The following is a 288,358-nucleotide window of genomic DNA, read 5'->3' as shown; positions in this document are numbered from 1 at the left end:
TGGACTACAGAAGTCCTGTGGAGAAAAAGGGATGACTAGGCCACTCTCTGAGAGAGAGAGCACCCTGATCCTTGCCTGGACAGGCTTTTATTGCTTTCTAATAACATACATCAAAGAAGATTCTCATTCATTATGCTCAGGTTTGCTTTAGGTGATTACTTTTTAAAGATAACAAAGGAAAGGATGTTACTGATTACTTCTTACAGATTAACAAGGAAAAAATGTTGCAAATGCAAAGGAACGATAAGAGTGATTGGTCTGGTTACACTCCATCCTTGGGAGAATTAGCACAGACTTCAGGAAGTTACTTTAAAGATATGCAGTAAGCATTTGCTGCTTCAACTCAGGGTGAGGGAGTTTTAGCAAAAGTAAGCTTCAAGGCAGCCTAGGTGTAATGCAAGCCTCATTTCCCACAGGAAAGCCGATCTGTGGGTTTGGCTTCCTGTGTGCTGATTCATGCCTGTCAGTTTTCCAACAAGGCTGGGCTACATTTGCCATTGCCAGGCAGATCGGTTCGATATAGAAACTGCTTGGTGTTTTAACTCCCTATATCTGTGTTCCTGCCCACAAGACCTCAATGATAGATTTCTTTTAAAATTCACAAAGGAATTGTGAGATCTTGTCTCTAAGTACAGCATAAAACATGTTTATGGCACCATTAAAATTGGAGATTTTTTAGGTCATTGTTTGGAAACTGATTTTTCCTAAAACAAATAATATACTACATTGGATGTAGACTCTGACCAGTGGGGTCTGTGGTGTTGTGGACGCGATGAACAAATTCACATGGACTGCAGAAGTCCTGTGGAGAAAAGGGATGGCATGGCCACTTTCTGAGTGAGAGAGCACCCTGACCCTTGCCTGGACAGGCTTTTATTGCTTTTCTGGGAGCATTACATCAAGGAAGGTTCTCATTCATTATGCACAGGAAAGAATGTTGCTGTTTACTTCTTCCAGGTAACAAAGAAAAGAATGTTGCAAATGCAAGGGAAAAAGTGGCTGAACTGGTTACACTCTGTCCTTGGGAGGATTAGCACAGATTTTATAGGAAGTTACTTTAAAGATATGCAGTAAACATTTGTGGCCTTAATTCAGGGTAAGGGAGTTTTAGCAAAAGCAAGCCTCAAAGCAGCCTATATACAATGCAGGCCTGGTTCTCCAAGGGAAAGCTGATCTGTGGGCCTGGCTTCTGTGTGCCTCCTCACACCTGCCAGTTTTCTGAACCAGGGCTGAGCCACATTCGCCACTGTCATGCAGATCAGTTCCCTATATATATTTCTTTTCAATAAATGATTTAACTTTGAGACTCCTGGATGATGATTTTGTTTTCTAAATATTTTGGATATAATTGATTTATTTTCCATTACAGGATAAAAAAGCACATTAAACACCTCAGCTTTTAACCAGTCAAGCTAATCAAATGAAGGAAAACTTGAAGCTGTATATCAAGCCTGAAATGATTTACCTCCTGTTTACTAATCTGCCTCCCCTTTTACTGGTAGCCTGGATGCCTGAAGCTTTGGCTGCAAGTGTTCCTGACACACCCACGGAAGCTGCAATAGCCAAGCTCATCATTTTTGTATGTTGGTATTAAATGTTAAACACAAATACTCTGAGTGCTGGACTCCGAGACTATTTTGAAGCTCACATCCCACTGCAGAGGACTGTAGTAACATTTGTTTCTGCTCCCAGCCTATGGGATCTGGTGCTGCCACATCTTAGAGAACCTTTATTTTTAGGTGTCTGAGTGGCAATGCCCACCATTCTGTTCATTTGTTCATGAAATGTTGTGAGATTTTGTACTCAGATGTCCCAGAGTGGAGTAATGTGCACCAGGGCACATCATTCAGTCACATGGCGGACTTTTATGGTTTTCAGAGTCTGTTATTAAGGATTGCAGGTGCAGTGTGATGTAAAGCTTTTAAATCAAAATAATACCTTTCCATGTTGTAGTCCATGTTGTCTTCTAAGAGATGTTGCAGGATTTTTTTCTCTGCCACATCAGAGAAGTTTCTCTATTTCTTCTTTATAGCCCACGCCCCACCCCCCCTTTTGTTTTTCTTGTCTCCTTGCTCTCCTTCACTGCCTTCAAGATTCTTCTGAGTACTTTATCCTATTCTATACAATAGAAATGGGAGAGGTGGGGGAGAGTTGGAGGGAGGGTTGGAAAGAATAATAGGTCCTGTTTGGTGGGTATTTTTAGGTGGATGGCACTTTAGTTTGTCACTAAAATTTGATGAGCATAAGCAGCTGCCATCTTTGCATTCAATGGGGACTCTGGAAGCCCTCCTGGGTAACACATTAGGGAGTGAATTGGTTCAAGGATGGCCAAAAACTACCTTATTTCATTGGTAGGGAGCAGCCCAACCAGATCACACCACAGCACCACCTAGCCAACACAAGAATATGTTGAACATTAGGAAAGAAAGAACGAGCACATTTGAGAATCTACTGGGTGGGCCACAAAAGAATGTTTAGTTTTTTGTGCAAAATAAAAGTCAAATTTTTCATTTTCATTAAAAACTTTATTGATTTGAATATTTTGAATATGTTGGCTATCTCCTGCTATTGGATTCTAGTGGGTAGAGGCCAGGGTGCTGCTAAACATCTTCCAATGCATAAGACAGCCCACAACAAAGAATTATTTGCCCAAAATGTCATTAGTACCAAGAAACTTTGCAAACCACTTTTTCTAAAAATATATTTTATTGATTATGCTATTACGGTTGTCCCATTTCCACCCCTTTATTCCCCTCTGCCGTTCAAATCCCCTTCCACCTGTATCACTCCCACCCTTAGTTCATGTCCATGGGTCATACATATAAGTTTTTTGACTTCTACATTTCCCATACTATTCTTAACCTGCCCCTCTCTACTTTGTACCTACCATTTATGTTACTTATTCCCTGTAGTTTATCCCCCTTCCCCCCTCCCCTTCCCTGATGATAACCCTCCAAGTAATCACCATTGCTGTGACTCTGTTTTTATTCTAATTATTTGCTGTTTGTTTTTGTTTTTGTTTTTTTAGGTTCAGTTGTTGATAGTTGTGAGTTTGTTGTCATTTGACGATTCATAGTTTTGATCTTCTTTTTCTTTAGATAGTCCCTTTAACATTTCATATAATAAGGGCTTGGTGATGAGGAACTCCTTTAACTTGACCTTATCTGGGAAGCACTTTATCTGCCCTTCCCTTCTAAATGATAGACTTGCTGGATAGAGCAATCTTGGATGTAGGTCCTTGCCTTCCTTGACTTTGAATACTTCTTTCCAGTACCTTCTTGCCTGTAAGATTTCTTTTGAGAAATCAGCTGACTGTCTATGGGAACTCCTTTGTAGGTAACTGTATCCTTTTCTCTTGCTGCTTTTAAGATTCTCTCCTTATCTTTAATCTTGGGTAATGTAATTATGATGTGCCTTGGTGTGTTCCTCATTGGGTCCAACTTCTTTGGGACTCTCTGGGCTTCTTGGACTTCCTGGAAATCTATTTCCTTTGCCAGATTGGGGAAGTTCTCCTTCATTATTTTTTCAAATAAGTTTTCAATTTCTTGCTCTTCCTCTTCTCCTTCTGACACCCCTATGATTTGGATGTTGGAATGTTTAAAGTTGTCCTGGAGGTTCCTAAGCCTCTCCTCATTTTTCTGAATTCTTGTTTCTTCATTCTGTTCTGGTTGAATGTTTATTTATGCCTTCTGGTCCAAACTGTTGATTTGAGTCCTGGTTTCCTTCCCTTTGTTTTTGCTTCCCTGTATATTTTCCTCTATTTCACTTTGCATAGCTTTCACTTCTTCCTATATTTTGTGACCATACTTAACCATTTCTGTGAGCATCCTGGTTACCAGTGTTTTGAACTTTGCATCTGATAGGTTGGCTGTCTCTTTATAACTTAGCTCTTATTTTGGAGCTTTGATCTGTTCTTTCATTTGGGCCATACCTTTTTTTTTTTTTTTTTGGTCTCAGCATGCCTGTTATGTAGTAAGGGGCAGAGCCTTAGGTATTTGCCAGGATAAGGCAACCCATGTTGCTGCCTTGTGGTGCTGTATGAGGGCGAGGAGTCCGTGAGGGAACAGTGCCACTTGCTAGGCTCTTGGCTGGCTTTCAGTCACTTCCCCGACTACCAACAACCAAATTGTGCCCTTCAGGTGTTGATTCCCATGTGGGTCAGTTTGTGTATATTCTAGAACCCTGTGGGTCTCTCCAGTGAACTCTCCTGTGATGCTTGGAATTTCTCCCACTGCCACAACCCCCACATATTTTTACAGCCAGAGGGTTTGAGGCTTTATTTCCCCACGCTGGGACTCTGGGTTGCTCAGTGTGTCTTGCTCCCCCGTTGTTCCTCCCAGTTTATCTGCATGCAAATGTGGTACTGTCTGCTCTGCCAGCCACCATCTTACCTGTCCTGGTCGTCCAGCTGCTGCTTTGCCACACAACCTCTCTACCCTGGCTGCCTGTCTCCACCCTTCCTATCAGACTGGATGAATGGTTCTTTAACTCCTTGGTTGTCAGAATTCCATACAGTTTGATTTTCTGGCCATTGTGGTTATTTTTGTTTTTAAATTTGTTGTTGTCTTTCTTTTGGTTGTGTGAGGAGGCAAAGTATATCTACCTATGCCTCCATCTTCTATTGTTAGAATCTTTTCCTCTGTTTCTTTTCTTCTTCTTTTTCCTCTTCTCTTTCTCCTCTTCCTCCCCCCCCCCTTCTCCTCCTTCTTCTCCTCCTCCTCCAGTCAAGCCCTTTAACATTTGTTGTAGTACTGGTTTGGTGTTAACAAACTCCTTTCGATTTTTTTTTGTCTTGGAAACTCCTTAATTTGCTTTCAATTTTAAATGATAACTTCACTGAATAAAGTAGTCTTGGTTTTATATCCTTGCTTTTCATCACTTTGAATATTTCACGCCACTCCCTTCTGGCCTGAAATGTTTCTGTTGAATAATCAGATGCCAGCCTAATTGCCACTCCCTTGTAGGTAAACACCTGCCATGCTCTTGCAGCTTTTAGGATTCTCTCCTTGTCTCTTAGCCTTGACATTTTACTAATAATGTGTCTTGGTGTTGGCCTCTTTGGGTACAACTTGTTTGGGATTCTGTGATCTTCCTGGACTTGTGTGACTTTTTTCCTTCACCAGATTAGGTAAGATTCAGTCATTATTTCCTCAAATAGGTTCTTGATCCCTTGCTCACTCTCTTCTCTTTCAGGTATTCCTATCGTGCAGATGTTATTACGCTTCATATTGTCCAAAATGTTTCCTAAGCTATCATCATTTTTTTAAAATTCTTTTTTCTTTTTGTTGTCCTACTTGGGTGTTTTTTTCTACCTTGACTCCCTAATCACTGATTTGATCCTTTGCTTTGTCTAACTCACTGTTTATTTCTTCCAGTGTATTATTTATTTCAGATATTGCATTCTTCATTTTGACTGGTCCTTTTTTTTGGTTTCTATGTATTTTTCATGCTATTGAATATGCTTATAAATATTACTCTAAACTCTCTATCATAAACTGCTTGCCTCCATTTCATCTAGTTCTTCTGGAGAATTCTCCTGTTCTTTCATTTGGGGTCTGTTTCTTTGTTTTCCCATTTTGTCTGCTTTTTTTTGTATTTTCCTCCTTAGATGCTAAACTAATCAGCTGTTAAACTGATCAGTTGTGAGTATAATCAAGCTGTAATCAGCAGCCTGGCTTAAGCACCACAGAGTGGGGCAGGGTAATTCCTGTGGGCAGGGCTTTTGCTTCCCTTCAGGCTGATGCCACTAGGAGGGGATTGCTTTGCCTGAGAAAGATGGCTCTTGCAGGATGGGGAATAAGTCAGCACAGGGATACTTGTGGCTGCTCCTTCAATTGCTTCCCCAGGGCCACCAACCTCAGAGTGTCCTCAAGTGTCTCTAGTCCACTTGCCCTCCTTCTGCCTGAGCCCAGGGTAAGTAGCTGCAAACAAAATTTTGTGCACTGGACCTTTAAGAGTCTCTGCATCTCCAGACACCTGTCCTTAGCAGACAGAAACCATGCTGCTTTACACAGCTGGATATTATCTGGGTTTCTTTCTGGCTCTGGTGCTATAGGCTGGGGAGCCCAGCTTGAGGTTTAGACCCCACACTTCTCAGGGGAAACCCCCAGGTGCTGAAATACCCCTCTGGAACTGCTGCCCATGGAAGCCCAGCCAGGCCTCTTGCACCTCCTTCTTACTCCCTAGTAGTCACACTGTGGTGAAGTGATTTCTTCTGTCTGTCTGTGGTCATAAGGCTTCTCTCCAGCTAATGTTCAGTTGGTAATTCTGGATGCTTTCTCTACAATTTAGTGTAATTCCAAATTTGTCCTGGGAGGAGGTTAGTGTAGTTTCCACTTACTCCTCTGCCATCTTGGATTGGAGGAGTCTTCTTTAAAAGGGAGTTAAGAAACTGTAACCAATTCTAATAGCACTTCACCTAAATATATATTACCTATAGGCATACACACATGTGTGTGTCTAGGTATCATATGTATATCTTATAACACACATGCACAGCTATACTTATCCTCACAATGTTCTAGCTTTTCTAAAACAGTTTGATACCTATTATGTCATTCAAATCAGCATATAGACTTATTGATAACTGCTTAAGTAAAATTTTGGTTTAGTTTTAGCTTATATGTGAAAATAATTTTACAGATTAATGATGTCATCTTGTTGATATGATAATACATTTTGAAGATGTTAAGTTAGTCTCTGATTCCTGTAGATTTCTCAGTGGCATGGTACAAAAGGACAGAGAAGGCATATGTCTCCCAGGTTGCAGGCTGGAGAGATGTAATAAATTTGCCAGTTTTGCAAGTGCCAGCATGGCAGCCACAGTGATGGGAAGGAGCCAACCTCCCTTCTTCTGCCCTCCGTGAATTGAAGGTAAGAATCAGGAATAAAAACACACAGAAGAAGTTAGAACTGTCAAACTCAACCACATTTTAAGGACATGAAGTAGTAATCTCTCTGAGATTTATTTATTTTTTGGTTTTATTTATGTTTTGTTTTAGTGTTTGTATTTTAAAGAAAAAAACAACACTGCAACTAAATAAGATTTGACACAATAAGACCAAGCTTCAAGAACTGGCTTGGAAAAAGTTTTCCCACCATATGACAAGGGTTTGGAATAAATGGCCTTGAAGCCCTTCCCAGCCCAATTTGATGCTTTCTATGATTGTGAGATACACAACCACCATGTTAACAGGGATCATTGCACTTGATGTTAACCAAGTCCTAGAACCCCCTGTCCCTGTGCAAGAAAGCCTCAGTATCACATCTTAGCTGAGCTGTATCTGGTCTATAGGGCCGGTTTATGCAGTTTCTTAGTCAGCCAGGAAGAACTTCAGGAAATTTGGACATAGAGGAAGTCTAGAATTTACCTTGCGCCACCTGCATTAGGATGCAACCTCCTTCTCAATGCTTGTTAAGATGAGGGGTAACAGCAGCAGCCAAAGTTGGGAGAAATGCAGTTTTTGGTGTAGGAATGTGTGTACAATATATTTTATAGGGGGTGGTATAAAGGGAGGGAGAAAAATGCCCATTTGGCACACAGGGACAGGTTTTCAACGGCACTAGTCTTGTCCTTTTTTTCTTTTTTAATCCTCACTTAAGGACATTTGTTCATTGCTTTTGGAGAGAGGGGAAGGGAAGTATGGAAGGAGGGAGAGGGAGCAAGAGAGGAAGAGAGAAACATCAATGTGAGAGAAACATTGGTCAGTTGCCTTCTCATACATACCCCAACCAGGGATCAAACCTGCAATCTAGGTATGTGCCCTGAGTGGGAATCAAACCCATGACCTTTTGGTCTATGGGATGATGCTCCAACCAACTGAGGCACACCAGCCAGGGCAAGGGTACTAGGCTTATCCTTTGGCCTCACACATCTTTATCAGCATTGTATGTGGGAAAGCCTGAGAGAGGGCAGAAAGGAGGTTTTAATGAACCCACATAGCTTATTGCATGCAAGTCCTAGAACCCTGGTGTTGCTGTCTGCTTTGATATTGCTCTTTTCAGGGAGTCAGTACCAAGAGGGGAGGCTTTTATTCCAATGCAAGGAGCAACAGTGTACAAGTTAAGTGCATGGAGTCTGGAGCCAGGCTCTTACTAGCTGCACAACCCTGGACATGTCACTTACCCTGTTTCTGTTTCTTCATTTATTAAAATGAGAATAGTGACAGGATCTGTGTGATGATTAAATGATATCTTCATATAAAATAGAGTATTACAGATATAGGATAATATAAATATATAATAATCACTTCATACATTTATTGTTTCTCACCAAGCATTTATTTGAGCTCCGGGCATCTAGAGTCAGACCAGGGTTACTCCTACCCTCAAAGAGCTCATGATCAGAGGGAGAGTTTCTGGGAGAGCATACACTAAAGGTATGAGATTGGCTGGATCAGAATAAGCCTGATCATCTGGGACAATGGGATGGCAGTCCCTGAGGAAAGGCCAGGGATGGAAGCAACCAAGAGCAGAATCTTGTTAGCCTAATGCTGCATGTGAGTGGCCTTTGATCACTGCACTTGTTCTCTGTGTTAGTGAGACTCATACTTTCTACGTGAAGTGCTTCTTTTCCATGACAAGTTATCCCTCCATTACCCAGCCATAGAGCTCTGGGTAAGTACTTCATTAGTACCCTGACAGGACTCTTCTTCAGCTCTAACTGTGTCACAGAGATTGGGGACCGGGCTCCTGATTTGGATGGCATACACACAATTGCTCAGCTTCTATTAGCACAGAGCAGAGAAAGTGACAAGTCTGTAGTTCATGTTCTTTCATGGATGATGAGCTGCCTAAGACCAGCAATTTGGCCAAAAAGAGTCTGCAAGACTCCAAGTAAATTTGTCATTTTATGTTTCCCTCCTCTTTCTTCAGTGTTAATGCAAGTTCGCAGTTGAATTTCATAAATTCTGAAGTCGAATTTCCTGGCAGTCATGGATGCTACATTGAAAGCAGAATGCTAAGTACAGCATGCTTTTCTTTTGCACTCAAATGAATCTTGGAGCTATATATATTCAATTATTCTTTTTGCTTTGGCTTTATAGGTTTCTGACCCAGATACCATATCATTTCATTTAGTTCTTGACATTTTTGTTTATCCGTTGTTACTACACCAACTTACTACATGAGTTGTACCCTGATATTTATAATAGCAGGCAAATGTACTTTCTCTGGAGTCAAGTGAATGTCATCTGATTTTAGAATTTTTCCTGGCATTCTTTAGGGTCAAACAAAATTTGGAAGAGTCATAAGATGTGATAATTTAAAAATACTGTCAGAAAATTCCACTGGGTACAAAGAATAAACTTTCATATTGGGGGAGGAGTCAGAGTTGTTCAAAGAGGAATTTGCCTGTGGAATTCTGACCAAGCTGAAAATGATGTAGGGTGCCAGCAGTAGGATAAGAGAAAGGAGTACATTCATAGTCAGGAGGTAGGGTGACAAATTATGGACTTGAGCCCAGAGTTTCCTTGACATAGATATTACAGGCTTCCAGTACAGGAGTCTTAAAAAGGTCATAAAGAGCCTTGACAGTTTGATGAATGTGGATATCATACACACAGACTTTTTTCAAGGTAAAGAATGGGATCCCATAAAATCATTTTCTAATGAGGAAAAGGATTATCTCTGTGTAGGCTAAGTGAATGGGTACTGGGCACCATGCCCCTGCTTCCTGCTGTCCACACAATATGCCTCTTTACACTGATGTACTGTGGGCTGTTTCAAGCCTTCCTTTAATGACAGTAGTGATGGTGTGTTGTTTTTCAGCCTTCTTGGAGACTTCCTGCATTTTGAGAACTCTTTTTTATATTGGTTATCGGAACCAGTGTGCACCCTAGCCAAGGGAAGCTCCTTCTGCATGCGAGCTGGTCTGCAGCTCTGATCAAAGGTGGAGTGGGTGACACAGCTGCAACTTTTCCTTGAGACACCTATAGCGGTTCCTCTCTGCTTTCAATAATAGAATTAAAGTTATGGTACATTTACACAATGAAATACTACACAGTAGAAAGAAAGAAGGAGCTCCTGCCTTTCGCAACAACATGGATGGAACTGGGGAGCATTATGCTAAGTGAAGTAAGCCAGGTGTTGAAAGACAAATAACATGTGATATCACCTATAAGTGAAACCTAATTAACAAAACAAACTGGCAAGCAAAATATAGCCAGAGACAATGAAATCGACAACAAACTGACAGTAACCAGAGGGGAGGGGAGGTGAGAGGGAAATAATGTGGAAAAGAAGGAAAAGGGACATAAATGAACATGTATGAGGGAGCCAAGTAGAAGGGTGGATTGAGGGTAGAGGTGGGCATGGGTAGGCCGGGGGAAAGTAGTGGTGGGAAAATGGAACAACTGTATTTGAACATCAATAAAAAAAGTAAAAAAAAAAATAAAGTTATAGAGCACTGTGCCCTGAGGAGTTCAAAGCACTTTATAGATGCTGTGGCAGTGATCCTTATAATATAAGTGTAACAGGGAGAAGGAGCAAGCATTGTCATCATTTTGTAGATGGGAAACTTCACCCAGGGAGGCCGAGATGTCTTTCCTTTCACGTGGAGCAGGTTATGGTGTAGAGGTCTCACGAATTCTGTCATGCTGTGCTAATCATTCCGCTAAAATGCACCACCCCTAGATCAGCCTTTCTCAACAATGATGTTAACGCAGGATATCTCGAAGACTTCACTCCACTGTGGAAAGCCATTTAAAGATAATTTATTTCTTTTTTTAAAAAATTATTTTATTGTTCAATGACATTTGTCTGCATTTACTTCCTACCACTAGCCCCACCACAGCCATCCCCACCTCCCTCCTCTGCTTCCACCCCTCCTTGGTCTTGTCCATGTGTACTTTATAGTTGTTCCTGAACACCCTCCCTCTCTTCCCCCCCTTATCCCCTCCCACCTTCCCTCTGGTTACTGTCAAGTTATTCTTAATTTCAATGTCTCTGCTTATATTTTGCTTGCATGTTGGTTTTGTTGATTAGGTTCCAGTTAAAGATGAGATCATATGGTATTTGTCCCTCACTGCCTGGCTTATTTCACTGAGCATATGCTCTCCAGTTCCATCCATTTTGTCGCAAAGAGTAAGAGCTCCTTCTTTCTCTCTGCTGCGTGGTATTCCATTGTGTAAATATACCATAGTTTTTTGATCCATTCATTTACCGATGGGCACTTGGGTTGCTTCCAGCACTTGGCTATTATAAATTGTGCTGCAATGAACATTGGGGTGCATAGATTCTTTTGGATTGGTGTTTCAGGATTCTTAGGGTATAATCCCAGCAGTGGAATGGCTGGGTCAAAGGGCAGTTCCATTTTTAGTTTTCTGAGGAAATTCCATCCTGTTTTCCATAGTGGCCTCACCAGTCTTCATTCCCACCAACAGTGCACTAGGGTTCCCTTTTCTCCGCATCCTCTCCAACATTTGTTTGTGGATTTGTTTAAGATGGCCATTCTGACTGGTGTGAAGTGGTACCTCGTTGTGGTTTTACTTTGCATCTCTCTGATGGCTAGTGATGCTGAGCATATTTTCATATGTCTCTGGACCCTCTGTATGTCCTCCTTGGAGAAGTGTCTGTTCAAGTCCTTTGCCCATTTTTTAATTGGGTTGTTTGTCTTCCTGGAGTGGAGTTGTGTGAGTTCTTTATATTTTGGGAGATCAAACCCTTGTCTGAGGTACCATTGGCAAATGTGTTTTCCCATATACTTGGTTCTTTTTTCATTTTGAAGCTGTATTCCTTTAGCTGTGCAGAAACTTTGTAATTTGATGAGGTCCCATTTGAGGTTTATTTTTTCATGCCCCTTTGTCTAGAGAATATATCGGTGAAAATATTGCTGTGTGGAATGTCTGAGATTTTCCTGCCTATGTTTCCCTCATGATACCAGGACCTTTATGGTGTCACGACTTATATTTAGTCTTTTATCCACCTTGAATTTATTTTTGTGTATGGTGTAAGTTCATGACTGAGTTTCATTTTTTTTGCACGTAGCTTTCCAGATCTCCCAACATCATTTGTTGAAGGCTATTTTTAGTCCATTTTATCATTCTGCCCCCTTTGTGAAATATTAATTGACCATAAAGACTTGGATTTATTTCTGGGCTCTATTCTGTTCCATTGGTGTATGTGTCTATTCTTATGCTAGTACCAGGCTGTTTTGATTACAGTGACCTTGTAATAGAGTTTGATGTCAGGTATTGTGACCCTCCCTCTACTTTGTTCTTTTTTCTCAAAATTGCTGCAGCTAATCATGGTCATTTATGGTCCCATGTAAGTTTTCAAATGTTTGTTCTATATCTATGATGTCTGACATTGGTACATTAATAGAGATTGCATTGAATCTATAAGTTGCTTTGGATAGTATGGACATTTTAATGATGTTAATTCTTCCAATCCATCAACACAGTAAATGCTTCCATTTGTTTGTGTCTTCTTAACTTTCTTTCCTCAGAGTTGTGTAGTTTTCTGAGTACAGGTCTTTTAACTCCTTGGTTAGGTTTATTCCCAGGTACTTTATTTTTCTTGTTCCCATATCAAGTAGGATTTTTTCCTGATTTCTGTTTCTGATATTACATTTTTCATGTACAAAAATTCCTTTGATTTCTGAATATTGACTTTGTATTCTGCTGTTTTGCCAAATTCGTTTATTAGGTCAAGTATTTTTTTGATGGAGTATATAGGATTTTCCATGTACACTATCATGTCATCTGCAAACAGTGACAGTTTCATTTCCTCCTTTCCAATTTGGATGCCTTTTATTTCTTTTTCTTGTCTGATTGTTGTGGCTAGGAGTTCCAGTACTCTGTTGAATAGAAGTGGTGAAAGCAGACATCCTTGTCTTGTTCCTGATCTTGGTGGGAAAGCTTTTAGTTTATACCCATTGATTATGATGTTGCCTGTACGTCTCTCATATATGGCTGTTATTATCTTCAGGAATGCTCCCTCTATTCCAACTTTGCTAAGTATTCTTATCATAGATTGCTGCTCACCTTATCAAATGCTTTTTCTGTATCTATTGCTACGATCATGTGATTTTTGTCTTTTGTTTTGTTTATGTGTTGTATTAGATTTATTGATTTGTGAATATTGTACCATCCTTGCATCCTGGGATGAATCCTACTTGATCCTGGTGTATGATCTTTTTAATGTATTGATGGATGAGGTTTGCCAATATTTTGTTGAGGATTTTAGCATCTATGTTCATCAGTGATATTGGCCTGAAGTTTTCTTTCTTTGTTCTGTCTTTATCTGGTTTTGGGATTAGGATGATGTTGGCTTCATAAAAAGTTTGGAGTCTTCTGTCTTCTTGGATTTTTTGGAATAGTCTGTGAAGTATAGAGGTTATCTCCTCCTTAAATGCTTTGTAAAATTCTCCTTTGAAACCATCCATCCAGGGAATTTGTGTGACAGGAGTTTTTTGATTACTGCTTCAATTTCGTTTGCTGTTATTGGTCTATTCAAGTTTTCTGCTTCTTCTTCATTCACTTTTGGAAGGTTATATTTTTCTAGAAAGTTGTTCTTTTCACGTAGGTTTTCAAATTCCTTGGCATATAATTCTTCGAGGTAATTTCTTACAATCCTTTGTATTGTGATATCAGTTGTAATATTTCCTTTTTCATTTCTGATTGTGATTTTTTGGTCTTCTCTCTTTTTTTCTTGATAAGTCTGCTTAAAGGCTTGTCAGATTTTTTAATATTTTCAAAGAACCAGATCTTGGACTTACTGATCAACAGAAATGTGCTTTTAGCAGGAGTAGCAATACTCATATCAGACAAAATAGACTTCAAAGAAAAGAGCCATAAAAAGAGACCCAGATGGTCACTTCATAATACTCAAAGGAAGAATGAAACAAGAAGACATAAACATTGTAAATATATATGCTCCCAACATAGGAGCACCCAAATACATAAAGAAAATCTTGGAGAACTTCAAGAAAGAAATTGACAGCAACACAATTATAGTAGGAGATTTTAATACCCCACTGTCAAAGATGGACAGATCTTCTAAACAAAATATCAACAAAGATATTGTGGCATTGAACAAGGCCTTGGATGAAATGCACTTAACTGATATATATGGAGCCATTTATCCCAAAGAAGCAAAATACACATTCCTTTCAAATGCACATGGAACATTTTCAAAGATAGACCACATGATAGGACACAAAACAAGCCTCAACAAATTCAAGAAAATTGAAATCATATCAACCATTTTCTCTGACGATAGGGACTGAAACTAGAAACAAATCTCAACGAAAAAAACCCCAAACACTCAAAAACATGGAGATTGAATAGCATGCTATTAAACAATGAGTGGGTGAAAAATGAGATCAGAGAAGAAAGCAAAAAGTTTCTGGAAACAAATGAAAATGAACTCACAACAACCCAAAACCTATGTGACACAGCAAAGGCAGTCCTGAGAGGGAAGTTTACAGTGATACAGGCCTATGTAAAAAGAATAGAAACAACTCAAATAAACAACCTAACCCTACGCCTACAAGAACTCGAGGAACAACAACAAAGACAACCCAGAGCAAGTAGAAGGAAGGAAATAACCAAGATCAGAGGAGAATTAAATGACACAGAGACTAAAAGCACAATTGTAAGGATCAACGAATCCAGGAGCTGGTTCTTTGAAAAGATAAACAAAATCGACAAGTCCTTTAACAGGCTCATCAAGAAAAAAAGAGAGAGGATCCAAATAAACACAATCAGAAATGAAAGAGGAGAGACTATAACGGATACCACCGAGATACAAAGGATTGTAAGAAATTGCTATGAAGAACTGTATGCCAGAAAATTTGAAATCCTAGATGAAATGGAAAAATTTCCAAAAAAATATAACCTTTCAAAACTGAACGAGGAAGAAGCACAAAGCCTGAACAGACTAGTAACGCCTGATGGAATTGAAACAGTAATCAAAAAGCTTCTGACACACCAAAGCCCTGGACCAGACGGTTGCACAGGAGAATTCTACAGAGCATTTAAGGGGGAGCTAACCTCCATCCTCCACAAATTATTTCAAAAAATTCAAGAAGATGGAAGACTCCCAAACTCGTTTTACGAAGCCAACATCATCCTAATCCCAAAACCAGATAAAGACATAACAAAGACAGAAAACTTCAGGCCAATATCACTGGTGAACATAGATGATAAAATCCTCAACAAAATATTGGCAAACTTTATCCAGCAATACATTAAAAAGGTCATACACCATGATCAAGTGGGATTCATCCCAGGGATGCAAGGATGGTACAATATTGGTAAATCAATAAACATAATACACCACATAAACAAAAGCAAAGACAAAAACCCCTTGATCATATCAATAGATGCAGAAAAAGCATTTGATAAGGTACAGCACCCATTTATGATAAAAACCCTCAACAAAATGGGAATAGAAGGAGCATTCCTCAACATAATAAAGGCCATATATGAGAGACCTACAGCCAACATCATAATGGAGAAAAACTTAGAGCTTTCCCACTAAGATGAGGAACAAGACAAAGATGCCCTGTCTCACCACTCTTATTGAACATAGTATTGGAAGTCCTAGCCACAACAATCAGACAAGAATAAGAAATAAAAGGCATCCAAATTGCAACAGAGGAAATGAAAGTGTCACTGTTTGCAGATGACATGATAGTGTATATGGAAAATCCTATAGGTAATAGAAGATGGCGGAGAGATAGGTGGGAGCAGAGTCCACTTCCCCTCAGTACCACTGAAACACCTAGCTGATCTGAGGAACACAGTGAACAGCCAACGGTATTCCAGCATATATGAAGATCAGAGACCAAAAATAGAGGACATTGAAAGATCTGAAAGTAAGAAGAGTGCTTAAGGACAATAAGGTCCCTCCCTGGGACCTGTGTGGGGACCAGGGCAGCTGAAGCCCTGGCCTGGGTGCAGGATCTGCTGCAGGGTTTTTGGGAGAGAGCCAGGCTGGGCTGTGTGAGCAGCCAGGTGCTTGTTTGGACCAGGGGGGCTTGAATAGGAAGAATTTTTCAAAAAGAAAAAGAGAAAATAGAGGCACTCAGCAGCTAGTTAGAGAACTCTCCGCAGCAGCAGCAGCAGCCTCTGGTGCCCATCCCCCCTCAGCCCCTGGACAGTGAATACAGGATAAGCAGCCCCAGCTCTCACCTGAAGCCCTGTTGCCTGCACCTAGATTAGTGGACTGGGGGCCCACAACTGAAACCCCAGCTGGCTGCCCACACCTGAAACCCTGGCAGGGCGCCCACACCTGAAACCTCCAGTGGGTGCGCACCAGGAGCAGACGCTAGCTGCCCCACACACAGGCCCCAAGCAGTGGACCCGCCAGCCGCGCGACTGAGGCCCAAAGTGGCGGATCACCAGATCAACGACCTGGCTGCCTGTGAGCAACCACACCTAAAAGCACTGGTTCTGAACAACTCCTACCTAGCCCCTGCACACAGAGCCCTGCAGGGACTACTGGCTCTCTAGGACTAAGGCAGAACACCCAGTAGAGGAGAGCTGCAGGGTTAGGGGGGACTGCATTTCCTGGAAAGACTCGACCCAGTAGGGGGCTGAACTACCCCATAGCAGCACCCAGAGCCCCTAGCATCTAAGACAGCAAAGAGCAAGAAGGGGGAGTGTGAGTTGCCCCTAATTGGTGCAACTCAAGGACAGCACAACTGGTGAACTAAAGGCCTAGTGGGGAGCAGAAGGACCCCAAGGAACTGGACTAGAGGCTGAACAACAGCCAAGAGTGTGGCTCAGGAAGGGAGAAAAGTTAAACCAATCCTTGCAACCACCCCTTCCCGTTTCACAGACAGGAAGACCAGCAGAACTAACCTGACCGGTTTAAAGCCAGCAGAAGACTTTTTTTTTTCTTTCCTCCTTTCCTCCTGAATTTGTCTTCCTTTCTGTCCTTATTTCTTTTTTCATTCCTTCTTCCTTCCATCCTTTACCCTTTTTAGTCCTTCTTCCTGCCTTCTTCTATTTATTCTTTTGTTTTAATTTTTGTTAAGATTCCTTCTTATCTTGCCTCCAAACTTTCTTTATTCCTTCTTCCGTCCTTCCTTTCCTTTCCTATTCCCTTTTCCCCTCCTTCCCTTCTTTTTATTCTCTCCCCCTTTCTCTTTTTCCCACAGGTGAGACAATAAAACCTGGAGTGCTGAAAAGACCAGAGTTAGACCGTGGTAGACCCATAAACATCAGCTCAAGACCAGTGAGCACAGGAGATTAAGGAGACAGCACCACTGAATCCCATTGGCATTCTATCATAGAAGTTCATACCATAAACCCAGGGAGTCAGAATAGATCAATTTAAGAAGCAGAGGCTAACAAGAAGAGTCTCACAAACAATGGGAAGACAAAGAAACAATCCCCAAATGAAAGGAAAGGAGGAAGCCTCAGAAAGAATGTTAACTGAAAAAGAGGCAAGTCAACTATCAGATACTGAGTTCAACCAATGGTTATCAGGAAGCTCACGAAGCTCACCGAGCTCACAGAGAGCTACCAGAAACTACCGGGAAACTACAATGAACTAAATTGCAAACTATATTAACATGAAAGGAAATAGAAACTATCAACAAGGGCCAAGAGGAAATGAAGAATACAATTTCTGAATTGAAGAACACAGTAGAGGGAATGAAAAGCACTTGATGAAGCAGAGGATCAGATCAGTGAGCTGGAGGACAAAGTAGAAAAAAACACCCACAAAGAGCAAGAAAAGGAAAAGAGGCTTAAAAAGAATGAAGAGGGAGTAAGGGAAATGCAGGACAACATGAAATGTAACATCCGTATAATAGGAATACCAGAAGGAGAAGAAGAAGAGCAAGGGATAGAAAACCTGTTTGAAAAAGTAATGATGGAAAATTTCCCTAATCTGATGAGAGAAAAAGTCAACCAAATCCAGGAAACACAGAGAGTCCCAAACAAGAGAAATCCAAAGAGGCCCACTGCAAGACACATCATAATTAAAATGGCAAAATTCCAAGGCAAAGAGAAGATCTTAAAGATAGCAAGGGAAAAAGAGGAAGTAACATACAAGGGAGGCCCAATAAGGTTAGCAACTGACTTCTCAATGGAAACGCTCCAAGCCAGAAGAGAGTCGCAAAAAATATTCCAAGTAATGAGAACCAGAGGCCTGCAACCAAGACTACTTTACCCAGCAAGGCTCTCAATCAAGATAGAAGGCCAAATAAAGAGTTTCCCAGACAAAAGAAGTCTAAAAGAATACACTTCCACCAAACCAGCTCTGCAAGAGATGCTAAAGGGACTGCTTTAAGGAAAGGAAGGAAAAGAGAAAGAGAGAAGAACACAGGTATGAAAAACAGCAATGAATAACTGCCTATCGATAATAACCTTAAAAATAAATGGATTAAATGCTCCAATCAAAAGACATAGACTAGCTGAATGGATAAGAAAACATGACCCACACATATGCTGCCTACAAGAGACCTACGTCAGGACAAAAGACTTACACAGACTGAAAGTGAAGGGCTGGAAACAAATTTTCCAAGCAAACTGACAGGAAAAAACAAAAAACAGGGGTAGTAAAACTCATATCAGACAGAATAGACTTCAAAAGAAGGGTCATAAAGAGAGATCCAGAAGGTCACTTCATAGTACTGAAAGGAAAAATCCACCAAGAAGATATAAACATTCTAAGTATATATGCACCCAACATAGGAACACCCAAATACATAAAGAAAATCTTGGAGGACTTCAAGAAAGATATTGACAGGAACACAATCATAGTAGGGGACTTTAACACCCCACTGTCAAAAATGGACAGGTGTTCCAAACAAATTATCAAGAAGGATATTGTGTCACTTAACAATACCCTAGATGAAATGGACTTAACTAATATATATAGAGCTTTTCATCCCAAAGAAGCAAAATACACATTCTTTTCAAGTGTCCATGGAACTTTTTCAAAGATAGACCACATGATGGGACACAAAGCAAGCCTCAACAAATTCAAGAAAATGAAAATCATATCAAGCATTTTCTCTGACCACAAGGGACTGAACTAGAAACCAACCCCAAAGGAAAAAACCCAAAACACTCAAAATCGTGGAGACTGAATAGCATGCTATTAAACAGTGAATGGGTCAAGATTGAGATTAGGGAAGAAATCAAAAACTTTCTGGAAACAAATGAAAATGAACTCAAAACAACCCAAAACCTATGGGACACGGCAAAGGCAGTCCTGAGAGGGAAGTTCATAGCAATACAGGCCTACCTTAAAAAGATAGAAACATTTCAAACAGACAACCTAAATCTACTCCTACAAGAACTCGAGGAACAACAACAAAGACAGTGCAGAGCAAGCAGAAGGAAGGAAATAACCAAGATCACAGCAAAACTAAATGACATAGAGACTAAAAGCACAATTGTAAGGATCAATGAATCCAGGAGCTGGTTCTTTGAAAAGATAAACAAAATCGACAAGCCATTAAGTAGGCTCATCGAGAAGAAAAGAGAGAGGATTCAAATAAACACAATTAGAAATGAAAGAGGAGCGATTACAACTGACACCACAGAAATACAAAGGATTATAAGAACTTACTATGAAGAACTGTTTGCCAAGAAATTTGAAAACCTACATGAAATGGACACATTTCCAGAAAAGTACAATCTTCCAAAACGGAGTGAAGAAGAAGCTGAAAACCTGAACAGACCAATAACATCAGACGAAATTGAAGGAGTAATCAAAAAACTCCCAACACAAAAAAGTCCTGGACGAGATGGTTTCCCAGGAGAATTCTACAAATCATTTAAGGAAGAGCTAACCCCTATCCTTCACAGACTATTCAAAAAAATCCAAACTGATGGAAGACTCCCAAACTCTTTTTATGAAGCAGCAGCATCTTAATCCGCAAACCAGATAAACACAGAACAAAGAAAAAAAACTTCAGGCCAATATCGCTGATGAACCTAGATGCTGAAATTCTCAACAAAATATTGACAAACCACATCCAGCAATGCATTAAAAAGATCATACACCATGACCAGGTGGGATTCATTCCAGGGATGCAAGGATGGTACAATATTCACAAATCAATAAGCATAATACATCACATCAACAACAGCAAAGACAAAAATCACATGATCATATCAATAGATGCAGAAAAAGCATTTGATAAGGTACAGCACCCATTTATGATAAAAACACTCAGCAAAATGGGAATAGAGGGAGCATTTCTCAACCTAATAAAGGCCATATATGAGAGACCTACAGCCAACATCATACTCAATGGACAAAAACTTAGAGCTTTCCCACTAAGATCAGGAACAAGACAAGGATGCCCTCTCTTACCACTCCTATTCAACATAGTATTGGAAGTCCTAGCCACAGCAATCAGACTAGAAAAAGAAATAAAACGCATCCAAATTGGAAAGGAGAAAATGAAAGTGTCACTGTTTGCAGATGACATGATACATGGAAAATCCTATAGACTCCACCAAAAAACTACTTGACCTAATAAATGAATTTGGCAAAACAGCTGGATACAAAGTCAATACTCAAAAATCAAAGGCATTCCTGTATACCAACAACGAAACTGCAGAAACAGAAATCAGGAAAAAAATCCCATTTCATATAGCAACAAAAAAGATGACGTATCTAGGAATAAACCCAACCAAGGAGGTAGGAGACCTGTACTCAGAAAACTACACAACACTGAAGAAAGAAATTAAGGAAGACACAAACAAATGGAAGCATGTACCATGTTCATGGATTGGAAGAATTAACATCATCAAAATGGCCATACTACCCAAAGCAATTCATAGATTCAATGCAATCCTTATTGGAGTACCCATGACATATTTCACAGATATAGAACAAACATTTCAGAAATTTATATGGAACCATAAACAACCCCGAATAGCTGCAGCAATTTTGAGAAAGAAGACCAAAGCAGGAGGGATCCCGATACCTGATATCAAACTGTATTACAAGGCCACTGTAATCAAAACAGCCTGGTACTGGCAGAAAAACAGGCACATAGACCAATGGAACAGAACAGAGAGCCCAGAAATAAACTCAAGTCTTTACAGTCAATTAATATTTGACCAAGGAGGCAGGAGCATAAAGTGGAGCAAAAACAGCCTCTTCAACAGGTGGTGTTGGGAGATGTGGACAGCTACGTGCAAAAAAAAGAAACTCGATCACCAACTTACACCATACACAAAAATAAACTCAAGATGGATAAAAGACTTAAATGTAAGTTGTAATACCATAAAAGTCCTAGAGAAAAACATTGGCAGGAAAATGTCAGACATTCCACGCAGCAACATCCTCACAGACATGTCCCCTAAAACAAGGGACATAAAGGAAAGAATAAACAAACGGGACCTCATCAAAATAAAAAGTTTCTGCATGGCCAAAGAAAACAGCACCAAATTACAAAGAGAACCAACAGTATGGGAAAACATATTTGCTAATGATACCTCAGACAAGGGCCTGATGTCCAAAATATATAAAGAACTCACACAACTCCACTCCAGGAAGACAAACAACCCAATTTAAAAATGGGCAAAGGGCTTGAACAGACACTTCACCAAGGAAGACATACAGAGGGCCCAGAGACATAGGAAAAGATGCTCGGCATCACTAGCCATCAGGGAGATGCAAATTAAAACCACAATGAGGTACCATCTCTCACCAGTCAGAGTGGCCAACATAAACAAATCAACAAACAAATGTTGGAGAAGATGCGGAGAAAAGGGAACCCTAGTGCACTGTTGATTGGAATGCAGACTGGTGAGGCCACTGTGGAAAACATTATGGAATTTCCTCAGAAAACTAAAAATGGAACTGCCCTTTGACCCAGCAATTCTGCTGCTGGGATTATACCCTAAGAACCCTGAAACACCAATCCAAAAGAACCTGTGCACCCCAATGTTCAGAGCAGCACAATTTACAGTAGCCAATTACTGGAAGCAACCTAAGTGCCCATCAGCAAATGAGTGTATCAAAACCTATGGTATATTTACACAATGGAATTCTATGCAGGAGAGGGAAAGAAGGAGCTTATACCCTTTTGGACAGCATGGATGGACTGGAGAGCATTATGCTAAGTGAAGTAAGCCAATTGTTGAGGGACAAATACCATATGATCTAACCTTTAAGTGGAACATAGTCAATAGAAGAAAAAAGGAAACAAAATATAACCAGAGACATTGAAGTTAAGAACAATCTAACAATGGTCAGGGGGAAATGGGGAGGGGACAGTGAGGAGAGGGGATTACAGGAACTAATATAAAGGACACATGGACAAAATCAAGAGGGAGGGTGGAGGTGTGGGAGGGAGGGTCTTCGGCTGTGGTGGGGAGGAGGGATGGGGAGAAAAGGCACACAACTGTAGTTTAATAACAATTCACATTAAAATTAAAAAAAAAGAATAAAGTAAACAAACAAAACAGAAACAAACTCATACATACAGAGAACAGCTGATGGTTGCTAGATGGAGTGGGTTTATGGGACTGGGTAAAAAAGGTGAAAGAATGAAGGAGTACGAATTGTTACAAAATTGTCAAGGGGATGTTAAGTACAGCATAGATATTATAGGCAATAACATTGTAACAACTATGTATGGTGCTATGTGGGTACTAGTTTATTGAGAGGATCACTTTGTAAATTATATAAATTTCTAACCACTGTGCTGCACACCTAAAACTAATATAAAATGAAATTGACTGTCAACTGTAAATGAAATATAAGAATAAATAATAAATTAAAATAAAATAAATACTGAAAACATAAAGTTTTCCAAACCACTCCCCCACCAAAAAAAATAAACAAACAACTGTCCCCCTCCAAACCCACAGAATGTATATTGGGGATGGAACCTAAGTAAGGTTTTCTTTTAAAAATTAAAAAAAAATGATTACAATGTACAGCCAAGTTTGGAATTCCTGACTTTATAAGACACACAAATGACCTTGAAGATTTCAAAGCAGGTCACACATCCCTTTTCACCCAAGCCTGCCAGCACCGAGTTACTTTAAGAATCTCTATAAAGGGACTGCATTTTATATTATTACAGTGTCCTATCTAGGGTAGCACTTACCAGTCAAAAAATATTATGCCAATTTCTATTCTCACTAGTAATCCTTAGTATAGCAGAGCTTAAGGGTAAGTTTTGTACACTTGAACATTATTGTCCTTTTACCCCCTGAGTAGAAAATGTAAGTAATAGTTCCAAAAGAAAGGCCTGATTCCTTGGAAACTCTTCTATGAGTCCAGACTCTCAACTTTAAGTGGTAGCAGGCTTGAGTGTCTAAAGGGACTGTATTTTTACAAGGATGATCTATTGGCAAGACACATTATTCAGAAGTTTCACTTAAAGATCATTTGTTTCCATTAAAATAATTGAAGTGAAGCTAAAGGGGGAACAAATTGACAGTCTGAACTCTAGAATCTTGGTTTCAGAAATACCTATTGACTCAATACAATGAAACAAACTCCCTGTAATCCTCAAAGTGCTCTTAAAACTGAAATTGATTTTGTGAAACTGCTTTCACCTACATCATTCAGGAAAACGCCACTTTAACTCAACTCTCAATAGGGAGGACATGAAGAAAAGTATTATGCCCAGGAATACAGAATGTTAGGAACAGCAGGAGTGGAAGAGAAACAGGAGGTATACCCCCAATTGAGACCTGGCATTTGCCTGCTACTGTAGGTTCTGGGTCTAGCAACCACTTATTTTCCTAGGGATTTTAGTGGAGGAAATAGATACCTCATAATATCCAATCACACAACACAGTTAAATGGCAAGTTGTTTTCCACAAAAGTAGTTTTACAGTAAATGAAACATTAAAAGAAACTTGGGCCTGGGGGAAGGGGAAGACATTTATTTTTTTACATGGCCAGAATAACAAAAAGACCTCATTTGATTGATGACATTGGAGATGGAAAGTGTAGTTGGGCTCATCCATGTAGTAAAATGGGTTCCTAGGGCCATGGTTGGGATTGCTAGACTCCTAGATCCTGTTCCCTGACAGTTTGCCATGCAACCTTGAACCAAGTCTCTTAAATGTCTTCTATCAATTTCCCAACATAATAAATGGAAATAAAAATAAGCCTATCTTATAAAGCCTATCAGGGTCAAAATTCATTTTTCTACAGGTATGTCTTACTATACACAATAGATATGTTACAAACTGCAATGAAATCCTTATAATGAATGAGAAATAAATGGTTGTCAAGGGGTTTTTAACTACTCTCAGAGAACTGACTTTAAAAGAACTTATTTATGAGAGTGGCTAAAAAGCCATGCAAGGGACAGAGATCTGTTCTACTACTATATAGAAATGTTGTTAGATTAACCAACATTTCTTCTTTCCCTCTAATTCCTGCTATCCCACAACCCTTCTCCACATGTCAGGACTTTCAGCACTAACTACTGTGTCAATGATAGCTAATTGATCACCTGTCAAAGCACCAAAAAAAAGAAAAGAAGAAAAAAAAAGTGCTTCCAGCCCCCCATGGAGTGAAGATGTCACTGGGAAGTGACTGCTCAGCCATGGACTGTATTTCCAAGCCCCCTTGAGCTTGTTTAAGGCCATGTGACTGAGTTCTGCTTAAAGGAATGTAGGTAGAAATGGCACATGCTACTTCAGGAACATCTCTGCCAGGTCTCTAGAAAGATGAGGAACAGAATAGGTTGCCCATTCAGCGGGGAGATTCCTTAAGTTCATTCAAGAAAACAGATGTACACTGCTTCTCTGTGAGTGCTTCAGTGTCACATATTTCCCTGGGAATCAATGCAGCTGACTCTTTAGCCCAGACCTGCCACATGCTTCTTTAAAAATCAGACCAAACACCTATTGAATGTCTATGATACACCAAGATTTTTCACATACAAACACAAAATCTCATTTTCAGTGTAGATGCTTGATATAATTTCAAACTTCTTAAGGTTATTGAGACTTGTTTTCTGTCCTCACACGTGGTCTGTTTTAGAAAACATTCCATGTGCACTTAAAAAGTACATATATTCTGCTGCTTTGGGGTGAAATGCTCTGAAGATATCAATTAAATCCATTTGATTTAGTGTGTTGTTTAAGGCTACTGTCTCTTTTTTCTGCCTGGGAGATCTATCCATTGAAGTCAGTGGAGTGTTAAAATCCCCGACTATGAATTCATTAACAGTTTTAATAGTTTTCATGTGGCATCTTTAGGGTTCTTCAAATAATGAGTTTTATTTCTTCCTTTTTAATTTGGATGCCTTTTATTTCTTTTTCTTGTCTGATTGCTGTGACTAGCACTTTCAATACTATATTGAATAAATGTGGTGAAAGTGGACATTCTTGTCATGTTGCTCATCTAGGATATTAGGTTTTCCTCATTGAGTATGATGCTAACTGTGGGTTTCTTGTATATTACCTTAATTATACTGAAGTGTGTTCCCTTTATTCCCACTTTGCTGAGACTTTTTATAATAAATGGATGCTGGATTTTGTCAGATGCCTTTTCTGCATTTACTGATATGATTATACAATCTTTAATTCTTCATTTTGTTTATGTGGTATGTCATGTTAACTGATTTGAGAATATTGAACCAACCTTGTATCCCAGGAATAAATCTCACTTGAACGTGGTGTGTGGTCTTTTTAATGTATTGCTGAAAATGATTTGCTAAAACTGTTGAGAATTTTTGCATCTATGAAAAGGGACCCCAAAAAACCAGAATTATCTTCTGAGGGTGGATCCCTTGTAGTACAAGCTTCCCCACTAGGTGAGTGTTCTAGGAACCCGTCTGTATTTGTGTACCATCTGGTGTTGTTGTGAGAGGTTGTGTTCAGCTTCAGTGAATTTTTTTCTGAAGGCTCAACACATTTGCTCATTTTTTGATGGGTGATTTAGAAGCACACCTGCCCATGCTGTGCAGAGTATTCAGCAGTTTTTGAACAAAAATGGCTGAACAGCATGCCCCATACTCGCTATTTACCCGATCTTGCCCTGAGTGACTTTTTCTTTGTTTCCCTTGGGTGAAAAAAGTCCTCAAATGGAAACATTTTGCTGATGGAAACATTTTGTGGAAGACGTGAAACAAAAAACAGCAGAAGCACTAAAGACATCAAGATCAGCGAGTTCAAAACTGTTTTGAGCAGTGGGAAAAAAAAAGCCTCCATAGGTGTATTGCATCAAAAGGAGAGTACTTTGAAGGTGACTGAAGTTTAAACAGGTAAGAATAAATACACAAATTTTTATAAATAAATTCCATCTTTTGGAATTCCCCCTCATATGTTCATCAAAGATATTGGCTTCAAATATTCTTTTTTTCTAATGTCTTTGTCTGGTTTTGGAATCAGGGTAGTGGTGGACTTATAAAATAATCTTAGGAACCTTTCTCCTCTTCAATTTTGTGGAATAGTTTGAGAAGAATAGGTATTAATTCTTTGAATGTTTGGTAAAATTCACCTATGAAGTCATTTGGTCCAGGAATTTTGTATGTTGGGAGTTGACTGCTGATTTGATTTTATTGGTAATGATCTGTCTGGTCAGATTTTCTGTTTCTTCTTGATTTGGTCTTGGAAGATTGTTTGTTTCTAGGAATTTCTTTCTTTCTTTCAGGTTGCCTAATTATTTGGCATGTAATTGTTCATTGTATTTTCTTATAATCCTTTATATTTCTGTGGTGTCAGTTACCACTTCTCCCCTTTCATTTCTGATTTTATTTATTTTGGTTCTCTCTCTTTTTTTCTTGATGAGTCTGGTTAAAAGTTTCTTTTTTCCTCCAATTTTGTTTATCTTTTTTTAAAAACTAGCTCTTGGTTTTATTGACCTTTTGTAATTTTTTAGACTCTATTTTGTATATTTCCACTCTGATCTTTATTATTTTCTTCATTCTGTCCACTTTGGGCTTTGTTGTTCTTTTCTAGTTTCTTTAGGTGTAAGGTTAGGTTGTTTGAGATTTTTCTTGTTTCTTGAGGTGGCCCTGTCTTGCTATGAATTTCCCTCTTTTGGCTGCTTTTGCTGTGTCCTTTAGATTTTGGGCCATTGTATTTTTATTTTGATTTCTCTCAATATTTTTTATTTCTTTTTTTCTCTTTTTAAGTATATATTTTTTATTGATTATGCTATTACAGTTTTCCTAATTTCCCCCCCTTATCCCCCCTCCCCCCAACCCTTCTGCATTCCCCCCCTTTAGTTCATGTCCATGGGTTGTACATATAAGTTCTTTGAGTCCTCTGTTTCCTATACCATTTTTATCTCTCCCCATCTATTTTATGCCTACTAATTATGCTTCTTCTTCCCTATAACTTACCCCCCTATTCCTCCATTCCCCCTCCCCACTGAAATCCCTCCATGTGATGTCCTTTTTTCTGATCTGTTCCTATTCTAGCTGTTTGCTTAGTTTTTGTTTTAGTTGTTTTTCTTTTCTTTTAGGTTCATTTGTTGATAGTTGTGAGTTTGTTGTCATTTTACTGTTCATATTTTTTATCTTCTTTTTCTTAGGTAAGTCCCTTTTGTTTATATAATAATGGCTTGGTGATGATGAACTCCTTTAACTTGACCTTATCTGGGAAGCACTTTACCTGCCTTTCCATTCTAAATGAAAGCTTTGCTGGAGAGATTAATCTTGGATGTAGGTCCTTGCCTTTCATGACTTCAAACACTTCTTTGTAGCCCCTTCTTGCCTGCAAGGTTTGTTTTGAGAAATCTGCTGATAGCCTTATGGGAACTCCTTTGTAGGTAACTGTCTCCTTTTCTCTTGCTGCATTTAGGGTTCTCTCTTTATCTTTAATCTTGGATAACTTAATGATGATGTGCCTTGGTGTGTTCCTCTTTGGGTCTACCTTCATCTTTGGGACTCTCTGTGCTTCCTGGACTTCCTGGAAGTCTATTTCCTTCGCCAGATTGGGGAAGTTTTCCTTCATTATTTGTTCAAATAAGTTTTCAATTTCTTGCTGTTGTTCTTCTCCTTCTGGCACCCCTATAATTCAGACATTGGAACATTTCACATTGTCCCAGAGGTTTGTAAGATTTTCACTTTTTCAAATTCTTGTTTCTTCATTTTGTTTCGGATGGATGTTTATTTTTTCCTTTTGTTCCAAATTGTTGCTTAGACTCCTGATTTCCTTTCTGTCACTGTTGGTTCCCTGAATATTTTGCTTTATTTCACTTTGGATATCCTTCATTTGTTTTTTCATTTTTCAACCAAGCTAAATAAAATCTGTGAGCATTTTGATTACCAGGGCTTTAAATTCTCCATCAGATAAGTTCGCTATCTCCTCATTGTTTAATTCTCTTTCTGAGGTTTTGCTCTATTCTTTCATTTGGGTCATATTTCTTTGTCTTGGTGCACCTGATAAGTTGTAAGGGGATGGGGCCTTAGGTATTCACCCTGGTAAAGCAACTCTCTTTGCTGTGCTGCAGCACTGACTGTGGGGGAGGGTCCAGAGACGGAACAGTGCAGCCTACCTGCTGGTCCTGTAGAACACTTTCCAACGGACTCTTGTGTGAGACTGGAAGTTTTTCCCACCATACCAATTACCGTAGCCCACAGTTAGCTCTGAGTCTCAGTTTTGCCTTCAGTCAGCCCCACCTACAGCCTGCCATCTCCTAGCAGCAGGCCCCGCCTGTCTCGTCTGCCTTGGTTTTTCTGAGTCGGCCTGTGTGCTTTGCTCTCTTACAGATCTGGTTGTTCTGGTTGATTTTTTTCTTTAATTCCTTGGTTGTTTATTGATTTTAGATTGGTTGTTATTCTCCTTTTGGTTGTGCGAGGAAGTGAAGGGTTTCTACTTATGCTTCCATCTTGGCCAGAACTCTGAAAGGGCACAATGTGCTTGTGGGTAGCCGGGGAAGTCTTGATTTCTTTTTTGATCTCATTGTTAACCCATTAATTGTTTAGTAGCATATTATTTAGCTTCCATTTGTTTGTGTGTTTTTCAGTTTTTTTCTTGTAATTTATTTCCAGTTTCATACCATCATGTTCAGAGAAGTTGGTTGCTACAACTCCAATTTTCTTAAATTTATTGAGACTTGTTTTGTGGCCTGACATGTAGTCTGTCTTGGAAAATGTTCAATGTGGACATGAAAAGAAAGTATATTCTATTGCTTTGAGATGAAATGCTCCAAAAATATCACTTAAATTCATCTGGTCTCACGTGTTATTTAAGGCTGCTGTTTTCTGTTGGAAGATCTATTCATTGATGACAATGGGGTGTTAAAGTACTCCACTATGACTGTAATAATGTCACTCTCTTTATGTCTGTCAATACTTGCTTTATATATTTAGGTGCTCATATATTGGGTGCCTAGAGGTTTATGAGAGTTATATCCTCTTGTTACATTGATCCATTTATCATTATGTAATGTCCTTCTTTACTCATTGTAAAGCCTTTGTTTTAAAGTCTATTTTATCTAATGTAAGTATTGCTATCTCAGCTTTTTTTTGTTTTAATTTCCATGAAATATCTTTTTCCAAACCTTTACTTTCAGTCTGTGTGTGTCTTTTGATCTGAAGCAGGTTCTCTTGCACATCATATGTATAGGTCTTGTTTTCTTATCTATTCAGTTACCTAATGTGTTTGGATCGGAACATTTAATCCATTTACATGTAAATAGTTACTAATGGGTATGTAGTTATTGCCATTTTATTATTCATATTTATGTTTTTATTTCCTTCTTCTTTTTAAAGAATCCCCCTTAACATTTCTTGTAATACTGGTTTGGTGGTAATATACTTCTTTAGCTATTCCTTGTCTGGGAAGCTCTTTATCTCTCATTGGACTTTAAACGATAGCCTTGCTGACTAGAGTAGTCTTAGTTGTAAGTCCTTGCTTTCTTTTTTAATTTTTATTTAAATATGTTTATATAATGTATATGTTTATTATATATTTACAGTCTTTCACAGATAAATGGTAATACACATTTAAAAAAAATTTTTTTTTAAATTTATTTATTGTTACTTAATTACAGTTGTATGCCTTTTCCCCCATCCCTTCACCCCACCCCAGGTGAACCCACTTCCCTCCCCCCTCTCCACCCTCCCCCTTGGATTTGTTCATGTGTCCTTTATAGTAGTTCCTGTAATCCCATCTACCCACTGTCCCCGCCCCCACCCCCCACCCCCGCCCTTGCTATTGTTACATTGTTCTTAACTTCAATGTCTCTGGTTATATTTTGTTTGCTTTTTCCTTCTATTGCTTATGTTCCAGTTAAAGGTGAGATCATATGGTATTTGTCCCTCACTTCCTGGCTTATTTCACTTAGCATAATGCTCTCCAGTTTCATCCATGCTGTTGCAAAGGGTATAAGCTCCTTCTTTCGCTCTGCTGCGTAGAATTCCATTGTGTAAATATACCATAGTTTTTGGATCCACTCGTTTGCTGATGGGCACTTCGGTTGCTTCCAGTATTTGGCTATTGTAAATTGTGCTGCTATGAACATTGGGGTGCACAGATTCTTTTGGATTGGTGTTTCAGTGTTCTTAGGGTATAATCCCAGCAGCGGAATTACTGGGTCAAAGGGCAGTTCCATTTTTAGTTTTCTGAGGAAATTCCATATTGTTTTCCACAGTGGCCTCACCAGTCTGCATTCCCACCAACAGTGCACGAGGGTTCCCTTTTCTCCGCATCCTCTCCAACATTTGTTTGTGGATTTGTTTATGTTGGCCATTCTGACTGGTGTGAGATGATACCTCATTGTGGTTTTAATTTGCATCTCTCTGATGGCTAGTGATGCTGAGCATCTTTTCATATGTCTCTGGGCCTTCTGTATGTCTTCCTTGGAGAAGTGTCTGTTCAAGTCCTTTGCCCATTTTTTAATTGGGTTGTTTGTCTTCCTGGAGTGGAGTCGTGTGAGTTCTTTATATATTTTGGACATCAGGCCCTTGTCTGAGGTATCATTGGCAAATATGCTTTCCCATATTGTTGGTTCTCTTTGAAATTTGGTGCTGTTTTCTTTAGCCATGCAGAAGCTTTTTATTTTGATGAGGTCCCATTTGTTTATTCTTTCCTTTATGTCCCTTGCTTTAGGGGATGTGTCTGTGAGGATGTTGCTGCGTGGAATGTCTGAGATTTTCCTGCCAATGTTTTCCTCAAGGACTTTTATGGTGTTACGGCTTATATTTAAGTCTTTTATCCATCTTGAGTTTATTTTCGTGTATGGCGTAAGTTGGTGATCGAGTTTCATTTTTTTGCATGTAGCTGTCCACATCTCCCAACACCATCTGTTGAAGAGACTGTTTTTGCTCCATTTTATGCTCCTGCCTCCTTTGTCAAATATTAATTGATCGTATAGACTTGAGTTTATTTCTGGGCTCTCTATTCTGTTCCATTGGTCTATGAGCCTGTTTTTATGCCAGTACCAGGCTGTTTTGATTACCGTGGCCTTGTAATACAGTTTGATATCAGGTATTGTGATACCTCCTGCTTTGTCCTTCTTTCTCAAAATTGCTGCTGCTATTCGAGGTCGTTTATGGTTCCATATGAATTTCTGCAATGTTTGTTCTATATCTGTGAAATATGTCATGGGTACTCTAATAGGGATTGCATTGAATCTATAAATTGCTTTGGGTAGTATGGCCATTTTGATGATGTTAATTCTTCCAATCCATGAACATGGTACATGCTTCCATTTGTTTGTATCTTCCTTAATTTCTTTCTTCAGTGTTGTGTAGTTTTCTGAGTACAGGTCTTTTACCTCCTTGGTTAGGTTTATTCCTAGGTACTTTATTTTTCTTGTTGCTATATCGAATGGGATTTTTTTCCTGATTTGTGTTTCTGCAGTTTCGTTGTTGGTGTACAGGAATGCCTTTGATTTCTGGGTATTGACTCTGTATCCAGCTATTTTGCCAAATTCATTTATTAGGTCGAGTAGTTTTTGAGTGGAGTCTATAGGGTTTTCCATGTACACTATCATGTCGTCTGCAAACAGTGACAGTTTCATTTCCTCCTTTCCAATTTGGATGCCTTTTATTGCTTTTTCTTGTCTGATTGCTGTGGCTAGGACTTCCAATACTATGTTGAATAGGAGTGGTGAGAGAGGGCATCCTTGTCTTGTTCCTGATCTTAGTGGGAAAGCTCTAAGTTTTTGTCCATTGAATGTGATGTTGGCTGTAGGTCTCTCATATATGGCCTTAATTATGTTGAGGACTGCTCCCTTTATTCCCACTTTGCTGAGTGTTTTTTTCAGAAATGGGTGCTGTATCTTATCGAATGCTTTTTCCGCATCTATTGATATGATCATGTGATTTTTGTCTTTGCTGTTGTTGATGTGATGTATTATGTTTATTGATTTGCGAATATTGTACCATCCTTGCATCCCTGGGATGAATCCCACTTGGTCATGGTGGATGATCTTTTTAATATATTGCTGGATGCGGTTTGCTAATATTTTGTTGAGAATTTTAGCGTCTATGTTCATCAGCGATATTGGCCTGAAGTTTTCTTTCTTCGTTGTGTCTTTATCTGGTTTTGGGATTAGGATGATGTTGGCTTCATAAAAAGAGTTTGGGAGTCTTCCATCAGTTTGGATTTTTTCGAATAGTCTGTGAAGGACAGGGGTTAGTTCTTCCTTAAATGCTTTGTAGAAATCTCCTGTGAAACCATCTGGTCCAGGGCTTTTGTGTGATGGGAGTTTCTTGATGACTGCTTCAATTTCCTTTGCTGATATTGGTCTGTTCAGGTTTTCTGCTTCTTCTTCAGTCAGTTTTGGAAGATTATATTTTTCTAGAAATGTGTCCATTTCATCTAGGTTTTCAAATTTCTTAGCATATAGGTCTTCATAGTAATTTCTTATGATCCTTTGTATTTCTGTGGTATCAGTTGTAATCTCTCCACTTTCATTTCTAATTCTGTTTATTTGGATCCTCTCTCTTTTCTTCTTGATAAGCCTACTTAAAGGCTTGTCGATTTTGTTTATCTTTTCAAAGAACCAGCTTCTGGATTCATTGATCCTTACAATTGTGCTTTTAGTCTCTATGTCATTTAGTTCTGCTCTGATCTTGGTTATTTCCTTCCTTCTGCTTGCGCTGGGCTGTCTTTGTTGTTGTTCCTCCAGTTCTTGTAGGCGTAGGGTTAGGTTGTTTGTGTGAACTGTTTCTAACTTCTTAAGGTAGGCCTGTATTGCTATGAACTTCCCTCTCAGGACTGCCTTTGCTGTGTCCCATAGCTTTTGGGTTGTTGTGAGTCCATTTTCATTTGTTTCCAGGAAGTTTTTGATTTCTTCCCTAATCTCGTTCTTGACCCATTCATTGTTTAATAGCATGCTATTCAGTCTCCATGATTTTGAGTGTTTTGGGTTTTTACCCTTGGGGTTGGTTTCTAGTTTCAGACCCTTGTGGTCAGAGAAGATGCTTGATATGATTTCAATTTTCTTGAATTTGTTGAGGGTTGCTTTGTGTCCTATAATGTGGTCTATCTTTGAGAAAGTTCCATGGACACTTGAAAAGAATGTGTATGTTGCTTCTTTGGGATGAAAAGCTCTGTATATATCAGTTAAGTCCATTTCCTCTAGGGTATTGTTAAGTGACACAATATCTTTGTTGATCTTTTGTTTGGAAGACCTGTCCATTTTTGATAGTGGGGTGTTAAAATCCCCTACTATAATTGTGTTGCTGTCAATATCTTTCTTGAAATCCTCCAAGATTTTCTTTATGTATTTGGGTGCTCCTATGTTGGGTGCATATATATTTATAATGTTTATGTCTTCTTGGTGGATTCTTCCTTTGAGTATTATGAAGTGACCTTCTGGGTCTCTCTTTATGGCCCTTCTTTGGAAGTCTATTTTGTCTGATATGAGTATTGCTACCCCTGCTTTTTTTTCCTGTCCGTTTGCTTGGAAAATTTGTTTCCAGCCCTTCACTTTCAGTCTGTGTAAGTCTTTTGTCCTGAGATGGGTCTCTTGTAGGCAGCATATGTGTGGGTCATGTTTTCTTATCCATTCAGCTATTCTATGTCTTCTGATTGGATTATTAAATCCATTTACGTTTAAGGTTATTATCGATAGGTAGTTATTCATTGCCATTTTTTCCTACCTGTGTTCTTCTCTCTTTCTCTTTTCCTTCCTTTCCTTAAAGCAGTCCCTTTAGCATCTCTTGCAGAGCTGGTTTGGTGGAAGTGTATTCTTTTAGACTTCTTTTGTCTGGGAAACTCTTTATTTGGCCTTCTATCTTGATTGAGAGCCTTGCTGGGTAAAGTAGTCTTGGTTGCAGGCCTCTGGTTCTCATTACTTGGAATATTTTTTGCCTATCTCTTCTCGCTTGGAGCGTTTCCATTGAGAAGTCAGTTGCTAACGTTATTGGGGCTCCCTTGTACGTTACTTCCTTTTTCTCCCTTGCTGCCTTTAAGATCCTCTCTTTGTCTTGGAAATTTGCCATTTTAATTATGATGTGTCTTGCAGTGGGTCTCTTTGGGTTCCTCTTGTTTGGGACTCTCTGTGATTCCTGGATTTGGGTGACTTTTTCTCTCCTCAGATTAGGGAAATTTTCCATCATTACTTTTTCAAACAGGTTTTCTATCCCTTGCTCTTCTTCTTCTCCTTCTGGTATTCCTATTATACGGATATTGTTACGTTTCATGTTGTCCTGCATTTCCCTTATTGCCTCTTCATTCTTTCTGAGCCTCTTTTCCTTTTCTTGCTCCTTCTGGGTGTTTTTTTCTACTTTATCCTCCAGCTCGCTGATCCGATCCTCTGCTTCATCAAGTCTGCTTTTCATTCCTTCTACTGTGTTCTTCAATTCAGAAATTGTATTCTTCATTTCCTCTTGGCCCTTGTGGATATTTTCTATTTCCTTTTTCATGTTGATATAGTTTTCAGTGAGTTCATTGTAGTTTCCTTGTAGTTTCTGGTAGTTCTCTTTGAGCTCAGAGAGCTCAGTGAGCTTCCTGATGACCATTGCTTTGAACTCAGTATCTGATAGTTGACTTGCCTCTTTTTCGGTTAGTATTCTTTCTGAGACTTCCTCCTTTCCTTTCATTTGGGAATTGTTTCTTTGTCTTCCCATTGTTTATGAGGCTCTTCTTGTTGGCATCTGCTTCTTAAATTGCTTTGTTCTGAATCCCTGGGTTTATGATATGAACTTCTATGGTAGAATGCCAATGGGATTCGGTGGTGCTGTCTCCTTACTCTCCTGTGCTCACTGGTCTTTAGCTGACGTTTATGTGTTTAACACGGTCTAACTCTAGTCTTTTCAGCACTCCAGGTTTTGTTGTCGCACCGTCAGATCTTTCAATGTCCTCTATCTTTGGTCTCTAATCTTCGTATATGCTGGAGTACTGTTGGCTGTTCGCTCTGCTCCTCAGATCAGCTAGGTATTTCCCTGGCGCTGAGGGGAAGTGGATTCCGCTCCCACCTATGTTGCCGCCATCTTCCGGGCCAACCAAAAATTTTTTATTGTTATTCAATTACAGTTGTGTGCCTTTTCTCCCCACCCCTCCACCCCACCCCAGCCGAAACCCCTCCCTCCCCCACCTCCACCCTCCCCCTTAATTTGGTCCATGTGTCCTTTAAAGTAGTTCCTGTAATCCCCTCTCCTCACTGTCCCCTCCCAACTCCCCCCTGACCATTGTTAGATTGTTCTTAACTTCAATATCTCTGGTTATATTTTGTTTCCTTTTTTCTTCTATTGATAATGTTCCAATTAAAGGTGAGATCATATGGTATTTGTCCCTCAACAATTGGCTTACTTCACTTAGCATAATGCTCTCCAGTTCCATCCATGCTGTCCAAAAGGGTATAAGCTCCTTCTTTCCCTCTCCTGCATAGAATTCCATTGTGTAAATATACCATAGTTTTTGGATCCACTCGTTTGCTGATGGGCACTTAGGTTGCTTCCAGTACTTGGCTATTGTAAATTGTGCTGCTCTGAACATTGGGGTGCACAGGTTCTTTTGGATTGGTGTTTCAGGGTTCTTAGGGTATAATCCCAGCAGCAGAATTGCTGGGTCAAAGGGCAGTTCCATTTTTAGTTTTCTGAGGAAATTCCTTAATGTTTTCCACAGTGGCCTCACCACTCTGCATTCCCACCAACAGTGCACTAGGGTTCCCTTTTCTCTGTATCCTCTACAACATTTGTTTGTTGATTTGTTTATGTTGGCCACTCTGACTGGTGAGAGATGGTACCTCATTGTGGTTTTAATTTGCATCTCCCTGATGGCTAGTGATGCCGAGCATCTTTTCCTATGTCTCTGGGCCCTCTGTATGTCTTCCTTGGTGAAGTGTCTGTTCAAGCCCTTTGCCCATTTTTAAATTGGGTTGTTTGTCTTCCTGGAGTGGAGTTGTGTGAGTTCTTTATATATTTTGGACATCAGGCCCTTGTCTGAGGTATCATTAGCAAATATGTTTTCCCATACTGTTGGTTCTCTTTGTAATTTGGTGCTGTTTTCTTTGGCCATGCAGAAACTTTTTATTTTGATGAGGTCCCGTTTGTTTATTCTTTCCTTTATGTCCCTTGTTTTAGGGGACATGTCTGTGAGGATGTTGCTGCGTGGAATGTCTGACATTTTCCTGCTAATGTTTTTCTCTAGGACTTTTATGGTGTTACAACTTATATTTAAGTCTTTTATCCATCTTGAGTTTATTTTTGTGTATGGTGTAAGTTGTTGATCGAGTTTCTTTTTTTTGCATGTAGCTGTCCACATCTCCCAACACCACCTGTTGAAGAGGCTGTTTTTGCTCCACTTTATGCTCCTGCCTCCTTGGTCAAATATTAATTGACTGTAAAGACTTGAGTTTATTTCTGGGCTCTCTGTTCTGTTCCATTGGTCTATGTGCCTGTTTTTCTGCCAGTACCAGGCTGTTTTGATTACAGTGGCCTTGTAATACAGTTTGATATCAGGTATCGGGATCCCTCCCGCTTTGGTCTTCTTTCTCAAAATTGCTGCAGCTATTCAGGGTCGTTTATGGTTCCATATAAATTTCTGAAATGTTTGTTCTATATCTGTGAAATATGTCATGGGTACTCAAATAGGGATTGCATTGAATCTATGAATTGCTTTGGGTAGTATGGCCATTTTGATGATGTTAATTCTTCCAATCCATGAACATGGTACATGCTTCCATTTGTTTGTGTCTTCCTTAATTTCTTTCTTCAGTGTTGTGTAGTTTTCTGAGTACAGGTCTTTTACCTCCTTGGTTAGGTTCATTCCTAGGTACTTTATTTTTCTTGTTGCTATATTAAATGGGATATTTTTCCTGATTTCTGTTTCTGCAGTTTCGTTGTTGGTGTACAGGAATGCCTTTGATTTCTGAGTATTGACTTTGTATCCGGCTCTTTTGCCAAATTCATTTATTAGGTCAAGTAGTTTTTTGGTGGAGTCTATAGGATTTTCCATGTACACTATCATGTCATCTGCAAACAGTGACACTTTCATTTTCTCCTTTCCAATTTGGATGCGTTTTATTTCTTTTTCTAGTCTGATTGCTGTGGCTAGGACTTCCAATACTATATTGAATAGGAGTGGTAAGAGAGGGCATCCTTGTCTTGTTCCTGATCTTAGTGGGAAAGCTCTAAGTTTTTGTCCATTGAGTATGATGTTGGCTGTAGGTCTCTCATATATGGCCTTTATTAGGTTGAGGAACGCTCCCTCTATTCCCACTTTGCTGAGTGTTTTTATCATAAATGGGTGCTGTACCTTATCAAATGCTTTTTCTGCATCTATTGATATGATCATGTGATTTTTGTCTTTGCTATTGTTGATGTGACGTATTATGTTTATTGATTTGCGAATATTGTACCATCCTTGCATCCCTGGGATGAATCCCACTTGGTCATGGTGTATGATCTTTTTAACGTATTGCTGGATGCGGTTTGCCAATATTTTGTTGAGAATTTTAGCATCTATGTTCCTCAGCGATATTGGCCTGAAATTTTCTTTCTTTGTTTTGTGTTTATCTGGTTTTGGGATTAGGATGATGCTGGCTTCATAAAAAGAGTTTGGGAGTCTTCCATCAGTTTGGAATTTTTTGAGTAGTCTGTGAAGGATAGGGGTTAGCTTTTCCTTAAATGCTTTGTAAAATTCTCCTGGTAACCATATGGTCCAGAGCTTTTGTGTTTTGGGAGTTTTTTGATTACTCCTTCAATTTCGTCTGATGTTATTGGTCTGTTCAGATTTTCTGCTTCTTCTTCATTCAGTTTTGGAAGATTTTATTTTTCTAGGAATGTGTCCATTTCACGTAGGTTTTCAAATTTCTTGGCATACAGTTCTTCGTAGTAATTTCTTACAATCCTTTGTATTTCTATGGTATCAGTTGTAGTCTCTCCTCTTTAATTTCTAATTGTGTTTATTTGGATCCTCTGTCTTTTTTTCTTGATGAGCCTACTTAATGGCTTGTCGATTTTGTTTATTTTTTCAAAGAATCGGCCCCTGGATTCATCGCACCTTAGAATTGTGCTTTTAGTCTCTATGTCATTGAACTCTGCTCTGATCTTGGTTATTTCCTTCCTTCTGCTTGCTCTGCACTGTCTTTGTTGTTGTTCCTAGAGTTTTTGTAGGCGTAGGGTTAGGTTGTTTGTTTGAAATGTTTCTATCTTTTTAAGGTAGGCCTGTATTGCTATGAACTTCCCTCTCAGGACTGCCTTTGCTGTGTCCCATAGGTTTTGGTTTCTTGTGAGTTCATTTTGATTTGTTTCCAGAAAGGTTTTGATTTGTTCCCTAATCTCGTTCTTGACCCATTCATTGTTTAAGAGCATGCCATTCAGTCTCCACGATTTTGAGTGTTTTGGGTTTTTTCCTTTGGGGTTGGTTTCTAGTTCAGTCCCTTGTGGTCAGAGAAAATGCTTGATATGATTTCAATTTTCTTGAATTTGTTGATTTTTGCTTTGTTTCCTATCATGTGATCTATCTTTGAAAAAGTTCCATGTACACTTGAAATGAATGTGTATTTTGCTTCTTTGGGATTTAAAGCTCTCTATATATCAGTTAAGTCCATTTCCTCTAGGGTATTGTTCAGTGGCACAATATCCTTGTTGATATTTTGTTGGAAGATCTGTCCGTTTTTGACAGTGGGGTGTTGAAATCCCCTACTATAATTGTGGTACTCTCCGTATCTTTCCTGAAGTCCTCCAAGATTTTCTTTATGTATTTGTGTGCTCCTATGTTGGTGGATTCTTCCTTTGAGTATTATGAAGTGAGCTTCTCGGTCTCTCTTGATGGCCCTTCTTTGGAAGTCTATTTTGTCTGATATGAGTATTGCCTCCCCAGTCCTTGCTTTTTATCATGTTAGATATTTCATGGCAATTCCTTCTGGCCTGCAACTTTTCTATTCAAAAGTCAGCTGACATCATTATGGGAGCTCCGTTGTTGATAAGTAACTGCTTTTTTCTTGCTACTTTTACATTTTTTGCTTTGTCTTTAACTTTCTGAATTTTAATTATAATGTGTATTGGTGTGGGCCTCTTTGGGTTCATCTTGTTATTCTCTTTGCCTCTTGGACTTTATATCTAATTCGTTCACCAAGTTAGGGAAATGTTCAGTTATTATTTTTTCATATAGGTTCTCAATGTCTTCCCCTTCTGGTACCCCTACATGCAAATGTTGTTATACTTGATGTTGTCCCAGAAATCCTTTAAATTATCCTCCTTTATTTTTTAGAAGGGTTTGATCTCCAAAATGTATAAAGAACTCACACAACTCCACTCCAGGAAGACAAATGATCCAATTAAAACATAGGAAAGAGACCTCAACAGACAGTTTTCCAAGGAGGACATACAGAGGGCCAAGAGACATATGAAAAGATACTGAGCATCACTAGCCATCAGAGAGATGCATATTATAATCTCAATGAGATACCACCTCATACTGGTCAGAATAAATCAAACAACAAGTGCTAGTGAGGTTTTGTAGAAAAGGGAACCCTAGTACATTGTTGATGGTAATGCAGACTGGTGCAGCCATTGTGGAAAAAAGTATGGAGTTTTCTCTAAAAACTAAAAATGGAACTGCCTTTTGATCCAGTGATTTCGCTGTTGGGATTATACCCTAAGAATCTTGAAACACCATTCAAAAGAACCTATGAACCCCAATGTTCATAGCAGCACTATTTATAATAGCCAAGTGCTGGAAAGAGTCTAAGTGTCCATCAGTAAACAAGTGGATCAAAATGTGGTACAATTTCCACAATGGAATACTACACAGCAGAAAGAAAGGAGCTCCTCCCCTTTGCAACAGCATGGATGGAACTGGAGAGCATTATGCTAAGGTACATAAGCCAGGCAGTGAAAGACAAATATCATATGATCTCACCTTTAAGTGGAACATAATCAACAAAACTAACAAGTGAGCAAAATATAACCAGAGACACTAAAATAGAGAACAAACTGACAGTAACTAGAAGGGAGAGGGAAGGGGGATAATAGGGTAAAGAAGAGGAAGGGTTGGAAGGGTTAAGTCAAGGAATGTGTATAAAAGACCCAAGGACAAAGACAACAGTCTGGTGGAGGACTGAATGTGGGAGTTGGGGGTGGGTAGGGCAGGGAGAGTAATGGGGGAAAAATGGGGACAACTATAACTGAACAACAATAAAAAAATTATCTTCCTTTTTTCCTTTTGTTTTCTGTGAGTGTTTGCTGTTACCTAGTTTTCCAAATCCTTGAGTCAGTCCTCTGCTTCATCTAATGTGTTGGTGATTCCTTCTAGTTTATTCTTCATTTCAGTTACTATATTTTTGTTTTGTCTGCTTCTCTTTTATGATTTGTATGTCTTTTTTATGCTTCCCATCTCTTTGTTGAAGTTCTCACTAAGTTCCTTGAGCACCCTTATAACAAGTGTTTTGAACTCTGTGTGTGGTAGGTGCTTTCCTCCATTTCATTTAGTTCTTTTTCTGGAATTTTCTTCTATTTTTTTTAAATTTTAATTTTTTATTGTTATTCAATTATAGTTGTGTGCCTGTTCTCCCCGTCCCTCCACCCCACCCCAGCCAAACCCCCCTCCCTCCCCCACCTTCACCCTCCCCCTTGATTTGGTCCATGTGTCCTTTAAAGTAGTTCCTGTAATCCCCTCTCCTCACTGTCCCCTCCCCACTCCCCCCTGTCCATTGTTAGATTGTTCTTAACTTCAATGTCTCTGGTTATATTTTGTTTCCTTTTTCTTTTCTATCTCCTATTCTTTTTGGGGGGACATGTTTTTTTCTCTCCTCATTTTGGTTGTCTCTTTGTGTTTCTTTCTATGTATTAAGTAGATCTGCTATATCATTCAGTCTTGGCAAAGTGGCTTTATGTAATAGGTGTCCTGTAGGGCCCAGGGGTGCTCTCTCCCAGATCACCTGATCCAGGCGCTCCAGTGGTATACCTTATGTGGGTTTTGTGTGCAATGTAGTTGTAGTTGAACATTGATTGCTGTTGGCACATCTGTGGTTAGGATTGACCCTCAGGTTGAGTGGCTATGAGACTTGGCCATGTCCATAGCATATGAGTTGAGCCCACAAAGATAGATTTGTCCCAGCAGGCTCTGGTGCCTACTGACACTACCCATTGGGTGTGTCACTTGTGGAGCTAATTGAGTGGTACTCTGGTGTGGTCTGAAGTTGGCCACTGGGTGCTTTGTTTCTAGGGCCTTATGAGAGTGGTTCTGGTTCAGGCCAAGATATTTGATGCCTGTTAGCAGCCCATGGTCACATGGTAGGAGCTATAAAACAATCTGAGGTTGGTAGCTGCCCGTGCTGGACCTGGAGGTGCATGGGACAGGTCATGCTGAAAACAGAGATCATCTGCCACCCGTACTAGGCCTTGGGGAGCTGGCTGCCCTGCTATATGCCAACTGCCCATAAGGCTCAGCTGCTGAAAGAGACTCAGGTGGTATGTGACTTGGATGGGATGGGGTCTCAGGGAGCCATCAGGGTTAGTTAGCAGATTTCACCAGGCTAATGCAAATTCATATTTTGTTGTGTGGAGGAGGGCTCAACACAGACAATTGTGGCTGTTCCTCTAGCCTTCACCCTGAAGCCATACAACTCAGTTTTTCCCTATATGTTTATACCACCTCCTTGGCTATTGTCCCTCCAACACACACCAGGATGAATGCTTGAGAGTAAGTCTGTGAATGGGCCCTTTATGGGGACACCTGGATTTCCAGTACCCTTCCATCTTACCCAGATGGCCAAAATCCCAGGTGATTTTCACAGTCATATGTTGGGTTGTTCCTCTTCCCAGCACTGATACTCTGGGCTGGAGAGCCCAGTGTGGGGCTGGAACTCTTCACTCTCAGGGGTGTCCTATGCAGCTGAGATACCTTGGTGTGAGTGCTGCATCATGCATTTCAAATTATTGCACACTCACTGCTGCTTTGTCTGACAACAGTGCAAGAGAATGCCAGCAGGTCACTTGGCTTATTCTCCTATTTGGGTTTCTATGAAGTGAAACATGACCCTAGATTTAGGGACCCATTCATGTTCACCAGAAGCCAGGTAATTTGGAACCTGATAATTGAGGGGCATTAGTCATATTCTTGCCACCATCTCATATCTCAGTCTTACTGGAGAAATAGAGGTGTTTTATCTCACATTGACGTCATCATTTCCTTTGAGGGAACATTGCTTGTTTTGTTGCTGAGTAAAACTCAGAGTTCTTAGTTTCAGAGAGAGAGTGTAAAATGAATTTCACTAAACTTCTGAATATACATTAGATATAAAACTTCCTTAGGAAAGAAGTTCAAGTTCTTAATTCTCTTTTAATAACCAGTTTTACTCAGGAGACCACGAAGACATGCAAAACTAAATATTTTTGGACAAGCCTGCAGAAATAATAATATTAATTACTTCAGGCAAGAAAATTAGCGCAGTTTTAATATCTTAATAGTCCAGAGGCAAGCCTTCAACATTTAACAACAGCTATTTTTTTAAATATATTTATTGATTATGCTATTACAGTTGTCCCATTCCCCCCCCAACTCCACTCCATCCTGCCCACCCCCTCCCTCCCACATTCCCCCCCTATAGTTCATGTCCATGGTCATGTATATAAGTTCTTTGGCTTCTACAGTTCCTACACTATTCTTAACCTCCCCCTGTCTATTTTCTACCTATCATCTATGCTACTTATTCTCTGTACCTTTCCCCCCCTCTCCCCCTCCCACTCCCCTATTGACAACCCTCCACGTGATCTCCATTTCTGTGGTTCTGTTTCTGTTCTAGTTGTTTGCTTAGTTTTCTTTTGTTTTTGTTTTAGGTGTGGTTGTTAATAACTGTGAGTTTGCTGTCATTTTTACTGTTCCTATTTTTTATCTTCTTTTTCTTAGGTAAGTCCCTTTAACATTTCATATAATAAGGGCTTGGTGATGATGAACTTCTTTAACTTGACCTTATCTGAGAAGCACTTTATCTTCCCTTCCATTCTAAGTGATAGCTTTGCTGGATACAGTAATCTTGGATGTAGGTCCTTGCGTTTAATCTTGGGTAATGTAATTATGATGTGCCTTGGCGTGTTCCTCCTTGGGTCCAGCTTCTTTGGGACTCTCTGAGCTTCCTGGACTTCCTGGAAGTCTATTTCCTTTGCCAGATTAGGGAAGTTCTCCTTCATTATTTGTTCAAATAAGTTTTCAATTTTTCGTTCTTCCTCTTCTCCTTCTGGCACCCCTATAATTCGGATGTTGGAACGTTTCAAGATGACCTGGAGGTTCCTAAGCCTCTCCTCATTTTTCCAAATTCTTGTTTCTTTATTCTGTTCTGGTTGGATGTTTGTTTCTTCCTTCTGGTCCACACCGTTGATTTGAGTCCCAGTTTCCTTCACATCACTATTGGTTCCCTGTACATTTTCCTTTGTTTCTCTTAGCATAGGCTTCATTTTTTCATCTGGTTTTTAAACAGATTCAACCAATTCTGTGAGCATATTGATAACCAGTGTTTTGAACTGTGCATCCGATAGGTTGGCTATCTCTTCCTCGCTTAGTTGTATTTTTTCTGGAGCTTTGAAGTGTTCTGTCATTTGGGCCACTTTTTTTTGGTTTGTCTTGGTGAGTCTGTTACTTTATGGGGCGGAGCCTTAGGTGTTCACCAGGGCGGGGTAACGCTGGTTGCTGCGCTGTGACGCTGTACGTGGGGGAGGGGCTGAGAGGGAGCAATGGCGCCCCCTTCACTCTCCTCCGGATTTCAATCTTTCACTCTGGTACCCACAATCAAACTGGGCCCCTCTAGTGCTGGTTTCCGAGTGGGTGGGCTTGTGCACACTCTAGGCCCCTGTGGGTCTCTCCAACGACCTCTCCCGTGAGGCTGGGAGTCTCTCCTGCTGCCGCCCCAACCCCCAGGGGCGCTTTTAATCAGAGGTTTGAGGCTTTATTTCCCCGAGCTGTAGCCCTGGGTTGCGCGGTCTGCTTCGCTCCCTGCGTTTGACCGGTTTATCTATGTTCGAATGTGGGGCTGCGGTGTGCTACCTGCACTCTGCCTGCCCTGTTCTCCGCCACTCTGAGTCCGGCCCTCTAGGTTTATCTGTGCTGATGTGTGGCTGCAGGGTCTGCTAGTGCTCGGACTGCCTGCCCCGTTCGTCCCACACTCCGCCCGCCAGTCTTGGTCCTGCCACAGGCACGCGAGTCCTCTCCACCCCAGTGCCCGTCTCCGCCCCTCCTACCGGTCTAGATGAATGTTTATTTTTTATTTCCTTGGTGTCAGACCCCCTTGCCGTTCGATTCTCTGTCAGTTCTGGTTGTGCGAGGAGGCGCAGTGTGTCTACCTACGCCGCCATCTTGGTTCTCCCCGCTCTTTTGTTTTTAATGACCTTTTTTAAAGCTTGGGAACTAAATATAATCTTTCATTGCCCTGTGTCACTGAGGAACATGATAATTGAGTTATTAAAGGGAATTCTGTTTATTCGGAAGCTGGGGCCAGTCTTCATTCTAATTCTGAAACAAGCTAAGTCAGGGCAGAATGTGTGTACTGTGAAGGATGCACAAGAGGCACTGGGATGTGGGCAGAAAACATTCAATACCTATGTTTATTTTTCCAAGAGCTAGAAAGAAACTAAGACACATGCATGGACTGGCACTATCACCTTCTTGAGGCCTGACCAGTGTCACATTTCTTGTTCAATAAAGGACCTGAGAGAAAGCAGGAATTCCTCAAGGGTCATGGTGATCTTTCCTTTTATGCCTAGGACAACAATGGATTGCAGTGAACACATGTCAGGTAAAGTGGATTTATGGATGATGCTCTGTAGTCCTAATTAAACTACATATCACAAAATGGGCATGTAGATTAAGAAGATATTTGTAAAGAGATTAGGGTGAAAATGTAAATAATAAGGCAAGAATAAGGGGACATGGGGGACATCTGTAATAGTGTCAACAATAAAAAAAGTGGCCATGAAAAAAAGGAGCAGTGACAACTCCACTTCCAAAATAACTATCTCTTATTTTAATTTTTCTTTTAATTAAGACTATTTTTTGAGCAGTTTAAGATACACAGAAAAATTGAGGTAAAGATACAGGTTTTCCTCTATGCCCCTTACCCTCAAACATGCATAGTCCTCCCACCAGCAACATCCACCACCAGAGTGGTGCATTTGTCACAACTGATAAACATATAGACATGTTACAATCATTCAAAGTTGTAGTTTACATTAGGGTTCACTCTTGGTGTACATTCTATGGGTTTGGATGAATGTATGACATGTGTTCACCATTATGGTTGCATACAGAATAGATCCACTGCCCTAAAAAATCCACTGTGTTCCTCCTATGCATTCACCCCCAACTTGCTGCACCCCTTGACAACCATTGACCTTTTTACTGTCTCTATAGTTTTGCCTTTTCCACACTGTCATATAGTTGTAATCATACAGTATGTAGGTTTTTTATGATTGGTTTCTTTCACTTAGTAATGTGCATTTAAAGTTTCTCCATGCCTTTTCATGGTTTGATAGCTCATTTCCTTTTACTGTTGAATAATACACATTTAGCAGTAAATAATATATAATGTATAATAATATATTATAATAATAGGACTGCTGGCCAAGATGGAGGTGTAGGTAGACACACTGTGCCTCCTCACAAAACCAAAAGAAGGACAACAATAATTTAAAAGCAAAAAAACAGAAATGACAGAAAATCAAACTGTATGGAAGTCTGACAGCGAAATAAAGAAGAAACATTCATCCAGACCAGTAGGAGGGGTGGAGATGGGCAGCTGGGAAGAGAGGACTAGTGCAAGGCAGTGGCTGGAGGAACAGGCAAGACAGTGGCTGGCAGACCCAGCGAGACAGCAGATTGTGGAGCAGGGTGAGCAGGGCTGAAGCTGGGGGACAAGGCAGCAGCAGGCAGACCCAGAGGACAGACTGCACAACCTAGGGCTCCAGTGTGGGGAAATAGAGCCTCAAACCTCTGATTGAAAACACCTGTGGTTGTTGGGGTGGCAGCAGGAGAAACCCCCAGCCTCACAGGAGAGTTTGGTGGAGAGACCCACAGGGGCCTAGTACACAAACCCACACACTGGGAAGCAGCACCAGAAGGGTGCAATTTGATTGTGGGTAGTGGGGAAAGTGACTGAAATCTGACAGAGAGTGGAGGAAGCGCCATTGTTCCCTCTCAGACCCCTTCCTCACAGACAGTGTCAAAGCACAGTGTAGTGGGTTGCCCCACCCGGGTGAACACCTAAGGCTCCACCCCTTTACCTAACAGGTGTGCCAAGACAAAAAAAAATGGCCCAAATGAAAGACAGATCAAAGCTCCAGAAAACATACAACTAAGTGACAGAGATAGCCAACCTATCAGATGCACAGTTGAAAACACTGGTAATCAGGATGCTCACAGAATTTTGGTTGAATTTAGTCACAAATTAGATGAAAAAATGAAGGCTATACCAAGAGAGACAAAGGAAAATATACAGGGAACCAATAGCGATGGGAAGGAAACTGGAACACAAGTCAATGGTGTGGACCAGAAGGAAGAAAGAAACATCCAACCAGAACAGAATGAAGAAACAAGAATTCAAAAAAATGAGGAGAGGCTTAGGAGCCTCCAGGACATCTTTAAACTTTCCAACATCCTAATTCTAAGGGTACCAGAAGGAGAAGAGGAAGAGCAAAAAATTGAACACTTACTTGACAAATAATGGAGAACTTCCCCAATGTGGCAAAGGAAACAGACTTCCAGGAAGTCCCGGAAGCTCAGAGAGTACCAAAGAAGCTGGACCCAAGGAGGAACACACCAAGGCACATCATCATTACATTACCCGAGATTAAAGATAAAGAGAGAATCTTAGAAGCAGCAAGAGAAAAGGACACAGTTACCTACAAAGGACTTCCCATAAGACTGTCAGCTGATTTCTCAAAAGAGACCTTACAGGCAAGAAGGGATTGGCAAGAAGTATTCCAAGTCATGAAAGCCAAGGACCTACATCCAAGATTTGCTCTATCCGTCAAAGCTATCATTTAGAATGAAAGGGAAGATAAAGTGCTTCTCAGATAAGGTCAAGTTAAAGGAGTTCATCATCACCAAGCCCTTATTATATGAAATGTTAAAGGGACTTATCTAAGAAAAAGAGATAAAAAATATGAACAGTAAAAATGACAACAAACTCACAGTTATTAACAACCACACCTAAAACAAAAACAAAAGCAAACTAAGCAAACAACTAGAACAGGAACAGAACCACAGAAATGGAGATCACATGGAGGATTATCAACAGGGGAGTGGGAGGGGGAAAGAAGGGGGAAAAAGCACAGAGAATAAGTAGCATAAATGGTAGGTAGGAAATAGACAGGGGGAGGGTAAGAATAGTATAGGAAATGTAGAAGCCAAAGAACTTATATGTATGACCCCCCCATGGACATGAACTAAAGGGGGGGAATATGGGTGGGAGGGGGTGTGTGGCAGAACGGAGTGAAGGAAATAAAATGGGACAACTGTAATAGCATAATCAATGAGATATATTTAAATAAATAATACAATAATATATAATGTGTGTGGATGTACCATAATTTATTTACCCATTGTCTTTACCTACTAAGGACATCTTGGTTACTTTAACTATATCTTTTACAGTGAAGTCATTAATTAATTATGCAAATACAAATTTATACAGTTTATCACTAATGATGACCCTTACCTAACAGTGTAAAGTCTTGGGATATTACCTAATAGGTGTACAAAGACATGATGATTAGTAACCAGAGGGGGGGGGGGAGGGGGATAAAGGGGAAAGAAGGAGAAGGGTCTTTCAGGAACATGTACAGAGTGGGGTAGGACTGAAAGTGGGAGGTGGGGCAGGGGAAAGTGGTGGTCGGAAAATGGAGACAACTGTACTTGAAAAACAATTAAAAAAAAAGAATTAAAAAAAGAAATGAAAAAGGAAAAAGAAAACACGATAAAATAACTACAATCTTTCTCATTGATTTAAAATAGTGTACTATTCATAGTGTTCTTTCCAATGCAATAAATACAGCTGAAATAATGTATAAAAAATATACTGACAAGGCTTTTAATACCATTTATACATTGACAAGTTCCACATTTATATTTCTACTTTATTTATTTATTTTTAAAATATATTTATTGATTATGCTATTACACTTGTCCCATTTCCCGCCCCTCTCACTCCATTCCATCCTGCCCCCCACCCACATCCCCCCCTTATAGTTCATGTGCATGGGTCATACACATAAGTTCTTTGGCTTCTACATTTCCTACACTATTCTTACTCTCCCCCTGTCTATTTTCCACCTATCATCTATGCTACTTATTCTCTGTACCTTTCCCCCCCTCTCCCCCTCCCACTCCCCTATTGACAACCCTCCACGTGATCTCCATTTCTGTGGTTCTGTTTCTGTTCTAGTTATTTGCTTAGTTTTCTTTTGTTTTTGTTTTAGGTGTGGTCGTTAATAACTGTGAGTTTGCTGTCATTTTTACTGTTCATATTTTTTATCTTCTTTTTCTTAGGTAAGTCCCTTTAACATTTCATATAATAAGGGCTTGGTGATGATGAACTTCTTTAACTTGACCTTATCTGAGAAGCACTTTATCTTCCCTTCCATTCTAAATGATAGCTTTGCTGGATACAGTAATCTTGGATGTAGGTCCTTGCCTTTCATGACTTGGAATACTTCTTTCCAGCCCCTTCTTGCCTGTAAGGTCTCTTTGGAGAAATCAACTGACAGTCTTATGGGAAGTCCTTTGTAGTTAACTGTGTCCATTTCTCCTGCTGCTTCTAAGATTCTCTCCTGTTTAATCTTGGGTAATGTAATGATGATGTGCCTTGGTGTGTTCCTCCTTGGGTCCAGCTTCTTTGGGACTCTCTGAGCTTCCTGGACTTCCTGGAAGTCTATTTCCTTTGCCAGGTGAGGGAAGTTCTCCTTCATTATTTGTTCAAATAAGGTTTCAATTTTTTGTTCTTCCTCTTCTCCTTCTGGCACCCCTATAATTCGGATGTTGGAACGTTTCAAGATGTCCTGGAGGGTCCTAAGCCTCTCCTCATTTTTCCAAATTCTTGTTTCTTTATTCTGTTCTGGTTGGATGTTTGTTTCTTCCTTCTGTTCCACACCGTTGATTTGAGTCCCAGTTTCCTTCGCATCACTATTGGTTCCCTGTACTTTTTTCTTTGTTTCTCTTAGCATAGGCTTCATTTTTTCATCTGGTTTTCAAACAAATTCAACCAATTCTGTAAGCGTCTTGATAACCAGTGTTTTGAACTGTGCATCCGATAGGTTGGCTATCTCTTCCTCGCTTAGTTGTATTTTTTCTGGAGCTGTGAAGTGTTCTGTCATTTGGGCCATTTTTTTTCTTTTTTTGTCTTGGCGCGTCTGTTACCTAAAGGGGCAGAGCCTCAGGTGTTCACTGGGGCAGGGTAATGCTGGTCGCTGCGCTGTGACGCTGTATGTGGGGAGGGACTAGGAGGGAGCAATGGCGCCCCCTTCACTCTCCTCCGGATTTCAATCTTTCACACCGGTACCCACAATCAAACTGGGCCCCTCTGGTGTTGGTTCCCAAGTGGGTGGGCTTGTGCACACCCTAGACCCCTGTGGGTCTCTCCAATGACCTCTCCCATGAGGCTGGGAGTCTCTCCTGCTGCTGCCCCCACCCCCACGGGTGTTTTCAATCAGAGGTTTGAGGCTTTATTTCCCTGCACTGGAGCCCTGGGTTGCGCGGTCTGCTTTGCTCCCCACCGTTTGTCCAGTTTATCTGTGCGGGAATGTGGGGCCACAGGGTGCTACCCGCCACTCTGAGTCCGGCCCTCTTGGTTTATCTGTGCAAATGTGGGGCCGCAGGGTCTGCTAGTGGTCAGACTGCCTGCCCTGTTAGTCCCACACTCCGCCAGTCTCGTTCCCGCCATGGCAACGTGAGTCCTCTCCACCCTGGCTGCCTGTCTCCGCCCCTCCTACCGGTCTGGATGAAAGTTTATTTTTTATTTTCTTCGTGTCGGACTTCTTGCCGTTCGGTTTTCTGTCATTTCTGGTTGTGTGAGGAGGTGCAGTGTGTCTACCTATGCTGCCATCTTGGTTCTCTATATTTCTACTTTAAATGCCTGCCTTGTAATTCCATACTCTCATAAATGGCTGATTAGTTTACCCCTTCACTTGAATAGCTGTAATCTTCTCCAACTAAATGTGTCCAGGCTAGATTCCTTTTTTAAAAAAATTATTTTATTGTCATTCAAGAGCAGTCGTCTGCCCAGACTAGATTCTTGATCTTCATCCCTTGCTCTGTCCTGTCTTCTCCACCCCTGTAAATGACTACTACATTTTCCAAGGACTTAGGTTAATAAAACTTATAGTATCATATTTTCTTTCTCTCTAACTCTATATCTAAATCTATCAGCAATCTCATTGGTTCTACCTCAAAATATGTCTAGAATCTTATGACTTCTCACCTTCTTACCACTACCATTATAATTTATCTCTTGTCTGGACAAATGAAATTGGTTCTGCATTCTTGCCACATTGCCGTCTATTCTCCATGGTGTGGCAAGAGAAATCTTTTTAATTCAGATCATGCCACACTCTGCTGCACACCTCTAATGGCTGCCATTTTTGGTCAGAAAAAATTCTCTGACTCTGGTCCTACTATATCCTCTGCTTCAGAGCCTTTGCTTCTGCTGTTCCTCTGCTGACATACTATTTCCCCAGCTACTCATGGTTTATACCCTCAACACATTCAGGGCTTTGCTCAAAGATTGCCTCCTCAGATTGGTCTTCCTTAGGACATTAAATGGCTCATTCTACCACTCTCTATTCCAATATCCTGTTGAACTTTTCTTTAGTATGCTTACCCCAACATATACTTAATTTAAAAAATTTGTTTATCATGTATCTTCCCTCACAAGAACACAGCTCTACGAGACTTAATTTTGTTCATTATTTTCTTATTCAATGAAGAAAACATTTTGAAAATGGATGCAAATTTAGTAAAAATCCTGGCATTATTTGGGGATAAGTCTGAATATTGAGTATTGTTATTTAGAAATTGTAGTCAACAATGTATTTATTCATTTGGATTTACAGGTCTTTGTGTGACACCCAGTTCATCAAGGACAGTCATGAAATTCCAAAATCTAAGTAAACTGAACTTTAGAATTTGACTTTTGGCTCCCCATGTTAAACTAAGATTTTAAGAAAGGAGGAACCAGGGAGGAACCAAGATGGCGGCTTAGGTAGACACACTGCGCCTCCTCGCACAACCAGAACTGACAGAGAATCGAACAGCAAGGGGGACTAACACCAAGAAAATAGAAAATAAACATTCATCCAGACTGGTAGGAGGGGCGGAGACGGGCACCAGGGTGGAGAGGACTCGCGTGGCTGTGGCGGGACTGAGACTGGCCCAGTGTGGGACAAATGGCGCAGGCAGTCCGAGCACTAGCAGACCCTGCGGCCCCACATTTGCACAGATAAACCCAGAGGGCCGGACTCAGAGTGGCGGAGAGTGGGGCAGGCAGAGTGGCGGGTAGCATCCTGCAGCACCACATTCGCCCACAGATAAACTGGATGAACGGGGGGCAGCGAAGCAGACCGCGCAGCCGACCGCACAGCCCAGGGCTCCAGCTCGGGGGAAATAAAGCCTCAAACCTCTGATTAAAAGTGCCCCTGGGGGTTGGGGCGGCAGCAGGAGAGACTCCCAGCCTCACAGGAGAGGTTGTTGGAGAGACCCACAGGGGCGTAGAGTGTGCACAGGCCCACTTACTCGGGAACCAGCACCAGAGTGGCCCAGTTTGATTGTGGGTACCAGAGAGAAGGATTGAAATCCGGAGGAGAGTGAGGCGGGCGCCATTGCTCCCTCTCAGCCCCTCCCCCACATACAGCGTCACAGCGCAGCGACCAGCGTTACGCCGCACAGGTGAACACCTAAGGCTCCACCCCTTAAAGTAACAGATGCACCAAGACAAACAAACCAAAAAAAAATGGCCCAAATGACAGAACACTTCAAAGCTCCAGAAAAAATACAACTAAGCGAGGAAGAGATAGCCAACCTATCGGATGCACAGTTCAAAACACTGGTTATCAAGACACTCACAGAATTGGTTGAATCTGTTCGAAACCAGATGAAAAAATGAAGCCTATGCTAAGAGAAACAAAGGAAAATGTACAGGGAACCAATAGTGATGTGAAGGAAACTGGGACTCAAATCAATGGTGTGGACCAGAAGGAAGAAAGAAACATCCAACCAGAAAAGAATGAAGAAACAAGAATTCGGAAAAATGAGGAGAGGCTTAGGACCCTCCAGGTCATCTTGAAACGTTCCAACATCCGAATTATAGGGGTGCCAGAAGGAGAAGAGGAAGAACAAAAAATTGAAAACTTATTTGAACAAATAATGAAGGAGAACTTCCCCAGTCTGGCAAAGGAAATAGACTTCCAAGAAGTCCAGGAAGCTCAGAGAGTCCCAAAGAAGCTGGACCCAAGGAGGAACACACCAAGGCACATCATAATTACATTACCCAAGATTAAACGCAAGGACCTACATCCAAGATTACTGTATCCAGCAAAGCTATCACTTAGAATGGAAGGGAAGATAAAGTGCTTCTCAGATAAGGTCAAGTTAAAGAAGTTCATCATCACCAAGCCCTTATTATATGAAATGTTAAAGGGAGTTACCTAAGAAAAAGAAGATCAAAAATAGGAACAGTAAAAATGACAGCAAACTCACAGTTATTAACGACCACACCTAAAACAAAAACGAGAGCAAACTAGGCAAACAACTAGAACATGAGGGTTGTCAATTAGGGAGTGGGAGGGGGAGAGGGGGGGAAAGGTACAGAGAATAAGTAGCATAGATGATAGGTGGAAAATAGACAGGGGGAGGGTAAAAATAGTGTAGGAAATGTAGAAGCCAAAGAACTTATAAGTATGACCAATGGACATGAACTATAGGGGGGGAATGTGGGAGGTGGGCAGGATGGAGTGGACTGAGGGGGGGGGAAATAGGACAACTGTAATAGCATAATCAATAAATATATTTAAAAAAAAAGAAAGGAGGAACCACATTTAATTGCTCTGTGCTCACTGAAAATATTACTATTGATGATTTTTTGTGTGGAAGCAAAAATTTTATTTTATTTTTTATTAAACACTTTTGAATTTTACTGTTGTTCAAGTACAGTTTTCTGCCTTTTCTTCCCACCCCAGACATCCCCACCTCCTTCCCCTGCTTCCACCTCACCTTGCTTTTGTCCATGTGTCCTTTATAGTTGTTCTGGTAAATCCTTCATCTTCCCCTCCCCCCATTATCCCCTCCCATCTCCCCCCTGGTTACTGTCAGTTTGTTCTTAATTTCAATGGCTCTGCTTATATTTTGCTTGCTTGTTTTATTGCTTAAGTTCCACTTAAAGGTGAGATCATATGATATTTGTCTTTCACCTCCTGGCTTATTTCACTTAGCATAATGCTCTCCAGATACACCCATGCTGTCGTAAAGGTTGGGAGTTCCTTCTTTCTTTCTGCTGCATAGAATTCCATCATGTACATGTACCATAGTTTTTTGATCCACTCATTTACCGATGGGCACTTAGGTTGCTTCCAGCACTTGGCTATTGTAAGCCGTGCTGCTATGAACATGGGGTGCACAGGTTCTTTTGGATTAGTGTTTCAGGGCTCTTAGGGTATAATCCCAGCAGTGGAATTGCCAGGTCAAAAGGCATTTCCATTTTTAGTTTTATTAGAAAATTCCATACTGTTTTCCACAGTGGCTGCACCAGTTTGCATTCCCACCAACAGTGCACTAGGGTTCCCTTTTCTCCACACCCTCTCCAACACTTGTTGTTTGTTGTTTATGTGACCATTCTCACTGGAGTGAAGTGGTATCTCATTGTGGTTTTAATTTGCATCTCTCTGATGGCTAGCAATAGTGAACATCCTTTCATAAGTCCCTGGACCCTAAGTATGTCCTCCTTGGAGAAGTGACTGTTCAAGTCTTTTTCCCATTTTTAAATTGGGTTGCTTGTCTTCTTAGAGTGGAGTCATGTGAGTTATTTATATATTTTGAAGATGAAACCCTTGTCTGAATTACATTGGCAAATACATTTTCCCATATGGTTGGTTCTCTTTTCATCTTTTTTAAAAATATATTTATTGATTATGCTATTACAGTTGTCCAATTTCCTCCCTTCACTCCGCTCTGCCACACACTCCCTCCCACCCACATTCCCCCCCTTTAGTTCATGTCCATGGGGGGGTCATACATATAAGTTCTTTGGCTTCTACATTTCCTATACTATTCTTACCCTCCCCCTGTCTATTTCCTACCTACCATTTATGCTACTTATTCTCTGTGCTTTTTCCTCCCTCTTTTCCCCTCCCACTCCCCTGTTGATAATCCTCCATGTGATCTCCATTTCTGTGGTTCTGTTCCTGTTCTAGTTGTTTGCTTAGTTTGCTTTTGTTTTTGTTTTAGGTGTGGTTGTTAATAACTGTGAGTTTGTTGTCATTTTTACTGTTCATATTTTTTATCTCTTTTTCTTAGATAAGTCCCTTTAACATTTCATATAATAAGGGCTTGGTGATGATGAACTCCTTTAACTTGACCTTAATTGAGAAGCACTTTATCTGCCCTTTCATTCTAAATGATAGCTTTGACGGATAGAGCAATCTTGGATGTAGGTCCTTGCCTTTCATGACTTGGAATACTTCTTGCCAATCCCTTCTTGCCTGTAAGGTTTCTTTTGAGAAATCAGCTGACAGTCTTATGGGAGTCCCTTTGTAGGTAACTGTGTCCTTTTCTCTTGCTGCTTCTAAGATTCCCTCCTTCTCTTTAATCTTGGGGAATGTAATGATGATGTGCCTTGGTGTGTTCCTCCTTAGGTCCAGCTTCTTTGGGACTCTCTGAGCTTCCTGGACTTCCTGGAAGTCTATTTCCTTTGCCAGATGAGGGAAGTTCTCCTTCATTATTTGTTCAAATAAGTTTTCAATTTTTCGTTCTTCCTCTTCTCCTTCTGGCACCCCTATAAGTCGGATGTTGGAACTTTTAAAGATGTCCTGGAGGTTCCTAAGCGTCTCCTCATTTTTCCAAATTCTGGTTTTTTCATTCTTTTCTGGTTGGATGTTTCTTTCTTCCTTCTGGTCCACACCATTGATTTGAGTCCTAGTTTCCTTCGCATCACTATTGGTTCCCTGTACATTTTCCTTTGTTTCTCTTAGCATAGGCTTCATTTTTTCATCTAGTTTTCAAATTCAACCAATTCTGTGTCTTAATAACCAGTGTTTTGAACTCTGCATCCAATAGGTTGGCTATCTCTTCCTTGCTTCGTTGTATTTTTTTCTGGAGCTTTGAAGTGTTCTGTCATTTGGGCTTTTTTTTTTTTTTTTGTCTTGGCAGGTCTGTTACTTAAAGTGGCAGAGCCTTAGGTGTTTACTGGGGTGGGGTAACGCTGATTGGTGCACTGTGACGCTGTATGTGGGGGAGGGGCCGAGAGGGAGCAATGGCGCCCGCTCCATTCTCCACCGGATTTCAGCCACTCCCTCCACTACCCACAATCAAATTGGGCTCCTCTGGTGCTGGCTTCCGAGTGGTTGGGCTTTTGCACACCCTAGACCCCTGTGGGTCTCTCCAATGACCTCTCCTGTGAGGCTGGGAGTCTCTCCTGTTGCCGCCCCAACCCCCATGGGCGCTTTATTTCAGAGGTCTGAGGCTTTATTTCCCTGCACTGGAGCCCCGCATTACGCAGTTTGCTTCACTCCCTGCCGTTCGTCCCTGTTTATCTGTGCGCGAGTGTGGGGCCGTGGGGTACTATCCCCCGCTCTGCCTGCCCCATTCTCTGCCACTCTGAGTCCGGCCCTCTCAGTTTATCTTTGTGGGAATGTGGGTCTGCAGGGTCTGCTAGTGGTCTGACTGCCAGCCACGTTCGTCCCACACTCGGGCCAGTCTGGGTCCCGCCACAGCAACTCGAGTCCTCTCTGCCCTGGCTGCCCATCTCCGCCCCTCCTACCGGTCTGGATGAATGTTTATTTTTTATTTCCTTCGTGTTGGACTTCCTTGCCATTCGATGTTCCGTCAGTTCTGGTTGTGCGAGGAGGCGCAGTGTGTCTACCTCACCACCATCTTGGTTCTCCAACCACAGGTGTTTTCGATCATAGGTTTGAGTCTCTATTTCCCCACACTGGAGTCCTCGGTTGGGCAGTCTGGTTCACTCCCCTTGTTCCTCCCAGTTTATCTATGAGCGAATGTGGCGCCACAGGGTCTGCCAGGCACCACCTTGTGGGGTCTGCTAGCTGCAGCCTGGCCTGCCCCATTTCACAATCCATCACCTCGCTGGGTCCGTCAGACTCCGCCAAGCAGAGAGTCCTCTCTGCCCGGCTGCCTGTCTCTGCCCCTCCTCCTGTTCTGGATGAATGTTTTTTCTTTATCTCCTTAGTTGGACTTCCATGCAGTTCGATTTTCTGTCAGCTCTGGTTGTTTTTTGTTTTTAAATTGTTGTTGTCATTCTTTTGGTTGTGCGAGGAGGCACAGTGTGTCTACCTACGCCTCCATCTTTTCCGGAAGCTCATTCTCTTTTCATCTTAATTTAATGCTATTGCTTTAGTCATGCAGAAGCTTTTTATTTTGATGAGATTCCATTTATTTATTGTTTCCTTTATGTCCCTTGGGGGCATATTGGTAAAAATATTGTGTGGAATATCTGAGATTTTCCTACCTATGTTCTCCTGAAGGACTTTTATTGTGTCATGACTTATATTTTAGTCTTTTGTCCACCTTGAATTTATTTTTGTGTATGGTGTACTTGGTGATCAGGCTTCATTTTTTTGCATGTAGCTGTCCAGATCTCCCAACACCATCTGTTGAAGAGGCTATTTTTGTTCCATTTTATGCTGCTGCCACCTTTTGTCAAATACTAATTGACCATAGAGACTTGGGTTTATTTCTGGGCTCTCTATTCTGTTCCGTTGTTACATGTGTCTGTTCTTATGCCAGTATCAGGCTGTTTTGATTACAGCGACCTTGTAATACATTCTGATACAAGGTATTGTGATCCTTCCTACTTTATTCTTCTTTCTCAAAATTGCTGTAGCTTTCAGGGTCATTTATGGTCCATATAAGTTTTTGAAGTATTTCTCCAATATCTGTGAAATATCCCATTGGTACTTTAATAGGTATTGCATTGAATCTATAAATCGCTTTAGGTAGTATGGCCATTTTGATGATGATAATTCTTCCAATCCATGAACACGGCACATGTGTCCATTTGTTGGTGTCTTCCTTAATTTCTTTTTTCAGTGTTGTGTAGTTTTCTGAGTACAGGTCTTTTACCTCCTTGGTTAGGTTTATTCCTAGGTATATTATCTTTCTTGTTGCTATATCAGATGGGATTTTTTCGTGATTTCTGTTTCTGATATTTATTGTTAGTGTCCAAAACTGCCTTTGATTTCTGAATATTGACTTTTTATCCCACTGTTTTGCCAAATTCGTTTATTAGGTTGAGCAGTTTTTTGGTGGCATCTACAGGATTTTCTATGTACACTATCATGTCATCTCCAAACAATTACAGTTATGTTTCATCTTATCCAATTTGGATGCACTTTAATTCGTTTTTCTTGTCTGATTGCTGTGTCTAGGACTTCCAATTCTATGTTGAATAGAAGTGGTGAAAGCAGACATCCTGGTCTTGTTCCTGATCTTAGTGGGAAAGTTTTTAGTTTCTGTCCATGGAGTATGATATTGGCTCTAGGTCTCTCATATTTGGCCTTTATTATGTTCAGGAATGCTCCCTCTATTCCTACTTTGCTGAGTGTTTTTATCGCTAATAGGTGGTGTAACTTATCAAATGCTTTTTCCACATGTATTGATATGATCATGGGATTTTTGTCTTTGCTTTTGTTTATGTGATATACTATGTTTATTGATTTGAGAATATTGTACCATCCTTGTATCCCTGGGATGAATTCCACTTGGTCATTGTGTATGACCATATTAATCTATTGCTGGATGCGGTTTGCCAATATTTTTTGAGGATTTCAGCATCTATGTTCATCAGTGATAGTGGCCTGAAGTTTTCTTTCTTTGTTGTTTCTTTATCTGGTGTTGGGATTAGGATAATGGAAGCAAAGGATTTTAAATTTAAATAATGAATGAAATAACAGCTTTATAAACAGTTATTTGATCTTCGTTTATAACTAAAAAATTCAATTTTGCATAAGTTTTACAATACACATACCATAATAATACACTGGAAAAAACATGAAATTTATAAATTAAAAACATATCTATAGAAGTTTGCATTCAAAATATTTTGTTAGTGGGATTTACTATGAAAAGATTTTGCAGCCCATTATGTGTAGAATTCACATGTAATTCTCCAATATAATGTTTGAAATAGTGTAGGTCAACATTATGAGAGGGGCTGAAGCATATTTTGTGTCCGGGTTTTATCTGGAGGACTCAGGGAATTTTTAGTTTATAGAAACTCTGGTTTATAAACAGTGATTACAATGTAGAATCAGATGTATTAGAACTTTATTAGATGCATAATGCATAGTAGGCACAACACAGAACATTCATACTCCCCTTATTTCACAATCACAACAGACCATAGAGAAGGGACTGTTAACTCATTTACAGAGGAAGCTTTAACCCTGAGAGGTGAAGTACTTTGTAAAGAGTGATACAACTGATATAGGTGTTGAAACTGGAACTTCCATCTCCAAGTCCACTATCCCCACTCTAGCCCCTACTACACGGGCAAGATTAAGGGTGCAGAGTTGGAGCTCATATCCTACCGTTGACATGTACTGAGTAACCTTAGGCAATTTACTTGACTTCTTGATGAATAGTTTTCTCATCTGTAAAGTGAGGCTAAACATCATAGTGCCTATGTTATAAAATTGTTGAGATTATTAAATGATACTTAAAGTGCTTGTTATAGTGCTTGACACATAACAAACACTCAATATACTCAATAAATATTGGCTATTATCATTTTCATATCTTGTCCTCCAATTCTTCTATATAAGTAGATTATAATCCTTTTGAAAGCAAGAGATGGTATGTGATCTCTTTTCTCTTTTTTTCCTCCCATTTTTTCTTTCTTATCTGTACTACCTTTTGATCTGTACATACACAGTGCCTTACTTAGAGACAATGTTCAAGTGTTTATAATGATTTCAGTTCACCTGAATCTTTTAATTAATATATATTTATTGATTATCATTATGGGCAAAGCCCACCCACAACTGTTTCTGAAGTTTCTCCTTTCCTGTGTTGTCTAATTTAATCCTTCCAATACCCTAAATTGTAAGAACTATCACACCCATTCTGTCACCTAAGAAACTGAGTAAAAGTAAGTGGCAGAGTTCACACAATTACCTGGGAGTGGAAACAGGGTTACAGTGTAGGCCCTGTGACTTAGACTTTGTGCCTTTTCAATACTCAGAACAACATGAATGTTTCCTCTGGCATGATCACTTGATGAGGCTGTTCTTCCTTAGAGTGAAGCAAGTTCAATCTCAGACCCATTTTTTGGAGATCTGAAAACATTAAAACTCACTGAGGAAGTTGAGAAGATGCAACCCTTGTTAGTTCTTAAAGAAATATTTTAATCAATTTATTTGGCACTATTCAGAGTTCACATGCTATTTAGTAAGCATTCCTTTATCATTAAGGAGCAACTAGTGGACAATTAATTGAAGGGATTACATATGTAACTAATTTTATGACTAAAATTTTGCTTAAGTTGAAATGTACATAATCACATAAATTACGATTAGAGTTGTGCTAATAAACAAAGCCTTCAGTTTTGCCCCTCTTGGTCAAGACTGTTGGAGTGGAGACTTCCTGCCTCTTCATTTAGAAGGATCCCCCTCCCATGGCTTCTGCCTGTCTGTGACCACAAGGCCAATTGTCATCTCAGAGGTGGGCCAGAGGCCACTCATTTGCCTCTTTTGACTTTTTCCAAAATAAAAAATTTCTTAGAGATTCAAAGTCTTTTCCATTAGATGCCTTTTTAAAAACTTTATTGAGGTATCATTGGTTAATAACATAAATTTTAGGTGTGCAACATTGTAATTTGATATTTATGTACTCTATACCATGCTCACCACTTGAAGTCTAGTTTCCATCACCATATATTTGACCTCCTTTACCCAATTTGCCTTCTCCTGCTCCCTTCCCCTCTGGTAATCATCATTCTGTTGTCTGTATCTATGAGTTTGTTTTACTAGTTCCTTTGTTACTTTTTGTTTTATATTCCATGTATTCTTTTGATAGTGCCTCACTCTTGGATTGAGTAAACAAATTAACTAATGTTCAGAAAACATCAGAACTTTGTGGGGATTCCTAGTGGCTCTTGGATTGAGGAGAGAAGTTTATAAGGATGGTACACAACTCTAAAAACCGTCAAATGTCACTGCTGTTTATGGGGACCCACCCTTCATATGGTCTTCTTTCTGATTTCTTTCTGATAATAAGGATTTACCATTCTGGTTAGCTCTGGACCTTGAAAGTGTCAATTGCCTTGCTTTCCAGCACCATCCACCTCTGTTGGTTCTTTCAATATTCCCACAAATGTGAGTGATTCTTCTATCAATAACAACCATTCCCCAATAGCTGCCATTCTATATTTTGACTTTCTTCCCATCCAGACTTTTCCAACTATTGGTCTTTATTTGTTGCTTGATAGACCCATCTCTTGGCAGCCTCTCTTGCTCTTTCTAGCAACTGCCTTCTGCTTCCTCAGAAGGTGAGACCTCCCAACCTGTTTCAAGAGTAGCGTGGCCCAAAGCTTTGCTGTATTTGGGCTGTTCCTCTGGCTCCAGAGTAGTGTTAACCTCTGCCCTAAGTACCAAAAATAACAAATGCTTCCAAATATGTTACATGCAATTTGGTGATGACAGGCAACATGATTATTTACTACATTTACACAACTTCACATCCCTTGACAAATGAGGAGAGAAAAGTAAGAACAACCCCCCAATTCCCTCCTCTGACTCCTGGACCAAGAGCTACAGTTTCTAAGACTCTCTGGGGTAGGGCAGGAGGCCCTGTGCTCTCTAATAAGCCATATTTTTCATTGAATTTTTTTCCCTGTGGTTCATCATCAAACAGTTGCAGGCAAGGAAGCCTGTAGAGTCTCAGATGCATGCTTTCCCTTTCCTTTGTCTCTACTTTACCTGTCTGTTTAGATTAGAAACCCATGAGTCATGTCTACCTCTGAGCTCTATGTATTTTCCACTAATTGTGGATGATCACTGAGCATGGATGACTGATGATGGTGTTAATCTGAGTAATAACAGGCATTTTGGATGCAGTCTCAAGGAAGCATAATGTATCCTGCAAAAAAGAAAGGAATGTCGCTAATAGGCAACTACAGATGTAATTACCAGAATGGCCCAGCTGAAAATTCTCCTCCCTTAAAATCAAAAAGCAAATCATCAAGAAAGCATACAAAGAAGCCCTCAACAGGCTTCAGCATCAAGCTTTTTAATTGAGCACCAGTTGAGTGTGTCCACTGCTTGAGATTTTGAGTCAAAGGGAGCAAGACAAGTTTGTACGAGGGTACCAAAACAATGCTTATTTATTGAGAGCTTTGCTTCTTTATGTAGGTTATCTAAAATTAGATATATTTTTTTCATTTTTGACACGAGGAAACTGAGTTTCTGAGAGGTGCGGCGACTTGCCCAAGTCACATAGTGTTATGAATTGAATGTCTGTGTCCCTCTAAAATTCACATTTTGGAGCCCCAGTCCCCAGTGTGATGGTATTTGGAGGTTTGGCCTTTCATTTAGGTTTAAATGAAGTTTTGTGGATGGGAGTAATGTCCTTTATGTAGGTTATCTAAGATATAAAAGAGCTCCATCATGTCAGGATGCAGTAAGAAGGTGGTTATTGCAAGCCAGGAAGTGGGTCTCATCAGGAACTAAGTCTTCTGACACCTTGATCTTGGACTTCCAGCCTATAGAACTATGAGAAATAAACATCTGTTGTTTAAGCCACCTAGTCTATGGTATTTTGATATAGCACATAGAGCTAAGACACAGAGTAAATAATTATTTCTTGGCCTCGAGATTTGCACACAGGTCTGATAACTGACACCAGTGTCCATGACCTTGCTATCTGTACCTTATTTATTCTTAAAAATGCCCTTCCTTTGGGTTTATGAAAAAAAAAAGATCTTTTCATGCTAATGTGGCAGTAGAGTCCATGTGCTCACTGCTTTCTTTCCTTCCCCAGCACTTCTCCTCACAGGATGGGGTAGGGAGGGTCTTTGATCAGATTATGGTGAGTAAAGTGTTACCATTATGATGTGAGAACCATCACTGTCAGCCACAGATATGGTGGCTGCCCCTTTACCTGGGGCCAGGGTTCTGAAAAGAAAAGGGCAAAAACTAATGCAGACACAAGGAAGGAGGGAGCCCACAAAGAGATGGACCGCACATGCCCATTAGAGGAGGACTCTGTTGGACTAGTTGATGCTGCAAAGGGAAAAGAAATGATTTGCACCATTGCCTGGACCCTGGGAGTTTTTGTGATCATCTAATAGTAAGAATTCCTTTCTAGAAATTAACTGCACCATAATCTCTCCATGATATTATGGGTATAACTTTGGGGACACCCTAGAGAACTACAAGGAACTTAAGTGGGGTGGGATGTTTTCTTTCTCTAGCTATGACTTCAAGACAGGACTAAGGTAAGGATTTTACCACGCTGGAGGTAACTAGGTGCCAGATGGCCGAAAGTGCAGAGAAGGCAGTGGGACTAAGAGTAGGCAATATAATATAATGTAAATAATAACATCATGAATAATATATGTAATAATAATAAAATACATCAGGCTTACATCAGATTCCTTTGTCCATGGGAGCCTTGTAAGCAGAGCTTGCATTTCTTGGCACTAGATGTACCTTCTGTGGGAGGAAAAGGTTCCACTGAACCTGCTAGAGATAGGCCAGATTGATGAGCTTAGGGACCTCCAAGGGCTGGCTATATCCCAAGGATGGTAGGACTTGCATACAGGTCTGTGACTCTTAAGTGAAATAACATGTGTGTTGAGCACAGTGCTGGTGCTCATTAGGTATTCAGTTAATATTAGCTTCTGTTTTGAGTTGAATTTTGTCCCCCCAAAAGATATGTTGAAGTCAAACCCTCAATACCTTAGAATTGGATCTTATTTGGAAACAGTGTCATTGGGAATATAATTAGTTAAGATGAGGGTATACAGGAGTAGGGTGGACCTTAACCCAATATGACTGGTAATATTATAAGAAAAGAACAGATACTGACACAGGAGGGGAAAACCTATGTGATGACAGAGGCAGAAGCTGAAATGCTACACTGCAAGTTAAGGAAGGCCAGGGATTACCAGCAATCACAGAAGCTAGGAGAGGGGCAAGGAAGGGTTCTCCTGGTTCAGAGGGAACATGGTCCTGCTTATATCTTGATTTTGGACTTCTGGCCTCCAGAACTGTGTGGCAATCAATTTCTGTTGTTTTAGGCCATTCAGTTCATGTCCCTTTATTTGGGCTGCCTTAATAAATGAAGATGGCTACTTAATTATTGGTTTCATCATCCTAGCTCAGCCTGAAAGGTAGATGTGCATATACCTACCATGAGATGTGTATATAAGAAAAACCTAAATTGTGTTTTCAGACAGTATGAGAGTTAACCACCTAAGGAAACACTGGAGAAACAGAAAACAATAAATGTTAAAGAGAATGCAGAAAAATTGGAACCCAAGTGTTGTTGGTGTGAATGTCAAATGATGGTGCAGCTGCTCTGGAAAAGGGTATGGAGGTTCCTCAAAAAATTAAAAATAAAACTACATATTATTCAACAATTTCACTTTGGGTATATATTTAAAAGAATTGAAAGCAGGATCTTGAAGAGATATTTGCATACCTGTGTTAATTGCAGCATTATTCACAATAGCCAACAGGTGGAAACAACCCAAATGTTCATCAATGGATGAATAAAAATGTGGCATATAAATACAAAGGAATATTACATAGCTTAAAAAAAAGACATCCTGTCACATGCCCCAATGAGTTTCAATTTTACAATATGAAAAAGCTCTAGAGATTGATTGCATAGCAATGTGAGTATACTTAACACTACTGAACTGTATATTTAAAAATATTTAAGATAGTAAATTTAATGCTATGTGTTTATAACAACAATTAAAAAATAAAATTAAAAATAAAAAAGAAACCCCTAGAGAAGTTCCCATTTAAAAGGAATTCTTGCCCTGGATAGTGTGGCTCAGTGGATTGAGCACCGGCCTGCAAACCAAAGGGTTGCAGGTTTGATTCCCAGTCAGGGCACATGCCTGGGTTGCAGGCCAGATCAGGTCTCGAGTAGGGGGTGTGAGAGAGCCAACCACACATTGATGTTTCTCTCCCTCTTTCTCCCTCCCTTCCCCTCTATCTAAAAATAAATAAATAAAGTCTTTAAAAAAATAAAATGAGGAATTCTTTGATCACATGAATAATTACCTTCTTGGTTTATCTTTGAATTGTTGTATATTAGTTTTTTTTTAATTTTTAGGTATATTTTACTGATTATGCTATTACAGTTGTCCCATTTTTTTCTCCCCTTTATCCTCCCTCCACCCTGCACCTCCCCTCCCACCAGCATTTCCCCCCACCTTAGTTCATGTCCATGGGTTGTACATATAAGTTCTTTGGCTTCTCTATTTCCTATAGTATTCTTAACATCTCCCTATTTTATGCCTACCAATTATGCTTTGAATTCTTTGAACCTTCCCCCCATTCTCCCCCTCTCCCTCCCAACTGATATCCCTCCATGTGATCTCCATTTCTGAGATTCTGTTTCTGTTCTAGTTGTTTGCTTAGTTTGTTTTTTTTTTTGTTTTTGCTTTTTAGTTTCAGTTGTTTATTTGGGTCCTTTCTCTTTTTTTCTTCATAGTCTGCTTAAAGACTTGGCGATTTTGTTTATCATTTCAAAAAACCAGCTGCTGGATTTATTTATCCTTAGAATTGTGTTTTTAGTCTCTATGTCATTTAATTCTGCTCTAATCTTGGTTATTTCCTTCCTTCTACTTGCTCTGGGCTGTCTTTGTTGTGGTTCAGTTATTGATAGTTTTGAGTTTGTTGTCATTTTACTGTTTATATTTTTGATCATCTCCTTTTTCTTAGATAAGTACATTTAACATTTCACATACTAAGGGCTTGGTAATGATGAATGTCTTTAACTTGACCTTATCTGGGAAGCATTTATCTGCCCTTCCATTCTAAATAATAGTTTTTCTGGATAGAGTAATTTTGGATGTACGTTCTTGCCTTTCATGACTTCAAATACTTCTTTCCAGCTCCTTCTTGCCTGTAAGCTTTCTTTTGAGAAATCAGCTGATAGCCTATGAGCACTCTTTTGTAGGAAACTGTTTCTTTTCCTCTTGCTGCTTTTAAGATTCTCTCATTGTCTTTAATCTTGGGTAACTTAATTGTGATGTGCCTTGGTGTGTTCCCCCTTGGATCTAACTTCTTTGGGACTCTCTGAGCTTCCTGGACTTCCTTCATCAGATTGGGAAAGTTTTCCTTCATTATTGTTTCAAATAAATATTCAATTTCTTGCTCTTCTCCTTCCAGGATCCCCATGATTTGAATGTTGGACTGTTTAAAGTTGTCCCAGAGGTTCCTAAACTTCTCCTCATTTTTTTTTGAATTCTCGTTTCTTCATTCTGTTCTGGTTGAATGTTTATTTCTTCCTTCTGGTCCAAATAGTTAATTTGAGTGCTGGTTTCCTTCCCTTCACTGTTGGTTCCCTGTATATTTTCCTTTATTTCACTTTTCATAACCTTCATTTCTCCCTTAACTTTGTGACTGAGCTCAGTCAATTCTGCGAACATCCTGATTATGAGTGTTTTGAACTCCACATCAGATCCGTTGTCTATCTCCTCATCATTTAGCTCTTTTTCTGGAGTTTTGATCTGTTTCTTCATTTGGGCCATATTTCTTTGTCTCAGTGCACCTGCTACATTTGTAAGGGGCAGAGCCTTAGGTATTCACCAGGTCAGGGCAACCCTCTTTGCTGCATTGTGGCGCTGTCTGTGAAGGAGGGGTCAGAGATGAAACAATGCTGTCATCTCTCTCAGCTCTCACCCCACTTTCCAACGAACTGTCCTGTGACACTGGCAGTTGCTCCCACCTTTGCAATCCCCACAGGATTCCACATCCAGAGGTTTTGAGTCTTTCGTTTTCTGGTCAGCCAGACCCTGCCTCACCTGTGCGGTCCGCCGCCTTGCTATGGGTTCTCTCTGTCCAGCTGCCCATCTCCATCCCTCTTATAGTTCTCAATGAATGTTTCTTTAACTCCATGGTTGTCAGAGTTCCACACAGTTTGATTTTCTGGCAGTTTTGTTTGTTTGTTGTTTTTAAATTGGTTGTTATCCTTCTTTTGGTTGTGTGAGGAAGTGAAGCATTTCTACCTATGCCTTCATATTGGCCAGAATTCTTGTATATTAGATTTTTGTAAGGTGATACTTGCTTGAAACTTGGGTGTAGGAGACTCCATTGGGCAGTGAGGTGTCCCTGAATCTGCCATCGCTGGCCTACCACTCCATTCCTCTGCATATAGAAATAATGTAGAATTGGAGGTCTCTGCCTTATAAGAGGCTAAAGGTACACAAGAGGGCTCCCACTAACAACCTTTAGAGGTAAACAATTGGACAGTATTGAGGCCACAGGGCAGCCCTTTCATGAAGCCCAGATATTGGCCTTGTGGTCTTGATGCAGTTTTTACATATGGTATTGTTACCAAACCTAGCCAGTGTGGGGAGGGTGGGTTCCTACCACTAGCCACCTACCAGGCAAATCTCCAAAGATGAAGTATGGTGGAAAAGAAAGAATCTCTTATTTAATGGCAAGTTTCTGCCTAAAATATCTGGGTCGCAAAGGGAAGGGGAAAGGAAAAGTCAGTATGACACCAAAAATAGTTATTTAAATATTTGTCATTAAAATTACCACATAGGTTCAAGAACTGAAAATAGCATAAGAATGAAAATCTGTTTACAGTGTTATTATCACCAAGGTCTTTAGAAATAATGGCAAGTTTCTGCTTCAAAGCTTGTTCCCTCTAAGATACCCAAGGAAAAATCATCCTGTCACCCTCTGCCAGCTCAGTTCAAGGTTGGACCAGGAACCTCTTCTCCCACCGAAAAGTATCATGAATGTAGGTGGCTTATCTGGTTTCTAGTTGCAGTCCAGCTTCAGGCATCTTTTGGAGTCTGTGACCCCAGGCCTCTGCTCACAGGCCCACACTGGCTACTGTTGGCAGATCTGCTGGCGACTATTGGCACATCCCCACTGGGGGAGGGGAAAGAACTGACTTTCTTTTTCTTTTCTGGTGCCCTCTGTTTCATGTGCACTGAAAGCCAGTGGGAGTGTCAACTCTTCCAAACAATGAGGGCCAGCGTTGGCCATGTTTGCCATTGCCCCTGTTCCTACCTCCATGTTTAGCAAGGGGGCAAAGTCTCCAGCTGCACATTCGCAGCTCAAACCCCTCCCCCATTTCCAGGGAGGTGTCCCCCATTATAGTATAATAAATATTATATTTGGTCTTTGTTCTCAGTTCTTATCACAGAGCTCCTAAAACCCTGAAATTTTCAGGGTGATAGATGTGTCTTTTATTATTCATAAGAAGCCGGTTTGGAGTACATGAGTTTATGCTAATGAGGTGACTCTTGGTGAGGCCCCTAGATAGCTTTGGGATGGGAGCTGGTTGCCAGATGAATCAATCATTTGGTTAGAGGGTTGGAACTTTCAGCCCCCTCCCTTCCCCTCCCCTCCACCTCTGGAAAAGAAGATGGTAGCAGGCTGGAAATTTTCAATTACCAAAGACCAACAATTTAATCAATTGTGCCCATGTATTAAAACCTTAACAAAAACCCCTAAACAACAGGGTTTGGAGAACTTTTGGTTTGGCGACCACATGGAGATGCTGGTAGGGTGATGTGCCAGTAAGGAATGGGAGCTCTGCATCTCTCTCTCCACATATGTTGCTCTAAGTAACTCTTCCATTTGTTGTTCCTGAGCTGCATCTTTTATAATAAAACTGAAGTTGTAAGTAAGTTTTTTTAGTCCTGTGAGCAATTTTATCAAATTATCAAATTTGAGGAGGGGTTTGTAGAATTCCTGATATAGCCAATTAGTCAGAAAGATTTGTGGCCCAGACTTATGACTGGTGTCTGAATCAGGGGCAGTCTTGTGGGAATGAGCCCTTTAACTTTGGGTCCAATTCCAACTCTAAGTAGATTGTTTTAGAATTGAACTGAATTTAAGGATGCCCAGCTGGTGTCAGAGAGTTGGGAGAACTGGTTGGTGTCAGAAAACATCTCATACTGCATTTCTTCTCTTGGTCTGAAAAGAGTTCAGTTTGGGTTTCTTTCTTCTTGAGTGATCCAATCAGAAGATGCCACCTTTGGAGAAAGGATAGGGATCTCAGCCTAGCCTAGCAGGAGGGATGTGAATGGTAGCCAGAATGACCAAACAGGGGGCTAGTGTTTGGACTATTGTGTGTCACATTGACCATGACCAGCCATGTGGACACACCAAGGTGAGCTTTTCCTGACTGCCAGGTGCCTCATTCCTGCCTGAGACTTTCAGAGAGAGAGAGAGACCATGAGCCCTGAAAAGCACTATGTTGTTTGAGAGATCATGAACCCTGAAAAACACTATATTGTTTTGTGATGTCACCTCTGGAATGTTCTGAGTGTTTTGGTGACCAAATTCTGCATAGGACATATACCTGGCACCTAACATTGGTATGACTTTCTACTTGAGATAAAAAATACAATCTTAGAAAAGGCTTTTGGAGGGCTTTGACACCAACTATGATACCTATCTTAATTTTTGTTCAGATGTTGATAAAGCCCCTTATCAGGTATCATCTTCACATTCTTCCAAACTCAGTTTTTTGTAATGGACATAACTTACAAGAGGAGATAAGTGAATAGAAAGTCCTCCATTTTACAGGTGGGTAATTGAGATCCAGTGATGGGCTGGGAAGCAGACATGTTATTTTCTCTTTTCCACAGCATTCAAGGCCACACTTTACAAGGAAAGGAGATGCCAGATCTGAAAGCCTAGAGATTCCAATCAATGTGGTTCTACCTCAGGTACGGATAATCACAGAAGGATGTAAACTATCAATTTTAGCCAGAAAAACCCTCCTCTTTCAAAACTGTAGCAAGATGTTATAGAATGAACAGCATATTTAGGACCTTGATTTTAATTGTGGGTCAGCTTCCAACCAGCTGTGTGCATGGGTGAGGCCACTTAGTGACTGTGGATCTCGGGTCCCTCATCCCTCAAATGAAGGGAGTGGGTTAAGTGATCTGTAAGACCTTCCAGCCCTAACTCATGACACTTTGAAATAAGCCAATCTTCTCAAAATTATGTCTTTTGGTACTTCTTACTGTTCAACCACTCTGGATTTCTGGAGGAAAATTAGAACTGGGGCTTGGAATTAAATGCATGCAACTGAATCCATAAGAAGAAAACCTAATACATTACATCAAGGGGTACAGGGTCATCTGGAGATGTCAAGAGAATTAAGACCTGCTATATACCAATGACAGAGTGTAAGGGGGTGGGCACAGGGATCAGAACAGAGGCCAATGAAAGGGGGAAGTCTTGACAGGCTAGAGATTCTCAGGTCTCTTTCTGCTAAGCAGCCACTTCCTTGATGGGGTTCTTCTGATTGGATTGTTTCTACTGTTGCTATGTCACAAAGGGGGTGACCTTACTTCTCCAGAGTCATCTAAGGCCCTGTTGGAAGACCATGGCGGTGCCACCAGAGGGGCTGAAATGTAGGGTGGAGGAGTCCAATGCAGAGGTAATTATCTGAAAGCTCTGTCCAGGGATGTGTTAGGGACAGTATTGATCACCAGTAATTATATATATTCAGCTTTCCTAAAGAGAAGACTTAGGAAAGCTCTCTCTACCTTATGGATTTTCAGAAGAACAGCATTAGAAAGAAAACCTTCAGCATTCCTTTTATAGGTGGAGGTAATTATAACAATCTAGGTAAGTATGTTCAGCAGGAGGAAAAATTATAGGACAAAAATATATTCTGGCTGTTTTCACATTTTCCTATAACTTTGTGATGAACAGCTACTTCTCTGTTTCAGCAGATGAAGCTTAGAATACCAGCTAACTTTCTCTGGATCATTAGATAAGATGGCTTCCCACAGGGTTCCTACAGCTGTAGGAACATAGATTTAGGTTTGATTCTTTCTACCTGAAATACATGTGTTGCTCTGTTGGCTACTACCCTCTTGATGGTGAGTGTTGCTCCTTTGATTTGTTCACAGCTCAGATAAATCAATGTTTGTTTTGCTAAGGGACAAGCAGAGGGTGCCAACCTAAGGGTGGGGTTGGGGAAGGGGTCCCAGGACAGGATTTGAAATAGTGATTATGTGATAGAGTGATAGGAAAGTCTTCATCCTAGCATAACTCTCCCTGCCTACCTCCCAGAAACAACTCAGCATTAAGAAGTGAAGGGGAATAATTAAGAAGTGTACTCCTCGTGGGCAGATGTGGCCTCTTTGGTACATCTGCCATGCACAAGTCTTGCAACAGGTTTCAGACACCTGCCAGGATGCTCTAGGCTGGTTCACTGGGGGAAGGGTGTGGGCATTTATAAGTTAAGATGATCTGAACTGTGCCACCACCAGGGCTGTGTGAGGGACCAAAGAACTCACTGGACCTACTCCAATGAGATAGTGGATTGGGGGTGGGAGGGAATTGATGTGGTTCACAAGGGGAGAGAACTATCAACCAAGCATTGATTTAATCAGATGTTGGTCATTGGGCCATGCAAGTGTGAGGCAGAGGTTGTATAGGTATGGGAACTGGGAACCCCATGAACCGTACTAGTAATAAATAGCAGAGTTGGAGTTAGGGGCTTGAACCCAAGTCAAAATCCACTCTCTCTGCTGGGCATATGCCATTTGGCCGGACCAGGTCATGTCTTAGCCCTCTACTTCTTCTCTTGCTGTTAGGAGATCCTACCTCTTCTCCCCACATCTTACTGTTTGCCCAGAGCTCCCTATATTTATTTTTCCCATACTGCTTCATTCTGGAGCTGAGTCCATTCATTTTAAAAGGGAATTACATCAGCAGCTCTGTGTCCCCAGAAAATGCCTCTAGCCTCCTAGATCCCAATCATGCTGGGTGTTTGGGCTTCTCAATTACATTCCAAATGCTTATGATTCACTATCTGTTATCACCCTGAGGTCTTTTCAGGTCTTATTGATTTCCAGTTTTTCTTTCTCACATTAAATATTTGTGTTTTTTGATCTATTTCCTTCTAGCACATTAACTTGCAAGCCATCAATGTCATTTCCTGCCCAAGCTAGCTGACCTTCTTGTCCCTTTTGTACATAACATGCGTAGTGATTCAGTTCTCACAGGCATTCACATTTCCCCAACTGAGCACTATCTGTGAGTTACATGAAGGTGTTGTTTACTGCTAGATCATTAATGAAGGATCTATACCAGATCAGAAAGCATCCACTAGGCCCCCTTCATTCTACCCCCCAGCCAGTTGCTTTTTCTCAACTCCATTTGTTTGAGCTCGTTCTTCAGAAGTTATGGAGTCTGCTGACAATGCCCATATCTCTGAATTGACTGTTAGAAGGAAGATTTCATGAGATTCTGTGTTAAACAATTGGCTGAAACTACCATACATGATGACATATTTATCCTCTTTCCTGGTAATGTTGTAATTCTATCAAAATCAGTCACATTCACCTCTGAATTATCCTCTTACCGGTTCACATTTAAAAAAAACCAACAGTGACTTTATCAGGGTATAGGGAGCTGAGTTAATATAAAAATATGATAATGAACCTTAGCCTTGTCACCTCATCTGAAAATTAATAGCACATCTGGCTCTTCCTTCCAGTATTCTGGGTACTTCAGATTCCCATGCCTGAAAAGAACCTCAGATAGCTGAGTGTTCCTTGACTGTAACCCTCAGTACTGTTGGCAAAGTACGTGTATAAAACCTTGGTCAACTCTCTTGGAATCTACCAGGCTTTCAAAATCCCTTCTGGTCTGTGGTAGCCACACTTTTCTAGAAGTGGAGAGAACTTTAGAGTGTCAGCTAAGCCTGGCTAGTCACTGTCCAGTCCTGTCCCCAAACCTATTAGATGGGAGGCCATCAACCCCAGGAACTCCATTCCAGAAAGTCCCAATCAGAGAGTCTTGTTCCTTAGAAAATCTGTAGCATCAGTAAGAGACTTTGGTCTTATCACCTCCCCTTTGCCCTTTGCCACCCCCCACCACCCCCCACCCCATATATGGCCAATTTTCCTCCATGTTTTCTACTTGCTATGAAGCTGGTGATCTGACAAAGTCACCCAGTTGCTGGTCATTTCAAACATTTTTCTTTCAGGACCACTTGTATTTAAGGAGATGACAGGGAGAAGGCCAGGCTGGTACTAAGGAAGAACAAATATCCATAAATGACATTCAGGCATCTGTGATGGATATGTTTGTGCCCAGGGGGCTCTTCCTGAATCCCTGGCATTAATACATCTTAGATCACAACTGTGAGCATATTCACCAGAGGGCAGAGTCTCTTGGCCACTTCCTAATAAGTCCTGATGGGAAGGTATCATGAGCCTCATAGACAGTTGTATTTCTCTCTTGTATCCACCCCCATATCCCATTCTTCCATGAAGAAGCCAACATTTTTCTCTCCTTCCTACTAGACACGTCCACATGTGAGAGCATTTCCCATAGACCAGGGAGGAGATAATCTTTTCGTCATGGGAAACTTGGGCCGTGTTTCTCTGGAGGCTTGGACTGTGCTGCTATAGGCTTTCGCTCTGCTTCCCAGGCTTAGCAGAACTTTCAGGGGTATTCCAGGGACTTTTTGTTGGCCCACCTCTCTCTTAAAAAAATAGTTTATTTATTTATTTTTAGAGAGAGGAAAATGGAAGGAGAAAAAGAGGGAGAGAAACATCAATGTGAGAGGGAAACATCAATCAGTTGCCTCTTGTACACTCCCTGACCAGGGACCAAACCTGCAACCCAGGCATGTGCCCTGACGGGGATTGAACCGGCAACCTTTTGGTTTGTGGGACAACACCCAATCAACTATGCCACATTTGTCAGGGCAGCCCATATCTCTTGTTAGGGCTTGAGGACACCAAGGACCAATTAGTTTCACTCATGAAACCAACCCAGTAAAAACACTGGTCAAGGTGACCTACTGAGCAGGCTCTGCTTCAAACATAGGCTAAGGAGGCCTGGGATTTTGTACCTCATGTACTTGCTTAGCTCAGATGCTCACTTTTTGGAAAGCCTTTTTGTAAAGAAATATATTCATTATTTGCTATAGGTCAGGAATATTTGTTTAAGCCTTACCAGTAGAACTGGTCATCTTATCTTTATGACAGCTTGCCTACCACTTCCTTGGCACCTCACTACCATCTCAGGAAGTAGTCAGGGCAGCTACATTTAAGTTCATTTTAGAGGTGACATTCACAGAAGTGAAGTGACTTTTTGAAGAGCACTCAAAGGTATGGGACTTTTAAACCAAGTTACTGGAAATTTGAGGCCTCTACACTCATTAGATTATAGGTTCAAGATAGTGATATAGACAACAAGCACACATGAGGCAGGCAGGGGAAGCTGCCTTTAAGGACTACACAGATGAACCTACAGTTTTGTGAAATTCACATGAGTAGACCCCCACTGTTGTAGCATTTATATCATGCAGCAACAGCTCTGCAGTTTAAAAATATAAACTGAAATGAGGACATAGCTTTATCAAGTACACTAAGTATATAAAACAAACAAAATAACCACTTTGGTAGTCCAAAAATGGTACAATGTTAACAGTTTCACACATTTCAACCTAATAGCTTCTCCTTACCTTTTAGTGTTGGTTGCCTTTTAGTTATTTTGGTTGATTAGTTCATTAACAAGGACTCATTACACCTTTGCTGTATATAAAATGTGCTGTTCTAATTTCTAGAACTAGGGATGTCAAAAAATAAGGGAGAGGTTACTGTCTTAGAGAATTGCAATTTTAGTCATCTGGGGAGAAGGTGAGGCAGAACACAAGAGAAGCACTGCAAAGTAATATTAACAGATGCAAAATAAAGCATCTGGGCATTGTGAAGAGCTAGGATGAGCATGCAGTTTGGAGTCAGATATCCTGGGTTTAAATTCTGACTTTGCCCCTTGCTGGCTAGGTGACCTGAGGTAGAACCATTGTGACTATTTTTGGTAAGACAATATATATGAATAAATCAATGAGAATATTGTTACATAATAGTCATTCAGTAATGTTATTTCCTTTTTCTTGTTCTATAAGTTTTTCTCTAAGGAAATGCTAAGCAACTTCTCTTCCAAACCAAAGTACATCCTAATATATCTGTAACTCTTTATAAACAAAGAAAATATCACATTTTATTTTATTTTTATTTTTTAACTCTATAACAAACTGTGAAGTAGGACAGATGTTAGTAAAGTTGCTATGGATGGTTGTACAGATTGTGCATTGCAACAACAGTTGTAAATATCACTCTTTAAAGTTTGTCATTGTACAACCTGCACATACATATGGGGTGACTCTGAATCATGCTAGTATTCACGTATTCTATATATGGAAATGTAAGCACAGAAATTAAGTGATCTTAAAAGGTTATACACTCATACAGTGCAGACCCAGGACTCTCCAGGTTTTATGATGTACAGTCCCCAGATCCTCATATCTTACTGCCTACATAATGCTTGTGGTACTTTGACCTCTCTCATTGGCACCAAGAAGTAATCACTACTAATAACTGAATATTCTTTCTCTTTTTTAATTGTTCACATGTTTATTTAATAAAACATGTGAACACATACACATACACAGGTATCACTGGGACATTTCAGGAGTCTTGGAGCTGGGAACACACCTCTCTCTCCTGACTCAGCATGGGCTCTCTAGAAAAGGGCTTCTGTCACTGCCTTGCTGAGAGTATACTGCTTGGGCTCTCACAGCTGATCTCATGTCCACATCAGTTGTCCCAGTGGGCCAAGGACAAGGGGCTGTGAGCCTCTGCTCAGTCACTCATGTCCAGGCCAAATTCTGGATACAACTCTGGTGGTAACACCTCAGATCATGGCCAGTTTGCCCGGCAGCATCTGGCTTACATCCTTGGTATCATCGTACTCATGGAGCTGGTAGATGTGGTCCTCCAGTTCATCCACTCTGTAGTCTTCAGATATTAATTGGGAAATCTCCCTGTCTAGTATGTTTCTCTTCTCCTTCAGCTTCTGAATGTCAATATGCAGAGAATTCTTGCTGGCCCCATCAGAAATGGAAGTTAGCTATCTGAATCCTGGGGTCCAGGACCCCCTGTTTTAGGGGAGGGGTCTGCAATGCAGGAGGGTCCAGAGCAGGGACAGGAGAGCTGCCTCTCAGGTCTGCTAGAGACCAGGAACAGCCACATAGCGAGCTGCACATGCACACAAATAAGGTCAGGCCCCACCCTTAATAAATGACTTTTCAAATTGACTTGAAGTTCCCTGAGGGCAGGGTCTGAGACCAGATGCTAAATTAATGTTAGTTGATTCATTAACATAAGTGTGGAGGAAGAACTGGTACAAGAACATTTGGAGTGGAACTAGATTAGGGTAAGGAGTTTTCACAAGGCTAGGAAAAAGCTTTCATTTGAGCACTAAGTCCAGCTGGTCTGATTACAATTGGGGAAATACCACGGGAAAGAAAGAATTTGTCTTGGTAAAATGTTTTCCTAAAGTTCAATCAGGACTCTTGACATATTTTCCCTTAAATCTTCTCACTTTCAGAAACAGAAAAGGTAGACTTTACTTTAGCTTTACATTGGATAGATGAGGCTAAAGTGGTTTTTGCGTTCTAAGAAACTAGGCCATGAGTCAATACTGAATCTGACCTCTTTCTTCATCCTGTCTGGGGATAGCAGGAAAGATATTAGGACTCAGTTGTAAGGGGAGGATTTAATTTCCTGGGTAAGGAAGTACAGGAACAGATTAGCCCATTGATATTTTCTGGATCAGGAGTGGTGGGCATGAAACAGAAAATGCAAAAGGATCTGCTTGGCAAGTGTTGACCATTTAAGGAAGGAGACAAGATGTCAACTAGGTTGGTAAAAGAGGTCTGCTAGGGGCATAGTTGTACCCATTTACAAATATGGATCTTTGGAACCAGAGAAAGTTAAATTAAAAGGGCAATTAAAGATAATGCTGCTAAACATTCATCATACACAAGTGGAAAACAAGTTCAGAAGATGAGAGGATGTGACCAAGATTACCTGGTGGCATGCATAAGGACAAGGACCAAATAGCCAGATTGTCCATAACTAGGGATCCACCACTACATGTTAAGAATTTATTTAGTGCATTTCTTCTTTTTTAAGTAACAGTAATTTCTTTTTTAAAATATTTTATTTATTTATTTTTAGAGAGAGGGTAAGGGAGAGAGAGAGAGAAGGAGAAAAACATCAATGTGTGGTTGCTTATCGCACATCCCCCATGGGGGACCTGGTTGCAACTGAGGTATGTACCCTGACTGGGAGTTGAAGCAGTGACCCTGGGGTTCACAGGCCAGTGCTCAATCCACTGAGCCACACCAGCTAGGGCTATTTAGTGTATCTGTTGAGGGGAGAGTAAAAAATTCATTGAGTACCCAGTTCAGATTGTGAATATAGTGTAATGGCAGCTGAATAGGATGATTTAAAGGTCTCTAAAGATTCTCTGAACAGGTGTAAAGCATTATAGATTCCTCTCTGGATGTTTAGTTGGATCAAGAAGAGTATCTCTCTGATTGAAACAAAACAATCCTAAAAATGAAATGAGACAATCAGGGAAATTTGAAAACTGACTTGGTATTTGTTGTTAAGAGATCATTGTTATAAAACCAGGAGTGCTGAAAAGACCAGAGTTAGACCGTGTTAGACCCATAAATGTCAGCTCAAGACCAGTGAGCACAGGAGATTAAGGAGACAGCACCACTGAATCCCATTGGCATTCTATCATAGAAGTTCATACCATAAACCCAGGGAGTCAGAACAGATCAATTTAAGAGGCAGAGGCTAACAAGGAGAGTCTCACAAACAATGGGAAGACAAAGAAACAATTCCCAAATGAAAGGAAAGGAGGAAGCCTCAGAAAGCATGCTAACTGAAATACAGGCAAGTCAACTATCAGATACGGAGTTCAAAGCAATGGTTATCAGGAAGCTCACTGAGCTTACAGAGAACTACCAGAAACTACAGGGAAACTACAATAAACTAACTGCAAAATATATTAACATGAAAAGGGAAATAGAAACTATCAACAAGGGCCGAGAGGAAATGAAGAATACAATTTCTGAATTGAAGAACACAGTAGAAGGAATGAAAAGCAGACTTGATGAAGCAGAGGATCGGATCAGCAAGCTGGGGGACAAAGTAGAAAAAAACACCCACAAAGAGCAAGAAAAGGAAAAGAGGCTCAGAAAGAATGAAGAGGGATTAAGGGAAATGCAGGACAACATGAAACATAACAATATCCATATAATAGGAATACCAGAAGGAGAAGAAGAAGAGCAAGGGATAGAAAACCTGTTTGAAAAAGTAATGATGGAAAATTTCCCTAATCTGATGACAGAAAAAGTCACCCAAATCCAGGAAACACAGAGAGCCCCAAGCAAGAGGAACCCAAAGAGGCCCACTGCAAGACACATCATAATTAAAATGGCAAAATTCCAAGACAAAGAGAGGATATTAAAGGCAGCAAGGGAGAAACAGGAAGTAACATACAAGGGAGGCCCAAAAAGGTTAGCAACTGACTTCTCAATGAAAACGCTCCAAGAGAGAAGAGAGTGGCAAAAAATATTCCAAGTAATGAGAACCGGAGGCCTGCAACCAAGGCTACTTTACCCAGAAAAGTTCTCAATCAAGATAGAAGGCCAAATAAAGAGTTTCCCAGATAAAAGAAGTCTAAAAGAATACACTTCCACCAAACCAGCTCTGCAAGAGATGCTACAGGGACTGCTTTAAGGAAAGGAAGGAAAAGAGAAAGAGAGAGGAACACAGGTAGGAAAAAATGGCAATGAATAACTTCCTATCGATAATAACCTTAAACATAAATGGATTAAATGCTCCAATCAAAAGACATAGAATAGCTGAATGGATAAGAAAACATGACCCACACATATGCTGCCTACAAGAGACCCATCTCAGGACAAAAGACTTACACAGACTGAAAGTGAAGGGCTGGAAACAAATTTTCCAAGCAAACCTACAGGAAAAAAAAGCAGGCATAGCAATACTCATATCAGACAGAATAGACTTCCAAAGAAGGGCCATAAAGAGAGATCCAGAAGGTCACTTCATAGTACTCAAAGGAAGAATCCACCAAGAAGACATAAAAATTGTCAATATATATGCACCCAACATAGGAGCACCCAAATACATTAAGAAAGTCTTGGAGTACTTCGAGAAAGATATTGACAGGAACACAATTATAGTAGGGGACTTTAACACCCCACTGTCAAAAATGGACAGGTCTTCCAAACAAAATATCAGGAAGGATATTGTGTCACTTAACAAAGCCTAGAGGAAATGGACTTAACTGATATATATAGAGCTTTTCATCCTAAAGAAGCAAAATACACATTCTTTTCAAGTGTACATGGAATATTTTCAAAGATAGACCACATGATAGGACACAAAGCAAGCATCAACAAATTCAAGAAAATTAAAATCATATCAAGCATTTTCTCTGACCACAAGGGACTGAAACTAGAAACCAACCCCAAAGGAAAAAAACCCAAACACTCAAAATCATGGAGACTGAATAGCATGCTATTAAACAATGATTGGGTCAAGAATGAGATTAGGTAAGAAATCAAAAACTTTCTGGAAGCAAATGAAAATGAACTCACAACAACCCAAAACCTATGGGACACAGCAAAGGTAGTCCTGAGAGGGAAGTTCATAGCAATACAGGCCTACCTATGAAAGATAGGAACATTTCAAACAAACAACCTAACCCTATGCCTAAAAAACTGGAGGAACAACAACAAGGACAGGCCAGAGCAAGCAGAAGGAAGGAAATAACCAAGATCAGAGCAGAGTTAAATGACATAGAGACTAAAAGCACAATTCAAAGGATCAATGAATCCAGGAGCTGGTTCTTTCAAAAGATAAACAAAATCGACAAGCCTTTAAGTAGGCTCATCAAGAAAAAAAGAGAGAGGATCCAAATAAACACAATCAGAAATGAAAGAGAGGAGATTACAACTGATACCACAGAAATACAAAGGATTGTAAGAAATTACTACGAAGAACTGTATGCCAAGAAATTTGAAAACCTACGTGAAATGGACACTTTCCTAGAAAAATATAATCTTCCAAAACTGAATGAAGAAGAAGCAAAAAACCTGAACAGACCAATAACATCAGACGAAATTGAAGCAGTCATCAAAAAACTCCCAACACACAAAGGCCCTGGACCAGATGGTTTCACACAGAATTCTACAAAGCATTTAAGGAAGAGATAACCCCTATCCTTCACAGACTATTCAAAAAATTCCAAACTGATGGAAGACTCCCAAACTCTTTTTATGAAGCCAGCATCATCTTAATCCCCAAACCAGACAAAGACACAACGAAGAAAGAAAACTTCAGGCCAATATCGCTGATGAACATAGATGCTAAAATTCTCAACAAAATATTGGCAACCCGCATCCAGCCATACATTATGAAGATCATAGACAATGACCAAGTGGGATTCATCCCAGGGATACAAGGATGGTAGACTATTCGAGAATTAATAAACAGAATACATCACATAAACAATAGCAAAGACAAAAATCACATGATCATATCAATAGATGTAGAAAAAGCATTTGATAAGGTACAGCACCCATTTGTGATAAAAAACACTCAGCAAAGTAGGAACAGAGAGAGCATTTCTCAATATAATAAAGGCCATATATGAGAGACCTACAGCCAACATCATACTCAATGGTTGAAAATTTAGAGCTTTCCCACTAAGATCAGGAACAAGACAAGGATGCCTTCTCTCACCACTCCTATTCAACATAGTAGTGGAAGTCCTAGCCACAGCAATCAGACAACAGAAAGCAATAAAAGGCATCCAAATTGGAAAGGAGGAAATGGAACTGTCACTGTTGGCAGATGACATGATAGTGTACGTGGAAAATCCTATAGACTCCACCAAAAAACTACTCGACCTAATAATAGCAACAAGAAAAATCAAGTACCTAGGAGTACACCTAACCAAGGAGGTAAAAGACCTGTACTCAGAAAACTACACAACACTAAAGAAAGAAATTAAGGAAGACACAAACAAATGGAAGTATGTACCATGCTCATGAATTGGAAGAATTAACATCATCAAAATGGCCATACTACCCAAAGAGATTCACAGATTCAATGCAATCCTTATTAAAGTACCCATGACATATTTCACAGATATAGAACGAACATTTCAGAAATTCATATGGAACCATAAACGACCCCGAAGAGCCGCAGCAATTTTGAGAAAAAAGAACAAAGAAGGAGCGATCACAATACCTGATATCAAACTGTATTACAAGGCCATTGTAATCAAAACAGCCTGGTACTGGCATAAAAACAGGCACAGAGACCAATGGAACAGAAAAGAGAGCCCGGAAATAAACCCAAGTCTTTACTGTCAATTAATATTTGACAAAGGAGGCAGGAGCATAAAATGGAGCAAAAATAACATCTACAACAAATGTGTTGGGAGGTGTTGGGAGATCTGGACAGCTACGTGCAAAAAAATGAAACTCGATTACCAACTTACACCATTCACAAAAGTAAATTCAAGGTGGATAAAAGAGTTAAATATAAATTGTAATACCATAAAAGTCCTAGAGGAAAACACTGGCAGGAAAATCTGAGACTTTCCATGCAGCAATGTCCTCACAGACATGTCCCCTAAAGCAAGGGACATAAAGGAAAGAATAAACAAATGGGACCTCATCAAAATAAAAAGCTTCTGCATGGCTAAAGAAAATAGTATTAAAATAAAAAGAGAACCAACAGTATGGGAAAACATATTTGCCAATAATAACTCAGACAAGGACCTGATCTCCAAAACATACAAGGAACTCACACGACTGCACTACAGGAAGACAAACAACCCAATTAAAAAGTGGGCAAAGGACTTGAACAGACACTTCTCCAAGGAAGACATACAGAGGGCCCAGAGACATAGGATAAGATGCTCAGCATCACTAGCCATTAGAGAGATGCAAAGTAAAACCACAATGAGGTACCATCTCACACCAGTCAGAGTGGCCAACATAAACAAATCCACAAACAAATCTTGGAGGGGATGCAGAGACAAGGGAACCCTAGTGCACTGTTGGTGGGAATGCAGACTGGTGAGGCCACTGTGGAAAACAGTATGGAATTTCCTCAGAAAACTAAAAATGGAACTGCCCTTTGACCCAGCAATTCTGCTGCTGGGATTATACCCTAAGAACCCTGAGACACCAATCCAAAAGAATCTATGCACCCCAATGTTCATAGCAGCACAATTTACAATAGCCAAGTACTGGAAGCAACCTAAGTGCCCATCAGCAAATGAGTGGATCCAAAAACTATGGTATATTTACACAATGGAATTCTATGCAACAGAGAGAAAGAAGGAGCTTATACCCTTTGCAAGAGCATGGATGGAACTGGAGAGCATTATGCTAAGTGAAATAAGCCAGGTGGTGAGGGACAAATACCATATGATCTCACCTTTAACTGGAACATAATCAACAAAAGAAAAAAGCAAACCAAATATAACCAGAGACATTGAAGTTAAGAACAATCTAACAATTGTCAGGCGGGAGTGGGGAGAGGACAGTGAGGAGTGGGGATTACAGGAACTACTATAAAGGACACATGGAGAAAATCACCGGGGAGGGTGGAGGTGGGGAAGGGAGGGGGGTTCACCTGGGGTCGGGTGGAGGGATGGGGAAAAAAGGCACACAACTGCAATTGAATAACAATAAAAAATTAAAATTATAAAAAAATTTTTTCTCATGTGGCATGGAAAAAAAAAAGAGATCATTGTTAAATTTTAAAAGGATAAGTTAAGCCAGTCAGAGAAAGACAAATACCATAAGATTTCACTCATATGTGGAGTATAATGAACAAACTGAACTAACAAGCAAAATAGAGACAGACTCACAGATAGAGACCAGGATGACAGTTAAGTGGGGAAGTGGGTGGGATTAGGGGATGGAGAGATTGAGAAAAAAAGGCAAAACGACTTATGGACATGGACAACAGTGTGGTGATTACAGGAGGGTGAGGCGTATAAGAGGACTAAATGGTGATGGAAAAAATACAGTAAAAAAATAAGCCACAAAAAAGTAACAGGATGATAATGGTATTGTGGTTTTGTTTAAAAGATACACATTGATGTATTTATGCATAAAATAAGAATATTACTGACTGTATTCCCTATTCTGTACTTTACATCCATGACTATTCTGTAACAACCAATGTGTACTTCTTAATTCCTTCACCTTTTTCACTCAACTACCCAACCCCCTTTCATCTGGCAACCATCAAAATGTTCTCTGTATCTATGAGTCTGTTTCTGTTCTGCTTCATTTATTTTTGTTTTTTAAGATTCAATTGTTGATAAATGTGTTTTTTTTGTTCATTTTTAATCTTTTTTTCTTCTTCTTCTCAAAGAAAACTCTTTACTTAACAGTTCATATAATACTGGCTTGATGGTGATGAATGCCTTTAGCATTTTCTCGTCTAAGAAACTCTCTTTTTTTTTGTTTTCTTTTTCTCTCATTTTTTAAAAATTTTTATTGTTATTCAGTTACAGTTGTATGCCTTTTCTCCCCGTCCCTCCACCCCACCCCAGCCAAACCCACCTCCCTCCCCCATCTCCACCCTCCCCCTTGGTTTTGTCCATGTGTCCTTTATAGTAGTTTATATGTCCTTTGATTCTAACTGTTAGCTTTCCTGGGTACAGTAATCTTGGTTGTAGCTTCTTACTTTTCATCACTTTGAATGGTTCTTGCCTAACCCTTCTGGCCTGCAAAGTTTCTTTCAAGAAATCAGCTGACAGTTTTATGAGAGCTACCTTGTAGGTAACTAACTGCTTTTTTTCATGCTGATTTTAGGATTCTCTCTATCTTTAACCTTTGGCATTTTAATTATGGTGTCTCTTGGTTTGGGCCTACTTAGGTTTATCTTGTTTGAGATTCTCTGTGCTTCCTGAACTTGTATGTATATTTCCTTCAACCAGTTAGGGATGTTCTGTCATTACTTTTTCAAATAGTTTTCCAATTGCTTGCTCTCTCTCATTTCCTTCTTGTACCTCCGCAATTTAAATGTTGGTATGCTTGGAGTTGTCCCCAAAACTCCTTAAACCATCCTCATATTTTTGGATTCTTTTTTCTCTTTGCTTTTCTAATTGGGTGGTTTTGCTTCCTTACATTCCAAAGTGCTGATTTGATTCTTGGCTTTATCTACTCTACTGTTGATCCCCTGTAATATAGTTCTCATTCCATTGTATCCTTCATTTCTGACTGGATCTTTTTTACGCTGTCGAGGTTCTCACTAAGTTCATTGAGAGTTCTCATAACCAGTGTTTTCAACTTTGCATCTAGCAGATTGCTTGTCTCCAATTTTTTAGTTCTGTTTCTGGAGTTATGTTCTATTCCTTCATTTGGGACATATTTCTTTGTCTCCTTATTTTGGTAGCCTCCTTGTGTTTGTATCTATGTATTAGGTAGAGCTACTGTGTCTCCCAGGCTTGGCTGAGTGGCCCAATGTAGCAGGTGAAGGGTCCAGTGACACCACTTCCCTGATTACCCAAGATAGGCTCTTGAGATGTGCCCCCTGTGTGGGATGTGTATACTCTGTCCTGTGGTTGAAACTTGATTGTTGTTGGCTCCTCAGTGGGAGGGATTTACCCTCAGGCTGATTGGCAACAAGAACTAGCTACTGCCACTGACCTCTGACCATCTTGGAGGATAAGTTGTGCACGAACCCACCCCAAAGAGCAGGACTTACTTCAGCGGGGCTCTAGTGCCTGCTGAATCCAGCCCTTGAGAGTGTCACTTATGGAGGTCATTGGTTATGCTTTGATATGGTCTGAAGCTGTCCACTGGATGCACTGGCTCTGGGGCCTCCCAAGAGGTGCAAGCCAAAGTCAACTGCCACCTGTGCTCTGCCTGGGGCCACCCAGCATGAACTACCAAGTGAACTGCAAATGGCTGCTACTTGTGATGAGCTTGAAGGTGCCCAGGTGCAGACAAGATGTGAACTGAGACTGGCTGCTGCTTATGCCAAGCCTGGGGCCACTTGGTAAGAGGTATGGGGCATGCTGAGGCCAGGTGTTGCTTATTTGAGTGATTTTAGGAAAACCTGAAGCATGAGCCAAGACAGGTCATTTGTACAGAAAAGCCACAGGAAACAGCTTGGGTGGACCTGAAATTTGTGTGGGCCAGGGCCTCAGAGAATCACCAGGGTTGGGCCAACTGTATGAGCCAGATTTATGGTGACTCAGATATGGTGCCTGTCTGCCAGCTATGTGGGGGAAGGGCTCATCAAAGGAATGATGGCCTTTGCTAGCACTTCTGTCTGGGAAAAAGCTGCTTCCCCTCAAATCTCACCCTGATGCTGGATAATTAAGTTCGTCCACATATGTCTCTGGTACCTTTCTTTTTTCAAAGCATATTTTGTTGATTATGCTGTTAAAGTTGTCCCATTTTTGCTTGCCTTTATCCCCCTCTGCCCTGCAACTCCCCTCCCACCAGCATTCCCCATCTCCTTAGTTCATGCCCATGGGTTGTACATATAAGTTCTTTGGTTTCTACATATCCTATACTGTTTTAACCTCCCCCTGTCTATATTGTACCTACCAATTATGCTTCTTATTCCCTGTAGCTTCCCCCAACCCATTCTCCCACTCTCCCTCCCTGCTGATAACTCTCAATGTGACCTCCATTTCTGCGATTCTGTTCCTGTTCTAGTTGTTTGCTTAGTTTGCTTTTGTTTTTTGGTTGTTGTTGATAGTTGTGAGTTTGTTGTCATTTTACTATTCATAGGTCTGATCTTTTTCTCAGATCAGTCCCTTTAACATTTCATATAATACGGGCTTGGTGATGATGAACTCCCTTAACTTGACCTTATCTGAGAAGCACTTTATCTGCCCTTCCCTCCTAAATGATAGCTTTGCCAGATAGAGTAATCTTGGACATAGGCCTTTGCCTTTCATGACTTGGAATACTTCTTTCCAGCCTCTTCTTGACTGCAAGGTTTATTTTGAGAAATCATCGAGAGTCTTATGGGCATTCCTTTGTAGGCAACTGTCTGTTTTTCTCTTGCTGCTTTTAAGATTCTCTCCTTATCTTTAATCTTGGGTAATGTAATTATGATGTGCCTTGGTGTATGCTTCCTTGGGCCCAACTTCTTTGGGACTCTTTGAGCTTCCGGGACTTCCTGGAAGTCTATTTCCTTCACCAGATTGGGAAAGTTATCCTTCATTATTTTTTCAAATAAATTTTCAACTTCTCGCTCTTCCTCTTCTCCTTTTGTCACCTCTATGATTCAGATATTGGAATACTTAAAGTTGTCCCAGAGGTTCCTAAGCTTTATCTAATATTTTTGCGTTCTTGTTTCTTCATTCTGTTCTGGTTGAATGTTTATTTTTTCCTTCTATTCCAAATTATTGATCTGAATCCCAGTTACCTTCCCTTTCCTGTTGGTTCCCTGTATATTTTTATTTATTTCACTTTTTATAGCCTTCACCTCTTCCTCTATTTTGCATCTGTACTCAATCATTTCTGTGAGTAACTTGATTAGCCAGTGTTTTGAACTCTGCATCTGATAGGTTGGCTATGTCCTCATTGCTTAGTTCTTTTTCTGGAGTTTTGATCTGATTTTTCATTTGGGCCATATTTCCTTGTCTAGGCATTCCTGTTGCATTGTAAGGGGCAGAGTTTTAGGTATTCACCAGGTTGGGGCAACCCACTTTGATGCATTGTGGTGCTATATGTGGTGGAGGGGTCAGAGAGGGAACAATGCCACTTGCTCAGCTCTTGCCCCACAGTCAGTCACTTCTGCTACCCGCAAGCAAATTGGGCCCTTTTGGTGCTGATTCCCTAGTGGGTGGGCTTGTGTACATTATGGGACCATATGGGTCTCTTCAACAAACTCTTCTGTGAGGCTGGGAGTTTCTCCTGTCACTGCAACCCCCACAGGTTTTTCCAGCCAGAGATTTTGAGGCTTTCTTTTCCCATGTTGGAATCTTGGGTTGTGTTGTCTGTCTCAGTCCCCAGTTGTTCTGGCTTATTGACACACAAATGTTGGACCCCCTAGCCCACGAGCTGCTGCATTGCCTCGCCCTATCTGTCACCTGGCCATACCCCCTCTTCACCCTGGCTGCCCAACTCTGCCCCTCCCTCTAGTCTGGATGAATGTTTCTTCTTTAACTTCTCAGTTATCAATCTTCCATACAGTTCAATTTTCTGGCAGTTTTGGTTGTTTTTGGTTTTTAAATTGGTGGTTGTCCTTCTTTTGGTTGTGCAAGGAAGCAAAGCATCTCTACCTATACGTCCATCTGGACCTGAAGTACTCTGGTACTTTTCAAGCTGCTGCCCCAGCACTGGAGCTTAGAGGATGAGTCTGAGTAAATACGTGTGTAGGTGCTTTAAGAGGAATTGTCTGGTACTCCAGGAGCCTTCTATCTCCCTCAGCTTCAATCCCTGCTGGTTTTCACAACCAGAAGTTATGGGCACTTCTCTTCCTGGTTGTGGAAGCCTGGGCTTAGGGGCCTGGTGTGAGGCAGGTACCTGTCACTCCTCAGGGGGAACCTCCACTGCTGAGATATCTCTCCTGATTTTTACCCACCACATGTGGGCATGTGACTAGCTGGTTCCATGTCTGTACTCCTACAAGTATCAGTGTGGTTTCTTCTTTCATTCCTTAGTTGTAGGACTTTCAGTCAGATTTCAGGTGGTTCTGAATGATGGTTGTTCTGTAGTTTAGTTGTAATTTTGATGTGGTTGCAGGGGGAGGTGAGTACTGCATTTACCTATGCTGCCATCTTGACTGGAAGTCTACACTTTGTTTTAAAATAACCCAGTGACAAGGGAGTGCTGTGGAATTGGGTGATGGTATATGTGAAACAACTGTGTCTTTAATTTCATAATTGCTGAAGTTAGGTGATGGTTACATGAAATAATGTACCCATCTAATAACTATTATTCTTTCTTTTATAGATGTTTGAAAATTTCCATAATGAAAAGTTCAGGAAAAAGTATCTTGAGCCCCAAAAGTACTACCAATCCTTTGATAAATTCATGGTGATGTCTCATGTGTGCACGTTATACACTTAAGTTCAGAGAACCAGAACTGGGATTGTGACTTAGTAATTAAACTGATACTGGTTATTTAACTTCCTTGAGTTTCAGTTTCTCCATCTATAAAATGGGAATAATAATAACACCTATTAATTCAGTGTTGTGAGGTAATTTGGTAAGTAGAATGCTCAGCTCCAGGCCTAGCACAATATTTGTTACCGTCTCCCCATTCCTTCTCAAGATTGGGATACACACCATTGACTAAAACCACATTTTCCACAATAATATTATCTAAGGTAAGATGCTGCCGAGATGGAGGCCTTCATTAGTTCTAATTTGAGGATGGAGAGAACCTCCGGTTTTATTCCCTATTGACCTTGGCTAGTCTTGCCAGAAATCCAGATCAAGAAGCCTTCAATTTACAATGATATGGTGTGGACTACCCACAATGAAGTTCATTCTGATCATAGGTTCAGCCACAAGAGTCGATGTGCTTTCCTAATTGAGAAATATAAAAACTGTAGAGGCTCGATTTATTTAAAGCAAATAATGTTCTCATTACAGAATGCTCTTACACCCTTGCTATCTGGAATATTAAGCACATCCTTACAAAAAGGTAATGGCATGTGCTTATTGCAAAGTTAATGGCATAGAACTGTGTCTTCTATTTATCTAGCTCTTTGGGTCTTACAAAATTCTCACCAACTTTATTCACTGTGCAAATTATGTATCTCTACATACACATACTTATATAGTATGTGTGTAGAGATATATAATTATATACATACATACATTATATATATAGTATATAATCTGACTCGTTTTCTATCTTCTCTATCTGTAAAATTGTGAAAATAACCTCAGAAATAAGGAATTTATATTTGGAGAACATTGCTTGGATAAAATGCTTTTGGTATATTCAGAAGTAGCTATCATGATCTTACTTTATTTAAATTTATTTCTGTAGTTGTTGCCTCTTCTCTGGGATGCATTCCACCTGCTCACCACTTTCTGAATACATCTTAGAATTCTTCCATTAGTGAAGCCTACTTTTCTTGATAACAATACCTTACATTTCTATGGCACTTGGCAGTTTTAAAATCACTTTTACATTCATTATGTCATTCAATCCTCACACAGTGTTGTGAACTAAGTAGGGCACATGTTATTATTTCCATTTTACAGGCACATTTCACTGACTTTCAGTGTTAGAAAGTGCCTAATTTAAGATCATGCAGTTCGACTCCCTCTTTATTACTAGCAACAAATCTGAGTCCGAGAGGGCGAGAGAGAGGTTTCAGCTTCACATGCACATCAGTGACAGATCATAATTCTCATTGATGAATTCCATATTTGTGAATTTCCCTAAGTTTTTCCACAAAAATGTGTTTGTAACCCCCAAATCAATACTCATGGCTCTTCCATGGTCATTCACTGATATGCACAGAGTGATGAAACACTTGAGTGACCTGATGCAAACGATCTCAGCCGAGGAGCCTTCTTGTTTCAGCTCTCATACCGTAAAACAATGTTTACTTCACAGTTTATTTAGTATCAGGCTTTTCACATTTTTGTGCTTTTTTGTTGGTGATTTCACTGTCTAAAATCACCCTCATGCATAGTGCTGAAATGCAGCCTAATCTTTCTAAGCACAAGAAGGCAGTGATGTGCTTTACAGAGAAAACAGTTGTGTTAGAGAAATTTTGTTCAGGCATGAGTTTCAGTGCTGCTGGCACTTATGTATTGGATGGTTGATGAGAATTTGACCAGAAGCTGGCAGGAACCTAATTTTGTATTTCTCCTAGCAGCCATAGTTCAGTATTCACTAATTCGGTGTTCTCCACAATTTTATAGAACGTAACTGCAGGGAATAATGAGGATCAACTGCATTTCCTTGTGAGGACCCCAGCAGGCCAAGTGCAAAAGTGCCTACTGAGGCCAGGCCAGAGCAGACTATCAGATTGGGTTTATTGAGGGGCGTCTTTGCCTCTTACTTTGTCAGCCAGCCTCCGATGTATCAGCTCCTTCACTAACTCTGGGCTTCCCCCATTCTCTCCCGCAGCGGGGCACAGCCGAGCCCTTCCTGAGGCTCCACAACCTGTACCCGAGCCCGCGCTGCGCCAGGCAGGCCGCCCTGCCCAGGCTGAGCCGTAGGGTGGCCAGCCAACACTCGTACCCGCTGAATCGCTTCTCCTCGGTGCCCTTAGACCCGATGGAGCGCCCCACCTCCCAGGCGGACCTAGAGCTAGACTACAACCCTCCACGCGTGCAGCTCAGCGACGAGATGTTTGTGTTTCAGGACGGGCGGTGGGTCAATGAGAACTGCCGCCTGCAGTCGCCCTACTTCTCCCCGTCGTCCTCTTTCCACCACAAGCTGCACCACAAGAGGCTGGCTAAGGAGTACCTGCTGCTGGACGAGAACCGGTCCCTGCGGGAGGAGAACCGCGCCCTGCGTGAGGAGAACAAGACCCTCCGCAAAGAGAACAAGATCCTGCAGGTCTTCTGGGAGGAGCAAAAGCTCCCGCCAGGCCGCGAGGACAGCAGGGCCTCGTCGCCGCTGCTGCGCAAGGACAGCACGGCTTTGGAGGTGGCGAAGAAGGACCCGGCCCCACATGGGCACCGCAGCAAGGAGAGCAGCACGCTCCAACTCCTCCGAGAGGAGAACCGGGCCCTGCAGCAGCTGCTGGAGCAGAGGAAGGCCTACTGGGCTCCGGCTGACGAGAAGACAGGTCCCGCGGAAGAAAGCAACCCGGCCACCTCGCCCCTTGAGGAGTCGCGGGGCTCCGGGCTTCTGACAGATCCGGGCCCGGGCCTCCCCTCTGCGTTCGAGGAGCCCAAGGGACCCTCAAGCCCGCAGGAGGACTCCAAGACGCTCCGTGCCCTGCTCGAGATGGTCAGTAGCCTGGCTGGGTCCTCCCGGGAGGAGAGCCAGGTGGGCCCGGGCCCGGGCCCTGGCATAGCTGACGGCAGTCAGCCCTTGGAGCTGCTGAGGGAGATGAGCCGAGCGCTGCAGGCCCTGCGGGAGGAGAACCAGAGCCTGCAAGCCCTCCGTGAAGAGAACCGGCTCCTGCAGGAGGAGAATAGGGCCCTGCACGCGCTGCGCGAAGAGCACAGGCTCTTCCAGGAAGAGAACAAGGCCCTGTGGGAGAACAACAAGCTGAAGCTGCAGCAGAAGCTGGTCATTGACACCGTGACCGAAGTCACCGCCCGCATGGAGATGCTCATCGAGGAGCTCTACGCCTTCATGCCGGCCAAGAACAAGGACCCTAAGAAGCCTCCCAGGGTCTGAGACCACCCAAGTGCACAGAGGCACCAAGCTTGGGGCATAGAACATTTCCTGCCTTTCTTTTGTCTTCCTCGCTTTCACCCACCAGCTTGTGCCTGTGGAAGAGCAGAAAGATCTGCCTTCCTAAATTCAGAGAAGTAATAAAGGCGTGAGGAGGCTGAGGCCAGTTAACACAGTGCTGCTTTTTTTTCTTTTCTTTTTTCCTTTTCCTTTTCCTTCTCTTCCCTTTCTTTTCTCCTTTCCTTTCCCCCTCCTCTCCTCTTCCCTCCCCTCCCCTTCCCTTTCCTTATGGAGCAGTTTTAGGTTCACTCAAAATTGAGCAGAAGATACAAAGATTTCACATATACTTCCTGCCCCACACATGCACAGCCTCCCTCATTATCAACATCCCCCTCTAGAGGGTACATTTGTTAAAATTTCTGAACCTACATTGGCACATCAGAATCACCCAAAGTCCATAGTTTACATTAGGGTTCACTTCTGGTGCTGTATATTCTATGGGTTTGGACAAATGTCTAATGACAGGTATTCACTTTTGTATCATACAGAGTATTTTTACTGCTCTAAAAATCCTCTGTGCTCCAAGAAGGACATAAAATTGGAATCATACAGAAGCCTTTTCAGAATTGACTTCTTTCACTTAGTGTTATGCATTTAAGATTTTTCCATGTCTTTTCATGACCTTATAGCTCATTTCTCTTGGGCCCTGAATAATATTTCCTTGTCAGTATGTACCAGAGTTTATTTTTTAAAAAGCTTTAATAAAAATTTCATTTTTATTCTATTAAAATATGACTGACAAGGACAGAATTTTCAAATTTGACAAAGATACTTACTGTCTGTTTATCTTTACTTTTTGGATGTACCATAGTTTATTCACTCACCTACTGACATCTAAGTTGCTTCTAAGTCTTGGCAATTATGAATCTGGCTTACTTTTCTTCTCTTTTTTCCCAGTGTGTTCTTTCATTATATTCTGTTTTTCATTTCTGAGGGAAACTTTGGCCCTCGAGGCTCCCCGGGCTGCCACAGATAAAAATCAAGAGTTGTCCTGGACCCAGCCTTGTTGCTTCAGTGGGAAAAGGGGTGGCGATTCCCTCTATTGGAGAATGCCCCAAGCCCTTCTCTGACACCACTTTTATTAGGGTTGGGAAGTGCAGGGGAACACAGCACGTGTGCATAGCTTATCGATCAATGTCCAACAAGGCTACAGTCATAAAAAACTAACACTATCTATAGATAACAATTGAAGAAACACAGAAATCTTTTCAGGTTGGGGTCTGCGAGACATGCAGGTGCCAGATGGCTATAAAGATGTATATCATGAAGTAGGGAGTTTCACTCCTTATGTGAACTCAAACATCTGGGTTATAGCGACAGGGCTTCTTGCTGAGCAGAGCCGGCTTCAAAGGACAAAAACATACAGTTCAGGCCTGATTACCATGGGATCCTCAGTGTTAGAATCAAGTCATGCCTTCCACCTGTGTTATGACCTGGTTTTCCAGGGAGACTTACCAGCCCCTTTCAGAGCTTGCTCTTGCGGGGCTACAATCTCTGAAACCACACAGAGCGATCCCCAACACATTCCTCCCTCCTTTTTTTTCTATTTTCCCTCTCTTCTCCGCTTTCTTGCTTTTCCATTGCCTTCAATTTTTAAAAAATATATTTTATTGATTATGCTATTACAGTTGTTCCATTTCCCACCCTTCACTCCATCCTGCACACCCCCTCCCTCCCACATCCCCCCCTATAGTTCAAGTCCATGGGCCATACAGATAAGTTCTTTGGCTTCTACATTTCCTATACTATTCTTACCCTCTCCCTGTCTATTTTCTACCTACCATTTATGCTACTTATTCTCTGTACCATTTCCCCCTCTCCCCCTCCCACTCCCTTGTTGATAACCCTCCATGTGATCTCCATTTCTGTGGTTCTGTTCCTGTTCTAGTTGTTTGCTTAGTTTGCTTTTGTTTTTGTTTTAGGTGTGGTTGTTAATAAGTGTGGGTTTGCTGTCATTTTTACTGTTCATATTTTTTATCTTCTTTTTCTTAGATAAATCCCTTTAACATTTCATGTAATAAGGGCTTGGTGATGATGAACTCCTTTAACTTGACCTTAATTGAGAAGCACTTTGTCTGCCCTTCCATTCTAAATGAAAGCTTTTCTGGATAGAGCAATCTTGGATGTAGGTCCTTGCCTTTTGTGACTTTGAATACTTCTTTCCAGCCCCTTCTTGCCTGTAAGGTCTTTTTTGAGAAATCAGCTGACAGTCTTATGGGGACTCCATTGTAGGTAATTGTGTCCTTTTCTCTTGCTGCTTCTAAGATTCTCTCCTTCTGTGTAATCTTGGGGAATGTAATGATGATGTGCCTTGGTGTGTTCCTCTTCGGGTCCAGCTTCTTTGGGACTCTCTGAGATTCCTGGATTTCCTGGAAGTGTATTTCCTTGGCCAGATTAGGGAAATTCTCCATTATTTGTTCAAATAAGTTTTCAATTTTTTGCTATTCCTATTCTTCTTCTGGTATCCCTATAATTTGGATGTTAGAACATTGAAAGTTGTCCTGGAGGCTCCTAAGCCTCTCCTCATTTTTTTGAATTCTTGTTTCTTCATTCTGTTCTGGCTGGATGTTTCTTTCTTCCTTCTGGTCCACACTGTTGATTTGAGTTCCAGTTTCCTTCCCATTACTATTGGTTCCCTGTACATTTGCCTTTGTTTCTCTTAGCATAGCCTTCATTTTTTCATCTAATTTGTGACCAAATTCAACCAATTCTGTGAACTTCCTGATTACCAGTGTTTTGAACTGTGCATCTGATAGGTTGCTATCTCTGTCACTTAGTTGTATTTTTTCTGGAGCTTTGATCTGTTGTTTCATTTGGGCCATTTTTTTTTTTGTCTTGGCTCACCTGTTATGTAAAGGGGCGAGCCTTAGGTGTTCACTGGGGCTGGGTAACGCAGATCACTGTGCTGTGACTCTGTACGTGGGGGAGGGGCCAAGAGGGAGCAATGGCGCCTGCTCCACTCTCCACCGGACCTCAATCTTTCACTCTGCCACCCACAATCCAACTGGGCCCCTCTGGTGCTGGTTCCCGAGTGGGTGGGCCTGTGCACACCCCAGACCCCTGTCGGTCTCTCCAATGACCTCTCCTGTGAGGCTGGGAGTCTCTCCTGCTGCCACCCCAACCCCCATGGGTGTTTTCAATCAGAGGTTTGAGGCTTTATTTCCCCACACTGGAGCCCTGGGTTGCGCGGTCTGCTTTGCTCCCCGCCGTTTGTCCGGTTTATCTGTGCGTGAATGTGGGGCCGCAGGGTGCTACCTGCCGCTCTGCCTACCCCGTTCTCTGCCACTCTGAGTCCGGCCCTCTTGGTTTATCTGTGTGGGAATGTGGGGCCACAGGGTCTGCTAGTGCTCAGACTGCCGGCCCCTTTCGTCCCACACTCTGCCAATCTCGGTCCCGCCACAGCCACGCGAGTCCTGTCCACCCTGGTGCCCGTCTCCGCCCCTCCTACTGGTCTGGATGAATGCCTATTTTTTATTTCCTTGGTGTTGGACTTCCTTGCCTTTCAATTTTCTGTCAGTTCTGGTTGTGCGAGTAGGCGCAGTGTGTCCACCTACGCCGCCATCTTGGTTCTACCCATGAATAAAATATTTAAATAACCTTTCCTTTAATGATTTTATTTGTTTACCCAATGCAAGGACCAAGGCTAGCAAATATAGTCCAGAGGAATGGAAGTCTCATTTTAAGTCACTTTTTATTTCTCTTGGTAAATGGGAACCTCAGGTCTACTAATAGAACTGTTTATGCAGTTTGCATTAGGAAACTGTATAGAGCATCAGATGATCACTTTGTGTTCTGGAGTCAGGCAGAATGTGTTCAAATTCTGGTTACTCCATTTATTCACTGCGGCATTTGGGGCTAATTACTTAACTACTCTAGGACTCAATTTGCTTATCTATAAAAGGTGGTATGTTGCAATAATAGTTGCTCTCTCTTAAAGCTATATGTAGGATTAAACAGAGCAAATTTAAAGAGCTTGAGTCTTTCAGGAAGTGTTCATTGTTATGACTTTTCTCAGGAGTGATGGGTTGGAAATATAGGAAGTATCTGGTCAATACATGTTCTCTGGGATGGAGTTGGGATAAGGAGATAACGATTCTTTATTAAGGATCCAGTTTTGCTAACCTGGCTCTCCCTTGAGCATTCTCCCTGTCTTCCTCCAGGCTCTGAACCTGTCTATGAACTGTCTCCCTGGAGACCAGCTTTACGTGCAAAGGTATTACAATTAAATCTATCATTAGAATGATTCCCTCCAGGTGCTCTAAGTACATGGGGTGGCACATTGGTAATTATGTGTCTTGTATGGAGTGTGAGGCATTATACAAATAAAAATCCATGAACTTACAGAAGAGAGGGTAAGCATGGAAATTATCCATAACTGTAATACTTTTCAAATACAAATTGAACAGCTTTCTTTTGATCCCAAACTATGGCAACAAGCTAACATGGATCTTTGATCCTTTGCTAGTGTCTAGAGAAATTGTGGGGTCTCCAGGGATAATAGCTGGGATAATAGATACTCATCAAGACTTCTAGCTTTAGGAAATTGTTTAATCTCCATTCTCAGTGGCAGCAGCATTGAGGCAGCTGTGACTGAAAGGTCCTAAGTGCTATTGAAAACAGCTCATCAGTTCAGAACAAAGATGCTTATGTAAATTATGTATTAAGATGCAGCTCCAATTTAATTTTACTTTGTAAATAAATATCCCATTAACATCTATCTGTTGAAAGTCAGGTAGGACATTCTCTAAAACTATATGGCTAGGGCCCCAATGAATGCTCTATAAATGCTGGCTGGAGAGGGATTAGGGCATCCAGATTCACTGTGTAGAGCTTTATTCCTTCTTTAAATGGCAAGCCAGCTATAAAATCAATTTAGACCAAGAAGAAGCTCTTATTGGCTAAGAAAGACTCTACATCTATTTCTGGTCTTGCTCTTTTGAGGGCACACAAAAGCTTTCTCTGATTGCTGTCACAGAGATCAATAATAATTATAGCTTGCCAATTCATTCCAAATCCTCCCCACCCCCCAAAAAAACCAAACCACATTTCAGCTGGTGAGAAGTGAACACTAAATTAGCACCAGCTCTTTCTGCTGTAGGGCAATTTGCCCAACTAATTGTAAGAGTTGTCTTTGCTGCATGGGCACAGCTTCCCTCTGCCTCTGGAAACAGAACCAGAACTGACAGCATGATTGCAGGGAGCTGCCCACTTCTCTCATTTTCAGCCTCATAACTACCCATAGCCCTCATGCTCTAGATAAAGTATCATGTTCTGATACTTCCATGATAGTCTATTAATATCAGATGATCCTAAGGGCATAATGTTTGGTCATTATCTGCTAATGTTTTGGTGGAAATGAATTGCCAATCAGCTGCCCTAAGGACAGGTATGAACCTGTTGTGTTTCTGGATGGCTCTGCTAGTTGTGGTGATGGTATGGGAAAGAGGTGAGGATTGGGATTCGCACAGGACTGGGGAGAGTCCAGGTTAAGACCCATGGTGGGCTACACACTCTAATGTCTAAGGCTCTGTTTTTCGAACTGTTGGTCGTTTTTCCTGTAAAAGTGACTATTACCCCTGGCTAGGAGCATCGCTGGAGGGTGTGAAGAAAAAGCTCTTCAACCAAGACTGCTGGGCCCAAGATCACTAGTTGTGCATACTGCAAAAAGAAAACCCCTCTAAACAGAAAAAAAAAAAGGTGCCTCTTCTTCCCAGCTGATGAAGCCTTGAGTCAAGGCAATAGATTTAGGAGAAGCAGGTACATCTCCTCCATACCCTTCTGTTTAAATTATGCATCTTCCCAATTTGTGAGGCCTGGTCATCTGCCCCACCTTTTGTACCAAAGGGATGGGACTGAAGCTACTTCTTCCCCTGTTTTTCTTCCTGTCTTGAAGGTGAACATGATGCTGGAGCTAAAGCAACCATGAAGCAAGGTGCCAACTTGCTTAGGAAGGCAGAAGCAAAGATGGGTGGAGTCTGGGTCTTTAGTGACATTGTTGAATTGCTACACTAGCTTTGGACTGACTAACCCTGAAATTGTTATATAAAAACATAAATCCCTATTTTAAACCACTGTTAATTAAATATTCCATTATAGCCAAAACACCCATAATGGAAGTAGAGAATGAGGGAGGTAGCAGGTAAGTGAATGGTAGAGGAGTCTGGATTTCTGATTCTCAGCAAGTTCATCTCCAGAAACACCTCCCATACCTCCTTTACAACAGGACTTTATAATTCTCCTCCACTAATGTTCACTGAAAACCAAATGGTTAAGTCCATCTTTGTATTGTACCCATTTTCAGAATTCTCTTCAGCTGTTCATCCCAGGATTTTTTTTTTTTGCACAATCAGGATAAGTCCTGGACAAATTAAGGATGCAGGCTGAAGGGGGCATTATGGTGATTGTTAGCCCTAGAAGTAAAACATCAGAAGTGGTTCCATGGGCAGAAGTGAGGTAAAAACATGTGCAGTATAGATAAACTAAAACTCTAGCAACAATTTTCCCTGCAAGCCAAGTTCTTTATAAGACCTGTTCAGCCTCATTGGAACCTGGTAGTCTGACGTTTAGTTGGGCAAAAAGAGCATTTCGTGTCTTGGCTTCTCTTCCATAAGAAAGAAACAGATGTTGCTTTGCTAGTATGGCTCAGTTGGTTGGAGCACTGCTCTGTACACTGAAAGGTTGCTGGTTCAATCCCCAGTCAGTCACATACCTAGGTTGTGGGTTCAATGCCTAGTCAGGGTAGGTATCGGAGGCAACCAATTGATGTGTCTCTCTCACATTGATGTTTCTCCCTCTCTCTGTGCACCCCCAGAAGCAGTGAAAAAATGTCCTTGAGTGACGATAAAAACAAACAAACAAACAAACAGGAGTGTGTGTGTGTGTGATGCAGGAATGATCACAGGCAAGATTGTGAGGTAAGGAACATCTACTCCTCTGTGTATCTTTCTTACTCTATGCCTTGGCCCACTTCCACCCAAACTGGCTCCTCCTGGTATGTTCATTCTTTTTGTATCATTTTGAATGGACTGGTTCAGGCCATGGTAATAGACAAACCTAATCTCAGTTGCTAAGAGTAATAACAGGTTTATTACTTGCTTATACTGGTGTTTTTTGAGGATAGATAAAGGGCTCCCTCCACAGTATTGTCAGTCCCACCCCAGAACCGTGGCCATCAAAAGTAACCTTATCTGGCACCTTCCCAGTCTTTGTAGCAGAGGGAAAATAGCTCTAGGGCAGCACTGTCCAATAGAAATACATTATATGAGCTATACATGTAAGTTCAAATTTTCTAGTAGCCCCATTAAAAAGGCAAAATGAAGGTGAGTAAGGTACAATTAATTTTAACAATATATTTTTAACCCAATATTATAGTTTCCACATATAATCAATATAAAATACACTAATGCATTTTTATATATACTTTTTTTAATACTAACTCTTTGTAATCCAGCATAAGAATTTTATACTTACAATGCATCTCATTTGGACTAGCTACATTTCAAGTGCTCAATAACCATATGTAGCTAGTGGCTGCCATATAGGTCAGAGCAGCTTTAGAATTTCCCTTCAACAATTACATACTTGGTCTAAAAGTGACTAACACATATCTCTTCTGCTTGCAGCCCATTAGATAAACTTGTAATGTGGCTCCATCAATTACAGGCAGCCACCAAGGGCAATCTTTCCTTGTGTCTTAATATGGAGAAGTGGATATTTACTGTATTTTGCCATGTTTAATGTGCACCCACATTTTTGGTCTAAACCTTCAGGAAAAAAGTCTTTGTTTTAATTTTTTAATTCCATTACTTATTTATTTATATTTAAATACTTGTTTCCTATGTTATAAAGGAATTTTAGCACTTATTTTTGAATATATTATGGTATAAGAAATTTTATTAACAATTACAAACACAAGAACAGATACAAGGTATTTCAGGTACTACTCATACATAATGTGCATCCTTATTTTTGCCTCAAATATTTGGGCAAAAAACTGTACATTATACATGGTAAAATATGACAAATAGTTGTTATGGCCGGCAAGCCCTACTCGGCCAACACTGCCCTTCACTGGGATATCTTACTAGGTGGTGCCTCATCTGGTATAAAAGTCCCTGGGCCAGCAATCTGTTTTGGCTCAACTCCATTCCTTGTTTGGACAAGGATGGGAAGCAGCTATGCCAAATCTTGGAGGCTATGACCTATAAAACACCAGTGCCACATTCTTTTATTTAAAAAATAATTTTTTTCCTGGAAGTGTAAGGTAAATGCAAACTGAGGTAACTGACCAAGCCAAAGGCTGGAGATTCAGCAAGCAAGAGAAGGTATCCATGGTGCAGAAAGATTTTATTTATACTTTTCTGTTTACCAGTATCTTTATTTTCCTTTCTGGCTGCCTTGTTGCTGACATTCCCAAGCTCCCCTCCACTCATAACACCATAACTAGGAGGCCAGGAGCACAATGACTGTCCACTACACTCTACAGAATATAAGGTGATATATGGAAGTGTAGACTACAACATATTCTTTCTTGAATCTTTGCTACTACCTGGTACATAAGGATGTTCAATAAGCATCTAATGAATGAATTTTATGTTAACTTTCACAAACAGTTTCTTAAGCTGTTTATATTTTTAATGGCACTGTGACCAAGAGTCAGAATTGGCCCATGTGTTGGCCATGCAGCTGTTATTGAAGAGCATCAAGGCAGTCATTGACATGCTTCTTGGTGAGAGCTCTTCAAGTATTCAGCTGGACATGTATTGTGTTTGGCCAAAAAGTTCATTTAGATTTTTCTGTAAAATAAAAGACACAGTTTTCATTTTCATCAATAACTTTATTGATTTAGATATTTTGAGTATGTCAGCTATCTCCCAGTCAGCCATCTCCCATGTGGTATCACATTCATTGTTCTCAGTTAATGTTTCAATTTGATTGCTATCAACTTCAACTGGTCTACCCTACCATGTAGCATTGTCTTGTGAGAAATCTCCAGCACAAAACTTTGTAAACCACTTTTAACATGTTTGATCAGTCATAGCACCTTCTCCACACACTGCATAAATCTTTCTTTTTGTATTTCAGTTGCATTTTTACCTTTCTTGAAATAATAAAGCATAATATGCTGAAAATGCATGTTTTCTTCCATCTTCAATATTAAAATGGCCACTACATACACAAAAATTCACCAAGTTTGATAAGTTTTTAAAATGCATGCTGATATGGCAGCTGTCACAATAATAAATTGTTTCAAATGAAGTTAGACAACTAAGCACTACTAGAGCCAGCTTACAGAAAAAAATTGAATGAACTTTGTGGCCAGCTTAATATTTTGTGATGTATGTGGATGTATATTGTTATAAAATATAGATTTTATTATTATTCTGGTATGAGGAAGCCAATAGATCAAGAGGTGATTACCACTGAAAAGACAACTTGTCACTAACAGTTCCCAAGGGAAAGAGGACATGCCATGCCTCAAAGGACTATACAGGAAACCACCAGGGTTGGTCAGGAGCAGAAGGAGTGATAGGAAAATGTGAGCAAGAACTTTTACTGTGGTTTCTGCAGGAAATGCAAGACATGGCAGGGTAAGCAGGTTTAGAATTGGCTAGTTTGAATAATTTCAGGGGGCTCTGGGGTGCAGGAGCTGTCCCTAGTTGTCTGATACCTGACCTTGGAGGATTAGGCTCAGTATGTGAGAACCCAATAAGGGAAGCCGTGAGGTGTGGTCTTTGGATTGGTTAGTTTTGTGAAAATTAATGAACAGAGATCTCATTTACAATGGAGTTGGGAGGCTAAAAGAGAGAACTCTCATACACATGTCACTCAAGTACATTACTGACCCCAAGAGTAATAAACATACCTTGGACTCAGACAGGAAGTGATACTATATTGCTACCTCAGCAGGCAGAAGAAAAAGTTCCTCCTTGTCCAGTAACAGCTCAGCCAATGGGCAACTGCCATAACGCAGCCAATGAAAAGTCACTATACTTGGAACATTCAGTTTCCTCCAATGGATTCTTCCTTTATAACAGCTTTTTTCTAAGTCCATAAAAAGACATTCCCTTCCTTTGTTTTTCAGACTTGTGAGTGGTTCACCATTAAACTGCATATTCTGAATTACAATTCTCTGTTGTTCTTGAATAAACCCATTTTGCTGGGGGCAGTTTGCATATAAAAGGCATAGTTGCTGGCAAGTCATTTGCTCTCTCTAGGAACTGGCTAACCATCAGAGGGGCTATCCCTCCAAAGTCAGGAAAGCCCCAGATGTCAAAAAATCAGAAGTACAGAAAATAATGTCATTATTAATTCATATATAAATGATTTTACTGAGGTGAAAGGTGCCATTTTAGTTTCTCAGGGCCTAATAGAAAACTGGAGCTTATATGCCCTTTACTTTTCTGTTAAAAAGTGATGCTTATCACTTGTTTGGGGGATTGATGGGTGAGAATGCAAGTCCAGAAGTCAGAGACCTGAGCTGTATCTGAGCTATTGAAATGACATTCCCAGGAGGACCCCTGAAGAGGAAGTTTCTGAAACTTTGGATTAAAAACAACAAAGCTGTGTACACCTAAAAAGGGTAAATGTTACTGAGTATAAATTTTACCTCAAGCAATTTGACTTTAAAGAAATAAATGAGTAAACAGAGCTGTCCTAAACTTTCCATGGGTGAAATGAGGATTAATTAATATTCTTCCTGTCCCACTGTGACTCACAGAGCAGACTCACATGTGGGTGAGAGACTGAAACTGGAGGAGTTGAGCATGCAGAAATGACTACTGGCCAAACTTCCTGGCATGGATCAGGCTGCCAGTGCTCTCCATCCTGAGAGCCATATGATGGGTTCTTAGAACCTTGGAGAGCAGCTGAAGGGATAGCAAGGGACACTTAATGTTCTTGAAGCATGTGCTGTTTGTGAGCACGCTGAGGTCCTGGAGTTTCTCCAAAGGGTATTAGATGTTTTTGGTGACAGATACTCAGAAAGTCAAGTGCAACTGAGTGTTACCTGAAAAATATGAATGCACCATTTGGTTGTTCCTTGAGCTTCCCTACTACTCAAACTTATCATCATGTAACAAAATGGAACACTAAGTTTAATCAGAAGCTAAAAATTAGGTAGTCTCCATCTCAAAATGTCTGAATGTTTCAATATGTCCTACTGAATTGGGGATCTGTGAAGAATATGTTGCAAGGAGAACTTTAAAAATGATGGTATCTAGAGACAAGAATAATAACCACTCATCACCAATAGCCAATAGTGAACATTGGCTTTATGAATCATACAGCACCTGGGCTGATGCACACATACTGTTGGTGACAGCATGGTGCTTTGTAGTGATGTCTGCCAAGGCATTCCAATGAATGATCATAGCTATCAGATTCTTTGGGACTAAAAATATATAGCTATTAAAATCTGTATTTTCACTTATAATATTTTTTGTAGCCTGAGAAAACCCATTAGATGTTTATTCAGATTTACCTATCTGATTTAAAAAAGATATTCACTGATAGCTCAAAAAATGAACTAATGATAGTGTTAACAGTACATTGATAATATTAGTAATTGGTACTTATGTAGTGCTTACTCTGTGCCCGGCATTATTCCAAGCACTTTACTTGTACTAATTTGTTAATTTCTTAGAATAACTGTGTGAGGTAGGTAGTATATTTTCTCTTTACAGATGCAAACAACTGGCCCACTAGTCATGCAGCTGGTAAATGATGAAGATGGGATTTGAACCCAAGCCTTACAGCCCCAGTGCATGCTTGTAATATTGACACTGTATTAAGGGGGGAAGACAGGTGGAAGGGTGGCACTATCTTTGTTCCAGCTAGTTACTTTCTTTTCAGTCTGTATTGCTGTCTATTGAATATCCTACAGGGAATCATGACATATATCAAGTACTGATAGCCATTCCTCTAGAATCATGAGAGGGTCCCTAAACTCAAATAAGCTTCAATAAGGCTTTGGGATCTTCATATTGCACCTCTCCAGAAATAGAAGTCCTCTTAGAACACCAAAAATCTTAGAGATCCGTAACTCCTCATAATTCTGTCAAAGACTTCCTGTGACCTCAAAGCTCCCTTTTCTTACTTGTTCCCAATTCAAAATCTTGGTTGCCCAGTTCAAAGTCCTGGTTGAATCAATCAGGATAGGCTAGAGTATGTTATAGTAACCAAAATTTCCAAGTCTCAGTGGCTTAAAATGATAAAGGTTTATTTTTCATGCATCATACATGGCCATAGGTCATGGGCATGTAGACAGATATCTATCAAGTGCAACTGAATGTTACCTGAATTGTTACCTTGCATGTTACATGCCCATTCCAGGTTGTCAAGGGGTCTCTGTTCATAGCAATCATTCAAAATCCCAGGAGAAAGAAGAGTTACCATCTTGAAGTTGACAGATTCCATCCAGAGGAAAAGAATGCCTTAGAAATTCTTGCACCTACAATTATAGGTTCTGCTTAGAAGTAACACATAATACATAGGACAAAACTGGCCCATGGCCCCACCCAGCCACAGGAGATCAAGAAGTACAATCCCATGTGCCCAAAGTGGGGATAAACAAACAATAGTTGGCAAACGCATCAGTGACCTCCACAGGGCTCAGTATGAAAAACTATGAGAAAGAGAACTTTAGAAAGTGCCCAGTATATCAATACTAATTAGAATCTGCTGAGATCTTGGTAGCACAGAACAGGGATCAGTGCCATGCTTTACTGGGTCTGACTTAAATGCATTAGATTAGAAATCACTCAATTTAGCTGGTGGTTTTCCTGATTTCAGTGACTGTGCCATCCATTTTTCTCTGCTTCCCACCTTCTCTCATCCCCCATTTACCTGCCAGGTCCTAAGATTATAATAGTGATGCTGTTAAGTTGACACAAGGCAAGGCTTCAGGGCAGCTTTTATTCATAGTGGTTTAAAGGGTTGAATGAAACCATGATTACAGAGGGTGAAGGATAAGAATATATTTGTAAACTTTTATGTACCATCCATTGATTGTGCTCACAAGAGGGTGCTCTGTGGGACTCCTTCCCTACTCCTCATTCAATAGAATCATTTAATTTTGCCTGTACTATTTTTGGTGGGCATATATCAAGTACTGATAGTCACTCTTCAAGTAAGAGTAAGTTAGTACTCTTACTTGAGTACTTACTTACTCAAGTAAGAGTAAGTAAGATGCCACTCTTCACCAACACATTGACCTAGACCTAGTAGAGAGTTAAGAAACCTGTCACTACTTCTCAGTTTGACTGATTGTGGGGAAAAGGCTGAACTGCAAATGTGACTGACCTTGGTGTGTTCTCCATAAGAAAAAAAGAGGAAAGGGAATTGAATTTGGAGACTTGGGTTCAAATTTTAGTGGCACACTTATTGGCCTGTTTTTTAGGCAGATCTGTTTCTTCATCCTTTGTAAACTATAACACTCAGTGTCAACAATGGCTCAAAAAGTTTGTCTCTGCAAGCAGACGTGAAATAAGAAAAGCACTAGGCTGCCATGACCTTGTCTTTGCTTCTGACCTGTTAGAAACTGTAGTAGGGTTATTAAAGCAATAAATCCATAAAAACTCTGCTTATGTTCAATACATGGAGCCCAGGAGACACATGTGTATGAACTTGTCATCCTCTCCCCTTCAAAGAGCCATAGTTAAAATATTTTGATGTGTGGTTCTTATTTAGGGGGTCAATATGTAAATAGAGATCACTAGTAAAAAGACCTTTCAAGGAGAGATATATCAAAATAGCCCGGGGTGGGGTGGGGGCTGATATTGTCATGTTATTGAGTATAAGAGCCTGATTTAAAATATTAAGGCACCCAAATGCATCAAAAGCAGGAAGGGAAGAGAGTCCAATCAAAGTGATCACTTTTATTCCTTCGTTATTGAAGAGAAACTAATGCAGCACTGCTGGATGAACACATTCCGCTGCATTTTCCAGAAAATTAAATTTTATTTAAGTAAAATTAAACCATATTTTTTCTGTTTTTTAAATTATTTTATTGTTGTTCAAGTACAGTTGTCTGCATTTACCCCTCACCACTCCCCAACCCACCCCAGCCATCCCCACCCACCTCCCTCCCCTGATTCCACCCCCACCCTTGGTTTTGTTCATGTGTCCTTTATAGTTGTTCCTGAAAACCCTTCCCCTCTTCCCCCACTTATCCCCTCCCACCTCCCCTCTGGTTACTGTCAAATTGTTCTTAATTTCAATGTCTCTGCTTATATTTTGTTTGCTTGTTTGTTTTCTTGATGAGGTTCCACTTAAAGGTGAGATCATATGGTATTTGTTCCTCACCATCTGGCTTATTTCACTTAGCATAATGCTCTCCAGTTCCATCCATGCTGTTGCAAAGGGTAGGAGCTCCTTCTTTCTTTCTGCTGTGTAATATTCCATTGTGTAAACGTACCATAGTTTTTTGATCCATTCATTTACTGATGGGCACTTAGGTTGCTTCCAGCTCTTGTTTTATTAGAGTAAAAAGTATGACAATGATGTGGTCAAAACAGACTCATGAGTTCTGAGTAAATAATTAAATCACCAAGAATCACAGACTTACACCAAAGCAAAGGACCTTAAATTCTGTTGACTGCCCCTTCTCCAAATGTAATCCTGGGGGACTTGGCAACTAACCTGTGCATTCCCACTGTGACTCCAGTGCTGGCTTATTAGAGCCTAGGACCTGACTGAAACTAAATTAATAAATCACAATCCCTGGAGATGTGGTACAGAGCTGAATTTGTACACATTCCCCAAAACACTGATGTTTTAAAACCATTGACTTAGTGTCCACACATGAGATTATTCCTAAACTCCATTATTAGCAAAGAGAAGCCTCACATCTTTGAAGACTTATGAAAACCAGAGGTGGAGTGTTCTAGAGCCTGACCATGGGCAGAGAGCTTCCTGAACTGAAGCAGTTACCTACTTTGACTATTTTAATACTGAAATTCTCAATAAGCATCCTGAATAGGAGATCATTTGCTGGGGGTTCTCCTACTTTCATTTTACAATAGTTCATTGGTTTTCCACAGATTTCTTCTCAAATTTTTACAGGTTTATGTCTTTCCCCTCTAACTATGGTGATCTCTATGGGCTGTGTCTTGGCACTTCTGTCTCTCTTCCAGTGCCCAGCACATCTTTGTGTTCTATGGATATCTATGAATGCATTAATTTGAATGCAGCTCAAGTGTCAGTTCAGCTGGGGGTTTAAAGACACTTTGAAAGAAACAACCATGTCTGAGTCTCATTCTTCATCCCTCGTGTGCCTGGCATAGTGCTGCCACAAGGTAAGTGCCCAGAAAATGTATGCTGATTAACTGATTGACCTCAGACTTACTATCTTATTTTGACCAATGCCTTCCTACCTCTAGGGAAATGGCTCCTGCTGGCAGTCACCTATGAACATCCGTTACTCCAGAAATGACTGCTTCTCAAGTGGTTTCTCCAAAAGTTAATGCTAACACCATCTAACATCTGCTCACTTGACATCTCTTCTAGTAAACTTCTGTAATTCGACACACCTAAAACAGAACTCCTTATTTTCTCCTCTCCATTCTACTCCATTCAGTTTTCCTAACTTGGGTAATGACAATGCTCAGGTCCAAAACTCTGGAGTCACCTCTTATTTCACTCTTCTTCTTGCAACCCTAACCCTATCCCATCTGCATTACATTTTTTACATTATCTGAATACATCTAGAATCTGACCACATTTCAGCACTTACACTGATAACACCCTGGGCTTGGCCACCATCATCTCTGTCCTGTATTTCTGTGGTGGCCTCATTAGTGGTCTCCTTGGTTTCACATTCACCCTCCTCTAGTCCATTCTCATTATAGCAGCCAGGAACATCCTCTGAACACTTAAGTTGGATTATGTGACTCTTACTAAAACACTTATAGTTCCTTCTCCTCCCATTTGTTCCAGAATAAAAGCCAAAATCCACAGTTGGACCCTTCTATACTTCTGTGGCCTCATTTGCAGCTACTTCTTGCTCAGTCTACCCCTGTGACATTGGCTTCCTTGCTGTTCCACATTCATGCCAGGCACCCCCATCTCTTCCTATGAGGTGGCTGTTCTCTCTGCCTTAAATGCTTTTTTCTTCATGTACCCCATGAATAACACCTTGCTTCACATCTTTGCTCAAATACCATCTTCACAGATTCTCTCCCTCAACGCAACACTCAATTAATTTAAATTTCACCATCCCATGAGCACACATAACCTGTTACCCAGTCCTAGTTTTCACATAGCATTTACCTCATTTTCACATAATGCATAAATTATTAGTTTATTTTATTTTATTGATTATGCTATTACAGTTGTCCCATTTTTGCTTGCCTTTATTCCCCTCAGCTCTGTACCCCCCCTCCTACCAGCATTCCCCCCTACCTTAGTTCATGTCCATGGGTTATACATATAAATTCTTTGGCTTCTCCATTTCCTATGCTATTTTTAACCTCCCCCTGTCTATTTTGTACCTACCATTTATGCTTCTTATTCCCAGTACCTTTTTCCCCATTCTCCCCCTTCTCCCTCCCCGCTGATAATCCTCCATTGATCTCTATTTCTGTGAATCTGTTCCTGTTCTAGTTGTTTGCTTAGTTCATTTTTGTTTTTGTTTTCTTAGATTTGGTGATTGATAGTTGTGAGTTTGTTGTCATTTTACTGTTTGTATTTTTGATCTCTTTGTTAGATAAGTCCCTTTAACATTTCATATAATAAGGGCTTAGTGATGATGACATCCTTGAACTTTACCTTCTTTGGGAAGAACTTTATCTGCCCTTCCATTCTAAATGATAGCTTTGCTGGATAGAGTAATCTTGGATGTAGGCCCTTGCCTTTCATGACTTTGAATACTTCTTTCCAGCCCCTTCTTGCCTAACCCTAACCCTTTCTCTTGCCACTTTTAAGATTCTCTCCTTATCATTAATCTTGGCTAATGTAATTATGATGTGCCTTCGTGTGTGCTTCTTAGGTCTAACTTCTTTGGGACTCTTTGACCTTCCTGGACTCTCTGGAAGTGTATTTCCTTTGCCAGATTAGGGGAAGTTCTCTTTCATTATGTGATCACTTTCTTGCTCTTTCTCTTCTCATTCTGTCACCCCTATGATTCAGATGTTGGAACATTTAAAGTTGTTCTGGAGGTTCCTAAGCCTCTCCTCATTTTTCTGAATTCTTGTTTCTTCATTCTGTTCTGGTTGAATGTTTATGTATGCCTTCTAGTCCAAACTGTTGATTTGAGTCCTGGATTCCTTTCTTACACTGTTGGTTCCCTGTACATTTTCCTTTATTTCATTTTTCATAGCATTCACTTTTTCCTCTATTTTGCAACCACACTCAACCATTTCTGTGAGCATCCTGATTACCAGTGTTTTGAAGTCTGCATCTGATAAGTTTGCTATCTCTTCATTGCTTAGTTGTACTTTTTCTGGAGCTTTGATTTGTTCTTTCATTTGGGCCATATATTTTTGTCTCGGCACACCTGTTACATACTAAGGGGTAGAGCCTTAGGTATTTGCCAGGGCAGGACAACCCACATTGCTGTGTTGTGGAGCTATACATGGGGGAGTGGTCAGAGAGGGAACAATGCCACTTGCTCAGCTTTCAGCCAACTTTCAGTCACTTCCCCCCACTACCCACAAACAAATTGGGCCCTTCTGGTTCCGGGGTGGGTGGGTTTGTGTACGTTCTAAGACCCTGTGGGTCACTCCTACAAACTCTCCTGTGAGGCTGGGAGTTTCTCCTGCTACTTCAACCCCCACAGGTTTTTTTCGGAGGTTTTGAGGCTTTATTTCCCTGCACTGAAACCCTGGTTTGTGCTGTCTGTCTGACTCCCCAGTTGTTCCTCCCAGTTTATCTGCACACAATTGTGGGACTGCCTGCTATGCCAGCTGTCACCTTGCCTCCCCTGGTCCTCCAGCTGCTGCCTAGTCATGAGTCCTCTCCACCCTGGCTGCTTGTCTCTGCCCCTCTGATTGGTCTGCATGAATGTTTCTTCTTTAACTCCTTGGTTGTCAGACTTCCATACAGTTAAATTTTCTGGCAGTTCTGGTTGTTTTTTTGTTTTTAAATTTGTTGTTGTCATTCATTTGGTTGTGTGAGGAGGCAAAGTGTATCTACCTACACCTCCATCTTGGCCAAAAGTCCTAGGCTTATTGGTCTTATCTTTTCCCAATGAGAATGAAAACTGGGCCTGGATTTTTATTTGTTTTGTTCACTGATGTTTTCCTGGTGCCTAGACTATCTAGTAATTGTTAAGAAAGAAGGAAGAAAAGGAAGGAAGGGAGAAAGGGAGGGACAGAGGAAAAGAAACAAAGATACTTTCATTTGTTGGAAGCTATAAATACTAAAACAGAAAGTGTTAAGCCAAAATCAAAGTAAATCCACATTGACTGAAGGGAAGAATACCAAATTTTTGAGAACTACTAAAAGAGGGTTTTTCACACATTGATAGTTTCTGATTGAAATCTCTGTGAGTGGTCTATAATCCCTGCTCATATTGATTAAATGGCTTTCTGTCTAATCAGCTCTCCATCAGTTATTATATATGCCTTCACCTATTAACCACAGTGAATGGTGATGGCTTCCTTTGGCTCCTTCTCAGGCTTTCAGAGTTGACATAAAGTTCTGGGGAGGGTATAAGAAAGCCATAACCTAAACAGAGGTTGAGAAAAATCTTATGGTTGTTAAGGGTCCCTATTGGAAATAACCCCTAGAAGCCATGCCCTTTTTGGGGGTACTGACTTATGTGAGCCCACTGTGAAAGCTTTTATCCCATCACACCTGATCTAGGAGCCACTGTTGCCTGTGGTGAGGAGGCACATACAAGAAAGATGTGGATGGGTTGGAAGCTACTTCTGCTCAACATCAATATCCTCTGCATTAGCACTGATAGCAACTCTGAGTATTAAAGGGGGGAAACCTGGGGTCAGTGCCAGTTCTTTGACTGCCTATGAAGATGGTCCTTTGAGCACACCCAAAGGGTGGGATGGAGGTGAGCTTACCCTATTGACATTTTCCAGCCACTCAGTATCTCACCTCCTTGAGTGGGGTCCAAGTATACCCATGTTGCACTGATTGAGGTCCTTATGAGTTGAATTATTGAAAGGCTTCTATGTGGTTCCAAAAAGCAAAGACTACATGTGATAGTGGTTTCTCTGGGTGAAAGTGATTGTGATGGTTTTAAAACATGGCCACTAGTTTTTGGACACATCCCCCATTGAATTGTGTGGTCTATATCCCCTCTTTTGTATCTGTGCAGGTTCTGTGACCACGGTGTACCAATAGAGAAAGGTGAAGTAATGCTATGTGATTTCTAAGGTTAGGTCATTAAATGTCATGCAGCTTCTGCCTTGTTTGTGGAAACACTTGTTCTTGGAGCCCTGAGCCACCATGTAAAGAGTCTGATTATCCTGAGGCTGTCATGGTGAAGAGGTCATGTGGGGTCCTTCAAATAACAGTCCTAGCTGAACAAACTCACCCTTAAGGCTTTCTAACTGGGCACCAGACCTGTGAGTGAAGAAGCTCACTTGGGAGTGTGTCTACCAGGCATTGGGGGGTAGCTGTGCCCTTTCTAAATTCTGGACATACAGAATCCTGGAACATAATCAAATGAATGTTACTTTATGCTACTAGTTTTTCAGTAGATTGGCAGCAAGACATAACTGGAATAGTGGCATATGGGAAATGTACCAGCTTTGGAGTTAGTCACAGGTCAGTTCAAATGTCAACTCCTACTTGGCTAGCTCTGTGACCTTGGATAGGTTCTGACACAAGGTTGGGAAAGTATCACCTATATTTTAGGTTGATGTGAGGGTTAAATGTGGTAATAGCATGTATTACCTCATGTATAACAAGGCCTGTCTTGTATTAGGCATTTGCAAAAAGAAAATATTTGTTTCCCTTTTCTCTCCTTCCCTTCTACTTTAGGAAGAAAAAAAAATAAAAATGTGGTTATGTCGGAGTTGGAAATGTGAGTATATTTGCAAATTGTGATCCTAGAATAGGTCATACTGCATCAGAGCTCTCTGATCACTTGTCCCAGTGCCCTGCCTGCCTGAACTGGCTCCTTTAAGCGGGGCCTGCTATATGCAAACTTAGAGCTTAGCTCAGGGTCTGGCTTAAAATAAAGTTGTCAATAAAGTTGTCATCGATAAAGTTATCAAACAAGTGTGTTGAAGAAATGTCTACAAGCAGAAACCTGAACATGTTGTATGGCTTCATGGTGGGTTAAGTGTATACAGAAATTATATCTCTAAGATTTAAGCTTGATTTTTAAATGTCAACTCTCAACAAGACCCAGACTTTGGCATTCAATTGCTGGAGGTCAAATACTGGCTCTATTCTTTTTTGGCTATGTGACCTTAGGCAAGTTATGTAACTTCTCTGGCCTACATTTCTGCATCTATCAAAGGGTAGAAAAATAATATACTTAGCTAAGAGGTTTGTTGTGATGAGTAAACACTATGCATAAAGCACCTGTAACAGTGCCTGGCTCATGGTAACCCTGTGTCATTGCTCCTCAAAGTGTGGTCCTTGGGATCAGGAACACCCACATCACTTATGAAGTGATCAGAAATGCAGGAGTCTTAGATTGATCAAATCAGAATCTCCATTTTAACAATATTCACGTATGATTCATATGCTTATTAAACTTGAGAAATGCTGCTGTAATAAGCATTAGCTATTTATTATCATGGTGTGTAATTACACACATTTGGAAAACAATCTTCCTAAAATTTTTCTATGGCTCCAACCTGCAGGGTTTCACAAAATACCATGGCTTTGAAGATTAGGCCAAATGAAGGACAATGCCAAGAGCTGCCATATACTTGTCCACAGCATCCTCTTCATCCCCTCCCATTATACTCCATCCTGCAGTATTTCCTATTTTCTCACTTGCAGGCTAATGCACACCTTGCCAGGTGGCTCCTGGTTTATTCCTGGGCCTGATCACTCTCTAAGCTCCTGATTTATTGTCCAGTGCTCATTCCAGGTAAAGGGCAATGGTATCATCTGTAGTATCCTATCCATGGGAACTTGCTTTACCATTGTCAAAGACATCCTCCTTTGTTATATCTGTACTTTATCTCAAAGTACATACCCCCTAAAAATATATTCCTTTATATAAAGCCTCAGACAGCTTCACAATTAATATCTCTGCTACACTATGCAGAAATAACCATTGTGACCTATCTGTGAATTAGTTCTTTCAGTTATATACAGCTCTCTAACTACATGAATATCACTGGGGAGATAGTTATTCAAATGGTTTTTGGAATGAAAATAATCTTTACTTGTAAAATTACTGCAAGCTGACTTGTTAAGATTTCATTAATGTCTTTATGAGTGTGTTAAATTGGATACTTTTTTAAAAGAGATTTTATTTATTTTTAGAGAGAAGGGAAGGGAGAGAGAAAGAGAGGAAGAGAAATGTTGATGTGCAAGAGAAGGATCAATCAGTTGCCTGTCACACATGCCTGGACTGGGGACCTGGCCCGCAACCCAGCATGTGCCCTGACCAGGAAATGAACCTGAAAATTTTCAGTTTTCAAGACGATGCCCAACCCATTGAGTCACACCAATCAAAGCTAAATCAGATACTTTTAAAAGCATATTACTCTATTACAATTCCATTAATATTGTCATCCACTATTTTAATAATCCTGAACTGTTTAATACCTTTGTATTTAACACTTTTGCATTTTTAAATTTGAATACATTGTGCAAGAAAAAGCAATGTCCTTATATCTACAAGAACTAGAAGAACAACAACAAAGCCCAGAGTGAGTAGAAGCAAGGAAATAATCAAGATCAGAGCAGAATTAAATGACATAGAGACTAAAAGAACAATTCAAGGGATCGATAAATCCAGGAGCTCGTTCTTTGAAAAGATAAACAAAAATCCATAAGCTTGTAAGCAGACTCATCAAGAAAAAAAGAGAGAGGGCCAAAATAAACACAGTCAGAAACGAAAGAGAACTCATAACTGATACCACAGAAATGCAAAAGATTGTAAGAAATTACTATGAACAAATATATGCCAAGAAATTTGACAACCTGAGTGAAATGGACAAACTTCTAGAAATACAATCTCACAAAACAAAATTAAGAAGAAGCAGAAAGCCTAAATAGACCAATAACAGCTGATGAAATTGAAGCCATAATCAAAAACTCCCAGCACACAAAAGACCTGGATGGGATGGTTTTACAGGAGAATTTTACAAAACACTTCAGGAAGAGCTAACCCCTATCATTCTCAAACTATTTCAAAAAATTCAAGAACAGGGAACACTCCCAAACTCTTTCTATGAGGCTAGCATTGTCCTAATTCCAAAACCAGATAAAGACACAACAAAGAAAGAAAACTACAGGCCAATATTGCTGATGAACATAGACATTAAAATCTTCAACTAAATATTGGCAAACTGGATCCATAAATACATTAAAGAGATTGTACACAAATGATCAAGTGGGATTCACCCCAGGGATGCAGGATGGTACAATATTGACAAATCAATAAATGTAATATGTCATGTAAACAAAAGAAAGACAAAAATCACATAACATCAATAGATGGTGAAAAGCATTTGATAAAGTACAGCACCCATTTATGAGGAAAACACTCAGCAAAGTGCGAGCATACCTAAACATAATCAAGGCCATATATAAGAAACCTACAGGAGAGAACCAAGATGGCGGGGTAGGTGGACACACTGCGCCTCCTGGCACAACCAGAACTGACAGAAAATCGAACGGCAAGGAAGTCTGACACCAAGTAGATAAAAAAGAAACATTCATCCAGACCGGTAGGAGGGGCGGAGACGGGCAGCCAGGGCAGAGAGGACTCCTGTTGCTGCGGCTGAACCAAAACTGGCGGAGTGTGGGATGAATGGGGCAGGCAGTCTGACCACTAGCAGACCCTGCGGCCCCACATTCCTGCATAGATAAACCAGGACGAACTGCGGGGAGTGAAGCAGACCACACAACTCAGGGCTCCAGTGTGGGGAAATAAAGCCTTAAACCTCTGATTGAAAACACCCGTGGGGGTTGGGGTGGCAGCAGGAGAAACTCCCAGCCTCACAGGCGAGGTCGTTGGAGAGACCCACAGGGGCCTAGAGCGTGCACAAGCCTACCCACTCGGGAACCAGCACCAGAGGGGCCCAATTTGATTGTAAGTAGTGGAGGGAGTGACTGAAATCCGGTGGAGAGTGGAGCAGGCACCATTGCTCCCTTTCAGCCCCTCTCCCCTTACAGCCTCACAGCGCAGCAACCAGCGTTACCCCGCCCCGGTGAACACCTAAGGCTCCACCCCTTTAAGTAACAGACTCGCCAAGAAAAAAAAAAATGGCCCAAATGACAGAACACTTCAAAGCTCCAGAAATAATTCAACTAAGCAGTGAACAGATAGCCAACCTATGAGATGCATAGTTCAAAATGCTGGTAATAAGGACGCTCACAGAATTGGTTGAATTTGGTCGAAAACTAGATGAAAAAATGAAGGCTATGCTAAGAGGAAAATGTACAGGGAACCAATAGTGATGCGATGGAAAATGGGACTCAAAACAATGGTGTGGACCAGAAGGAAGAAAGAAACATCCAACCAGAAAAGAATGAAAAAACCAGAATTTGGAAAAATGAGGAGAGGCTTAGGAACCTCCAGGACATCTTGAAACGTTCCAACATCCGAATTATAGGGGTGCCAGAAGGAGAAGAGGAAGAACAAAACATTGAAAACTTATTTGAACAAATAATGAAGAGAACATCCTCAGTCTGGCAAAGGAAATAGACCTCCAGGAAATCCAGGAAGCTCAGAGAGTCCCAAAGAAGCTGGACCCAAGGAGGAACACACCAAGGCACATCATCATTACATTAGCCAAGATTAAAGAGAAGGAGAGAATCTTAGAAGCAGCAAGAGAAAAGAACACAGTTACCTACAAAGGGGTTCCCATAAGACTGTCAGCTGATTTCTCCAAAGAGACCTTACAGGCAAGAAGGGGCTGGCAAGAAGTATTCCAAGTCATGAAAGGCAAGGACCTACATCCAAGATTGCTCTATCCAGAAAAGCTTTCATTTAGAATGGAAGGGAAGATAAAGTGCTTCTCAGATAAGGTCAAGTTAAAGAAGTTCATCATCACCAAGCCCTTATTATATGAAATGTTGAAGGGATTTATCTAAGAAAAAGAAGATCAAAAATATGAACAGTAAAAATGACAGCAAACTCACAGTTATTAACAACCACACCTAAAACAAAAACAAAAGCAAACTAAGCAAACAACTAGAACAGGAACAGAACCACAGAAATGGAGATCACATGGAGGGTTATCAATAGGGGAGCGGGGGGGGGGGGTAGTGGGGGGAAAGGTACATAGAATAAGTAGCATAAATGATAGGTGGAAAATAGACAGGGGGAGGGTAAGAGTAGTGTAAGAAATGTAGAAGTCAAAGAACTTATAAGTATGACCCATGGACATGAACTAAAGGGGGGGAATGTGGGAGGGAGTGGGTGGGCAGGATGAAGTGGAGTGAGGGGGAGGAAATGGGACAACTGTAATAGCATAATCAATAAATATATTTTTTAAAAAAGAAACCTACAGCCAATATCATACTCAATGGGCAGAAACTAAAATCCTTCCCACTCTACATCAGCAACAAGGCAAAGATGTCCACTTTCACCACTTAATTCAACATTTTATTGGATGTTCTAGCCACAGTGATTAGAGAAGAAAAAAATTAAAGGCATCCAAATTGAAAATGAGGAAGTAAAACTATCATTATTTGTAGATGACATGATAGTGTACATAGAAACCCAAAATACTATTTGACCTAATAAATGAATTTGGCTAAATAGCAGGATACAAAGTCAATATTCAGAAATTGAAGGCATTTTTGTATACCAACAATGAAATATCAGATACAGAAGCTAGGGAAAAATCCCATTTAATATAGCAATGAGAAAAAGAAAGTATGTAGGGGTAAACTTAACCAAGGAAGTAAAAGACCTGTACTTGGAAAACTACAGAACAGTGAAGAAAAAAATTAAGGGAGACACAAACAAATGGAAACATTTACTGTGTTGATGGATTGGAAGAATCAACATCATTAAAATGTCCATACTACCCAAAACAATTTATAGATTCAATGCAATCCCTATTAAAATACCAATGACATATTTCACAGATTTAGAACAAATATTTCAAAAATTTATGTGGAACTAAAAATGACTCCAAGTAGACTCAGCAATCTTGAGAAAGAAGAATAAAGTAGGAAGGATCACAATACCTGACATCAAACTATTCTACAAGGCCACTGTAGCCAGAACAGCCTGGTACTGTCATAAGAACAGACACATGTATCAATGGAACAGAATAGAGAGCCCAGGAATAAAACTATGTCTCTATGATCAATTAATATTTGACAAAGGGGGCAGAAGCATAAAATGGAGTACAAATAGCCTCTTCAACAAATGGTGCTGGGAGATCTGGAATGGTAAATATAAAAAAATGAAACTAGACCGCCAAGTTAGACGAATAAATTCAAAATGTATAAGACATATAAACATAAGCTGCAACCCCATGCAAGTCCCAGAGGAGAATATATGCAGGAAAATTCCAGATACCCCACACAGCAATACTTTTGCTGATATATCCTCTAGTGCAAGGGAAATAAAGGAAAGAATAAACAAATGGGCCTATATCAAATTAAAAAGCTTCTGCATGGCTAAAGGAAACATTATCAAAATAAAAAGGGAACCAACCATATGGGAAAAAATATTTGCCCATAATACCTTAGAAAAGGGTTTGATCTCCAAAATATATAATGAACTCAAATGCCAGAAAGACAAAAAATCGAATCAAAAAATAGGCAAGAGACCTGAACAGACACTTGTCCAAGGAGGACATACAGAGGGCCCAGAGACATATGAAAGGATACTCAATATCACTAGCCATCAGAGAAATGCATATTAAAACCACAATGAGATACCACTTCACACTGGTCAGAATTAACAAATGAACAAACAACAAGTGATGGCAAAGATGCATAGAAAAGGTAATCCTAGTGCACTGTTGGTGGGAATGCAGACTGGTGCAGCCACTGTGGAAAGCAGTATGGAATTTCTCAAAAAGCTAATAATGGAACTTTCTTTTGACCTGGCAATTCCACTGCTGGGATTATGCCCTAAGAATCCTGAAACACCAATTCAAAAGAATCTATGTATTCCTACATTCATAGCAGTGTTATTTACAATAGCTAAGTGGTTGAAACAGCCTAAGTGCCCATCAGTAAATAAATGGATCCAAAAAATGTGGTACATTTACACAGCAGAAAGAAAGAAGGAACTCCTACCTTTTGCGACAGCATGGGTGGAACTGGAGAGTGTAATGATAAGTGAAATACGCCACGGGACAAAAGACAAATACTATATGATCTCACTTGTAATAGGAACCTAGTGAACAAAACAAAGAAATGAGCAAAATAGAACCAGAGGTATGGAAACAAAAAATAAACTGACAGGGACCAGAGGGGAAGAGGAGGGAGATAAAGGAGGAAAGAAAGGGAAGGGTCTAATTAAAGAACAAATATAAATGACCCATGGACGTGGACAACAGGACGGGTATTGATTGTGGGAGTGGGGCATGGTTGGGGCAGGGGAGAGCAACAAAGGGAAAATTGGGACTATTGTAATAGAACAACAATAAAAAATAAAAAGAAAAAGCAATATAGTGACTGTACTAGAGTAAACATTCTGAAGCAATCTTTTGCACACTCTTTTGTCCTGTTCCCATACCTTACTAACCCTATAGAACTCAGCAATCAAAGCAGGAGAGCCTTGGAAACAATTCTGGGGAAACATCAGTTAAGAAATCATCAGAGTCTGTATCAGGAGTTGTGGGGCCACTGCGTTGTCATTTAACTGAGAAAGGCTCCCCACCCCCACCCCAAACTGGAAATGCAGTTTCTTCCATGGCATGGTGATGGTGTAGTCATGCTCTGGCCACTACATAGCTCTTTGGACCTTGTGACCAGGTTGAAAGCCAGGGAGGCATTGTCTAGTCTTATGTGGAGGCATTCTAACCTCTCTCTGCCCCACAGACTTCACCATGACTCCTCTGTCTCACACAACCATGGGTTCCTAAGGCACTACAGATGCCAGATGTAAAATGGTTTGGAATAAAAAGGTAGGAAGGAGTGACTGCCTCACCAAGGCACCTGTGTTCATGCTACCTCCTTCTCCTGTTGTGGTTTAATGATTTAGATATGGCAAAGAAAGCTGAATGTATTTATGTCCCCAAAGGAGTCATTCAAATTTGCAAAGCCTCCGCTCCAGCCTGCAGGAGTCCAAAGGTGTTCTGGACCAAATGATCTCCCTCCCTCAGTACATATATTATTTTAATATAATGAAAAAATACAGACACATAAAAGGCTTACAAGAGCCTCCATCATTCATCCTTTCAAGCATTGCAAGTATATTTAGTAAACAAATAGAGTAATCAGGGAGCACAGGGCAGGCTGCTCCATTATTCAGGTTATTAGGGAATCAGAATGGGCAATGTTTACTTTATTATTATAGTTTTCCAATTAGTGGGAGGGCAATAGCAATAGCCCAGCTTGGGGTATCCAGGGAGGTGTCTGAAATTTTACATGCAGCTTAAAGAGATACAAGGAGTTATCAGGGCTGTGACTTGTGTTAATCTTCCATTTTCATTAAGGGGTTAGGTAGAGAGCTGTGGATTTGCAGCTTTAATCAGAGGAGCTGCTGGAACTTTCATCACAGCCTCTGAATGTAGCTGGTGCACCTCCCATTTCTGATGGAGCAAGTCACTAGATCCTTTATGCACAGGATCTAGGCTTATCTGGGCTTTCTGGAATTAGCAGCTGAGTGCTCTCCTGCTGTTTCCTGCTCTGAGTCTGGTGAACCTTTCCTCTATTCCTGGCTCTGTGACACCCTGTCCCTTGGTCATGAGTGTAATTGACGATGCCATACTTAGCTGGACACCTCCTGTGCTCTAGCCAGCCTGGCTGCTCTTGCCCCCCACTTGTGCCCCTCACCATCCAAGAAATGTTCTTCTTACCCCTTTTTTAGGCCACCACACTCAGCAGTCACTTCCACCTCTGATTACAGCATTCTACACATGTCTCCTTCCTCTCGGGGCTCTCATAGTTATAAATAGTCCCTTTCTTCTCAAAAAATATGCTAAATTATGATTATAAGAACAATTTATTTTAGAAAATTTTGATATAGAATATGGTATAAACTAACATATAGCCTCAGTATCCCAAAAGGCATTCATTTTCAGCTCTTTAGCAATGGTTTTCATATATGCATACTCAGTTACTTTCATCACCTGATACTGCCATGAGATTTTTCTCACATCATTAAAAATTTTTCTACATCATCATTTTATATGGCAGAGTAATATATTATATGGGTTTCTTGCTATTGTTTAAAAACCAATTCCTATACTCAAAGGAAGAATCCACCAAGAAGATATAAACATTGTAAATATATATGCACCCAACATAGGAGCACCCAAATACATAAAGAAAATCTTGGAGGACTTCCAGAAAGATATTGACAGCAACACAATTATATAGAGGATTTTAACACCCTACTGTCAAAAATGGACAGATCTTCCAAACAAAATATCAACAAAAATATTGTGTCACTGAACAATACCCTAGAGGAAAGGGACTTAACTGAAAGATGGCGGCGAGATAGGTGGGAGCAGAGTCCACTTCCCCTCGGCACCAGTGAAACGCCTAGCTGATCTAGGAACAGAGTGAACAGCCAACGGTATTCCAGCATATATGAAGATCGGAGACCAAAGATAGAGGACATTGAAAGATCAGATGGTAAAAAGAGTGCTTAAGGACAATAAGGTCCCTGGGATCAGCGTGGGGACCAGGGTGGCTGAAGCCTGAGCCACGGTGCAGGGTCTGCTGCAGGATTCTTGGGAGAGAGCCAGGCTGGGTTGTGTGAGCAGCCAGCTGCTTGTTTGGACCAGGGGGGCTTGAATAAGAAGAATTTCTGGAAAAGAAAAAGAGAAAATAGAGGCACTCAGCGGCCAGTTAGAAAACTCTCCTCAGCGGCCATGGCTTCTTGTGTCCTTACCCCCTCAGCCCCTGGACTGTGAACTTGGGATAAGCAGCCCCAGCACACACCTGAAGCTGGGTTGGTATGCACCCAGATCAGTGGCCTGGGCGCCCACAACTGAAACCCTGGGTGGGTGCACACCCTGATAAACAGCCCCGCTGCCTGGGCGCACAGACCCAAAGTGCCCCAGTGGGCACGTACTCCACTCAGTGGCCTGGACCCCCACAACTGAAACCCCGGGTGGGCCCACAACCTGATCAGCGGCCACGCTGCCATGGGCAAACAGGCCCAAAGCTGGGGATCAGTGGGCATCCAGATCAGCGGCTCAGCTGCGTGGGTGCACAGACCCAAAGCACCTGGGTGGGCGTGCACCTTGATCAGTGGCATGGGCACACACACCTGAAACCCCGAGTGGGCGCCCACACCTGAAAACTGTGGTGGGTGCGCACCCCAATCAACGGTTCCCCTGCCCTGGTGCACAGGCCCAAAGCCAGGATCCACCTCGCAACCTAATCAATGGCCTGGTTGCCTGGGGTCGACCACACCTGAAGCACTGGACACTGAACAATTCCCATCTAGCTGCTTTCACAGAGCCGTGCAGGACCTTCTCCTCTCCACTCTCCAGGAGGAAGGCAGAATGCCCAGCAGAGGGGAGCTCCAGGGCTAGGGGAGACTGCAGTCCCCAGAAAGACTTGATGCAGGAGGGGGCTGAACTACCACGAAGGATCACCAAGAGTCCCTAGCATCTAGGACAGCAAAGAAGGTGGAGTGTGAGTTGCCCCTAATTGGTGCACCTGAAGGACAGCACAACTGGTGAACTAAAGGTCTAGGAGGGGATGGGAAGGACCCTGAGGAACTGGACTGGAGGCTGGACAACAGTGAAGAGTGTGGCTCAGGAAGGGAGAAAAGTGAAACAAATCCCTCTACCCACCCAGTCCCGTTTCACAGACAGGAAGACCAGCAGAACTAACCCGACCAGTTTAGAGCCAGCAGAACAATTTTTTTTTCTTTTCTCTAATTTTCTTCCTCTTTTCCCCCTAAATTCTTTCTTCCTTTCTGTCCTTCTTTCTTTTGTTATTCCTTCTTCCTTCCATTCTTTACTTTTTTATTCCTTCTTCCTGCCTTCTTGTAGTTATATTTTTATTTTAATTTTTGTTAAAATTGCTTCTTCTTATCTTTCCCCTGATCTTTTTTATTTCCCCTTCCTCCCTTCCTTCCTTCCTTCCTTCCTTCCTTCCTTCCTTCCTTCCTTCCTTCCATTCTTTTTCTATTCCCTTTTTCCTTCCTTCCCTTCTCCTTTTTTTTCTTCTTTCTCCTTTTCCCACACGTGAGAAAATAAAACCTGGAACTCAGACGGCCAGAGTTAGACCCTGTTAAACCCATAACCATCAGCTCAAGACCAGTGAGCACAGGAGATTAAGGAGACAGAACCACTGAATCCACTGGCATTCTAACATAGAAGTTCATACCATAAACACAGGGAGTCAGAACAGACCAATTTAAAAAGCAGAGCTTAACAAGAAGAGTCTCTCAAACAATGGGAAGACAAAGAAACAATCCCCAAATGAAAGGAAAGGAGGAGTCCTCAGAAAGAATACTAACTGAAATACAGGCAAGTCAACTATCAGATACGGAGTTCAAAGCAATGGTAATCAGGAAGCTCACTGAGCTCACAGAGAACTACAAGAAACTACAGGGAAACTACAATGAACTCACTGCAAACTATATCAACATGAAAAAGGAAATGGAAACTATCAACAAGGGCCAAGAGGAAATGAAGAATACAATTTCTGAACTGAAGAACACAGTGGAAGGAATCAAAAGCAGTCTTGATGAAGCAGAGGATCAGATCAGTGAGCTGGAGGACAAAGTAGAAAAAACACCCAGAAAGAGCAAGAAAAGCAAAAGAGGCTCAGAAAGAATGAAGCGGGATTAAGGGAAATGCAGGACAACATGAAACATAACAATATCCCTATAATAGGAATACCAGAAGGAGTAGAAGAAGAGCAAGGGATAGAAGACCTGTTTGAAAAAGTAATGATGGAAAATTTCCCTAATCTGAGGAGAGAAAAAGTCACCCAAATCCAGGAAACACAGAGAGTCCAAAGCAAGAGGAACCCAAATAGACCCACTGTAAGACACATCATCATTAAAAGGCAAAATTCCAAGACAAAGAGAGGATCTTAAAGGCAGCCAGGGAGAAACAGGAAGTAACATACAAGGGAGGCCCAATAAGGTTAGCAACTGACTTCTCAATGGAAATGCTCCAAGCCAGAAGAGAATGGCAAAAAATACTCCAAGTAATGAGAACAAGAGGCCTGCAACCACGGCCACTTTACACAGAAAGGTTCTCAATCAAGATAGAAGGCCAAATAAAGAGCTTCCAAGAAAAAAGAAGTCTAAAAGAATATACCTCCACCAAACCAGCCCTTCAAGAGATGCTAAAGGGACTGCTTTAAGGAGAGGAAGGAAAAGAGAAAGGGAGAGGAACACAGGTAGGAAAAAATGGCAATGAATAACTACCTATCGATAATAACCTTAAACATAAATGGATTAAATGCTCCAATCAAAAGATATAGAATAGCTGAATGGATAAGAAAGCATGACCCACACATATGCTGCCTACAAGAGACCCATCTCAAGACAAAAGACTTACACAGACTGAAAGTGAAGGGCTGGAAACAAATTTTCCAAGCAAACGGACAGGAAAAAAAAAAGCAGGGGTAGCAATACTCATATCAGACAAAATAGACTTCAAAGAAGGGCCATAAAGAGAGATCCAGAAGGTCACTTCATAATACTCAAAGGAAGAATCAACCTAGAAGACATAAACATTGTAAATATATATGCACCCAACATAGGAGCACCCAAATACATTAAGAAAGTCTTGGAGTACTTCGAGAAAGATATTGAGAGCAACACAATTATAGTAGGGGACTTTAACACCCCACTGTCAAAAATGGACAGATCTTCCAAACAAAATAACAACAAGGATATTGTGTCACTGAACAATACCTTAGATGAAAAGGACTGAACTGATATATAGAGACCTTTCCATCCCAAAGAAGCAAAATACACATTCTTTTCAAGTGTACATGGAACATTTTCAAAGATAGACCACATGATAGGACACAAAGCAAACCTCAACAAATTCAAAAAATGGAAATCATATCAAGCATTTTCTCTGACCACAGGGGACTGAAACTAGGAATGAACTCCAAAGGAAAAAACCCAAGACACTGAAAATCATGGAGAATGAATTGCATGCTATAAAACAATGAATGGGTCAAGAACTAGATTAGGGAAGAAATCAAAAACTTTCTGGAAACAAAAAAAAACGAACTCACAACAACCTAAAACCAATGGGACACAGCAAAGGCATTCCTGAGAGGGAAGTTCATAGCAATACAGGCCTACCATAAAAAGATAGAAACATTTCAAACAAACAACCTAACCCTACGCCTACAAAAACTCGAGGAACAACAATAAAGACAGCCCAGAGCAAGCAGAAGGAAGGAAATAACCAAGATCAAAGCAGAACTAAATGACATAGAGACTAAAAGCACAACTCAAAGGATCAATGAATCCAGGAGCTGGTTCTTTGAAAAGATAAACACAGTCATAAACACAATCGACAAGCCTTTATGCAGGCTCATCAAGAAAAAAAGAGAGAGGATCCAAATAAACAAAATTAGAAATGAAAGGAGAGATTACAACTGATACCACAGAAATACAAAGGATTGTAGGAAATTACGATGAAGAACTGTATGCCAAGTAATTTGAAAACCTAGGTGAAATGGACACATTTCTAGAAAAATATAATCTTCCAAAACTGAATGAAGAAGAAGCAGAAACCTGAACAGACCAATAACAATTGATGAAACTGAAACAGTAATTACAAGACTCCCAACACACAAAACCCCTGGACCAGATGGTTTTACAGGAGAATTCTACAAAGCATTTAAGGAAGAGCTAACCCCTATCCTTCACAGACTATTCAAAAAAAATCAAAACTGATGGAAGACTCCCAAACTCTTTTTATGAAGCCAGCATCATCCTAATCCCAAAACCAGAAAAACATAAGAAAGAAAGAAAACTTCAGGCCAATATCGCTGATGAACATAGATGCTAAAATTCTCAACAAAATATTGGCAAACCGCATCCAGCAATACATTCAAAAGATCATACACCATGACCAAGTGGGATTCATCCCAGGGATGCAAGGTTGGTACAATGTTCACAAACCAATAAACATAATACATCACATAAACAACAGCAAAGATAAAAATCACATGATCATATCAGTAGATGCAGAAAAAGCATTTGATAAGATATAGCACCCATTTCTGATAAAAACACTCAGCAAAGTGGGAATAGAGGGAGCATTCCTCAACATAATAAAGGCCATATATGAGAGACCTACAGCCAACATCACACTCAATGGACAAAACCTTAGAGCTTTCCCACTAAGTCAGGAACAAGACAAGGATGCCCTCTATCAACACTCCTGTTCAACATAGTATTGGAAGTCCTAGCCACAGCAATCAGATAAGAAAAAGCAATAAAAGGCACCAGAATTGCAAAGGAGGAAATGAAACTGTCACTGTTTGCAGATGACATGAGAGTGTACATGGAAAATCCTATAGATTCCACCAAAAAACTACTTGACCTAATAAATGAATTTGGCAAAACAGCTGGATACAAAGTCAATACTCAGAAATCAAAGACATTCCTGTATACCAACAACGAAACTGCAGAAATAGATATCAGGAAAAAAATCCCATTTGATATAGCAACAAGAAAAATAAAGTACCTAGGAATAACCCTAACCAAGGAGGTAAAAGACCTGTACTCAGAAAACAACACAACACTGAAGAAAGAAATTAAGGAAGACACAAACAAATGGAAGCATGTACCATGTTCATGGATTGGAAGAATTAACATAATCAAAATGGCCATACTACCAAAAGCGATTTATAGATTCAATGCAGTCCCTATTAGAGTACCCATGACATATTTCACAGATATAGAACGAACATTTCAGAAATTTATATGGAGCAATAAACCACCACAAATAGCTGCAGCAATTTTGAGAAAGAAGAAGAAAGCAGGAGGGATCCAATACCTGATATCAAACTGTATTACAAGGCCACTGTAATCAAAACAGCCTGGTACTGGCATAAAAACAGGCACATAGACCAATGGAACAGAACAGAGAGCCCAGAAATAAACTCAAGTCTTTACAGTCAATTAATATTTGACAAAGGAGGCAGGAGCATAAAATGGAGCAAAAACAGCCTCTTCAACAGATGGTGTTGGGAGGTCTGGACAGCTACGTGCAAAAAAATGAAACTCGATCACCAACTTATGCCATACACAAAAATATATTCAAGGTGAACAAAAGACTGAAATATAAGTCGTAACACCATAAAAGTCCTAGAGGAAAACATTGGCAGGAAAATCTCAGGCATTCCACGCAGCAACATCCTCACAGACATGTCCCCTAAAGCAAGGGGCATAAAGGAAAGAATAAACAAGTGGGACCTCATCAAAATAAAAAACTTCTGCATGGCTAAAGAAAACAGCATTAAAATAAAAAGAGAACCAACAGTATGGGAAAACTTATGTGCCAATCATACCTCAGACAAGGTTTTGATCTCGAAAATATATAATGAACTCACACAACTGCACTCCAGGAAGACAAACAACCCAATTAAAAAATGGGCAAAGGACTTGAACAGACACTTCTCAAGGAAGACATACAGAGGGCCCAGAGACATAGGGAAAGATGCTCAGCATCACTAGCCATCAGAGACATGCAAAGTAAAGCCACAATGAGGTACCAATTCACACCGGTCAGAGTTGTTTATGTTGGCCAACATAAAGAAATCCAGAAGCAAATGTTGGAGAGGATGCAGAGAAAAGGGAACCCTAGTACACTGTTGGTGGAAATGCAGACTTGTGAGGCCACTGTGGAAAACAGTATGGAATTTCCTCAGAAAACTAAAATGGAACTGCCCTTTGACCCAGAAATTCCGCTGCCGGGATTATACCCTAAGATCACTGAAACACCAATCCAAAAGAACCTGTGCACCCCAATGTTCATAGCAGCACAAGTTACAATAGCCAAGTACTGGAAGCAACCTAAGTGCTAATCAGCAAATGAGTGGATCTATAAACTATGGTATATTTACACAATGGAATTCTACGCAGCAGAGAGAAAGAAGGAGCTTATACCCTTTGCAACAGCATGGATGGAACTGGAGAGCATTATGCTAAGTGAAATAAGCCAGACAGTGAGGGACAAATACCATATGATCTCACCTTTAACTAGAACATAATCAACAGAAGAAAAAAGGAAACCAAATATAACCAGAGACATTGAAGATAAGAACCATCTAACAATAGCCAGGGGGGAGTGGGGAGGGGACAGTGAGGAGACGGGATTACAGGAACTACTACAAAGGCCACATGGACAAAATCAAGGGGGAGGGTGCATGTGGGGCAGGGAGGTGGGTTTGGCTGTAGTGGGGTGGAGGGGTGGGGAGAAAAGTCATACAACTGTAATTGAATAAGAATAAAAATTAAAAAGTAAGAAAAACCAATATATTTTTTTGGCCATTTAAGTAGTTTTTAAGTTTTCTCTCATGTAAACTGCCCAGAGATCAATGTGTTTGTATACATCTATTGTTATTGCCTTAAGACAAATTCCTAAAAGATGTTTTGGTGAGTTAAAGTGTATGCCTGGTTTGAAGTATTTGACCAATGTTGAGTGACATTTTACCCTCTGTAAATATAGTTCCAACTGTCTTTGGCCCAGCAAGGAATTATATTTTTATGACTGTTTTCTAGTTTCATTAGGTAAACCTTCAAATTCTTGCAGGGTGGAAACCACATCTCCTCTTCCTGTTTCCACACCAAATAATGGGGAATAGGTCTTTTGTCCATACCCAGCCAATCAAGTCTGGACCAGGGTAGGAACTCCCTCTCAAGGTTGTTCAAAGTGCTGAGTCAGTTCTGGTCTTTATTTACCATTCTAACATTTCATGGATTTTTTGGCACTAGTTTTGATTTTTTTAAATATTGCATTGAAATATTATTTATCTTGATTATTGATTTTTTGGCATCCCTTAAATTTTTCACCTGAAGTGAATGCCTCACTCTCCTTACTTTCTTACTTGCCCTGTGCCAGCTTGTGAAGTCTTCTCTAATCCAATGTCACCTGCATTGCAGGGCCTGCCTGTGCCGTTAAGGGGCATGTATGAGATCGCGGCCATTTAATTTGGAGGTTTGGATTCACAGAAAATAAAAACCCCAAGTCGAAGGTGAAGAGCTAAGCACTTTATTAAGAGAAAGCAAAGAGAAAGCAAGAATCAAGAGCATACATCACCAGACAGGAAATCACCAATACCCCAACATAGATGCTGGGGAATCCTTGAGTCAGCATTGGGGGTCCGACTTGGAAAAGTTCTGAGTGAAGCATCCTTCCCTGGGTGAGATTCCAAAGTCCTACTTTGGGGGTTATGTTTAAATAGTTTTTAAACAAAGGTGGCTATGTGCCAAGGGCCTTACATGACTTGGTTAACAGGTCCTTCTGGGAGAGAGGCCCGTTCCCTCCGAAAGAGCAGTCAAACATTAACAGTACTAGTCCCCCAAGGAGAAGGGCCCTTTCTCCCTGGGAGACAGCACATCAGCATTCTTGTTCTTACAATACAGGTGACAGGCTTGGGGATAAACAGGGAGGATTCTTAATGTTCCTCTAACCTGTCACTGCCCTACTGTCCTGAATGAGGTAACCAGACAATGATCAGTCAGTATGTTTTGATGCTCTTTCTGCAGCAGTGAGTGTACCTCCTCCTTTGTAGATGCATGTGATAAAAATGACAGCTCTGAGGGTAGCATCAGCTTTGGCCCCATGTGTTGTTTTTCTATGAGGTGTCTGATGCTCCTGGAGAGGGAATGATTGATGCAGGACAAGAGAATGGGGGCCATGTATCTGGGTTCTAGAATTTCAATGAGCAGAAGTTTGATTTTGGACAGGAGTTTTAGTAGCACCCTAGTGATCCTCCCTTAATCCTCTTGCTATCTAAGTCCCATGGGTATCCTGCCTCATGGTCTCCATAATTAATTGGTAATAATTATGATGATAATAATAGACACTGTTATTAAGCAATTACTGTATCCTCAAGAGCTCACAGCCTGGAGGAGATGGGTCCTTATTTTAACTCAAGTTACCTGGCCAGGAAGTGTTTGCAAACAATGGCTCTGGGTTTAGCTTCACAGCATTTAAATCTAATTTGGCCATTTTTAGGATGGGTGATTTTGGGCAAATTACTTAAGCCTCCCTAAGTGAATGTTAGTTTCCTCAGCTATAAAATGGGAATAGCAAGAGTGCCCATTTTATAGGTAGTGCTTTGCAAATACAGTACCAAGCCCAGTGCTTTGCACACAGCAGGTGATGTTTCAGTGTCAGTATGTCAGAGGCAGCAGTGAGCCTCCAAAATCTGTTCTCTCCTTCTTACATATTACTAGAATCTCCAGGGTTTCTTTCTGGGCTTATGGCTATACTGAATAATCACTCTTCTTAGCACCCACAAGCCAGTGTGATCATCCTAATTTCAACCCTTTAAAGAACCATAGGCTTAATTACAGAAAGGGCCTTAGAAATCATCTCACTATTTATTACACAATATATGGTTTGAGGCCCAGGAACACAGCCAGGGGTTGGTTGGAAATGTAGAATCTGAAACTCTATCCAGTTCTGTGAAATCAGAATCTACATTTTTACAAGATCCTTAGATAATTCTTGAGTACCCTAAAGTTTAGAAGCACTTATCTAATCTAATTCTCACCTCTGTCTCTCCCTCCCCAGTTCACCTCCTCTCCTACATCTTGTTTTGAATCCCTACCCCCTTTGTATGTTCACAGCTAGCACTCTTTCTCCCTGTCCTTTCTCTTCGATATACCCTAATCTAGGCTTTCAAGGTGATCCAGCCTTGCCTCACATTCTAGACATCTCCAGTTGTCCAAGCTTGGCTCTGACTTATAGGAATGGAGACAGCTTGTGTGGAGCCATGGTTACCAATTTCTGCAGTGACTGCGGTGTTCCCACACCTCCAGGAGTAGGGAACATGTCCCTGGTGGGCCCTAGAGGAGATTATTATCAACATAGGTGAGTCTGGGGTTAGTTTAGGCATGGAGAGGGAACACAAGTAAATGAAAGAGCTAGGATAGTTGAGTGACAACAGAACTGCATCACCGTCACACCAGCCAATCCTCGATGATGCCAACAGAAACCCAAGATACTATCAGAAAGGCTAAGAGGTGAAAATCGTGGAATTACCTTTCCAGAGTTTGCAAAAGTCAAGTTGCTCTTTTCTCTCTTTCTTTGTACTTAACCTTTTATATACCAGTCTTCAAATTCAGCTGAATCAAAAGTAGCAACTGTTAATTGAACTCCTACTATATGCAGGGTTGAAGAAGTGATGGTTCTTGACTCTCTGTTCACAAATAGAGATAGAGACATTTGTGAATAACTGGAACAAAAGAGTACCTGAGACAGAACTGCTATAGACATAAGTAACAGGAAAGATAAGTCCAGCCCCTGGGAAAGGTGGCAGACACCCTGGCTGTCGACCCAAAGGCTATGGGTCTTGCTTCTTCCAGGACAAAATCACCCTAATTTTGTTCAATTGGGTGATCATAAGGTTCAAGGGAATTGGATTTCATGTAATTTTGGCTGTCTAAAGAGGATAATAAAGAAAAAGGAGGGTTTTAACTTTTTCATAAACATCACTATTGGAAGTAATCACATTCCTTTTTCATCTGTTTATGAAGCCTCTCTTTCCAATGTACTATAAGACACTCGACAAGAGAGATTTTGCCTGTCTTGTTCAGGACTGTTTCCTAACACTTTGAGAATGGATGTCTAGCATGTGGTAGACACTCACATGAAATATGTAGACCAACCCATTTGGACAACTTATTTCAATTCGACAAATAGTTATTGATTTTCTGTTGTGTTGGGACCTGAGGACAGTATGGTGAACAGACACTGGTCCAGGAAGTACAAAAACAAAACAACATTCTACAGGTGTGATGAATGTTATGGAGCAACGGGATATAAGGAGCTCATAGCAAAGAGCCTGTGTTAAATTGGAGATGTCAAGAAAGTCCTCCCTGAGACACAAGGTGGAGTAGGAGTTATCGAGATAAATGGAGGTGGGTGAGCAGGAGGGAGAGCATTCCAGGCAGAAGCAACAGCATGAAGACTGTGAAGAGAGAGGGTGCAGGAGAAATCCCAGGGAAAGTCGCAGGAGAACAGAGTGTGAGGGGGAGAGGGTGAAATAAACATGATGGAGAAAGCAGGATCAAAGTGGGCCCAGTGGACAGAGCTGACAGAGCCAGAAGGGAAAGTAGGCTGAGTTCTTGCACTGGGAAGGATTCAGACCAAGGTCAGGTGACTCTCAAGGCCCACAAAAGGGGAAATGGCAGTGCTGCATGCTGGGCCAACATGCTTGTGCATCGACATTGATTAGACCTGATTTGGGGGAGTGTTTACCCCATAGGTGCCCTGGCCCAAAGCCCACTGCCAAATGTGGATCTCACTCTTAGCAAGAAGAATATTGGCAATAGAGTCACCCTGACTACAACAGTTCCACTGGGAGGAACTTTTGGGGCCAAAATGGTGACAGTGGGGATTGTTATAGAGCAGAGCTTTGAAAGTCAAATTGGTGTTGCAGTACGGCCTTTTAAGAAATAGTCACACTTATTCCTCATTGTTTCATTGATCTATGCTTTTATTTTATTTTTGATTATACCTTATTGATTATGTTATTACAATTGTCCCAATTTTCCCCCTTTGCCCCCCTCCACCCAGCAACCCCCACTCCCTTAGGCAATTCCCACACCTTTGTTCATGGCCATGGGTCATGCATATAGGTTTTCTGGCTACTCCATTTCCTATTTGTACTTTATATCCCAATGGCTATTCTGTAACTACCTATTTGTATGTCTTAATCCCCTTACCTCTTCACCCATTTCCCAAACTCCCCTCCCATCTGGCAACCATCAAAATGCTCTCTGTATTTATGAATCTGTCTCTGTTCTGCTTGTTGCTTAGTTTGTTGCTTAGATTCAAATATTGATGGATATGTACATTTGCTATTTTATTGTTCTTAGTTTTGATCTTTTTCTTAAATAGGTCCCTTTGCCATTTTATATAATAATGGTTTGGTGATGATGAACTCCTTTAGTTTTTTCTTGTCTGGGAAGCTGTACATTTGCCCTTCACTTTTAAATGATAGCTTTGCTGGGTAGAGCAATGTTGGCTGTAGATCCATGCTTTTCATGAGTTTGAATATTTCTTGCCAATCCTTTCTAACCTGCAAAGTTTCTTTTGAGAAATCAGCTAATAGTCTTATGGGAACTTGCATGTAGGTAACTCTCTGCTTTTCTCTTGCTACTTTTAAGATTCTCTTTTTATCTTTAATCTTTGGCATTTTAATTATGATGTGTGTCTGGAAGTGAGCCTCTTTGCACACATCTTGTTTGGGACTCTTTGTGCTTCCAGGACTTACATGTCTATTTCCTTCACCAAATTAAGGAAGTTTCCTTTCATTATTTTTTAAAATAGATTTTCAATTTCTTGCTCTTTCTCTTCTCCTTCTGGCACCTCTATGATGGAAATGTGGGTGTTCTTGAAGTTCTCCCACATGTTCCTTACAATAGCCTCATTTTTTGGGGGGGGGATTCTTTTTCTTCTTGCTGTTCTGATTGGTTTTTTTTTGCTTTGTTATGCTCCAAATTATTGATTTCATTCTCAGCTTCATTCACACAACTGTTGTTTCCTTGTAAATTGTTCTTTATTTCAAATAGTGTATCCTTCATTCTAAATGGATCTTTTTTATGCTGTTGAGGTCCTCACTAAATTCACTGAGCATTCTTTTTTTTTAATTTATTTTTTATTGTTATTCAATTACAGTTGTATGCCTTTTCTCCCTTCCCTCCCCCCACCCTGGCTGAACCCACCTCCCTCCCCCACCCCCACCATCCCCCCCGATTTTGTCCATGTGTCCTTTATAATAGTTCCTGCAATCCCCTCTTCCCACTGTCCCCAACTCACTCCCCTCTAGCCACTGCTAGACAGTTACCCCCCCAATGTCGCTGGTGGTATTTTGTTTGCTTTTTTCTTTTGTTGATTCTGTTCCAGTTAAAGGTGAGATCATATGGTATTTGTCCCTCACCACCTGGCTTATTTCACTTAGCATAATGCTCTCCAGTTTCATCCATGCTGTTGCAAAGGGTATAAGCTCCTTCTTTCTCTCTGCTGCGTAGAATTCCATTGTGTAAATATACCATAGTTTTTGGATCCACTCATTTGCTGATGGGCACTTAGGTTGCTTCCAGTACTTGGCTATTGTAAATTGTGCTGCTATGAACATCGGGGTGCACAGGCTCTTTTGGATTGGTGTTTCAGTGTTCTTAGGGTATAATCCCGGCAGCGGAATTTCTGGGTCAAAGGGCAGTTCCATTTTTAGTTTTCTGAGGAAATTCCATACTGTTTTCCAAGGTGGCCTCACCAGTCTGCATTCCCACCAACAGTGCACTAGGGTTCCCTTTTCTCTGCATCCTCTCCAATATTGGTTTGTGGATTTGTTTATGCTGGCCACTCTGACTGGTGTGAGATGATACCTCATTGTGGTTTTACTTTGCATCTCTCTGATGCCTAGTGATGCTGAGCATCATTTCATATGTCTCTGGGCCCTCTGTATGTCTTCCTTGGAGAAGTGTCTGTTCAAGTCCTTTCCCCATTTTTTAATTGGGTTGTTTGTCTTCCTGGAGTGGAGTCGTGTGAGTTCTTTATATATTTTGGAGATCAGGCCCTTGTCTGAGGTATCATTGGCAAATATGTTTTCCCATACTGTTGGTTCTCTTTGTAATTTGGTGCTATTTTCGTTAGCCTTGCAGAAGCTTTTTATTTTGATGAAGTCCCATTTGTTTATTCTTTCCTTGATGTCCCCTGCTTCAGGGGACATGTCTGTGAGGATGTTGCTGCGTGGAATGTCTGACATTTTCCTGCCAATGTTTTCCTCCAGGACTTTTATGGTGTTACAACTTATATATAAGTCTTTTATCCATCTTGAGTTTATTTTTGTATGTGGCATAAGTTGGTGATCAAATTTCATTTTTTTGCATGTAGCTGTCCAGATCTCCCAACACCATCTGTTGAAGAGGCTGTTTTTGCTCCATTTTATGCTCCTGCCTCCTTTGTCAAATATTAATTGACTGTAAAGACTTGAGTTTATTTCTGGGCTCTCTGTTCTGTTCCATTGGTCTATGTGCCTGTTTTTATGCCAGTACCAGGCTGTTTTGATTACAGTGGCCTTGTAATACAGTTTGATATCAGGTATCAGGATCCCTCCTGCTTTCTTCTTCTTTCTCAAAATTGCTGCAGCTAGGAACACCTAAGGCTCCGCCCCTTAAAGTAACAGACGCGCCAAGACCAAAAAAAAAAAAAAAAAAAAATGGCCCAAATGACAGAACACTTCAAAGCTCCAGAAAAAATACAACTAAGCGAGGAAGAGATAGCCAACCTATCAGATGCACAGTTCAAAACACTGGTTATCAATATGCTCACAGACTTGGTTGAATCTATTCGAAAAACAGATGAAAAAATGAAGCCTATGCTAAGAGAAACAAAGGAAAATGTACAGGGAACCAATAGTGATGAGAAGGAAACTGGGACTCAAATCAACGGTGTGGACCAGAAGGAAGAAACAAATATCCAACCAGAAAAGAATGAAGAAACAAGAACTTGGAAAAATGAGGAGAGGCTTAGGAACCTCCTGGACACCTTGAAACGTTCCAACATCCGAATTATAGGGGTGCCAGAAGGAGAAGAGGAAGAACAAAAAATTGAAAACTTATTTGATCAAATAATGAAGGAGAACTTCCCTAATCTGGCAAGGGAAATAGACTTCCGGGAAGTCCAGGAAGCTCAGAGAGTCCCAAAGAAGCTGGACCCAAGAGGGAACACGCCAAGGCACATCATCATTACATTACCCAAGATTAAATGGAAGGACCTACATCCAAGATTACTGTATCCAGCAAAGCTATCACTTAGAATGGAAGGGAAGATAAAGTGCTTCTCAGATAAGGTCAAGTTAAAGAAGTTCATCATCACCAAGCCCTTATTATATGAAATGTTAAAGGGAGTTACCTAAGAAAAAGAAGATCAAAAATAGGAACAGTAAAAATAATAGCAAACTCACAGTTATTAACGGCCACACATAAAACAAAAACGAGAGCAAACTAGGCAAACAACTAGAACATGAGGGTTGTCATTAAGGGCGTGGGAGGGGGAGGGGGGGAAAGGTACAGAGAATAAGTAGCATAGATGATAGGTGGAAAATAGACAGGGGGAGGGTAAAAATAGTGTAGGAAATGTAGAAGCCAAAGAACTTATAAGTATGACCTATGGACATGAACTATAGGGGGGGAATGTGGGAGGGAGGGGGGTGGGCAGGATGGAGTGGAGTGGGGGGGGAATGGGACAACTGTAAGAGCATAATCAATAAATATATTAAAAAAAAATTGCTGCAGCTATTCGGGGTCGTTTATGGTTCCATATAAATTTCTGAAATGTTCGTTCTATATCTGTGAAATATGTCATGGGTACTCTAATAGGGATTGCATTGAATCTATGAATTGCTTTGGGTAGTATGGCCATTTTGATGATGTTAATTCTTCCAATCCATGAGCATGGTACATACTTCCATTTGTTTGTGTCTTCCTTAATTTCTTTCTTCAATGTTGTGTAGTTTTCCGAGTACAGGTCTTTTACCTCCTTCATTAGGTTTATTCCTAGGTACTTTATTTTTCTTGTTGCTATATCAAATGGGATTTTTTTCCTGATTTCTGTTTCCACAGTTTTGTTGTTGGTATACAGGAATGCCTTTGATTTCTGAGTATTGACTTTGTATCCAGCTGTTTGCCAAACTCATTTATTAGGTCAAGTAGTTTTCTGCTGGGGTCTATAGGATTTTCCATGTACACTATCATGTCATCTGCAAACAGTGACAGTTTCATTTCCTCCTTTCCAATTTGGATGCCTTTTATTGCTTTTTCTTGTCTGATTGCTGTGGCTAGGACTTCCAATACTATGTTGAATAGGAGTGGTGAGAGAGGGCATCCTTGTCTTGTTCCTGATCTTAGTGGGAAAGCTCTAAGTTTTTGTCCATTGAGTATGATGTTGGCTGTAGGGCTCTCATATATGGCCTTTATTATGTTGAGGAATGCTCCCTCTATTCCCACTCTCCTGAGTGTTTTTATCAGAAATGGGTGCTGTATCTTATCGAACGCTTTTTCCGTATCTATTGAGATGATCATGTGATTTTTGTGTTTGCTGTTGTGTATGTGATGTATTATGTTTATTGATTTGCGAATATTGTACCAACCTTCCATCCCTCAGATGAATCCCACTTGGTCATGGTACTTGATCTTTTAAAGTATTGCTGGGTGCAGTTTGCCAATATTTTGTTGAGAATTTTAGCGTTTATGTTCATCAGCGATATTGGCCTGAAGTTTTCTTTCTTATGTTTTTCTGGGTTAGGGATTAGGATGATGCTGGCTTCATAAAAAGAGTTTGGAAGTCTTCCATCAGTTTGGGTTTTTTCGAATAGTCTGTGAAGGATAGGGGTTAGCTCTTCCTTAAATGCTTTGTAGAATTCTCCTGTAAAACCATCTGGTCCAGGGGTTTTGTGTGTTGGGAGTTTTTTGATGACTGCTTCAATTTCCTCTGCTGTTATTGGTCTGTTCAGATTTTCTGCTTCTTCTTCATTCAGTTTTGGAAGATTATATTTTTCTAGAAATGTGCCCATTTCACCTAGGTTTTCAAATTTCTTGGCATAGTTCTTCGTAGTAATTTCTTACAGTCCTTTGTATTTCTGTGGTCTCAGTTGTAATCTCTCCTCTTTCATTTCTAATTGTGTTTATTTGGATCCTCTCTCTTTTCTTCTTGATAAGCCTACTTAAAGAATTGTCGATTTTGTTTATCTTTTGAAAGAACCAGCTCCTGGATTCATTAATCCTTAGAATTGTGCTTTTAGTCTCTATGTCATTTAGTTCTGCTCTGATCTTGGTTATTTCCTTCCTTCTGCTTGCTCTGGGCTGTCTTTATTGTTGTTCCTCCTGTTCTTGTAGGTGTAGGGTTAGGTTGTTTGTTTGAAATGTTTCTATCTTTTTAAGGTAGGCCTGTATTGCTATGAACTTCCCTCTCAGGACTGCCTTTGCTGTGTCCCATAGGTTTTGGGTTGTTGTCAGTTCATTTTCATTTGTTTCCAGAAACTTTTTGATTTCTTCCCTAATCTCATTCTTGACCCATTCGTTGTTTAATAGCATGCTATTCAGTCTCCATGATTTTGAGTGTTTTGGGTTTTGTCCTTTGCGGTTGGTTTCTAGTTTCAGACCCTTGTGGTCAGAGAAAATGCTTGATATGATTTCAATTTTTTGAATTTGTCGAGGCTTGCTTTATGTCCTATCATGTGGTCTATCTTTGAGAAAGTTCCATGGACACTTGAAAAGAATGTGTATTTTGCTTCTTTGGGATGAAAAGCTCTACATATATCAGTTAAGTCCATTTCCTGTAGGGTGTTGTTAAGTGACACAATATCCTTGTTGATATTTTGTCTGGAAGAACTGTCCATTTTTGATAGTGGGGTGTTAAAGTCCCCTACTATAATTGTGTTGCTGTCAATATCTTTCTTGAAGTCCTCCAAGATTTTCTTAATGTATTTGGGTGCTCCTATGTTGGGTGCATATATATTTACAATGTTTATGTCTTCTTGGTTGATTCTTCCTTTGAGTATTATGAAGTGACCTTCTGGGTCTCTCTTTATGGCCCTTCTTTTGAAGTCTATTTTGTCTGATATGAGTATTGCTACCCGCACTTTTTTTTCCTGTCCGTTTGCTTGGAAAATTTGTTTCCAGCCCTTCAGTTTCAGTCTGTTGAAGTCTTTTGTCCTGAGATGGGTCTCTTGTAGGCAGCATATGTGTGGGTCATGTTTTCTTATCCATTCAGCTATTCTATGTCTTCTGATTGGATCATTAAATCCATTTACGTTTAAGGTTATTATCGATAGGTAGTTATTCATTGCCATTTTTTCCTACCTGTGTTCTTCTCTCTTTCTCTTTTCCTTCCTTTCCTTAAAGCAGTCCCTTTAGCATCTCTTGCAGAGCTGGTTTGGTGGAAGTGTATTCTTTTAGACTTCTTTTGTCTGGGAAACTCTTTATTTGGCCTTCTATCTTGATTGAGAGCCTTGCTGGGTAAGGTAGCCTTGGTTGCAGGCCTCTGGTTCTCATTACTTGGAATATTTTTTGCCTATCTCTTCTCGCTTGGAGCGTTTCCATTGAGAAGTCAGTTGCTAACGTTATTGGGGCTCCCTTGTACGTTACTTCCTGTTTCTCCCTTGCTGCCTTTAAGATCCTCTCTTTGTCTTGGAAATTTTCCATTTTAATGATGATGTGTCTTACAGTGGGTCTATTTGGGTTCCTCTTGCTTGGGACTCTCTGTGTTTCCTGGATTTGGGTGACTTTTTCTCTCCTCAGATTAGGGAAATTTTCCATCATTACTTTTTCAAACAGGTCTTCTATCCCTTGCTCTTCTTCTACTCCTTCTGGTATTCCTATTATAGGGATATTGTTATGTTTCATATTGTCCTGCATGTCCCTTATTGCCTCTTCATTCTTTCTGAGCCTCTTTTCCTTTTCTTGCTCTTTCTGGGTGTTTTTTTCTACTTAGTCCTCTAGCTCGCTGATCCGATCCTCTGCTTCATCAAATCTGCTTTTCATTCCTTCTACTGTGTTCTTCAATTCAGAAATTGTATTCTTCATTTCCTCTTGGCTCTTGTTGATGGTTTCTATTTCCTTTTTCATGTTGATATAGTTTGCAGTGAGTTCATTGTAATTTCCCTGTAGTTTCTTGTAGTTCTCTTTGAGCTCAGAGAGCTCAGTGAGCTTCCTGATAACCATTGCTTTGAACTCAGTATCTGATAGCTGACTTGCCTCTTTTTCAGTTAGCATTCTTTTTGAGACTTCCTCCTTTCTTTTCATTTGGGAATTGTTTCTTTGTCTTCCCATTGTTTGTGAGACTCTTCTTGTTGGCCTCTGCTTCTTAAATTGCTCTATTCTGACTCCCTGTGTTTATGGTATGAACTGCTATGGTAGAATGCCAATGGCATTCGGTGGTGCTGTCTCCTTAATCTCCTGTGCTCACTGGTCTTGAGCTGACGTTTATGGGTTTAACACAGTCTAACTTTCGTCTTTTCAGCACTCCAGGTTTTGTTGTCTCACCTGTGGGAAAAAGAGGAATGGGGGGGAGAAAGAAAAAAAAAAGAAGGGAAGGTGGGAAAAAGGAAATAGAAAAGGAGGAAAGGAAGGAAGGAGGGAAGAAGGAAATAGAAAAGGAAGAAAGGAAGGAAGGAGGGAAGAAGGAATAACGAAAGATCGGAGGCAAGATAAGAAGGAATTTTAACAAAAATTAAAACATAGAAATAGATAAAAGAAGGCAGGAAGAAGACATAAAAAAGGTAAAGGATGGGAGGAAGAAGGAATGAAAAAAGAAATAAAAGAAATGAAGAAGGAATTCAGGGGGAAAGGAGGAAAGGAAAAAAAAAATCTTCTGCTGGCTTTAAACTGGTCAGGTTAGTTCTGCTGGTCGTCCTGTCTGTGCAACGGGAGGGGGTGGTTGGAAGGATTGGTTTCACTTTTCTCCCTTCCTGGGCCACACTCTTCGCTGTTGTTCAGCCTGCAGTCTCCCCTAACCCTGCAGCTCCCCTGTGCTGGGTGTTCTGCCTTTGTCCTAGAGAGCTAGTAGGCCCAGCAGGGCTCTGTGCGCAGGTGTTAGTTAGGCATTGTAGGTGTGGTCCCTGGCAGGCAATCAGGCCGTTGATCAGCCAATCTGCTGCTTTGGGCTTGGGTCCTGTGTGGCTGGCTGGTCCCCAGCTCTAGGCCTGAGTCACGAGGCTGCTTTGGGACTGAGTCGCTCAAGTCCCACCGATCCAGCCGCTTTGGGCCTGAGTTGAGAGGTCCTTGGGTCCGCTGCTTTGGGCCTGTGGGTGGGGCAGCTAGCCTCTGCCCTCGGTGGGCACCCACCCAAGGTTTCAGGTGTGGGCGCCATGCCAGGATTTCAGGTGTGGGCGGCCCAGCAGGGTTTTAGAAGTGGGCCCCCACTCCGCTAATCTGGGTGCGGGCAACGGGGCTTCAGGTGAGTACTGGGGCTGCTTGTCCCGAGTTCACCCTCCAGGGGCTGAGGAGGGAGAGGCGACCGAGGCCGCGGCTGCTACAGAGAATTCTCTAATTAGCTGCTGGGTGCCTCTTATTTTCTTTTTCTTTTTGAGAAATTCCTCCTATTCAAGACCCCCTGGTCCAAACATGTACCTGGCTGCTCTCACAGCTCAGCCTGGCTCTCTCCCAAGAATCCTGCAGCAAACCCTACACCCGGGCTGGGGCTTCAGCCGCCCTGGTCCCCGCACAGGTTCCAGGGACCTTATTGTCCTTAAGCACTCTTCTTACTGTCTGATTTTTCAATGTCCTCTACAATTTTTTGTTTCCAATCTTCATATATGCTGGAATACCACTGGCTGTTTGCTCTGTTCCTCAGAAGATCAGCTCGGTGTTTCACCCATGCGCAGGGGGAAATGGACTCAGCTCCCGCCTATCTTACAGCCATCTTCTTAGTTGTAATGTTGATGCAGTTATGCAAGGAGGCGGACCATGGTTTTCTATGCTACCATCTTGACCAGAGGTCTGATGTGTGCTTTTAATTTCAATTAAAATAACAGGAGGAAAATGTCTGGGGGAACTCTAAACCTTCATTTAGCTCCATTAATAGGGTTATCGAGACTTTCCTTCCCTCAGTCTCACCCAACTGGTCTTTCTCCAGAAATATTTTAAGTTCTAGCAGGATTTGCTGTTTCAGCTCAACTCTATAGCATTTTTGTTATTATGTTTTTAATCCTTACCTGAGGACTTTTTTTCATTGCTTTTTTGAGAGAGAAGGAGGGTGAGAGAGACACTGAGAGAAACATCAACATGTGAAAGAAACATTGATTTGCTGCCTTCTCATACTTGCCCCAACTAGAAATAGAACCTGCTATCTGGGTATGTGCCCTGACCGGGAATTGAACCTATGACCTTTTGGTCTACAGGATGGTGCTCCAACCAACTGAGCCACACTGACCAGGACTCAACAGAATTTTTTAAATTACAATTGACATGCAATATTATATTAGTTTCAGGTGTACATTATAGTGATTAAACATTTATATAACTTACAAAGTGATCATCCCAATAAGTTTAGAACCCATCTGACACCATCAATAAATAGTTCTTGAGCACATACTATGTCAAAGTGCTAGGTACTCAGGGGGCTACAAAGACCAACAGGGGAAGTCTTGGCTCAGAGGACACGCACATAAAGGAAGAGATATGTAAACAACTAAATGATGATATAAGGAGGAGTGAACTGACTGCTATAATGGAGCTTCTGAAAATTGGGGGATCTGGGGAAAGGAAAGGCTTTGCTGAAGGATGACCCATGTACTGAAGCTTGGAGGCCTGATAGAAGGGAAAGACAATTCAATAGGAAGGAACAGCATAAGCAAAGGTCTACAGGAATAAACATACCCTACTTACTGCAGCATAGGGTGTGTAGTGAGATACGTGGAGGACACATTTGAAAGGGATCAGGAGTGACCTCGTTGTCATGGCTTTACATGTCACACTCAGGAGTTAGAATTGCCTCACAAGACTGTGGGGAGTCATAGAAGACTTGAAAGGAGGAGAGTAAAACTATTTTTACCTGTACTGAGATGATTGTAAAGGATGAAAACTGCAAATTCAACACTATATAGTGGAGAGAATTTTATGTGGCAATTTGAATACCTTGGGTGATTCTGCCAGTTGTGGTGTGATTTTCTGAAATCTGCACGTCTTGGAGAACCAGTGATACAGGGTAAGAATAGAGGATGCAAAAATTGACTGGAAAAGCTAGTGAGGAAAAAGGAAGGTCTTAAGACACCTCTGGAATTTCTAGTCCAGGTGACAAAGAGGAGAGTACTGCCTCATCAAAGGCAGGGAACTTGAGAAGAATGGAAGTTTGGTGGAGGTAACCCTATGCAGGTAGAGGATGCAGTTTAATGTTGACTTTGGGTAAACTGAGTTTGAGGTGCCTAGTGGACCTCTCCATATAGTATGCAGGAGTTTACTGGAAATCCATGACCATACATAGCATCAAATGTGGCAGAGAGTTTGAATAAAACAAAGAATGAGAAGAAGCCACTGAATTTGGCAATATGTGACTTGAGAGGGCCGAGGTAGTAGAGTTGTGAGGGATGAAGTAGAACACAGAAAAGGAAGACATTAGAAGTTAATGAAGTAGGAGCAGCATTTTTTAAGCAGCTGGATTGTTGCAAGAAGTGGGGAAACAGAGGTAGGGTTAGTGAATTACAATTTATTTGGTATGAGTTCTGTTTTAGAACTTAGAGAGTTACATCCTAGTCAACACATTATAAAATTTGTTGAATTAATAAAAACAATATTAAGATTTTTCTCCTTGAGGAATTTAAAAGGCATCTATCCAAGTGTACTATGTACATATATTTGCCACTTTACATAATCAGTTGAATCTAGGCATTGGTTGGCCTTCCAGTAAAACAAAGGTAACCTAGTTAAAAGATGTGCTGGAAATTTAATTATTGTTTTCCAATGATGAGCCCAAAGGATCTGAGTCAGAGGAGGTGGCTGTTGGGCTAAGCCTCCTTGAGGAAGCAGTAGATGGATTGTAGATATCATCCCTTCATTTAGACATGGACAAAGAAAAATGATTTTTTTAAAAGATCATCTGCATGACACCAGGATGGAAACCCATGCAGGGATGAGTTGTGAGATTAAAATAGAGGTTGATGTCAAAGCTCATTCAAAGGCACCACAGTCCCAGAGCCTCTCCCTCTGAGCCTGCTGCAGAAAAATTCATCTAATTATATTTTACATCTCTGACCTGCTGGGCTTATTACCTTGATTTTTTCTCATTTACCCAATTGTTTCATACAACTGAATCAAGCTGACGTTTTGATAATTGACTCCAGGACGGGGTGAGTTTTCAAATTTGGTATCGTTTTCCCTAATCTGGTTTTCATTGATTCCTAGAGTTGTTGGAAGAGCAGAGGATCTCTTTACAATTCCTAGGCAGGGACTGAGAACATTCTTTTCATACAGAGGCAGCTTAGATTGTTCACAGCTTCCTCTCTTGCAATAGCTCAGGAAGTGTAAATAGGTTGGGGGATGGAATGTGTGTTGAATGAAAGTGTTTTGTAATTTCAAAGCATCCAAACAATATAGATCCTTCAGAATTGTTTTATTTTCTGTGGTGACCCAGTCATGGGCACACAACCTCCTCCTCTTCCTTAACCTGTGTCTGTAGCCTTTTGCATTAGCTAGCAGAAAATAGGATTTTTCACCTACAAATGGTGAAGAGAGAAGAGGCGAGGCTGAATATTAGGTAGAAATTACTTGTCAAGATTGATCAATTCAGAGAAAATCAAAATCCCCTTTGAAAAGGCACAGTTGATATTTGAAGATTAGTGGGGATGTCCTTATAGATCCATTGTTTGGTTAAATTGTCTGCATATGCAGCATGTATTCTAAATGAAAGATGCATTTGCATTTAAATTGTCCATAAATAATTGGATTTTGCTCCAGAGAGGGTAATAAACAAGTCCCCTCCCCACAGTTGGACTTGTGAGATGTGTGTTAGTGTGGACCCCTTTCTTATTGCTTTGACTGTGCTATTGTTTGACAAGGCACTGGGGAAGGAGTGCATGAATCTATTAATGAGAACCAATCTTCATTATAAGCTGAGATTTGAGTGAGTTGGTAGAGAAATCTTTCATAATGTGAAGCTTTTGGCTTCCAACTCTCAGGAAAAAAATGTTTTAAGAGAAATGAGACATCAGTATTGCTGCCACCATAACAAGTGTGCTTTGTACCTTGGGGACAGTGTGAGGCATTAATTGCCATCTGCTTGCTTATTTTTATGACAGCATTAAGTACCTATGCTTGCCATCCAGCATCTTGGTGAGTATTTATAGCACACATGTGGACGTGGGGCCCACAATCTACATTCGAGTTCATACTCTGAGACTTTTAGCTAATTAATGGACACATCCAGTATTAGGATCACACAGATCTTTCCCTCCGTGTCCAAGCTGATGAGTTCCAGCTCTTAATTTGTCAGAGAGCTTAACCCTGACAGTTGCCACTTTCCACTTGCAGTTATGCCATGCCTGTTATGTCAAAACTGTGGGTTTTTTATGGCCTCCTTTCATGAGATTTGTGATGTTCTGTTCTTTTAAAGGCTCCAAGGGGATGCTATACCTTAAATTAATGGGGAAAAAGAAAGACAGAAAGCTCAATTTATTAAATCCACCTTCATGTGAAAGAAATATAGAAGGAAAATTATTCACCTTACAAAAAGATTTACAAAAGGATTCTTAAAGTAATAAGTGTGACATTTGGCCTGTGATTTAGTTCATTTTTTCAGTAATGGGACTATGGGCAAATGAAGTCTACTTAAAGGGTATTGGTGCTTCTTCAGAATATTCACCCCTTATTCCCCAGTACATACCAGCATGGGTATAATCCAGAACTCAGATGATAACCTCAGTGGTGCCTGCTTCTAATCCCTAGTGTTGTTCCTGGAACTCTAGACCTCTTATTCTTTACTGGGACAATAGCATAACTTGGCTTGCTTAGCTCTGACTCTGATCTCCTTTCAGTTTGCCTTCCTGAGCAAAGAGCCTGAAAGCTAAGACCTATATTTCCATTTTCCCTGGCATTCAGGACTTCTCATATGATTTAGGGATTTGATCTTCTGGAAAGCACAGTGAAGGGAACAAAAATACTGTTCCTTCTACCCTCATGAGTTCTTAGCTAAAACCCCTGTAATAAAAGACACATTAACAAGAGAAAAGCAAACAGAAGCTTATTAACTTGTACACTGTATGTATACATGGAAAATATCGAGGAAAAATTAGAAATTCTCCAATGAGGCTTAGAATTCAGGGTTAAGTAAAATAGGACAGGGGATATAGGCCTCTTAGGGGAGAGTAAATGACTTTAAGGAAAAACTGATGGGTCCTTAGAAGAATAGATAAGAGATAGCGTAGTTTGTGACAAAGTTTGTCTGAGTGTGGTGTTGACTCACAGTCTCCTCTCCCATGACAGGTCAATCTTCCCTGGCTGATGAAATTGCCAGGGAGGGGATCCATGACAGTTGAGTTTCTTTCGGAAGATCTGTCTTGAGGTAGATAAGGGGAATTCAAGGAAGGCCTCTGCCTGTATTTGCTAATTTTTTAAGTGCCTATAGCTCAACATAAACAGTATACCAATGTGACACATTTTGGGGTAGCGTGCCCTCCTACCTTTCTTTCTTCTTAGGCAGCTGGGGTAGAGCTTCTGACCCTAGTATCTGGTCCCTGGTATTAAGGTACTGAGTAGCAGAAAGCAACAGCTGTGCTATTTCTGCTAGAAGAGTGCTGTGTTGTAGCTGGGTGTTCTCTCTGGAGGCTGTCCCTGGCTGTGACTCTCTGCCCCTCCCATGAACTTCCTAATTTATTTTCTGTTTAAAGTAACAAGCAGATTTTATTGTCCACAACCAAAAGTTTTGACTAATATTCTCCCCTTTCCTGTGCATCCTGGGTGGTTCACACTCAGGGCTGCTGTGTACAGCTGTGCAGACTGTGACCCACACAACTGCAGGAGGGGGCCATTCACACAGATTGAACAACTTCTATTTATGAATTGCTGTCCTTTTGAAAGCTGCTTTCTGTCCCTAAGTTCTGCTGCTTCCACTGACTTAGTCTGGGCCTCACTCTACAGCTTATACAGTAGCCACCCAAGTATAAAGAGATAATTTTCTACAAAGATAACAAATCTTTCAGCCCACATGACTTTCTTCAAGAGATTAAAACACTTTTAGGCTATATTTTCTTCTGTCCAGACACTTAGAAAAAAATTTCCAGGGGCCAGGTGTTTTAATCATGTGTACTATTTGCTATATTTTATGATGTTTTGACATCTTGGGTTCCAGAGGAACTGCCCCTTCCAAGGTCAGCTAGCTAATTCCTAGAGACAGCAAACTTGCTGTGAGCATGTCTTTGATATGCAAATCAACAAATCCTGATTTTTCACCCCAACCCTCATCCTTTTATCAGGGTCCTGAAGTCTAGGATAATATCCCCTGCCCTAAATCACCCCAGGGTCAAGTATGAGACAAATTAGAGACCATCCTTGTGGCCTAGAGCCCACTGAAATGATTCAAATACCCAATATGAAATCTTACAGCTCCTTACTCTGTTACCTACCCCCATTCTTTCCCATGAAAAACACGACAATAAAAGCTTTTGCTCTTGATGCTTTCCCCTCACTCCTCCTGTATCCTGTGTGACCCTGTGGCATGGCTTACCCTCCCTCTTCTTGGGAATTGTAAGTAATAAACTTTTTTTCAAAAGCAGTTGTCTTTGTGTCTCTTCTTACTGCACCTGATTAAATAAAATTCTGGATACATCTTAAAACACTGGGAAAGCAGATATTTGAGCAGCAGCACCACATAGTGTTGTGTTCTAAGTCTTTTTCTCTTGTGATGAACTGGATTTCCTAAGACAGAACCCTTGTATTTTGATTGTCTCCTGCTTCAGGGAAGTTAGTTACAGGATTTTCCATCAATGCACTCCTCTTAGATGTTCTACTGAAGCCTTCATCTTGATGTTATGGACAGATCACTGCCTCTCAGACCAGAAGTCCCTTTTGTCATTTAGTTCAGAGAACACAGGAGCTATCACAAATAAGGCTCTCCGTGGCCTCCTAGAATCTCTAGCTATTCTAGACTCTTGGAGGTAAATATCATATTTTCCTGTGTATAATGCACACTTTTTTGCCCAAATTTCTGAGGGAAAATAAAGATGTGTATTATACATGGTTATACTGATTACATACCATGGGTATAATAACCCGTGTGTAATGCGCACAAAAGCATGGGTGTGCATTGTACACAGAGGTGCGTTATGCACGGCAAAATACAGTACATAGATTAAGATTCTAATGGGACTCTAACTTTATTCTCATACTTAGGAAAAGCTTAAAATACCTGTATATTTTATTGTTACTCAATTAAGCCCCTAAACAATTATGGAATTTCAGTGATAGCAAACCCTAGGAATTATGTAGTTTAGATATTTTTTTTACTCTGTTCATTATTTGCTGCTTCTTCATCCAATGCACTTCCCTTTGAATGGATCCCTTCTACCTTTTCCAACATTTGATCATTCCATTGTATATGTGTGAATGTTAATAGTTGTGTGTTCTAGTGCATGAGTCAACAAAGCATAGCCTGTGGCTCAAATCCTGTCTGCTGCCTGTTTTTGTAAATAAAGTTTTATTGAAACAGTCACTTTCGTTTAGGTATTGTCTATGGCCGTTTTCACATTACATGAAAATTTTCACACTATTGAGGCAGAACTGAAGAGAGGACATGTGGTCTGCAAAACCTAGAATATTTATTGTTTATTTATTAATATTTATTTGTGGAAAGAGTTTGGCAACCCATATTCTAGAAGATAAAATGGGCTGGTAATCTTGGATATTATTTACAAATTCTTCAGGAATAATCTCAAGTTCTTCTTCTATGAAGCATTCTTTAACTATATCAGCTACCATCAAGCTCCTTGTCAAACCATGTCAGTTAATCATTTCTTTAACTCTGTATTATATAAGGCTGTATTATATAAACCTTAGTCCTGATGTCATGGACATCAAGATTACTGTTGGTCAACAATTGTTCATGAATCTCTCATGTTTCTACACATATAGGCATGAACAACCAATTTGCTTTAGAACTATCTTTTTAGGAATGTTAATATAAGCATGGAGACAGTGAGTATTTTTAGAGCAAATTTATTTACATTCCTAGATAGTAAAGATAGAGGTATTCCCTTTTCAGAAAAGATTGGCTTACAGTCCAGGATAAAAAACAAAACAAAACTTTCCCCAGAGGGGAGGATAAGCAGTTTTTCTAGGAATCCATGTAAGATCAGAGTCTCCTAATCTCAGGATTCCTCTCCTGCGATGCAGCCTCCATTCTGTGCTCAAGCAATGCCTGGCCTTCACTACATCATCCTGTTGGAATTGGAGCTTAGGGAACCTGCACCAAAATGTTCTTACTGCTGTAAATAATAAGCTAAGTACATTTGGGCTCATTGTCTCCATACTGGTCATATCCAACCTCAGCTACTGGGCTGCTGCTTAGGAACTGCTGGGTGCTTGAGAGTTCCTCGGTGCACATGTAAGTACTTTGTTTTGTCTCCTTGAGTACACTGAGAAGTTCTTTAGGGGAAGGGATCAGATCTTTACTCCCCTTTCTACTCTTCAGCAACCCCAACATACAGTAGGCATTCAACAATATTTTGTTACTCAAGATAAAGACACCCAAACATTCTTTCCTGAAGCATTCTTCCCAGTGGCTCACAGAGACTTGGGACTATTTCTAAATTGCCACGATGTCTTCTGCCCAAGTGTCCCCAAGACTCTAGGATCTAAGGGCATTCTGGTCTTGTTTTAAAGGAGAGACAAGTTCCAGCCCACCACTGTCCATCCAGAAACCAGGACTAGCCTGGATGTGGCTGCAGGGTTGAAGGAAAATGGCCCCACCAGCCCTGTGGCCAGAGGGCATTAGACATACTTTTGGTTCCCCAGATTGCAGGCAGAGTTAGCAAGGAGGAAACTTCCCTCCTGAGTGATTGCTGGAAGTAACAACTTGCATCCATGATAAAAATGAATGCACTTTATGGATCCTTTCCTCCTAGGTTTGCTAGATTTAGCAAATAAATATACAGGACACCCAGTTCAATTTGAGTTTCAGGTAAACACGAAATACTTTTGTAGTGTAACTATGAACTATGTCCCAAAATTTTCACAGGATATACTTACTTTTTTGTTGCTATTGTTTATCTGAAATTCAAGTTAAAATGGGTGCATTGTATTACATTAAGCAAGCCTGTTCTCTGCCTTCTGTCCTCCAGCACCCATTCCCCAACTGAGCCTCACTTGCAGGGTGTGACTTCCCATAATAATGGCTTTTCTGATTCTTCTTTTCTACAGAGCACCTTCCCTGTGTTGGTCAGAGCAGAGCTGGATGTTTAGGACATGGACACAGACTTTCAGAACTTCCTTGACTTTTGCTGACTGGTCTAGACTTTCTGTCATTGTTTGCAAGAAGCAGGACCATGAGCTGGGTGGTGAGCTCACCTTTTGAATGATCTGGAAGCATTTTGATTTATCGGGGTGCCTAGTGTCCTATTCAACTGTGTTTTATTTTCAGATCTGTAATTCTCAGAATTGTCTGTCAAGTCAGATCTAAAAATCAAGAAATGTCTATCTCCTGTGTATTAACAAAGTTGAACTGGAACCCAGAAGGAGGCAAAGAGAAGAGAAAATTCAATTACATCCTAACTGGGTAGTAATAGATGCCCCAACTTTGACTCTTTTTTTCTAATAAATAATTAATATTTATAACATACAAGGAACTCATATGATTAATAACACAAAAAACCCAAATAATCTGATTTAATAATGGGGAAAATACTTAAGTAGATATTTTTCTAAAAAAGATATATAAATATCCATTAGGTACATGAAAAGGTGCTCAACATCACTAATCACCAGGAAAATGCTAATTAAAACTAGTCCTATGAAATGAGATGTTTCCTCAATCTTGTTACAATGGCTATCATGAAGAAGACAAAAGATAACAAGTGTTGGTGAGGATGTAGAAAAAAGGAAACCTTTATATGCTGTCTCTAGTGTTACAGCAATATCATTGGGTTGATAACATGTTGGTGTTTTGTTCCAACTCATTGGTACCATGTTCTTGGTGATGAGGATATTTAAGATCTAAGTTTTTTGTGGTAAGAATATTTAAGATCTAGACTCTTAGTGAACTTTACAACATAGTATTATTGACCATAGACATTAGCCTTTATACATTAGATCCCTAAAACTTATTAGTCTCATAACTAACTTTTAACACTTTGGCCAACATCTCTCCATTTCCCCTACACCATAGGTTTGGGCAACCACCAATTTATACTCTATTTCTATGAGTTTCATATTTTAAACTCCACAAGTGAGACCATACAATATTTGTCTTTCTTTGACTTATTTTACTTAGCATAATACACTCAAGTTTAATCCATGTTGTCATAAATAGCAGGACTTTCTTTCTCTTAATGACTGACTTTGATTCTTAACAGATGCTTTCCCATGAGCCCCCTTGCAGAGGATGTGCAGAGTATATCTTGTATACATCTAGGCTGATAAGAAACTAGTTTAGTGATTTCCTTATCTCTCACCCCATAAGCAAGGCTTACATGGGGCTTAGCTGTGAGCTGCTGGGGAAAGTGGCTAGATAAGTCACAGTCGCCTCAGAGGGCCCTGAAACATGATCCCTGCTCAGATACTGCAGGGAAACTTGCAGGAGAAATAAATGCCTCCCTGGGGATTCAGTAGGTAATTCCCTGTCAGGGCCAGGGACAGAGATTTAAATATAAATTATCATCCCAACCTTGCAGAGATTTGCAGGATCAGCCACTTCTGCACTCACAGGAAAGATTTACACAGTCCCTTCAGCAGCAGCAGGGTGCGGAGATTGTCACTGTGCGACACTCAGCACTGGGGACCATTTGGAATGGTGGCCTCCGTCAGCCAGCCCTAGTCATGGGTCCGATGAGCTCCAGCATTCTGTCTGCTCAGCCACTTCCCTCGCTCCTCTGCCTCCACTGCCCCCCATTTCCACCTCCAAATGACCAAAGAAGTGAGTTCTCTCTGCTGATTGGTTGTGGGGAACGCCTGCCATACTCCCCTCTGCTATTCTTTTGGACTCTTATTTCCTTATTCTCAATTAGAATGTAACCGTGGCCACTTCCCTCACCTCCTCACCTGCCTCCTTCCTTCTTACAGAAGGACCAGCTCTCTTCTTCAGGTGATTTTATCTGCTCCTTTGTTATCTGTGGCCCTTGTTTTCATCAGTATGCTCATCTCTGGATTTGAGAATCTAATGGTCAGCCAAACATCCACAGAAGAATCCTGTGGGGACAGTGTTAAAAATCAGAATCCTGATTCCACTCCAGACCTCTTGAATCAAAATCTCTGGTTCTGGGATCCAGAAATCAAGTTCTCCAGATAATTCTTAAGTACACTAGAGTTTGGGAACTAAAACTCTAGATTTCAGAGTGGAGCCTGGACTGTGCCTCCTGCTGAATTTCAAGTGATCAGTTTCTTCCTTCTTTCAGTGGAGTTTCTCTCTAGCACTGGCAACCTTATGCACATCTTTGAGGGTATTTTAAAAGGAAGAGCAAATATCTGGGACACCGTAGGGTGCAGAATTGTCCTAAGAGAGAGATGGCCTGAAAACTAACCTGGCTCATGAATATTCATGCTGGTCATTCTGTCAGTTTTGATCAACTCAGATCAATTCAAGGCATTTTCTATAAGCCTTTGTGAGAGCAGGACACAGGTTCTGAGAATAAGAAGGTAGGACAGAAAATAGAGGTTAAAATGAATTGACAGGCAATAGGATTAAAACTCTTGCTCAGTCCTGATCTTTCGAGTAATAACAGTAGACTGAAATTAAAGAATTAAACCATGAAGGCTCCCTTGACAACTGATCTGATAAGCCCTGAAGTAAATTTCAGGGACACTGTCATCAGACAGAAGCAGGGGACAGCTGAGGTAAGAGGCACTGGGAGGAAGGGGGGCTGGGGAATGATTGCAATCTTCCTTTGCAATCCTGTGACAAAGGCTTGGTACTTCTTCTCAGGGCAGCACTATATGCTGAAATTATATTGGGAGCAAATTAGTTGCTAGGGCTTTTATTCGCCTCCTGTAGCACTCTCTTCCTTACATCCAATTGTAACTTTAAAATGGAGGCAAAAATGAATAGGAGAGGAAGATAATGAAACATAAGTCAAATGTGGCAGCTGGCAAATTTTTGATAATTGTACTTTCCCTTGTAGCATTTCATTTCTATTCCCTCATTTTGCATAGTAGCCTTTGGGGAGGAAAAAACCCCAACAATAACAGAACAAATCTGAAGGGTTCAAGGAAACAATGTCAAACGCAATTTAATGATATTTTTAATAGGAGACAGGGTAGAGATAAAGTAACATTCTCAGTTTGCTTTTTCTTGTCTTTAACATTGTAAGAAACCCTAGAAAATTGTATATGTATCAATTTAAGTAAAATGATTCTTGATTACCTTTCTCTTTCTCAATATCTTAATAAAGGTTTAAAAATGGGGAGGGTATATATAGTATAGCACTCAGGGTAAAATATTTTCATACAATATTGGAAAAGACAAACTTTAACTCATAGAGGTAACCCATGTGATAACCTCATTTGGGGGGAGAAAAATCAGTGCTTGCCTACAACAGATCTCTTGGACCTCTTTACAGTGTTTTTCTTGACTGGCCATTTTCCAGGTTAATACAATGGAAAACTCACCAACTCTTCAAGGAAATTTTTTGAACAAATACACTGAAGGTTTAACAATCTACCAGGAGACTCTGCTCTTACTCTTGATGCTATTTATAGCTGAAGTTTAATCAGAGCATAATTCTTTGATGTCCAGTCCACAGTCTCTTCCCCTTCTATCAGAAGTTGGATTCAAGTGGAAGCTTCAACAAGCCTCACCTCTTCCACCTCTTGCATTGAAACTACTGGGATCAGAGTAACTGATTCACTATTGGATTTGGCAACTCTGCCTGCTTCAAGGCACTCAGCCTGCAGTTTCCTGTGACTTTTAGCCTAGCGGGAACATGCCCTTAATTTACAAAGGGTATTGCTCTGTGCAGCCTGTGGACTGTGAACAGGGTTCTTGGTGGGTCACAATAAAGTGAAGTAGCCAGAGTAGAAAGGTAAGGTGCTGGGCTCTGTTCTTCATGTGACTCATCTCTTGATTCATTCCCTTTTCTGTCCCTCAGCTGTGTGCTGTGTAAGGTTTTTACTTCTGTGGTCACACATTTTATGTGATGTTTGAAACCACTGCTCAGTGTGCCCTTCTCAGATGTTGAATATTTCCCATTTCTCATTTGAAAGTAAAATATTTCTTTTGATTGGGTTTTGGGCTACATGTGGAGATAAAAAAATGACCTATAAGAACAAATAATAGGTGTTACCAGTTTTATCTTGGTTTAACAGATGGCCAATAAGCTGTTTTGTGGAGCCATGATTTTTCTATGAAAGTCATCAGCTAAAACTTCCCACACTAACAGCACAAGAGAAAGGTCTGGAGTAAGGCAAAGAATGCTCCAGAAGCAGCTTAGAAGTCTCAGAATCCACCTTGGCTGGTGTGGCTCAGGGGATAGAGTACCAGCCTGCAAACCAAAGGGTTGCTGGCTCGATTCCCAGGCAGGGCACATGCCTGGGTTGTGGACCAGGTTCCCAGTAGAAGATGCTCAAGAGGCAACCACACATTGATGTTTCTCTCCCTCTTTTTTGCCCTCCCTTCCCCTCTATAAAAAATAAATAAATAAAGTATTAAAAAAAAAAGAAGTCTCAGAATCTCTTCTGCAGAACAGTTTGCATTTTCCCAATAATTTACTGTTTCACTGGCTTGGCTGTCTACTGTGCCTCTGTCAGTGTGGCCACCAGGATCTTGCTTCTCCATCTAAAATCCCTACCCTACTGTGTGTATTAGAGATGTCTAGGCAGTAGTGTGCTGGTTACTGGTTAACAACTAGCTCTCTGAGATGAAAAAGCCTAGTTTATAGCACTTGCCAATTTCCATAGTGTTACTACTACTATCATGGTCAATTTCAAGTTATGTCACTAAACATGGAGTTGGGAGATGTGCTGTAGGACATCATTATATAGTAGTTTCGCTATACAGATATGATAAATGGAAATAACCTCTAGAGCACAGAAAATTAAAAAGTAGTGAAATAACTAGAAAGTGATGAGTTTTGAGTATATCTTTGTTTTGTAACTTTTAATTGTAAATTTATACAATTTAATTTTTAATAATGACTGTGCTTAACATTTGACTTGCAAATTCCTTTAAAGATTTAATAACCTCTAGCATAGCACTCTGTCTTTGGGTGGGAAAACAAGGAGAAAAAGTAGAAATGAAAGAGCACATTTAGTACTAAAGTACTAAAAAGCCTCTATGCCATTCAGACTTCATGATTGATCCTTCTGAGCCTTGGGCCCATAGATTCACTGAAATGACAGGATTGAAATGATATTGGTCAAGAGCCTGGATGTTGGGGCTAGACATGCTGGGCTTCAGGCCCAGCTTTATCATTTGCTAGCTGTGTGACCTTAAGAAAGTGTCTAACCTCTCTTAGCTTAAGTTTCTCATGGGTACAATAACATGCTTGCTTCATAAGATTGTTATGGGAATCAAATGAGATAATAACATAGTCTAAGTAGTTAGCCCATTAGGTCACTTAGGAAACCCTCAATAAATGGTAGCCATGAGTACTAGTGTTTCTAAAATGTCCACAGTAGCTACAGATAGTGATGGGATCTATCTCAGATTGAGATCATGCAGAGACCAATTGTTAAAGACAATCTTTTTTTGTACAACCTGACCTTCATTTCTGCAACAGCCTTTATGTAGGGTCTACTGCAGGGGCAGAAATGTCCTTCTCTCTACATCTCCTGAAAACGATTGCCCTCACAGGTGCCTAAAGTTCAAATACTGGTAACTTACTTCTTGCTGTTAAGTGCTGCTACCTCCCTCGGCCTACTTTGAAAATGCAAATCCTCCTTAGAGGGTGACCGGTTCCCAGGGCTCTGCACAGGACAGACTACAGGGAATTGAAGAATGAGGAGCCTGGAGTGGATGATGGAACACAGAAAAGGACCTGAGGGCACTGAAGACTCCACATGCTGGTTCCCACAAGCCCTCCCCCCACGTTCTCCCGCTTCCAGATTGACCAACTCAAGATGAGGTGCCTTCAAAAGCAAATCTCTCTCCCTGTTCCCCTAAGTATCCCAGGGCCAAGACCCAGTGGACCCTCAGGCCCACAGTCTACTGATGAGGGGGGAACATTGAATATTTTGGGTCAGTCTTCCTACTGCAAGAACACCAAGTTTGCAGTTGATGTACTGGGTTCTAATTATGGTCCCAACCATTTGATGTGTGACTTTGGGAAGGTCATTTCATGTCTCTGAACTTTAATTTTTCTTAAGTATATTGAGGATGATGATGAGGATTAACCTGAGACACAAATGAGGGAGCCATTTGTGATGATAAAGCTCAACACAATGTGCTTTGTTGGTACCAATCTCTGTCCCTACTCATTGTTTTCAGTTGGCTCATTTTTCTTCCATTCTTCACATGTGAATATGGAGAGAAAGACCTTCTTGGCAGCACCATAGATAGACAAATATAACACATTTCTATCCTTTATTCTAAAGATTTCTAACAACCAAAAATATCAGTTCCTATCTAGCATCACTTATTTATAATAAAGTCTTGTGAGGAATAACAATAATGTGTAAGTTATTCTTAGTTTGGCTTAGGTAATTTGGCACAACAAAAAGGCAGAGATGATGTTTTCAGGAGCCCCAAGGCTCTGTGAATACTATATTCTTATTGAGGTTTTGTTTTTGTTTTTGTTTTTATTTTCTAAATCTGGGCACCTGTGATGCTACACAAATGCTATCAAAGAAGTTGAATACCAGAAACTAGGGGAAGAACTGTGGCTTCTATACAAAACAGACTTGCAGCCAAGGAGGTCTTAGGTTCCAGGTATGGGCTTGGGAATAAAGCAAGGAGACAGGTGAGCCAGTCTCTTCTAATACTGACCAACTGACCCCTGCTTGCTGCTGCCTATCTGTGTGGTTTGATGGGAGCAGCTGGTTCCCTGGTCGGATGATCTGGCCATGCTAAGAGAAAGGAGGTTGCAACTGGACATTTGCCTTAGTCAGTGACATAATAGTCATTGGCCCCCTTTGGGCTCTAAAAGAGAAAGAGACCTCAGCCCCAAAGTCCCAGCAATAATTGTGCAACTAGAGGCAGTTTTGTTATTAAATTTTCTATTGACTGGCACCAACTGTCAGTGTTTGGGGTATGTGTTGGTGGCACAGGTGGTTAGAGGTCATTAAGGGAAGGGTGTTGTGGTTCAGGATTATTTTTGGTGGGGACAAGATTGCTCATGGCCAGCCAGGGCAAGCTGCCTGAAACTAAGTACTCTAAGTACTCACTTTGAGGCCGGCCAGGATCCAGCCAAGGTGGCTGAAGTGAGGGAATGCAGCAGATAGCTGCATTTGGCTGGTGAAAAGCCTGCTCAGTTCTAATGAGCCTTATGTGGAGTTTGGGTGCCACGCTTCTGCAGTGACTGGAGAGTAGCCAAGGGGAAAACAAAAACAACAAAAAGGAGTCAGAAAAGAGCCCATGGGGAAGGTTTACAGGTATTCAGCCATGAACAGAAGAGACAAAGTTGACTAAATATGATATTTTCTTCAAATATATGAGATTTCCAGAAGATGTTGACAAATTGTCTGACAACTAAATAAGAGAAAGGCATCTATGTAGAGGCAATATGGATTTTCATTCACACTGCAGCAAGTGCTTAATACATACTTGACCGGTGATAACAATTGTGTGCTGAATGGGCCTGCAGAGCCCATTCAGCAAGTAAGGAAAGCAGAAAGTAAGGAAAGGAAAGAGGAACCGCCCAGGTGTATGAGAAACTGGCCAGTCCACCAGTTCAGAGGGCTGGGCACAAGTTCCTTGTGTTTGATGGTGAGTCATGACTCTGGTTTATAAGGTACCAAGAGCACAGTGGGTTCTTTGCATGATTCAAAAGTGCTCCACACATCAAAAAACTATGGTACATTTTCACAATGGAATTCTATGCAGCAGAGACAAGGAAGGAGCTTATACTCTTTGCAACAGCATCGATGGAACTAGAGATCATTATGCTAAGTGAAATAAGCCAGGCGGTGAGGGACAAATACCATATAATCTCACCTTTAACTGGAACATAATCAATAGAAGAAAAAAGGAAACAAAATATAACCAGAGGCATTGAAGTTAAGAACAATCTAACAATAGCCAGGGGGACTGGGGAGGTGACAGTGGGAAGAGGGGTTTTCAGGAGTTACTATAAAGGACACATGGACAAAATCAAGGGGGAGGGTGGGGGTGGGGGAGGGAGGTGGGTTTGTGTGGGGTGGGGTGGAGGGATGGGGAGAAAATGGAGACAACTATAATTGAATAACAATAAAAATTTAAAAAAAAAGTGCTCCACAATAGTGAAAGGACTGATGGATTTATAACTTGATAATAAACTCTCTGAGGAGAGAACAAACTTTCAGAGATGGGAGATTAAATTTATCCTTCATTTTTTCAGTTGCTTCTCTTTCCCCACATCATGCCCATCATTTTTTACTACTTGCACAAAGGAAGGCAAAGAGATTTTCAAGAAAGCACCAAAAATGTAAAGACTTTGATTCCAGAGCAGGAAAAGATGGTACAGGCTGAAAGCAAGTCCATGGCAGCCTACCAAAAGAGAGTTCAACGTCTGTCCACTCCCCTGAGCCCTGGGATAGACCCAGAGGACTCGGTGTGATGGTGTCTCCAGCCCAGTGCCCTGGCCATCCAAGAAGACACCATTCCCCCACATCCAGGAGCACAGCTGTGACCCTGAGATTCCTGGGAAGGTACTAGAGTGGTGTTTCCTTCCCAACTTGCCTGTCCTCACATACTTCAGTTAGTTTGCCTTGAAATGGGCCAGAAAAAAAAAGGAAGAAATGGTTTGGAATCCAAGTCTCTTTTCAACAGTCTGCTTCATGGTCTTGGTGGCTTTTGCTCATTTTGGAAGCCAGGGAGAAGGGAATTGGGGGTGGTGGGTGATAACCATTGTTACTGAATCTGATTAAACAGGTCTATAAAACTGTTTCAAGTAATCAGGACAAACATTAATTAAGATCTTGAATCACAGAATGTTTACATAATATAATGCTCAATGCATACAAATACTAGATATCACTAAGTAACTGAAACAAACAAACAACAAAAAAAAAAAAGAAAGGAAAGAAGGGAGGGAAGGAAGGAGAAGAATAAAAAGGAGTCTGGAGTCCTGGGATTTGGAGATCTGAGGGGCACAGGCAGAGTTTCTTGGAGGAGTAGTGGTTGTGTGTGAACCTTTGGTGGCCTCTTGCTTCAAATCTCAGCTTCTGAGGAGCAGACCTCTGTCGTAGTGATAGCAATTCCAATGGCAAGGCTGCCATTGTCAGAGAAAAGCTGGGCCAGCGAGGTGTTAAGGACGAGGCAGTCCCCATCAGTGATCACTGAGTCCACACACTCAAGGACTGACCGGGGAGTGGCCTCCCATTTGAGACGCCGATGGTTTCTGTTGAGCTCCAGGCGGTAGGTGAAGCAGTTGGCCTGGGTGGGGGTCCCAATCAGCATCATGGTGGCAAAGAACTGGGGGTGCCCTTCATGCTTCTCCTGTTTCCTAAGCACCAGCAGAAAGTGGTGGCCAAGGCAAGAGTGCATGATGGTCCAGTCAGCCGGGGCAGGGAGGTGCATGTCCATGGCCAGAAAAACTATCTCAGCTCCCTGAAGGATATCAACCCTGTGCATCTGCCGCAGGTGGGGCACCACCACCTCCAGGTGGCCTTCCCATTGGCAGGAAAACAAGGGGCACATGCAGGGTGTCACCTGGGTGGCATGTAGCTCTGCCTCCTCATGGTGGAGGGGGTGAGGGTGGGCGTGGTGGAGGAGATGGTGGTGGGAGCGGTGGTGGTGCTGCCTGAGGTGGTGATGGGGGTAGCTGCCTTGCTCTGGTGCACTCTGAGTGACCGCACGACAGTTGGACACATACTGTGGGACAAAGAGAAGAATGTTAGTAGGAGTGAGGTCAGTCTCTCAGTCTGGCTGAGACTCCCTTGGTGTTCAAAGCATTAAAAGCAGACTCTCCAGTGCAGGTAGAGATATCTTTATTTCTTAAAAAATGAGAACTGCTGGACTGTTTTCCAAAATGGCAGCACCATTTTACACTCCCATTAGTCATGTAAGAGGGTTCCAATTTCTGCAAATCCTTGTCAACACTTGTTATTATCTGTTTTGACAAATATTTTTGAGACAAAATTGTTTTGAATGTTTTGCCAAATTTAGATGCTGAAAAATTGTAAGTCCTTTCTGTGTCATTTCATTTCAGTATAGAACCTAAATCTACCCAATTGAAAAGAGGAGCTCTTTCAAGTGTTTCCTCTTAGAAGAAGAGATTTTCCAAATATAATGGAACATTTTTTAAAAGTCTAAAAAGAAAAATGAGGGACACAATGAATGTTTTGGGTGGTTGAGGTTCTCAAAACTCAGTCCGAGAAATGCAATATTTATGCCTTCCTGATTCTTTAATTGGATACTCAAGCAAATGGCCAATTTCCCCCTGAACATGCAGTGTGATGGTCATTAGTTATAAGGAACTAATTTTTTTTGATACTGTTGATATTTATGTGCTGGTGCTGGAGGTCAATGGATTATTCCCCCCTATTTTATCATTGTTATTACTTTTAAAACAAAATTTCAATAAGTGCACATTTGTTCTTCCATTTCTTCCAGGGTTTGTGCTGTTTTAGTTGCCCTTCTCATGGATTCTAAGGAAACTGGTGGAACACAGGGCTGGTTATATAAGATTGGGCAGAGGTTTCCAGAGAGGAAGCCTCACCTGGGACTCCTGGGACTTGGCCTACCAGGCACACTTCTGCTCTGTTCCAGGCTCACTACTCTGGAGCAGCTTCCCAAGGTCTAACCTCCCACCCTGAGTCTCTCCTGTCCTTTTGTTCCACATAGTAGTGTCTCCACAAATGCCCTCTAAGATGCTAGGAGCTGTGATGGCACCTTCTGAATGAGCATCAGTAAATATATATATATTTATATATATATTTTTATTGTTGTTCAATCACAGTTGTCTGCATTTTCTCCCCACCCCTCCACCCCACCCCAGCCAAACCCACCTCCCTCCTCCCCTTTGATTTTGTCCATGTGTCCTTTATAGTAGTTCCTGAAAACCCCTTTCTCCACTATCCTCTCCCCACTCCCCTCTGCCACTGCTGGGATTATACCCTAATAACCCTGAAGCATCAGTAAATATTTATTGAGCACCTCCTATGGCCAGACCCTGCGGGTGCTAGGAGTACAGCAATGAACAAATAAATACCACATTGCTTGGTGTGAGAAGTACAGACATTAGTATACATATAATTAATTGTGGTTTTTACAAGGGTTCTCCCTGTGACACGAGAACCAAAATTCATATTTTTCAGATGAAGAAGCAGGCTTCCTGTAGTAATGTGCCTGACGTTACAAAGCTGGTAATTTCAAAGACTGGGACTCATTTTTACACCTCCTAACTCTGAACACAGCAGCAGCTCACCCCTGCCCCTGTTATCCCTTTTTTCAGTTCCCTCCTCCAGTCCTTGAGTTCTTTAATTAGCCTGCAGTATCTAGGCTGTTCAGTGGAGGTGGCAGCTCTTCAGGCGCTCCAGGCAGGAGGCTGTCACATGGCAGCCTTTCTCTGGGCTGCCCTCAGGCAGAGAATTTTCCTTCTGCCCTAGCTGGACTTCAGATACCTCTGGGCACTTGCCTCCTCACCTGGCTCTGGTTGATAGAGGACCACGGCATGGGTCTTTCTTTCATACTCACCCTGACTGCTGTCAGAGTTTCTATCTCCCTGGGCTCAGAGTGTGGCTAACAGCTGAGACCTGGCTAGCTTCCCTTTCATTAGTGCATGCAACAGACATGCACAAACACACACCCAGGATGCTGGGAAGGTAACCCTGGTGGTGTAGGTGACCTGCAGGCAAGTGGGGTCAAGGTTGGTTCTGCTCTCTAGCAGCTGGCAGCTGCTGGGCAGTCTGCTGTCACCCAACCTGCACACTCACCAGGACCATAAAGGAACACGCTGTGCCCCAGAATCCTGCTAACACTTACCTGTTAGTGTTAAATACAGGGAAGGAAACTACCATGCAGCATCTACTACGTGTTAGGCACTGTGGAAAGTAGGCATTTTTTGCATAATTATTTCATTTAATTTTGCACAGAAAAGACCAATGCCATTTTTAGGAGAAATAAAATTAAATCTTAGTTCTGCCAGACTGAAGAAGACAAATACCATATGATATCACTTACATGTAATATGAAGAACAAAATAAACAAACAAAATTGAAACAGACTTATAGATACAGAGAACAAACTGATGGATGCCACAGGGGAGGGATGTTGCGGGGGGGCAGGGAAAATGAGGTGATGGGATTAAGAAGTACTAAATGGTACTTCTAAATGGTTACAAAATAGGTGTGGGGATGTAAGGTAAAGCATAGCGCATATAATTAAAAATATCATAAAAACTATCTATAGAGCCAGGTGAGCACTTTAATTACCAAAATTCTATGGCACACCAAAAAATATATATTTTTGCCAATCTGACAAAAATAGGTATAATTTTGATTTATTCATATCAGGTGGCTACTGTTGTGTTGGCTGTCTTTATTTTTAAGAAAAAAATAAAAATCTGGGTTAGTTCCCACCTGCCTGCTGGTGGCATGTATCATTTAGTCAATGGGTGAGGGTGGGGTGGGGAAGTTCCTCTTATTCATTGGGATTGTACAAGCCCATGGCTCTCACACTCACTCCATCAGCCAGGTGTGAGGGCATCCTCCCAGGTACTTCCACCAGTTTCAGGTTCTGCAGAAGGTCAGCCTCTTCTGCTGAGCTCAAGAGGATCTGGTCTTGGCTTCTCATGGAAAGCTCCAAACGTTGTCTCCTCTCCCAGCCCCTGAGAAGCTCCTCTCTCTTACATAGTCTTTATAACAATCACAAAAGAAACATACTGTGTTTGTCTTATCGATGAAGAAACTGATACAGAGAGAAGTTGAGTCACTTGGCCAAGCACAACTTGTAAGAGGTGCACCTGGGAATGGAGCCCAGAGCAGTAAAAGGTGACATATATCATAGACCGGAAAGATCACAGCCTGGATGTCAGCAGACTCTGGTGTGTTTCACAATTTACTTGTCCAGCAGTATGATTAAGTCAGTTTCCCCATCAGCAAAATATTTATCTCAAAGGGTTATTAGGGAATAAAATGCAACAATTCCTGACAAAAAGCTTTAAAAACATATCAAGTATTATATCAAGATGGCATTTCCATTTAGATGTGCTTTTGGGTAAAGATTTTGCAGGCTTCTGCCTCAGTCCATGCCTACTTGTGTCTATCCTGGGCAGCTGACCTTTGTACCTGGTCGGTACTCTGGGCTGAACACAGGCCACTGTGAGGGTCTGGAGACCCCAACATTGCACTGGATTTGGGGCTTCCTGTCATAAAGCTGACCATGACAACAAACTTTCTGAAATTCACATCTCAGAAGCAGTTTCTGGGCAAGTTATTTTCAACATACCCTTTTCCACATCCTTTTTTCATCTTCTCCACCTTGTTCTGTGTAGCTAACATCAGAGGTATGAAATCAAAGCCAAGGGAGAGTCTGAAAGAAATGCCTTGATCTTCCTTTCTTCCCTGCCTCCAAACTCTTGCCAGGGTCTCCCATTAGCTGAACCCAATCAGAGCCCAGTGAGTCACTCAGCAAGGATCAGCTCCCTTTGGGAGTGGTGCTGGGTGAGGCACACAGGTGAAGAGGGAAAGCCCACCTGTATGCAACTGTCTCTATTCCTTCCTCTGTGATGTTTGCTGAGCTGGTCCTCCTAGGCTGAGATTTTATAAGTCTGATGGGGGTGGGAAGGGTAGATCTATGCCTATAATTCATTAAGTCTTCAACAAATATATGTATACCACCTACCATGTACAAGGGGCTGAGAATTCTGAGCAAAGTAAGATCCTTTTTCCTGACTCAGTAGCTCACTACAATTATGTATAATATAATAGAAAGCAAAAATGCAGAATACAATGGGGGCCCTGATAGTACAAATGGGGGAGATAGCTATTCTAGTCAGTGCAAAGTAACATTTACACTGGGCAAAGCATGATGGGTGAATGCTCTAACAAAATAGGCAAAGGATTTCCTGACAATATGAATAGCAGGTTAGGAGGAGCCAGGTATAAAAGAAAATGGTATAGTTAGGAAATGATAAGTTCCAAGTGGCTGGTAAATGGAGAACTTAGCAGGGATGGAAAAGAGGTGGGCCATGGTGCTAGAGAGCAGTCATACTTAGTGCCCAAGACTTGTGAGCTGAGCTGAGGCACCAAGGTGGCACCCAGTCCTCAGTGGAAGTTGGTGGGAGGGCCCAAGAGATAGAACTTCATGCTTTAGGGAGCGGCTGTGGGCAGGACCAGCAGAGTCTGTTCTAAGCTGGTGATCAGGATGGAGCCAGCCACCATGTCCCCACACTAGTCCAACTATTGGACCCTAACAATGGTCATTGCACTTAGACTCTCTCATTGCTTCCTTTTGGACTCATCTTCTACTAACCTTTTCATTTTTCAACTGCTGCAGGGTAAAAAAGCATCTAGGGGTGTAATATAAAGTGACAGAAGTGAATGACTATGCAAATAGAGCAAGATGTTATAAACTCATGGAGAACTATGAACTTGCTGTGCTCCAAGAAGGTGCTGAGAATAAAAACAGCCTTACTCTTCATTTCTTTTTGCTCCATCTTCTGATGGAAAATATGTTTCATTTAAATATACTTTGGGTGAGTGAGGTCACAGAGCTGCTGGCAGGGAGAAAGAATTCTTTTAATTGGCAAAATGCTAATCATTTTTGGAAAATGAATTCTAATCTTTCCTTCTAATACAGTGTATGTGTGAGTAATTACTTTCCTTCACTAAAGTGTTAGTGCAACATTAGTGATTATGCTAATTAAAATGAATGAACACTTGCAGACTGATAAACCCCCAATCAGTCCACAGATGCCTTCCTTCCACTGGCTGTATTTAACTTCCCGTTTGGGAAAAAGATCTTGAATTAACCTTTAGAATATTGTGCAAAATTGGGTTTAAAAGTGTTAGGCTTTATGGACTGCATATAATTCTTTTAAATTCTTTAAAGCATTAGTGAGAACATTTCCACTGAGGGTGTCATTTAATTTTAAAAATTTCCTTAATTTAGGGGGGAAGATGCCTGCGAGATAGGTGGGAGCAGAGTCCACTTCCCCTCGGCACCAGTGAAATGCCTAGCTGATCTGAGGAACAGAGTGAACAGCCAACGGTATTCCAGCATATATGAAGGTCGGAGACCAAAGATAGAGGACATTGAAAGATCTGACGGTAAGAAGAGTGCTTAAGGACTGTAAGGTCCTTGGGACCAGCGTGGGGACCAGGGTGGCTGAAGCCCCAGCCACAGTGCAGGGTCTGCTGCAGGATTCTTGGGAGAGAGCCAGGCTGGGCTGTGTGATCAGCCAGGTGCTTGTCTGGACCAGGGGGGCTTGAGTAGGAAGAATTTCTCAAAAAAGAAAAAGAAAAAATAGAGGCACTCAGCGGCCAGTTAGAGAACTCTCCTCAGCGGCCATGGCTTCTTGTGTCCTTACCCCCTCAGCCCCTGGACTGTGAACTCGGGATAAGCAGCCCCAGCACATGCCTGAAGCTGGGTTGGTATGCACCCAGATCAGTGGCCTGGGCGCCCACAACTGAAACCCTGGGTGGGTACGCACCCTGATAAGCAGCCCAGCTGCCTGGGCGCACAGAACCAAAGCGCCCCAGTGGGCACGTACCCCAATCAGTGGCCTGGGCCCCCACAACTGAAACCCCATGTGGGCCTGCAACTAGATCAGCAGCCATGCTGCCATGGGCAAAAAGGCCCAAAGCCGGGGATCAGTGGGCATCCAGATCACCGGTTCGGCTGCGTGGGCGCACAGACCCAAAGCGCCTGGGTGGGCGTGCACCTTGATCAGTGGCATGGGCACACACACCTGAAACCCCGAGTGGGCACCCACACCTGAAAACTGTGGTAGGTGCGCACCCCGATCAGCGGTTCCCCTGCCCCGGGTGCATAGGCCCAAAGCTGGGATCCACCACGCAACCTGATCAACGGCACGGCTGCCTGGGGTCGAACACACCTGAAACACTGGGGACTGAACAATTCCCACCCGGTCCCTGTGCACAGAGCCCTGCAGGGCCTACTGGCTCTCTAGGACTAAGGCAGAACACCCAGCAGAGGGGAGCTCCAGGGCTAGGGGAGACTGCATTCCCCAGAAAGACTCGACCCAGTAGGGGGCTGAACTACCCCATAGCAGCACCCAGAGCCTCTAGCATCTAAGACAGCAAAGAGCAAGAAGGGGGAGTGTGAGTTGCCCCTAACTGGTGCAACTCAAGGACAGCACAACCGGTGAACTAAAGGCCTAGTGGGGAGCAGAAGGACCCTGAGGAACTGGACTGCAGGCTGGACAACAGTGAAGAGTGTGGCTCAGGAAGGGAGAAAAGTGAAACCAATCCCTCCACCGACCCACTCCCGTATCACAGACAGGAAGATCAACAGAACAAACCTGACTGGTTTAAAGCCAGCAGAAGACTTACCTATTTATGTATTTATTTATTTATTTTCTCTCTATTCTTTCCTCCTTTTCCCCTAAATTCCTTCTTCCTTTCTGTCCTTCTTTCTTTTTTTACTCCTTCTTCCTTCCATTCTTTACTTTTTTATTCCGTCTTCCTGACTTCTTTTATTTTTTTTAACTTTTATTTGGGTTAAAATTCCTTCTTCTTATCTTTCCTCTGATCTTTTTCTATTGATCCTTCCTTCCTTCCTTTCTTCCTTCCTTTCTTCCTTCCATTCCTTTTCTATTCCCTTTTTCCTTCCTTCCCATCTCCTTTTTTTTTTTTCCTTTTTTTCCCTCTTCTTTATCCTTTTCCCACAGGTGAGACAATAAAACCTGGACCTCAGAAAAGACCAGAGTTAGACCCTGATAGACCCATAAACATCAGCTCAAGACCAGTGAGCGCAGGAGAATAAGGAGATGGCAACACTTAATCCCACTGGCATTCTACCATAGAAGATCATACCATAAACCCAGGGAGTCAGAATAGATCAATTTAAGAAGCAGAGGCCAACAAGAAGAGTCTCACAAACAATGGGAAGACAAAGAAACAATCCCCAAAAGAAAGGAAAGGAGGAAGCCTCAGAAAAAATGCTAACTGAAATAGAGGCAAGTCAACTATAGATACTGACTTCAAGCAATGGTAATCAGGAAGTTCACTGAGCTCACAGAGAATTACCAGAAACTACAGGGAAACTACAATGAACTCAATGTAAACTATATCAAAATGAAAAAGGAAATAGAAACTATCAACAAGGGCCAAGAGGAAATGAAGAATACAATTTCTGAATTGAAGAACACAGTGGAAGGAATCAAAAGCAGGCTTCATGAAGCAGAGGATCAGATCAGTGAGCAAGAGGACAAAGTAGAAAAAAACACCCAGAAAGAGCAAGAAAAGGAAAAGAGGCTCAGAAGGAATGAAGAGGGATTAGGTAAATGCAGGACAAAATGAAACATAATAATATCAGTATAATAGGGATACCAGAAGGAGAAGAAGAAGACCAACGGATACAAAACCTGTTTGAAAAAGTAATGATGGAAAATTTCCCTAATCTGATGAGAGAAAAAGTCACCCAAATCCAGGAAACACAGAGAGTCCCAAGTAAGAGGAACCCAAAGAGGCCCACTGCGAGACACATCATCATTAAAATGGCAAAATTCCAAGACAAAAAGAGGATCTTAAAGGCAGCCAGGGAGAAACAGGAAGTAACATACAAGGGAGCCCCAATAAGGTTAGCAACTGACTTCTCAATGGAAATGCTCCAAGCCAGAAGAGAATGGCAAAAAATATTCCAAGTAATGAGAACCAGAGGACTGCAACCAAGGCTACTTTACCCACCAAGACTCAATAAAGATAAAAGGCCAAATAAAGAGTTTCCCAGACAAAAGATGTCTAAAAGAATATACTTACAGCAAACCAGCTCTGCAAGAGATGCTAAAGGGACTGCTTTAAGGAAAGGACGGAAAAGAGAGAGAGAGAGAAGAACACAGGTAGGAAAAAATGGCAATGAATAACTGCCTATCGATAATAACCTGAAACATAAATGGGTTAAATGCTCCAATCAAAAGACATAGAATAGTTGAATGGATAAGAAAACATGACCCACACTTATGCTGCCTCCAAGAGACCCACCTTAGGACAAAAGACCTACACAGACTGAAAGTGAAGGGCTGGAAACAAATTTTCCAAACAAATGGACAGGAAAAAAAAGCAGGGGTAGCAATACTCATATCAGAGAAAACAGAGTTCAAAAGAAGGGCCATAAAGAGAGACCCAGAAGGACACTTTATAATAAATACTCAAAGGAAGAATCCACCAAGAAGACATAAATGTTTTAAATATATAACCACCAACATAGGAGCATCCAAATACATAGAGAAAATCTTGTTGGCCTTCAAGAAAGATATTGACATCAACACAATTATAGTAGGGGACTTTAACACCCCACTGTCAAAAATGGACAGATCTTCCAAACAAAATATCAACAAGGATATACTAACGCTGAAAAATACCCTAGATGAAATGGACTTAACTGATATGTAGAGAGCTTTTCATCCCAAAGAAGCAAAATACACATTCTTTTCAAGTGTACATGGAACATTTTCAAAGATAGACCACATGATAGGACACAAAGCAGGCCTCAATAAATTCAAGAAAATTGAAATCATATCAAGCATTTTCTCCGACCACAAGGGACAAAAACTAGAAATCAACCTCAAGGAAATATCTCAAACACACTCAAACTCATGGAGATTGAATAGCATGATATTAAACAATGAATGGGTCAAGAATGAGAACAAGGAAGAAATAAAAAACTTTCTGGAAACAAATGAAAATGAACTCAAAACAACCCAAAACCTACGGGACACAGCAAAGGCAGTCCTGAAAGGGAAGTTCATAGCAATACAGGCCTACCTTAAAAAGACAGAAACATTTCAAACAAACAACCTAACCCTACGCCTACAAAAACTTGAGGAACAACAACAAAGACAGCCCATAGCAAGTAGAAGGAAGGAAATAACCAAGACCAGAGCAGAGTTAAGTGATATAGAGACTAAAAGCACAATTCTAAGGATTAATGAATCCAGGAGCTGGTTCTTTCAAAAGATAAACAAAATCGACAAGTCTTTAAGTAGGCTCATCAAGAAGAAAAGAGAGAGGATCCAAATAAACACAATTAGAAATGAAAGAGGAGAGATTACAACTGAGACCACAGAAATACAAAGGACTGTAAGAAATTACTATGAAGAACTGTATGCCAAGAAATTTGAAAACCTAGGTGAAATGGACACATTTCTAGAAAAATATAATCTTCCAAAACTGAATGAAGAAGAAGCAGAAAATCTGAACAGACCAATAACAGCAGAGGAAATTGAAGCAGTCATCAAAAAACTCCCAACACACAAAAGCCCTGGACCAGATGGTTTTACAGGAGAATTCTACAAAGCATTTAATGAAGAGCTAACCCCTATCCTTCACAGACTATTCGAAAAAATCAAAACTGATGGAAGACTCCCAAACTCTTTTTATGAAGCCAGCATCACCTAATCCCAAAACCAGAAAAACATAAGAAAGAAAACTTCAGGCCAATATCGCTGATGAACATAAACGCTAAAATTCTCAACAAAATATTGGCAAACCGCACCCAGCAATACTTTAAAAGATCAAGTACCATGACCAAGTGGGATTCATCTGAGGGATGGAAGGTTGGTACAATATTCGCAAATCAATAAACATAATACATTACATAAACAACAGCAAAGACAAAAATCACATGATCATATCAATAGATGCACAAAAAGTATTTGATAAGATACAGCACTCATTTATGATAAAAACGTTCAGCAAAGTGGGAATAGAGGGAGCATTCCTCAACATAATAAAGGCCATATATGAGAGACCTACAGCCAACATTATACTCAATGGACAAAAAATTAGAGCTTTCCCACTAAGATCAGGAACAAGACAAGGATGCCCTCTCTCACCACTCCTATTCAACATAGTATTGGAAGTCCTAGCCACAGCAATCAGACAAGAAAAAGCAATAAAAGGCATCCAAATTGGAAAGGAGGAAATGAAACTGTCACTGTTTGCAGATGACATGAGATAGTACATGGAAAATCTTATAGATTCCACCAAAAAACTACTTGACCTAATAAATGAATTTGGCAAAGCAGCTCGATACAAAGTCAATACTCAGAAATCAAAGGCATTCCTGTACACCAACAACGAAACTGCAGAAACAGAAATCAGGAAAAAAATCCAAATTGATATAGCAACAAGAAAAATAAAGTACCTAGGAATCAACCTAACCAAGGAGGTAAAAGACCTGTACTCAGAAAACTACACAACACTGAAGAAAGAAATTAAGGAAGACACAAACAAATGGAAGTATCTACCATGCTCATGGATTGGAAGAATTAACATCATCAAAATGACCATACTACCCAAAGCGATTTATAGATTCAATGCAATCCCTATTAGATTACCTATGACATATTTTACAGTTATAGAACAAACATTTCAGAAATTCATATGGAACCATAAATGACACCGAATAGCTGCAGCAATTTTGAGAAGGAAGAACAAAGCAGGAGGGATCACAATACCTGATATCAAACTGTATTACAAGGCCACTGTCATCAAAACAGCCTGGTACTGGCATGAACACAGGCACATAAACCAATGGAATAGAACAGAGAGCCCAGAAATAAACTCAAGTCTTTATGGTCAATTAATATTTGACAAAGGAGGCAGGAGCATAAAATAGAGCAAAAACAGCCTCTTAAACAGATGGTGTTGGGACATCTGGACAGCTACGTGCAAAAAAATGAAACTTGATCACCAACTTATGCCATACACAAAAATAAACTCAAGATGGATAAAAAACTTAAATATAAGTCATAACAACTTAAACGTCCTACAGGGAAACATTGGCAGGAAAATCTCAGACATTCCATGCAGCAACATCCTCACAGACACATCCCCTAAAGCAAAGGACATAAAAAAAAGAATAAACAAATGGGACCTCATCAAAATAAAAAGCTTATGCATGGCCAAAGAAAACAGCATTAAAATGAAAAGAGAACCACCAGTATGGGAAAACATATTTGCCAATGATACCTCAGACAAGGGCATCATCTTCAACATATATAAAGAACTCACATGACTCCACTCCAGGAAGACAAACAGCCCAATTAAAAAATGGGCAAAGGACTTGAACAGACACTTATCCAAGGAGGACATACAGAGGGCACAGAGAAATAGGAAAAGATGCTCAGCATCACTAGCCATCAGAGACATACAAATTAAAACCACAGTGAGGTACCATCTCACACTGGTCAGAGTGGCCAACATAAACAAATCAACAAACTAATGTTGTAGAGGATGAGGAGAAAAGGGAACCCTAGTGCACTGTGGTGGGAATGCAGACTGGTTAGGCCACTGTGGAAAACAGTATGGAATTTCCTCAGAAAACTAACAATAGAACTGCCCTTTGACCCAGCAATTCCACTGATGGGATTATACCCTAAGAACCCTGAAACACCAATCCAAAAGAACCTATGCACCCCAATGTTCATAGCAGCACAATTTACAATAGCCAAGTACTGGAAGCAACCTAAGTGCCCATCAGCAAATGAGTGTATCAAAAACCTATGGTATATTGACACAATGGAATTCTATGCAGCAGAGAGAAAGAAGGAGCTTATACCTTTTGCAACAGCATGCATGGAACTGGAGAGCATTATGCTAAGTGAAATAAGTCAGGTGGTGAGGGACAAACACCATATGATCTCACCTTTAACTGGAACATAATCAACAGAAGAAAAAAAGCAAACCAAATATAACCAGAGGCATTGAAGTTAAGAACAATCTAAGAATAGCCAGGTGGGAGTGGGGAGGGGACAGTGTGGAGAGGGGATTACAGAAACTACTATAAGGGACACATGGACAAAATCAAGGGGGAGGGTTGAGGCCGGGGAGGGAGGTGGGTTCGGCTGGGGTGGGGTGGAGGGATGGGGAGAAAATGCATACAAGTGTAATTGAATAACAATAAAAATAAAAAAATATATTCCTTTATTTGAATGGTCACACTCCCATGGTTGGTAATCGCTATCCTGCCAAATACTGTTGTCCATCGGGACCCCTGCCTTTGGAAAACCATGTGACACTTTTCTCCAGCATCTGCTCCCTATACTCAGGGGAAGGCTTTGCCCTTCCCCTTGTTTCCAGAAGCATGGCATGGTAAAGCATTTCAGGTGAAGTAGGATTTTGTACCCAATTTCAAATGAAAAGTGTTTGCTCTGAGTTTGTTTGGGCCCTTATTTGTGAGTTTTCAGTGCTGGGTAAAGGAGGATGGTGTGGATAAATTTTCCGTACAGAGAGGAAGAGCAGATGTATGGAGTAAATTTCAGGGCAGAGTAGTGGGATAAAATCAAGGCCTGAACGAAGTTGGGAATCAGGATGGTTAAGAAGAGAGAATAATTATAACTGCTTCCAGCTCCCAGTGTTAGAAAAATTCTCAACGTTTCTGGGAAGGTAAATTAAGGCTGATATCTGAGTGTTGCCCACTTCCATTTTCTGGGGTGCCCTGGTTCCCTACCTCTGTTTCTCAAAACCTAGCATGACTGTATATGTGCCCACATAAACCAGGAGGCTCTGAAATGCTGATATAGAAAACAACAATGCAAGTTTTGTCACCTGGGATGGAGTATCATCATTAGAGAGTATATCTCACGCTCCTTTTCCCCCAAACTTATTTATATTTGGTTCAGAGATGGGTGAGGTCTTCATGAAGATAGCATGATAATGACTATATTTTTCTTTAAACTACTTTGGTGCAGAGAATGTGATGTAGTGTGTACATTTTTAACCTAAACTTTAGGGGACTGTCAATTCCTTAATCAGGAATTCACATTTTGATGTGATCACCTAACATTTTATTGGAAAGGCCATACTCCAGAGATAATGACAATTGCCACAGTTAGCATCCATATTTTTCATCCACACAAAATGCTGCTAACTAAGATTTCCGCAGAGGTTTTCATTGGTGAAATTAGTAGTTCATTAGCATAATAGATGCTAGAAATATTTCCTTCATGAAAGTTTTAGTTTTCAAACTATGAAGATTGGTTAAAATGTTTCAGAGAGATTCTTTACTTTAGGAATGTATCCAGAATCTTACTCCTTTCTTGTATCTGGCCACTAAGTCAAGGACTTATGGCTGTCTTAAGATGCAAGTTGGCAGAGGAGTGAATGGAAGCCACACTTACCTCCTCCCAGGACCAATCTGAAATTACCACTAAATTGTAGAGAAATCACCCAGAACAAACAACTGAACAATGGTGAGAGAAAAGCCTTATAACCTTGGACAGACAGAATAATCAGCTTCAGCACTCACTGACTGAACCCGCACAACAGCATACAAGATGTGGTGGGCAGAGTGACCTTAAGTCAACCAGCTGGAGGAAATAACCTACCGAAGAATGAGTCAACAATAGCAAAAAACAAATATATGCAGAGAGCCAACATAAATAGCATAAAGGGCATCCCAAGAGCATCAAGTTCAGGAGATCAAGGAATCTCACAGGTTTCCTACCATGGAATTTCACACCACAAATGCAGTCAATACAGATCAATTTAAGAAGCAGAGGCAAACAAGAAGAGTCTCACAAACAATAGGAAGACCAAAAAAAAAAAAAAGTCCAAACCCCCAAATGAAAGGAAAGGAAGAATCCCCAGAAGGAATGTTAAATGAAATAGAGGTGAATCAACTATCAGATCTTGAGTTCAAAATAATGGTTATAAGGAAGCTCAATGAACTCATGAGAAGTACCACAAACTACAGGGAAACTATGAGGAACTTACTGCAAACTACATCAAAATGATTAAGGACATAAAAACTATCAAGAGACAAGAGGAAATGAAGAATATAATTTCTGAATTGAGAAACACAATAGAAGGAATCAAAAACAGGCTAGATAAAGCAAAGGATTGAATCAGTGAGAAGAAGGACAAGATAGATAAAAACTCCCAGAAAGAGCAAGAAAAGGAAAAAAGACTAAAAAAGAAAAAAGAAGGGTTCAGAGAACTGCAGGACAAAACAAAATGCAAAAATATCTGAATAATAGGGATATTGGAAGGAGAAGAGTAAGGGATAGAAAATCTGTTAGAAAAAGTCATGATGGAAAACTTCCTTAATTCGATGAGTGAAAAAGTCACACAAATTCAGGAAGCACAGAAGGTCCCAATGAAGATGAGCCCAAAGAGGCCCACTCCAAGAAAATAATAATTAAAATGGCAAAATTCCAAGACAAAGACAAAATCATAAAGGCAGCAAGGGAGAAACAGGAAGTAATATAAAAGGGAGTCCTGATAAGGTTAGCAGTTGACTTCTCAATGGAAACACTACAAGCCAATAAGGAATAGCAAGAAATATTCCAAGTAATAAAAAGCAAAGGCCTGCAAACAAGACTACTCTATCCAGCAAGGCTCTCAATTAAAATGGAAGGTGAAATAAGGAATTTCCCAGAAAAAAGAAGGCTGAAAGAATATACCTCCACTAAACGAGCACTGCAAAATATGCTAAAGGGACTGCTTTAAGAAGATGGAAAAAAAGAGTGACAGAGACGGAAATACAGGTACAAAGGGAGCAAAATGGCAATGAATAAGTACCTGTCAATAATAACCTTAAATGTACTAAATGCTCCAATCTAAAGATATAGAGTAGCTGAATGGATAAGAAAACATCACCCACACAGATTCTGCCTACAAGAGACTCACCTTAGAACAAAAGACCTACACAGACTGAAAGTGAAGGGTTGGAAAAAAATATATTCCAAGCAAAAGGACAGCAAAAAAAAAAAAAAAAAAAAAAGCCAGGATAGCAATACTTATATCAAAAAAAAGAAAATAGACCTCAAAACAAGGGCCATAAAAAGAGATACAGAAGGACAATTCATAATACTCAAGGGAAGAATCCATCGAGAAGATGTAAACATATATGTACCCAACATAGGAGTACCCAAATGTATAAGAAAAATCTTGGAGGACCTCAAGAAAGATACAGACAGCAACACACTTATACTAGGGGATTTTTCACACCCCCTCTGTCAAAAATGGCTAGATCTTCCAAACAAAATATCAAGAAGGATATTGTGTCACTTAACAATACCTTAGATGAAAAGGACTGAACTGATATATAGAGACCTTTCCATCCCAAAGAAGCAAAATGCACATTCTTTTCAAGTGTACATGGAACATTTTCAAAGATAGACCACATGATAGGACACAAAGCAAGCCTCAACAAATTCAAGAAAATTGAAATCATATCAAGTATTTTCTTGGACCACAAGGGACTGAAACTAGGAACCAACCTCAAGGAAAAATCTCAAACACACTCAAACTCATGGAGATTGAGTAGCATGATATTAAACAATGAATGGGTCAAGAATGAGAACAAGGAAGAAATAAAAAAGTTTCTGGAAACAAATGAAAATGAACTCACAACAACCCAAAAGTTATGGGACACAGAGAAGGCAGTCCTGAGAGGGAAGTTCATAGTGATACAGGCCTACCTAAAAAGATAGAAACATTTCAAATAAACAACCTAAGCCTACACCTACAAAACTAGAGGAACTACAAGAAAGACAACCCAGAACAAGTAGAAGGAAGGAAATAACCAAGATCACAGCAGAATTAAACAAGATAGAGACTAAAAGAACAATTCTAAGGATCAATATATTCAGAAGCTGGTTCTTTGAAAAGATAAACAAAATCGACAAGCCCTTAAGCAGGCTCATCAAGAAAAAAAGAGAGAGGACCCAAATAAACACAATCAGAAATGAAAGAGGAGAGATTACAACTGATACCACAGAAATACAAAGGATTGTAAGAACTTACTATGAAGAACAAAATACCAAGAAATTTGAAAACCTGGGTGAAATGGAAAAATTTTTAGAAAAATATAATCTTCCAAAACTGTGTGAAGCAGCAGAAAGCCTGAACAGACCAATAACAGCAGATGAAACCAAAGCAGTAATAATAATAATAAAAAAAAAAACCTGTCACACAAAAGCCCTAGACTGGAAAGGTTCACAGAGGATTTTACAAAACATTTAAGGAAGAGCTAACCCCTATCCTTCACAGACTATTCCAAAAAACCCAGGAAGAAGGAAGACTCCCAGACTCTTTTTATGAAGGCAGAATCATCCAAATCCCAAAACCAGATAAAGATACAACAAAGAAAGAAAACTACAGGCCAATATCACTGATGAACATAAATGCTAAAATTCTCAACAAAATATTGGCAAACTACATCCAGCAATACATTAAAAAGATAATACACCATGACCAAGTGGGATTCATCCCAGGGATGCAAGGATGGTACAATATTTGCAAATCAGTAAACATAATACATCACTCAAACAAAAGGAAATACAAAAATTGCATGATTATATCAATAGATGCTGAAAAAGCATTTGATAAGATACAGCACCTATTTATGATAAAAACGCTTAGTAAAGTGGGAATAGAGGGAGCATTCCTGAACCTAATGAAGGCCATATATGAAAGACCTACAGCCAACATCATACTCAATGGACAAAAACTTAGAGCTTTCCCACTAAGATCAGGTATAAGACAAGGTTGTCCACTTTCAACACTTGTATTCAACATAGTATTGGAAGTCCTAGACACAGCAATAAGACAAGATGAAGAAATAAAAGGCATCCAAAATGGAAAGGAGGAAGCAAAATTGTCATTGTTTGCAGATGACGTGATATTATACATTGAAGATCCCATAGACTCCACCATAAAACTACTAGATCTAATAAGTGAATTTGGCAAAATAGCGGGATACAACGTCAATATTCAGAAATAAAAGGCATTTTTGTACAACAACAATTAAATTTCAGAAACAGAAATCAGGGGAAGAAAATCCCATTTACAATAGAAACAAGAAAAATAAAGTACCTAGTAATAAACCTAACCACGGTAAAAGACCTGTACTCAGAAAAGTACACAACACTGAAGAAAGAAATTAAGGGAGACACAAACAAATGGAAGCATGTACCATGTTCAGGGACTGGAAGAATTAACACCAACAAAATGTAGTTCCTTAATACATAAAGCAATTTATAGAATCAATGCGATCCATATAAAGTGCCATGTATTTTTACCCCAATCTCTTAGTTTTCATGGTTATTAATTAATGTCTTCTTTGAAAAAATACCAATGACGTATCTCACAGATAAAGAACAAACATTTCAAAAATTTATATGGAACCATAAATGACCCCAAATAGGCTCAGGAATTTTGAGAAAGAAGAACAAAGTAGGAGGGATCACCTTACCTGATATCAAATTATATTCCAAGGCCATAGTAATCAAAACAGTCTGGCACTGGCATAATAACAGACACATAAATCAATGGAACAAAATAGAGAGCCCAGAAATAAACCCAAGTCTCTATGGTCAATTAATATTTGACAAATGGGGCAGAAGCACAAAATGGAGTAAAAAGAGCCTTTTAAACAAATGGTGTTGGGAGATCTGAACAGCTACATGCAAAAAATGAAACTGGACCACCAATTTAAACCATATACAATAAACAGAAGATGGATAAAAGATTTAAATATGTCACAACACCATAAAAGTCCTAGAGGAGAACATAGGGAGGAAAATCTCAGATATTCCACGCGGCAATACTTTTACTGATATATCCCCTAGAGCAATGGTGGCAAACACAAAACCCACCTGCTGAATCCAGTCCTCCACCTTGTTTATCTGGCCCAGCACCTTGTTTCTACCTGGTGGCAGTGCTGAGCTCCTTGCCCATAGTTAAGGAGAGTTACATTTATACAGTCCTAAAATTACATTCAGCTCTTTGAAGACACCCACAAGGCTGATGTGGCCCCTGGTGAAAATGAGTTTCACACCCCTGCCCTAGAGCAAGGGACATAAAGCAAAGAATAAACAAATGGGACTTCATTAAAATAAAAAGCTTCTACACAGCTAAAGAAAACATCAGCAAAATGAAAAGGGAACCAACTGTATGGGAAAATATATTTGTAAATGATTACTTGGACAAGGGTTTGAACTCACGCAACTCCACTCCAGGAAGACAAACAACCTAATTAAAAATTGGGCAAAAGACCTGAACAGACACTTCTCCAAGGAGGACATACAGAGGGTTCAGAGATATATGAAAGGATGCTCAACACCACTAGCCATTAGAGAGATGCTAATTACAACCACAATGAGATACCTCTTCACACTGGTCAGAATGGCCATCATAACCAAATCAACAAACAAGTGCTGGTGAGGTTGTAGAGAAAAGGGAAACCCTAATACACTGTTGGTGGGAATGCAGACTGGTGCAGTCACTGTGGAAAACACTATGGAATTTCCTCTGAAAACTAAAAATGGAACTGCCTTTTGACCTGGCAATTCCACCGTGGGGATTATACTTAGAATTCTGAAACACCAATTCGAAAGAACCTATGCACTCCAATGTTCATAGCATTACAATATACAATAGCCAAGTGCTGGAAGCAACCTAAGTGCCCATCGGTAAATGAGTGGATCAAAAAACTTGGTACATTTACACAATGGAATATTACGCAGCAGAAAGAAAGAAGGAGTTTCTGCCCTTTGTGACAGCATGGATGGCTGGAGAGTTATGCTAAGTGAAATAAGCCAGGCAGTGAAAGACAAATACTACATGATCTCATTTTTAAGTGGAACCTAATCAACAAAACAAACAAGCAAGCAAAATATAACCAGAGACATTGAAAATAAGAACAAACTGACAGTAACCAGAGGGGAGGTGCGAGGGGATAATGTGGGGGAAAGGGGACCGGTTGTCAAGGAACATGTACAAAGAACACATGGACTAAGCCAAAGAGGGGTATCATGAAGGGTGCAAGGTCGGGATTGATGGCATGGGGGGAATTGGTGGGGATGAAATGGAGGGAACTATACTTGAACAACAATAAAAAAGAGAGAGAGAGAGAGAAAAGCGCAAATTAGTAGGTACAAAATAGACAGAGGTGTTTTAAGAGGGATGCTAAGTATAGGAAATGGAGTAGCCAAAGAACTTATATGCATGACACATAGACATGAACTAAAGGGCGGTTGCCAGAGGTAATGGGAGGCTTGGCGGGAGAAAAATTGGGACAACTGTAATAGCATAATCAATAAAATACATATATTTTAAAAGTACTTATGGTGGTCTGATGTCATCTCTAAGGGTATCAAAATTTTGCCTTTGATATATTACTGCATACACAGCTTCTTTACTGGTGATTAAAGTTATATGAATTGAGCATCAAGACATTGCTTAGCAAACACACAGAAGGCTTAAGTCTTGGGCCTATGTTCATTAACTAATTAGAAAAGAGGAAAGTGAGTATTACTGATAAAACTGAAGAATAATAATTTTGGTGGACAAAAATTTTTAAAAACAGTATCTGTGGGTAAAAACTGTAAAAAGTGATACATACAGATACCTACACACATGCTGGTCCTATGGCCTCAAAAGCCTCCTGAACAAGCTGGTCATCTTATAAATATAGCCCCCAGTTATGTGATGGGGCTATGTGAGGAGCTGGGAAGGAATAGGTGGGTGGCATTGTGAAAACAGAAACTATGACTCATTCGTTGAGCTCCTAAGGCCCCTGTTTAGTTCCCAGATCCTGGCTCTTGGCTTCTCAGCACTGGTTGCCTTATGAGTAGTTTCTGGCCTGTTGAGCACCTTCAGGATGGGGACTCATTGTTCACATGTCCTCACTGCTGTCACAGTGTTCAACACACAATACATATACAACACATATTTATACCACTCATTGATGCATTAATGACGCATCTTCATACATGAGTATAATGCTAATTTGATTCAGGTGGGTCAGCCACAGTTCCACCTGGTGTTGTCTGTTTGAGATCATTAATCCCTATAAGATAGGGATGTTGCTTGTTTCCCTTCCTGCTCTGTGAGTCAAGCAACAGTAAAGACATGTCCATACAATTCACTACTTATTTCAACTCATATTGAAAATCACTAATTCACAACTTTCTCTCTTCAACCAGGACGGAAGTCATGGAGGGCAGAGGCTGTGTTTAGTTTGCTCAGTGCTAGTCCAGTGATGGGCAAATTCAGCACTTTGTCTGTGGCCTAGTAGATCCTCAGTAAATATTTGTTGCTTGAATGAAGGAATGATTTATAGATGGAACCCTGTTCTGGACCATGTCCATGGAATGGCTATCTGTAGTTGGAGGCTCTTTCCTTCTTGGCTGCTATAGAAATGTGTGTGTCCATGTCAGTTCACAGCTGTCAGCTCATCGGGAATGTTTCCTGGTAGCTCCTCACCCAGAACCCAATAGTGATGAGACAGAATATGCATAGGGCTTTGACCAGGAGGAAGTGCAGGTGCATGATCAGTTGCCATCATAGGAAATCAAATAATAGTTTTGAATGCCACAGAGATACTTTCTTTGCTTTTACTTGTTATAGAAATTACTCTAAATCTCAGATATTCCCTTTATTAATAGCAGATTGTCCCTCAGAAGTTGTTTGGGAAGCTCAGTCTATTGGATCAACCAGAAAATCTGTCTACCTCCTAGACTGATCAAGACCCTCTTCCCTTTCTACACGTGGCAGGACCATTGACCCTGCAAGAGGCTGAATGCACCATACTTCCTCCAACCAAAGATCATTGGTTCTCCTCCAGCTATACTCCTCCTTATGAGATGAGGTGGTAATGGGTTGTACCCACCCACAGGCCTTGAACTGGTCCTTCTAGACCATACTCTCCAAATCCAGCATTTTAGAATTTCTTACATGATGACTGAGTCAGTTTCCTGTAGCGTGTGCTGTTTCTGGAATCCAATATCCAGAAGGTGTGGTCAATGGGTGACTATTTTGGGGTCCTATGAGCAGGGCATGGATGTGTAGCCTGCAGTGTCCATTTGCCTTTTTCCCGAGGTTCATCACAGGGTAGGATTATGCCTCATTTGGAAGAAAGTGAAACATGTCATTGGCTGGAGGCTGTGACCATCCCAATCATTATGAAGGTATTATTAATACTTCATTATTAATAATTATAAATAATTAGGGTAGGAGAGTAGAACACACTTTACAAGTCTCTTACCTTGACTTTTACTTATTTAGACATATAGTGTATGGACCCCCATTTGCACTTTTGCCTTGAGCCCTGCAAATGTTAAAGGCAGGACCGCAATCAAACCACAGTCAGAGGAATGCTGTGCCATCTTCATTGACTCTCTAGCTCTGCCTTTCATCTATCTGTGAGGTTTTGAGTATGCTAATGAATTTTATGAATCTTGTAGGTGAAATATTTTTTTTCTTAAAGACAGCTTTTTGTGCAGTCAAATTTTTATATCTACAATTGGCAAGTGAAACCCAGTGACTCTGACCTGATTGAAGGTTAAAATGTAATGAATTTAAGACCATTAACTATGATCATCTCCACAGGATGACTTCAAGACTGCAGAGGTGACTCTAGGGAGGTGTGCCTAGCATGCTGGCATTATCACCTCAGCCAGTCTGGACAACCTCAGGTTGTGGGCAACAGTACTGCTCAAGTAACAAGTGTCACCACAGTAGGAGTCAGTGCTGTAACTTTAGAGATGTGGTGGTTTGCTAAAAATGGTCACATATGCAAATGCAAACTCCAGAAGCTGACCTGTTCTGGAGATGTGTTGGCAGAGGTGTCTCCTAGATGGGCTGAGACATTCTGATAGCCGGGCTGCCAAGGCCACATGATATTTTTGTTTGTCTTATTCTTTTTTAAAAAAAAATTTCAATTACAATTGTTATTCAATTACAATTGTATGCCTTTTCTCCCGACCCCTCCACCCCACTCCAGCCGAACCCCCCTCCCTCCCCCACCTTCACCCTCCCCCTTGATTTGGTCCATGTGTCCTTTGTAGTAGTTCCTGTAATCTCCTCTCCTCACTGTCCCCTCCCCACATCCCCTGGCTATTGTTTGATTCTTCTTAACTTCAGTGTCTTTAGTTACATTTGGTTTGCTTTTTTCTTCTGTTGATTATGTTCCAGTTAAAGGTGAGATCATATGGTATTTGTCCCTCAGTGCCTGGCTTATTTCACTTAGCATAATGCTCTCCAGTTCCATCCATGCTGTTGCAAAGGGTATAAGCTCCTTCTTTCTCTCTGCTGCATAGAATTCCATTGTGTAAATGTACCATAGGTTTTTGATACACTCATTTGCTGATGGACACTTGGGTTGCTTCCAGTACTTGGCTATTGTAAATTGTGCTGCTATGAACATTGGGGTGCATAGGTTCTTTTGGATTGGTGTTTCAGGGTTCTTAGGGTATAATCCCATCAGTGGAATTGCTGGGTCAATGGGCAGTTCTATTGTTAGTTTTCTGAGGAAATTCCATACTGTTTTCCACAGTGGCCTCACCAGTCTACATTCCCACCAACAGTGCACTAGGGTTCCCTTTTCTCCGCATCCTCTCCAACATTTGTTTGTGGATTTGTTTATGTTGGCCACTCTGACTGGTGTGAGATGGTACCTCGTTGTGGTTTTACTTTGCATCTCTCTGATGGCTAGTGATGCTGAGCATCTTTTCCTATGTCTCTGGGCCCTCTGTATGTCTTCCTTGGAGAAGTGTCTGTTCAAGTCCTTTCCCCATTTTTTAATTGGGTTGTTTGTCTTCCTGGAGTGGAGTTGTGTGAGTTCTTTATATATTTTGGAGATCAGGCCGTTGTCTGAGGTATCATTGGCAAATATGTTTTCCCATACTGTTGGTTCTCTTTGTAATTTAGTGCTGTTTTCTTTGGCCATGCAGAAGCTTTTTATTTTGATGAGGTCTCATTTGTTTATTCTTTCCTTTATGTCCCTTGCTTTAGGGGACATGTCTGTGAGGATGTTGCTGCATGGAATGTCTGAGATTTTCCTGCCAATGTTTTCCTCTAGGACTTTTATGGTGTTATGACTTATATTTAAGTCTTTTATCCATCTTGAGTTTATTTTTGTGTATGGCATAAGTTGGTGATCGAGTTTCATTTTTTTGCATTTAGTTGTCCAGATCTCCCAACACCATTTGTTGAAGAGGCTGTTTATGCTCCATTTTATGCTCCTGCCTCCTTTGTCAAATATTAATTGTGTTTGTCTTATTCTTTACAGACATCGTGGCTAGGAACTCATTCTGCTCTCTCTGCCAGAACTCTCTACCCTTCCTATTCTCTGCCTCCAGCATAACCTTTGGCTTCTACAAGTTGTATTCCTCCTAGGGAGTTTCTTGGTCTGACTATGTCAGGTATATCTGTTCCATGTTTCCTTTATAATATGCAACAAACTTATTCAATGCCCAATTTTCTTATTGCACCCTGATGTGAGCTCCAGATGTGTGAACATCAAACCTGTTTCTCCCCGCCCCAATGTCAACAGTGTTTAGAACATAGTAGGTACCCAAGAAATATTGTGGACAGGCTGACAAAATGACTCCTTCTTATTGACTTGTCACCTCAACACAATCTAACCACTTTTCATCATCTGATGGCCACCACAGAGGGCAAGTCATTCTCATCGACTTTCTTGACTACTAGAATAGCCTCCTGGATTATCCAGATAGGCTCTAAACCCAATGACAAGTGTTCCAAAAGAGACAGAAGAGGAAAAGACACAGTCAAAGAAGAAAAGGTCATGTGAAGACAGCTGAAGAGATTGGAGTGATGTGACCACAAGACAAGGAATTCCAGGAGCCACCAGAACAAGAAACATCAAGGAAGGATCCTCCCCAAGAGCTTTCAGAGGGTACATACACATGCCAACCTTGATTTTGGAATTTTGGGTGTGCACATGCCAACACCTCTAGAACTGTGTGAGAATGAATTTCTGTTATTTTGAGGCACTGAGTTTATTTGTATGGCAGCCTTAAGAAACTAATACACGAGTCTTCCTGCATCCATTCTTGTCTTTTCTCACTAAATATCTTAATGGTTTTCTACCACATTCAGAATGAAACCCAACCAAATGCCTTTTCATAGTCATCAACAACCAACATATTCTACACCCTGGCTAAATCTCTAGCCTCATCTTCCCCCCTGCCCCATACTCCCTTCCTCACCCTGCTCTAAGCACATTGACCACTTGCTATATATTCTTTGAACATGCTGTCTACAAGTACCATAGGGCTTTTGAATTGTCTAATTCCTGTGCTTAGAACCTATCAAGAACCCGTATGTCTCACTCACACTTTGTTCACATTTCTGTTCCATAATTACCTTCACTTTGAGGCTGCTTTTCACTTACTTAATAAAAAAATAAAGCCTCTCAATCTCCTTACTTTGCTTTATTTTACTTCATAGCTTCTATTGGTACTAAAGCAATCTCCCTTTATCTACCAGGGATATGTTCCATTGGATGCCTAAAATCCTGGATAATACTGAACCCTATATATACTATGTTTTTACTATACATACATACCTAAGATAAAGTTTTTTTAAAAATTTTTATTGTTATTCAATTACAGTTGTCTGCATTTTATCCCCATCCCTCCACCCCACCCTAGCGAAACCCACCTCCCTCCCCAGCTTCCACCCTCAGCCTTGATTTTGTCCATGTGTCCTTTATAGTAGCTCCTGTAAACCCCTCTCCCCACTATCCCCTCCCCACACCCCTCTGGCTATTGTTAGATTGTTCTTAACTTCAATGTCTCTGGTTATATTTTGTTTGCTTTTTTTCTTTTGTTTTTATGTTCCAGTTAAAGGTGAGATCATAAGGTATGGGAAAACATATTTGCCAATGATACCTCAGACAAAGGCCTGATCTCCAAAATATATAAAGAACCTACACGACTCCACTCAAGGAAGACAAACAACCCAATTAAAAAACGGGGAAAGGACTTGAACAGACACTTCTCCAAGGAAGACATACAGAGGGCCCAGAGACATAGGAAAAGATGCTCAGCATCACTAGCCATCAGAGAGATGCAAAGTAAAACCACAACGAGGTACCATCTCACACCAGTCAGAGTGGCCAACATAAACAAATCCACAAACAAATGTTGGAGAGGATGCGGAGAAAAGGGAACCCTAGTGCACTGTTGGTGGGAATGTAGACTGGTGAGGCCACTGTGGAAAACAGTATGGAATTTCCTCAGAAAACTAACAATGGGACTGCCCATTGACCCAGCAATTCCACTGCTGGGATTATACCCTAAGAACCCTGAAACACCAATCCAAAAGAACCTACGCACCCCAATGTTCATAGCAGCACAATTTACAATAGCCAAGTACTGGAAGCAACCCAAGTGTCCATCAGCAAATGAGTGTATCAAAAACCTATGGTACATTTACACAATGGAATTCTATGCAGCAGAGAGAAAGAAGGAGCTTATACCCTTTGCAACAGCATGGATGGAACTGGAGAGCATTATGCTAAGTGAAGTAAGCCAGGCGCTGAGGGACAAATACCTAAGATAAAGTTTAATTTAAAAAACAGGCATAGTAAGAGTTTAACAACAGCACTTATAATAAAATAGAACAATTATAACAGTATAATAAAAGTTATGTGAATGTGGTCTCTATCTCTCAAAATATCTGCAATTTTCCTTTTAATATTTTCAGACCATGGTTGACTGCAGATAACTAAAACTGCAGACAGTGAAACCATGGCTATGGGGGGACTACTGAATATAATTATAATATATATATATATAGTGTAAGCCACCTATTTATCTGTGTACTACCTTCCCTACTGTAAAGTAAGTTTCTTTGGAATAAGAACTTGGTTATATTCACTGCTTTGTCTCTAGAATATTATCTGGTACCTAAAAAACTCAATAAATTTTTCACATGGGATGAATGAATAGATTCTTCTGGGTCTTAAACTTTTCCATCTTAGAGGACCTCAGTAAAGGTTACATGACACTAAAAAGTTGATGTGACTGTTTCCATCACTCCTCTCCCACTTCTCTCCATAAGAGTTTTAGGCAATTCTGACCTGATGGAATTCTCGCAGCCTCTGACTGCTGATACTGTGGGATGGCTAGTGTCAGTAGGGAACTAGGTTGGCAATGGGTATTTATTCATGTGTGTCCTTGGTCCCAGGTGTGTCTGGTTTCTTACCTGAGGATTTGCTTCTGACCTAGATGACTGAGAATGGTCTCATTGTCAGGAAACACTGTCTACACAGGGGTATGGCTATGTTCTGGAGTCTTTCTGAGGTTGACTATCAACTCACACCCATGTGATTATACCAGAGATACACAGGTCAAGAGCAGAGAACCAGGTTATTTCACACAAAAGACCATGTTCCAACAGCAGGCTTAATTTCCAATAATCCTCTTTAGCAAATTAGACCTTACTATAAACTTGTCCTTAAAATAGGAAATGGGCCATTTGACCAAGAAGAGATGAAAAGATGGTGATGCAAAGTAGGGAGAAAACATATTTGAAATCTGACAAACTTAGACATGAATCCTGGTTTTGCTACTAGAAGCTGTGAGAGTGTGGACTATAAACCTCTCTATGCTTCAGGTTCTTCATCTATAAAATTGGAACTGTAATGTCTCATAGGGTTTAAGTGAGGATTGAATGAGATACAAAGTACATTATATAGTACCTAGCTCAGAATCAGATATCATCATCATTGTTGTCATCATCATCATAACTATTATATTATTTTTGTTATTTAATAACTAGCTGATTTAGATGCCAGCTAAGGAAATTTACCCTACATAATTTCTAGACTCATATCTGAATATTGGATAAAATCACAGAAACACTAAAGCCATCAAGTCTCCCATAAGCTTCCTGATAACTTTCACCCAGAGCCCCAGGACCAATGTTTTCATTAGCAAAAAGCCTTTTACTGAGTATCTCCATTTCATCACTGGCTAATAGATGATGACTGAAATGTATAGCATTAATTTAATATATGTAAAGGCCTAGTTTAGTGCCTGGAACAGAAGTTGTACTCAAGAAATTACTGCTACACCATCATTGTTATCATCATTGTCATTATCATTTGCCAGCATTTTTCTCAGTGCAGTGCTGCTAGAAAGTTTAGGCAGTCCTATGAGGTCTGGCCATTGGCTCTTCCAGCTTTCCCACCAATGCACTCCTTTCTCTTCCAATGAGCATCTATTCCTCAGGCCTCTCATCCGTGCTGGCTGGGCTTGAATGGCATTGCACAGGTAGCACCTTCCCTTAAGACAAACTTTCCTTGTTTAGGAACCACCTTGTACTTTCTATATCCTTAAAATGTGTTTCCTGAGAGAAGCTTGCCGTGTGTCTTTCTGCTTCCCCAGAGCCTCACACTTGCACTGCTCATTGCTTACTTGGCATATGGCTATTAATATATAGTTGACAAATGAAAATTTGGTAATGGTAACAATATTCATGTTGATCTGAACTACCCTTATAATTAACATCTAAGCAGTTCTGTATGTGGAGTAGTCCATGAAAAAACAAAAGCATGGACATACCAGAATGGCGAGATGAAACAGATCAACAATATCAAGTGTTGGCAAGGATGCAGTGCAACTGAAATCTCATATATTGCTAATGGGAATATAAACTGGTACAATCATTTTGTGAAACTTTTCTGGAAGTATTGACTAAAACTAAATATATGCCAGCCCCTTTGGCTGAGCAATTCCACTCCTGGGCATACACCGGCTGAGAAACAAGTCTCCATTGGGGTCTTGCATTTTTGTCCATCTTGCAAGCAAGGCATTGAATGTCTTTTGTTCCAGACTATATTTTCGACGATATTGTATAGAGAACAGCCTTAAAATACTGATACAATGTCTCATTGTGGAGCAAAAGGCAGATTTTCTTACAGCCTTGGGACACAGAGATCTTCTCTCCCTCTAGAGGTAAGGCAAATATACTTATTGTCCATTATAAAAGATTTAAACTTCTTAAAGTTTTGTAATGCAACCTACTGTATTTGCAGGCATCATCCAGCCTTATATGTATTGCCCTGTAGGAAGTGGGTCTCAACAAGTGCAAAAATGCCAATACTCTGGTTGCTTCTATTGTTGTGGGTGACAAACTTCTCTCTCTTCATTTCTGCCAGTAACATCCATGAAACCGGGGTGAGCCTGCTAATAGAGTAATATCTCAGACTCTTTATAGTTACATTTAACATCTGACAGAATGGACATTATGAAATAGAAAATATATATATACACAAATATTTATAGAAGGATTAACTCATAGTTAATTAATTAAAAAATCTAAAAACCACCTAAATGTTATTTAGATGGATACTTTGTGGTATAGTCACACAATGAAATGCTATGCAGCTATAACAAGAGAGTGAACTATAACTACACTCAGCAACATGGGTATCTTTCAAAAACATGTTGAATAAAGAAAAGCTAGACCCAGAAGAGTACATACTTAATCATTCTGTTTGTATGGAGTTCAAAAACATGCAATTGTGACAGAAGTTCACACAGTGGTTCTCTTTGTGTGGGGCCATATTAACTGAGAAGAAACAAGAGGGAGCCTTTGGGGGAACAGAAATATTTTAACTCGATTTAGGTGGTGGTATATGGATATACATACATATAGAGATATAGATATGAATATCGAAATACATATATATGCATATCCATGGAATAATACACTAAAGATTTGTGCCCTTCACTGCACGCTAGAAAGAAAGAAAGAAAGAAAGAAAGAAAGAAAGAAAGAAAGAAAGAAAGAAAGAAAGAAAAGCCATTGTCTTCAGATCAATGTTAAATAGGCATATTGTTTGAAACTTAAGGAAGAACCCTAGCAAGTCTTTTCTTTCATTTTTCCATGTGCTTATTTGACCATTTATTGATCTGGTTGCCTGTGATGATAATAAACAGGGGGACTGAAGGTTGGGTATGAGAGTCACAACAGGGACAGGACCTGGATATCCAGGGAGAGTAAGAGTCACGTGGGCTTAGAAAGGGGTCATGACTGACACTCCCAGGGAGACACAGGGCCTGAAAATCAGATGAAAGACAGCGCAGTTATTCATAGTCATGCCTGGAATGGTGTAGGTTTAGCCTTTGGGTTCTAGGGGCAGAAGGCTCCTCTCTGAGACTAGATTAGGGGCTAAGGACTGAAACTAGTACCTTAGCATGCCAAAGGATTAGAGGAGGCTAATGCTTGACTTTGGTGCATGTTGACACTACAGCCATGAAAAGCTGAAGACAGGTCTGAGTAAATCCCCATAAGTTAGGTAGGGGCAGGTGTTTTATTGACACTAAAGCTTTTTCAGTCACTGGGTACATATTTAATAAAAATCTTAGGCTTGGGGGGAAGATATGGAAAGACAGAAGGAGAATTGCTACCCCTTGGGCTTGGGAGGTTAGCAGTCTCACCAGTCTCTAATAACTCATCCATCCAATATTCATCTTTAAGTTATTACAGTCACTGTGTGTCTCTAAGGAACATGTTTATTAGTGTATGCTAAGATAATTGCCCATCATACTTCAAGGCAATTAACATTGTGTCAATAAGTGTACTTCTTTCCAGAATTCACCACAGCTACATTTTAATATTGGTCTTGTTTTGTTTACATGTCCCCAGTTGGAGAATGTTTATTTTCTACAAGCATCTCAAACTGGTTCAAGGAGAAGGAGATGAACTTCTTGGGCTCAGCCATCTGCAGGCCAGAATGGCTGAAGCTCACACAATTCCTGCAGCTTGGGTCACTTTGGGGATCACACCAGGGGCTGGCCTTGAGCCCACTCTCTACTGTTTTCCATGCTCTAGGTGGTATTGTAGAAGAGAATGTATGTGCAAAGCTTCAACTAACTGATCTAATACACTGGATTTTATGCCCTGCACTTACATAAATCTCCCATTGTGGTCCCTGGAATTTCACAAGCAGCAAAACGCTTTTCACTTTTCCACAAAGAGGGCTGGACCTGTGAGCCTCAGACATGGCAGTGTGCACAGGACTTACCTGGACATTTTGTGAAAAGGCAGTCTGATTCAACAGGTCTGGGCTCCCAGATGCCCAAGCTGCTGGGTCACAGACCACATTTTGATGATTGAAGGGTTTGAGCAGATCTTCCCTGTCCACTTACATCCTCATAGGTATCCCTTTTGGAATCAGATACATAGTTCTTTTTTTTTTTTAAGAAACTTTATTTATTTATTTATTTATTTATTTTATAATTTTAATTTTTTATTGTTATTCAATTACAGTTGTGTGCCTTTTCTCCCCATCCCTCCACCCTACCCCAGCTGAACCCACCTCCCTCCCCCAGCTCCACCCTCCCCCTTGATTTTGTCCATGTGTCCTTCATAGAAGTTCCTGTAATCCCCTCTCCCCACTGTCCCCTCCCCACTCCCCCCTGACCATTGTTAGATTGTTCTTAACTTCAATGTCTCTGGTTATATTTTGTTTATAGCAGCACAATTTACAATAGCCAAGTACTGGAAGCAACCTAAGTGCCCATCAGCAAACGAGTGGATCCAAAAACTATGGTATATTTACACAATGGAATTCTACGCAGCAGAGAGAAAGAAGGAGCTTATACCCTTTGCAACAGCATGGATGGAACTGGAGAGCACAAAACAAGATACAAAGTTCTTAATGACCTCAGACATTCCTCTTCTTACCGCTCTAATTTTGTTACAACCTCCTATCCTAAGTACTTCCAACCTCTTATCCCAGGTACTATTCAAAGTTCTTTCATAACAAAGGGCTGCCCCATTCTGCAAGATATCAACTTGTCTTGTCAGTCATACGGAGTCCTCCTGCCCAGACATGTCTTTGAACACAGACCAACCTCACAGAAGGGGCAGGGGGAATCATAGGTATAAGGGAATTTTTAAGTACCAAATGGGAAGTTGGTTTATCTTCTTTTTTTAACAGTACTTAAATTCATTTTTAGGAGAGACCTTAGCTTTAATAAATAAATCCTTCATTTTAATGGCTACTGTAGTTTCTTACTATTTAGTTTAATTGAATTTTCATGTTCCAAATTTAGAAGTAGCTACTCCCTCTTAGTTATATGTATTAATAATACATTAACAAACAAACACCATCTTCAGTAACATCCATTGATTTCCATACCACCCTGCTGTTATGTAATGAATTTATTTGCTAATTCACTCACTAATTAATTCAACAAATATATTTTGAGCAGTTATTATGTGAGGTGTTGGGGAGTAAATGGTGAACAAGGCAAATGTGGTCCCTATCATCACCTGGCTTTTCTAGTAGAGGGAGAAAATGCTTTCAAGAGTCAGGAAGGGATCTATAGGAAAATGATCAGAGTGGTATCCTGTCCAGTGTCTTGGAGAAGACTGAGTACAAATTGCCCTGTCCTTTCTGTTTTCCTTCTCTTAATGTCAAACCCAACAGGAGGGGAGGGAGTAGAAGAAAAGTGCTTTGGATGGGAAGTGAGGAAGGAACTAGAACCCACTTTAATGGTCTGATCTTTGTATAAATTATCTGTAAAAGAAAGGGAGTTTGGAAGGACTCTATCCTCCTCTTCATACCTTCCCCCATTCCACAGCTGCTTAAAAATTCTTCCATGAATCTAATGCCATAGAATATTTTGGAAGGAAGTCTTCCTCTATACAACACAGAAATGACAAGTCCTCAATTCCAGCCCTGCTAATGAACCAGCCTCATGACAAAGACTCAAATGAACGTGAGTTTCTTCAATTTCTTCCCATGACTAGAACTTGGCATTTCTATTGCATTTGATCGTGGTAAAGCACTTAACACTAACTTCCTGGTTACTGAGGCATAGGCAAACCCAATCGTGTGAAATGGGGTGGGAGCGGGGCACGTGGCAATGAAGACTCCTGAAGAACTGAGATGTGGTCACAGTTCTTCCATGCCTTATAAATCCAAGAGTAATTCTTTTTACTTTCCCATGCCTTTGTTTTCATGACTATAAAATGAGAATGATAGTGCTTGCTCCACTCCTTGAGGATATGAGGACAAGGTTAAAATGTGTTTTAAATTGTTTGGAAGAAAGTGTATGAAAACAAATCATGGAAGGGTATGCCCAAAACATAATTGTCCTGACTGACACCTGCTGAGGGCCTGTGCTAAGCACATTACATGTATCATCTAATTTAATCCTCTTCCTGGCTCCTGGAGGTGGACATTATTATCACTAGTAGCTTGCATATGGGAAATCAGGATGCAGAAAGGATGAGGGTCTTTTCCAAGACCTCAGCATTAGCAGTAGTAGAGCTACATTTTGATCCTTAGGGGTCTGGCTTAAGAGCACAGGAACTGAGTCCTCCAGAGCTTCCTGCCTCCTTTCTGTGTATGCAGCCAGAGCTCAATAATCAGCCTGTGGATTATCTGTAGCTCATATTTCATTTCATTCCAAGCTGACTTTTTCCTGCCATTCAGTTCAGCTCATTAGCTGGCAAGAGAGCTCAGGGACTTAGAACTAATCCTAATATTAAGTATTGAGCAAAGCATAATTAGGAAGATAAATCTTCTGGGGAAAAATGTAGATAGCCTATTCTAAAGTCAACCATGGGTGATTTTTCCCATCTTCCAGATGATCCACACCACTGTTCTCTTTTGTTAGCACAGATAACTATGAGCTGATGATGTAAATTTTTTCAAAAACATTTTTTCTGATTAGATGGAAATGTATTCTCATCCCAAAATTGTTTTAAAAAATTCTGCATTGTATAAAGAAAAGAATAGAAAATGCAGCATGCCACTATTCTGACAGTATCACTACTAACATTTTGGTGTATACTTTTCTCAGTTCCTTTTGAACGTAAATACCTAAGTATTATATGTATAGAGTTGTAAGCTGTTTTTTTTTTTTTTTGACTTAATAGCTTACAGAACAATACATGTGAAAAAAGGTTAACATCATTGTTTTTATTGGCTCCTCTGGCCTTGGAGAACTCATAGGGAACTCATATGGATGTGGCATAATTGGTTTCATTCAGATCTGGCTGAGAGACACAATTGCTCTATGTATCCAATCAGTTATTAGTAAATTTACTCAGCAAGTCTGCCAGATAGTGGGGATAAAAGGAAAAATAAGATTCAGTTCAGATCCTCAAAGAGTTCACTGCCTTATTTCAGAGTCTTTGCATCAATTTCTTTTGTGACCCAATCTCATTGACTTCTGTTGCCTCCTTCCTGTGCATGTGGTCCACGAAGTAGCTTTGTCCCTAGAAGCTGTCAGGTCCTCATTTGCTTACCCTCCCCCACTTCCAATCCCACTCCCGCCACCCTGCTGGCTTTTGCTTCTGGGTTTAACAGCAGCATAAATCTAATTTATAGCTCTTGCTGGGAAAACGACAAATTTTCATCTCAACCAATCATGCAAAAAACACTAGTACAAATGAATAATTGTTGACCCATGCTACCTATTAGAGATTGTGCGGGAGCCACCTCATTTGTTGTTTTAACACAAGAAATTAAGGGCCATGGCAAGGGTTTCAATGGGGACTGAATTGGTAATGGGATAGACCTTTGTTTTTGTGGGTGACCTCTCTTGGCACAATGTTCATGGCAGGGAGGGTGATGGGACTTTACTTCCATAACTATCCCATAAGGAGGGCAGATTCTGCCTGTGTTCACTTTTGATTGTAAGCTCAGGGCCATTTCCTCCCAGGATCCTTATCAATTAGCATATCCCTGCAGGGCAACTAGAATATGCTGAACACTGTGTGACCTATTGAGAGGGACATGGCCATAGACACTGCTATTTTGTCTACCGCGAAACTCACTGGCACCTGCCATATGTGAAACGTTATATTTATGAAATATAAGAGTGTATGGAATGAAGCAAGTTGCTTTCCCTTCAATATCAAATGGCTTGAGTTGTAGGAAAATGTTTGTGTAGGGGTGACCCTTGCAATGGGCCAGATACAATGGATGAGAGCTGGGTAGTGGAGGGATCAGAGGAGAGCACTACTGGAGTATGAGGAACAGCTTGAGCATGGGAAGGAACTAGTCTTATGGACTCGTGAGGCCTCTGCAGACTAGAGAAATAAGGCTGGGTAGAAACACTGTAACCAGATTATCAAGGGCTTTAAAAGCAAGAGAGGGGGAATAGGGAGAAGGGGGAGGGGGAAGGGGAGGGAGGAACAGATATCACAACACTTTTGGCTGGTTTGGTATCCAATGACACATAAGCATCATTGAATATAACGTGTCTTCAAATAGAAGTGACTAAAAATTACAATGGAAATATATGTGTATAGAGCCTTTCACAAAGGGACTCAACAGATTTATTAACACATTACATTATTCATTCTTATGCTATCTCTCTAGTCAAGAACTATTGCCTTGAACCATCACTAGCTTTTCAAAAAGTGTTTCTCATACCTAGTGTCCATGAAATTTTGAATATAGATAAGGTCAGATACATTTGTCACCCAGGTGATAATATTTGCTGACTCATATTTCCCATATTCCAGGCTTTGGTCTAGGCCAACTAATGAAGACACTCAAGGGGTAGCAAGGCTGATTTTTGGTGGAGATCCTGCCTATCCATGCTGACTCTGAAAGATGCAGGTAGCAGGAGGGGAAAATGCTTTTTGAAAAGTTTGAAATATTACCTAAAAGAATCAACTAGAAACTTAGCACAAAGAGTAAGAAAATTCAATAAAGTGTCAGGGTAACTGAAGTCCAGTTTTTTTTAGGCACTGAGCTCTGACCTGATGATAGGGGTGGTGAGGTTACAGAGCAAGGTGGTGTGAAGCAGGGAAGGTACTATTGAGTAAATGCTTTTTTGGATCTTGGAGTATGGTCCTGGAGCAAAAAAGACAGTGGAAAAAGCTTCTGAGTTATTAAGCTAATTCTCAGGAAAGGTATTCAAACACTAGATGAGGAGACACATTTGCTGTCACCAGGAGCCACAGTTCATGTCATGTGACAGGCAGCAGAAATACTCTGGGATAATGCAATATTTGAAAACATGAGGCTTTGGTGAGCCCAGCCAGCTCCAATTCTGCATTCAGTATGTTGCCATGCCAAATTCATATGCATTAGGCAAGATAAGAAGATAGAATAAGAGTTCTGGGTTGAAGGAACCATGGACTGTGATGCCTGCTCAGTAGGGTGTGAGTAGGAGCAATTTAATTCTCTAAGTAGTTTGAAAGAGAGGGCTTCACTTTATACAACTCTGTGTTATCCAGGTCACTGGTGGGTATGCAGGAGGTGATCAGGTAATGTCTGTTCATATGCCTAGAGCTGGAGTGTATGGATTTAGCTTTATTCTTTCATTCACCCATTGAACTTAACAATCTTCCATGTGCCAGGAACTGTGATAGAACTTGATGATAAAATAATAAATAAGACCTAGTGTTTTCCCCCTAAAGAGAACACAGTCTGATGGAAGAATAGGCTGTAAAACAGAAATATGATACATGTGTGGTTAGTGCTGTGGCAGAAATAAGTTTAGGGTGCTGTGGGAGCAGAGATATGAGGAGAGAAATCTGGCCAAGAAAAGTCTCATGGAGATGGTGAGAGCTGAGCTAAGCATTGAGAGGCAAATGGGGATTTATCTTGTCAAAGAGTAAGTTGTGGAGAGAGGGAAAGGACTCTCAGGTAGACAAAAAGCAAGAACCTCTGCAATAGCGTTGAAGGCTACAAATAGTTCAGCAGTCCTGGGAGGTCAAGGAGGTCAAAGTGGGAATGACGAGAAATGACACAGAAGAGGCCACTTGGTTATTATGTTCCTCAAAGAAGTTTGGGTCTTGTTATCAAGGCTTAGGTGGGCCATTAAAAAATTTTAGGGGTATGGGGAAGTTGTTGACATAAACAATTTTCTTACCAAAAAGTTGCCAGATGGATGGGGTGGGATGTGAAGAGGAATATATGATAAGTAGCAGTTATAAAATGCATATTTAAGTTCAATCACATACAACTTTTTTAGAGAGACATATAGTTGCATACTGAAAACAAATTGAATGTTAACAATTAAATTATTGTTGGGACTTTTATAATATAATGGTTTATATGTTATGTTTAAAAAATAGAATCACTTTATATTTTATTTAGGTGTGTTCATTATTACTCTTAACATATTAACATTGCTATAAATACATATTAATTAAAACAAACTATTTCTAAAAAGCAAAGACTCCTTTTACATTGCAAATATTGTAAGATGTAAGCTTGTACATTCAAGTTTTGTGTAATATATTAGGCATTTTTTATATTATATTTTTATTTTGAACTCATTTTAAACTTAGAGAAAAGTTGCAAAAACAATACAGAGATTTTCCATGTACTGTTAATATAATTTCACTTACTGCTAACATCTTGTATAACCATCATGCAACTATCAAAATCAGGAAAAACTGGTACCATACTCTTAAGTAACTACAGACTTTATTCAAATTTAAGACTAAGCTATTTACTCATATTTATTCAGGAAGTCACCCTAAGGGTCCATGACAGGTCATGGCTAGTGACTGGGTTGAACCTGCATCCAGTGTACTACATGGGGAATCTGGGTTTAGTGTGCAGGATCTAACTTCTTGTTTCACATTTAAATTATTCCACAGGGGCTAATGTGCAAAAGTGGGACACACAAAGAGATATCCTTTCCCTGAAAGAACAATTTGAATCATTATTAAAAGACAGTATAAAAATATGAAATGAGAATCAGAGAGAGAGGAAATTTGTAGAAATTATGAGCCTATTTTGCTTCAGCTTATGCAAATAAACATCTACTTTCTCTAGAAGAGATGAATTAACAAGAGTAATCTCAAAAGAGATAGAAAATTTAAACATATCATTTGCTAAGAAGTAATAGGGAAAACAGTTGCTCCTTTCCCACAGCCCTCCCAAGATGCAACCACCAGGCCCACATGGTTTCACAAAGAAATTCTTTACTACAATTGTTACCAGATCTTTACCAAACAGATGATCCATATCCTATTTAAATTGTATGTATGTATGTGTGTATGTATATATATGTGTGTGTATATATATTTATGTTTATATATAAGTATATATAAAGATTTTATTTAATTTTAGAAAGAGGGGAAGGGAGGAAGAAAGAGAGGGAGAGAAACATCAATGTCTGAGAGAAGCTTCAGTCAGTTGCCTCTCACACGTGCCCCAACTGGGGACCTGGCCTGCAACCCAGGCGTGTGCTCCTGACCTGGAATCAAACCGGCGACCTTTCATTTTGCAGCACAACATTCAACCAACTGAGCTATGCTGATCAAGGCTCCTACTTAAACTGTTAAGCAGACCAAAAGGAAGTGTTATTTTTAGAAAACCATTAAATATTAATAATAAAATTTAATAAAGATAACAAAAAGAAAACTATAGACTAATCTCACTTATGAATATCAATGTGGTATTCTAAATAAAATAGTAGCAAATAAAATACAGCAGCAGCATACTGAAAGAATGATATCCTTTTGGTAGGTAGTGATCACATCAGGAATGCAATGATGATTTAATATTTAGAAAGCTAGTAATATGATTCACCATATAAATATGTAAAAATTACACATTTTCCTTGAGGTTGAGGACATTTGATAAAGTGAAAAAAAATATCTGTAAATTGTATATCCAATAAGTGAAGAAGAAGCCATGTTGAGAGTGGTAGGAGGGGTGGAGATGTGGAATGGGTGGGCCCCATACCTATTGTGTGGTGGTGAGTAAATGGGAGGGATGTCTCAGCTACAGAGGTCCCCTTGAGGAACGAGGGGTCCTAGACCCATACTGAGTTCCCCAGCTCAGAGCTTCAGCACTGGAAAGAGAAGTCCCCATAACTTCTGGCTGTGAGAACCATGAGGGATTGTGGCTGAGTGAGACAGCTCTTTATGGATAGAAGTGCTGACAGACTCATTGTTCCCCCACCCAGTCTGCAGGCTCAGGCTGGGGCGAAGTCTGAGTTTCCATCAACCTGGTTAACACAATTTACCCAGCCTTGCTGATTTCCTGAGACCCCCACCCGCCCAACTTGAGGGTCAGCACAAGCTACTTTCAGTGGCTTTTCCATGCAAACAGCCTGTGTGTTAGGGACTTCCTTGAAATCTCTCAAAAGTTCACAAGCTTCAACAAGCAGTTTCTGACCACTGTGGGCTCTGTATCTTTTGCTAAGCAACCCCAACCGCAGCACTAGTGGCAGACGGCCTCAATTCATAGCTTAGCCTCGCTCTAAGCCCAGCACAGGTGGCAGTCATCTGCACTTGTCGTTCCTACCAGGGGGATCCAGACTGAGTATGAGCAGCAGTTGACCTTGATGTGCATCAAGACTCCTAAGAAGCCTCAGAACCAGCACACCCAGTAGCCAGTTTCAGACCACACCAGAGCACCCAACCAACTCCATAAATGACACACACAAAAAGCAGACTTTGCAGGCACTGGAGCCTGTGAAAGCAAATGCCACTCCGTGGCATCAGCCCCTGAACCACAGCTCATCCACTGCAGGCATGACTACTCCTTATAGACAGTCATCCTGAGGGTCAGCACCTTCTGATATTACAACAGAAATCAAGGCTCAACTACAATAGGAGGACATACAAAATCCAAACAAAGGATATGCTTAAAACACCTGGATCAGAGGACCAGGGAGATTGTGCCACTGGGCCCCACAGGACACTTACTGCATAAGGTGATGCTGCCAAGACCAGGAGATGTATCAGATCTACCAAGTATATAGAAACAAACACAGGGAGTCAGCCAAAAAGGAGGAGATAAAGAAACATGTCCCAAATGAAAAAAACAGAAAAATAACTAAACAAAATGGAAACAAAAAATCTACCAGATGAAGAGCTCAGAACACTGGTTACAATGATGCTTAATGAACTCAGTAAGAACTTTAACAAAGAGATAGGAACCATAAAGATGGAGATAGAAAACATAAAAATGAACCAGTCAGAAGTGAGAAATATATTAAATAAATGATACAAAGATGCATTATTCATTATGTGTTAAATAATACATTATTTAATGTAATGTATGTATTATTTTATTTATTCATAAATAAATGAAATAAAGAATGCATTAAAGGAAATCAACAATAGATTAGATGAAGCAGAGGATGAAATCGATAATTTGAAAGACAATGTAGCGGAAATCACCTAGTCAGAATAGCAAAAAGAAAAAAGAATTTTAAAAAATGAGCAAAGTTTAAGGGGCCTTCAGGACAATATAAAGTGGACAAACATTTATGTCATAGAGTAACCAGAAGAAAAAGAAAGAGAGCAAAGGATTGAAAACTTATTTGCAGAAATAATGACATAAAAATTCTCTAACCTGGCAAAGGAAATAGAAAGAGAAGTCCAGGAAGTGCAGAGAGTCCCAAAAAAATACGAACCTAAAGAAACCCACACCAAGACACATCATAATTAAAATGGCAAAGGTTAAAGACAAAGAAAATCTTAAAAGGAGTAAGAGAAAGGCAGTTATTTATGTACAAAGGGTGTCCTATAATACAATTGGCTGATTCTCAACAGAAACTTTTTAAGCCAGGGGGATTGGCATAAAATATTCAAAGTGATAAAAAGCAAAGACCTACAACCCAAACTACTCTACCCATCAAGGCTATCATTTGGAATCAAAGGAGATATAAAGAGCTTAACAGACAAGAAAGAGCTAAAGGAGTTTATTACAACCAAACCAGTATTATAAGAAAAGTTGAAGGGACTTCTTTAAAAAACATAAAAAGATAAAAAATATAAATAACAAACTTGTAATAACTATATACCTGTTAATAACTACTTTAAAATAAATAGATTGAATGCTTGATTCAAAAGAGATAGGTTGGCACAGTGGATAAGAAAACAAGACCTATATATATGCTGTGTACAAGAGACCCACTGGACACTGAAAGACACATACAGACTGAAAGTAAAGGGATGGAAAATATATTTCATGCAAGTGGAATGAAAATAAAAGACATATCAGACAAAATGGACTTTAAAACAATGGTTATAGTAAAACACAGAAGAAGACATTTCCTAAGGATAAAAGGATCAACCCAACAAGGGATATATGAACCCCGAATTGGAGCACCAAAATATATAAAGCAAATATTGATGAACATGAAGGGATACATGGACAATAATACAGTCATAATAGGGAATCTTAACACCCCATTGACATCAATGGATAGATCATCCAGACTGAAAATCAACAAGAAAACAGTGCCTTATATGACACCTTAGACCAGACAGATATAATTGATATCTTCCAAACATTTTAGCCCAAAGCAGCAGAATATACATTCTTTTCAAGAGTACATAGTACATATTCCAGGATAGACACATGTTAGGCCACAAATACATCTCAAAAAACTTAAGAAGATTAAAACTGTATCAAGAATCTTCTCTAATCACAATGGTATGAAACTAGAAATCTATTATAAAAATAAAACTGAAGTAAACACCAACATATGCTACCTACCAAACAATGAAAGGGTTAACAACAAGATCATGGAAAATATCAAAACATATCTTGACACAAATGAAAATAAAAACACAATGATCCAAAAACTACAGGACACAGTCAAAACAGTTATAAGAAGGCAATTCATAGCAATTCAGGCCTACCTCAGGAAACAAGAAAAATCTCAAATGAATTATCAATGCTTACACCTAAAGGAACTAGAAAAAGAACAGCAAAAAAAGGCCAAAGTTAGTAGAAGGAAGGAATTAAAGATCAAAGTGTAAATAAATGAAATAGTCTAAAAAATACAAAAGATAAATGAAACTAAGAGCTGCTGCTTTGAAAGGATAAAGGAGCCAAATATATAAAATCAAAAATGAAAGAGAAGTAACAACTGACACCATAGAAATACAAAGGATTATATGAAAATATTACAAACACTTTTAAGCATAATGAAGGCCATATATGGCAAACCCATAGTTAATATCATACTCAATGGGGGAAGCTAAGAACATTTTTCTTAAGATCAGAAACAAGGATGAGAACCAAGATGGCGGCATAGGTAGACACACTGCGCCTCCTCGCACAACCAGAACTGACAGAAAATCGAACGGCAAGAAGTACGACACCAAGGAAATAAAAAATAAACAATCATCCAGAATGGTAGGAGGGTCAGAGATGGGCAGCCGGGGTGGAGAGGACTCGTGTGGCTGTGGCGGGACCGAGACTGGCGGAGTGCGGGACGAACGGAACAGGCAGTCTGACCACTGGCAGACCCTGCGGCCTCACATTCGCGCAGATAAACTGAGAGGGCTGGACTCAGAGTGGCGGAGCACCCTGCAGCCCCACATTCGTGCACAGATAAACCGGACAAATGGCGGGGAGCAAAGCAGACTGAGCAACCCAGGGCTGCAGCGTGGGGAAATAAAGCCTCAAATCTCTGATTGAAAACTCCCATGGGGGTAGGGGCAGCAGCAGGAGAGACTCCCAGCCTCACAGGAGAGGTCGTTGGAGAGGCCCACAGGGGCCTAGGGCGTGCACAAGCCCACCCACTCGGGAACCAGCACCAGAGGGGCCCAATTTGATTGTGGGTAGCAAAGGGAGTGACTGAAATCCGGTGGAGAGTGGAGCTGGTGCCACTGCTCCTTCTCAGCCCCTCCCCTATGTACAGAGTCACAGCGCAGCGACCAGCAACCAGCGTTACCCTGCCCTGGGGAACACCTAAGGCTCCGCCCCTTTAAGTAACAGATGCGCCAAGACAAAAAAAAAAAAAAATGGCCCAAATGACAGAACACTTCAAAGCTCCAGAAAATACAACTAAGCGAGGAAGAGATAGCGAACCTATCAGATGCACAGTTCAAAACACCGGTTATTAAGACGCTCACAGAATTGGTTGAATTTATTCAAAAACTAGATGAAAAAACGAAGGGTATGCTAAGAGAAACAAAGGAAAATGTACAGGGAACCAATAGTGATGCGAAGGAAACTGGGACTCAAATCAATGGTGTGGACCAGAAGGAAGAAACAAACATCCAACCAGAAAAGAATGAAGAAACAAGAATTCGGAAAAATGAGGAGAGGCTTAGGAACCTCCAGCACATCTTGAAACATTCCAACATCCGAATTATAGGGGTGCCAGAAGGAGAAGAGGAAGAACAAAAAATTGAAAACTTACTTGAACAAATAATGAAAGAGAACTTCCCCAGTCTGGCAAAGGAAATAGACTTCCAGGAAGTCCAGGAAGCTCAGAGAGTCCCAAAGAAGCTGGACCCAAGGAGGAACACACCAAGGCACATCATCATTACATTAGCCAAGATTAAAGAGAAGGAGAGAATCTTAGAAGCAGCAAGAGAAAAGGACACAGTTACTTACAAAGGAGTTCCCATAAGACTGTCAGCTGATTTCTCCAAAGATACTTTACAGGCAAGAAGGGACTGGCAAGAAGTATTCCAAGTCATGAAAGGCAAGGACCTACATCCAAGATTACTGTATCCAGCAAAGCTATCATTTAGAATGGAAGGGAAGATAAAGTGCTTCTCAGATAAGGTCAAGTTAAAGGAGTTCATCATCACCAAGCCCTTGTTATATGAAATGTTAAAGGGACTTATGTAAGAAAAAGAAGATAAAAAATATGAACAGTAAAAATGACAGCAAACTCACAGTTATTAACAACCACACCTAAAACAAAAACAAAAGCAAAGTAAGCAAACAACTAGAACAGGAGCAGAACCACAGAAATGGAGATCACATGGAGGGTTATCAACAGGGGAGTGGGAGGGAGAGAGACGGAGGAAAGGTACAGAGAATAAGTAGCATAGATGATAGGTGGAAAATAGACAGGGGGAGGGTAAGAATAGTGTAGGAAATGTAGAAGCCAAAGAACTTATAAGTATGACCCGTGGACATGAACTATAGGGGGGGAATGTGGGAGGGAGGGGGTGGCAGGACGGAGTGGAGTGAGGGGGGGGAAATGGAACAACTGTAATAGCATAATTAATAAATATATTAACCCCCCCAAAAAAGATCAGAAACAAGACAAGGATGTTCATTTCCACTTTTATTCAACATAGTATTAGAAGTTCTAGCCACAGCAATCAGACAAGGAAAAGAAATAAAAGGCACCCAAATTGGAAAGGAAGAAGTAAAACTGTTACTATTTGCATGTGATCTGATACTATATCTATAAAGACTCTCCCAAAACCTATTAGAATGGATAATAATCTATTAGAACAGATAAATTAACTCAGTAAAGTGGCAGAATACAAAACTTACTGTTCAAAAATAGTTCCATTTTATACATTAATAATGAAACTTCAGAAAGAGAAATTAACAATTCTATTACAATTGTATTAAAAAACCTAGAAATAAATTTAACCAAGAAAATAAAAGGCCTATACTAGTAAAACAATAAGACATTAAAGAAATTGAAGAAACAGATAAGGGAAAGATATATCATATTCATGGATAGGAAGAATTAACATCATTAAAATATCCATATTACCCAAATCAATCTACTAACTCAGTGTGATCCATGTCAAAATACCAATGGCACTTTTTCACAGAAATAGAACAAATGATTCTAAAATTTATATAAAAGCACAAAAGACCCTAAATAGCTGAAACCATCTTGAGCAATAAGAACAAATTTGGAGATATCACAGTATTTGATATCAAACTATATTAAAAGACTCCAATAATCAAAACAACATGGTACTGGCATAAAAACAGATACATAGATTAATGGAAAAGAATACAGAAGCCAGAAATAAACCCTCATATATATGGTCAATTAATCTATGACATAGGAGGCAAGAATATACAATGGGATAAATACAGTCTCTTTAATGAATGGTTCTAGGAAAACTGGACAGACACATGCAAATGAATGAAACTGGATAACTTTCTTACATCATATACAAGAGTAAACTCAACATGGATTAAAGATTTAAATGCAAGACTCCAAACCAAAAACTTCTAGAGGAAAGCATAGGCAGTGAACTCTCTTACCTTGCTCTTAATAATATGTTTTTGGAAATCTCCTCTGGCAAGGGAAACAACAAAAAAAATTAACAAATGGGACCACAGCAAACTAAAGAGTTTTTGCACAGTGAACGTAACCATCAACAAAATGGAAAGATAATCTACCAAATGGTAGAAGATATTTTCCAATGCTACACTGGATAAGGGGTTAATATATAAAATATATAAGAAACTCATGCAACTTCACCCTCCCCACACGCACAACAATTGATTATAAAATGGGCAGAGCACCTGCATCAACATTTCTCCAAAAAGGACATTCAGATGGCCAATAAACATATGAAGAGATGCTCAGTATCACTAATCATCAGAAAAATGAAAATTGAAACTACAATGAGTTAGCATCTCACACCTGTCAAAATTGCTATTATCAATAAATTAACAAACAAATGCTGTTGAGGATGTGGAAAAAAGAACACTTGTGCACTATTAGTGGAATTGCAAATTGGTGCAGTCACTGTTGAAACAGTATGGAAGTTTCTCAAAAAATTAAAAATAGAACTACTCTATGACCCACCAATTCAACTTCTGGGTATTTATCTGAAGAAACTCCAAACACTAATTCTAACAGACATAGGCACCACTATGTTCATTGAAGCTTTATTTTATTATATTTTTTATTGATTATGCTATTACAGTTTTTCCATTTTTTTCCCCTTTATCCCCACTCCACCCTCCCCCATTCCGTCCCCCCTTAGTTCATGTCCATGGGTTGTACGTATAAGTTCTTTGAGTCATGTTTCCTATACCATTTTTTACTTCTCCCCATTTATTTTATGCCTATTAATTATGCTTCTTTTTCCCTGTACCTTTTCCCCGCTATTCCTCCCTTCCCCCTCCCCACCAAACTCCCTCTGTGTGATGTCCATTTCTCTGATTCTGTTACTGTTCTGGTTGTTTGCTGAGTTTTTGTTTTCATTGTTTTTCTTTTCTTTTAGATTCATTTGTTGATAGTTCTGAGTTTGTTGTCATTTTGCTGCTCATATTTTTTATCTTTTTTCTTAGATAAGTTCCTTTAATGTTTCATATAATAAAGGCTTGGCGATGATGAACTCCTTTAACTTGACCTTATCTGGGAAGCACTTTATCTACCCTTCTGTTCTAAATGAAAGCTTTGCTGGTTAGATTAATCCTGGATGTAGGTCCTTGCCTTTCATGATTTCAAATACTTCTTCCCAGCCCCTTCTTGCCTGCAAGGTTTCTTTTGAGAAATCTGCTGATAGTCTAATCAGAACTCCTTTGTAAGTAACGGTCTCCTTTTCTCTTGCCACTTTTAGGATTCTCTTTTTATCTTTAATCTTGGATAAGTTAATGATGATGTGCCTTGGTGTGTTCCTCCTTGGGTCCACCTTCGTCTTTGGAACTCTCTGTGCTTCCTGGACTTCCTGGAAGTCTATTTCCTTTGCCAGGTTGGGGAAGTTTTCCTTCATTATTTGTTCAAATAAGTTTTCAACATCTTGCTGTTGTTCTTCTCCTTCTGGCACCCCTATAACTCGGATATTGGAACACTTCAGGTCGTCCCAGAGAATTGTCAGCCTCTCTTCATTTTTTTGGATTCTTGTTTCTTCATTCTCATCTAGTTGGATGTTTATTCCTTCCTTTTGTTCCAAATCATTGATTTGAGTCCTGGTTTCCTTCATGTCCCTGTTGGTTCCCTAGATATTTTGCTTTATTTCATTTTGGGTATTTTTCATTTGTTCTTTCATTTTTTGACCAGGCTCAATCAGTTCTGTGAGCATTTTGATTACCAGGGCTTTAAATTCTCCATCAGATAGGTTGGCAATCTCCTCATCACTTAGTTCTGAGGTTTTGCTCTGTTCCTTTATTTGGGTCATATTTCTTTGTCTTGGTGTATCTGATAAGTTGTAAGGGGGTGGGGCCTTAGGTATTCACCCTGGCAGGGCAGCCCTCTTTGCTGCATTGAGGCACTACCTGTTGGTGAGGGGCCAAAGAGGGAAATGTGTGGCTCACCTGCTCATCTCTAGGGCACTTTTCAATGAACTCTGGTGTCAGACTGGGAGAAATTCCCACCGGCAACCGCAGCCTTAGCCCACAGTCAGCTCTGAGTCTCAGTTTACCCCTTAAGTCTGCCCCTCCCTGGCAGCACAGGGAGTTCAGCAGCCAGCCCCACCCCTCAGCCACCTCCCCCGGGTTTTTCTGAGTTGGCCTGTGCTGTCCTCCACCTTACCAGTCTGGTTTTCTGGTTGATTTTTTCTTTAATTCCTTGGTTTTTAGAGTTCCATGCAGTTAGATTTTCTGGTATTTTTGGTTGTTTATTGATTTTAGATTGGTTGTTATCCTCCTTTTGGTCGTGCGAGGAAGGGAAGGGTTTCTACCTATGCCTGCATCTTGGACGGAACTCTACCTCATTGCAGCTTTATTTTAAATAGCCAAGATATGAAAGCAAACTAATTGCCCATTGATAGTTGAGTGGATAAAGAAATATGGCACATATATACAATGAAATATCACTCAGCCATAAAAAAGAATGAAATCTTTTCATTTGTGAAAACATGGATGGAGCTAAAGGGTATTAGTTAAGTGAAATAAGTCAAACTGGGAAAGACAAATACTGTATTTTTCTACTTACATGTAGAATTTAAAGAACAAAATAAAAAAAACAAAAATATTCTCATAGATACACAAAACATTTTCTTTCTTTTTTAAAAATATATTAATTGATTATGCTATTACAGTCATCCCATTTCCCTCCCTTCATTCCAGTCCATCCTGCCCACCCGCTCCGTCCCACATTCCCCCCCTATAGTTCATGTCCATGGGTCATACTTATAAATTCTTTGGCTTCTACATTTCCTAAACTATTCTTACCCTCCCCCTGTCTATTTTCTACCTACCATTTATGCTACTTATTCTCTGTACCTTTCCCCCTCTCTCCCCCTCCCATTACCCTCTTGATAACCCTCCATATATTCATTTCTGTTGTTCTGTTCCTGTTCTAGTTGTTTGCTTTTGTTTTTGCTTTAGGTGTGGTTGTTAATAAGTGTGAGTTTGCTGTCATTTTTACTGTTCATATTTTTTTATCTTCTTTTTCTTAGATAAATCCCTTAAGCATTTCATATAATAAGGGCTTGGTGATGACGAACTCCTTGAACTTGACCATATCTGAGAAGCACTTTATCTGCCCTTCCATTCTAAATGATAGCTTTGCTGGATACAGTAATCTTGGATGTGGGTCCTTGCCTTTCATGGCTTTGAATACTTCTTTCCAGCCCCTGCTTGCCTGTAAGGTCTCTTTGGAGAAATCAGCTGACAGTCTTATGGGAACCCCTGTGTAGGTAACTGTGTCTTTTTCTCTTGCTGCTTCTAAGATTCTCTCCTTCTCTTTAATCTTGGCTAATGTAATGATGATGTGCCTTGGTGTGTTCCTCCTTGGGTCCAGCTTCTTTGGGACTCTCTGAGCTTCCTGGACTTCCTGGAAGTGTATTTCCTTTGCCAGATGAGGGAAGTTCTCCTTCATTATTTATTCAAATAAGTTTTCAATGTTTTGTTCTTCCTCTTCTCCTTCTGGTACTCTTATAATTCGGATGTTGGAACATTTCAAGATGTGCTGGAGGTTCCTAAGCCACTCCTCATTTTTCCGAATTCTTGTTTCTTCATTCTTTTCTGGTTGGATGTTTCTTTCTTCCTTCTGGGCCACACCATTGATTTGAGTTCCAGTTTCCTTCTCATCACTATTGGTTCCCTGTACATTTTCCTTTGTCTCTCTTAGCATAGCCTTCATTTTTTTCATCTAATTTGCGACCAAATTCAACCAATTCTGTGAGCATCCTGATTACCAGTGTTTTGAACTGTGCATCCGATAGGTTGGCTATCTCTTTGTTGCTTAGTTGTATCTGTTTCTGGAGCTTTGATCTCTTCTTTCATTTGGGCCTTTTTTTTTTTTGTCTTGGCGCACCTGTTATGTAAAGGGGCAGAGCCTTAGGTGTTTACCTGGGCGGGGTAATGCTGGTCACTGAGCTATGATGCTTCTGTGGGGGAGGGGCCAAGAGGGAGCAATGGTGCTTGCTCCACTCTCTGCCGGATTTCAGTCACTCCCTCTGCTACCCACAATCAAATTGGGCCCCTCTGGTGCTGATTCCCGAGTGGGTGGGCTTGTGCACACACCAGGCCCTTGTGGGTCTCTCCAAGGAACTCTCCCATGAGGCTGGGAATTTCTCCCGCTGCTGCCTCTACCCCCATGGGTGTTTTCAATCAGAGGTTTGAGGCTTTATTTCCCCGCGCTGGAGCCCTGGGTTGGGCAGTCTGCTTTGCTCCCCTACTGTTCCTCCTGGTTTATCTTGGTGCGAATGTGGAGCCGCAGGGTCTGCCAGCCACTACCTTGTGGGGTCTGCTAGCTGCAGCCTGGCCTGCCCTGTTCCACAATCTGCCACATTTCTGGGTCTGCCAGCCGCTGCCTTACCATGAGTCCTCTCCACCCCTCATAGTGGTCTGGATGAATGTTTCTTCTTTATTTCCTTGGTCGTCGGACTTCCATACAGTTCTATTTTCTGTCAGTTCTGGTTGTTTTTTGTTTTTAAATTGTTGTTGTCCTTCTTTTGGTTGTGCGAGGAGGCACAGTGTGTCTACCTATGCCTCCATCTTGGCCCAAAGCCATACACAGAACATTTTGATATTTGCCAGAAGGGAGGGAATTGGGGGGTGATTATAAAAGAGAAAGGGATTAAGATGCACAAGTGCCCAATTTTAACAAACAGTCATATGTAAAACTGTGGCACATTTACACAATGGAATGCCATGCAGCAGAATGAAAGAAGGGACTCCTACCCTTTATAATAGCGTGGATGGAACTGGGAAGCATTATGCTAAGTGTAATAAGCCAAGCAGTGAAAGACAAATACCATATGATCTCATCTATAAGTGGAACCTAATCAATAAGACAAATAAATGAGCAAAATAGAACAAAGACTTGGAAATAAAGAACAAATGGTCAGTGACCAGAGGGAAGTGGGGAGGGGAATAACAGGGGGAAGAAGAGGAAGGGGCAAGAAAAGGAACATGAATAGAGGACTCATGGGCATGGACAATGATGGGATTGACTGTGGGAGTTGGGGGGAATGGGATTGGGGTGGGCAATGGGTGAAAAAGCAGGACAACTGTAACTGAACAACAGTAGAAAAGATAAAGGAAAAAAATAAAAGTAGTCATAGGGATATAAAATATAGCATAGGGAATATTGTCAATAATAGTGTAATAACTATGTATGGTGTTAGATGGATACCAGATTTTTAAAAAAGATTTTATTTGTTTATTTTTAGAGAGAGAGGAAAGAAGGGAGAAAGAGAGGGAGATAAACATCAATGTGTGAGAGATACATCAATTGATTGCCTCTTGTACACCCCCACCTGGGGACCTGGCCTGCAACCCAGGGACCTGTTCTCTGACTAGGAATCAAACCCACGACATTTTGGTTAGCAGGCCAGTGCTCAATCCACTGAGCTACACCAGCCAGGGCAGGTGGATACTAGATTTATCACGGTGATCGCTTTGTAAGTTATATAAATGTCTAATCACTATGTTGTACTCCTGAAACTAATATAATATTTTATGTCAAATGTAATGAGGATATGAAGAAATTGAAACCCTCATTCACTGCTAGTGGAAATGTAAAATGGTGCAGTTGCTTGAGAAGACATTCTGGCAGTTTCTCAGAAGATTAAACATAGAATTATTTATGACCCACTCCTAGGTATATACCCAAGAGAAATGAAAACTTATGTTCTCACAAAAACTTGTAGTTTTTGTTCCTACGCAGTACTATTTATAATAGCCAAAGACTGGAGAAAACCAAATGTCCTTGAACTGGTAAATGTGTAAACAAAATGTAGTATATCCATTCAGTGGAATATTATTTGGCAACAAGAAGGAATGAAGTATTAATACATATTACAACATGGATAAAACTTGAAAGCACTGTGCTAAGTGAAATATCCAGTCACAAAAGACATAAATTGTATGATTCCAATTATATGAAATATCCAGAACTGGCAAATCCATAGGAACAAAAAATAGCTCCATGGTTGCCAGGGGCTGGAGGAGGAGAAAATAGAAGTGCTTGGTACTGGATATGGGGTTTCTTTTGGGGGATGATGAAAATGTTCTAAAATGAGATAATGGTGAGAGTTTCACAACTCTGTAAAGATATGAAAAACAACTGAATTGTATACTTTAAAATGTGTGTGAATTATATCTGAATAGACTGTTATAAAAATATAATAGTTTCTATCTAGACTAGATAGAAACTTTCTTAACAAGTAAGCTGACATCATTTATATGGGCAACTGATATCTGGAACAAGTGAAGAATATTCAATGTACTCTTATTATTTAACGTTTTACAGAAAGTAGACAATTGAATTTGATAGGAGAAAGAAATAGAGGTATGAAAATTTGGAAAGGGGAGGATCAACTAGAAAATAATTATAAAAATGAAAGAACTCAATAAAGTACAAAATATATATTCATAAATAAAGTTCAATAAAGTTCATAAATATATTCAATAAAGTTCATAAATATATATTAATAATTTTTATGTATTCACACACAAATTATAACTAGGTATAAATTTTATAAGAAACATTCACAAGCTATAAGAAAAAAAGTATAAAATGCTACTGAAGAACACAAAGAATTGCATAAATAAAATGTATAACCTATTAATGAGTAAGATGGTTCAATATTATAAATGTGTTGACATTCCCTAAATTTAACAGGATCATAATAAATATACCAATAGCTTAAAAACATAATTAAGCAAATTGATTTAAAAATAGAAAAAATATTTTATTCTAAGAAATTTTATATAACAATAAAAATATAAGTATATTTAGGATTTTACTGATAAATGAATAGTAGTGAAAAAGATTAGCTGACCACATGTAAAACACAGAATAAAGTTACAGTATTTAAAACAGTGTGATTCTGGTACATGAAGAAACAAGCAGATCAATGGAACAGTAGAGTCCAAATAGGCCTATGGGTCTACTTAATACATTTAGTAGAGCAGAAAGTAAGCATTGCATATCATTAAAGGAAAGAATATCCCAGCTCTCCATATAAGTTTTAAAACCTGCGCCCCCATTCATCCAAAGAGGCACAGAAGTAAGCTGTGAAAGGGCTTGTAGGAGAAAGAAGATAGTGTTGTGTGGAGAAGTCAGGACACAACAGTGACCTGCTTGAACTAATGACCAGGGACCAGATGGCAGCAAAAACTCTTTAGTGGGTATTATTATGGATCAATGACAATGACTAGAAAGAATGCCTACCAAATCCAACTACTGACAGCACATAAGCACAGGGAGTATCAGCTTACAAGAGCTACTTGTTAACATTTTAGGAATTTTTTGAGTTGACTATTAGACATAGTCAGTATTAAAATTAAATCAGGTAAATGGACAATTAGGTAAATTATATTAAAAACAAAGGTAAACTCATCACTTTCTAATTATTTTACTATTATATATGTTCTTGAGGTTATTTACATATCTATAAAAGTGTGTATGTATGGTAGAAATACTAAATAATGGTAAGCATCTCTTTCCCAACTTCATGTACAATATCACATTGATAGCTTAAAATTAGCCATAGTGGAAGTATTTACACCATGGAAATTGGCAAATGGTGAAAATCAGGGCTAAATTTTCTGTTTTTTAATTTTTAAAAAATTTTAATTGTATAGAGTAGATTGAAGGAAATAATGGAGAAATGCTAAGAAGGCAAACTAAACTTAATAGTGTGTCATGTATGTAGCTGTTACTTTGTGTTAAAATAGCACTAAAAATTGAGAAAATATTATTTTAATACACTAAAATTACCTGATTCATCCCAGAAGTCATTCTTGTCATTGATGAGTGATATTCTGACATTTACCTCTACTGTTTCACTTTTATCTTGTTAACATAAAAGAAAACATCAATCAACATTCATATGGAAATCACACACATTAATCAATGATGTGGTGACATCTCATTGTAATCTGATTTTGTCAAATGATGGCTGAATTGTAACTGTTTATGGGTACAAGCAAAACCAATCAGGCATTCTGTGTAGCTATATGGGATTTAAAATGAAGAATATTGTATTTTTTATTATTCTTTTAAAATTGTGTCACACATTCTTTATATTAGTAAAATTTGTGATAAATGTATGTGCATACGTATGTGCATACTTTTTTCCCCCAGAGAGCTGATTGTTAAACACATACCAGGACCTTCATAGGCCCCTCAAAACGTAGACACAACTCTGGGTAAAAGTGGGAAATCTTCAATTTGACTAAGATTAAAGTTCCACTCTTGATGGAATGGAAATCCTAAGTATATATTAATTCAGTTATGGAGAAAAGAATGTTGCATTTATTATACACCTCAAATTGTGAATATATTTAAGATTTGTACCCATTCTCACCTGAAAGAGCTTAGTTGAGCAAGTAGCCTCTGAATCCAGAGTACCTGTTTATGCCTTCAGTGACACATCTTACGTGGTAAATGAATGGGCTTCCAACCCTGTTAAAACAATATTGATGATCCCTTCTTGGTCTTGGCTCATAAAAGAAGTCGATGAGGATCGTAAGTCCTGAAGTGAACATAAATCCTGAGGCTGTCCTGCATAACCTCTGACCTTGCAGTGGCTGCTGCCTTAAGGCAATTGGCTGAGCTTCTGGGAATTAGGATGGGGGAAATATGTATGTTGGAAGCTCCACAGAACTGAGACCTTTCAATGGACTTCATAATTTCCATTCCACACTTAAGGCTACATTGGAAATTTATAGCCTGCAGTTTGGAAATCATTATAAGTACTAGACACTTTTTTGGGGTGCCTGCTGATATGCAGAATGAGAATCTCTGGATATTATAACAAATGCCCCAGATAAGTTGTATATGCCCACTGAAGATTGTGACCTGTGCCTCATGGAGAAATTATGAGGCATGACTTCTGCACATGGGCAGAATCAGCTGCTTCATAATTGCAAGGAAGTTTCAGTCAAGAGTATCAGTAATTGGTACCATTTCCCTCTAGCCTGGCCAGAACTCAGATCAGGGAATACTGGGCTAAAAAGTGCCCCAAGTATTTACCCTAGAAGGTCCTATCTTCCTAGTGGCATAGTAAAATGTCTACAATATTATAGTAATTTAAAAAAATAGAGCAAGGTAAGACCATATACACATAATGCTATTTAATGCTCCTCTTATAAAAATACAATGAAACATATTGCATTAAAATTTTGTTGGAAGTACAAACACCAGAATGTTAATTATGGTTATCTTTGGGTGGGATTATAGGCAATGTTTACTTAGTGATTTTCTATATTTTACAAGCATCCTTATAGAGCACATACTGGTTTATAATTAAAAAATAAATATTTTTTAAAGTACATTTTATTGGTTATGGTATTATAGTTGACCCATTTTTCTCCCCTTTGTCCCCTTCTGCCCAGTACCTGCCCAGTACCTGCATTCCCTCCAGCAATCTCCCCCTTTAGTTCATGTCCATGGGTCATACATATAAGTTCTTTGGCTTCTCCATTTCCTATACTATTCTTAACTTCCCCCTGTCTGTTTTGTACCTACCATTTATGCTTCTTATTACCTGTACCTTTTCCCCCATTCTCTCCCTTTCCTTGCCTGGCTGATAACTCTCCATGTGATCTCCATGTCTGTGATTCTATTCCTATTCTAGTTGTTTGCTCAGTTTGTTTTTGTTTTTCTTTTTGTTTCTAGGTTCAGTTGTTGATAGTTGTGAGTTTGTTGTCATTTTACCATTCATGTTTTTGATTATCTTCTTTTTCTTAGATAAGTCCCTTTAACATTGCATATAATAAGGGCTTGGTGATGATGAACTCCTTGAACTTTACCTTGTCTGGGAAACACTTTATCTGCCCTTCCATTCTAAATGATAGCTTTGCTGGATACAGTAATCTTGGATGTAGGTCCTTGCTTTTCATGACTTTGAATACTTCTTTCCAGCCCCTTCTTGCCTGTAAGGATTCTTTTGAGAAATCAGCTGATAGTCTTATGGGAACTCCTTTGTAGATAACTGTCTCCTTTTCTCCTGCTGCTTCTAAGATTCTCTCTTTATCTTTAATCTTTGGCAATTTAATTATGGTGTGGCTTGGTGTGCTCCTTCTGGGGTCCAACTTCTTTAGAACTCCTCTCAGCTTCGTGGACTTACATGTCTATTTCCTTCAACAGACTGGGGAAGTTTCCATCATTATGTCTTCAAATAAGTTTTCCCTTTCTCCTTCTGGCACCCCTATGATTCAGATGCTGGAATGTTTAAAGTTGTCCCAGAGGTTCCTAAGCCTTTCCTCATTGTTTTGAATTCTTGTTTCTTCATCCTTTTCCGGTTGAACGTTTATTTCTTCCTTTTGTTCCAAATTATTTATTTGAGTCCTGGTTTCCTTCCCTTCACTGTTGGTTCCCTGTACATTTTTCTTTATTTCACTTTGTATAACCTTCACTTCTTCCTATATTTTGAAACCATACTCAATCATTTTTGAGAGCATCCTGATTACCAGTGTTTTGAGCTCTGCATCTGATAGGTTGGCTATCTCTTCATTACTTAGGGGTTTTTTTTGTCAAGTTTTGGTCAGTTCTTGCATTTAGGCCATATTTCTTTGTCTCAGTGTACCTGTTACGTTGTAAGAGGCAGAGCCTTAGGTATTCACCAGGGGGTAAGGGGCAACCCGCTTTACTTGTGTTGTTGTAGTGTATGTGGGGAAGGGGTTAGAGTGGAAACAATGCTGCTCGCTTGTCTCTCCTGCTGCTCTCAGTCACCTCCCCCACTTCCCACGAGTGACTGGTGCCCTTCCAGGTGTTTCCCTGGTGCTGATTCCTTAGTGGGTGGACTTATGTACATTCTAGAACCCCATGAGCCCTTCAAACAGACTTTCCTGAAAGACTCACAGTTTCTTTCACCACCACAACCACCACAGATTTTTACAGCCAGAGGTTATGAGGTTTTATTTTCCAGGTGCTTAAGCCCTGGGTTGCATGGTCTGTCCTAGGCTGGGATTGCTCACTCTCCAGTTGTTTCTCCTGGTTTTTATCCACACATGAATGTGGGACCACTCATTCTGCAAGCAGCCACATTGTTGTGTGTTCCCTCTGCTAGCTGCCTGTCTCTGCCCCTTCTACTGGTTTGGGTGAACGTTTGTTCTTTAACTCCTTAGTTGTCAAACTTCCATAGTTTGATTTTCTGTCAATTCTGGTTGTTTTTTGTTTTTAAATTGGTTGTTATTCTCTTTTGGTTGTGAGAGGAGGCAAAGCACATTTACCTACACCTCCATCTTGACCAGAAGTTAAGTGTGTTTAAAATAATATCTGTGTGTGTGTTTAGGGAGAGAGAGAGACAGAAAAAGAGAAAGAGAGAGACAGAGCAAAGCAAAAACAGAACAAAAGAACAGTTCCATTTAGAATTTCTCCTATCAGCAGCCCAAGCCCAGGGCTGTTACTTAGCCATGAGCTCCCTATTTGTGCTAGTCTTAACCTACACCACCTAAACTTCCTAAACCAATGCAGTGTCCTAGGACAACACATTGAAGACAATTAAGCAAGGACATCTGAGAAGCCTTCAGCTTAAATCACAATGGCCCATAGCCAATGTTCTGGACTCTCCCAGAAAACTAATGTATGTGTCCTCCCCCAGGAGACACAGGGGTCCTCTGGTTGCTGAATGCTTCCTCCATCTTCCATGGAGGTGAGAAAAGCAGGCCCAGCCCTATCCCACATGCATCATGATGCTCTAAAATGGCTAGAATGGATGGATGAACTTCTGTTTCTCATGGGAGTCAGCTTTTACACAGTGTCCAGGTGAGGAATGGTTTGCACCAAGAGCTCATATATATTTTGACTCTGGTATATGTTGTCTGGCTGGTGTAGTACTGCTGCAAACCACTCTGTATACTTAAAATCCATGAGGTATTTTTCAAACCCTGCTACCAGCAGCTGGTGTTTGGAGGCTTAGACATGGGATATTGATGGGTCCTGAAATCAGGAAATCAGCCTCTGGAAATAGAAAGATGCTGCAGCAGGAACCAATGTACCACTGAAATTTTAGCCCAACAATTTCCTGGAGCTCATTGATTTCTCTTTTTCTAGACTTGGAATCAGAGGCAAACTCTTACAGAAACAATATGCTGCTATACTCAGGTGAATGATGGGGGTCTAGAAATGACTGTCAACTCTACAAGAATGATTACTTTGAAAAACTTCTACTCCTAAGACTTGGCTGTGCATTGTCACTACTAATTCAATTACAAGCAGCTTTGGAGATGTGAAGAAACAAACTTCCCCTGGGCCCTCTAGTTTGTCTCTCCATGGATCCTTAGTTAGAGTGTAGGCTGCATGTAACCTGAGACAGAATTTCCAGAACTTAGGCACAAAGTCAGAAAGAAAGAGAATGCACAGCTTGCATGTCCATATCCCGCTGGTTGTCTTCAATGAAAATATCATTGGGGGATTATTCTGTTATACCTAAGAGAGGTAAAATAGGGAAAAAGTTAAGAGTATGGGTTTTGGAGACTCAGGATTGCCCTCTGGTTAAACTGCTCCTTTGCTGTGTGACCTGAGCTTCATCTATAAAATTAGGACAATAAGAGAATTTCTGTCATATGGTGATTTCAAGAATTAAAGGAGAGATTCATGTATCTTAGCACATTGCCTGGGAAAGAGCAGATGTTAATCAGTGTTGGTGGTTGATGATGTTGATGATAATCTGAACTCAGTGAGGCAGGACTAGTTGGAGGGGATGAAGGGTGGTAGCAGTTGGTACTTTGGCCATGATGGATGCAATAAACATTTCCTAAGAGAAATAAATATTTCAGCCTAACTAGATTTTGAAAACCCTATAAATAGGCTTTGTTGATAGGACAAATAGACAACCTGGAAAAGTACTTTTAATGTCCTCTAAATGAACCTAATGGGTGACACTTTCTTTGCATCTCAGGAAACCAGGATCTTAGGCTATAAGATTATGGTGGGGAAGAGGAGATAACTGCTTTCCTTGTCACCTGCTCCAATTTCTCTTTCCAAGGGTCCTGGGGCTGTCTTCTCCTGGAGTTTGCTACTCTTGGGTTTAACTTTTGCTCTTCACGTATATCAATTCATACTGTCTTAGGGCTCAGAGTCATTTTGGAGAAAGAGCTTCCTAAAGAGAAGATGATCTGTCTCTGGGAAGCCAGAGAACTGTTAACCTGGTCCTGCTGTGAGAAAGGTTTAAGGGCCTGAGCTGGACTCCTGTGGAAAGGCTCCATGTGAACTTTCAGAGATGCCTCAGCTACTGATGGGAAAGGATATGTCACCTGGGCACAGGTGCTGAGGCTACATTTAGAGAACAGGAACCAGACTCTCCCCATGTGCTCCTTTTAGCCCAAAGCCACTCATCCAAAGGACAATTGTCAGCACAGGTAGATGGAGAAGAAACCGGTGAGTCATGTTTGAGCAGATGCAGGGTCTTCTGAGGAAGAGCTGCCAGTGGAACACCAAGTTGTTTGATGCAGAAACTTGGCCTGTGGGTTGATAATGCAGGGCCACACTTGGGAATATGTCCCAAGCTTGCTAGTTTTCATCAGGCAGGCACTTAAATGATCTCTTTCTCTCGTCACGCAAACCCAAGGAGAAAGGACAGACAGACCCTGTGTGCCCATTTTATGGATAAGAAAATAGAGTCTGAGAGGTCACATGACTGGCCTAAGACCTCATAGCTAAAGCATGGCAGGGTGGTAGCTATGATATGGTCCATTCCTAGTTTATGCTTTTATTATTATTTTTTCACCTAAAAGAGGGTAAAGACTGCCTCCTGAAGAGTTTCCCAGAGGACTCATAGCACTTTGTTACCAGCATTCCATTAATTCTTACAGTCATTCTGGACCAGCAGGTGGCTGATATTATAATGATTATAGTGATCAGTATCATGACATAGAATAACGAGAAGCCTGAGGCATAGCTTCCTCAGTGCCATACTTTTTTTGTGACACATATGGATATTTACAGGGTCCAGCAGAAGTAAGGCCTGCTTCAGTGTGGTTGGTAGGGTAATAATATGGGTGTAATAATTTATAGTTTTAATTTGAACATTTCACTTAAAATGTCATACAATGTGCTATGTTACAGGATTACATGCTCATAATTATGTAATAAAAGATTGTAAAAAAAGGGGGGGGTCATTTGTACCAGACCCTGTATATTATGTATGTGTGTATACACACACATACTCACACCAAAGAGCAACCAGGGGAGGGAGATTTTGCTGAGTTCTGAGAACAAAGCCTGAGATCCCAGCAAGCAAGACTTCCCTAGGATTTTCTGATGCTCTAGTGGCACAAAAGTCTTTGCAGATGACATGCACAGGGAGTTAACACAATTAGAGAAAGTTTGGGGTGTCTTCACAGGCTCAAGTGCAGGCAGCAAGTAAAGGTGCTGAGCCGCTCCTGGGCTGGAAATGTGAGGCCACAATCAGTCCTAAGAAGTGGAAGTAAGCCAGTGAACTGAAGCCCAACCTGGCCATCTGGGCTCCCACGGGGGATGCTGGGAAGTGCCCTTGCTGTCAGCACTGTCCACACTCAGAGGCAAATGTGTGTGTGGGAGTGGGAGTGGGAGTGTGATGAGCCTGCCCAGGACCAACTGGGTTCTGGCACACAGCTGTCTTCAGCTCCTTAGTCTCTGATGCTCTCATGCATCTGAGAAGGGGAGATGGCAAGGGTGAGAAAGAGGCTATTTGGCTTCCACAGCATAGGAAGTGAGAGTAGAAGCCCTGGACTTGGTGCTGAGGACCTTGATGTCATGGTCTGAACTTTTGTGTCCCCCCCAATTCATATGTTGAAATCTTAATGCCAAATGTGATGGTGTTAGTAGTCAGGGCCTTTGGGGGATGCTTAAATCCTTAGGCTAGAACTGTCATGTATGGAATTAGTACCTTATAAAGGGGGCTCCAGAGAGCTCCCTTGCCCCTTCTGCTGTGTGAAGCTACATGATCCAGCAAAGGGCTGTCACCCAATCATGTTGGCACCCTGATTCTGGACTTCCAGCCCTCAGAAGTGAGCAGTAAACTACTCTTTATAAGTTGAGCAGTCTGTGCTAGTTTGTATTAGCAGCCACAAGACTAAGATACTGGAGAACATCGTTCCTGCATGTGATGCCTCTTTGGCCACCTTTGTGATGACCTCTGCCTAGACTTACAGTCATTCATTTTTTTTCATTTGCTCATCTGTTCTAGTTCAAGCTGCTATAACAGAATGCCATAGAGTGCATAGCAACAATTTATTTCTCACAGTTCTGAAGGATGGGAAATCCAAGTTCAGGGTGCCAGCAGATCTGGTATATAGTGAGAGCCCTCTTCCTGGTTTGGAGATGGCCACCTTCTTGTTACATCCTCACATGGCAGAGCAAACCCGTCTCTTTCTCTTCTTATATAGGCACTGATCCCATCACAGGGGACCTACTCTCATAATCTCACCTAAACATAATGACCTTCTAATATCACCCCATTGGAGTTTAGGATTTCAATATCTAAATTTGTTGGAGGGGGGGGACAAAAACATGCAGTCCATAACACTCATCCACCCTTTTTAGAAGTGTTTTTGGAGCATAGTCTCCAAGATGCTGAGAGTTCAGTGGCAGGAACTGACAAGTTATTGAACAATTACATTATACATAAGAAGTGCCATGGCATTGTGTGCCAGAGGATATTTAACAGAAAAATCAACACCATCTTGAGATATTGAGGAAGGTACCTCAGAAGAAGTGACCTCTTGGGGAATGAGCATAAACTGGACAAGCAAAGAGAAACAAGACAACAAGCTTGCTGACACGTTGCAATCTGTAAGTTTCATTCTCTCTAATGCAGATCTTGGCTCCTCCCCCAAACCCCATGCTGCTCATATCTTTCTGTGGGAAGTAATGAGTTTATTTGCACACAAAGATCCATTAATGTGGGTGCTTGCTGGAGAGGGGCTGTACTAACTGATACATTTTATCTTCCTGAATGTGATGGTTAATTTTATGTGTGAACTTGGTTAGGTCAAAGTAGTCAGATATTTGGTCAAACACCAATCCAGATGTTTCTGTGAGCTATTTTTTGGATGAGATTAACATTTAAATCAGTAGACTTTGAGTAGAGCAGATTGCCCTCTATAATGCAGGTAGGACTCGTACAATCAGTTGAAGGCCTTAAGAAAAAACAGACTGACTCCCTAAGGAAGAGGGAATTTTGCCTGCAGACTGTCTTCAGACTCAAGCTACAATATCCTTTTTTCCCCAGCCTGCTGGCCTGCCCTGCAGATTTTGGACTTGTCAGATCCCACAATCGCATCAGCCAACTCCTTAAAATAAGTCCTTTCTTTCTTTCTATAAATAGAATCATCTCCCTTTTCTACAGATAGGTAGATAGGTAGGTAGGTAGGTAGGTAGGTAGATCCTATTGGGTTTGTTCTCCAGAGAATCATGACTGGTATAATCGCCTGATTAATGTGAAATAATCTCATTACATCTTATCCACCAGGAAAATCCAGGCTTTATGGCTTTTTTTGCTGATTAAAGGTGTTCACACTAAGATCTCAGAGGCTTTGGTAGAAAAAAACATTGAATTCCATTCTTGCCTCAGCCTGCAATGAAACTCTAGAGTCTAGACAAGTCGATTAACTTTCTGGGAGCTAGTTTCTTAATCTATCACACAACTGGCAGAGGACATTATGTTGACATGGAAGTACAGGGGATTCTTATAATAAAAATGACAACAGATACTCTGTGAAACATTTTCTAGCCAGGCCCCCCATTAGTCACATTACATACATCATCATATTCAATGCTCACATGAAAGCCATGCTTTAGGAATCACAATCAACTCTGTTCTAGAGATGGGGAAATTGAGCACAGAGACACTCAGCTGCATTTCCCAGACTCACACAGGTAGTTGGAGACAAGACTCAAGGCCAGGCAGCCAGGCTGGGTCCTTCTGCATTACCACTCTGCTAGACCTGGGCTGAGACCAGAAGGAGCTAAAGGTGAAGGTGCTTCTAATTTGTGTTTCTGTTCTGTGCTACTACATTGCACGCATCCAGAGGCCCTATTCTCCTTTCACAAAGGCTACAGGGGATGGTACCCTGCAGTCAGACAACCTGGTGGCCCTATTTCTGTTGGCTCTTCACTAGACTGGAGTGAAAACAGTGAAGTGTAATTTATCCAATAAAACTTGTTAATATCACAGCAAAAGAAGAGAGGTGTTTATAGCCACTTATTTCCACTAACTTGTGGACTAGAAAATTATGTCTATACATCCATTTTTAAAAGGCTTGTTATAAACTAGGACAGCTGAGTTATAAAACCTGAGAAACAACATTAATCCAAATGTGAATGTCAACATTGCCCTCATGACAGAAGCATGTTCTTCCTTACTTTTAGTTACGCTTTCCCCACTCTGCTTACCTTTCTTTGCCTCTAAGTATGGTGAAGGTTCATGGGGCTGTTCCCTGACACCACATGCATTCAACAAGGGGCTGCCTTCACTTTGGGTGGCATTTAACTGCTTTCACCTGCTCTGGGACAGTCATCCTCAATGTGTCTGGGGAAGATGGCTCAGAGAGCAAGGACCATGAAGAAGGAGTGTTTGCTGTGTACTTCATGTGCCTAAAGGTAGTAGCAGCACTTACTAACAACTGGGCATTTATTTCATTGAACCAGGTAATATTATTTCATTTCTAAGAGTCAGTACTAGGCAATCAAATTGCATCACTGCTACTTAGTAGTTAGTACCTTAATTTCCTCATAGGCAAAATAGGAATAATAATAATAATACCATTGGCATTTTACTATTACTGAGGATTAAATGAGTTATTTGCATAACATACTTCAAATAGTGTCTTTTTAAAAACATTTATTTATTTTTTTAACATTTTTTTATTGTTGTTTAATTACAGTTGTCTGCATTTTCTCCCCACTCCTCCACTCCACTCAAGCCAAACCCACCTCCCTCCCCGGCCTCCACCATCCCCCTTGGTTTTGTTCTGTGTCCTTTATAGTAGCTCCTGAAAATCCCTCTCCCCACTATCCCCTCCCCACTCCCCTCTGGCTATTGTTAGATTGCTCTTTTCTTCAATGTCTCTGGTTATATTTTGTTTGCATTTTTCCTTTGTTGATTATGATCCAGTTAAAGGTGAGATAATATGGTATTTGTCTCTCACCACCTGGCTTATTTCACTTAGCATAACGCTCTCCAGTTCCATCCATGAAGTTGAAAAGGGTATAAGCTCCTTCTTTCTCTCTGCTGCATAGAAATCCATTGTGTAAATGTACCATAGTTTTTGGATTCACTCATTTGCTGATGGGCACTTAGGTTGATTCCAGTACTTGGCTATTGTTAATTGTGCTGCTATGAACATTGGGGTGCATAGGTTCTTTTGGATTGGTGATTCAGGGTTCTTAGGGTATAATCCCAGCATTAGAATTGCTGGGTCAAAAGGTAGTTCCATTTTTAGTTTTCTGAGGAAATTCCATACTGTTTTCCACAGTGGCCATATCAGTCTGCATTCCCACCAATAATGTACTAGGGTTCCCTTTACTCCGCATCCTCTCCAACATTTGTTTGTTGATTTGTGTATGTTGGCCACTCTGACTGGTGTGAGGTGGTACCTCCTTGTGGTTTTAATTTTCATCTCTCTGAAGGCTGGTGATGCTGACCATCTTTTCATGTGTCTCTGGACCCTCTGCATTTCTTCCTTGGAGAAGTCTCTGTTCAAGTCCTTTCCCCATTTTTTATTATTTATTTATTTATATTGTTATTCAATTACAGTTGTCTGCATTTTCTCCCCATCCCTCCAACCCACCCCAGCAAAACCCACCTCCCTCCCCCACCTCCACCCTCCCCCTTGGTTTTGTCCATGTGTCCTGTACAGTAGCTCCTGAAAATCCCTCTCCCCACTATATCCTCCCGACTCCCCTCTGGTTATTGTTAGATTGCTCTTAACTTCAATGTCTCTGGTTATATTTTGACTGCTTTTTTCTTTTGTTGATTATGTTCCAGTTAAAGGTGAGATCATATGGTATTTGTCCCTCACCACCTGACTTATTTCACTTAGCATAATGCTCTCCAGTTCCATCCATGCTGTTGAAAAGAGTAGGAGCTCATTCTTTCCCTCTGCTGCATAGAAATTCATTGTGTAAATGTACCATAGTTTTTGGATCCACTCATTTGCTGACGGACACTTAGGTTGCTTCCAGTACTTGGCTATTGTAAATTGTGCTGCTATGAACATTGGGGTGCACAGGTTCTTTTGGATTGGTGATTGAGGGCTCTTAGGGTATAATCCCAGCAGCGGAATTGCTGGGTCAAAGGGCAGTTCCATTTTTAGTTTTCTGAGGAAATTCCATACTGTTATCCACAGTGGCCTCACCAGTCTGCATCGCCACCAACAATCTACTAGGGTTCCCTTTAGTCCACATCCTCTCCAACATTTGTTTGTTGATTTGTTTATGTTAGCCACTCTCACCGGTGTGAGATAGTAGCTCATTGTGGTTTTAATTTTCATCTCTCTGATGGCTAGTGATGCTGAGCATCTTTTCTTATGTCTCTGGGCCCTCTTTATGTCTTCCTTGGAGAAGTGTCTGTTCAAGTCCTTTGCCCACTTTTTAATTGGGTTGTTTGTCTTCCTGCAGTGGAGTCTTGTTAGTTCTTTATATATTTTGGAGATCAGGCCCGTGTCTGAGGTATCATTGGCAAATATGTTTTCAAAAACTGTTGGTTCTCTTTTCATTTTAATGCTGTTTTCTTTGGCCATGCAGAAGTTTTTTTTTTTTGATGAGGTTCCATTTTTTTATTCTTTCCTCTATGTCCCTTGCTTCAGGGGACACGTCTGTGAGGCTCTTGCTGTGTGGAATGTCTGAGATTTTCCTGCCAATGTTTTCCTCTAGGATTTTATGATTTTATGACTTATATTTAACTCTTCTATCCACCTTGAATTTATTTTTGTGTACGGTGTAAGTTGGTGCTCGAATTTTATTTTTTTGCACATAGCTGTCCAGATCTCCCAACACCATTTGTTGAAGAGGCTATTTTTGCTTCATTTTATGCCCCTGCCTCCTTTCTAAAATATTAATTGACTGTAGACTCTTGGATTTATTTCTGGGCCTTCTGTTTTGTTCCATTGGTCTATGTACTTGTTTTTTGCCAGTACGAGACTGTTTTGATTACAGTGGCCTTGTAATACAGTTTGATATCAGGTATTGTGATCCCTCCTGCTTTCTTCTTCTTTCTCAAAATTGCTGCAGCTATTCGGGGTCATTTAGGGTTCCATAAAAATTTTTGAAGTATTTGTTGTTCTATATCTCTGAAATATCTCATGGGTTTTTAATAGGGATTGCATTGAATCTATAAATTGCTTTGGGCAGTATGGCCATTTTGATGATGTTAATTCTTCCAATCCATGAGCATGGTACATACTTCCATTTGTTTGTGTCTTCCTTAATTTCTTTCTTCAGTGTTGTGTAGTGTTCTGAGTACACGTCTTTTACTTCCTTGGTTAGGTTTATTCCTAGGTACTTTATTTTTCTTGTTGCTATATCAAATGGGATTTTTTTCCTGATTTCTGTTTCTGCAGTTTCGTTGTTGGTGTACAGGAATGCCTTTGATTTCTGAGTACTGACTTTGTATCCAGCTGTTTTGCCAAATTCATTTATTAGGTCGAGTAGGTTTTTGGTGGAGTTTATAGGATTTTCCATGTACACTGTCATGCCATCTGCAAACAGTGACAGTTTCATTTCCTTCTTTCCAATTTGGATGCCTTTTATTTCTTTTTCTTGTCTGATTGCTGTGGTTAGGACTTCCAATACTATGTTGAATAGGAGTGGTGAGAGAGGGCATCCTTGTCTTGTTCCTGATCTTAGTGGGAAAGCTCTAAGTTTTCGTCCATTGAGAATGATGTTGGTTGTAGGTCTCTCATATATGGCCTTTATTATGTTGAGGAATGCTCCCTCTATTCCCACTTTGCTGAGTGTTTGTATCAGAAATTGGTGATGTACCTTATCAAATGCTTTTTTCGCATCTATTGATATGATCATGTGATTTTTGTCTTTGCTGTTGTTTATGTGGTTTATTATGTTTATTGATTTGCGAATATTGTACAGTCCTTGCATCTCTGGGATGAATCCCACTTGGTCATGGTGTATGATCTTTTGAATGTATTGCTGGATGCTGTTTGCCAATATTTTGTTGAGGCTTTTAGCATCTATGTTCATCAGCGATATTAGCCTGAAGTTTTCTTTCTTCGTTGTGTCTTTACCTGGTTTTGGGATTAGGATGATGCTGGCTTCATAAAAAGAGTTTGGTAATCTTCCATCGGTTTTGATTTTTTTGAATAGTCTGTGAAGGATAGGGGTTAGCTCTTCCTTAAATGATTTGTGAATTCTCCTGGGAAACCATCTGGTCCAGGGGTTTTGTGTGTTGGTAGTTTTTTGATGACTGCTTTAATTTCGCCTGCTGTTATTGCTCTGTTCAGGTTTTCTGCTTCTTCTTCATTCAGTTTTGAAAGATTATATTTTTCTAGAAATGTGTCCATTTCACCTACATTGTCAAATTTCCTGGTATACAGTTCTTCATAGTAATTTCTTACAATTCTTTGTATTTCTGTGGTCTCAGTTGTAATCTCTCCTCTTTCATATCTGATTGTGTTTATTTGGATCCTCTCTCTTTTTTCCTTGATGAGCCTACTTAAAGGATTGTAGATTTTGTTTATCTTTTCAAAGAACCTCCTGGATTCATTGATCCTTGGAATTGTGCTTTTAGTCTCTATGTCATTTAACTCTGCTCTGATCTTGGTTATTTCCTTCCTTCTACTTGCTCTGGGCTGTCTTTGTTGTTGTTCCTCGAGTTCTTGTAGGTGCAGGGTTAGGCTGTCTATTTGAAATGTTTCTATTGTTTTTAGGTAGGTCTGTATCACTATGAACTTCCCTCTCAGGATTCCCTTTGCTGAATCCCACACGTATTGGATTGTTGTGAGTTCATTTTCATTTGTTTCCAGAAAGTTTTTGATTTCATTCCCAATCTCATTCTTCACCTATTCATTGTTTAATAGCATGCTATTCAATCTCCATGAGTTTGATTTTTTGGTTTTTTTTTTTTCCTTGAGATTTGTTTATAGTCTCAGTCCCTTGTGGTCAGAGAAAATGCTTGATATGATTTCAATTTTCTTGAATTTGTTGACGCTTGCTTTGTGTCCTATTATTTTAGAAAATAATAGGTCTATCTTAGAAAATGTTCCGTATGCATTGAAAAGAATGTGTATTTTGCTTCTTTGAGATGAAAGGCTATATATATATATATTATATATATATATATGTATATATGTATGTATATATTATATATATATATGTATATATATATATAAATTAATTTCTTCTAGGGCATTGTTCAATGCCACAATATCTTTGTCGATATTTTGTTTGGACTATCTATCCATTTTTGACAGTGGTGTGTTAAAATCCCCTAGTATAATTGTGTTGCTGTCATTATCTTTCATGAAGTCCTCCAAGATTTTCTTTATGTATTTGGGTGCTCCTATGTTAGGAGCACATATATTTACATGGTTATGTCTTCTTGATGGATTCTTCCTTTGAGTATTATGAAGTGACCTACTGGGTTTCTCTTTATTGCCCTTTTTTTGAAGTCTCTTTTGTCTGATATGAGTATTGGTACCCCTGCTTTTTTCTCCTGTCTGTTTTTTGGGATATTTGTTTCCAGCCCTTCGCTTTCAGTCTTTGTAGGTCTTTTGTCCTGGGGTGGGTCTCTTGTAGGCAGCATATGTATGGGTAATGCTTTGTTATCCATTCAGCTATTCTATGTCTTTTGGTTGGAGCATTTAATCCATTTACGTTTAAGTTTATTATTGATAAGTATTTATTCATTGGTGGTTTTTTATACCTATGTTTCTCTCTTTCTCTGTCTCTTTTTTTCTTTCCTAAAGCAGTCCCTTTAGCATCTCTTGCAGAGCTGGATTGGTAGAGCTGTATTCTTTTAGACTTCTTTTATCTGGGAAACTCCTTATTTGGCCTTCTATCTTGACTGAGAGCCTTGCTGGGTAAAGTAGTCTTGGTTGCAGGCCTCTTGTTCTCATTACTTGGAATATTTTTTGCCACTCTCTTCTCTCTTGGAGCGTTTCCATTGAGAAGTCAGCTGCTAACCTTATCATGGCTCCCTTGTATGTTACTTCCTGTTTCTCCCTTGCTGCCTTTAAGATCCTCTCTTTGTCTTGGAATTTTGCTATTTTAATTATGATGTGCCTTGCAGTGGGCCTCTTTGGGTTCCTCTTGAGTGGGACTGTCTGTGATTCCTTGATTTGTGTGACTTTTTCTCTCATCAAATTAGGGAAATTTTTCATCATTACTTTTTCAGACAGATTTTGTATCCTTGCTCTTCCTCTTCTCCTTCTGGTATCCCTGTTATATGGATATTATTTCATTTCATGTTGTCCTGTATTTCCCTTTACCCCTCTTCATTCTTTCTGAGCCTCTTTTCCTTTCTGCTGATCTGGATGTTTTTTTCTACCTTGTCCTCCAGTTTGCTGATCCTATCCTCTGCTTCATGAAGCCTGCTTTTGATTCCTTCTACTGTGTTCTTCAGTTCAGAAATTGTATTCTTCATTTCCTCTTGCCTTTTGCTGATAGTTTCCATTTCTTTTTTCATGTTGATACAGTTTGCAGTGAGTTCATTGTAGTTTCCCTTTAGTTTTTGGTAATTCTGTGTGAGCTCATTAAGCATCCTTATGACCAATTATTTGAACTCAATATGTGATAGTTGACTTTCCTCTGTTTCATTTAGCATTGTCTGAGACTTCCTCCTTTCCTTTCACTTGGGGCTTGTTTCTTTGTCTCCCATTGTTTGTGAGACTCTTCCTGTTAGCCTCTGCTTCTTACGTTGCTCTGCTCCATTCCCCTCGGTTATGGTGTTAACTTCTGTGGTAGAATACCTGTGAGATTCAGTGGTACAGTCTCCTTGATCTTCCAATCTTACTGAATTTGGGCTGTGGTTTATGTTGGCGCTATGTATGTCTTTGGTTTTTCTTTGTTGTTGGGTCTTTCTTTGGTGGGTCTTTCCCACCAGCTGTGTATCTGAGGGTCTGTCTGTCCCCCACCTCTTGTTTTCTGTTGTGCAGGTGTGGGCATGTTGTGGTGGAGCTGGTTCTTTTGTGTGTACAAGGTTTGTGGCTTTTCTCTTGCTCTTGTTCAGCTTTTGTTCTTAGTAATTTCTTTACTATTTAGTTGTATTTCCAAATATGTTGGGTTGAGTTAGTGTGATTTCCAGTCCCTCCTTCACCTTCTTCTCTCTTAGATGTTGGTGTTACCTTTGTTGATGGGTTTCCTCTTCCCACCAACAAAGGTTATCCTGGTGTTCACAGCTTCTACCTACTCTTTATTATGATAGGTTGTAGGGGGAAGGTGAAATGGTTTAAGGGCAGCAGGATTGTATTCTATGATATTTAATGTGCCAGCCCTTAGAGAAGAAATAGGAGATTGTTTGGATATATATAGTGTTAACCATGATATTTCACCACTTAGCCACTTTTTAGAAAGGGTGGAAAGAAGATAAAACTCTTGTTGTGGGGGTGGGGAAGACTTTGAGTTGGATCTAGAAAGCTGCGAGCTTGTGGGAGGTCATATTATGAGGCAAAGTGAGGTAAAGAGTTCAAATTTAACCACACCAGTAATAAAGTTCAGGAAACAGTGAAGTGGACTGAGATCTGGGAGAAGTTCTCTGTAGTATTTACAGATTATGCAACAGCTATTATTTACAATAGTAATGGAGCAACAATCATATGAAAGAATCTATGTGATCTGGCTAACCAGAATAGGAAGTGTAGGACCTAGAGTAGTGTGTTAATGGAACCAAAGTGAAGTGAAAGGCAGTTAATTAACAATATACTGTGAAAGAGAGAACAAGGGGAAACCACTCAAACAATGCAAATTAACCAGTCAAATGAAGAAGACTAAACAGATAGAAGAGAAATACAAAAATATTAATAAAATGACTGATGTAAGAATAATAGAAAAAATAATACAAATATACAATAACTTTCATGTTCTCTGGAATAGGAAAGTGAAATTTGTTTCACTGCCTCAGCTGTTGGGATGCCGTCTCTTTGGGTCCAACTCTGGTCTTTTCACAGTTCCAGGTTTTATTGTCTCACTTGTGGGGATTTAAAAAAAAAAAGACGGAAGGAAGAAGAGATATAAAAGGAGAGAAAGAAGGATTAGAACAATAAAGCAGGAAAGAGAGGAAGAAGGTGTTAAAAGAAAGAAAAAAAATAATAAAGAATTGCTTTAAAAAAAACAAAAACAAAACAACAAAAAAACCCAACAACAACAAAAAGCAAGTCTGGTGGCTAAGCCAGTCTGCTGGTCTTTTTTGGCTGTAGCCAACTCAGGAAGCCTAGCCCAGCTCTTCTCAGTCCCAACCAGCACTAGGGCAGTCTCCAGCCCAGCTCTCCAGGGGCCCAGGACCCACGGGTTCAGGCACTCACCCTCCTCCAGGCTATGGGTGTGCGTGCACTGCACTGGGCCTTCCTTGATTCGCACTCTCCCCGGTGCCTGTGGTCTCACGTCTCTCTGAGGTGCACTCTCCCAGGTCGGTGTCTGTGATGTCAGGTCCGCTGGAGTATCGCATGCTCCCTGGTCAGTGCCTGTGGTCTTGGGTGTGCACTCTCCCCACAGTGCTTAGGACTTGGGCCCCATATCCCCCACACCCTTGCGGTAGGGTCAGTCGTCTGGGTGGAGAGGAGACTGGAGCTGTTGCTGCAGTAGAATTCCCCAAAGTGCCCCTGAGGGTCTTTTTCTTTTTGAGAAAATCATCCTGCTCAATCCTGTCGCTCCCTCCGTACAAGGAAGGGCCTGTCCTCTCACACAGCTCACCTCACCAGCTAGACCAGGGACTCTCCGGGTCAGGGCTCCATATGGCCTGATTCTCAACTCTTCCTGGCCAGCGCCCTTGATCCCCGTGTTTTTACCACACTTCGTCCTTATTCCCCTCCCTGCAACATCAAGCGACCAGGTCTCTCTTGGTGCTGCTCAAGCCTTGTTTGGCAGGGGCGGGAGCGGTAACCCAGGAGTCCTGCGGCAGGCCCAGGGGGTGCGGGCCTGGGGCTGCAGTCACCCTGTTCCCCGTGCTGGTCCCAGGGACCTTTTTGTCTTGAAGCAGTTCCCTTACCATCTGTTTTTTCAGTGTCCTCTATACTTTTTGGTCTCCTGTCTTCATAAATGCTGGGGTGCTGTTGGCTTTTCGCTTTGTTCCTCAGTAGATCCGCTAGGGTTTCACCCGTGTGCAGGGGAAAGTGGACTCAGCTCCCACCTATCTCACCACCATCTTTGGAAATTTTCATCAAATAGTGTCTTGATCATTGTAAGTACTTTAATATGTATAACATATTAATATTTAATATGTACATTTCATATTTATACATATATTTCCTCCTTTCAACTATCTTATGAATCAGGCAGCCTTGCTATTTCCATTTTAGAGATGAAAATATAATCTGAGGTCTGTTGGAGCCCTGAACCTCACTCTCAGCCTCTATGCACCTGAAGAAATATCCTGGATGTGGAAAACTACGTGGTTAAACATTGCAGCAGGTTCTGTAGGTGCCGCATCCCCCTGGCACTTGCCCTTCCCAAATATACTGATCCCTTCTGAGTGCAAGTGCTTGCAACTCTGCTCCAAGGCAGTTTTGACATAGGATGAGAAGAAATTGGGGGAAAACTACAAAGATTCTTCCTTCTTGAGGGGAGAACTCTGAGAGGTGTTCTACATCATCTCCCATGGGTCCCCAGAGTGACTGTGCCCCAGTCACCTGCAGTGTGACTTGCTCCTATATGTACCTTGCATGGCTGCCCTCCCAAAGAGTGGGCAGTTCCAGAGTCCATCTGAGCATCATCATTCCCCTGCTCCCATCACCTCCCTCCCCTTCTCTGCCAACATCTTAAATACCCTCCTGCAGAGAACTCTCTGCCTGGGCTGATTCTTCCCAGGTCTCTGGTTCCCTGAGGTTTCTCTCCTCCTGCCCGGATTCTGGGGTATTTGTATTGACCTCACGAGGGAACGGGTCAGGTGTGGGACTTGTTTGTGTCATGTTACTGCTGGCTTGGTTTTCAAGGAGGCTGATCCTGGCCTGCTGAGCCTTTGCACATGATTTTCCCTCTTCCCCTGGCTAACCCAGACTCTCCCACCAAGACCTGCTGTTTCTTGCCCTGTGCTTTGCACATATATATGGGAACCGTGTAGCTTGAATTATGTTCCCCAAAAAGATGTTTAAGTCCTAACCCCTAGTGCTTGGGACTGTGACCTAATTCTGAAATAGGGTCTTGGCAGATGATCAGGTTAATAGGACATCATTAGTGTGGGCCATAATCCAATATCACCAGTATTGTCATGAAAAGGGGAAATTTTAATGCAAAGAATAAACTTAAATAGAGGAAAGAGGATGTGAAGACACAGGGTGACTGCCATCAACCAGCCAAGGAACTTCTGAGGTCACCAGAAGCTAGAGGAGAGATGGAGATTCTCCCTCACAGATGACTGAAGGAACCAGCCCTACCTACTCCTTGATTTGAGATTTCTTGCCTCCAGAACTGTGAGGTAATTTATGTTGTTAAGCCCCCTAGTTTGTAGAACTTTGTTACTGTGGTTCTAGAAAATAAATACGGGTACTAATAGCCCAACCACAGTGTATTAGATTTACCTGGTTTCTTATCTCCCTAACTAAACCATCAGCTCCTTGGACCATATTGCCCAGGATCTAGTACAATGCCTGACACATTGTAGGCAGTCAAAAAAAAAATGTTGGTTCCATTAGAATAGACTCTAAAGTGGAAAAATCACTGGATTTTAATGTTGTTCTAATTAACTATAACAAAGATCCAAATTACGAGCAAGTATTATTTCAATGGCTTTGTGGACCTCTTAATTACATCATCATCTAGCTATGGCCCCAGGAAATACCTGTTCATTAACTGGCTTAATAATCAATGAAGTGGGGCAGAAAGGCAGTGAAGGGGGTATTTGTTGCTCAGTAAACTGGGTAAGGAGAGGGAATAAGAACAAATGTTCATTGTGAAATATCTGGAGGTTCTTTTTCCCTGGCCAAATAAATTCCTGGTTCTTATCTTTCAGCACCACCCTTCATGAACCAGGGCCAAAGGCCTGGGGAAGAGCCAGCAGTGATTTATGAGGGCCATAAGCAGCTACTACCCTATAGGGAATGCATCATACCCGTATGTTCCTAGCGTGCACTATATGCCTCTGCTCTTAGGCACGTGTTTTCCACTGCATGTTACTCAGGGCATCTCAGAGGAGAAGGCCGGCTCCTGGAGCTATGAATCCAAGCTCCCCAACATTAGCCCTGAGACCTGCCCAGGTGCTGTGACATTGGGGTCTCAACTCAGACCTGTATAACATTCTGTTCTCATATCAGTAATTTGGGAACAATCAGCAGAATATTTGCATCTTTCTGAAGTGTGACTTGTGGACTTGTTCTTCAACTCCAACATAGATTTCTTATTTCTCTAGCAATCATTCATTACTATATAGTAGTAGGCGGCACATTGGCTCATGTGAAAACACACTGAGCTAAAAAGACTTGTCCTGTAAGTAAATAAATAAACTGCAATTGAATTTGAATCTTTCCTCACCTAAGCTTTAACTCTGAATTATTACTTGAGTATTAGTGTCATAAAAAATGAGCTAAAGTTTGTATTATCATATATATATATATAAAGACTAGGAAGAAAGGTGAGAATAATATTAATATTAATAATATTTGGACTTCCAGCCAATATGGAGGCATAGGTAGACACATTGTGCCTTGTCGCACAACCAAAAGAAGGGCAACAACAAATTTAAACCAAAAAACAACCAGAACTGGCAGAAAATTGAACTGTATGGAAGTCCAACAACCAAGGAGTTAAAGAAGAAACATTCATCCAGACTGGTAGGAGGGGTGGAGATGGACAGCCAGGTGGAGAGGACTCGCAGCAAGGTGGTGGCTGGAGGACTCGGCGAGGCAGTGGATTGTGGACTGGGCAGTCCCATATTCGCGTACAGATAAACCAGGAGTAACAACTGGGGAGTGAGACAGACTGTGCAACCCAGAGTTCCAGTGCAGGGAAATAAAGCCTTGAACCTCTGATTGAAAACACCCGTGGGGTTGAGGTGGCAGCAGGAGAAACTCCCACCCTCACAGGAGTGTTCGTTGGAGAGATTCACAGGGTCCTAGAATGTACACAAGCCCACCCACCAGGGAATAAGCACCAGAAGGCCCCAATTTGATTGTAGGTAGCTGGGGAAGTGACTGAAAATTGGTAGAGAGCAGAGCAAGCGGCATTGTTCTCTCTCAGACCCCTCCCACACATAAAGTGCCACAACACAGCAAGTGGGTTGCCCTGCCCTGGCGAACATCTAAGTCTCTGCCCATTATTACATAACAGGCATGCCAAGAGAAAGAAAATGGCCCAAATGGAAGAACAGATCAAAGCTCCAGAAAAAACACAACCAAGTGACAATGAGATAGTCAGCCTATCAGATGCATAGTTCAAAACACTGGTAATCAGGAAGCTCACAGAATTGGTTGAGTATGTTTGCAAATTAGATGAAAAAATGAAGGCTATGCTAAGTGAAATAAAGGAAAGTGTATAGGGAACCAACAGTGATGGGAAAGAAATGGGGACTCAAATTAACAGCGTGGACCAGAAGGAAGAAAGAAATATTCAACTAGAACAGAATGAAGAAACAAAAATTTTAAAAATGAAGAGAGGCTTAGGAACCTCCAGGACATCTTTAAATGTTCCAACATCCGAATCATAGCAATGACAGAAGGAGAAGAGGAAGAGCAAGAAATTGAAAACTTATTTGAAAACATAATGAAGGAGAACATCCCCAATCTGGCAAAGGAAATAGACTTCCAGGAAGTCCAGGAAGCTCAGAGAGTCCCAAAGAAGTTGAACCCAAGGAGGAACACACCAAGGCACATCATAATTACATTACCCAGGATTAAACAGGAGAGAATCTTCAAAGCACCAAGAGAAAAGGAGACAGTTACTTACAAAGGAGTACCCATAAGACTATCAGCTGATTTCTCAAAAGAAACCTTACAGGCAAGAAGGGGCTGGAAAGAAGTATTTGAAATCATGAAAGGCAAGGACTTACATCCAAGATTACTGTGTCCACAAAGCTATCATTTAGAATGGAAGGGCAGATAAAGTGCTTCTCAGATAAGGTCAGGTTAAAGGAGTTCATTATCACAAAGCCCTTATTATATGAAATGTTAAAGGGACTTATCTAAGAAAAAGAAGATCAAAATTATGAACAGTAAAATGACAACAAACTCACAGTTATTAACAACAATACCAAAAACAAAAAAACAAAGAAACTAAGCAAACAACTAGAACAGGAACAGAATCACAGAAAGGGAGATCACATGGAGGGTTATCAGCAGGGGAGTGTGTAGGGAGAGAGCGGGGAAAGGTACAGAGAATAAGAAGCATAAATCATAGGTAGAAGATACGGGGAGGTTCAGAATAGTATAGGGAATGTAGAAGCCAAAGAACTCAACTATATGACCCATGGACATGAACTAAAGGGGGGAATGAGGGTGGGAGGGGTGCGCAAGTTGGAGGGGAATAAAGAGGGGGGTGAAATGGGACAACTGTAATAGCATAGTCAATAAAATATATTAAAAATTAATAATTGTCTTTGGGCCATGAAATTATGGATGATTTAATTTTTTATATTATTGATTTCCAAATTTTAAAAATGTGTATTTTTTTATAGAATCAGGAAAATATTACTTTTTTCAAGACTCAGTGCAGAAGCTGGGTGTGCAGAAAGTCTGGGAGATAAAAACTCATTCTTGTTCTGAAACAGGAAGAACTCTTTACCCTCACCTGAGGATATGTTTATTGATTTTAGAGAGAGAGGAAGGAAGAGAGAGAGAGACAGCAATGTGAGAGAGAAACATCAATCGGATGCCTCCTATACATGCTCCAACAGGGTATTGAACCCACAACCTAGGCATGTGCCCTGACCGGAAATTGATCCTGCAATCTTTTGGTGCATGGGATGACTCTCCAACCAACTGACCCACCAAGCTAGGGCCAGAAATAACTGGTTTTAAAGCTGCCTGCATGGCTTCCACCAGCAGCCGTAAATATTACCTATGGGTAGTTCTACTTATATCCTTTATTAGAGAGCAAACAAAGAATAGAGGTCACATGATTTTCCATGGAAGTCTATGTTTGGGTCACCCTAGAGGGAAGCAAACACTAGGGCCTCTTTTAATGCCTCTCTGGACAGATAGATCCTCCTTAGATTTGACTGGTCCCTTCTGCTATATATTACAGCTGTTAGTTATTATTTGAACCTTAGTAGAAGATGGGTGCCCTGTTCCATAATAGATCTGGGTCTACTTGCATAGTAACATAATTACAATTCATATTTGCATGGTGCTTAAGAATGGTGGTCTCTCAGCTTTAACTGTATAGTTGAAATTGTCTGGGGGAGCTTTTACTACTCGGCCTCATTCCCAAAATGCTAGCTTAATCCGTGTGTAATGTTCCCTACCCTGGAGTCCTGTGAAACCTCCCCCAGTTTGTTCCAATACACAGACAATGCTGAGAACCTCTGCTTCCCCAAGAGTTTTTAAAGCACTTGTCCACTATTTCCGCTGATCCTCAAAACCACTACAGGCAGGGTTAGTCTGCCCCAGTTTCCCAGGCAAGCCTTTTATAGCCACTGTTTTATAAACCTTAAGTTTCATTCTGCCCCTGGAGTTTTTCCAATTTTCTTTTATTTTATGAAACTTGACATTGATACGCCTTCCAACTCTAAAATTCTCCAATTATCTGAATGTATACTCTCTGCCCTAGAGAGCTTGGTGTATTCCGTAATGTCCCAAGCACTGGAAACATTTCGGTGTCAAACTTTTGCTATCTAAAGACACTAAGAAACCTCTCTACCTTCTTTCCTACCACTGCTATCCAACCCTCCTAAGGCAGAGGCCAAAACCACAAATGCCCATGGAGTAAGCAGGTACTGTGAAAGTTTTCGTGGTTTAGTCCTAAATGTCCCATAAGTATAGGGGCTGGTGCTGATTTCCATTAAAAATAAGAGTGTCTGTCTCATGAAGGCCTGGGCAAATTGTTTACCAGATCTGAGTTTTCTTCTCTGTAGTATCACTGAGATGAGGTTTTTATGGCTTACATAGTAAACCCTACAAAGTTCAAAGATAAGCTTTCTTTCATTGCATCTTCACACTAACTTAGGGCAAATTTTTACACCCCATTTTACAAAATAAGCAAATTTGACTGAGCTTTAAATGACTTGTTCAAAATAGCACAAATAAAAACAAGTAGAACTTGGTTTTAAAGTCAATTTCTATTAGTTCCCAACCATTTATTTGTTTCACTATTCCACATTAAGTTCTCTAAAAGCGTCAATAATGTTCCTTGCCTCAAAGGGTTGTTAGTAGTATTCAATGTGACAAACCCAGCAGCAGGCTGGGCACCTGTCAAAAAGTGTTGCTATTAAAACAAGTAATAACAGAGTAACTGATATAAGGAGATTGACAAGACCCCCGGGCAGAGGAGGGTCTGAGTGAGCGAGGGTTTGCAGGAAACCCTGGAGGTGGTGGGACTGAAGCCTCATGCTGCTAGCATGGTGTATGATAGATTTACCTACCCCTGGGCTGAGGCAGTGTCCCTAGATAAACAACCAGGGCAGCGGTGTCACATTAACCTGGCAACTGAGCTAGTGTGGCAAATGATGACAGATTCCCCACCCCAGGCAGAGATGCCACAGGAGGAAGCCTTGCATGGAGTTTGTGCAGGCTGGATAGGGTGATTGATGGAGGGAGAAAACCCTCCTACTCCCTTCTGAAACATGGCAGCAGGGGGAGATGCAGACTTGCCAGCCTAGCCTGACAAAAGAACAGATTGGTTGGGAAGATAGACCTTCTGGAGCACATGGAATTTTGGGCCCAGAGATTTAAAACAGTGGGAGGGTCAGAGACTTGGCCTTTCTCCTTCCCCTCGCTCACCCTGTTGGCTGACTGGAGCATTTGAAGACCAGTGGGCCCTGAAAACTGTGTGGTCTAGCAGCAAACCTGGCCCCTGGGCACGGGAAGTGGTAGTGGTGGCATGGCTGCATGGGTCGTGCACATGCAGACTCCAGAAAGATGCCTGAAGCTGGACTTCAACTGGAACAAGCTAAACTGCCTGGATGGTCATGTTGCAGCCCTCTGCATTTCCCAAAGGACAGTCGTTTAAAGAGGAGAAGGAACTCCAGGTGCATCCTCAAACTAATCTGGCAAAGGGTGGTGGGGGTTTTCTCTGGGTGCTCTGGAGGGGAGGGGATCTGAGGCAGAAGCCTGCCATTCTTCCAAAATTAAGTAGCTTTTGAATAAATGATCTCTTTCCTTTTTCACCAAACCTCTACCTCTGGAGTTTGCCGATGGACTGTAGAACCCCATTTCTGTTTCTTAACATAACCATGGTATTCTTATGATTTTCTTCCTTCTCTCTCCCATCTATATAAGCTGAAGGGTTTGGGCTTGACCTGATCTAATTAAAGCACAATATCTGGAGCTTTAGGCAGTTAGACAAATATGAGCACGGCAAGGACAATGGACCAGGTACAGATGATCCCTGGAGCAGAAAGTCCTGGGTGCCTGGCAATGAGCAAAACTGGGAAAACAAGGACCTTACCCCCATGGTGACCTTTCCTCCCCTGGCATATCATTGGTAATGCAGTTTAGACACCCTGACCTTTCAAATTGCTGGCCATGTGGTTTAGACCCATCCCTGACCTTTCCTCCCCTGGCATATTGGTAGTTATGTGGTAGATGCCCTTGGAGGAAGGCAAAGAGTGTCCTCATGTGACTGTCATGTGGGGGACCTTGCACCACCACTCCCTTAAGCATTAAACCCATCTAGCTTAACATCTAGGCCTCAGTTGTGTTTTAGCTCCAGGCCCAGGAAGCAGCAAAACCAGACTTACATCAGGACCAGCTGTAATGACTAATGATCCTCTGTCCTGCAGCCAATCAATCAATGGAGACCCTGACCCTGAAAGGACATACCTGGAAAGCTGATGAATATTCCATTGGGATCCTCCCCTGAGATCTCCAGAAAAATGCCCTCAGGAGGAAGATCCAATGTGGCTCTCCCTATACAGCACACCCATGCCTTTCTCCACTCCCTTTCCCCAGGCACTCTTTCCTTGCCTCTCTCTTTCTTATAAGCTCCAAGGGCCCTTCTTTTGGTGCTGTAACTTGTTTCCTGAACCTATTTCTTATAAAGCTTACTTCTTCTACCTCTGTGGCTTTCTAAATAAACTGTTGCATGTATTTGAGTCTTGACTCTGAATTCTTTCTTAGCCAGAACTTGAGTACTGAGGCTGCTGAACTGAGGTCCAATTACCAGTAACATTCTGGTGCTATTTTTGCCACCACCAACAGATCCCAGGATTCAGCATTTTAAAATTTTTTACAGCTTCCTAAATGAGTCTAGCATGCAGGCAGACTTGGGAAGCATTAGTAGAAAACATACCATATGCTAATTTCTCTGGACCACCAAACTGCATCACATAGAACTGGCACACAAAGAAAGTGGTGTGATGTACTGACTTGTAAAAGTGCACTGGAATTGGAAAATCCAGCTTTAAATCCAGCTCTACCACTTATCAGAGAAAGGGATTTATTCTCTCTGTGCTTTAGGTTCCCCAGTTATTCAAAAACAAAAGCAGAACAACAGGCCATCTCCTACTGTCTCCATCGCTGGGCTGAGAAACAAATGAGAGACCTACTGTGTTCTAACGTGTTCACATTAATGAATGCTAAATGTTATGCAAGAGTAATGTGGTACAGCAGTTTTAGTGGTGCTTAATAAATAATTACTGATTTTCACAAAATCTCACCAACTCATCTTTTCTTCACCCTTAAATATAAAGCTGGGGGAAATAAATAAGAAATATAATTGCACCTCACATTTCAGGGCTCCCCAGACAGTTCACATTAATAGGTCTCTTCAGCTGTCCTCTAAGTGCAAATAATTCCTGGGCATTTTGATGGTAGCACTTTCTCCCAGAGATGAACTGATCCCAGTTAAGAGCCCAAGTCCTTCCCAAATCTCATTACAATCAGCCTGATGGCAGACAGGCTTTAGAATGTAACAAAATTGGAGCTTTTAAGTCATCATCTTGACTCTGGGAGAATTGCATTAATAAACGGAAATGATGAAGAGAAAGAAAAGGCAGGGAAAGGAGTGTGGTCTCTCTGCCAGAGCTTTCTACCGTACTCCTCACCATTACAAACCAGAAGGGAAATTGATTTTGCCAAAGCTAGGATCCCAGCTCCCAGTTATGTAGGGGTATGTGCTTAGCATCACCTCAAGGTGGAGGGTGTCATATCTCAGTTGACTCTTTCACCTTTGCAAATTAGTGCTCCAGACTACCCACTTCTCCCAGCTCTCCTTCCTGCCAAAGGAAAAGGTAAAGGAAAATTAAAAAGTCAGTGTTTTTCTGAAATATCTTAGTGAGCAAGAAGTGACTTCAGAGGCAGCATTTTGTGTTGCTGAACTATTTTCCTTCTTGCTGCTTTCCTGAGCTTCTGAGCTTACTCATCAACTGTTATTCATTCCAGAAATATTAATGCACACCTGTCATAGGTAAGGCACCAGGTAGGCCCTGCAGAGCATCTAAAGATGAAAGTACAGTCACGCTTCTACTTCCTACTTATCTCCTGGATCAACTCTCTTTCCTACCACCCAGCCCCCTCTGCAGTGTGGGTCCTTGTCATTTCTTTTCTGCATATTGTGATATCTCTAATGGGTCTTCAGTCTGTCTGAAGTCCCCTCACCCAATGGTCCTCACTACTAACACCCCTTCCCTTTCACTGCCCCACCAAGGAGTTCCCAAGGGACAAGGGCAGGGACCCTTGTCAAAGACCCTTTGTGTCTGCACAGACCCTCCCCTTATCCCATGTCATAGTTGCTCCAGTCACATACTCAAGCCCTGGGGCCTTTGTCATTATCCTACTTTGTCTATAGTAGGATCCTTCTTTTTGCTTCCTCCTTGCTACCTGGATTCATCCTCTAAGACCCAGGTTTCCTCCAGAGGCTCCCACACATGTAGGCAAAGCCCAGAACCCTCAGCACTCCGAGGACCCTGCCTTCCTTCATCTGGCCCTCAACACCCTAGACTTGTGTCTTTTCTTCTTAGTTTCTCCTTAGCCTCTGCCTAGAAGGTGTTTTTCCTGAGCCTTTCAGGGCTGGCTCCAGAACCATTATTTTCATTCAGATTTGAGCTCATGTGCCACTTATTTAGAGAAAGCTTTTCTGGATGACCCAGTCCACAGAAGCTTATTTTAATTCTCTGTAAAACACTTACTGTTACCTGATATATTTATGTAGTTTTTTTTTTCCCTCCCTAGATTAGATTGTAAACCCCATGGGATCAGGGACTGATTTTTCTTATTCACTAATACATCTCCAGAGCTTAGAACAGTGCTTGGCATATAGTAGGTGCTAAGTAAATATTTGGATGAATAGCCTTGTCTGAAAGTTAAGCTCTTTGGGAGCTGGGATGCTCTTTATTTTCTCTCACAGTGCCTGGGATGGTGACTTATTCTTGGCAGGCACTAAGTAAAGGTTTGAAGGTATAAATGTTTCCCTTAAAGCTTCTAGGAATCAGTGTCAGAGCCTACTTCTTCTTGTGAAGTTGAATTAAGAGAACAGTGTAATTTAACAAAAGTAAGGCATAGTCCATATTTTTTGTGTGTGAGACTCAAAAACTGCTATCCCAGGTCACCTAATATAAGGATAGTCAAAATCTCTTCTCCACCCCTGCTCAGCTTCCTTGTGGAATGAGATTAGAGCCAGGACATTACCATAAGGAATCAAATGCAGCCAGGCCCAGGCCTCTTTGGGGGCCCAGGTGAAGTCCACTGTGAGAGCAAAAAAGGTCTTCTTCAATAAGCCAATTTCAACAGTGTGCTCCAGCTCCCTTCGGACTGAATCCAGTCACATTGTAATACCTGATGGTGAAGGGCAAACATGCTTATCAAGCAGAAAACTTGGCGCCTAGACCAATTATGGTTTAAAAGAAATCAGTTGGTGAATACCAGCGATACTGACAAAACAGTAGGGAGGAGAGTTTTAGGCAGAACTAACTTATTCTGATGCATTTAGAAAAATCTTACCTTGAAAAATTCATACATTTCAAAATTCTGTAAACAATAATATAAGCAGAGACACTTTAAAATGGAGCAGGAGCTGCCATGCCAAGAAAAGGAGCTGCCTTGTATGTGTTATGCCTCCAATCTTTGGGATGATAAAACAGGGCAAAATAATCTTTGGACTGGGCCTAAGCAACTATGTTTCCCAAAGAACTGTTCACAAAGATAATGAGAAAACAGATATGATTACTGGACTGATGACTACTGAGCTGAAAATTAAAAACATTGTTTAGAATTAAAATCACTATGTTATGCTATCAGTACTGATAAAGATGCCTTATTTATATTGATGTAATTGTCCCTTTTCCCTTTCTCCTAAATACCCTGTGCCTTTTTGTCTCCTAACTAGAGCATTATTTAGACTTCTGCCTGAATTAATGATTCCCAAATAGCTATTCTTAATGATCTAAAATAAATGCTTATTTACCTTTCACTTTGAAAAAGCCTTTTTATTTTTAAGTTAGCAGTTTCTAACATTATAATAAACAACAGCTTACATAGCTAATTTTATCCATATTAGCTACATTAACTATTGTAGTTAATACTAATAGTAGCTAATGTGATAAAGACCTACCACTGACTGAGCACTAACTTTTTTCACCTTTCCCACAGCCCTGTGAGGTAGAAGTGTTGATCGCACCCACTATGCATTGAGTAAAAGGAGGTTTAAGAGGATAAGTAACTTGCTCAAAAACATAGAGCTGGCAAGCCCAAGCTGACTGACTCCAAAACTGCTTGTGTGTAAAGTGCATTGACCTCAGGTGTGCAGCTTGGTGAATTTTAACATGTGCATGATCCAGTAACCACCACTCAGATCAAGATACAGAACACTCCCAGTCTCCTGGAAGCTTCCCGCATGCCAATCCTAGGTAGCTCCTCCTCATGCCCCTCTCCAGGTAACCCTTCTTCTGACATCTATCTCCCTCAGTTAGTTTGAGGCAAAATAATCTTGCTTGTTTCCCTTCCTGCATTTTATTCTTTTCCTCAGAGAAGAACGTAGGGTGCTTCTTTCTCTCAAGTCTGCTAATAAATCATTATTTAGAATAGGAATTTCCCTATTCGGAGTAGCAATTTCCTTGAATTTTTAGAACTTTCAAAACACAAGAATCATTTTCCCCCTCTTGGTGAAGACTTCCTTTCTGCCTGACTGAGGTGCAGGCCACCCCCTAACATTAGAGAAACCCAAGACAAGGGTCAAATAGAGGCCCAGAGTCCATTTGTCTAGATGTTTCAGAGTTACAAACTCAGCCAACAGACTGTTAAATAAAATACATTTTTTTCTTCCTATCTTGATAAGTAGACATCTTCATATTATGTTAGAAGGCCAGTCTTGAATTTAGAGTGCTCAGAGATCTGGAACATGGTAGTGGAGACAGTCAGCCATGGCTCCAGCCTGGGCGACCCATTGCCCTTTTCTTCCCATCTCTGGCTCCATCTCATACCTGATATATGTATGTGGCCACCCAAGCCTATACATCTAAGTTCTATTCATAGTCTCCACAAAAATGAATCCTTGACTACCTGTGAGGCCTAAGGGCGTGCATGCTGGTGGCATAGAGATCCCTTGGGAGGGAAGATCTGCAGAAGACAAACTCTGCATACCCAGAGAAAGTCCTGGAGAGGGAAGTGAGAGCTCAAGATAGGGACATTCACTTGAGGCTGCAGATTCTTTGCTTCATGGGGTGAGGCACACCCTGAGAAAGACCAGGTGAGACCTGAAAAGCTTGGGGCTTAGGATGCCCTCTTGTCTGGTCTAAGGGTGGTTCCACAGAATTGAGATCATCTGTCTCAATCTAAAGGTAATTCTCTTCATTGTCAAATTCACTTTATCCAGCATAGATTTATTTACTGAGGACCTTTTATAGGCAATGAGGGCCTATTATAGGTGTCAAAATGGAGAGATTAAACAGACACTGTTCCTGTTTTCACAGTAGTTATGTGTCCCAGGGAAGTCAGACACTATTCGAGTATCCCATCACTAGAGGTTGCACTTTGAAGAGAAGGAGCATGGGTTTTTAAAAGCGTATAACCAAGGCACCACACCTAGCCTGGGTGGTCTGAAAGGCTCACTTTGCATAGGTGGAGAAGCATTCCAAAAGCCGAGTGGTGGTAGGGAGCAAGGTGAATAGTAAGTCTGAACCAGCCTCAAGTGGTTGAGAGTGAGAGAGAAGTGTGGAGTGAAGCTGCCTGGGCAATGTTCTGCTATGCCTAGCTTATTCAGGTGGTTTACCTTTTTTAAAGTAAAGTTTATAAAAAATATATGATTATACATATATATCAGAAGTTTTTCTACTTTTAGTATCTTTAAGTGTACAGTTCAGTAGCATTACATTCACAATGTTGTGCAACCACCACCGCTATTTTCAGAACTGTTTTTATCATCCCTACAGAAACTGCCATTAAGTGATAATTCCCCATTTTTCCTTCCCCTTAGCCCTTCATAACCTCTAATCTAATTTTCATCTCTATAAACTTGCCTATTTGAGATATTTCATATAAGTGGAATCGTGCAATGTTTGTCCTTTTGTGTCTGGCTTATTTCACTTAGCATCATATCGTCAAGGTTCATCCATATTGTAGTATGTATCAGATTTTCATTCCTTTTTATGGCTGAATAACATTCCATTGTATATACAGACTACATTTTGCCTATCCATTCATCTGCTGATCGACATTTGGGCTGTTGCCACCTTTTGACTATTATAAATTATGCTGCAACAAACATTGGTATGCAAATACTGTTTAATCCCATTTTCAATGGAGCATACTGAAAAGTGGAATTACTGGGTCATATGATAATTCTATGTTAAATTTTTGAGGAACCTCCATATTATTTTTTATAGCAGTTGTGCCATTTCATATTCTCACCAATTGTTCACAACTTTTCCAATCTCTCCACATTCTTAGTCAACATTTATGATTTTCCATTGACTTTGCCTTTATCCTAAGGGCATTAGGTCTAAATCCATTCTCAGAATCTTCTCCGACCATTCAAGTCTGGCAGACAATCTGGAGAGTCCTCATTTGTGGTGGTACTTTGAGGAGCATGCCTTCCTCAAAGAAAGAGGATTGAGAGGATTAATCGGAATTGAGTTAATTGAGATGACTCAGGGGGATCCTTATCATTATCTATATCAGCAATGTCACCTAGAAAGTAGGGGTGGAAGTGGGAGGAAACAATAAAAATTGGGAAACTTTTTTAAGAATATATTTTATTGATTATGCTATTATAGTTGTCCCATTTTTTTCACCCCTTTATTCCCCTCCTCCTCGGATCCCCATTCCCCCACCTCAGTTCATGTCCACAAGTCATACATATAAGTTCTTTGGCTTCTCCATTTCCCATACTATTCTTAACCTCCCCCTGTCTATTTTGTTCCTATTATTTATGCTTCTTATTCCCCTCCCTGCCCCTCCCTGTCCCTCCTACTGTACCTTTCCCCCACATTCTCCCTCCACCCCCTCTCCACTGATAACCCTCCATGTGCTCTCCCTTTCTGTGAATCTGTTCCTGTTCTAGTTGTTTGCTTAGTTTTTGTTTTTGTATTTTTAGGTTCAGGTGTTGATAGTTGTTTGTTGTCATTTTACTGTTCATATTTTTGATCATCTTCTTTTTCTTAGGCAAATCCCTTTAACATTTCATATAAGGGCTTGGTGGTGATGAACTCTAAGTTGACCTTATCTGGGAAACACTTTATCTACCCTTCTGTTCTAAATGAAAACTTTTCTGGGTGATATTGGATGTAGGCCCTTGCCTTTCATGACTTTGATTACTTCTTTCCAGCTCTTTCTTGCCTGCAAGGTTTCTTTTGAGAAAGCAGCTGATAGTCTTATGGGTACTCCTTTGTAAGTAACTGTCTCCTTTTCTCTTGGTGCTTTGAAGATTCTCTCCTTATCTTTAATCTCGGGTAATGTAATTATGATGTGCCTTGGTGTGTTCCTCCTTGGGTTCAACTTCTTTGGGACTCTCTGAGCTTCCTGGACTTCCTGGAAGTTATGTCCTTTGCCAGATTAGGAAAGCTCTCCATTATTTTTTCAAGTAAGTTTTCAATTTCTTGCTCTTCTCCTTCTGGCACCCCTATGATTCTGATGTTGGAATGTTTAAAGTTGTCCTGGAGGTTCCTAAGGCTCTCCTCGTTTTTTTTGAATTCTTGTTTCTTCATTCTGTTCTGGTCAAATGTTTATTTCTTCCTTCTATTCCAAACCATTGATTTGAGTCCCAGTTTCCTTCCCTTCACTGTTGGTTCCCTGTACATTTTCCTTTATTTCACTTTTCATAGCCTTTACTTTTTCCTCTATTTTGCAACCATACTGAACCATTTCTATGAGCACCCTGATTACCAGCATTTTGAACTGTGCATCTGATAGGTTGGCTTTCTCTTTATCACTTAGTTCTATTTTTGGAGCTTTGATCTGTTCTTTCACTTGGGCCATATTTTTATGTCTTGGTGAGCCTATTATGTAGTAAGGGGTGAGCCTTAGGTATTTGCCAGGGTGAGACAACCCATGTGGCTGCATTGTGGCACAGTATGTGTGGGCAGGGTCCGAGAGGGAACAATACTGCTTATTCAGCTCTTGGCTGGCTTAAAGTCACTTCCTCCACAACCCACAAGGAACTTGGGCCTCTCTGCTGCTGATTCCTGGGTGGGTGGGTTTGTGTACATTCTAGGACCCTGTAGGTCCCTCCAATGAACTCTCCTGTGAGGCTGGGAGTTTTTCCTGCTATCTCAATCCCCACACGTTTTTTCAGTCAGGGGTTATGAGGCTTTATTTCACCACACTGGAACCCTGGGTTGTACAGTCTGTCTGGGTCCCCAGTTGTTCCTCCTGGTTTATGTGCACACAAATGTGGGACTGTCCACTCCTCCAGCTGGTGCCTCACCCTGTCCTCCAACCACCATCTTTCCAAGAGTCCTCTCCGCCCTGGCTGCCCCTCCCTGTCCCTCCTACTGGTCTGAATGAATATTTCTTCTTTAACTCCTTGGTTGTTGGACTTCCATACAGTTCAATTTTCTGGAAGTTCTGGTTGTTTTTTGTTTTTAAATTTGTTGTTGTCCTTTTGGTTGTGTGAGGAGGCAAAGTGTATCTACCTACACCTCTGTCTTGGCTGGAAGTCCAAAATTGGGAAATTTGTGAAGAATTTGGGACCTCTCCCATGAGGTACTCATTAAGTAGGTATCTTTTGAGGGTTTTTAAAGTCTCTACAAAATAGTGCCACTCTCCATAGCAGGCCCTCGGCAAATAAACATTCACTCATAGCAGGAGCCTGACAAATGGACACATGAATAAATGGGTACTCCATCTTCTCTTCCTCCTTCCCCATTATCCATAGCAGTTCAGCACTCAAAGACCTGGCAAGGGCTCTACTACCTCTGGAGCCCACAGGCTCCTGTCTAGTGGACCCAGCAAACCATCCTGGGTCTCTTTTGGTCCTGAACCATTGCCTTTCATGAGTTATTCTAAAGGGTGTTCATAGCTCTGCAAGAAATTAGAAAAAATAGACATATTGACTTACGTCCTTTATAGAACAAGACAGGGCTCAGCAAACAAGTGAAGGATGAGAAAGGGGGTAATTTATCCAAATAATATTCTCTACCCACATTGTGATTTAAAGTTCACAGAATACTTTGCCAGATATTTTCTCATTTGATCTTTATGATAAGCCATTAAGGTCAGTAGGGTAAGTACTACACTCTAACTAAGATTTGCAGGAGAGGACAGATTCAGAAAGGAGAGATGACCTGCTGAAAGTCAAATCAGAAGTGTCAGGAAGCTTCTGCCCAGCTGCGGCTCCCTCTTTCCCATGAGTGATGACTCACCCCTGCCTTACTGACATAAAACCTGCTTGGGGCCTCTGGAAAGACTCAGCCAGGCTTTTAATGATTAATCAAAAGGGTTTTTTGTTTTTTTTTTGATGTGTCTGCACAGACTTTTGACTAGTCTTCTCAAAAGCTGCTCTTGCAGAATACTTCCTTAAAGTTTGCCCAATCAGTACTAAGGTAAAAAAAAAAGAAAGAAAGAAAATAAACCCCATTCTATTCTCTTTTTTTCTCTACCAGCCAGCCTGGTGAAGCCAATTTCATTCCCAAAATTCAAATTGGAAACTGCTTTCTGTTCTCATTAGTTTGGGTTGTAGCAGTCATTACATTCTAAACAATTAATCCCTGAATGCCAATTTCTTACTAGAATTATCCTGGACTCAACAAGTGGTTTTCTTAGTAGAAAGACTGAAGCAATTATTCCTGGCATTTGTAACTAAACATGCTGTGCTTGGCACTTTACAGTGTTTTCATTATCATTGAGTTATCACCATTTATCTCTATGAGGGGGAAGAAAAATCTGTCTAATAGTGAAGGCTCCCAATCACACAGACCTGTTTACTGACATCAGCAGGCTCCCTGGGGCTTCTTCCTTTTGCTTGGAGAAAACGAAAAAAAACCCCACAGGTCCCAAGCCCTCTGTGTTCTGAGAAGGGGGACTATTTGAGAAATAATGGAAAAACTAAGGGGAAGTGGAGGTAGAAGGCTTTCAAGTTACAAGGTTCCCTGGGAGCTTAGGGCCCATGGCTGAGCTAGTCTTTGTTCTCATCCTCATGGGGGCTGTCCCCTAGCCTTCTCAGCTCAGTGTCTGTGGAACAAAACCTTCCTTCCAAAGCTGGGCTACCCAGAGTAAGTGCTAGGAATATGGTGGGGTTTGTAGGATTGCCCTTTCCTTTCAGCAGGGAAGGCAGGGATGCTCTAGATGGGAGACTCCGGGACAGGCAGGTAGATGCCTGCTTACCTTCTTGTGAATTTACCCAAACTTAGGGCTCCTGGACAGGTGGCATAAAAGAAGACACAGGAGGAGATCTGGCCAGGTTCCTGAGTTCACTCACAATCCTGGCTCCATCATTCACTGCTGTGTGAGTGCTTGTGTATATCTGTGCCTCATTCCTCATCTGTAAAGTAGTGGTAATAATTGCTATACATCACAAAGGTTATTTTGATGACTAAGTGAATTAATATTTGTAACTAGAACAGAATACCCAGCACATAGAAAGTGCTTTGATGAATTTCAAAAAATAATATGGAGTGGCGTCTCAAGCAGACAAGGCAACACCGTCAGAAACATTTGAAGACCCGTGCAAAGATGTTATTCCCTGGACAACAGAAGAACAGAAGCTTTTTGAAAGAGCTTTGAAAATGCACCTAGTGGAGCGAGAACCAAGATGGCGGCGTAGGTAGACACACTGCGCCTCCTTGCACAACCAGAACTGACAGAAAATCAAACGGCAAGGAAGTCCGACACCAAGGAGATAAAAAATAAACATTCATCCAGACCGATAGGAGGGGCGGAGATGGGCATGGGGCGGAGAGGACTCGCGTTGCTGTGGCGGGACCAAGACTGGCAGACTGTGGGATGAAAGGGGCAGGCAGTCTGACCACTAGCAGACCCTGCAACCCTACATTCGCGCACAGATAAACCGAGAGGGCTGGACTCAGGGTGGCGGAGAACAGGGCAGGCAGAGCTGCGGGTAGCACCCCGCAGCCCCACATTCGCACATAGATAAACTGGGACCAACGGCGGGGAGCGAAGCAGACCATGTAACCCAGGGCTCCAGCTCAGCAAAATAAAGCCTCAAATCTCTGAGTGAAAACACCCATGAGGGTTGGGGCGGCAGCAGGAGAAATTCCCAGCCTCACAGGAGAGGTTGTTGGAGAGACCCACAGGGGCCTAGAGTGTGCACAAGCCCACCCACTCGGGAACCAGCACCAGAGGGGCCCAATTTGATTGTGGGTAGCAGAGGGAGTGACTGAAATCCGGCGGAGAGTGGAACGGGCGCCATTGCTCCCTCTTGGCCCCTCCTCCACGTATAGCATCACAGCACAGCCACCAGCATTACCCCACCCCAGGGAACACTTAAGGCTCCACCCCTTTAACTAACAGAAGCACCAAGACCAAAAAAAAATGGCCCAAATGACAGAACACTTCGAAGCTCCAGAAATAATTCAACTAAGCAGCGAACATATAGCCAACCTATCAGATGCACAGTTCAAAACAATGGTAATCAGGAAGATCACAGAATTGGTTGAATTTGGTTGAAAACTAGATGAAAAAATGAAGGCTATGCTAAGAGAGACAAAGGAAAATGTACAGGAACCAATAGTGATGTGAAGGAAACTGGGACTCAGATCAACGGTGTGGACCAGAAGGAAGAAAGAAACATCCAACCAGAAAAGAATGAAGAAACAAGAATTCGGAAAAATGAGGAGAGGCTTAGGAACCTCCAGGATATTTTTAAACATTCCAACATCCGAATTATAGGGGTGCCAGAAGGAGAAGAGGAAGAACAAAAAATTGAAAACTTACTTGAACAAATAATGAAGGAGAACTTCCCTAATCTGGCAAAGGAAATAGACTTCCAGGAAGCTCAGAGAGTCCCAAAGAAGCTGGACCCAAGGAGGAACATACCAAGGCACATCATCATTACATTAGCCAAGATTAAAGAGAAGGAGAGAATCTTAGAAGCAGCAAGAGAAAAGGAGACAGTTACTTACAAAGGAGTACCCATAAGACTGTCAGCTGATTTCTCCAAAGAGACCTTACAGGCAAGAAGGGGCTGGAAAGAAGTATTCCAAGTCATGAAAGACAAGGACCTACATCCAAGATTGCTCTATCCAGCAAAGCTATTATTTAGAATGAAAGGGAAGATAAAGTGCTTCTCAGATAAGGTCAAGTTAAAGGAGTTCATCATCACCAAGCCCTTATTATGTGAAATGTTAAAGGGACTTATCTAAGAAAAAGAAGATAAAAAATATAAACAGTAAGAATGATAGCAAACTCACAGTTATTAACAACCACACCTAAAACAAAAACAAAAGCAAACTAAGCAAACAACTAGAACAGGAACGGAACCACAGAAATGGAGCTCACATGGAGGGTTACCAACAGAGGAGTGCGAGAGGGAGAGGGGGGGAAAGGTACATAGAATAAGTAGCATAAATGATAGGTGGAAAATAGACAGGGGGAGGGTAAGAATAGTGTAGGAAATGTAGAAGCCAAAGAACTTATAAGTATGACCCATGGACATGAACTATAGGGAGGAATGTGGGAGGTAGGGGGTGGGCAGGGTGGAGTGGAGTGAGGGGGCGGGAATAGGAAAACTGTAATAGCATAATCAATAAATACATTAAAAAATGAAGAAAAGAAAATGTACCCAGTAAAAACACCTAAAAGATGGGGGAAAATAGCAGAAGCAGTGTCTGCAAGGACAAAGGAGGGACTGCATGAAATGATATAAGGAACTCGTCAAGATGGCAAAAGCAAAGAAAGCTGCTCAAGAGCAAGAACTGAATGCAAGTAGAGCCAAGAAATGACTCACAACAATCTTTGTCATGTGTGCATTTTTACAAAAAAACTGAAAATACTATAAAAAATAAAAAAAATAAGCATCAACTTTCCTTTAACAACTAAAGGGGCTTTTAAATGTTCTTTTGTTCTGTTTAGATCTGAGTCCACAAAACAGGCTATAAACACAGAATGAGAAAGATTTATTGCTCATCCCCTAAGCCACAAAGTCCTGTGATTCATTTGAGTGTACCATCAAACCAACTCCAAACCCAAGTTTCTCTATTTTTTAAAATAAGTAATCTTTTTAAAAGATATTTTATTTACTTAATTTTTTAGAGAGGAGAAGTGAAGGAGAAAGAGAGGGAGAGAAACATCAATGTGTGGTTGCCCCTGAAGAGCCCCCTACTGGGGACCTAGCCTGCAATCCAGACATGTGCCCTACTGGGAATCGAAGCAGCAACCCTTTGAATCACAGTCCAGCATTCAATCCACTAAGCCACACCAGCCAGGGCCAAACCTGTGTTTCTTTAAAAGCCAATCTTTGGCACCATTGTGGGAGTGACTGTTCCCCAGACTCTCAGAAAGTGGAACTTAAAACATTTCTCAACAGCATGTAGAGAACTAATCTTCAGATGATAATTCCTAACCAATTAAATTTAGAGCAGCTGCTATACAGTAGATGAAAGCCAGGACGGTTGGATTCCTTTCTCCTTTCACTGCATCGCCATCAGGATGTATGGACTAAGTGTGTCTTACATCTGGTAATGATAATAATGACAACAGCAGTAATAATAATAGCTATCACCCATGTAGCATGTTTTCAGTGCCAACTGTTCCAAGCACTTTAGTACTTATAACACCCTAGGAGATGGACACTATTATTATCCCCTTTTTACAGATGGGAAAACTGAGGCATAAAAAAGCTAAGTTGCAACTCTAAAGTCACAGGACTAATAGAGGCAATAGTTAAACCCAGGTAGTGTGGCCTGAGTCCAACACTTGCTATTATACAACTTTCTTCTATCATTGACCCCAACAATGAGCCCAGACCCAGTTCAGGCTCAGAAACCCAACACTGTCTTCAGACAAAAGGGATCTGGGTGGGTTGGGACCAAGTCTCACTGCTTGTCTAGCACTGGCTTTGTAACCTGCCTGTTTTCCTCATAGAGAGTTTTTAGCTAAGAGCAGGCTTCAGGTGACAGGCTCTGTCTCTTTTCGTGTTCTTGAGCCTCTGTCTTGACAACACGCTTAGTTCTCTCACTTCCTTGCCTTGTTTTCCTTGCCTTGGTCCTGAGCCTTCCATTTATTACTCACACTTAGTAAGCACCTACTATGTACCAGTCATGCATACTAGGCCTGGGGACACAGAGCCCTCAGGAGACTCATCATCTGATAGAGACACACAGATGCAAGTAACTATATAGAGAGAAAGTCTGAGGGCTGTGATGAAATGTATAAGGGATAGGTTAGGCAGAATGAGGAGGGCCTGATTCTCACTGGGAGAGGGGTTATTAAGACAAGCTTCACAGAGGAGGCCACATGGGCTGCTTCCTGCTGCTGCCTATTCCTTACTCCAACCAGTTGCCTGGAATTCTTGCTGGTGGTCCCTTTGCAGGTACCACATCCTGCCTTCTTGAATGTACCCATGTGACCTCAGAGAGTAAGAGGGAATTGCATTTGTCATATTTACTCACTTTAAAAAACATCTTTACTGAATTTATTAGAGTGACATTGGTTAATAAAATTATATAGGCTTCAAGTGTACAATTCTGAAATAAATACATCATCTGTATATTGTGTTCTGTGTTCAACATCCAAAGTCAAGTCTTTTTCTGCCACCATTTAACCCCCCTCTACTTTCTTCTACCTCCCCTACCCCTTTCTCTCTTGTAAATATCATACTGTTGTCGGTGTCTATGAGGACTTTTAACTTTTTAAAACTTTTTGCTTAATGCCTTCACTTTTTTCAAGCAGCCCCCCAAACCCCCTCCTCTCTGACAGCTATCAGTCTGTTTTCTGTACTTATGAGTTTATTTCTATTTTGTTCATTAAATTCCACATACAAGTGAAATCATGTGGTATTTGTTTTTCTCTGACTGGCTTATTTCACTTAGCATAATATCTCCAGGTCCATCCTTGCTCTCACAAAAGGTAAGATTTCCTTCTTTTTACATCCAAGTAGTATTCCATTGTATAAATGTACCACAGCTTTTTTATCCACTCATCTACTGATGGGCCCTTGGGTTGCTTTCAAATTTTGGCTATCATAAATAACACTGCAATAAACATAGGAGTGCATATATTCCTTTGAATCAGTATTTCAGGTTTCTTCAGATATATTACCAGAAGTGGGTTCATTTGGTCATAAGGCAGTTCCATTTTTAATTTTTTGAGGAAACATCATACTGTTTTCCACAGTGGCTGTACCAGTGTGCATTTCCATCAACAGTGCAAGAGGATTCCCTTTTCCCCACAACGTCACCAACACTTGTTTGTTAATTTATTGCTAGTAGCCATTCTGACAGGTGTGAAGTGATATTTCATTGTGGTTTTAAATTTGCATTTCTCTGATGATTAGTGATGTCGAGCCTCTTTTTATATGTCTATTTGCCATTGTATGTCCTCTTTGGAGAAGTGTCTATTCAGATTCTTTGCCTATTTTTTAAATTTTGTTTATTTGTTTTTTGGTGTTGAGTTTTATAAGTTCTCCATAAAATTTGGTTTCTAACCCCTTATCAGATGTATTGGTGAGTATGTTCTCCCATTCAGTGGTTCCCCCTCTCTCCCCATTTTGCTGATGGTTTCCTCTGCTGTGCAAAAACTTTTTAGTTTGATGTAATCTCTTTTGTTTATTTTTTCTTTTTTCCCCCTTGCTTGAGGATATGTATCAGAAAAAAATATTACTACAAGAAATGTCCAAGATTTTACTGGCTATGTTTTCTACTAGGATTTTTATGGTTTCAAGATTTATCCATAAATCTTTAATCCATTTTGAGTTTGTTTTTGTGCATGGTGTAAGAGGGTGGCCTAGTTTCATTTTTTCCATGTTTCTGTCCAATTTTTCCAACACCATTTATTGAATAAACTATCTTTACCCCATTGTATGTTCTTGCCTCCTTTGTCAAATATTAATTGACCATAAAAGTGTGAGTTTATTTTTGAGATCTCAGTTCTGTTCCATTGATCTATATGCCTGTTTTTATGCTAGTACCATGCTGGTTGATTACTATGGTCTTGTAGTATAGTTTGATATTAGGTCGTATGATTCCTCCAACTTTGTTCTTCTTTCTCAAGATTGCTGTGGCTATTCAAAACCTTCTGTAGTTCCATATAAATCTTTGTAATATTTTTTCTAGTTCTGTGAAATATACCATTGCTATCTTGACAGGAATTGTATTGAATCTATAGATTGCTTTGGGTACTGTGGATATTTAATTACATTAATTTTCCTATCCATGAACACAGTATATGCTTTTCACTTATTTGTCTCTTCTTCAATTTCTTCTTCGGTTTCTTATAATTTTCTCAGTAAAGGTCTTTTACATCCCTGGTTAAATTTATTTCTAGGTATTTTAATCTTTTTGATGCAATTTTATTTTATTTTATTTATTTTTATTTATTTATTTTTTAAATTTTTATTGTTATTCAATTTTAAATGAGAAGGTTTTATTAGTTTCTCTTTCTGATAGTTCATTAATGGTGTATAAAAATGCCACCAACTTCTGGATATTTATTTTGTATGCCCAGAATAAGTCCCACTTAATTATAATGAGATTATAATTAATCTCATTATTAAAAGTTCATTTATGAACTTTTTTAAATGTATTGCTGGATCAATTTGCTAATATTTTGTTAAGGATTTCAGCATGTATGTTCATCAGGGATATTGGCTTATAATTTTCATTCTTTTTTAAATTTTAATTTTTTATTGTTATTCAATTACAGTTGTGTGCCTTTTCTCCCCATGCCTCCACCCAACCCCAGCTGAACCCACCTCCCTCCCCCACCTCCACCCTCCCCCTAGATTTTATCCATGTGTCCTTTATAGTAGTTCCTGTAATCCCCTCTACTCACTGTCCCCTCACCACTCCCCCCTGACCATTGTTAGATTGTTCTTAAATTCAATGTCTCTGGTTATATTTTGTTTCCTTTCTTTTTTTTCCCTATTTATTATGTTCCAGTTAAAGGTGAGATCATATGGTATTTGTCCCTCACCACCTGGCTTATTTCACTTAACATAATGCTCTCCAGTTCCATCCATGCTGTTGCAAAGGGTATAAGCTCCTTCTTTCTCTCTGCTGCATAGAATTCCATTGTGTAAATATACCATTGTTTTGGGATCCACTCGTTTGCTGATGGGCACTTAGGTTGCTTCCAGTACTTGGCTATTGTAAATTGTGCTGCTATGAACATTGGGGTGCACAGGTTCTTTTGGATTGGTGTTTCAGGGTTCTTAGGGTATAATCCCAGCAGCGGAATTGCTGGGTCAAAGGGCAGTTCCTATTTTAGTTTTCTGAGGAAATTCCATACTGTTTTCCACAGTGGCCTCACCAGTCTGCATTCCCACCAACAGTGCACTAGGGTTCCCTTTTCTCTGCATCCTCTCCAGCATTTGTTTGTGGATTTGTTTATGTTGGCCACTCTGACTGGTGTGAGATGGTACCTCATTGTGGTTTCAATTTGCATCTCTCTGATGGCTAGTGATGCTGAGCATCTTTTCATATGTCTCTGGGCCCTCTGTATGTCTTCCTTGGAGAAGTGTCTGTTCAAGTCCTTTGCCCATTTTTTAATTGGGCTGTTTGTCTTCCTGGAGTAGAGTCATGTCAGTTCTTTATATATTTTGGAGATCAGGCCCTTGTCTGAGGTATCATTAGCAAGTATGTTTTCCCATACTGTTGGTTCTCTTTGTAATTTGGTGCTGTTTTGTTTAGCCTTGCAGAAGCTTTTTATTTTGATGAGGTCCTATTTGTTTATTCTTTCCTTTATGTCCCTTGCTTTAGGGGACGTGTCTGTAAGGATGTTGCTGCATGGAATGTCTGAGATTTTCCTGCCAATGTTTTCCTCTACGACTTTTATGGTGTTACAACTTACATTTAAGTCTTTTATCCATGTTGAATTTATTTTTGTGTATGGCGTAAGTTGGTGATCGAGTTTCATTTTTTTGCACGTAGCTGTCCAGATCTCCCAACACCATCTGTTGAAGAGGCTGTTTTTGCTCTATTTTATGCTCCTGCCTCCTTTGTCAAATATTAATTGACCATAAAGACTTGAGTTTATTTCTGGGCTCTCTGTTCTGTTCCATTGGTCTATGTGCTTGTTTTTATGCCAGTACCAGGCTGTTTTGATTACACTGGCCTTGTAATACAGTTTGATATCAGGTATTGTGATCCCTCCTGCTTTGTTCTTCTTTCTCAAAATTGCTGCAGCTATTCAGGGTCATTTATGGTTCCATACTTTCATTCTTTGTTGTGCCTTTATCTGGTTTTGGAATTAGGATAATGTTGGCCTCATAAAATGAACTTGGGAGTCTTTGTTCTCTTAAATTTTTGAAATAATTCAAGAAAGATAGGTGTTAATTTCTCTTTGAGTAGTTGGTAAAATTCACCTGTGAAGCCATCTCTTCCAGGATTTTTGTTGGGAGTTTTTTGATTACTATTTCAATTTCTTTAGTTATAATAGGTCTACTTAGATTTTCTGATTTTTTGTGACTCATTATGGAAGATCGTATGTTTCTAGGAAGTTATCCCTTTTTGTTTAGATTATCCAACTGGTTACTATATAGTTATTTGTAATATTTTATTTCAATTTTTTGGACTTCCGTGGTGTCAGTTGTTACTTCTCTCTCATTTCTCATTTTTCTTGAGGAATCTGGTTAAAAGCATATCAATCTTATTTATCCTTTACAAAGAACCAGCTCTTTGTTTCATTAATCTTTTAGATTCTATTGATTTTTAGATTTCATTGATTTTTAGACTCTATTTCATTTATTTCTACTCTGATCTTCATTATTTCCTTTCTTTTACTCATTTTGGTCTGTGTTGTTCTTTTTCTAGTTCTGTTAAGTGTAAAGTTAGACTGCTTATTTGAGATATTTGTTGCTTCTTAAGGTAGGCCTGTAATGCTATGGATTTACTTCTTAGGACTGCTTTTGCTGTGTCCCATAGGTTTTGGGTTTTTGTGTTCTCATTTTCATGTGTTTAAATGTATCTTTTGATTTCTGCATTGATCTTGTTGTTAACCCATTTAAGGTTTAGTAATATGCTATTTAGCTTCCATATTTTTGTGTGTTTTTCATTTTTTTCTTGTGATTGATTTCTATTTTCATAGCATTGTGGTCAGAGAAGATGCTTGATATGATTTCAGTCTTCTTAAATTTATCGAGACTTGTTTTGTGTCCTAACATGTGATCTATCCTATAGAAAATATTCCATGTATAGAATGTTCCATGTAAAAGAATGTATACTCTGTTGCTTTGGGATGAAATGCTCTGAAGATATCAATTAAATCTGTTTGGTCTAGTGTGTCATTTAAGGGCACTTGTTTCTTAGTTGATTTTTTTTTTTTTCTGGGAGGTCTACCCATTGATGCCAGTGCAGTGTTAAAATCCCCTACTATGACTGTATTTCTGTTGTTCTTTCTCATTATGTCCATCAAGATTTGCTTTATATATTTAGGTGCTTCTATGTTGGTTGCATAAATGTTTATAAGGGTTATATCCTTTTGTTGGATTGTTCTCTTTATCATTATGTAGTGTCCTTTGTCTTTTATTACAGCCTTCATATTAAAATCTATTTTGTCTGATATAAGTATTGCTATCCAGGTTTTTTTTCTTGCTTTCAATTTGCATAAAATATTCTTCTACCTTTTTACTTTTAGTCTCTGTATGTGTCGTTTTTCTGAGGTGGGTCTCTTGTAGACAGCAAACATATGGGTCTTGCGGGTTTTTTTTTTTTTTTTTTTTTTTTTTTTTTTTTTTTTTTTTTTTTTACGTATTCAGCTACCCTATGTTTTTGATTGGAGCATTTAAGCCATTTACATTTAAAGTGATTGCTGATAGGTATGTATTTATTGCCACTTTATTCTTTATAACTATGGTCCTCCTCCTGCCTACCTCCCTTCTTCTTCTTGTCTGAACACTCTTTATTTTTCCTTCAATTTTAAATGACAGCCTTGTTGGATAATGTAGTCTTAATTGTAGGTACTTACTTTTTTTCATCACTTTGAATATTTTATGCCAATCCATTCTGGTCTGAAATATTTCTGTTGAGAAACCAGCTGAGAGTCTTATGGGAGCTCCCTTGTAGGTAACTGTCTTTCTCTTGCTGCTTTTAAGATTACTTCATTGTCTTTAACCTTTGCTATTTTAATTATGATGTGTTTTTTGTGGGCTTCTTTGGGCTCACCTTGTTTGGGACTATCTGTGCTTCCTGGACTTGTGTGATTTTCTTCTTCACCAGGACAGGACATTTCAGTCATTATTTCTTCAAACAGGTTCTCAATCCCTTGCCCTCTCTCTTCTCCTTCTGATACACCTATGATGTGGATGTTGTTTTACTTCATGTTGTCCCAACCTATATTCATTTTTTTAATTCTTTTTTAATTTTTGTTTCTTTAATTGCTTTTTTCTGCTACCTTTTCTTTCAAATTGCTGATTTAATTCTCTGCTTCACCCACCCTACTTTTTATTCCTCTAATGTATTCTTCATTTCAGATATTATATTCTTCATTTCTGACTGGTTCTTTTTATGGTTTTTATGTCCTTTTCATGCTATTGAAGTCTCACTAAATTTTTTTTGTAGTTCTCACTAAATTTCTTGAGCATCTTTATGAACATTTTTTTTGAACTCTATATCTGGTAAATTGCTTGCCTCCATTTCATTTAGCTCTTGTTCTTTCATTGTGTATATTTCTTTGTCTCCCCATTTCATCAGCCTTTCTGTGCTTATTTTTATGTATTAGATAGACCTCTTATGTTATCCAGTCTTGGTAAAGTGGCCTTATGTAGTAGGTATCCTGTTTGTCGAGTCACACAATCTCCTTGATCACCTGAGCTGGGTGCTCCAGAAATGTCTTTTGTGTGGGTTATGTGAGCCCTCCTGTTATAATTGAGTCTTGATTGCTCTTGGCTCATTCATGCATGAGATCAACCCTCAGGCTGTGAGGACTGACCTCAGCCACAGTGTATGGGCTGCTGTGTAGATGCTATCCACACTAAGCCGAATTCACCTCAGCAGGATCTGGTGTCAGCTGATATCTCCCTTTGCATATGTCTCTAGTGAAGCTAATTGGATCCTGCTATGATGTTGTCAGAAGCTGGCCACTGGCTGTGTTGGTTTGGGGGCCTCTTGGGAGGCACTCTCATGCAGGTCAATGTCAGACATTGCCTGTGACTAGACCTGGGGAACCTGTTTGGAGCTACAAAGCAATCCACAGTTTGTGGCTGCCTCTGCGGGGTCTAGGTGTAGCGTACAAAGGACCAAGCTCTACACCAAGGGTGATTTCAAGTAGCACCAAGTCCAGGGGCAGGCCAACAAAAGGCCCTAGGCACCCCAAGATCTGACTCTGCCTGCCTATGCTTTCTGGCTGCCTCTTAGGCTCAGTCACTGAAAGGGCCTCTGGTAGTACTCAAGTTGCATGAGAAAGGTTCTCAGTGGGTTAGCAGGTAGGAGCAAATGGTGTTCACTGGATATATACAGGTTCAATCTTGGTGCCAGTGCTGGATCTGAGGCCACTCAGCAAAAGTTCCTCTCTTTACCAAGTCTAGCTGCCACCTGCTAGGTGCCTGAAGACATTTGTGGTGGTGTGGAGTTTTAGGAATTCAAGTTAGGCCAGCAGAAATTATCGGTCCCAAACAAACCAAAATTTGGCTGTGTGAGGTAAGGGCTCTGCACTGTCAGGTGTGCAAGGGACAAATGGCCCCCATCCTAGAGCCACACAACTTAGTCTCTCCCAGATTCTACCAGGAGCCTGAGCTCAGCAGGTTAGGGCCACCAAGAGTCAGGCTTGGGCAAAGAAGGGAAGAGTGATCCCTGACCCAGAGCCACACAACTCAGTCACTGACTCCCCTGAGTATGCCTGGACCTCCACACCTTTGCGCAGGTAGCTGACTCCTCAGAAGGTTGTGAGCTCCACAGGGTAAGGCAACAGGGAGTTCAACGGGTAGGGCTATTGCATTCCCTGAGGCTGATGCCTTAAGGAGGGGAGTGCTCCATCCAAGAAAGAAGGCATCTGCAGTGTGGGAGAGGCACTCTGCACAGGGATCCTGGAGGTTGTCCCTTCAGTTCTCTCCCCAGAACCACAAGCCCCAGTCTCTCTTCACATTAATCTAGTACTCTCTGCCCTCACTACCTCCCCTGGAGCCCAGAGTGAGTGGCTGCAAATGAGAGTTTGTGCATTGGTCCCTTAAGAGTGCACCTATGTCTCTAGCAGACTCATATCTCTTTGGTGGACAGAATCATTGCTGACTCTCAAAGCCAGATGTTATGTGGGTACCTCTTCCTGGCTCTGGTGCTCTGGGCTGGGAAACCCAGTGGGGATTCAGGGGAAACCTTCGTAGCTGAGATATCCCTCCAGGATTTCAGCTGCTGCCCATTGGAGTAGGGCCAGTACTTTCTGTGAATCCATCCTTCCTACTAGTCTCATGTGGCTTCTTCTGTAAATCCTTGGTTATAAGGCTTCTGCTCAGCTAGTCTTTGGTTGGTTATTCAGGTTGGTTATTCTGTATTTTAGTTGTAATTCCAGTTTTGTACTGGGAGGAGGTATACCTTCCACCTACTCAGCCACCATCTTGGATCCCTGTCATATTGATTTACTAATGGTTAGAAGAAAATGTCAAAACATCTGCTGTCCCAGAATGGCAGTTTCCAGTGCCCCCTGGATTGTTCAGCCATCCTGCTGTTGTGAACCATCACATCTGTCTGGCATTGTGCCCTGGCCCTTCATAACAGTGACCTTGTCCTCTCGCATCTCCCTTTCTCCTCCCAGATCCCTTTGAGAGATCTGAGGTATCCAAACGAATTCATCTCATTAACTCCACACCCAGATTACAAAAATAAGATTCAAAGAATTTAAAAGACTCATATGGTGACTTTGGATAAGTTAATTGAGTCATTAACTATTGGGAAAATTTGTTCCTTCTCTGAATGACAGGGTTCTCTTCCTTTTATAATTTCAAACTCTTTCTTATCCCCAGAGATTCCCCTATAACCTACTAGTCAAATAATGTCACTGGTGTTTCCTGCTGACTTCCTTATTTAAAATGGAAAAGAAGTGAAAAGAAAAAGGAAGGGAAAGAAGAAGGGAAGGAGGGAGAAAAAAAAGAAATCAGTGTTTATGAGGGATCTACTATGTGCCTGGCATTGGTCTCAGTGCTTTTGCATGTATTTGTTGCATTTACTTCTCCTTAACTTCATGTATGTCTTATTATAGACAAGGAAAATGAAGCTCAGAGTTGTTAAATAACTTGTCATGGGTCACACAGTTATAAATATTGGAACAAAATTTAAAGCCAATCTGGGCCTAAAGGCCATGATCTTTCCAGGACATTGAGAGGTGTTTAATGTACACCCATGGAATTTCACTTTTCTTCTAAATTTCTGTCACCCATGATTAATAGGTTAAGTCCATACAATTAATCTTCTTGCATTCTCCATTTCATTTCCATTTTATTTACCTTGTCACTCCATCATTCAGTGTATATTTCCTCAAACCCATTTTGAAAAGAGGCAGCATGTAGATAAGGCCAATGGTAAAGACCTATTGCTCCACAACAAGGTCACCTCAGAGGTTAGGCACAGAGTAGTGTCGCCCTCTGACCTGGCAGATGAAGAAGCCAAGGTTAAATGATTGTTCCACACCCCACAGGACTGAGTTTAGACTCTTGGGTCTAAGGAAACTTCCTCTGCCAAGTAATTTCAAGGTGTAGGTGGTAAGTGCCTGGGAGATTTCCCTTCTGCATCAAATTTCTCTCGGATTCTCAGAGAGCCTTGTGGATCTGGCACTTGTTTCAGTAAGCACTCTGAAAAGGGTCCAATTGGCATTTATTTAATTACTATAAACAGATGTATCACTTTGGCTTCAATGAGGCAGCTTCTTAATCTGCCCATAAGCTCTCCTGTTTGTGGGAATGCCTGGCAGGGCATGGGCATGGTAGGCATGCTTGTGGTGCACACACCTGCCTGGTTGCCCTCCATGCCAATCCCCAGGGACATTGTGATGAGCAGGTGTCATGGGGGACTGGGAATGGTGGTGAAGGCACATCACTCATGTGTGAGACATTTTCCTCACAGAGTTCCTTTAAGTCCTTCCACTTCAGTGTCCCCTGTGAGCCCTCTGCAGCTCTGTGTGACTTTTTCCAGATGTCAAGACTGCTGAATGAGCCTGAACTCTGAGTTTTACTTTGGTGACTTTCCTCCATAGCTCCTGGATGAGTGTTCAGATACTCACTGGTGTCAGTATAAACCCTGACCCAAATCTCTCCAGCTTGCACACTGGAAACAAATCTCATAAACATTCCACTTTCCTCCAATAAGCTCATCTGCTACCTAGATGCTTACTTAACTCAGTTCTTTTCCACAGAATTTTTGGAAAGAGAAAATGTTTCAAGGGCATTAAGGGAAAAGTTTACTAGATATAAAGGTATAGGCTGAATCAAATTAAGTAGAAGGTGGTCATTAAAATTTTTTTCTCTTTGCTTAAAAAAATAAACTTACTAATAAAGTATGGCTGTTAATGAGAAAGGAAATTCCAAAGGCCTGTGGATCTCTCAGAGAACAGGTATCACATGGTAAGAGCCACGTTCTCTTAAGAGACCTTTTGGCTTTAGTATAAAAGGATTTCTTTTTTATTCTTTTCTCAGAGAAAAAGTGACTTGTTTAATGCTACCCCAATGCTAACAGAGCATTTGTTCCTATTGTCATTGAGAAGCAAGTCAATCACATGCCCCAGCTTTGGGGCATGTGATTGCTAGTGGGGCATGATTGCTAGTGGGGCACATTTAGTGCATGTGATTGTGGGGATGACAGCTAGTTTCAGAGGGCCTATTCATCTGTCAAACCATGTAACCCATTTTTAAAGAATGGTCATGGAGCATAATTTATTTTTCTGCAGGATAATTTTGAGTCAGGCATTTAGGTAAAGTTCTTGCAAAGGTTGTCCTCAAGTATTTTGTGCAAATCATAATTTTTATTGATCCTGAATATAGACAGTTGGAAGCTTCTAGATAACCAATCCTGTGATCAAGAGGGAGAGATAGTGTAATATAGAGGTTAAAAGCACTAGCTAAACTCCACCACTTATTTAACATGTCCTTGCATAAGTTACTTAATCTCTCTGTGCCTCAGCTTCCTCCTGAGTAATGTGGAGATAGACCAATGACATTGTTCTGAGGTTTTTAAAAAAGGTAATTAGCTCAGGTAAATTTACTAAGCACAGTACTTGGCTACTCAATAAATATTAGCTAATACTCAATAAATATTAGCTAATAAAAAATACATATGTGTAGACTTCTTTTGGGTCCCCCCAAAGTATAGCCTGAGGTAAGGCATTGGTTGCAGGAGTTTATTTGGGAGGTGATTCCAGAAAGCAGGAGGAGGGAACAAAGTCACCGCTATAGACCATAGAACTTGATTCCACGGGCAACTTAGAGAAGCCTACAGTGTACCTCCAATGGTTGTCCACCAGCACCTGGAGCATCTCATGTGTGTTTCATGTTTATACATATGAGGGTGAATAAGACAGAATTCCAGATCAATATTTTTTAATGAAATATAATAATATACTCAACATTAGTCCTGTGGCCAAGCAACTTGGCTTACTTTTTGTTGTGAAAAGAGAACACTAAGGGATGACATATAAGTAAGTTCTTAAAAGCACAGAATTTTAATTTAAAAAGATTCCATCGCATAGAGCTATGTGACATTAAGCAAGATCTTTCACCTTTTTCTGTTTGATTTTTCTGTATAATGGAGAATAATAATAACATACCACTTCCTAGTGGGAATCAAATGCATAGCACTTAACACAGTTTCTGCATATAGCAAGTCTTCAGGCCATTTTGCAGTTGTTGTTGTTCTTCTTATTGTACACATAACTGAGACAGTAGAAAACCATTGTCAGAGAGTTTTAGGATGTGTAGTTGGTTTACCTTAGTGTAAGTCACAATACACCCCTATTTATAGAAAGGGAGCCTGAGATTCTGACTGGCTGCTTGCCACAGACTTCCCAGCAAATCCTTGGCAACGTTGTAGGAGTTTGATCTGAGGGGCCGTGGTGTCTGGCTGCAAAGCTGGGCAGATGGTTAGACTTGCTGGCCAGCCTTTTGTAAAATCTGTTATTGATCTGGGTTTGGTTCCATCTTTGTGGGACCTTCCTAATGCCAAGAAAACCCCATTTCCTCTCTCCAAATGCCATATGCAATGGCCTTTCTCCTCCATCGGGGACACTCTCTAGTTTTGTCCTGGGAGGCCTGGCCCCTTCCTGTCCATAGGCTCTTCTTTCCTGTCTAGAGTCTCCAGTGTTGCAGCTAGAGACACTAGATATAAAGGTATAGGCTGCAGCACACAGCTCCCTACTAATCATGGATCTGTGATTAAAAATACATTAAATGAACAAGAAATGATTGAAATACAGCTGCTTGCAAGGAAAACTGATGTTTCCAGTTAGACCACAATTCTAAATTATCCACAAGGACTCTGTTCTTTGGCTAAAAACATTAAGCTAATTTCAAATCCATTTTCTGATGGCTCTTTTATCCTGGCCCCACAGTCAACATGAAATGTAGCATTTGTAGGAGAACTTGATCCATCCAGTTATTTAAAGGTCCAGAGTTATGGCTTTGTGGCTTTGATGACTTCACTTGGACCCTCACTCCTGTCTTTGTTATGTATTTGTACCAGCACTAGAGAAACAAGGAATATTTGCCTTTTTAATGCCCACCATTACCCCACTGGTTTATACCCTGGAAAGTTCCTGAACACAAGGATCCCCTATGAAGATGTCCAGCACTGCCATAGGTCATGTTATATAGGCAGTGTCCTTAACCAATGCCCCACCCCCATCAGTGTGGTAATGCAGATAGAGCCATGGATTCTGCCCCTCATCATCTGTGACTTTGAGCAAGTTGCTTCATCCTTTTGGGCCTCATCTGTTAGACCACAACCTAGAATTAGAGTCTCACTCTGGTTATCTTAGCTTGAACCTATTATTCTTCAAAATTCTGGTCACTACAATGACAGGTCCTTTTACTACTGACCATTCCCTTTCTTGCTTCCAACATCCTGTTGGAATAGGAAAAGTTTGGTCTCCATGTGAGTTGAGCAAAAGAACCCTGGTCACATCTTGACCATCAAATAGTATCTCTAAGGAACTCCATTTAATATTAATGGTGGTTGCCATTTATGGGGTATTTATTATGTGTTAGGTGTTATGCTAAGCACTTTATGTGCACATGTTATTTAATCTTCACAACAATTATTTTACAAGTAAGGAAATGCAGGCTTAGGGACATGACAGCATTAGATTCAAACCAGATCTGTCTGACTCCAAAATCCATACTCTAAAGCCTCAACTAGAATGTTACTCTTCTTTCCCAGACCTACTTTCTCCTTTACCTCTGTCCTGAGACTGGAGCAGTCAGTCACAGATGGGTGGGGGAGAATGGTCTTGTTCATCTCTAGTCTTTCTTCCTCAGTGCTAGGGTCCAGGCTCCCCCATCCACCAGGCTTTACATCCTGTGACCTTGCATTGCAATTCAGAGATCACTAAAGTTCCCAAGAGGTTGGCATTTCAGAATCACTATCAGTTGTATGTGTATATGTGTGTGTCCATAGAAACAACTCAGGTTGGAGTGCAAAGAACTCAGGTTAATGGCCTAGCCTGCTACTTTTTTAAATTCTCTGATGACAGAGGGATCCAGGAATTCATTCTTGGCTCAGAAAGGTCAGAGCCTCTTTTCAATCTCCCTCCTTCAATTCCAGTGCTGCAACCTCCATTAAGCATCTCCTTGATTCCTCATCTCCACCCCACTCAGACTGAAGCTACATCTCAAGGTAGAATGAACTGAAAGGCAAAGAGAAAATATCCAATCTCTGAGGGGCATACAATTTTTGCCCACCTACCTCCATCCACCCCAATGAATCTCTCAGTGATGTCACTTGGCCTCAGATCTACCTCTCTGGATCAGATGGCCCTCACAGAGCCTGTGTGCTCACTCAACTGCTACTAGTGAAAAGAAGTCATGCATAAGTCACAAGGGATAAGTTTCAGGCCGGGTGGGGAAGGGGACTGATCTGCACGGCTGGCTCCTGCCTCTATGAATGACAGGGGACCCAACTCTTAAGCTCCAGTCCCAACATAGGCACCCTGTTTCCATGAGACCCAGCCCTTCTCCCATTGGACTGCTGGGCTTGAAACCCAAGCAGGATTCATGTTTTCTTTGAAATTTAGCATTAAGGAGAAATCTGACTTTAATGTAACAGAAGAACTTGTTCTATTCAAAATTCTCTTCAAGGCCAAAGGCAATTTACATACCAAGGAACAGCAAGCACTGAGGCTTGCAGAGATGGATGAGAAAAGATAGCCAGGTGGCATTGTGGGAATGTACACCAGCTTCTGAGGAGCCACTTTGATTGTAATGACCCTATTGACAATAAATGTTATTTACTGACTCTCATTGGTGGCAGACATTTTCTTTTTGTGAGTTTGTTTAATCCTCACAGCCACCATAAAATGTAGGCATTATTTTATCCTTTTTATATATGAGGAAATGGAGTCTTTGAGAGGCCAAGTTATTTTTTCAAAGTCACACATCAGCAAATGGCACAGTCTAGAATTGAACTCAGGATGTCTCTACCAGAGCCCAGGTTTCCCCACTGCACCAATTGTTTCTCTCCAAGTTGATGGTATGTTTATAAGATATGCACCAAGACAGATGCAATTGATACAAAATGATATTGAATGTAAACTCTAATTGAAAAATAAAATTTAAAAACAAATAAATTAAATATGCACCAAGGGCAAAGTATAAAGCACTATGCTTTTGTCTATGTATCTTGTTATCATTTGGCTTTAAAATATGATGAGCATGAATCATGTAAATTGTATTATTTTTAAAAGAGTTTGGAAAAAAGAAGATTTATGGAGGAGGTAGAGAAATAAAAGGAGGATGATAATGTAAAGGCTCCAATTTGCTAAGAAAATGTGGGACTGGTAAAGGGGAAATGGTATAGTGTGGGATACAGCTCATGGGGTTATACTGCTGGCCTAGAACAGATGGATGAGGCACTAGAAGGGGGTCCCCAAAATTGTCTGTTCCCACAGAGTGTACCTATGTAAAAGCCATTTAATTTGGACTGATCTGAGGGCAGCCCAGGGCAGTGCAACAAATGTACATCTGCCATTAGGAGACTTGAAGTTTAGTTCCAATTCTGTCAGGAAATAGGTCAACTTTGCAAAAGTTCTGTAGTGGGTTTAATGGTGGCTATCCAAAACATAAGATCATAACTTAATGCCTGGAACATGTGACTATTACCTCACATGGTGAGAGTGAATATTATTTTATATGACTAAAGGTGTGATTAAGACTCTGGAGAGGAGAAATTTATTTTGGGCTATCCAGGTAGGCCCTAAATGCAATCTCATGTATTCTTACAAGATAGAATGCCAAGAGGAGAAGACACACAGAGAAGAGAAGAAGACAATGTGACTACAGAGGCAGAGACTTGGCATGTGTATACACAAGGTGAAGAACACATAGAGCCACCAGAAGCTGCAAGAGGCAAAAAGGCAGATTCTTCACTGGAGCCTTGGAGGGAGAATGGCCTTGCTGATACCTTAAGTTTGGACTTCTAGCCGTGCCGTCTGCACTATGAGAGAATACATTTCTTGGGTTTTAAACCATTCAGTTTTGTAGCAATTTGTTATAGCAGCCATAGGGAACCAATACATGTCACTTTCCCTTTCTGGTCTCAGTTTCCTTGACTCTAAAATAAGATTTAACCTCCCAGTTCTGACATTCTCCTTGTTACTCTGTGAGCCACAGACCCCTGTGGGAGGTCAGGTTTCCATTCTCTAGCTTTACCCCTTCCATGTGACATTAATGTCTGAACAGGTCAACTTTTCCCTTTGGGGAACGGAGCTGGTTGAGTCAATACGACTTTGCTAAGCGTAAAATACCTTCACATACAGTTAATTTTTTTCTTACTGTTAATTGCTAGAAAAGTATTCAACCTTACCCGAAGGCAGCCATCCAAATAACTCTGACCTCTACGTGCATTTTTAAAAAGCTTTCGGTATCTTCTTCCAAATAGTCTCTGCAGCTTTGGTAACTGTGATTAAAGGAATTCCATAAAGTTACTTTGGGGTTGCTGGGTAAATGCAGTACAGAGCTAATCGACTCACCTCACCTCAGTACCAGCTTCAGTCTTTTTTGCAACTGCATCACTAGCAGTTCACCAAATGACTGCTCAGGGTTCAGGGCATCCAGTTAAGTGACTCGAGAGTCTCATTTGCAATTACCATTAACCAGAAAAGCCCCATGGCTGCTTTGTGTCCACAGAGTACAGTATCATACAATATTTACAAAAACTAAAGGGCTGGAAGAGGCTGCAGGGGAAAGCCTTTAGAAATAAGCTCCTAGAGTGAGCTCTACCTGCTCTAGCCCCTCCTGGTCCCTCCTTTATCTTTTCTGCCCCTCAAAAGTGCTAATGAGCTGTGAAGAGGCTCCAACCTGGACAGTAGAAAGCAGATATTATTTCCAGAGGGCCCAGAATGGTACCCTCAGAGGTGGTTGTGTCAATAACTAAGTAACCTACAGAATTAAGCCACCATATTGGAGCCTTTAACTGCTTTATAAGGTATTCAGGCTGAACACTCCAAAGGCCACCACTAAATCTCTAAAGACAACACTCAGATCTTTAGCTCTCATTCGACTGCCTGCTGCACTGTGTCAAGCAGAGTTAGTGAAAGCCTCATGGCCCATGGGATTTCCAAAGAAAATTCCATAAACAGTAAGGGCAATGTTTGGCTTTGCCACACTTTTCTCCTCAGCTCCCTTCTTTAAGGATCCTCCTCCTCCTCTATGCCCCTCCCCCCATTTCCTCCATGAGTCATGCAACAAACTTTATCCATACAGGCTGGTCTTAGAATGAAAGGCAAGTGGATGCTTCAAGTAATGGTACTAAAATGCCCTAACTTTAGATTTAGTATCTGTCATTGACCCATATACCCTTTCCACCATTGTGTATGTGTGTGTAAACCCAACGTTAACAGGTCACAATAGAGAACAGCTCTGAGAAGCCTCCATAGAAAGAGGCATGAAGAGCCTCCCAGTAGAGATGGGCAGGTTACACCCTCAGACCTGGATGCTGGTGAGGGCACTGTGGGTCTCAGCAATATGTTGACACTAACAAGAGCCTTTTGTAAGTTTGTCAGAAAGCATCTTATTAGTCTTCTTTCCAAAACTGATTTATTAAGGGTTGTGGGTAAGAGGAAGAAGTTGCCCAGTCGGCCTCAGCTCAGCTACTATTTGCCTGAGAAGGGCTGAGGACTGACCCCGGCAGGGCTCTGGCTGCAGCCACAGACCCTGCCTATGAGTCCCTGAGTGTAGGAGCTGACCAGTTCACACCTCAAAGTGGACTTCTGGAGTTGGGGCAGGAGAGGAGGGCTGCACATGGCAGGGCATGATAGAGGCAGTTAGTGTGGATGGGAGAGGAGCTAGGAGAGAAAGACTTTTTGGGTTTGGAAACAAGCAAAAGATACAAAAGAGAAAGAAGGGCTGAATTCAGACCAAGTGCTGGAACCCTCACTGGTGCCAGCCTAAGGCGCATTTCAGTAAACTCTGTGAATGGAGGAGCAGAGGGCAGTCAGCCAGGGACACTGGCTCCTTGATGGTATTCACTTTCATGGTGTAAGAAACAGAAGTGGAGGGCATCATCTGTGCTAGGAGCCCTCCCTACAGGCAGAGACTGACTGACAGACAGACAGACAAAGGGAAACAGACAGGCATTTGTACTCCACAGAGACAGCTCTGCTATGGATTTTTCCCCTGCCTAGGACTTACTTAAAGCAGAGGCCCCTCATATTCCAGGCCAGGGTGGGGTTAAGGGGCATAAATTGCTTTAACCAGGATGTCTGCATTCCTGAGAAGTCTGCTTTCCATTTAGAAGGAAAGGCATCAGCTTTGAAGGAGTCCCAGGTTACTGAGTAATCACCATAATAAGATTGAGAATGATGGTGACCTATACAAACATGATAAAATACACGATTTTCTCTGCTCAGTAAGAGGATTTTGATTATAACTCAGCACTTGCCTGAGGTCCTAATATACTGACAGCATTCTCAGAAAAGCTCTGGAAGGACAAAGGACAAAAATGATTCCACAAAACATAACAAAACTAAATATCTACAGACTTCCAAGCCCTCTTATGTAGGTATATTCCACCTGGAAAATTAAAAGTAAGGTTGTAGTCTGTCTATCCTTAGTCACCATTTCATGTACCAGCCTGTCATACAAAGCGTGAGGAAGTACCAGAGATCAATAGCTGTTCTGGGTTAACATTGCCACAGCTTTTTTTCTTTAAAAGAATTTTTCCCATGTAGATCACATCTTACTGTATCCCAGGCATATTTCTGTGGTCTGTCAATGGAAATTAATGCTTAGAAGGAGCACTTTTCTTTGGAGGTTTTATAACTTCTTAATATAAGTGATGGAAGCAGCAATGTTCCTGTGGAATTGTTCCTTTAAAGTTGCTCTTCCAATGACTGTTAACCCTCAGGTTTGAGAAACATGAACCTGATGTGCCACCTGGACCATGAATGAGCACAGGTGCTCATTGAGACCTCCATGGAGGCAGCATGGCTGGAGAGGTCTCTTTGCCTGGCACAGCCTCCATGAATCTTGTTTGTTCTGCTGCACCCCCTGGTTGCATTAGCGTCACTCAACTTGCTTTGCTTACCTACAGTGACACTCATCTGAGCAAAAGCTCTTAAGTGTATGTGTGTGTGTGTGTATGTGTTTTATGGGAAGTGAAAAGCCAAATGAAAATGTACTTGAAAATGTTAGCTATGGAACATAGCCTCTCAAAGCATGTCACCTATTTCTATATTACTGCTAATATGGTTTCTAAGTTGGCTAAAAGCTTTATGTGACAACTTTTGAAGTTCCTAATGAATCCTTACATATTATGTGCAATAACATATTTTTTTTGAGGAGAATGTTATAAAGCACCTCTACCTCTAGCATCTCTTTTCAGCCTCACAGAGCTGTGAAGGAGGCAGGATAGGTATTTATTTGTATGTTCATTTTGAAAGTGAGAAAAGACTCAGAGAGGTTGAGTCTTTTGAGGTCACACAGCTGGTCAGAGCTGATCCATGACCTCCAACCTTACAAGAACCTTTTGTAAGTTTGTCAGAAAGCATCTTATTAGTCTTCTTTCCAAAACCGATTTATTAAGGGTTGTGGGTAAGAGGAAGAAGTTGCCCAGTCGGCCTCAGCTCAGCTACTATTTGCCTGAGAAGGGCTGAGGACTGACCCCGGCAGGGCTCTGGCTGCAGCCACAGACCCTGCCTATGAGTCCCTGAGTGTAGGAGCTGACCAGTTCACACCTCAAAGTGGACTTCTGGAGTTGGGGCAGGAGAGGAGGGCTGCACGTGGACTCCTGGGTTCAGGCAGCAGGACTATTTGTTAATATCCAGGCATATATCACTAAAAAATATACACAAATGCATTTCATCCCACCCCACAAGATCTGAGCATCCCTCTTGTCCTCTACTGTCATCTGTAGTCAATGAACCACATAAATTCAAACTTTGGAAATATTAAATATCATAAACAATTTTTAAATGTATTAAAATGCAAAACAGGAGTAAATGAAATTTCTCGCCCTAGGGAACTAACTAATGTAAAGTGGCAAAATAATGGGAGTTTGAATGCACTCTCAAAAGTGGCCATGAAGTGGAATTCAGAATCATATTTTAATATGTACCTGTTACACTTACTTTGCCAAGGATGACTGGTGATGAATTCTCATTTATAAAACTAAGCAATAAAGTAAAAAAGAAATAGTAAAGTGAGGGGAAAGAGATTGAGAGAGAGCACAGAGATGAGACAGCGAGAGAGGTTGTGTGAGATGGTATTAGTCATAGCTTGGGCACCACAGAAAGCTAGGTCACCGTAGCCATTGCAGAAGAGTCCATCACCCCTCCACACAGGACCATCATTAGCAATGACCCCAGGGGATCCAGGCAGCTGTCCCTCCTACAGACCTGCAAAAATTGTGGGGTGAAGGTTGGAGGCACCTATCAGTGTGGACCAGCAGTGATCCAACTGAGAATAGTCCAGCTCTTCATAGGAGTTTATAAAGTGATGAGCAACAACCAATACCCTTCCTGCTCAAGATAAGTGGTCAGAATGACAGATCTATCTTCATAGGTATTATTCCAGCACTCTCCCTGTAGACATGCTCTTCCACCTGTTACTCAGCCCTGGGTGTAATGAGGACAAGAAGGGAAGTCCCAATGAGTCTATCATTTATTTTAGTATAGAGTCATGGTGGCTAAGTTTCACATTTGGGGAGTTCAGCTGTGCCCTGCCCCTCCACTACTGCACTGCTTTTCCATTCTCCCCCACCACCCCCAGATAGTGGCTCTTCATTCATTGCCCCATCAGTTTTGGCCCGGATGTGGTGCAGCCCTTCAGCATCCCATTTTTTTTTTTTTTGCCCTTCATTTAAAGAGCATTGACCTGAAGGCACAAATGCAGAGGCAGCAGCATCAGACATGCAGTTGGGTGGCCACAGGCAACACAGCACCCACAGCCGCCTGCAGTGATTCAGATAGTAGCTCGGAGCGGGTTTCCTTATTATACAATTGAAGCAAAATCTGCCTCTTCCAGTTCTCAGTGAAAGAGGGTGAGCGGATGGAATGGGGGTGGGGGGCATCTCTTTAGCAGAACTCAAAGAAGACAAACTCCCGACATCTCTTCCCTTCCCTTCCCTTCCCTTCCCTTCCCTTCCCTGCCCTTCCCTGCCCTTCCCTGTCCTTCTCTCTCTCTCTCTCTCTCTCTCTCTCTCTCTCTCTCTCTCTCTCTCTCTCACACACACACACACACACACACACACACACACACACACACACACCGGCTGAGTCTGAACACAAGGAAAAATACTTTGTAGAAAGAGCTCCCTGGCCAACTCTTAGCTCCTTGTCTGAGCGTTTCTGCCAGCATTACTTCAGCGGTAGCCAGAGGGGGCTCCAAAATTCATGTGCTTGCCTGCTTTTGCAAACACATGGGCAGGCTGCAATCTCCGTAACTTTTCAAATCCTGTCTATTGAACATTTGCCCAGAGATATTTTGGGGGGTCGCTCCCTACTTCCTCCACCACCTCTACTGCTGACCCCAGTACACTCTTGCGTTGACAGCTTGGAGGAAAGAAACTAGATTTTCACTCCAGTTGTTCTGGCCAGTCAGGGGAAAAACCCACTGCCACAGAGAGCACCAAGGCACTTAAGAGAGCCAGAATGAGTCGAAGCAACCTCTCTGGGTGCCAAACTCAGTGCTAGCACCCGCGAACCTGCCTTTGCCAGGAGCTCCGTGTGCGCGGGAGGGTCACTGACTTCTGGAGAAAGGACTTGAACCCGAGCAGCGTGTATATAAAACCATAGAAAGCAGCTCACCTTTACGTTGTGCGTGGGGTTTACCACGCAGACAAGTTGCCCAGCAGCGGAGAAAACCCGTTTAGCCTTGTAGTGTTGAAAGCGGAGGTGAATGAGATCTAACACAGCTCCAAAGCACTGGGTAAAGAAAAGCATCACAACTTTTGGGGGGTGGTTGGCACAGGAAGGCAGCGGAGGCAGCTGTAAGTCCTTGGGCTCTGGAAGGAGCGCAGACACCGAGACACTCCGCTCCCGACCGGCTTAGCGTGCCTTCATATTCATCATCAAAATAAGACGGTTAGAATCTTGCAGCAGTGAGGCGGCCAATCAAAAGGACAGAAATGTTATCCTTGAGCTACAGAGACAGCCAATAACAAATGCCTCCCCTACTGAAACTCCCTGATGAATTGAGCCTGGCGTAGAATGTATTATTGAACATTACCATAGATCAGCACATTGCATTTATCTTGTGATTACAGCCTACCATACATAATGCAGGGGAGATAGGCTGACAAAATTGATTGCTTAATGTGTCTCCATTTATTAATTGACTTAATTTGACATGAGAGCCTTTCTTAATGCACTGGCAAAAACGTAAAGCGTTTAAACGTCCAAATAGTAAAACAGCCTGTTCCAAAGTAAGCAGATGGATAACGCACATCCTGGCTCGACTCATCAGAGCTGCTTGGGAGGAAATCAAATATTACAAGACTCCTCTGATTCCAGATAAGGACTTGGCAGATGCAGAACCGCGCATCTTTTAATCTTGCACTCTATCTCTGCAATTTGGGTTTCAATCCCTTGAAAAATCTTACTCTCCACTCTCTCTATATAATTCCAGACCAGAAAAACAAACAAACACTGTATATATACACACATACACACACATAATAGTAGTAACAATATATACAATTATGTGTAATATATATTACATATATATGTAATTATTGAAGCCTGAAAATATTAAAGCTAAAGATGCATTGAGTATGCTTTTAAAAATAATGAAATTCCTGATGCATGAATGCACACACAGAAAAACCTACAGAGGTAAGTGGTTTGTAATCAGCAAAATAATTACAATGTGGAGGGTCTTTACTTGTCATTCATTTTCATATTTGTGGGCAGCAAACTGCTAATTAATCACTAGATTGTTGGATACATTAAGACAGAGATTAAGAGCACACATACCACATCATTTGCTTGTCTTTGCGAATGCCAGCAGCACGTTTCTGTGCTAGAGGAGGCAGAGGCATTCCAGTCCTCAGACTGCACTCCCTCTCTCTCCAAATGGGGCTAGGGGTTGGCTGGCAGGTAGACGGTGTGGGGGAGGTTTCCTACATCCACCCCCAGGTTCTGAAAGAAAGGTTCCTGAGCAGTACATGAGGAGTCAGGATTTCTGGGGACAGTCAGCCTTTGTAACTAAAGCACGAGAGTAGAGTGTGTTTTGTCTTGCTTCTTCTTTGGTTGTTTCTCTGTTGAGAAGTCAGCCCAGATCCTGCGTGCCTGGGTGAGGATGGGCCTTTTGGGTGAATTGCACCCAGAGTTCTGAGCTCATTGTTCCTTCCACAATGGCTCTCATTTTGCTTTGGCTACACTGTGTGATTTGTAATATATGGAAGTGTACATCCATCTGGGACATCTATGCTGTGACCTGCTCAGGCAATTGAACCAACAACAGATTAAAATATAGGAAAAAAAATGAACAGGTTTACTGAAACCAAGGCAAACCCAGGTGTTAGTTTTAATTTGAATTTTAAACTAATCCAAATGTTTTAAGAAACAAATAAGCCAAGCACCAATTAAAATGGAAACTTTGTACTTTCTAAAATAATTGCACTGGCACAGACCTAGAAAATGACAACATTTGAACTGATTAGGACCTCATCAATCTGATACTTTATAGGATATGAGTCCCTACACTCAGTCATTAAATGATTCATAAATAAGTTTGCTGACCCAGAATACCAGAATTTGCTCTCTAAAGTTTTTATTTTCCAAGCAATCAACAGTTTAGTGTTCAACTGGAAAGCATTCAATGTTCTGCTTTTGTCTTACTTTTTAAAAAATAAAAGTGAGATCATAATCCCACAGGTTTCTTAAAAATACATTTCATAATTCATAAGGGTCCAAACTTCCCTTTTCTCTGCCCTGTGTTAGAATGGAACTATTGTGTTTTTGTTTATCCCTTTGTGCAACCTCAGACAGGTTTCTTAACCTCATTGAAGCTCGGTTCCTGTAGAGAACGGTTCCAAAAGTGGGAAATGTGGCTCAGCCCCCACTGGGAAAAGCCAGTGGGGAGCGAGGTTGGCAGGCAGGACCCACGTCCATGGATAGGTTCTCCAGTGGGAAATCAGGCCTGCATTGTACCTTGACTGCTATGAGACTCGTTCTTGCTAAAACTCCCTCACCCTGAATTGAGGCAGCAAATTTTTACTGAGTATCTTCATCTTCCTAAAATCTGTGCTAAACCACTCAAGTATGGAGTGTGAGCAGTTTCCCCCTTGAGCTGTAACATCCTTCACTTTGAAGTAATTAGCTGTGTTCTGTCCTTTGTTGTCCTTAAAAGGTAATCACCTGTGGTGAACCTGTGCATAGTAAATGAGGACCATCCTCCATGTAATGTGCCCAGGAAAACAATAAAAGCCTGTCCAGGTGGGGGTCAGCTCTCTTGGGCTCTCTTTAGCCCTCTCACCCTCTCTCACTTAGAGAGTGGCCACTCAGCCCCTTTTTCTTCACAGGATTTCTGTAGTCCGTGTGTATTTGTATATTGCAGCCACAACACTGGATCCTGTGGGCCCGGATCTGTGTCAGGTCCCCACATTTGTAACAAGGGAATGACCAAAGTGTATTTCTTTCAAGGCCATTGTGAAGACAAAGACAATGTATCTAGAAGAACCCAGCACAGTGCCTGATTCAAAATAGCCTCTCAGTACTTGACTCTAATGAGCATCTTGGTGGAAGAGTGATTATTTGGCAGTATGTTTCTTTCTTCTGCTCCATGAAATATTTTTCCCCACTGATATTCATGTTATCCTCCAGGGCCATGCAAGCAGAGGGCATGATAGGAGTGAATTTGGTTCCTGCTATGTTCTTAAAGGTTAGTGTTCCTGATATTACCTATAGACCTGGCCTGGGAGTGAGGGCCGAAGGGAAAAGGAGTACACATTGATATTAGTGTTGAGAACAGTGCTACAGACCTGCTATTATAGTTTCATTTCCTTGGTCTCAGACTTGACCTCTTGCTCTAACTCTGTATTCCAAAACTGGTCCTACATTACTCCCTTTTAAAATATTAAATACCATATGATCTCACTTATATGTGGAATCTAATCAACAAAACAAACAAGCAAGCAAAATATAACCAGAGACATTGAAATAAAGCACAAACTGACAGTAACCATAGGGGAGGAGAGAGATAATGGGGGAAAATAGGGGAAGGTCCATCAAGGAACATGTATAAAGGACACATGGACAAAGCCAAAGGGGGTAGTTTCAAGGGTGGGAGGCTGGGATGGAGTGGAGAGTGTGGTGGGGTGAAAATGGAGACAACTATACTTGAACAACAATAAAAATGAAAATTAAAAAAATATTAAGCACATCTGTGTGTTCTCAGAATCAGTCCTCAAAATAATCGGTCATTGGAAAATGTCTGAATCTCACCCTAATAATAGATGACCTCTTAATGTCCCCAAGATAGGGTGGCACAAACTAGCTTTCAAGTAGAGATTTAGAGCTGTGTCTACCTCTTATTATTAAGTTGACCCCTCCTCAGTAGCCATATCTAGCCCCTCATGCTATGCCATGATGCCTAGGGCTCCCCATTCACTTCTGTGACAACCAGGTTTAAATTTTATCTGTACGAGAAAGTCTCTGTGGTTGGTAACCAGACAAATTTGGATTCAAACCCTACATTGTTACTTACTATTACTTTTGGCAAATTAATTTCACTGATGGTTAGTTTTGTTCCTTGTAAAATAACTCCCTTGAAAAGTAGTTTAAAGATTAAATGAGATAATATAGGTAAAACGACCAGCCCAATGCCTGTCTTTGATAATAACTTTAATGAGAAGCTATTGTCATTACTATTATCATCTTTGCATCAAAAATGTTTTTGTCCAAGTCAACCCAAACTGCTGGTGAAGATGTGGAACAACCAAAATTCTCACACACTGTTGCAACCTACTTTGGAAAAGCGTTTGGGTGCATCTACTAAAGCCAAACATGTGTCCACCCTATAAGCCAGAAAGTCCACTCCATATACCCAACACAGATGTTAGCATGTGCTCACCAAAAGACTTGCCTAGGATTTTCATCCCAATGTATTTCTAATATAGTTTCACAGCAACTACATTCACAATTGTTAAACAACTGGAAACAACCTAAGTATCTATCAACAACTGAATGGATAAATTATATCACTTTTTCCTCCTTTCATTAAATACTACATATGAAAAAGAATAAACTATTTTTACATGCAACAATGCAATAACATGGATGGATCTTGCAGATACAATTTTCAGGTAGAGAAGCCACACAGGAAAGAGTACATGTTGTGTGATTCTATTTATATGAAGTTCTAGAATGCAAACATTAATTTATGGTGTAGGAGATCAGGAGAGTGGTAACCTTGGCAAGGGGTGATGGCTGAAGGGGAAATGAGGATTTTAGAAAGCCAGATATAGCCTGTTTTTTAATAAAAATCTGTGCTCTAGTTTCATGACTATTGTAGATTAAATAGTTTCCTAAAAATAGGTACAGTGAAGCCCTAAACCCCAGTACCTCAGAATATGATCTTATTTGGAAATACAGTACAGAGGTAATCAAGTTAAAATGAGGTCTCAGTGTGAGCTCAAATCCAGCATGATTAGTGTTCTTATAAAAGGGGGGGATTTGAATATAGAGACATACACACAGGGATAATGCCATTTGAACATGAAGACAGAGATTGGGGCAATATATCTACAAGCCAGGAGCACCAAACATAACAAGCCAACCATGAGAAGCTAGGGGTAAAACAGGGAACAAATTCTCCCTCCCAGCCTCTGGAAGGAACCGACCCCGCTAACACTGACCCAGACTTCTAGTCTTCAGAACTGAGAGACGGTAGCTGTTTGTCATTTAAGCCACCCAGTTTGTGGTACTTTGTTAAGGCAGTCTTAGGAAACGAATACAATAAATATGTCTGTTTTGTGGTAATTCTTCAGGCCGTGAAGTTATGATCAGTGCACTTTTCTGTATGTGAGATATATGTACCAAATGATACTAAAAAATGTGAATGAGCACATAATTGAATTTTGAAATAGGTACTTCGTAAACATTTTAAGTTTATTGATGTAATCACAAAGGGAAATACTTGATTACATAAAATATTAAACTCTGTATGTCACAATAATGTGTAACAACTGGAATTGAAAAAATCCAAAATATCAGGGGATATATTTGCAGCAATTATGATAGCAAAAAATATGTATTCCTATTAAAGAACTCTTGCATACACATTTTAAAGAACTAAAATTATGTAGAACAAATAGACAAAATGTATAAACAAAGTACACAGAAGAAGAAATTGAAAGATTAATGATTAAATGAAAAATGTTCAGTAGAACTAGAAATCAAAGAAATTCAAATTAAAACAAGATACCATCTTTTACTTTGTTAAATTTGTACTTTTTATTTTAACAATAATATCCAGTGCTTATGAATCTTCTATAAGACTGACATTCTCACGTACTGCGATAAGAATAACAACAACAGGGAAGAAACAAGAGTGCAGCGTGATCATGGGGAAGCAAAAGAAAACAAGGAAATATGCAACCATGAAGCGAATGCTTAGTCTGAGAGATCAGAGGCTTAAAGAAAAGGATAAAACCTAAAAAGAAAGAAAAGAAAGATGCTAGTGCACTCAAGGAAAGAGAAGTCCCCCAATAATCTTCCTGCTTATTCTTCCAATATAACACACAGCTGGGCCCACCTTACCACATCCTGGTTGATACCAACTTTATCAACTTTTTCATCAAGGCTAAACTGGACTTAGTGCAGTCAATGATGGACTGTCTCTATGCCAAGTTTATACCTTGTATAACTGACTGTGTAATGGCTGAAATTGAGAAATTGGAGCAGAAGTATCGAGTGGCTCTAAGGATCGCCAAGGACCCCAGATTTGAATGATTACCATGCACGCACAAAGGTACCTATGCAGATGACTGTTTAGTACAGAGAGTAACTCGGCACAAGTGTTACATTGTGGCCACGGTTGACTGGGACCTTAAACGAAGAATCAGGAAGATCCTGGAGTTCCCATCATGTACGTTTCTAATCATAGATACAACATTGAGTGGATGCCAGATGATTATGTAGCCCCTTGGTTCTAATGCTTAAAGGATGAAGTTCCTCTGCTTTCCTTCAACTAGCTTCCCCAGTTGCCAGTTTATTAAACATGCTACAGAATGAGTTGTTATTGCTCCACTCACCCATTTGCTCTGTACTGAGCTAAGTATGGTTAAATACACTCACCTTTTGATGTTGCTTTGAAAATGGTATTTTCTATCATTTTAATATTTGTTACATGTTTTTATAAATCAGATAACTGCTCACACAAAAAAAGAATAACAACAACAAACATTTAAATAGTTGGTGTATTGTATATCAGGTATGCTAAGTACTTGCACTATGTACTCAAGTACATCTGCTGTCAAATAGTCCAATATCTTATTTTTCTCTTCACAAGAACCCCATGACACAAGTATCATTTTGCTAATTTCCAGACAAGGAGGAAAATTAACTTGTATAGGGTCACTCAACTAGTAAATGGTAGAGGTAGGATTTGAACCAAGATTTCTCCAGTGACATACTGAGAATTACTGCTTTTGAGAGTGTAACTTGTGTTTTTTTCTTGAAAACAATTAGACAATGTGCATCAACTGCCTAAAAGGATTCAGAAATTTTGACTTAACTAAATTTCTAGGAATCTGCTCTTATGATACAACCAGAAATATCAACAAAGATTTAAGTACAAGGATGTTCATTGTTATATCACTTATACAACTGGAAAAAATAGAAATAACCTACATGTCCACAATAAAAGTAGCCAAATAATTTAAGGTACATCTATCCACAACATGGAATAAATTATAGCTATAAAAATATATTTCTGGACCTGGCTGGTTTGGCTTAGTTGGTTGGAACATCATCCCCAAAACTGAAAGGTTGTGGGTTTGATCCCCTGTCAGGGTACGTAGCTAGGTTGTGGGTTCAATCAGCCAAGGTGAGCATGTGAGGCAACTGATTCATGTTTCTCTCCTACATTGATGTTTCTCTCCCTTTCTCCTTCTCCCTTCTTCTCTCTCTAAAGAAGAAATGAAAAATGTCCTTGGGTGAGGATAATAAATGATTTTTAAATATATTCCTGGGAAAAAATATTAGAAAAACATGCACAAAGAAAAGACTAAAAACCTTCACATTATCCCTCAGAAAGGGACTAATTGAATAAACTATATACATCTATAAGAGGTCTGTCCAGAAGGTACCCAGCCATAAAATATGAAAAATAGAGTCATTCATTGAATAAGATACAAGATACAAGAAACATTATACATAGGACAATGACGCCTCAGTCCCTTTCAAAATAGTCACCTTGGGACCTCACGCAGGTCTTCCAATTGCCATCAGCTGCACTGTTGTATTTTCCTAACTCTCATTGATGGTCTGAAATCTCTTCCCTTTCAAAGGTGATTCTAGATCTGGGAAAAGCCAGAAGTCTCAGGGTACCAAATCTTGGATGTAGGGGGGCGTGAATCACCTGGGAGATTTGATGTTTTGCCAAAAAACTCTGCACAAGATGTGATGCATGAGCAGGTGCACTGTTGTGATGAAGCTGCTAATCACCAGTTGCCCACAGCTGTGGCCTTCTGAATCATCTGAATAGTTTCCAAGGAGGAATGTTCATGCTTAACACAAAATCTGATGCAGATTCGTTGCTCTACTGGCTCACTCATTTTGAATGTGATGGCCACACAGTACACATGCTCACTCAACTGCGTCTACCACCCCCACTGACTAGTACAGTGAAGTTGTCATTGTTCACACATTCACATTCCAGTCCACTTTGCTTGGCTGTCAGGTTACATCAATGTTACACAAACTGTTCTCATATTAACAATGGCTGAACTTTTTCCAGACAGTCCTTGTAAAATGGTGACTATTAGCCATAAAAATAAATCATAATTATTTTCTAATGTTATGGAATGAATTCAAGATAAATTAGTAAATTAAAACATGTGACAAATCATGCACATAATGTGCAATATTTATCTTAGAATATATATTCATTAGTTTTTTGTGTTTTAAAAGTGGGACAATAAATAAAAAAACAAAAACAAAGTTACTTATAGGGAAGAGAAGGGAGAGGGTGGAGTGGACAGAAATGAAGCTAAACATCTCTGAATATATCTTCTTCTACAGTCTGACTTCTAAACCTTGAAACTATCCCTGACCTGTGTGGCTCAGTTAGTTGGGCATTTTCCCACAAAGCAAAATGTTGCTGATTTGATTCCTGGTCAGGGCACATGCCTGGGTTGCAGGCTCAGTCCCCAGTTGGGGCACATGCAAGAGGTGATTGATTGATGTCTCTCTCTCACATTGATGTTTTCCTCCCTCTCTTTCTCTCTACATTTCCCTCTCTCTAAAAACAAATATATAAAATCTTTAAAAAACAAAACTTGAAACTATTTTATAAAATTAAAATTAAAAAGAAATCCCCTAAAGTCAGAAGCAAAATTTTAAAAATTAACTTTTTCAATTGGTGGCATATGCACATAGGAAGGACAATTTTAAGTGACTTTAGAACACAGTAATATGAGTATAAATTCTTAGTAAAATATACATACTCTAAGGACAAAAAGAAGTTTAAAAAATTAACTACTTTTAGTAGTCATATTGTTGGTAGTAGAAAATATATCATCACCTTCAAAAAGTGGAGCCTACTCCCCCTTTCTTGAATATGAGGCAGATTTAGTGATTTGCTTCTAATGAAAAGTATGGAAATTATGATGTATTACTTCTGTGGCTAGATCATCAGAGGAATTGCACTTTTTTCATTATTCTCTTGGATTGCTTGCTCTGGGGCCAGCCTTCATGTCATGAGAACATTCCATTAGTTTTCTAGAGAGGCCCATATGGAAAGGAACTAACATCTCCATGCCATTGACGATGTTAATGAGACACCTTGGGAACAGATCCTTTAGCCTCGGTCAAGTGTTCAGATAACTGCCACCCTGACTAAATTCTTTATTGCAACTTTATGAGAAACTGCTCACCAGAACTATCTAGCTGAGCTGCTCTCAAATTCCTAACCTACAGAGACTGTGACATAATAATGCTTTTTATTGCCTTAAACCACTAAGTTTAAGTATGATGTGTCACGCAGCAATAAATAACTAACACAAAATTTGTACAAGGAGTAGGGTGCTGCCATAATAAGCCCCTAAAATTTAGTTGTGACTTTGGAATTGAGCAGTGGACAGAAGCTAAGAGTGTTAATGAAAGATTAAAGAGCCTTGAAAACACGGCTAGTAGAAGCCCAAGGTGAAGAAAGGCTTATTTTGAAAGAGTTTCTGAATATGGTTTTGTCTGAGTAGGCTACAACAACAATTACAGAAAATCCATAAAGTTTAAAAAAAATTAAATTGGCAGGAATACTGTACCACAAGCTTGAATTGGAAGGGGCAGAGTCAATATAAAATGACTAGAGGACTTTGGATCCTGAAGTTTCTACAGGGAGGGAGCAAGGTGAGAAAACTGTACATCAGAAAATAAGGGTTACCTTTAACGAAAAAGAAAGAATAATGTAAATGGAGAGGGAATTGACTGTGGGAGAGAAGGGTGGGCTGGGTGGAGGGGGCAAAAGAGAAAAAAATTGAGACAACTGTAATAGAATAAACAATTTTAAAAAATCATAACATTAAAAAAGAATGATGTAGAAGGTAGAAACAAGAGCTCAGGGGCTGAAGCTTAGAGCTATGAAGACTCACTTTTAGGCCTTGCATTCTAGTCAAGGAACTTTCAACATTTGCTTTGATGGATTTTGCTATGGGGCAGAGGGTCCTGTATGTCTCCTGTTTTCCTCTATTTTGAATGGGTGTGTGTGTGTGTGGTAGGGGGTCCATAGTAGTTATCCTATGCTTCTCCCATGATTGCATGTTCAGTGTGTGCATGTGTGTGTAGTTGGCACATAAGTTTTCTCTTTAAGTCGTAGATATTCAGATTGTGAGGAACTGTACTCAAGGAGCTGTACTCTGGGACACTTGAGGAGTCTCCTCCACACCTGAACATGATGAAAGTTACAAGATCCTGGACCCCAAGCTAATGTCATAAAAGAATGAGACTTTTGGACGTGTCTTTGGAAGGGATGAGTATATTTCACATTTGCAATATAAATAAGTTGCAGTCAGAGAGTGGAAAGAAATATGTTGGCAAGTTCTTTCACATTCCTCTTTCAGTGGGAGGAGGTTAATTCTCCTCCTTTTGAATATGAGCCAGACAGTGTGAATCACTTATAACAACAGAATCTGATAGACATGACAATGTGTGGTTTTTGAGGCTAGATAAAAACACTGTCATTTATACCTGGCTGTCTTAAATTACTCATTTTGGGAGAAGCTAGAATCCACGCTGCTGTGAAGACCCGCTTGCAGTCCTCTAACTGAAGTCTTCTGTCAACATCCAGCATCAATTTGGTAGCCATGTAACTATGCCCTCTTAGAAGCAGGTCTCCAGCCCTAGCTATACCTTCATAGGATGGCAGCCCTTGCTAACATATTGTATGCAACATCAAAGACTCTGGCCCAGAACTGTGCAGCGAAGCTGCTTCTGATTTGTTGATCCTGAGAAACTGGGATATAATTAATGTTTATTGTTGTTTTGAACCTTTAACTTTTGAGGTAATATGATGTGCGTGTATTGTAAATGAAGCAAATGAGGAATTATGTTGGTGTCATTGGCCTAAGAGAAAGGATCCACAGGTGCAAGACCAATGAGTAAAGAAAATACTGTGGTCTTGACTGCAAACAGCAGTAATTGTGATGGTGTACTTTACCTTAAGGAGCAGGTAGAAGAAGAGGAGGAAGATAAGGAAAAGGAGGAGAGCAAAAGCAAAATTTCTTATTTTGTTCACAGAAAAGATCTTGACAAATAAGTACCTTAAAATCCAAATTGTGGTTTTTATTTTATTTATTTACTTATTATTCATTTATTTTTATTATTTTATTGTTGTTCAAGTAGAGTTGTCTGCATTTACCCTCCACCACTACCCCCCACCACATCCATCCCCACCTCCTTTCCCTACTTCCACACCCTCTTGTTTTTGTCCATGTATCCTTTATAGTTGTTCCTCAAAACATTTCTCCCCTCCCCCACCATTATCCCCTCCCACGTCCCTTCTGGTTACTGTCAGATTGGTCTTAATTTCAATATCTCTATTTATATTTTTATTGCTTGTTTATTTTGTTGATTAGGTTCCAATTACAGGTGAGATCAAATGGTATTTGTCTTTAACCTCCTAGCGTATTTAACTAAGCATAATGCTCTCCGTTCCATCCATGCTGTTGCAAAGGGTAGGAGCTCCTTCTTTCTTTCTGCTGAGTAGTATTCCATTGTATAAATGTACCATACTTTTTGATCCATTCATTTCCAGCACCTGGCTATTGTAAATTGTGCTGCTATGAACATTGGGGTGCATAGGTTCTTTTGGATTGGTGTTTCAGGGCTCTAAGGGTATAATCCCAGCAGCAGAATTGCTGGGTCAAAATGCAGTTCCATTTTTAGTTTTCTGAGGAAATTCCATACTATTTTCCACAGTGGTTGCATCAGTCTGCATTCCCACCAACAGTGCACTAGGATTCCCTCTGCTCCACACCCTCTCCAACATTTGTTGTTTGTTGCTTTGTTTATGATGGCCATTCTCACTGGTGTGAAGTGGTATCTCATTGTAGTTTTAATTTGCACCTCCTTGATAGCTAGTGAAGCTGAGCATCTTTTCATATGTCTCTGGACCCTCTGTATGTCCTCCCTGGGCAAGTGTGTGTTTGAGTCTTTTGCCCAATTTTTTATTGGGTTTTTTGTCTTCCTGGAGTGGAGTCGTGTGAGTTCTTTTTATATTTTGGAGATCAGGCCATTCTCTGAGGTATCATTGGCAAATATGTTTTCCCAAATAGTTGGTTCTCTTTGTATTTTAATGATGTTTTCTTTAGCCATTCAGAAGCTTTTTATTTTGATCAGGTCCCATTTGTTTATTCTTTCCTTTATGCCTCTTGCTTTAGGGGACATGTCTGTGAGGATGTTGCTGCATGGAATGTCTGAGATTTTCCTGCCAATGTTTTCCTCTAAGACTTTAATGGTGTTATGACTCATATTTAAGGCTTTTATCCACCTTGAATTTATTTTTCTGTATGGCATAAGTTGGTGATCGCATTTCATTTTTTTGCATGTAGCTCTCCAGATCTCCCAACACCATTTGTTGAAGAGGCTATTTTGCTCCATTTTATGCTTCTTCCCCCTTTGTCAAATATTAATTGACCATAGAGACTTGGGTTTATTTCTGGGCTCTCTATTCTGTTCCATTGGTCTATGTGTCTGTTCTTATGCCAGTACTCTGTTTTGGTTACAGTGGTCTTGTAATAGAGTTTGATATGAGGTATTATGATCCCTCCGACTTTGTTCTTCTTTCTGAAAATTGCTACAGCAATTTGGGGTCTATATAAATATTTTATGGTTCTATATAAATATTTTAAGTATTTGTTCTATATCTGTGAAATATGTCATTGGTACTTTAATAGGGTTGCATTGAATCTATACATTGTTTTTGGTAGTATGAATGGATATTTGATGATATTAATGTTCGAATCCAAGAGCATGGAACATGCTTCCATTTGTTTGGGCCTTCCTTAATTTCTTTCTTCAGTGTCATGTAGTTTTCTGAGTACAGGTCTTTTACCTCGTTGGTTAGGTTTATTCCTAGGTACTTTATTTTTCTTGTTGCTATACCAATTTTTTTCCTTATATCTTTTTCTGATATTTCATTGTTGGTATACAAAAATGCCTTTGATTTCTGAGTATTGACTTTGTATCCAGCTGCTTTGACAAAATTCGCTTATTAGGTTGAATAGTTTTTTGGTGGAGTCTATAGGATTTTCCATGTACACTATCATGTCATCTGCAAACAATGACAGTTTTGCTTCCACCTTTCAAATTTGGATGCCTTTTATTTCTTTTTCTTGTCTGAGTGCTGTGGCTTGGACTTCCAATACTATGTTGAATAGCAGTGGTGAAAGTGGACAACCTTGTCTTGTTCCTGATATTAGTGGGAAAGCCTTTAGTTTTTGCCCATTGACTATGATGTTGGCTGTAGGTCTCTCATATATGGCCTTTATGATGTTGAGGAATGCTCCTTCTACTCCCACTTTGCTGAGTGTTTTTATCAGAAAACACTCTGATAACACTTCATGGGTGAAAACACTTCATGGGTGCTGTACATAATCAAATGCTTTTTCCACATCTATTGATATGATCATGTGATTTTTTGTCTTTGCTGTTGTTGATGTGATGTATTATGCTTATTGATTTGAGAATATTGTACAATCCTTGCATTCCTGGGATGAATCCCACTTGGTCATGGTGTATGACCTTTTTAATGTATTGCTGGATGCGGTTTGCCAATATTTTGTTGAGAATTTTAGCGTCTATGTTCTTCAGCGATATAGGCCTGAAGTTTTCTTTCTTCGTTGTGTCTTTATCTGGTTTGGGGATTAGGGTGATGTTGGCTTCATAAAAAGAGTTTGGGAGTCTTTCCTCTTCTTGGATTTTTTGGAATAGTCTGTGAAGGATAGGGGTTAGCTCTTCCTAAATGCTCTGTAGAATTCTCCTGTGAAACCATCCAGCTCAAAGCTTTGTGAGTTGGGAGTTTTAAAATTACTGCTTCAATTTTATCAGCTGTTATTGGTCTGTATAGGCTTTCTCCTTCTTCTTTATTCAGTTTTGGATGATTATATTTTTCTTGAAATTGCTCCACTTCATCTAGGTATGCAAATTTCTTGATATATAGTTATTTGTAGTACTTTCTTACAATCCTTTGTATTTCTGTGCTATCAATTTTAATCTCTCCATTTCATTTTTGATTGTGTTCATTTGGGTCCGGTCTCTTATTTTCATGATGAGATTGCTTAAAGGCTTGTTGATTTTGTTTATCATTTCAAAGAACCAGATCCTGGATTCATTGATCCATAGAACTGAGCTTTTAGTCTCTATGTCATTTAATTATGCTGTGATCTTGTTTATTTCCTTCCTTCTACTTGTTCTGGGCTACCTTTGTTCCTCGATTTCTTGTCGATGTAGGTGAGGTTGTTTTTTTGAAATGTTTCTATCTTTTTTAGATAGGCTCATATCACTATGAACTTCCCTCTCAGGACTGTCTTCACTGTGTCCCATAAGTTTTGGGTTGTTGTGAGTCCATTTTCATTTGTTTCCAAAAAGTTTTCATTTCTTTCTTGATCTCATTCTTGACCCATTCATTATTTAATAACATGTTATTGAATCTCCAGGAGTTTGAGTGTTTTGGTTTTTTTTTTTCTTGAGGTTCGAAGTTTTAGTCCCTTGTGGTCAGAGAAAATGCTTGATATGATTTCCATTTTCTTGAATTTGTTGAGGCTTGCTTTGTGTCCTATCATGTGGTCTATCTTTGAAAATATTCCATGTACACTTGAAAAGAATGTGTATTTTGCTTCTTTGGGATGAAAAGCTCTATATATATCAGTTAAGTCCACTTGATCTATGACATTGTTCAATGCTGCACTATCTTTGTTGATATTTTGTTTGGAAGATCTATCTCTTTTTGAAAGTGGGGTGTTAAAATCCCCTACTATAACTGTGTTGCTGTCAATATTTTTCTTGAAGTCCTCCAAGATTTTCTTTATGTGTTTGGGTGCTCCTATGTTGGGTGTATATTTACAATGTTTATGTTTTCTTGATGGACTCTCCCCTTTAGTATTATGAAGTGACCATCTGGGTCTCTTTTTATGGCCCTTTTTTGAAGTCTTTTTTGTCTGATATTAATATTGGTACTGAGGCTTTTTTTCCCCCCTGTCCATTTGCTTGGAATATTTGTTTCAAGCCCTTCACTTTCAATCTTTTCAGGTCTTTTGTTCTGAGGTGGGTCTCTTGTAGGCAGGATATGTGTGTGTCATGTTTTCTTATCCGTTCAGCTACTCTATGTCTTTTGATTGTAGCATTTAATCCATTTACATTTACTGTTATACTGATAGGTAGTTATTCACTGCAATTTTACTTCCTTCATACCTGTGTTCCTCTCACTGTCATTCTTTTTCTTCCTTTTTTAAAATGCAGTTCCCTTTAGCATATGTTGCAGTGCTGGTTTGGAGGAGGTGTAGTCTCTGAGGCTTTTTTTTTTTTTTTTTTTTGTCTAAGAATCTCCTTATTTGGCCTTCCATTTTAATTGACAGCCTTGCTGGGGAGAGTAGTCTTGGTTGCAGGCCTCTGTTTTTTCATTATTTGGACATTTCTTGCCATTCCCTTCTGGCTTGGAGTGTTTCTATTGAGAAGTTAGCTGCTAGTCTTATAGGGGCTCCCTTGTATGTTATATCCTGTTTGTCCCTTGCTGCCTTTAAGATTCTTCCTTTTTAGGGAATTTTGACATTTTAATTATGATGTGTCTTGAAGTGGGTCTCTTTGGGTTACTCTTGATTGGGACTCTGTGTGTCCTGGATTTGTGTGATTTTTTTCTCTCATCAAATTAGGGAAGTTTTCCATCATTACTTTTTCAAACAGGTTTTCTATCCCTTGCTCTTCTTCTTCTCTTTCTGGTATCACTATGATACAGATATTATTACAGATCATGTTGTCCTACATTTCCCTTAACCCTTCTTCATTTTTTCTGAGCCTCTTTTCCTTTTTGTGCTCTCTCTGGGAGTTTTTTTCTACCTTGTCCTCCATCTCGCTGATTCAGTCTTCTGTTTCATCTGGCCTGCTTTTGATTTCTCCTACTGTGTTCTTCAATTCAGAAATTGTATTCTTCATTTCTTCTTGGCCCTTTATGATAATTTCTATTTCCTTCCTCATGTTGACATAGTTTGCAGTGAGTTCATCGTAGTTTCCCTGTAGTTTTTGGTAATTCTATTTGAGCTCATTAAGCTTCCTTATAACCAATTCTTTGAACTCAATATGTGATAGTTGACTTGCTTCTATTTCATTTAGCATTCTTTCTGAGGCTTCCTCCTTTCCTTTCATTTGGGTATGTTTCTTTGTATTGCCATTGTTTGTGAGACTCTTCTTGTTAGACTCTACTTCTTAAATTGTTTTAAGAAGTAGAGTGTGTTTTGACTCCCTGGGTTTACGATGTGAACTTCTATGGAAGAATACCTGTGGGATTCAGTGGTGTAGTCTCCTTGATCTCCTGAACTTGCTGTTCCTGGACTGTCACTTATGTTGGCTCTCTGGATATCTTTGGGTCTAATAGTTTTTGGGTCTTTCTTTGGTGGGTCCTTCCCTCCAGCTGGTTAATTGAGGGTCACTCCACCCACCACATCTTGTATGCTATTGTGCGGGGGTGGACAAGTTGTGCTGAAGCCAGTTTTTCTGTCTGTTCAAGGTTTTGAGGTTTCTCTTGTGCTCTTGTTCAGTTGTTTGTTCTGGGTAATTTCTCCACTGTTTAGTTGTAATTCCAGATTTGTCCTGGGGCAGTTAGTGTGGCTTCCACTCAGTCCTTCATCTTCTTCCATTATTATCTGTTTGTGGTTTCTTTGTTGGTGGGTTTCCTCTTCCAGCAGATATACTGGGTTCACAGCTTTCACCTATTCTTTTTTGCAATCATTTTGCGGGGGAAGGCAAAATGGATTAATACAGCAGGACTGCATTCTATGGGATTTAAAGTATCAACCTGTAGAAAAGAGATAGGAGATCCTTTAGATAAGTATAGTGTTAACCATGATATTTCACCCAACTAGCCAATTTTTTGAAAGGGTGGAAAAAAA

The 288,358-nt window shown here is 40.6% G+C and overlaps 2 protein-coding genes and 1 pseudogene across 3 annotated transcripts; 2 read left to right on the top strand and 1 right to left on the bottom strand.

Moving 5' to 3' along the window:
• The first annotated feature begins 68,961 nt into the window (after positions 1–68,961).
• Positions 68,962–90,912, top strand: CBY2 (chibby family member 2). Of its 2 annotated transcripts, XM_024567624.2 has the most exons (3): positions 68,962–69,036; positions 69,310–69,390; positions 89,686–90,912. In XM_024567624.2, exons 1-3 carry the CDS (start codon positions 68,962–68,964, stop codon positions 90,910–90,912), a joined length of 1,383 nt encoding a protein of 460 aa, XP_024423392.1. The 2 variants fall into 2 exon arrangements, with proteins under 2 accessions (XP_024423392.1, XP_024423399.1); XM_024567631.1 differs by lacking the exon at positions 69,310–69,390.
• Positions 90,913–156,932: 66,020 nt separating this feature from the next.
• On the bottom strand, positions 156,933–271,493 carry SIAH3 (siah E3 ubiquitin protein ligase family member 3). The gene is made up of 2 exons (XM_024567517.3): positions 271,344–271,493; positions 156,933–158,024 (listed from the first exon to the last, which is right to left on the bottom strand). The coding sequence occupies exons 1-2, from the start codon at positions 271,476–271,478 to the stop codon at positions 157,362–157,364; spliced, it is 798 nt and encodes a 265-aa protein (XP_024423285.2). The 5' UTR covers positions 271,479–271,493; the 3' UTR covers positions 156,933–157,361.
• A 5,609-nt stretch (positions 271,494–277,102) lies between these two features.
• LOC112311230 (rRNA-processing protein FCF1 homolog pseudogene) lies at positions 277,103–277,693 on the top strand (annotated as a pseudogene).
• The last annotated feature ends 10,665 nt before the right edge of the window (positions 277,694–288,358 follow it).

This window comes from Desmodus rotundus, chromosome 13, assembly GCF_022682495.2.
Source record: "Desmodus rotundus isolate HL8 chromosome 13, HLdesRot8A.1, whole genome shotgun sequence".
Taxonomy (NCBI): domain Eukaryota; kingdom Metazoa; phylum Chordata; class Mammalia; order Chiroptera; family Phyllostomidae; genus Desmodus; species Desmodus rotundus.
The sequence above is the reverse complement of the archived record's forward strand: the minus strand, read 5'-3'. Positions and strand labels throughout refer to the sequence as shown.

Excerpts from the sequence above, each read along its gene's own strand:
- CBY2 (XM_024567624.2), top strand. The coding sequence starts at position 68,962 with ATGTCACCTCTGGAATGTTCTGAGTGTTTTGGTGACCAAATTCTGCAT. Across the intron at positions 69,037-69,309 it reads ATACCTGGCACCTAACATTG|CATTCAAGGCCACACTTTAC; the intron begins GTATGACTTTCT and ends TCTTTTCCACAG. Across the intron at positions 69,391-89,685 it reads TCAATGTGGTTCTACCTCAG|CGGGGCACAGCCGAGCCCTT; the intron begins GTACGGATAATC and ends TCTCTCCCGCAG.
- SIAH3 (XM_024567517.3), bottom strand. The coding sequence starts at position 271,478 with ATGCTTTTCTTTACCCAGTGCTTTGGAGCTGTGTTAGATCTCATTCAC. Across the intron at positions 158,025-271,343 it reads ACCCCACGCACAACGTAAAG|TATGTGTCCAACTGTCGTGC; the intron begins GTGAGCTGCTTT and ends TTTGTCCCACAG.